General features: G+C 35.8%; 1 protein-coding gene across 7 annotated transcripts; it reads right to left on the bottom strand.

Annotated features, from left to right (window-relative positions):
- Positions 1-23757: 23757 nt before the first annotated feature.
- On the bottom strand, positions 23758-173151 carry Aldh1a1 (aldehyde dehydrogenase 1 family member A1). Of its 7 annotated transcripts, XM_071600567.1 has the most exons (17): positions 173045-173150; positions 115086-115166; positions 110057-110153; positions 106519-106651; positions 73218-73297; positions 60197-60301; positions 48928-49068; positions 46892-47021; positions 45115-45176; positions 43377-43505; positions 41883-41996; positions 40749-40851; positions 38980-39164; positions 34193-34357; positions 30978-31135; positions 28940-29014; positions 23758-24343 (listed from the first exon to the last, which is right to left on the bottom strand). In XM_071600567.1, exons 4-17 carry the CDS (start codon positions 106592-106594, stop codon positions 24271-24273), a joined length of 1596 nt encoding a protein of 531 aa, XP_071456668.1. In that variant the 5' UTR covers positions 106595-106651; positions 110057-110153; positions 115086-115166; positions 173045-173150; the 3' UTR covers positions 23758-24270. The 7 variants fall into 7 exon arrangements, with proteins under 7 accessions (XP_071456668.1, XP_071456667.1, XP_071456669.1 ...); XM_071600566.1 differs by lacking the exon at positions 115086-115166 and having other exon boundaries at positions 173045-173151; XM_071600568.1 differs by lacking the exons at positions 106519-106651; positions 115086-115166 and having other exon boundaries at positions 173045-173151.
- Positions 173152-250549: the final 77398 nt, after the last annotated feature.

The raw sequence follows: 250549 nt of genomic DNA, 5'->3' as shown, positions 1-250549 counted from the left end.
TATCATCATATTTGCTTTGACTCTTATGTCAGTGTGCCCCCATTCTCTGGCTAGGATTTAGGATGCTTTGGTTGCAAGGAGCAGACTCATTCCAGCTGGCTCAAGAAAAAAGAATTTTATTATAAATATACACCAGGAATATCACAGACATTTCTGAAGGAGAAACGAAATACAGCCAGGGATTACTGGGAGCAGTGGCTGCTCTCTGCTTCTCTGAAGGAGCAACTGGTTACTCTTATTTCTGTTTCTGTTTATTCATTATTCATTCATTAAATATACATGGAGTCTCAACTATAGTTCTGGGTCCTGGATTTACAGGGGAAGATCAGGCATTAAATGTGAAGAGAGGAATTAAATAAGCTCACACACATGTGATTATAAATTACGATAAATACTATGAATAAAAATGTACTGCTTTTAAGAGAGATTGTAATGTGGGAACTTAATTACTAGTACGAAGTGAGAAAATAAACATTTGTAAAGTTTCATTTAAGCATAGATCTAAAAAAGATGAGCAATGGTTTGCCAGATTGAGAATGGGTCAGATCAGTTCTAAAGGATTTGAAACAAAGAATGACTCCATTTCCTATGCATGAGTGAGCACTCAGTTTATTATTTAAATAGCCTATTGCTTTAATAAAGGGGAGACACATTTGTGATGAAGGGGGAAATCCTATCAGAATTACTGAAAAACCTGCACTGTAGATATCTGTGAAAAAAGTATATAGTTCAGTTACTTTCAGACTGATAATTTTGTATTTGCTTCATGTAGTAATTGAAAGTAGAAATTGTCAATTCGTTATGAGTTCAATGTTTCCCAATACTTATTATTAATGTAATTTTCAAGCAAATGAAAATAATTTGTCTTCTGTTTAAATTGCCCAATCTCCCTGTTTCTCGTGGGAGGTTTCTTATCTTAACTAACAGATCTGGCTCTCTCCACTTAACTGGAACAAAAGTAAGCTTGAGCCAAGCTTGTAAAGAGTGTCCAATTTACAAATGACTTTTCTTTTAAATCAAGTCATGGAGACTACAACACACCACTTGGTACGCGTATGGGATATAACTATGCACACTGAAACACAGCTGACTGTCAGAGGTTGACATACCCCTCTTATGCCCTCTGACCACTCATATAAACCAGACTACTTATGAATTTGTGTGCCAGCCATTCTGATTCACAGTGTGGCTGACTGTTTCCTCCCACCCCCATCCTCATGGCACAGACAACTATCCACAGTGAAATCCATTGATTTAAAGCGTGTCAGTGACAATTCTGGTCCCCATGTTGATATTCATGTACTTACTGGATTTGGGATAATGTACTCAATAGATAAAAGAGTCACAAGGAGCCTCGTGGAGTAAAAGAATGAATTAAAAATAATGACTATTTATCCTAGCTATCTAAGTCCAGCCAATGCACCATTTAAAAACCCTGTCCATAAAGGCAAAGTTCCACTTAAGTTTTCTGAATAAATGATAGAGCTAGTAATTTAAATGAAAACTTTCCACTAATCCCTAAATCCCTTGGAATTTATTAAAGGGGAAGAAGGCATCCAGAGTTTTTTTTTTAAAATCTCTTATTATGACACTCCAATAGAAATAAGTAAGTGAATTTTGTCTTAGCTAAGAGAATTTCATTATTTTTAAGATTTGTGTGTGTGTGTATGTGTGTGCACCCACACAGAGAGCAGTTAGACTGCCCCAAAATAAATCAAGATACAAAACTTTTCCAATGCTGAAAACTAATTGATATTTTCTTTTGCTATATGGGCAAGATTCTCACAAACCAAATCATCCAAAATTAACTAGATAAATTAGTTCCAGGATGGACAATAGTCACAAAAGGAGAACATTACATATAAAATTACAAATTTTTACTCACTTCTGCTAATGGTTTTAGATTTAATCTTTATACACATAAAGAAAATGAGGGAGCCCAGCAACATTTTGAAAATGCTTTTCATATCTTAGTGCACTGATCAAAGTAACAGGCTAAGATTCAAATGCCAGCTCTACCAGTAACTATTGTGCAACTCTTTGTCAATTCAGCTCTTTGTGCCTCAGTGCCCCAGCCTATGAAATGGGCATCATTCCAGTTTATATACGCCATGAGATTACTATGGGAATGGAACAAGATCAGGTTTCTAAAGTAATCGGTGTGTAAATAATCCCTTATTAAAATCTTATATCATTATTAACGGCCCATGGTTTTGTTTCATTGCTTATCTCAGCCAATGTATGCCTCTGGAGCAGAGATTCTCAGCTGGGGGTGACCTCGCTCCCCGCCCCTGGGGAACATTTGGCAATGTCTGAAGATATTTTAGGTTGTCACAGAGGGAGGAGGGGTGTTGCTGGCATCTAATGAGTAGAATTCAGAGATGCTGAAAACATCCCACGATGCCCCAGCAGCCTCCACAACAAAGACTTGATACAGCCCCAAATGTCAATAGTGCAAGGTTGAGAAGCCCTGATCTAGGAATTAGTGGGTGTCTTTGTTACTGAGTGTGTGTTGTGTAAGTACGTGACTTTGTGCTATGTTCTCCACTTTACTCTCTGCCTCCCCCCCCCCCCCCCCCCCGTTGTCCTGGTCTATGTCTTGGTGGGGGGGGGTGCAAATTCTGGGTCACCTGTCTTCTAGTCATGCCTACAGTGAGTGTATAGCCCAAGGCCTTCCCAGAGAAGCCCTGGTGTATTCTTGTTGAAGGGTGTTTAAAAACTGCCTTTGAAAACTCTATAGTAAAGGGCTAAATCTACATGGTGGATGTTGCATGGTGACTGTTTACTCTGGCCAATGCTCAGAACATGCATCCCGACAAGATGAAGTGTGTTGGTGGTCCAGAAGTCAGAACACATGTTTAGGAGTTAGACCTCAGTTTGAATTATGCCCTGAATTTACCACTTAGCTTGTGTCTTTCAAAAATTATGACAACACTGATAACAATGCATGTATTCTGGGATTCTGTAATGGATTCATAAAATAGTGGGAAGTTTGTAGTTTAAACAATAGTTTCAGCAACTAGGACATGCCACCAATGTACCCAGGTTCCTATCCCTCCTCGGCCCTCCCCAGCCACAGTCCTCTCTGTGAAGTGGATGCTGAAAGTTTACATGAAACTGTGATATGCTCAGCAGAATTTGATAAAGGTTGACAATTATTATTACAACCTCTTTATTTCAGTGGCAAAGAACCCAGGAAAAGAAATAGTTCTCTCCTTGTTCTTTTCACTATTCCATCTTATTCATTCATTGTTCCTGAGAGTAGTAGGAAGACACAAAACAAGAAGGCCGAAGCCAAAGAGAGGCATTTTAAAATATTTTCCTTATAGTCCAAAGCAATGAGATGAAGTGAAAGCTTTATTTATAAAGAAGACTTGGACACTTTTGTTTTTGTCACCCTGTTGGTAGAAAAAGGCATTAATAGTATTTTCTTGTTTCTGGGCCAGGTTTCAAAATATTGAATTATCCCAGAAATATTCTTTTCATGTGATAAGGAAAAATAAATTGTGATGATTACGGTTACTGCCTACCCCTGTCCCTTTAAAAAAAATTATACACGAAGCTGCTTAAACACTGAAAAGTGATATATGTCAAACATTCAGGGCGGGGAGATGGAGCTTTAGACTTCATAGGTACACATGTGGAATATAAGACTGTGTGTGTGTGTGTGTGTGTGTGTGAGAGAGAGAGAGAGAGAGTGTTAAGGTCAGAGATACAGATTAAAAGACAACCTTGTCGGCCCACTTACCTCTACCTTAGGATGGACTCTGGGCTGGGTTGAGTTCTGTGTCAAAATCTAAGGAGAACATTGAGTAAGAGGAATGGGAGATTGTTTTTATTTCTGCAGAAGACTGGAGTATGTCACTTTTTCCAGGGAATCCTTACACACTGTTAGTGGGAGTGTCAATCAGTATACCCACTACAGAAATCAGTATGGAGATTCCTCAAGAAACTGAAAATGAAATTACCACATGATCTATCTCTACCGCTTCTATTTACAGAACCAGTCTAGATGTCTATCAACAAATAAATACATAAAGAAAAGGTAGTACACACACATAACATACACACACACACACACAATGGAGTTTTATTTAGCTCTAAAGAAGAGCGGCTTATGTCATTTGTAGGAAAATGGATGAAATTGGAAAATATTATGTGAAGTGAAATAAGCCATCCTTAGACAAGTGTTGCATGTCTCCCTCATACATGGAAGCAAGAGTGGAAAAAAGTGGGCATTTCAAGAAAATAAAAGGGAGACCATGAGGATAAAGGAAGACGATCAGAGAGAGGGAGTAGGAGAGGACAAATGGAAGTACTGGAGGGTGAACATGTACATGTACAAATATGGCACAATGAAATACCCTAATCTATGTAATTAATATGCACCAATAAAAATTTTAAAAAGAAAACAATTTCTTTTCTCTTGAAGCTTACACAGAATAAATAATAAGCTTTAAAAGTAAATAATATTAACAAATCAAATAATTTATAAAGTACCAGTTAGTCAGCTTTACTTTACCATGACAAAATTCCTGAGATAATCAACTTAAAAGGAAGAAAGGTTTATATTGGCTCATGAATTCAAAGGTTTCAGTCTATGGTCACTTGGTCCTCTTGTTTTGGGCTGGTGGCAGCACAGTACCTCATGGCAAAAGCACATGGTGGAGGAAACTGCTTACCTCATGTTGGCCAGGAAGCAAAGAGGAGAAGAAGAAGAGGCAGAGATTCAAAAATTCTCTTTAAGGGCATGCCACCAAGGGGCTAACTTACTACTAGTAAGCTCCACCTATTAAAGCTTCCACCACCTTCCAATATGGAAGGATATTAAAGGATGTCCTTTAATACAAAAAGATCCAAACCATAGCAAGTATAGTAAATCCCATGAAGGAAATTCTGAGTAGGGGAAAGGGTAACAGAATGACCTGAGGTGATTTTCATAATTTTATTTAGGTTGTCAGAGTAGACATTATTGAAATTGTGACATTTATACAAAGTCTTGAAGGAAATGAAGAAGGTTAGACATTCTAACATTTAGGGAAGAGTGATTCAGGAAAAAAAAAAAAAAAACACAACGATTCATGCAAAGGCCCTGGGGTGGGTTTGTTGCAAAACAGGTCTCTATTTACCCAACAGACAGAATCTTGAAGCTCAGTTTTGGGATCATCTTTGCTATGATGTCTTCTCTGAGTGCTTCTTCCCACTGGGTTATGTCTGAGGTAAGTATCACTCCTCTGTGGCTTCCAAAGGTCTGTATTTACTATGTTATAAAAACAGAACTGTAATATTCAGTTTAACCCATCTGTTGGGGGTTGAACTGTGTCCCTCCCCCAAATTCATATGTTTAAGTCCTAATGCCTCATACTTGAGAATGAGAACTTACTTGGAAATAGAGTGTGTTTAGTCAGATGAGGTCATTAGGGTGGGTCCTGATTCAATATGACTGTGTCCTTGGATGAAAGCAGAGATCAGGGCGATGCATTTATAAGCCAAGGAAAACAAAAGATTGTGAATAAGCTACCAGAAGCTAGGAGAAGGCCTGGAACAGGTTCGTCCTCCTAGTCATCGGAAGGAACCAACTTGCCAATGCTTGGATCTTGGATTTCCAGGCTCTAGAACTGTGATATAAAACATTTCTGTTGTTTTAACCATCCAGTTTGTGGTACTTGGTTACTGCGACCCTAGAAGACAAGTACAGGGTCAGATGACGGATGATGAACACAGCGCCCTGAGCTAGAAAGTAATAGGGACATGGAGCTTCCAGGGGGTGATGATGACTGGGGTTATATATGGGGGTGGTAAGCAGATTAAACGTTTGGTGAGTAAATGTCTTGTTATGCACATCAAAAGTCTCTTGGTAATGAAAGTTTCCCCAAGGCAACCTTCAGAATAGGTGCTAGTATCTCTGGGTGTGGCACTAACCTCCAGTTTCCTCTGTATGGCCTGAGTTAATCTTCCCTGGTTGGTAAGATTCCAGGGAGAGGATTCATGACAAATGAATTTCTGTTGGAGGATCCACCCTTAGGCAAAAAGGGGAACTCAAAGAACACTTCTGCTTATGCTGCTGTTTGCGCAAGTATGCTCCAAAGTTCCATGTGTTCCTTCATCCCAGGATGGTGCTTTTGGGAGGTGAGGTCTAGTAGAAGGTTCTTAGGTCATTGGGGATGTGCCCTTGAAGGGAACTGTGGGAATACAGTCTCTTCCTGTCACTCTCTTCTGCTTTCTCACTTGTGATTTGAGTGGGTTTCTCCCCAACATTCTCCTACCATGATGTGCTGCCTCAGAGGCCCACAGTGAAGGAGCCACTTAATCTTGAATTGAAACCTCCAGAACCATGAGCCAAAGTAACTCTTTTCTCTTTAGAAGTTAATTGCCTCAAGTATTTTGTTATAGTGATGGAAAGTTGAATAATACAGCTCTCATTTGCTATTACTCAAGTCTTCTAGACAGTTCAAGGTACACAGCATACCTAAGCACCATTTTTTGTTGTGGCTTCTCCTGAACTCCTTCACATTTCTGAGTGCTTTTCCTTATATATAGTAGGTGCTTATTAAGAGGTTTTAGAATAAATAAATACATATAATAGTCTGCATTCAATGAATATAATAATGTTTTGTTTGGAAACAAAGGAAAGGCTCCCCTCCCTAATGAGCTCCATATTTGGATTGGTGCAGAACAGAAAGAAGAAAACAACAAAGATAGGGTGAGATGAAGTGAGATCCAGTTTAGTAGAAATAGTATTAATGGATGAAACAGACCTTGATTTCCTTATTTCAGAAAAAAAAAGTTGAGACTCCTAGCATTGACCTTCAATGATAATGATAGTAATTACGACAGTACCATCAATAATATGAAAACTTCTTTGGAGTCCAGTGGAAAAAAAAACCAGGGAATTGTTCTGGCAGTTGATCTCCTTAAGAACAACTTCATGATGAAGGTCAACTCTATGAAAAACTTAGTCATGAAAGTCAACTTGATTGTGATCATCACTGAACCCTAAAGGGGTGCCATAATTTGTATCAGAAAAAAATTAAATTTCTTTACTGTTGTTTTTAATATACTTTGAGAACGATGAGAAAGAGAAAGAGAGAGGGAGGAATAGAGAGAGAGACAGAGGGAAGAAATTTTAAAGGGCTTATAAAGTCTTCCCTGCGAGATACAAGGTGGAGAATTATTTACTGAAAGAACATACTCATGATACTCTTAGACAGAACATGTTAAGATGGATTCAGTGACAGGGATGGAGTGGGAGCTCAGTTGCTCTGTAAGTACTGTTCAGGGGATTCTATTTGGGTTGCTAATGAAAGGAAGAAGGGACAAATAAATAAATAAAGGAATTTGACAAGGTAAGAATCTTGGGGTAGGCCAGCGCTCAACAATCACCACCAACAAAAGATGGTATTTATGTAAAGAAGAAATAAGATATTCCTGATGATTGGGTTACCAGGGATCATTTCGTTGATTCCATTTAATTTTCCTCTGATAAGCAAAACATGTTAAAGTTAAGGTCTATATTATCTATAAGTAGAATGTGAATGTCTCCTATCATCGCTGTCCCACCCTCAACTTCTAAGAGATAAGCAACACATTGACATATATTTTGTATGTTGTTAAGTTCATTTTTTTTTGTAAAAGGACTTTAAATACAGTCATGGTGGTATTCAATTTTGAGTTGTTGATATTACTCCAAAATTTAATGAAATCTTTTATACATGCCTGAGTGACTGCTCTGCTTCAAAAAAAGAACCCCTCCCTTCCCCATCCTGTTGCATATATATTTAGACCATGACTTTCTTATTTCAGGAGAAAAATGATAATTTAAAAAAAATCAAAGGAGACAGTCCTTTAGCTGACATCGGTCCTTCACTTAGGATCATGAAAAGACAAGATTGAGATGAAAAGAAAATGTGCAATTTCCGGGAAAGATTGTAACAACATGACAAAATTTCAAGCAGGAATCTAATTAAATCTTTTATAAGATGAGCACATGGCTATCAAAACCATCTTTCCTGACTTCTTCTCTTTAAAGAAAGGTTTCTCAATCGTGGCACTACTGAAATTTGGGACCAGATGATTCTTTTTTTTTTTTTTTTTTTCTGGAGGCTATCCTGTGCATTTGAGGATGTTTTGAAAATTCCCTGGTCTTGATTCACTAAATGCCAATAGCATTCCCCCTCCAGTTGGCAACTAGTATGAGCAGTAGGCTGTATGGTCACAGGTTTCCTCATAAAGGCTGGGGAAGAATATGAGCCCACACATATAATGTGGGGAAATGTTAGTAACTCCTGAGGCCTCGGGACTCACTAATGGAACTTGAGGGCTGAACACCTCTGTCTTGTATGGTACCCCCACACAAGAAAGTGAGGAAAGAGATTATGGAGTGTTTTCTTAGTAAAGGACCCTTTGTGAGTAGCCACAAATCAGGGTTGGAAGGACACAAGAAATCCACGGGAACAGGTGCCAAATATTTTTCTTTTTACTGTGGACACTGATGTTGTCAGGTGCTTCTGGAGTCTTTCTAACTACAGTAGGTCCCTGTAGGGAAAAACCCAAATTCACTATCATTATTCAATGACCACAAACCCAAGGAAGCCACTTCCGCCCCTGGTATGAAAGGATGGGCCTAAGAATGTATTAGCACTGGTTTGTTATCAGATGTAGCCTTTGATGTCTAACAATGAGAATAAAGTACATGAATATGAAGCCTCACACCCTCCAGACCCTTCCATGAGGAAAGTGCTCTGTGTTCTGCAAACTGATCAATATGGATAAAAGAGTGAGTTTGATCAGAAATGGTTATAACAAAAATAACCAGTCAGATAAATTCAGGGATGTTAGGAAATCTTCTTTGTATAGGAAGAAAGGAGCCAGCAGGGATTGATACAAACTTTTACTTTATTTTATGATGAAGATTTTGAATCTCCCTCCTTTACAACAAGACCTGTCAATTTGGGGCAAACATGGTTAGAGCTGACTTTGCAAGTAAGTTAGGAATGGCATACACGGGTAGCAGGTGTATTAGCATCACCTTGCTTCATGTTTCTGATGAAGTCCAAAACAAATTACTCTAATATTTGACACACTGAGAGATTAAATACTTTAAGATAAAGAAATCAGAGTAACTGTAGATTTAGGACGGTATCTCTGAGCTTCCCTGCCCTTCTCTCTTGATGGAGGTGATAAGAGCCTCATATGAGAGAAGCCATTCCTATGCATGGAGGAAAAGAACATTCTTAGTTCCAAGACCAGGGACACTAAGAGGAGTCTGATTAGTGGGTTTTGCTTTTTCACAACTTTATTACCCTTAGCTTCTAATTCTTTCTTTCCCCCCCCTTTTTCCACAATTGTTCATTCTTTATCAAACCTATTATTAAGACACCAAGTTTTTTTAATGTAAATTTTTTTTATCTATATATGACAGCAGAATGCATTACAATTCTTATTACATATAAGAGAGAAATGAATTACAGTAGATGGGGTAGAGAGAGAAGATGGGAGGGGAGGGAAGGGGAGGGGGGATAGGAAGACACTGAGTTTTAATTGTTTCTTAGTCTCCATTTACTAATGAAAATTTCTAAGACACATAAAACTTAAATAAAATTAGGTGCTTTTTCTTGTCGATCTGTCTCTTGTAACTGGGGCCCCAGTTAATGAACCTAAGGTAGTAGATGGAAAAGACCAGTTTCCTTCCTTGTGTTTCCTCAAGAGTAAACCATTTGTTCTCTAGCTACTCTTAACTATTTATTCTGCTTTCTGTTTCTTCCTAGTCTTTATACCCAGCCAATATATTATATACCACTCTATTTTCTTATCTCCACCACACTTATTTGAACCTATGCTTTTCCATGTCTCTAATACCTAGAACAGTGACAGGCATATTCCTTGGAGTGTGTTCTGTGTGTTATATATTATCCTGTTGAACTTCCTCAGGTTATGTATTGGGTACCATCTTTACACATTACAAGTGACAATCTTGGATTTAAATGACTTGATCCAGATGACAGAATGAAAACTGGTAGACCCAGGATTTGCACTGAAGCCTACATTCCATTTATAAAGTTTCAATTGAAATGTTTCCAATCTCTTAATAAGGAAAATTTCAAGTGCTATTTTACCAGTTGGTTTCTTCCTATTGTCCTGTTGTAAAACTAGTAGTGGTCACAGTATCTGGTGATCTGGGTGCGGTAGTGTGTGTCCAGAACCCTCATTACTCAGAGGGCCAGGCAAGAATACTCTTGAATATAGTTCTTGTGGGTGTGGAGGTTTGACTAAGGAGGGAACAACCAGAAGAACATTCAGAAATCAGGCAAACAACAAGAGAAAAGAAAGCAGAGTTAATAAATGAATGAATAAACAAACCCGGGAATGAATAAAGGGATTAATTAGTTGGTGGAGTGAAGGTGCACAAAGGCAGAAATAATATATTGTGTCATCCTTAGTAACCTGGCTTCTTTTTCAGGCTTTGGTAAAAGGAGAAAAATGTCCACAGATCTGTCCCCCATTCTCTTTGCTTATTTTGACCACATATTAGCTGGTACAAATAGAACAACATCAGACTTACCTACTTACATATATATATATATATATATATATATATATATATATATATATATATATATTTGTATAATATGGTAAATATATGTATATTATACATGTGTTCATGCTACATGTATATAAATGTTTCAATAGGTGTTGGAGGAAGTCTTGTGCAAACTCTGAAATCTGGTGAAGGGAGCTCCCTTTGAAGTCATATCTGGTTGAATATTAGTTTCACAACTTATTTGGCTTGTGAACTTGAAGGAATGACTTGCCCTCCTTGAACTTAAGTTTCCTTCATTATATAATAGAGATTCTTCACTCCCTTGTAATGTTACCAAAATGATTATAAATTGTTTAGAATATGTATCTACACACACATATACACACATACACACACACACACACACAGCCTAGTTCCATGCCTATTTGTCAATGAATATTGTTGTTAATCAGTATGAAAAAGGAAAAATTGAAGGATATATATAAGATATAGGTATTGCATTAGAACCCTCAGGATTAATATGAGTAAATAATTTTCAATTTTTAGGGAAACATTTCATTTATATTCTGATAAGGCAGTTTTCCAACATCCTGTATTTTCTTCCAAAAAATAGGGTCATTTGTCATTTGATGGTCTCTCCCTCCTACCCCCCATCTTTGGGATTTTGATAGTATCTTTTTGTGATTATTGTCCTCAGAGGATGTTAGAGTTTAAAACATTTCCTAGATTTCTTTAGGGGATTCACAGACTCTTATTATTTTGATATGTCACTGCTGGACATGAGGCTGGTTATTCGGATTTATGTGTCATATTTGGTGTCAAGGTATTAGAAACACATAAATCTCTCTTTTTTCTTCTACAGCTTTTTTATTGGTGCATTATAGTTGTGTATAATGATGGGATTTGCTGTTACATATTTGTACATGCACACAATATGATAGTGTAATTTGGTCAATATAATTCCCTAGCACTTCCCCCATCATCCCACCCCCTGGTCCCTTTCTTCTAGTCATTTTCCCTTGATTTTTCAGGAGATCCCAGTTCCTCTACCTTTCTTTTCCTTTTTCCTCTCTAGCTTACTTATATGAGAGACATTCTGAGTTCGGCTTATTACACTCAATATAATGGTCTCTAGTTCCATCCATTTTCCTGAAAATGACATAATTTCTTTTTTCTTTATGAGTAAATAAAACTCCATTGTGCATATATACCACATTTTCTTTATCTATTCATCTGTTGATGGACATGTAGGTTGGTTCCATAGTTTGGCTATTGTGAATTGTGCTGCTATAAACATGGGTGTGCATATATCATTATAGTATGATAACTTTAATTCTTTAGGATAAATGACAAGGAGTTTCATAGCTTGATCATATAGGGAGACACATACATCTCTCTTTAGTTCACTGTAGATATTATACATCATGAGGAGTCAAGTTCTCAAAATAAGAAATGAACACCCAATGAACTCCAAATTAGAGTCATAAAAAGATTTTCTCTCCTAATTCTTTTGATAATTCTATCTGTATTTTGTGGGATGTTGTTATTAGAGTAATGGGAGGATTGAAAAATATTATTAAAAAAATGGATGAGCTTATATAATATTTAGCAAACTAGTCTCCTTTGATCTGGTTTTGAAATATGCATTTTCCTGCAATGGTAGCAAAAGTTACATAGCTGATAAGATTTCTTAAGGTTCTTTAAGGCAGATTGTATATGTAATGCATTTCTTCTGGACTGGTAAAAGCTATTGTGCCTCTTTCCCTTCTCTTTCTATCTATTGGCAGCTCCTACCTTGAAGGCCACATATTCCATTTGGCACAGCTGTAAGAGGCAGAAAAGCTGCAATACTCATTTGAGATTCTATGTGAAAGAGAAGTAAACCTTCACAGTGCAAACCACCAAAATTTAGAAGATTATCTGTGATGCCAGCACAATATATTCTTTCCTGATTAATTAAACTAATCAGGGAGATTAGATAAACGCTCATGTGACAAAAATTCACAGAATTTTTGTGAATTCTGGAGACATTGGATTTAAATGTCATCCTGGAGACATTGACCTGGGTATGCCACAGATTTTATATAATACCACTAACCCTGCTCTCTCATTTGTAATACAAGAATAAAAATAGTATGTACTTCAGAAGATGTAGTAGGAATCAATGAGATAATTCATGTAAAATCAAAGCATTTTGCATAATTCCTGACATATAATGAGCACTTAATAAAATTTTGATAACATCTTAGATTTAAAAATATAAAATAATAGAGAAAATCATCTTGCCTTGCTCAGGATGTCAGTGAAAGTCAGTAGGTCCAATCTACAAAGTTCTTAGCTTTTATGACTCATAAATATATTTCAGAAGTGAGTAACTCCCTTGAAATTGTATTCAAAATTGTACGTTCTGCTGCCTTAGGTTTGTACTTCCCAAGCTGGACAAGAGGAATGGTGTGTCAATGGTATGTCAATGTTTTCTTTGGACCGCATATTAGTTTCTAGGGCTGTCATAACAGAATCCTAAAGGATGTGTGGCATAAAGGAAGTTGCAGATGATGAAAGTCAGTAATCAAGGTGTCAGTAGGTTTATTTTTTTTTCCAGAAGCCTCTCTTCAAGGCTTGCAGATAGTCATTTTCCTGTTCAGTCCTCTGAAGGTCTCTCAAGTGTGCACACCTTTTTTTTTTTTTTTTTTGTCTAATTGATGCAAAGCCATGTACTGGAGAAAAAAAAAATAAGAAGACTTACTTTCACTCCTACAGTTTGTGCTTTTGCCTGACATAGCTCTGGTTCTAGGAAAACTCATTGTGTTTTCACACTGAGTCAGGAGAGAGCATCTCCTACTAGATACAGCCATTTCCCACAGGTAACAAATCTGCCGATGCCTAGGTCCCTTATATAATAAAATGATGTAGTATTGACATAGAACTTGCATACATACCCTTGTATATTGTAGATTACTTATAATCATTGTTGAACTATATTGTTTAGATAATAATAACAAAAAATGTCTTATGTGTTAAGTACAGATGTATTTTTATTATTGAATGTTTTCAATCCATAGTTGGCCAGATTTATGGATGTGGAAGCCATGGATATGAAGTGCTGACACAGGAGAGAAAAATAAACCCATATACCTATTTAGATAATTTACATCTAATTGATTTTCTATGTTAGATTCATTATAGTTCCAGAAAATCTCTTGGGTAGTGTTCTGGCTGGCTTAGCTGGGATATGTGCCTAACTAACCCTACATCAATCCCCATGCCAAGTGAAGAACTCTGGCCAGATCTGGATTACATGCCCATCCCTGAAGTTAGAGGGGGCGGGTTCTGACTTTCCCAAACCATATGGAGTGAGAACAGAGAAAAGCTGGTTCTTCAAACATATGTTAAGCTGACAAGACAAAACGACTACCAACAACATGTGTGCTAGGATTGCTCAGGTCACTCCAACCTGGAGCTGCAAACATTTTATGTTTAGAAAAATGATAGGTGTTGTGAAATTGGGAAAGGTCTCGGTCCACAAATCAGTAATCCTGGATCCCAGCCATAACATTGCTGCTAACCAGCTACATGAATGCAGCTATCCCAATTAACCTCTCAGAGCCTTAATATCTATTTAAAGATAGGGCCAAAATGCACACTAAATCCCTTCCCATTTATAAGTGTTATGGCTGGCATAGAAAGGCTTCGTCTGTTTCTAGAGGAAGGAGTTTGGCTTCATGGTCGTTTTGTTCTGACTTCCTTCTTAAATCTATGGCAAAACAACCTGTCATAACCAAAGCCCTGGAAAGTTAATTGAAATGAAGGTGATTTATAGAAATGTAATTTCAGAGCTTTCCTTTTACCTACTGGGTATAATCATGTCATAGCTGCCTACATGTTTTTGCTTCTTTAAAAATGCTTTTAAATGAGGAAAAGATCAAGTGGGACTTTCATAAACCCAGCAAAACCTAAAAATTGCATCTGCCTGTGGGAAAAATCATACCTAGTTCTCTTCCCCCACCAAGAATGTAACTCAAATGATTGGGGAAAATAAAATTGGTGATAATAGAACTAGTAAAAGCAACTATGAAGAGAATAATCTACAATCCCTTAATATCTTCCACACAGCCATTTTCTGCCTATTCTTGCAGAGTGAGATCACAGGGTTCATGACAACCTAATAGCACTTCATGCCAGTAAAGTCAGGACTGTCTTTTTGTTTGATGTTGTTTGGAACATGCAATTATTCCACAGGCAGCTTGTAACTAAACATTTTCGTCTGTCCACAACCCTTTGTGCCTGGGGGCAGGATGTGACAGACCTCTGGCTTTCAGTTGTATTCAAATGTCCCCAGATCTGCAAGTCTTCTGCTTTTACTTTCAGGATGCTCAAAGCTATAAATCTTGATTTGGGGAGGCTCTGTGGCTCTTTAATGGTGATTATTTTACTTCTAGTATTTGGATGATAGATCCAATAATGTCTGAAGTGGTCCACCTGATTCACTATTTATGTTCTTTTGATGTCTTTGTCCACCTGTTAGGTAGAAAGGGATTTGGGATCAGATTTTCAAGCCCCATGCAGGGAACTCTCTGAGTGATAGACAAGCTCTACTCCCCATTTTTTGGGCTATATCTACCCGCCCTGCTCCACGTTCTGCTTAGTACTGAAATTGTAACAGAATAAATCAGGATTAGGAAGTCAAACCATGGACTTTTTTTTTTCTTCTAATCATGAATTTTTGAATGGAAAGCAGAGTATATGCAAATAGAGCACTCTTTGAAAGTGATGTTATGTGGTCTTCATTTCCAGAAGCAGTGAGCATGTAGTCTTCCTTTGAAATGTCACCTTTGCTTTTTCCTTTACTGCCAACTCCTTTCCTCCTCTTCCTCTTTCTTCCTCTTTATATGTCCTTGAAATCTTCTTAGGACTTCCTTATTTCCCCAAACTCTGGATTAATTTTTCTCCCTTAATCATAATTTAACTATAAGAAAACTCTTAAATCTAAGGACCTGTTTTGGTATCCTTTTCCTCCAGACCTATCTGCTTTAAAACTGGCAATCCCTTGGCTTTTGAATAAGCCCCAAATAAAATCCCTCTCCCTTTGAAAATCAGCAGAGAATATCTTAAAGGCTTTGAAATGTTCAAAACACCATAAATGTTTTACTGGTGTGGACTTTCAAAACTAAAAGGGAGATGCACCAGGGATTGGAAGTGATTGCTCAACTGCAGAGGAATACTTGGGTCAGTTTTTGGCTGGTCAGGCTAATGCATAAGGGAGATGACAGCTCCCCCTTTCCCCCTTTGTGGAAATGGGCTCTAATGAGACAGGAAGTCTTCTCCAGTGGTTCTGTATTTTAAGGGTCTACCTTCCTTCAAGTTTGCTGGCTATGAATCTATCTGCTTGCAGAGGTCAGTAAGAATAGGGCAGACTTCTCTGAGAGAGCTGGACTTAAATATAAAGAAGGGCAGAAAAATAAAATACTTGAAATCTGAAAAATCAAAATGACTTTTTATGAAAAATTAATGTAAAATAACAAAATTAAGGTTTGCTGATAATATTCTATGGTTTGTGATTGCTCCATTGGGCCTGATGTCTAGTATGAAGTTTGTCAGATTTTTTTTTTTTTTAAATGAAGCGACTTTTATGCCAAACACTAACAAAATAGATAACAATAAATATGGGAGGTTTTAACGTAGGACCTTCATGTCCATGCTCATGATAAGAACTATTATGAAGACTCTCTGAAGGACATCTGCATACTTGTACCTTTTAACTTCTAAAAATTTTACTGACTTGTCCAAGTTCACAAGGACTTCTTTCAAGGACTTTCTGAATTGCAACTTGCTACATAAGTCACAAGGAGATTAGCCAGATACGCAAAAGCACTGCCTTCTTACAGGCATTAACTTCTATGATAAACCACTTTTAACTGTTGTTCTCTTTGTTAAAAAAAAAAAAAAAAAATTACCCATGTCTCTCCTTTTGGCCTTGTGTCAGCCCTTCCAGATATGCCCTGGATCCTCCCTAGCATTTTAGCCCAATTCATCAGCTGGGTGAGTGGAGACAGAGCCAGATTCTTGTAAGAAAACCTACCTTTGTCTGGTTGAAGATGTTGAAGGGGATCAATCTGTTTGGCAGGGTAAGGATCCTTATGTCAAAAGGTCCCTGGGAAGAAGCCACACGCTTCCTGCTTCAGGCAGTTTTTAGAAACACCCAGGGTTGACAATTTCCAGATCCATCTGTGCTTGTAAGAACACAAGGCACACTCTCTGACATGGGGTCTTGCACTATATCATACATTCAAGGCTTCATCATTTCATTTCTAACCTGGATGCTGAAAGAACTGTCTCTTTTGTTTTTTCACGTCTAACTCAGAACTCCAGAAGAAATAGAACATTCCATGTTTTGCCAACAGATTCTCCTTCTGCTGACTTGCCTCTGCATTGTTTCTCTGTATTATACTTGGCCAGGCATGGTAAGACATTTCAACTCTATCCAAAAGTTCTTAAAGAAAAAAAAAAAATGAACCTATTCTCTAAAGATATCTGTCTTTGTACCTGTAAGACAATTTACATTGCAAGTACTAAAAAAACAGTCATGTGTGGCTCCATATTATGGTTCAAAATACACAACAAATTGAATAAATCTCTACAGAATTATACTGAGCAGGCGGAAAAAAACCCAGAAAACAAAACCACTAATCTTGAAAGGTTACATACTGTATGATTCTTAAAATGAAAAAATTCTAGAAATGGAGGACAATCATCGAGGGTTAATGGGGGAGTATGAGAGAGGGATGAGTGTGGCAATAAAAGAACAATATCAAGGAATCCTCATGATGCTAGAAATGTTCTTATCTTGATTATAATAACATTACTGGTCTAGTTGTGACATTTTATTGGCGTTTTTCAAGATGTTATCTTTGGGAGAAACTGGGTAAAAGGTTCATAGGATTATTTTTTTAATTATTTCTAATAACTACATATGAATCTGCAATTGTCTAAAAGTAAAACTTTAGTGAAAAATCAACCTTAATAATTTTATCATTAATCTTAAGATTCCTCTGTGTCTGAGTAAGTTTTTATGGTTTGACATTGAATTCAAGATTTCCATGATCTTACCTCAAGCTGCCTGTTTAGTTCTTGTCTTCCAACCAAATGGGACCTCCATTATATAAACCCTTCCCAGTTTTACTCCTCATCTGCAGGTTGCAATATCCTTCCTGCTTCACCTGTACATGTTCAGGTCCTACTTGGCATCAAAGGTGAGGCCAATGCCAACCAGGGCATTAAAATCACTCTAGCCCATTTTCCTCCTCCAAACACTTGCTGATTTTTGTTGCTATCAATCTTATTACCCTCTGAGAATTTTGTCTTTTATTTCTATAGATTTTGTGTGTTCTTCTCACCTTCTCGAATAGATTCAGGAATTCTGAAAGTGGTACCTTTTATTCCTATGTAAAGCAATTTACCACTGAACATCTACAATTATGCTTGTGCAGAATGAGGACTTAAAACACATTGTTTCTTTTATGGTTCTCAGTATTCTGTCCACAGTATTTTGATTCTTCACTCACTGTGACATAAATAAGTGGATTTTTATTTTTGTAACTAAATTACCAAGACACTCCTTTGTAAATGATCAAAGCTAATTTGTATTATTTGAGTGTTTATATTAGCTATAATTTAAGTTTTTTCATTTTTTAGGCAAAATACATAAAAATGAAATACAAAAATGAGTATTACATTGCTTTTCCTTTTTTTGGACATAATGAATAAAATATACACCAATAAAATGCAATAATGGATGTTATATATTTAATCAACTCTAAAGGAAATATCTGGGACAAAGGCAGACAGCATAGAACTGATTTGGAAAACAAAGGGTGTTAACCACACTCTGTCACTGATAATTTAGTAACCATTCAAGTGTCTCTTGACTTCTCTTTGCCTCTGCAAAATGAAGTTATTGGGCTAGAAGAATACCAGGTTCTTTTTAAGCTCTGACATTTTGTGGTTACACGAATTCGGGTGACTGCACAGTGGGCACAAATGCTAAGGCAAGTGCCTTTCAGTCCACTAATCCTTCCCATTGAATTCTCCTAGGCTGGCTCTCTTAATCAATCAGCGGGTGACCAGCACCATTGTGGCCTCCTGAGCTGCATTTGAAACCGGCCTCTTCTGTTTGGTGTTCCCTTAGTCCTGCTGTCTCTGACTATTAGGTTAAAGATTAATTGTGATGACTGGTAACTCCGGTGAAAGGCAGTTGGGTTCATTTAATTAGAACAAACTCTACTTTGGTATTATAGGTATTTGAATCTCTAACCTCAAGTTTAAGCCAAGTTTTTGGCTCACATTCTTCTCCACCCTGTTCTTTCTTTGATATTGAATTTTAACCTTTATCTGAACAGAATGACTAAATAAAAAATGTGGAAAACATGGCAAAACACTACAATTACAATGGGGATCTGAGATTAGCCTAACATGTAAAAGGAAAAATGAGAAAAAGAGAATACAGAAAGAAGATACAATGTCAAGGCCAAGAGGAAAACTTTGATGTCTATAAGAAACTATTACTTTTGTTAAAATAATTATTAGTGCCAAGATAATTATATAGATCAGCAACACATATCAGGCACTTGTTATAGCCTAGAAACATTGCTAAGCATTCCACAAATATTATTTCATCTAATGGAATGACCCAATTAGATAACTATCATTATCCATTCTTTTTTATAGATGAATGAATTTTAACTAGAAAGGTGGAGTCATTTGTCCAAATTCCAAAGGCCAGTGGGTACAGGGATTGAAAACCAGATTGCTGAGTTCCAAGGGCCCATGTGATTGTGCTTCCCAAATACCAGCCACCATGATCTGCTGAATAATTTACACCATGAAAAAAGTTTAATAATCAAGCTAAGATCATATCACCAGTGAGTGGTGGAAATGGGATTTAGCAACTGTTTGACTTCAAAAGTCAGGATCTTTCCAACATAATTGCACTTTGAAAGGAAAGTATGATATCTATGTGACTAAGGGATTTGGAGCTAATTGATTCAAAGGTGCCACGCCAGATGTCATTAGAATATAGGCAACCTGTTATTAAAAGAAGTATTCAAATAAGTAAGCTAGAAAATGAAATATAAAAGACAATACTTTGATAATATTTACAAGAAACAGATACTATATTCTCAAGCAAACAAAACTATTTTTCCCCCACAATGTCTTAGGGAGAAGGCATGTTTTTTCACTGAATATAAAATTCTTGTTTGAATGAAATTATGTTATGTGAATATATAAATATATAACAAAACTATATATATAACAAAATTATATATAATTATAGTGCACCAATAAAAATGAATATTCTTTTCTGTTTTATCATGAAGGATAGTAGTTGATAATTCACATTAAAATGCAGCATTTTTCTTTGAAACCACCAACCCCTTTAGTTGCTTATTGTTAGCTCACTAAACTTGGAGGTTGATGGTCAAGACAGTGTAACCAACCTGTCTGAATATTAAGTGTGCTTACAAGTTGTATCCCTATTGTCAAGAAATAGCAAGACAAAAAAAAAAAATCCCAAAATATGGTTCAGCTTTAATTTTTGGATCATGAGGGAAAATGTCATAAAAGACAGTTAGTAAGACAATTAAATAAAATCATAAATAGATTGTGTATTAAATATGAGTGTCTTGTCGTTGTTAAATTTCCCAGATTATATACTCTGTGGTTTTATGAAAGTATGACTATTTCTAGGAAACCATATTAAAATGTGTTGGGCTAACAGGACAGGAGGTCCAAAAGTGTGTCTCAGTGGAAAACATGTATCTATATAGGAAACTTAAGTGACAGTCAAGGGAAGAAAATAATAAAAATTAGTAAATAAAAGATATGTGGGAGTTTTTTGTACCACTGTAATATCTCCTTTAAGAATTTGAAATATATATTATATGGAATCGAACCCAGGGGTACCTAACTACTGAACCACTTTCACAGCTCTTTTTTTTTTTACATTTTATTTATGGATGGGGGTCTCACTAAGTTGTTTAAGGCCTAGCTAAGTTGCTGAAGTTGACTTTGAACTCAAAATCCTCCTACTTCAGTCTCCTAAGCCACTGGGATTACAGGTATTCATCACCACACCCAGATAAAAGTTTGAAATACTTTTAAAATAAAAACCTAAAAAATTAACTTCCAGCTTAATTCAGATTTATGTTTTAATGTTTAGCATATTTTTTCTAGGACTAATAAAACTGAAAATAAATGACAATTAAAAGCAGACAAAAATCCTAAAACTTGATCAAAATCACTGTAGAGTGGCACCACGTCAGCATTCTATGAACATTTCTATAAATGAGAAATGTGTGTTTAAAAGAAAACTAAATTTATGTGAACATATTCAACACATGAAACTAAAGAAAATATTCAGAAATCATTGCTATTCCTTTAGTGTATATATTTCATGAAGTGATAAATCTGACTTTTTAATGATCTGAGAATTATTCTAGATATTTATGGATAGGCCTATTTTTCTCCAGGAGAAACTTACCACCCAGAATCTAGGGCCCAGTAAGGGTCATGGTCTAGAGCTATCTCAAGCCCCAAATCCTGTGGTCTTGTCTTCAGAGAGAGGCCTTCTCAACTCTTCCAGAATGTCAGAGTGATAATTGAGCTGTTTCTCCCTCATTTGTGTCTGAACTCAGGATACTATTTTCCAGAATGTCACAATCTTAGTGTTCTAACAGGAAGTTTTAACACCCTCCTGGCAGTGACTGAATTAGAGTTTCTAGGGAATTCAGCTATTATCTCTAATTCTCCTTCCTCTATATTCTTTCACCATCAAAATTGGAAGGCTCAAATGTGTCTCCAGAGAAGAAAATTCAAGGGTAAATTAGCCAATGAAACTCCAGTGGAAAATTTGTATTTCACATGAAATAATAACCTAGTAATTCAATATGCTCTGAGAAAACCTCTAGAATGTGTTGCATTGATGTTACACATATACATATAAAATTACACTTTCAAAGGTCCAGGTGAATCTAGACACTAAACAATTACACACATGGCCCAGACAAGAAGTCTTTGAGTTCATTATTCTCTCTTGAATTATAGGAAGAAATGCCTAAAATTCTCTACCTTGAGTTTGCTCCATTTTAAGTTGATGAGAATTTATTTTTTCCTTCCTATTTCTACTTAGCTATTTCAAAATAAATCCAGAAGCATGTACACTGAAAAAGAATAACAGAAAGAAAGAGAGAGAGAAAGAGAGGGAGAGGGAGAGAGAGAGAGAGAGAGAGAGAGAGAGAGAGAGAGAGAGAGAAAGGAAAGTCAGGAGAAAAGTTTAAAAAGAGAGAAAAGCCCATAGACATTTAAGAATCTGTGATTCCCTTTCTTAACAGTGAATTCGAACTTCTGTCACTTGGTTTAGTATTTCAGGAGATGAAAATATTTTCTACCATGTGGACATTGAGGACAATGAGATCATGTTCATTACCACAGAACTGAATTTTTCATAAATATTCCTTATACATGGACTAGTAAGATATTCTTTAACTTTTCAACATTTTAAGAATTATTGCCAGTTTGGCTTTCATACAAATAATGAAATACAAATAATGTCCAGAGACTTAGGACAAGCCAATATAAAACAGATATTTTCTGTTTAATCCTGTAATGTCTTATTTATACAACGAAGATTTAATTTTCAAATATTTAAACTCGCTTCTGGCTTTTGTTATGTTCTGTGTTCAACCCTTTTGTTATACATTTTGAAATGTTCTGGTAGGATGCCATTACAATATTAACTTGTCTACCTATTAATTTATTTGCACATGGATTCAAACACATCTTTTAAAAATGTAGGGTTGTCTAGTTTTAGGTTAATGCAATTCCGTTCTGTACTTGGATATTATTCCTTCTCAGTGTTCAAAAACTTTCAGTTCTCCCTAAGATTTAGGTTTCTACAATTTTCAAAATGGTAGTTACGTCTCAAATCATATAAGGTAGTCCAAATTGCAAATCTTACAGGCTCATACAAGTTTGAGAAACTCTTTGAAAGTTGAGTGAAAACGATTTCAATTCTGAGAAGCGATTTGTTTTCATTCATTCTTGCATTGTTATACTGACTACAGTAGTTATAACTATAATGTCAGTGTCATTAGGGTGTCTGTTAATGTAAAATGATAAACTAATTTGTGAAACAAAATCACCCTAAAGATCTTAGTTGTTGGACTAGAGTATTTTAGAATATGTAGAGTAATACGTAGGCTCTTGATTTTCCATGGGCCTAAGTCACTTCCCAAGGGAAGCATAGCAGGGCATAATGGAAGCTTGGTGCAGGTAGTTTTACATAGAGGACATTTTTCTAGCCGCTCCCTTCTGATCTTTGGAACACTAAAAGCTACCTCATTGCACAGAACAACATGGATTTCTTAATGTATTAGCGTTAGATGAGGCTGAGAGGAAGGCAAGCTCTCTGATAAAATAAATTTAGAAAACATGCATATTGAAACAAAAGTAAATAGGTTTCAGGACTTCTCAGAACCTAGAATATGAAGCTAATGTGCAATTTGAAACTCCATAACCCACTTGAATCAAATGTATGAAATATGATATGTCAAGAACTATGTAATGTTTTGAACAACTAATAATAAAAAAAAGAAACTCCAAGAGGAGAATATATTATATAGACTATCTCCAAATTTTATTCAATGAAATGTGTCTGAGAGATTACATGTAGAATCTTTTCCCCTCTTATTCACTGCCAAACTGCTCAAGACAAATTTCTTCATAAAACCATTTCCAGGTCCCTCAATTAGACTTCATCACTACCCCATTACTGTAGGGTTTTCAGACTCTTTATTTCTATTTTATAACCTCTTTGTTTGTTGGGTGGCAGGGATTGTCTTTGTTTTCCACTAAATTAAAGAGCCTGGAGATAATGGGCCATTCACTATTCACCTGTTTTGTACAACTCCTTTGCCTAGAGCTTGTAGGAACTCAATAAATGTTTATGAAAGTCTGATCCCATCTATCTTGAATGTGTGTTATTTATTTCAAGGATTCTACTGGGAAGTGAACTATGCTTCTTTACCCATTTGAGAATGAGTGGATTAGATTTTTATATTTAAATTCATCTTTAGGCTTAATTTAACACTGTTTTTGATAGTAGGGAGAGTAAATCACCATAATCCAAACATACACCTAAAAGAATCTCAAACTAAATAAGATTCATGCAAGGTCATTTTTTATTAAGCTTTATATTCAGATTACACCTATGTATTTTATTTGACAAGCTGACATAACATTCTAGAAAACACAAAAAAGGACTTCATCCCTACCAGGAAAAGAGCAACTTACTCTGCAGTTAGCATGTATATTAAGTACTTTAGGGAGTCATTAGGGGAAAGAGGCTACACAACTACTGCTTGTCTTCTGTAAAATGATTATTCTGGACCAGTAGCTACAAAGAAAACTACATGACTACCACAGAATCAGAGATCTTACATCCAAATCCATCCTTTTTCTTTAGAATAGGACTTGGGAGTCACATAACAAAAATCAAGTTATTATTTCAGAATAAGCTACATGTCAAGCTTTCTATGTGCAGTATTAATACTAAGGTGATTAGCTTATGTTTAAAAAAATCAAAAAAAGAACATTTTTCTATTTAGACCCCACGTAGTAGTGACTATAGGAGATGCTTAGTCATTGAAAAGTGTTCTGTCCATTCTGGTGTATCTTTACGAATTCTTCTGAGAGATTTTCATGGTGACTGTCTTGACTTCTGTGTATTCATGGAGACCATATTCTCCCCTAGAGAGAGGGGGGAAAAATACTTGTAAACGCCATTGAACATAACAGCATAAATGTATGATAGTCACTGAGGTGGTACAAGTCACTCTTGCTTATCTCAGAAGGAAATGTGGAAACTATTTCTATGCAGAGAACATTTCATGTAATAGCTAGTTGACCATAAGTTGTCTGGTTGTGCAAAAAACCCCTTGTGGAGAAAATTTCTTAAAAATGTCTTTAATTTTTTGAAAATATAAAAAATGACACAAAATATCTTTCATTTTAAACAATTAGGCACTTTCAGTTGATATACATAGAAATTATCCACTTTTGACATTTTTTTCTTTTACTTAACTATTAAAGTTCTAACTGCTCAAAAGATAATTCAATCCTATAAGACTTTTCTCATTTCTAGTTTGGTTTCAAATAAATTATATATATATGGAGAAATAGCCATAATCACTCCAGTGTACCCAGTAAAGCTATGCATTTACTAGGTACAGTTGGCACAGCAGTAGTGAGGGGTAGAAAATGCTCCTATTTCCATCTGCATTCTAAGTGCCAACACTGGAGCAGAGATTTAAAAACCAAGGGCACTGTGTTACTGTCTAACACATTGGGGTGTACATATCACTATTTTGGGCTCTTTGATTTCTCATCTTAGGCAGATGTAGTTTCAGTGATATATTTTGATTCATGGCAAAACAAAAACCTGATCTTCATTGTTGGAATTTTCTTTCCTTTTTGATTTTTTCTACATTTTCTTTTTAAGGAGGAAAGCTGTTAGAGATTGGCCTACATTTAGGCCTTTGAGCTTTTTGCAGATGTTGGTTTTCCTCTTGGTACAACCTCCTCTGTCCTCCCCACATGCTATGTTGCTCCTAAGTCCATCCCAAATGACCAGCAATGAATACTAGTTGATCTGTTTGTACCCTGGTTTCTTGTTATCAGTTCTCTATCTCCCACCAGTTTAGGAAACTATGATTTACTCTTTTTTGAAGAGAACTAGAAGGATTGGCTCAGTTATTCTCTGTATGGTTTTGATGAGATTAAATTGCATATATATTAAACTATTCTTAAAACCATTACACCTATGCACATGTAGCTTACAGAGGAATAAGATCTTGATCCTTTCCTAAGCCTCCCTCTTGTGATCTAGACAGGTATGCAGAAGACATCTTTTGCTCTTGAAAACCTAATCCCCTTATACTGATTATTTTCTTGGGCAATTAAGCTTTTAAAAATACCTTCTAAAAGCTTCAATGAGCATGTTTTTCAAAGTAATTAAAGGGTTTAGACTCAGTTGTCTGAAACCCATTAAAAGATAGTATTTTAATAAGCATTTTATCTCACAGAGGTAGATAAATTAACCCATGATTTTCACCAATAGACTTTTCACTGTATTTTGGGTTATAAGGGAAGTTGGAACTCTCAGGAGAATAATGAGTGTGATTATTTTCATACTCTGTTAGAAACAGGTCAGCTTTCTTAGGAATGCATATATTATATCTATGATGGATCATAAAAACATCTGCTTACATTTCTCTTTATCTTAAGTGTATAAGCTACCAGTTCTGTGCTTTGAAAAATCTTCAATATACAAACCACCAAGTCCTTATTCAAATGCTGTTTTTAATTCAGTAGGTGTGAGTTAGGTCTGAGACCCCACTTCTAATAACTTCCACATTGATGCTCATGCATTTCATCCATGGTCCATACCTTAGGGAAAACGGTACTACTAATAAGATATGTCCATTTTTTTCCTTTACGCCCAGAAATGAGCTTTACACTAATTAAGCAGGCCAGAGGAAATGTGTGCTGAATTGAATTAGCAAATATAACCAAGAAAAAAAAATGTTCATTTGAGTTCTTGCTATAAGTCCATTAATAACATTTCCTCACTCCCTTTTTTTGAAAGGGACAGGAAAAAAAGAAATACCTTTGTGATGTACTGAGAGCCAATTAAATTTGAAATGTCCTACTAACCTAGTCTCAAGTGGTCTATGTTAACCTACGTGAAAATGAGTGTGATTTCACAAAGAGGAATTTCTGCCATTAACCTATTCCAGTGCCAACACTGGAGCAGAGATTTAAAAACCAAGGGCACTGTGTTACTGTCTAACACATTGGGGTGTACATATCACTATTTTGGGCTCTTTGAGGACTTTGTTCCCGACTGATTGATTCTGCCTTTCTACTTTGGAGGGAAAACTATAATTTAACTCTTGAGAGTCATTTGAGGCTTTGGATTCAGTGATTATTTTGAAACATCTTGTTGTGAATGACTCGTTTATTAAGTTTACCAAGTTTTTTAGATAGACTTTAACTGTAGCATTCTCAGATGGATTTTTGAAGTTAAAAAAATAATAGCATAACTTTCTTCTTTGTATTTTAAAGAAGGAAATTATCTAGACCCACATTATAGATTTTAAGGAAATTATGGGTGATTTTTTATTCTTATTTTCAGTCCTTCTATTTAATCTCCTAATGCTTTAGCTTTAAAGTTTGACCAAATTGTATTCAACAAAGTTGACATGTTTTGTCTACTTTAGTTACTTCATTCCTTTTGGTTGTTTTGTCAACATTCCCAGGGTAATGTGTTAGATCGCTGGGCCAGCAGTGAACTGTCCTTCAGAGTAATCTAACTTTGTAATAATAGCTTTGTATACAAAGTAGTTAGTTCTGCCAAGAAATTCTCTAGTTGTGGACATTATAAGGAGAGGGAACCAGGGAAGAAAAAAACAAAACAAAACCTATGTATGGCTTTTTATTACTCCACTAATAAGATCCAGCTGATTTCCTCAGATTCAGGACTTCTTAATCTAGATCAAATTTATCTTTGTAATAATGTTTCTCACCCCCATAAATCCATACCAACCACCCACGTTCACTAGCCCCTCAACATCCCCAATGCCCATTCCATTCAGGAATATACTTTTCTCTACTTACTGATGTCCTACACAAGCTTCATGCCCTAGATGAAGTCCTGTCTTTACTGTGAGGTCCTTTACTCTATCAATATCATTAAATTTTTGGCCACTAAATTCTCACTGGGGTTATAACCACAGAATCTTAAGCATGGGAAGGATCTCAAAGATGTATTTTCTTCTCCCACTCCTATTTTTATCCACAATCCCTCACCTTTTCTAACAGATGAAAATAGTGAAAATTAGAAATACAGTATTAAATATTAAACTCTCTTGGTATTCAGATTTTCTTTCCCTTGATACCCTTTCCTCTGGACTTTCAACTACTTTCCTGACTTCCTCAGGCATGAACTCCCACTTTATTAATAGTCCAGTACTACTGTTCAAACTGTGTGTAGGTATTTTGCACTGTTTTTTTTTTTTTTTGTATCTTCTTTCTGCTATGACAGTTATTTGAAGAATGGAACATAGTGTTATGTCTCTGGGACTCATAGGACCTTATAACAGCAAGTACATAATGAACGCGTATTACGAAAGTGCATCCATCATTTTAACTTTTCTCCATTCTCTACCTCTCCAAAGATGTTTGTTTCAATGTAATTTTGCTGATCAATTAAGATAAATAACAAAGTGATATCTACTTAAGGCACTCATGACCTTTAGATATTAGATTCATTTTACCTGATATTAACAAAATGAGAAGCTTTTTTCTATATTTGATTCCATACAGTTTGTATGTGATGTATGTTTTTTCTTTTCTTTTATCTTTTATTGATTTTATTTTTTTAAATACACGACAGCAGTGGAATGCACTACAATTCTTATTACATATATAGCGCACAATTTTTTGTAACTCTGTATATAAAGTATGTTCACACCAATTTATGCCTTTATATGTATGTTTTTTCTTAATGGATTTTTATTTATTAGTAAATGTAAACAATTTTAGGAAATAAAATGGTTTAAACCATTTGAGCAAAATTAACCAAATATAGTGTCACTATTTTCTACACATACATATATATCTGCATATTTAAAAAGTCTATATATCTTGGTTTCTAAAGCAATGGAAGGCTCATAAACACATTTATGTATAAAAATTCTCAGTCTAGTCACAACTATAAAGCATGTTTTCTGTAGTCAAATTTCCCTCTGGGTTTATATTTTAGTACCCAAAATAACTCATTCAGTTAATTTAAAAATTTAGAGTCTGCATCAATAATATTTCAACAAATGAGAATCATTCATCTCAACACTGAACTTTTTTGGGATAACTGACCTAATTTATTTATCTAAGAAGTATTTTTAAATAACTACAGTGTTCTTCTATTTATATACTTCTTAAAATCAACAATTTAGATTTCCTATCTTCTTTTTGAGAATGTTTCCCAAATGGATTACATTCAGACATACATCTAGCCATTCTACAAGTAGGCAACAATGCAATCACTGGTGTAAAGTGCTTAATAGGGTCTCTTATGAATATTAGGGGTTTAATAAATTATATTTCCCTTCTGCTGTTGCCTTTATAAACTCATGAAGTACATTCAACATTTAAAAAGCTATTTGGTGGTATGGATCTCAAAGAGAGAATAGCGGCAGGTTTTATTTAAGGTGGTGAACATGAATTAGTTCCCTGGAGTGATAACCATCTAGATCAATATTTATCTCAATAGAAACTTATTCTTACAGTTCTCGTCCATTTCCAGACATCTTGAATCCCCCAAAGGGGCACTGAGCAGATACCACACTGTAGCAATTTACCCTGAAGGAAAAAAAAAGTACATTATAGATAATACTTAACCTATGAAATAACTCCTAAGCTGGGAATTTTAGAAATTCAAAGAACTGCATTTATTTTAATTTAATACATTCATTGAGTTTTTTTAAACAGCAGTATAAATTAGAATCCAGAAAGTATATGGATATATACACTTCTTAGAAATAAATAGAAAGGTGCAACTATGTATATATGAATAGTCATTTGGGTAGTATATCATGTCCCTAAGAAGTGGTAGTTTGAAGTATAAAATAGAATGGCTAATATGCTCTAGAAGGAAAGGATACAGCTTACTAGAGGCTGAGATTTGTTATAAACATGTTCTTTACTGCTTATACTCAATGAGCTTTGTGATTTTTCTTGAGTTTTATGTACTTTTCAGACTAGAATCAACGTTCTTTTTCGATTGCAATGTGTATCACAATACTCATTGTTTTCATCATTTGGTTCAATAAATTACTTAAACAAATGCCTTGTCAGGAAGTGGATTTAATTATAGATTTGTTTATCAGATTTCACAAAGTGTTTAAAGATGCTTATATGAAGCAACATAATTACTAAAAAAAAGTGAGTAGAATTAAAGAAAAAAATACAATAGAAGATGGAGTGGGTTAGGGACAATTAGAATGCAATTTTGTAGGCCATGAACAATGCTTAGCTTTGAATTTCCTAGAAGCTAAAGTTAACAGCAAAATCTAATTACTTATATGATTCTCATTACACAAAAATAAAAAAATTAAAGAATACCATTTTCCAAATTAGTTTTCATATTTTCCCCTACTTTCATGTTATTATAAAAGGTAGTCAAAAAGATGAGAAGACCTCCAAATAAATATGTTGTACTTAGAAAAGTTTGATTATTACTTTGATTTTGAAATAATATTCAGGTGTTTTCTTATTTTAAAACTTGATATCCCAATTCCTAGAGTTCTAAATTCTCATTGTGCCACAGAGACATTCTGTTTTCCTTATCAGAAGGATAGTTTCTTAAATAAGTTTACAGTTTTAAAAAGAATCTTGTTTTTGCTTAGTTTAATTGTCATTTAAATTGGAAAATCAAATCCTTACTTTGAAATTAAGTATAAAATCCCAGCAACTCTGGATTCAATGATTGTCTGAGAAACACCAAGAAGCTATTAGGTCTGAGACAATGCCAGAACATTATTATGCTCTGGGATATAAAGCAATAATAATAAGATCTACTCTGTTTTAATATGTATGGAAATTCCTAATGAGATTCTCAAGCTATTCAGTGGAATGATGTGATAACAAGTTTCTCCATCATATATTCAAGTAACATTCTGTTATTTCAAAATTTTAAAATTCTCAAACTTATCTCTGTTAAAATGTGCAGAAAACAAATTTGCTCTTTTGATTCTACACTGAAAATGAAAGTATTTAATATACATTAATAGAAAACTGAGGGTTATTTACTTAGAGAAAACTATGGTTTGAAATGCCTCCCTATTCATGTGTTTTCTTACTTGTAAAGTGGAGATGATACTATTTAATTAGGTCATTTCTAGGCCTATGTAAGATGATGCATAGACTGTGTTTGTAAGAATATTTAGTATACAGTAAGTTTTTAGGAAACGGAAATAATGTACATATATACAATAGTAATACTGACATTTATTAGCTCTTTTATCATAGAAATATTTTATGTTTATCACTAGCCATTCAGATTGACAAGGTGCTTGATCTCTTTTCAGAGTTTCTGAAAGAAAACCACCCATTATAAAAACAAAATAAAACAAAATCAAGTTAAAAAAAAAAAAAACACAGGCTTTTGAGCTGTGATTCTTAGTGCTAGTTGAGCATTAGCAGAATATGGGAGTTTTAAAAAACTACTTTTCTAGCAGACAACACAATTTGAAATGAAATGTTCAAGTTAACCTGTTGAAGTGGCTAATATTGGAAAGGCATATATAACTTCAGTCTGACTTACCACACGGTCCCTGCCTGTAGAGCGGAGGAGACAGTTATGGCTTTATTAAGATCTTTGGTAAAGATTCCTGCTGATAAGCCATAGAGAGTATTGTTTGCTCTCTTGATCACATCATCTAAAGATTTAAACTTCATGATTTGTTGCACAGGTCCAAATATCTAGAACACAAGAAATTAATAAAATAAATAAAGATAACATATTAAAGCTAAGTATTTAAAATGATATTGCAGATTTTTTCCCTCTACAGATAATGCTAAATTGGATAAGATTTTGTTTCTCATCTCAAACCTACATTTTGTTTGATTTTGTTTGTGTTTTTTTGGTACCAGGAATCAAAAACCATGGACACTTAACCACTGAGCAACATTCCCAGCCCTTTTTTTGTATTTTATTTAGAGACAAGTTCTCAATGAGTTGCTGAGGGTAACTTTGAACGCATGATACTCCTGCCTCACCCTCCCAAGCAGCAGGGATAATAGGTGTGAGCCACTGCACCCTGCTTTCAGACCTACATGTAAAAATCAAAATTGAGATCTATAGAAGTGAAAAGTAAAAACAGGTGATGACCATATTAAATTCTCTTTGGAACACCATAGGCACACATAAATAAAACAGTGTTAATTTTCTAGAAGTTGAAATTAAGCTCCCAATTACTTAAGGTTATGCATCAAATCATTAATTTCAAATTTCTTTGAATATATTTTAAATTCTTTCCCTAGCTTTCTTCATCTTTTGAATTACTGCATATAACAGCCCAAGAAAGCAATGCTTGCTCTATTGGATAAATGTATAGGTAATGATTCATAATAATATTAATGTTTTATATATTAGTGTGTCATTGACTAAAATATCAATTATTCTGTATTTGAATCTTTTTACAATTAGTCAAGATAGGTAAAACAACAAGGGATTTTATTCAGTTTCTGTTCTTTTTTTTTTAGTTTTTTTTTTTTTTTAGTTTTTTTTTTAGTTTCTGTTCTTATGTCACTTAAATATGCCAAATAGAATTCATTATTGCAATTCTGAACTACCCTATACTAACCAAAGTATGAGTTCACTGACAATTGATAAAAATCACAGGAAAGGAAACAACAATCACAATTTGGCTTATTACAGTCTAGACCTCTCTTGCTAGACTGTTGTTAGCACAGGCCACACTCAATTCATTCTGGATCCCAGCTCCAGGGAGGAGGAAAACAGTTGGATTTTCTCTGAAAATTAAGCTTACAATAAAAGAGAGGCTCCTCTGAGTATTATAAGATTTTTTTTCTGGGAAATGTGAATGAAGGTGGGCAAAAATCAGAAATGTCAAATGATTTTCTGGTATCCACCATTGATTTAAGTAGTATAAGGGGTATGAACCATTCAGCCATTCAGTAGAGGCTGAGGGCAAAGTCTAATGTTGTGAATTGAATCATGATGTTGTAACCTAGGAACTAGATAGATGTAGAAAAGCTACTACAATAAACACACTCATATTTTACATAATTTGAATTGAATACAGTACGTAGTTTCAGGCTTCCACTTTGAAGGAGCCAGATAGCTATTCTATCACATACATTATAGGAACACAACAAATACCTCATTGAAGATATTCCCGTAGTCCTCTCTGTTTGGTATTAATTGATATAAATAAGAACAATTCTTGTAGTGAGATAAAAACTTATCAATAAATGCAATAATTACAATTCAGTCGAGGACTGAAGTGATATGGAGAAACTAAGTAGGTTTGATTATCTATGTTTGCTTTTATTTTTGTTTTTCTTATTTATTTCCTCTGTTTGCAAATCTGATTTTGTCCTTTTCCCCTTGACTTAATAAAATTTGGGATGGGAGGGCGGTTTAAAGAGAATAACCTTCTCAGATTAGCCATCACATCATGGACATTAAGTACAAATTGACAGGATGAAAGGGTTATAATTGAGGACCTTTGAGTTGTCAGTGTCTTCTTATTGTAGTGTATTACATGACACTTTTGTCACCCAAAGTCAGTTCATCTTCTCTGCATTTAATAAAAACCCTCATTGTCTATGAGGTAGGTTATTTACCTTCCTAAATGCAAATTAGTTCTTCCTAGTTATACATGCCTTCTTAGATTACATTTTTCTTAATTTATGTGGTTTGTACTCACCAAATGTTTTAACTATAAGATGTAACATATTATGCCATATAATTTTACGTATTATTATATATTAAATATACAATAAGCATATATTATGTGTAAATATAAGTATTTACTCCCTACATTTCCTCATTCTTCATGTACTCTTTTTGGGGGTTGGGGGTGCTGCTGAGGATTGAACTCAGGGCCTCATACATGCTAGGCAAGTGCTTTACCACTGAACCATATCCCCAGCCCCTTTCATGTATTCTTGGCCCCAGATTTTTCAGGCATTATGATTCTTAATTTTGTGTTGTATGGTTAAATATTTAATGAGTGTATTATATTATACCCAATTAGTATATTTGTATGAATATGTATATACACACACAAAATTGGGAAATCTGACCACTAATAAACACAGGGCCAAGAGCATAGAGAGGATGGGGAAGAATGTGGAAATGAATGTAGAAAAAGACCATAGGGCAAATATGGCATCACTAGGTAGGGCTGAAGCACTTTTTGTTTCATGATAGAAACACTGAAGATCTGCTCTCAGCAATTTTCATGTATACAATATGTTGTTATTGATGGGAGTCGTCACATTGTCCGATGGCTCTCTTGATATTATTCCTTCTGTATGACTGAGATTGTGTGTCCTTTGACCAGCATCTCCCCAATCCTCTTCTCCACTTCGTATCCCCAAAGTCTCTGGTAACCACCATTCCACTCCCTGCTTCTGAGTTGGACTTTTAAAAATTCTATATATAATTGGGATCTTTCAGGATTTGTCTTTCTGTGTCTGGCATATTTTACTCAAAAGAATGTTCTCAAGTTTATTCACACTATCATGCAAAACCTGTGACTGGAAGCACCTAATGATTGTTACGATCTTGGTCTGTTTGGCTGCAAGTTCTTCACAGGCTCAGTGGACTCCTTACTGTTTTTATTATTGATCACCAGTAACTTCAACCTTTATCAACAGCAGAAACAAAGAGTAACATTTACTGAGAAAGATGTTCAAAGAGCTGGGAAATTTAAAGGCACAGATAGTACACACACCTGCAGACAAAGTGTGGCAATAAAGGGAACAGAACAGAGTGAAACCATTTACCTCCTCTTTGGCGATGCGCATCTCATCTGTAACATTAGAGAAAACTGTGGGCTGGACAAAGTAGCCTTTATTCCCCCAGGGGCCTCCTCCACATTCCAGTTTGGCTCCTTCTTTCTTCCCACTCTCAATGAGGTCAAGTATTTTATCATACTGTTCCTTGTCAATCTATTTGAAAAATATCACATGAAAAGAAAAAAAAAAAATCAGCAACTTATAAAGTTATGGGCCTGTTGATGAGGGCTTCAGTGAGCTAGTCTATTTCTATTAAATCTGATATCGAATTTTAAAAGCTGACATAGGTTCATATTAATTCTCTGGGCACACTTACTTCTCATGAAATTTTAGGAAGGAAACCTTGAATATACCTATGTTTAGAATCTACAGTTGTGTGAAAAAGAAAAAAGAAAGTGTATTGGCATAGCAAACACATCTGACCCTTTCACACAACTGTCATTCTTAAAGAAAAGTTTGTTAATGATCTCACACATTTACCTGGAAATTGTAGTCCTAACTGAAATAAAAGGAGTGAAACGAGAAAAAGAAAGCTGTGATTCTGGCTTAATTAGGGCATTTGGGAAGCAGATGCCTTTGAACTTTGAGAAGACTCCTATATTTCTGTGGGGACTTTCCCATCCTGGACCATCCCCTCTGGCCTAGTCCATGACCTTGGATACCACCCTCAGGCCATAGGTTGGGCATCCTCCCCAGGTCAGGAGGTTTGATTTCAGTTTCTGGCCAGTCCCAATTTTCATCTTTATATTTTATTAAATGAGCCACATCTAAATATATGAAAAGTGTTACAGAAGTGAAATTTTTTGAATAAGATATTTATAGGGGAAAAGGAGTTAGAAGTTCTGGTTATAAACACCATGTCATGTGGATTAAAGGAAAACCAGGAGATCCAGGAGCTAAGCAGGGGGGTTGAGGGTTCTTGTTAGTTTAACTTACTTGTCCCTTCTCTCTACTTAAAAAGTGTTATTCTTTATCTTCTTTGACTCTGCAAATATTTCCCACCACCCAAGACCAAGAAAAAGCTTCCAAGAAGTCATTTCTAACTGTATGGGACTCAACACTCCTATCTAAGTAGATTAAATGCTATCTTCAACCAGAAACTAGTTTTACAAAATTTGGCTCAATATTCGGTGCAGTGTTCCTGCAGGCTCTCCACTGAACAATATTCAATCATGTATCCCACAAAGAAAATCTCTTCATTCTCATCAGATCAAAGAAATTATAGAGTTGGTCTAGAAGAGAGATTTATGTTACTGTATACTAGTTAATACAACTAAATTAAGGGGGGTGTTAGATATTCTTTCTAGTTAAGATATTCTAGTGTCTCAGTAAATACTCAAGGATCTACGTGCCTCCATGCAAAGCTCCTCTGGCCTATTTCAATTTATTAATTGGACTATGACCTCAAAATCATAATTTTCAGTTTTTATTCACAGTATGCTTCCCAAGTCATAATGTTTCCCACTCTGTGACCAGAGTGGTTCCCAGGTGACCGTCTAATCCATGCATATGCAATGCAGAAAGACACTGAAAGGATTTATTTGTTGGGAAACATGTGATCTCTGACTTCTAAAAAATACAGGACTGTATATTGCAGTGCCTTGCTACTGCAATGTGCTTCTAGAGCCAGCAGCTCTGGCATCACTTGGAAGCAACCTGCACTTCCCAAGCCCCCCTCTAGATCTACTGAATCCTTGGGTGATTCAGAGGCACAAGAAAGACTGAGAAACACCATGCCAGAGCTTGGGACTTGTGACAGAAAATTTCAGCTATACTTTGAAACACATCCAGTTTGGCCTAGCTAATTTTGATTCACCATAAATACAAACCTTCTTCAGAAGGTTTTGGATTCATCAATGATGAACTTGGCTTTCTTTGTGAATCTTAGGCACTGTTCAATAATGCTTGCCTGTAAAGGAATTCTTTGCTATGAAATGAGTCATTGGCCATGGGTTAGTCTATGGCCATTACTGTGATGGTCTTAAAGTATATATTTTAGTGTCTTTGAAAGTTCACTCTTTGATTCTTTAGACTCGGTAGGTTGAAGAAGAAGAAGGTAAATTGATAAAAGACACATTCCTCAAAGTATTTGGAAACTAGACCAACAAGTTCAATGAAAGTAGATGTCTAAAAAATTGATCTTTACAATTATTGCCAGGTATAAATACAGGCATGTGATTTTCATTTAGTTAACAGCTATCCGAGAACACACAGTGAACCAAGCACTCAGATGGAGACATTCTATAGATTATCTCATTTCACTGCAAAATGATCCTTCAAGATTAATTTACTAACCCCATCTTACAAATGAGGAAAGTCTAAGGGAGGTTAGATGTAAAATTCAGTGTATAATTTAAAGGCCTATGTCTCCATACCATGATAAGATGCTACTCTGCTGTTTTTAATACATTTTATATAGATAGCATCACTTTTTTTCCAAATGAAAACACTTATTTCCAAGTTTTTAAGGAAATATACATTTTGTTCTATGAACCAAATAGGAAAACTACTTTTATAAAGAAACAATATACACACGTGAACACACATACATAAAACAAATATAAATAATATATACTATGTTGTAATTGCTTCAACATTCAGATACTTTAAGTTCTTAATCTTCAAAATAAGAAAGGAATCAAACTTCTTTTAGAAACTATTTTCCCTAAATAAATACTTTTGTTGCTTATATTCTCTATAACAATTTTATTGAGGCATTTAATGAAGAAGATTATATAACTACATTTTTAAAGCCTCAGTTCATTCAAGCACCTGGGATGAGGATCTAGGATAAAGCTTAATGAACACATGGCTTTTTTCTGTATACTCTTTCTTATAATAACAGATGACAAATTTTTAGAGTAGAGAATCCCTGGGGACTTTTCAGTGTTTTGTTTCTCAAAGTTCCAACATACCTACTTATCCTACTTACTTAGCACAACCTGTGATAAAAATCTATTTATTTATAGAGATTAAAGTCATATTAATCAGTTAGATTATTGTATTACTTCCTCTAGGATCCTATGAACAAGAATTTTTCAAACCCTGTTTTAACTTCTTCCTCTTAGAAATAATGAGATATCTTAGCTTAGTGTTTTAGACTATTGTTGAATTAAACAGATTTTCCTCCCTCGTTGTATTACCCAACCAATATTCTATATTAAATATCTTAGATATTCCCCTCGTCTTTTTTCTGTGTCTCCTTCTCTAATTGGAAAAGTGCTTTATGTTTATAAAGATAGGCAGACATAAATAATCACAAAGGAAAATTAAGAACCCTATTCCTTTTTGAAATAGGAGACTAATTTAGATTAGAATTGATCATATTTCTTGGAATATTTGATATGGATATTTGAGAAGTTACCAAATATGATAAAAATTGTCAACTCTATGATAAAACTGTCAACTTCTTCTATGTAGTCATTAAACTCAAAGACAAATGCAAAGTACAATGAGATTAAGATAAAACAAATTATTACTTTATTTGCCAGTTATTTTAAGGCTTTTAGACTTCAGTATTTGGCACTGCTGAAGTCCTAGGATTTTCCTACCTAAATACTTGGAATGAAAATCTAAGACAGTCTTCTAAGTTACCCAGTTCATAAACTCCACAAGGGCAGGGAGCATGCTGTTCTTGTTCCTCCTGGCATTGCCAGATGACAAACTCAGGGTTTTACTGATAGCAGTGTTCACTAAATTTTGGTTAATTGAATTTATATTTGGCTTTGTGAGCAAGTCAAGAATAGAGTTTAGTTTCAGATATACAGGATGGAACAGTATATAATGCTTAGTGTGGGCAATAAGGCCTGCAAGCTTAATGTCTAGTCTCTGGATCATAATCTCTTGGCACTGGCCCTGTGGACATTTTGGGCTAGCTGATTTCTGTTGTGGGACTGTCTTGCACATCAAAAGGTGTTTAGCAGCCTGCCTTGTCTGTACTCATTAGATGCAAGTAGAACTACATTTTCTTCCACCAAGTTGTAACAATTTACAATGTCACCATACATGGGCAACTATCCCCTGGGGGAGGAAAGCAAAGTTCTCCCTAGTTGAGGATGATTCCTCTACACCAGGTCCCCAAGGGATGGGAAAAAATCCAAAACTGAAGGTCCAGGAGTCTGAATAACAAACCATGACAAAGAACTGTGCAAGGAAGAGGGAAAGGTGACCTCTAATGAGAGACAGAAGCACTCTTATTGATAATGATTAGGAGTAAATGAAAAAAACTGGGAGCCTGGGGGATTGTTTGGGCTTTAACAACTGAGTTGAAAAATTTGTTAGAAACCAGCAGTCTAGGACCTTTGAGGACGTGTGTACAATCTTTAGAGTACACACATTAGGTCAAAGTAACTGAGGACTTTGCAGAGGATTTAGGGGTGTGCTAGATGTCTGCATCTGTGGAATGGCAGCTGTGATGAAGGATTGATTGTGTTTGAGAGAGAAAAATGTATATGAACTTCCAAGTGGACAAAGGACTGTAAAAGGAATCAAAAGGTGTGCAGGTTGAGGAAAGCAAGAAATTGATAGTGTTTGTTAATTTTCCTTTCATCTTTAGTTCCCAGGATGCCTCCTAAAGTGTTTTCAGGTATGAAAAATCAGCAACACGAAGAATAATTTCTGAACCTTTGAGAATTAGATTTTTTTGAAACCACAGGACTGGTACAGTCTTATTACCTAAGATGATGCACAAATGAGAAGTAATTATTCAAAATTGGGTCAAGAAGGACCCTTTATTCTTGTCCCTTAAAATTCTATTCTTTGTATTTTATGCTCACCTGAGGGCCTTGATTTACTCCTGGGGTCAGAGGATTTCCAAGTACATATTTCTTAGCCCGCTCAACGCTTCTTTTAACAAACTCATCATAAATTGATTCTTCCACAAAAAGCCGGGATGCAGCTACACAGCACTGGCCCTGATGGTAGAATAAGCCTTGATGTGCAAATTCAACAGCACTGGCCACTGCAAAGAGAAATTTCACATTAAAGAAGAAATATTTTCTAAAGATTACATATATTTATGCAGATTTTTCAGATTATGTACATTTATGTATCTCAGTGTGGTGATACAAAAAAATTATAAGTTGTATGATCAGACATGGGTTCAAGATATTTCACCTCTTAAAAGCTAGGTGAAAAATTAATTTTTGTGATTCTTTATTTACTATGAAAACAATAGCAAAAATTAGTAGCACCCAAAAAAATGATTGTTATTAAGACAACTTTCATATGGACATTACCAAGAATGTGAATTCGATTGCAAGGTCAAATATCATTATACTGAGATAATAGTGAAGTTTTTTTTTAAGAATCAGGTTTTAACTAAATAACAAAGAAAATATGAAATGTCAATTACCTTAAATAACTTCAAAACAATCTTATACACTATGATTAGTATAACAAATAATTTTTCTGAAAAAACAACTATAACAATAACCAAAGCAACCAAAAAACAGTAACAAAACCCACTAATATTTACAATTATTCACCTCATGGTATTATTTCTAAGAAAGACATTTTCAAAATCTGTCTAAAATATATCATTCATATATGTCTGAAAACATATATTTTGTTTAGATGGTAGAATATGCTTAGGTTCCTTCATTTGTAGATCCTAAGCCACAAGAATAAATTCTTTTCATTTTATTTTTCTAAAGGCCAAAGATTCAATTCAACATTAAAGCAATTAGGTATGAATTTGTGAGCTAATCATACCTGCTTAAGTTGTAGTGAAAATAGCTTGCAGTCTTGGCAAATTAGTAATCATGTCATGGTTGTAGAATGTTTAATAAGGCATTGTGTTCTAAAAAACTTTGATTAAGATCACAAGAGTAACAAAGGCCAATTCCATGAACCATTAGTTTTTACAGCCTCATAACAATAATGCAACTGTTTAAGAAAGAGTTGAAGGAATGTTTGACCATCTCTTTCTGCTAATTACCACCTATTTAGAAAGTAATTTTGGGGATTCTATATGGCAATGTAATCAGAATGAACCTAGAATATTATAGAGAGGGGTCATATAATAATTGTAGACTTGATACACATACAAAACTATCCTTAATAATCTGGAAAAAAAGAGAGAGCTATTTAAATTGATTTAATTTTCTTCTTGCCATCTCATTTCATGATTATATGACCCAGAGTGAAGGGAGATGGTGAACTATAATTGCTGTCTCCCCAGCTGCTCTTAAGTCCAAATAGCTGAGGAATTTCATTTTGCCGAAAACAGTAATTAAAGATATGGAATTATTAAAAATAATACATCATGGCCTCTAAATGAAAAACATTTATGTTATCTAGGGTTCAGCTGAGGAAATAGCAATTTATTTCAAACCAGGAAGAAACTGTGTCTTTGTTTAACTTATCTATGTGTTCTAACTTCAGGACAATTTACAAGATTTTCAAGAGTAATTCTGGACTCTCATTAATTCCTTACACTTTGAAGCAAACCCAGCTGTGAGATTCAAGTTCACTGTACTGTACGGCGTTATCAGACACCAGAAAGGAGGAAGAGTGAAGAGTGAACAATGAGCCTCCTACTCACAGTCGGCGTCGGCAAACACAATGCAAGGGCTCTTTCCCCCCAGCTCCAGGGTGACCCTCTTCAGATTGCTTTTCCCTGCAGCTTCTTTGATCATCTTGCCAACCTGCAATGGAGTGTTGCAAAGAGAAGGGTTAGTTTGCTCTCACAAAGATGGGAATATGTAATATTTAAAATTTGTATGATGTTTGGGCGATTGTTAAGTTTCATTAGGAAGAAACACCAAGTGGCATTTTTCAAGATTTGGCACCTTCAGATGTAAAAGGCTTTCCCATCCAAACATACAGACGTGAGATAAATCAGAAAAATGTTCATGGGTGAGAGAGCAGATATACAGAACATGAAGGCTGGATCTTGATGTGCATGACTAGTTAGTAGGTTATTTTTCCTCTATATCAGAGCACGTATTGATCACACGTATCATGATCCAACTTAGCTAATGGACCTTTTATCCATCTACTGACAGTCACAGGAATCTGTAGACAAAGTGTCATACTCTCAGTATTTTCTATCATAAACTTCATGTTTATAAGGAGGCTGGCACAATAAATAAGTCCATGGATAAGAATCACCACGAACTTTTAATCTGTCTTGTCTCTCAATCAAGAATAATCTTTAATTCAGAAAGTGTAATGTTGATTGGCTCGAGACAATATGTTTTCCCTGTAAGAACTATAAATATCACTTTAATATGGATAATTATATATACATTTTTGTACCTCTAAGGATATACCAAAATAATAAAACTAATTAAAATGTGTGAATAACTAATGAAACTTTTATTTGTCACAAAATAAATTTAATAATAGTAGATTTTGTAATAAATATTTTTTATCATTAATTTAACTAATCATACAATACAGTCTCAGGGGCTATATTTCTCATAATAGGAGGTAATGAACACACTAAAAACAGTTTCTTCTACCTTCTGAATTTGGAATTGGTATTTCATTTCATCCAAACTGTATCTACTTATGTTGTATAAATATATTTGAAGGCCAGAATAAGGAACAAATCATTAAAAAATACTTTTGTTTTAAGGAAGTGTCAGCTTAAAATAGTTACAATAAAACATGATTCCAATAGGTAGAGAGAGATGCCAGTCTCTTCACTGCAGGCCTGAGTAAATGGTATTACCTCTGTGGATCCTGTGAAGGCCACTTTGTCAATATCCATGTGAGAAGAGATGGCTGCCCCTGCTGTAGGCCCATAGCCAGGGACAATATTCACTACTCCAGGAGGAAACCCTGCCTGAAAGGCAAAAAGCAAAACAGTTAAAACACAACTCAGAATTTAATTCAAAAGAGAGGTGAGTACAGGATTGAGGCTGCTTCATTATGGTAATGTTCATCTTATGATTGCTCTCCCAAGAAAAATTCACCTAAGTGCCTTCATTCTTTATTATTATTATTATTATTATTATTATTATTATTATTATTATTATTATTTCATTTCTTAGCCCACATGAAAATAATCAGATGGGCTGCATTATAGAAAGATTCCTGGGGTGAGCCCAGAGTTTAATGGATCACTGCTCTCATGATGGCTCTCTCAAATTTCATAATAATAACTCAAAAAAGTAGTGTATACAAGAGTGTTTGGTGAATTACTTACTTGGAAGGAAAGCAACATATTTTATAAACTCCATCAGTAAAAATAAGAAGCTAAAGGGATCTCATATTTCTAGTATGTAGCTGTTGATTGCTCAGGGCATATCATCTGAGTTGCAAATCCCCACTGACATGATTTAGTAATATATTAGGAAAGCTAATCAGATCACTTAGAATGGAACTTTACAGACCCATATCAATCCCAGCTGAAGAATTCAAGGAAGAAGAAACAATGTGACCACTGAGTTGGGCACATTAAAATTTCATGTTATTTGCATCAAATTGCCTCATTTTAACATCTCTTTTGCTTATTATAAATTTTAAATAAAGAATATTTTAAAGATGTTAATTTGGATTTTCTGAAATTTAAGTTTCTGGTAACTAACAGTTGTATAAGTCTGGGTAAGACAGGAAGGTCAAAGTGCAATGACTTGTTCTCAAGAAAAAAAATATATTCATGCAATTCACATAGTTGATGAAAATAAGTTTGATGTGCGCTTTGCCATTTCTGAAGAAGAAAGAAAATGTACAGGAAACTATAAAAGAAAAGTGAATATAAACATGGACATGTGTTTGAAAATAATGTGGCCCAATAACATAAACAATCATATTGGCACAGTGGCCTGCAACCACCAAACAGATGAAAACTAAAAACTTGTTTAAGTTTAAATAAATTTGCAAGACTCATCAGGACATCAGTAGAAGTTGCAAACTAGTTTAATATTTCAACATGTGAAAGAATGCTCTATTAATTGTAACATGAATTTATGTCCATTGATTTGGACAAAAGAAAGAAAAAAATCTGGTCATAAGATGACTGACTCCAAGCCCTTGAGTCTGGCTTTCTGTCTGCATTTGGGTTGACTCCAGGAATCTCAGCCAGCAGTCCTGCTAGATGTGCCCTAACCACTGACGAGAGCCATTTGTAAGTCAGGCAGCTTATAGTAGCACCAAATGGGGCCTTCTTGTTATAAATTAGGATGGCTGAATTCTTGTGCATGTTTTGATTTAGGAAACTTACCTCTTTTATCAAAGATGCCACATGAAGAGCAGTAAGGGGAGTTTGTTCTGCTGGTTTGACAATCACCGTGTTTCCACAGCTAAGGGCAGGCCCTATCTTCCAAATGAGCATGACCAATGGGAAATTCCACTAGAAAGCAATATTTAACAATAGAGTCTTTGTATTGCTCAAAGGCACATTTTCTAGTGTAACTTCTACATGATAAACTCCCATTCCCCACAGATGTTAACTAATAACTATAGTAGTCTTATGTAATCATAGTGGATTCTATTGATGTGAACAGCAACTAGTAAATAATAAAAAGCTCTAAATAAACCAGATAGGAGAAGGGACCAGGAGAGAGCCCAAAAATTTAATTGGGTGCTGTTATTTCAAATAGCAGGAACAACAACAACAACAAAAAAAACCTCATTACATGGTTTTGCATATAATTAAGCATATTGTGAGTTATTTTTGCTCAAAAAGTATGGTTATTCTCCTCTTTCCATAGGTCATTTGTTATATTCACTGAAAATTATTTGGTAGCATTTATCTCCAAGAGAAATAATTCTCTCTCTCTGTCTCTCTCTCTCTCTCTCTCTCTCTCTCTTTCTCTGTGTGTGTGTGTGTGTGCGCGCGCGGACACGATTGTGTATTGCCAGGGATCTAACCCAGGGCCTGCTCTACTACTGAACTATACTCTCAGCCCAGAACAAATAATCTTTTTAAAGATGAAGATGTGTAAGGTCCAGAGGACAAGTGACTGTGTTTAGATCACAGCAAAATCAGTGACCAGCCATGTGAATTCAGACAAGTTAACTTGTTTTCTGTTTATGACATCATTTGCAAAATTGTCCTTAGGATTAATCAAGAAAGTAGGCCAAATCCTTAAACACATTAGCTACCATTAGTATTTAGAATTATGAGGTTTTTACAGATTTTATTGGAATTTTGAACTAATGAGAAATTTCATTAAAAATGTTGATATGATTATACTTCAACCTCAATGGGGCAAAAGATTAGTAATTGACACGTCCTCAACTAAGAACTTCAGGACAATTTGCCATCTTTTCATTCGGCCTTTTCAAGTATATCAGCCCTGTTTAGAGAGTCTCCTATTCATTGGGCTTAAAAGGAAATACTCAGGATTAAATTTAAAAATTGCTATTTTCTTTCAGAGGAATTTGGAGTATCAGATTCTTTTATCTAAGGGTACCATATATTTCCTACAGTGCTCCAAACGTCTCTGATATCATTTCTTTCATTTTAATTAAAAAATATCTTTCACCATTTGAATTCTTTTTGCTACTTTTGTCCATGATTAGGAGTCTAAACAGGAGACCAAGAGTGTTGGAGTGTAGTGGGTCACACTACATTGCACTGAAGTGGTGTCTCACAGCAGACACAGCCACACTGAGTACTTTGTCATTCACTTGTAAATCACTGCCATTGAGAAGAAAGTGTAATATAGCTTTCTGAAAACAACCCATAGAGGAACAGGCTTTATTTATTAATGTGGTAAAAATACTAAAACACCTTCAGGAGACATGCCAGGATATGGATAGGCTTCTGAATTACCCAGTTCATATTTTGTCACAGAAAAGGCCTGGTTCAACAAGTCCTATTTGAAATTTACATCACATCTAACACACAAGCATCCAATTATGTTGGAGAAAGTTTCATCACTAAACTGAACAGAGTTGGAGCCCCTTCCCCACCCCCCAACCTTCATTGGAAATCCTATAAGAAAACAACTTACAGGAATGATTTGGCCACATACACCAATAGGTTCATGTCTTGTATAAGTGAAAAAGTCTCCATCTGAAAAACAAAGCACACACCCAATCCTATGAAGACAAATGTGTTCGCCATTCATAGAGTAGTAGTTTGAAGGTAGTGTGAGAGAAAGAAGTAAACAGTAGCATAGTAATTCATGCCCGTAATCTTAGCTACTCAGGAGGCTGAGGCAGGGGGATTACAAGTTTGAGACCAGACAGGGCAACTTAATGAGACCCTATCTCTAGATTTAAGCCCCAGCACTAGAAAAACAACAACAACAAAGCCTTTTATCCAACAATTTACTAAATAAAAAAATCAAGTCTTTGGAATGATAAAAACCATACAATTAAGTTAGTTCAAAGCAGAGATGCAAAATTGGAAAAGATCCGAACCATAATTCTTTATCTCATCATCTAAGAAGGCTGTTTTCTATATTATTTTCATTCTCCAATTTTTATAGAAGAAATGAAAGGAGGTCAGATCATCTTTCGTTAAGAGAAAAACTGTGCTCAAATGTGTTTTTAGCAGCTTAAAATTCGAGCTGTAATATAATCTGTTTTTAAAAGGTGATGTGATTTTAAAAAATAGTAAAATTAAAAAATATATCTCCCTGTTAGTAATAAGCCTTCCTACTGACTCATTCTAACGTGTTGTTTTGCCTACCAAACACAAAAGTAAATTCTCTTAATCCATGAAGAAAATGCCCATAGTAAAAGACATTTCTTTTCCACATATATTTGACTAATTCGCATGCCTCAGAGTTTGACATGGTCACCCTGTGAGTTTCATGGTTCTCTGGGTTCTGTGCTGGTCTGGTTCCTGCAGGAGCCTCCTGAATATTAACAAGAACTCTCCTTAAGATGTATATGCACTTTAAGTGGCTTTTCCATTTTTCCTGAGGATGAAGTACAATAGTTTCCAGACCTAGCCCATTTCTTGTTAGTACTATGGTCTAATTCTCCTGTTTTAACTTCCTGGCTGTCACTTCTAACCTACTGGATTGCTCCAATTAGATTGAAAATACACATCAGGGCCAATTCTGGAGGCATTCTGAATTTCTAATGTCAATGTTTGTATAAGTTAAATTTCTACCTTTAATGTTTTCCAAAATCATGCTTTTTTCCAATAAAATTTGTTTTAATATTTCTATTCTGCTATGTGTATACCCCACTAAAATAATATATACATACACATGCATGTATAATACACAAATTCTTAACTCAGGCTATAAACATAGTCTCATCTTAATTTGAAGGTATTTGAAACAAATCAATAAATTAGTTTGTTTAATTAACCTGGTCTAACTGTACTGAGTTTGAACAGGCACAGATAACCATCCTTAATTCATACTGGAACATGCAAAGAGACTTAAATAATTACATTACAGAAAGGGTATAAAGTTACTATGGGAATGAAACCCAAATAAATAATTTGAGGTCAGCTTTGAAAAGTTTGGGCCCTTAAAGGCAGAGATGTCTCAAATCAGTAATTGGGGCCATAAGAATATTCTTACTTAATATTTTCTAAAATATCCACAGTGTTATTTTCTGTATGATTGTGCTGAAGCAACTTTAAAAGCGGTTTGTTGAATCTTCACAGAATTTCTAAGTTCAGAATTGTGTTGGCTCAAAGTCAAGGGGAAAATAATTTTGCCTTATTTGGTTGACATCTTTAAAAGTGAGAGTTTGAAATTACTCAGCTCTACAGTAATCACTTCCTCCCTATGCCCACCCCTGGTGGTCTCCCAAGTTACTTACCAATCGGTATGGTACGGCCCTGGACCTTGTCAGCCCAGCCTGCACAATAGCGTAATGTTTTTATGCAGCCTCCTAGATCCATCAGATACGCATTAGAAAATAGTTTTCCAGCATTCATTGACTCCATTGTCTGAAAAACAAATTAGTCTCCAAATATAAAATTCCACAAAACTTTTTGATTAACAATATATGACCAATATTTTGAATAGTCATGTGTTAGAGAATTTTGGAAATAGGAGACATTTTAACTCAACTTCTCTTACCTTCTCTTTTTAAATACAGACTTTTAAAAGTTAAAATAATCTGTTTATGTTCATGTGGAAAGATCTGTGTAGAATGGATAGTGAGATTCTGGTTGTTAAACCCTAGGGCTCTTTCTTTCACATTCTGGGTGTCTTCCAGCTAACCAACATTTTAAGAGTTGGTTACAATTTGATATGTACCCAGCTGTTGAAATGGTACAATATTTCATTTATAATCCATCTATAGTGACAATTTAGTGTTAGGAGCATAATAACCAATAACCATTAAAAAGCCAGAGTTTTATAGAGAGTTTAATAAACAATAACCATTTTAATTTCTGTGTTCCACCTGGATATAACTGATTTATTCACATAAACTTAACATCTAGATCTTTCATTCATGAATTTTCTTCAGCAGAATTTTCTATTACAAAACTCCTAGTTTAGGTACTCTTATCATAATATTATCATTTGAATGGTCTAACAACATACCTATTGTATACCTAGCAATATACCTATTGTGACCTGTCTCTTCCTTCACTGTTAGGCAGAACTTTCAAGTGCTCTTTGGGTTCTAGTGTTCTGCTGCGATGGTTTTCTGGCAGGAATGTACAGATGCCTAACTTCTAAAGCTGTTCTGCCTCTGTACTGTGTAGTCCCACCATCCCAAATTTAAGCAAACAGAAATTTTTCATATCTGTTCTTTTTCCCCCATTGGCCCTCATGGTGATAGAGATAGTCAACACTCTCAACCCAAAAAGCAGACAGATGAGAAGAGCCAAGTTTTAGCAAACGCTGCTTTGTTTCGATAGGACAAGTGGTTAATACAGTTTTATTTCACATGGCTTCTGGTTCTATACTTCTGCATGTTTTGAATTATAAGGACTCATAACAAATTGTCCTTTGATTAACTATAATTGACATTGATTATTTTTAAATAAAATGTAGGGCTCTTTGTTATTATCACTTTAAGACTCAAAAGGTAATAAAATTGATTCTGAAATCTCATCTGGGTATTAATTTATATGAAATTGTCTTTACTATAATTATTTTATATGAAATTGTCTTTACCTGGCCAAGAAGACAAGAAAATGCCCTCCCCTACATATTATGTGCTGATTTATCTGCAAGCTAAAATTTAAGAAAACAAATCTGGCACACACAAAAAAACGCAATTTTTATGAACATATTAAAATAGATTTTCTTTATTCTTTGCCTATTTCATCTGTGAAAAAGTTCACATTATTTAATTCTGCAACACATCATTTAATTATGAGCATGTTAACAGACACATTTCAGGAAGGTAAAATGTGGCTGTGTAATAAATATTTTGGTGGGCTAGACTAACAGGAAATAAGCTTTTTTTTTTTTCAGGAAATAATTTGAGCACTTTCAACAAAGTCAATGAGATTTTCCACTGTAAAAGTTCAGTGGTCAACTAAGTTTAAGAATCCAAGTGTATCATTCCAGGAGATTCTTACAGCATGTGATTTTGTTAGGGGAGCTGAGAAGGTCTGGAGTAAAGGAAAGAAATTTGTTTAATTTGGTTTAACTCAGTGGTTGCCAAAATTTAGACTGTAGAATCTATTCTGGGAGCAGATGTCATCATCTGGAACTGGCATGCAGATTACTACTTGAGATAATCTCAAATCCTACCCCAGATCTGGAGATGAAGTCTTTTCATTTTAATTTTAGATTTCATATAGTGCTCACTAGATCCAAATCAACTTGCCAATTCACACAGTGAATGCTTTTTAGAGCTCTCACTGGGCATCCGGTTTGGTTAATACTCACAGCCAGCAGCAGACGATCTCTTTCAATTAAGTCGGCCAACTTGTATAGTAGGCGTCCCCTCTCTGAAGCATCCATAGTGCGCCATGGAGAGCCAATCTGAAAAGCCTGTCTTGCAGCCTTCACAGCTTTGTCAACGTCTGCCTGTTAGTCAAAGAGAATTCAGTGTAGTAGACTCAACACATTGGACAAGCAAACCTAATGGCAAAAACCCTATAAAATAGACTGTAGCTCCTTATGAACAGATGCCATGTCTCTATTAGACCAATGTCTAGCACATTCTATGCACTCAACCACAGGATGATGTAATGACACCTGCAGGATAATCTTGGGAATGATAAGTTCCATATACCCCGCACATGTTTGATTTTTTGGAATACAAATGTTATAATATTCTAATAGTGGCCCTCATTTGAGTATTGCCCATATTTCAAGTAATATTCCAGTAACTATATTCATATTAACTCATATTATTCTCAATAATCTTATAAGACAAATATGTTTCCCATTTTACAGATGAAGAAACTGAAGCATATTGAAAGAAAAGAGACCCAGTCTTTGCCCTCTTGTTCTTTCCAGGCGGTATCTGCACAGGTGGCTCTTGTTGGCCAGGAGCTGCTGGAAAAGTTGGAGGCCATGGGTGGAGCAGATCTGTGGGACCAGGAGTCTTGGCTGTGCACCTGGTACAATGAGGAGGTGTAGGAGATGGCATGGAGTGATCCAGGAGTAATGGAGTCTAAAGAGAAACATGCTTTAAAAAAATATCAGCTTTAGGGCTGGGGTTGTGGCTCAGTGGCAGAGCATTTGCCTAGCATGCATGAGGCACTGGGTTTGATCCTCAGCACCACATTAAAAAAAATGAATAAACAAAATAAAGGTACTGTGCCCATCTACAACTAAAAGAGAAATTCTTTAAAAAAAAAAATATCAGTGTGCCAGGCACAAAGCGGCGCATGCCTGTAATCTCACCTTCTTAGAAAGCTGAGGCAGGAGGATTGTAAGTTCACAGGTGGCCTCAGCAATTTAGTGAGGCCCTAAGCAACTTAGGGAGACCTTGTTTCAAAAAAAAAAAAAAAAAAAAAGAAGGGCTGGGACATGGGTTCAATTCCCAGTTTTTTTTAAAAAAAAATTCTCAGAATGAAAAATTCTCAGTATTAAAAAGAAGGAGGGGAGCAGCCTCTGCACAGAATGAAGCAGAATCCTGCCATTTGGGAGGAGGAAGTCCAGATGCCTGGAGGAAATGTCAGGCAGGGGCAAGTTAGGGGGCTTGTCCCTGATTTTTGATGGGCTATTCCTAATAGGCATACTGATCACAATGAAGTAGGAGATAGGATAGAAAGTTTTGTGGGGCAGATGAGGGAAATCAAGTAGAAGACTAGGAAGCAGCAGATGAGATGTTATATGAGCTACCAAACCCCTGAACCTGACAACCATTATGACTTTTGCCTCATACCTCGAATCCCAAGGTTTTACAGGATGGCCACTGCATTGCAGTCTTGTATCTTTGTGATTTACCTTTTCTGTGTAACTTTTAGTATTTCCTCTTTCCAGTTTCTGACTGAATATTGTTTTGTCTGTCTAAAAGTTTCCATTGGCAGGACAATTTTACCAGTTTTAGGGAAAAAAAAAGTTCCTTTTACAATATGAAATTAATACGCAGTTTTAAAAGCAAAGGAGAGAGAGACAGAGAGACAGAGAAAGAGACTAGCCCAAGGTCAATAACTCGAAGTGAAGTTGAAGTGGCTGAACTGAGTTTTAAAGAGAGCCTATCTGACTGTAAGACCCTTTATGACACATTTTAATTCTTCAACTACAAAAGTTTCTGACATTGGGGACTGAATAGGAACTTTCCTTTGCTAATGAAGAGTAGACATTATAAATGTGTGCTCATTTCTTTTGTGCAAAAGGGAAAAGGCATAGAAGTAGTGGAACTGTTCTACAGAAGGGTCCGTCTACCTGTGATAAGCCCAGTTGGGTACAAAAAGATCCTTTAGGTAAAAGCAGTTTCTTTTTATTAATAACATACTGCTTGAAACTACATTGATTCAAGCAAAAGTTGAATAATAGATGACGTTCACACTCAGTGAGCAGGTCTGGCCTCTTGTCTTCGTTCACACTCTTTCTTCTCGTGTTTTTCTCTGCCACATACACTCTTGTTTCCTAACCCACTTCAGTTACAAACTTGGCCTACACATCCCTGTTCAGACCTTTTCTCATCTCCTACAGAATGTATCTACTATAAATATCACCACTTACTTTACTACTTCATGTGGGTATTGACCCTGTCGGGTCAGTTGCAAACACCTTAAAAGCACAGTGATGCCAACAGTTTTTTGTACATAGGACTGACCACTGCGGGGAACTCCATAAGTGATAATGACATCATAAGGCCAATAGATTACAACATTTTGCAGAAGACATAATTCCCTTCGAGAATTAGACAGGAGGAAAGGAACTATCCTTTTTGTTGTCATTGTTGCTCACAATCTGAATTGATATCGCCTCCTCCTTGGTGAGGCACGGATCTCATATTAATATTCCCCTCCTCAGATTGTATTCAAGTAGCCCCAATCTTACAATTCTTCAAATTAAAATGCAAATAAATAAACTATTTTCACAGCACCAGATGCTCCCAGATTTATCATAGAGTTACATCCTAATGAACCTGCAGTAAGTTGAAAGTATCATGAATTGAAAATGCATTTAATGCACCTGACATATGACACATCATAGCTTAGGCTTAATGTGCTCAGAACACTTAATGCCTGTCTTATACTAAAGTGTTGATTATTTCTCATTTGATTTTTTTGATTACAGTACACTGTTGCAACGTGCAGTACAGTATTGGTTATTTACCCTCTTGTTGTGAGGCTGCGTGAGAGCATTGCCCAGCATTGCATAGAGAATATTATACTGGATATTGCTAGCCTGGGGAAAGATCAAAACTGACAATTCATAGTAAAATTTCTACAGAATGTGTATTGCTTTTGCAGCCTTGTAAAGTTGAAAAATTATGTCAAAACATTGTAAATCAGGCAACATCTGTATTCATCACCAAATTAAGATGAACTGAGGCAACAGCAGTTTCTTAGAAGTATAATCTGTCCTGATTAAGTGATAATATTTACTGACTACAAGCAAAGATTCTTTAATTATAATACATCACACACTGGTGTATCTCACTGTCAAACTTCTAGGAGAATAATGAGTACATATAATAAAACATATGCAATTGTTGCCTGCTTGCCTAAGAAATATATATACATTGCATATTTTGGGGCATTCAGTTAATCATATCGATTGCTTATTTTGTTTTATGCCATAAATTCTGAACTTTTTAAAAAGTAAATACAGAGAGCACTATTTGGGGGTTTTAAAAAAAAAGCAAACCACAAGAATCTGAGATTGCTGGCATGATCTGTAGATCCCAAGACTTATAAAACATACACAGCCCTGTGTTTAAACATCTGTGTGACACGGCTTTCACTTGGATGCTTCTGCTCACTGTTCTGCCATTGGCCTTAGCCAAATATGGGATAGGCAGCCTGGCCTCCCAAGGGATGTGGAGACACTGGCTTCAAGACAAGTAGTTCTGCCATACAGAACCCATCCCTGGAGAATGCTGCTAAAAATAAACATGCTCTGTGGTTATGTCTTTTGCATCATGTCTGTCTCTCTCTTGTTCACATCTTATATTTAATCTTTCAGGAGTAAAAATAGAGTAATGGCAGTTTATTATTTTTGAAGAAAATAACTCAGATTTTAATTATGATTCCTCTAAAGCTGTGTAAGTTTTGAGGTGTCCAATGGTCGATCCATCCACCTAAAGACTTCCCACATACTCCACTCTGTAGAATTCCTATCATCAGTCTGCTAATGACAGAATAGTAAAATAAAGAATATTTTGAAATATTCAATCAAATGAGAGGGACATAAGACCAAACAATTTATCCTACCATATTATAAACCATGAAAACCACAGTAATCCCTCGGTATCCAAGAGAAATTATTCCCAGGATACCCCTGTAAATTACTAAAGCCCACAATGCTGGGAGTTTTATACAAAGTGAAATGGTATTTGCATATAACGTATGCACATTCTCCCATCTACTTTAAATTACCTTGGATGACTTATAATGCCTGTGACAATGTAAATGCTGTTCAAATAGCTGTTACACTGCATTGCTTAGGAAATGATGACAAGAGCAAGAAGCTGCTGTGCATTCAACATAGACACAACCATGTTAGGCCCGACTTCCTCACAGCATAACCATGGTGGGATGAATCCACACATGTGGAATTTGTGCACTTGGAATTTGTGCACTGATGTTATATAAGGGTGTGCCTTATATAATTTACTTATATTTACAATTACATAATACTCATATTTCAATTGATCTATTATGTAAATGAAATATGTTGTGTCACAATTTCTTTGAGGTTTTCTCATCTTTAAAGTCAAGGTAAGTTATTTCATAGGGTTGTGTTGAAGATCAAATAAGCTAACCCCTGATACACACCTTCCATGTGACAGGCATTCAATGTTCACTAGATGGAAGCAATTTCTTACTATAGTCCTAGAAGTCAAAGCAGCATGAAAATGACTCTCAGCAATTTCAGTATGTTTTAATAAATAGTTCCTTTCAGTTTTTACTTCTCTTTACCATTGTAGGTACTTAGCATTTCATTGTCAACAGCTCCCCCAAGTTCATTGTCTTCCCTCCCCAGCTGCCTTGCCTATGACTACCAGAATAATCTTTCCTCATAGAGCTTTATCTTATCACTTTCCTTCTCAATGTTTGCAACCGTTACCCTTTTATCTGCAATCCCAAGGCCAAACTCCTTTGGTTGGTTTTCAAAGTCCAAACTTCTGGGGCCCCACCTCACCTGCTCAAAATTGTTGTTCATAGTTTTTTTTTTTTAATCTATCTGACTCTGCTCTTTCTCATCTTTGCTCCCATAATTTTCTTTGTCAAGAATATTCTACTAGCACATCTCTTTACTTTCAAAATCCTATACATTTTTCAGGACCCAGGTTAAATATCCCAACCTGCTTCAGTCATTGGCAGTCTAATCTGGCTGGATGACAGCTACACGTTAAGAGCTCACCATGCTGTGGGTGCTAAGATAAGTACTTTGTAGGTCCCCAAGTTCCAGTGTAATCAGTATCACAGGATTTGCCTTACAAGTGAGTAGACTTTGTAGACTGAAATCCAGTAGATAGTAAAACCAAAGTTGGATCCTATATCTGGCCTCCAAATCTAGAGTTCTGCCTGTCTCTCTTAATAATGTCTCCTTAATAATGAGAATTTACAGTTATCTGTATTACAAACATACTATTTCTTATTATTCTGGGTCTGTAATATACATTTAATAAATATTTAATAATTTGTTTAACTACCTTATTAACTTATCATATTACACTGATGTTATATAAGGGTGTGCCTTATATAATTTACTTATATTTACAATTACATAATACTCATATTTCAATTGATCTATTATATAACAAATGCTTGATATTATTCAAAACTATTAGGAAGAAAGTAATTTTTTAAAAAAATTTCAAGGCCAGAATTTTTTTAAAAATTTTAATTCCAGAACTTTTTTTTCCAGAAATGTAATTTTTTAATTAACCAGAAAATAATTTGGTTCATTGACTGAAATTCATAACCATCAATAACACTGTTGCTTATGGCATTGACATGTTCTCCAGGCTGAGTACAGAAAGACAATTTGAATGATGGAGAGATATTAAATGCCTCTTCAGCCTACTTAAGGAAGAGTTAAACTTTTCAGTCACTCCCAGATGGTACATTTCCATGTTAAATTCATTCAGAGATGGAGAAAATAGTTATCAGACCAGTTTTCCTTTTACACCTGCCACAAGCACTTACTTTAATGGTCTTTTACTTTTATCCCCAGCAATTATTTGTTAGGTCATGCTTTAATATTAAAAGCAGATTTGAGGATTAGTCCATACAGCCTCAAAGAGCCACTGAAGTGAAAAGAAAACAGTTCCCACCCACATGAGTGCTTTGCTTTGTAGCCTCTATTTGTTCTTAGCCCTCCTTCTTTCTTTAGGATACTATTGAAAGGCGGGATACTGCTAACTGTTGGCTTCATTCTACTCATAAATTAAATCCCCAAAGCCTTTTGGCTAATTATCTAAAGAGTCAATTCCAGAATATTAGGTTTACTGTGACCATGCAGTTGACTAGATTTGTACCTTTAAATACACAATGTTTACTATGCATATGCTTGCTGGCAAAATTGTTTGAACAATAATAACTTTTTTAGAAAGAAAAGTTTTTGAAAAATTCCAAAAAGAACACTCCTCTAGAAATGTTGAATGTTAAGCAAACAGTTGCTTATCATAAACAGTTTGTATCACCAACAGTTTAGCTGGGGTGATCAAATGTCCAGCCAATCAGCTTAGCTTTTGGACTTGAAGCTTTGCTGAATGTATAAAGTATTTTTGGCCTATTCTGTGGGCAGAAGTATGGTCAGTAAGCACAGAGCAGATCAGTGGTAAACACTTCTACAACTTCTGGTGTCATCATCAGCTTTCCTTTACAACATTTTAAGAAGAAGGTAAATCCACAAATAGTGCCAAGAAAAATCCTCAGACTTCCTGACAAGGTTTCATGTAGAATCTAGGCATAGAGACTTGTTTTCCTGGTGAAACTAATCTCAGTGGCAAAGGAAGATGTTCTGCTAGTAATCCAATGGCAAAGCTAAATGTTCAAGGCTCCAGGGCTAAAACATCAAGTATATTGTTTTCTTTGGTTAATTGCAAACTACAAACAGATCCGCAGTCTTCCACTTGAGTGGCATTTATACTTTGTAAAGAAGAAGGAGACAAGTGTCAGGGGTTCAGTCTGTGCACACCTAGGCCTTTATTGCTTTATTTTACTTCCTCAGGCTTTCTAGAGTCACTCAAGAAACTAGAGGGACATTTGAAATAATGTGTGCATCTATAAAAGTCTCTGATAAAAGATATTTGTTTCTTTTTTTAACATGAAGAATACCACAGGCTTCTGGGCATCCTACAGCACTTTGCCAGGGTTGGTCAGTGTTTCTCTGTCCAACCTTAGAGATGTGGAGTGACTGTCATAACAGAGTTTCTAATAATCAACTTTTTTACCTATAAAAATCCATGCCCCCATCATATCTATACCCAGTTGACTTTCAACAAAGGCATCAAGCACACATTGAAGAAGAGAGGTTTAATAAATGGAGCTGGGAAAACTGGATATCCACATGCAGAAGAATAAAATTGGACTTCTATCTCTCGCTACATATGAAATAAACTCAAAATGGATCAAATACTGAAATGAAAGGCCTGAAGCTGTTAGAAATCAGAAAAAAACACATAGGGAACCCTTTACAACATTAGTCTAGGCAATGCTTTTTTGGATAGGACCCCAAAAGCACAAGCACCAAATGCAAAAATTGACAGAGGGTTTATATCAAACTAAAAATTTTCTGCCCAGAAAGTGAACAAACTACAAATGGGAGGGAAAGAATTGTAAGCTATTCATGTGACATGAATCAATATCTAGAATATATAATGAATTGAAACAATAGCCAAAATAAAAACCACCCCCAAATAATCTGATTTAAAATTGGCAAATGATCTGGATATTTCTCCAAAGAAAATGTAAAAATGTTTGACATCATTACTGATCAGAGAAATTCAAATCAAAACTACATTTGATTGGTACCATCATCCCCTAATCAGAACAGGTATTAATAAAACAAACAAATAACAAAAAATAGATGCTAGTGAGGACGTGGAGGAAAAAAAACCCTCATACTCTTTTGGTTGGATTATAAATTAGGACAATCATCATGGAGAACAGAATGAAGTTTCCTCAGAAAACTAAAAATTGAACAGTCATATGATCCACGTATCTCATTTCTTTTTTAAAATATTTATTATATTTTAGTTCTAGTTGGACACAATATCTTTATTTTACTTGTTTATTTTATGTGGTGCTGAGGATCGAACCCAGGGCCCTGCATGTGCTAGGTGAGTGCTCTACTGCTGAGCCACAATCCCAGCCCCCAGGTACCTCATTTCTGAGTACATATATAAAGAAAATGAAACTAGTTGATTAAAGAGGTACCTGCACTCTCATGTTTAGTGCATAACTATTTACATTAGACAAGATATGGATTCCACATGTCAGCAGATGAATGGATACTGAAAATGTGGTTTATATGCACAATATAACATGATTCAGCCATGTGAAGAACAAAATCCTGTCATGTGTGACAAAATGGATGGAGTCGGAGGACATTAAGTTAAGTAAATAAACCACGCACAGAAAGACAAATGCTGCCTGAGTTTACTCATAGATGGAAACAAACAAACAAAAAGTTGATGACAAAGAAAAGAGCATGATAGAGATTACTAGAGGCTAAGAAAAGAAGGTAGAAAAAGCAGCAGAGGGAGGTTGAATAATAGGTTCAAAATATATTTAGGAGCTGGCGCATGTCTGTAATCCCAGCAGCTGGGAAGGCTGAGGCTGGAGGATCAAGAGTTCAAAGCCAGCTTCAGCAATGGTGAGGTGCTAAGCAGCTCAGTGAGACCCTGTCTCTAAATAAAATAGGGAATATGACTCAGTGGTTGAGTGTCCCTGAGTTCAATCCCTGGCACCCTCCATCTCCCTCACCTCCTCTCAAAAAAAAAATATATATATATATATGTGTCTCTCTCTATATATATATAACTAACTATATATATATATATAATATATATATATATATATTATATATATAACTATATATATAACTAACTAACTAACTAACTATATATATATTTAGTTAGTTAGTTAGTTAGTTAGGAAGAAATTTTAGTGCTTTGCTTCACAACCGGGTAACTACAGCTTACAACAATATAATATATATATTTATGAGTAACTAGAAGAGAGAAGTTCATAGGTTCTAAAGATAAACAGTGTTGAATATATGAGATTGTAGAAAGGATAATTACACTGATTTGATCATTACAAATTGCGTATACATATTGAGTTATCACGTTACCCCATAAATATGTGCAAATATCATGGGTCAATTAAACAAATTTATGTCCCCAATTAAATACCCACCCTTGAGAAAGTTATCACTTGGGGTTTAATACTTTAATTCAGTGGTTCTCAAAATGTATTCCCCTACTTCCTTCCCAAAGAACAATATCAGCGATATCTGAGGATTTGTTAGAAATGCAAATTTGTGAGAAATGCAAATTACCAAGCTCTACTCTAGTATTATGGAAACAAATTCTAGAGAAAAGTGTGGACCTGTGTCTTAAGACATCTTCCAGGAAGTTCTGATGTATACCAAATTTTCAGCACTACTGCCTTGGCAGTGATCATCAGCACTAGCAGAGCTTCATGGAAGAGAACGTTTCTGCATTCACCTATTCAACTTCATTAAAGCATTGCCAGAAACTGAGACGCAGTGTTGATCTCCACAAGAGTACATTGTCTCAGACTAAGTAATCCATACCGATATAACACCAGGGTTATCAGCAAATAAAATGCTCTATGATGACACAGACGAGAGAAATTCTACCTGGGAAGGTTCAAGACAGCTTGAAAGAAATAAAAAACACTGTAATGACGGAGGTTTTATGTGCCTGGAACTTTTGAAAATCTTTGTATGTATCATTTATCCCTCTATGTATTTACTATTTACTTATTTTAAACAAAAGGAGCAGGAGTTCAACGAGGGTAAGTACAAACATGGAACCTCTGTGCTGTGATTATAGGTGGTGATTTGAACTATTCCTGAGGCCTGAGCTCTGGACATGCACAGAGGCAGTCGATCAGCAAGCAGTGTTTGGGGAGTGACATTAGGCATGGCGAAGTTGGAACTTGTAGCTCAAAGTGGTGGCCTGGGACAGAAGCCATAGAAAAGTGTTGAGTAATACTATAAAGGACCTTTGTGTGTGGGGACACTTCCCCTAAGGCAACAAGAAACAGAGTAAAGAATTTATGCATGGTTGACTCATTAGGATGTAAAGAAAGTGAAATCTGAAAGCAAGTGACACATGTTCATTCTATTCTGTTTCTTCTACTTAAATTGTTGACTCCTTTGCCTAAGCACTCTGGCTCCTGCTCTTCAAGGCCTGGGTCTCACTTTGATGTGATAATATTTCAGTCTGAATCCAAAGTCTCTTTAAAAATCCATAAAGGCCCTCAGCTTTCTCGCTATGTTGGAATAGGCCAGTGTGACTCAGCCGGTACTTAGAGATTTGTGATCTCATGGATTGAGGCTAAGGGAATGAAAAGTGGAAACTGGACAGGAACATGTGATTGTTACAGTGAACGCTATGATCTAATCTTTATAATAATTTCAAGGTAAAGCAGTAACCATGTTACTCACAGGTTCTGGGGGAAGGACAGCACCAGAAAGCTGGTTTCATTGCTTGTTAGCAGTATCACCTGGAGTAAATCACTCACTCCTTCAATTCTGCCATTTAGCATCATTTGGAAAACAAACTAAAAGTGCACGTTCTTCATAAAGCTGCTCTAATTAACTTAAAACAGTATTTAGAATTTAAAAAATTGTCACTCAATAAGTTTGTTTTTTTTTGTTTTTGTTATTAAATAACAATTATTCAATTTAAGTCATTTTAAAATTCAATTTAAAATGTTTTTATTAATATCAATTAGATGATTCTTTTTTTAAAAAATTTTTTATTGTTGGTTGTTCAAAACATTACATAGTTCTTGATATATCATATTTCACACTTTGATTCAAGTGGGTTATGAACTCCCATTTTTACCCCGTATACAAATTGCAGAATCACATCAGTTACACATCCATTGATTTACATATTGCCATATCAATTAGATGATTCTTGATGAAATAACTTGGGAATACATTAACCTTTGTTTTAGTTTCATCTAGCAACTTAATGATTTTATATGATTAAGGATTTCTCTCTTTATTAGACCTATGACCAATCCCTCCTTATTCAGTCTGAGTGTATAATAAAGCTAGACATTATTCCAGTTAAAAATAATCAAGGAAAAATAATATGCAAAAAATCATTATAACACCTGGAGCATAAGCTCATTATCATTACAGGACCAGAAAGTACTCTTCATGAACCAACCTGGAAAATTTCCCAAACTGCTCTAGCAGTCACATTTTGATGACATATTATTTTAAGCTTGCAGTGGGGTTCAGGAGCTCAGAATGGTGAGAAACAAAGAAACATCTCTGCATAAAATGAAACTAGTGTTTTGAAACTCACCTTATCTCCTTCTTCTATCTCACAGATTTTCTCCTCAGTCGCAGGATTTAAGACAGGAAATTTCTTGCCACTCACTGAATCATGCCATTCATTGTTTATGAAGATCTGCAAGGATTCAGAGAAAGTAGATTAATTTTTTTTAAATATGCAACAAATTTGGGGCATTTTTATAAACTTAAGTGGAAGCATGACATGATACCTAAATTTTGTTTATTCTTCTTTCCCTTGAAACATTTTTGGTTGTTTCTGATGTTTTATATATAAACACACATACATACACACAACTATATGTGCACAATAAAATAGAGCAATATTTTTAAGTTTCATAAAGGTATGTAGTCTTTTCAATGCCAGAAAATATAGACTGGAAAAAACAATTTAGAAAATGATGCTTTTTACCTGAAATTGCTGTGAATTTGAGGCAAGGGCAGAAGTTTTGGTGGGTTTAATCTTTGTCAACCATTGTTCCTGTTTTCCACTTCAGATTCTGAACATGCTCATTTGGGGCTACTGGTGATTTGATAACAAAAATGAAAATTTTGTGATACTTCATTTTACTGTTGTAAAGCTAGTTTGGGTTTGGGGTTTAAAAAAGAAGTTTGCTTAGGAAAATTTGGCTAGTGGTGTGTTTTCCGGTGACTTTTTAAAGGCATAGGGATTTTGTTCTTTTAGAAAGAGTATCTTATAATTTATTGGTCATCAGCTGAGATCAGGTGCTAGATTTTTAATGATATCTATGAGAAAGAGACATGCATCTAAAGAAACAGTGGTCCAGAAAATTTGGAATTTTATTCTACATGCACTATAAGGGAACAGAAATATTAAAGTACCAGAAAGCATAGAGTATAAAAATTCTTGAGTTTGAACTTTTGCAGCCTTGAATTTGTACTTCCTTTAAAAAACAGCTTTGATATTCATTTACTTTTACTGAAACACCTGGAGCATAGGCTCATTATCATTACAGGATAATTTGATAATTAAAAATTGTCAAACTTTTAATTATAAAAAAATTTGATAATTCCAAATTAAGGAATGACCGCTTTGTGACAACTAAAGTGAAGGTCTATTTCTGACATATGCTAGAGAAATCTTTTATCATCAGCTTTTTTCTCATTTATTCTCCTTTTTTTCTTATTACTGAAAAATGAGAACAATCATAATAAATATTGGATGTCACAAATTACAACTTTTTGTGAAGCCATGACAACATGAGCTAGTTTATTTAATTTTAATTCATAGGAAGTTGATGCATATAGCATTATAAGAGATCTTGTATATAGCATTATAAGAGATGCATATAGCATTATAAGAGATGTCTTGTGCACTGGTTTGTAACATACATCTTAATTGAGACATTTCTCCTTACCTGATAGCTACAAAAGAAAAGTATATAGTTCAATCCAGAATGTATTAAAAAACCACTACCCAAGGTTTAAATCAGTTGCTATGCTAAGTGCAAATCACTTAGCTATTAAACATTTTCCAACAATGGCTGTCAAGATTGTACATTCTGCACATGAGAACACTATGCTATTTGCTGTCAAAAGGGGGAAGGACAAGCCTCCTTGTTTGCCTGTCTGCACCAATATAATCGTATATGGAACAAAACAGCATTATCCTATATACTGAAGAGTTCAAAAGAATTTCAGTGATAGCTAAAATCAAAAGGAAAAAAGGTGTGGGCTTGAATAAATAAAGGACCATGGGGCCCAAAGCAGCTCAAATGCAGAGACTAGATGTGGAAAGATAGATATATGAAGAGGATCAAGTACCAAGAAAATCCTTGCTACTCTGGTAGGGAATCAAATACAGAGGGAGACCATAAAATTCATCAAACTATACCCAAAGAAGAAAAAAAAATAGCAGCTTAGTTCAATTCAGTGAAAAATAAATTCAGATTAAACTGCTGAGTTCCCCAATGTCTCTTAAAAGTGACTCAGCACATTAGCTACCAGGAACACACTTTACAGAAACCCATAATTACTCTTAGTATTTTCTTTTATGCATCACAGGCCTTTACTGCTTAGTATTTTTCTTCCCAAGGGAAGGCTGGGAAACACTTTAATCAGCCTCTCCTTGCTCGTGCTCTCTTTCTCTCTCTCTCACATACACACACACTCTCACACACATACGTGTAACACGCACAAACACACACATAACCCTCTTCATTTAATGATACATATAATCCTTAGTCACTTCTTCATGTCTCTTTGTTCCTTCTTACTATTCAACTCTCTCCCTGTCTGCCCTGCCCCCCCATCTCTGCCTAATTAAAATTCAGTTTTCACCCAGTTACTAGAATCTTCCTTAACCAACCAAATTCAGTTGTTTGTCTACACCCCTCCTCAGAATACTTTAGTGGCTTCCCTTGTCAAGCTTCTTAGCATGGAAGCAGTTTGTGATCTGGCCCTCGGGTGCTTTTCCAGCCTCTGCCCCTCAGGCACCCATGTCTGGGCCTCACTCTTCTGCCTCCAATACCATGGCCGTCTTTGCATCCCACCTGTATTCATGCTGCTTCTCAGATTGCAGTTTCACTATTTTCTTCTTGTACTTGAAACTCTAGCTAAAGGTATCATCTCCTCATGAAGATTTCACTAATTGCTCCAATTGGATTTAATCTTTCTCCAAAATAGCATGCAAGTATTCTATAAAATTAGTTATCAGGTTCTGCTTTGTGTTACAGTTAGATATTCACATATCAGCCCATGAAATTTCAAACAAGTCATAGTACCTGCCCTAGATTTTTTAATCAGCCTTTCAAAACTATCATCAGATTCATTCACACTTGATAATTCTGTCTCCCTCTGCCCTAAAGATTGAGTTACCTCCTCAGACTTTATATCTTTAAACTGAGAGAATGTAAGTCTCATTCTGAAGAGATACACTCAAAATTCCATCCTTTTATGGTATAATTTCACTAAAAAAAAAAAAAAAATCAAATGAAAACAACATACAGATGTCATGCTGTTAGGCTTCTGGTGAGATTTTCCAGTTCCCGTCTGGGTCCTCTTACTCTTAAGTCTGTGATAACTTGTAGTTTCAAGTTTTCAATAATACACCTTCAATACAATATATTTTACTCCTCTTTTTTTTTTAGTAAAAGAATCATTACAATATGTATAGACCATCTTGTTTTATTATCAGAGTTGTGCATCTAAACTGTATATAACCCCCCACCTCACACCCCACCCAGATAAAAATCAGTGAATGTTTTGTAAATGAACATTAACATTACATAATAATAAAAGATCATCTGGCAGCCTTCAGGCAACTGAAGAGATCAGTTCTCCATAATTTCAAGTTACCAGCCATTGCTCTGCATCATTCAATTTTAACCTTTAGCAGAGAACATCATTTGAACTTGTGCTCACATTTACAGAATTCGATATGGTCACTTTTGTTTTATCAGAGACATTTTTGCCAAAAAATGAGCAAATACTGGAGACATCATCTAGGAGGTAATGTGCGAAAATGCAGATGAGTTGGCCATGGGCCTTCTCTCTAGAGGTTTATACTCTAGAGGAGATTACTGGTTAATCTACTAAGGTCACCCCATGAGGACTAAAGGTATAGAATCAAATGGCCAGAGCAGTGATTCACAGAAGAGAGGGTTGTGGGCTGGAAGAACGTGTTGAAGGAAGGGAAGGGATTGATGGAAAGGTGAACATGAGCAAGGGATGGGCAAATCTTGGCATGGCTGCAACACAGTAAAGAGATCAGTCCCAAACTGAGAGTATCAGTGCAAAGAAAGCCATAGGTAAGATCTGACAATGAAAACCAGTCCATTTGTGGTGGATCTTGATCCCCAGGAGAAAAGCTTAAACTCCCTTCTGCATCAAATAGATATTTTAGGAATATTGATTTTATAGAATTTAAAGAATATTGATTTTTTTAAAGCACTCCAATTGAACTTGAAGTAGAGTAACCAGAGTCCAGGTGATTAATCCAGAGACTGTGCCAAGAATGAGATTATAAGGCATTAGAATAGATAGCAGTATTTACTGCAATAGGTCATCTAAAGTCTGCAAGTTAAAAATCGTGTATCTTCTTCTAAACATAGAGTTTTCAGTGTTTAGACAGAGTTCAGTGTAGGGTATGTGATCATCAAGAGCCCCGAGGGGCAGGTGTTGCCCCATGCTCTTCTCCTTAGCTATGAAGAACTTATTGTAGGAACTACCTTAATTATCTTTTTACTATTTTAATCTAATTAGCTTTACATTTGGCATTTGCCTGCTAGCTAACTGTGTGACCCATTAGAGCTCAATAATCACCCTTTCTGCAATTACATTAAACGGTCATATGGAGACGTCTAGGCCAATGAATGTTTATTATAATTGTTTTGAAACTTTATTTTAGTCCAGTTGAAATGATCTGTCATTGGAGACAACCTCATTTTCCATGTGTTCTTGGCCTTAAGAAATTTTAGGGAAAAAGGAATATTGTTATAAAGTAAAATATTCCTGGGTACTATTTAAGCATGATATTCACTGTATTCTATTTATGAATTTTGGACTCAGGATACTTTTGAATATCCATGTACAGTAGACATCAACCTAAAGTTCACAGTATTGGTTGGAAATTATAGATGTTTATGCATACTCATGGAAACCAAGTGCTTTTATATGAGGAAATAATCAGTAAGTATGTTGAGGCAACTTAAAAATTGATTTCTACTCTACATTTTAGATATGTCAAATTTAAATAGATATATCCTATTATCTTTGATAAACAAGTAGCTGTTTCCTGGATGCAGTTTAGTGTCTAAGTCATAATTTGGGGATAATGTTGCCTTTCTAGAGGACAAGTTACTATTATCATATTTGTTGTAGTTATTATTAATGTACTTGGTATAAAACTACAATTCTAAATAAATAAGTGATTTCCACAAAATATTTTTGAGTTAGATCCAATTGAATTTTAATGGGCAAAATAAAGACCCACTAGCCTTATCTACCCATACAAGATTTTGGAGCCTGTTAGTTAAAGTGGAGAAGCCTTGACTCCTTCTAACATGGCCCCCTAAATCACATTACATTTGCAGGACAGCAACTGGGCCACCAACATTAGGGTCTTATAAGGAAAGCCAAGACTTTCTTGGTGGCCTATCATATTTTTAATGCACAAAGGATTTCTTTTAAGATAGCCCAAGGGAATGGTAAGAGTTTCTTTTTTATGTCACCTGCATGGGTTTGCAACCCTGAAACCAGGGTCACTGCAGGGGAGTGGTGAGTGGGTATGCAGCCCCACAGGGAGTGATGTGAGCTGCAAATGTATAAAGGTTCTCCTGCCTTAGGAGCCTAACAAAGTACCAAACCCCACTGAGAATAAGATATGAAAGATAGGCATTAAGAACAACCAGACAGAGTTTAAAAAAGTAAGTTGGGGGTGGGTGTGAAACATTTAAAAGAATCAAAGCAAGATCTCTGGCAACTCCTTTCAACCCTGAGGCAGCAAAGCAAAATGTTGAAACTCAAAGTAGAAAAGTATAAAAGGAAATTAAGGAGGAAATAACAGATGGGAAGAAAATATTTAGCGGCAGTCAAAGGAATAAAAACAAAATGAGAAAATGAACAAAACTGAAATAGAAGAAATAAAAGTTTTCTTTCATTTTTATTTTATATTATAGCCTGATTTCTGTAATCTGAATACATACATTTTTTTTTCAGATTGTTTAAAAAAGCCATTCAGTCTTTTCAGTTTTGTCGGGGGAAAAAGAAAAGATACTGCAGCATTTAGTTTGAGCCATACTGTCAGCCTGCCCTAAAAGTAATAAAAGTACTTACCGGCAAGTTCTGTGTATCATATATATCCTGTAGAAGCACTAGAAAGTTCTGTGCATACTTCATATTTAACAGTTTCAACACTCAATAATACCAGTGCTTGCACAGAACCTTCTCACTTCTAAATAAAATACCAAATACAGAGCACAATTCAGTTGTTTCTTATTTGTATTCCTTTGACTTCTAAAAAAAAGTCGAGGAGATCAATGGAAAGAGCCTGATAATGACTTAGGACAGAGGAAGTCTCAGTCAAAGCAAAGTTTTGAGAGTGGTGGTATCTGAGCAAATTTGCAGGGAGAAAATTCCTTTAACAATTGTAATATTATAATAAAACAGGTAGAGATATTGAGATACCAGAAAAACAAATATCAGCAACACTTTACATCCCTTCCAAGCCAGGCTGCTAAGTTTGTGGGAACTTTTGATATACATTCATGCACACACAGACACTCAAAACATAGTAGCCATGAAATCCAGGCTTGTGCAAATACAGTAGTACCCATTGTCTGTAGGGAAATGGGTACTACTGTATTTGCACAAACCTGGCAAGATCTTCTGTGAATATTTGAAGTCACTGGTAGTATCAAATTCAATATATGCCATATTTATTCCTATACACACATATCTATGGTAAAGTTCAATTTATAAATTAAGCCAAGTAAGAGATTAAAAATAATAAAATGGAATAATTATAACAATATACAGCAATAAAAGTTATGTGAATATGGGATCTTGCTCTGAAAATACTTTTTTTGTTTTCCATACCAGGGATTGAACCTAGGGGCACTTAACCACTCAGCCACATCTTTGACCCTTTTTTATATTTTATTTGGAGATAGGGACTTGCTAAGTTGCTTAGGGCCCCTCTAAATTGCTGATGTTGGCTTCAAACTCACCATCCTCTTACCTCAGCCTCCTCAGCCACTGGGATTATAGGTGTGTGCTACCATGCCTAGCTGAAAATATCTTATTATACATTTCACTTATTCACTGAAAGTGAACACTTTATGACTTTTCTTTTGTATATACAAATTGCCAGCATCACTATATATGCACTTTAGGACCATTATTAAGTGAAAATAGTGTTACCTGAACACAAGCATTATGAGATGACATAGTGGATTTCATAATTTAGATGGCTCCTAAGGGACTAACGAGGGGTTAGTGTACACAGTGTGGATATCCAGGACAAATGAATAATTCACTTCCCAGGTGGGACACAGTAGGATGTTGCAAGATTTTTTTTTTTTACTTTGAAGAGTATACAATTGAAAATTTATGAATTGTTTATTTTTGGTATTTCCTACTTAATATTTTCTGACTGAGGTTGACTACAGGTAATCAAAACTACACAAAGTAAAAAGAGGGACCACTATCTTTTCTTTCCTGATTTGTTTGTTAGATTTTAGTTAGATATTTAATTATGAAACAATCATTGCTCAAGTTCTTTTGAACATGGTTGTGTGTTGCCACTTATATCGCATCAACCTGTAACATATCCCCTGACCACAATCATGAATAGTGATGGTCATGAAAACCGAAAACCCCTCCTCCACCATCTGACACCAGATCAGTGCTGTGTAGCAAACACATCTCCATGCTATCTGTCTGCATTCACATGAGGGGTTGTTCCTTCTGATGTTGTTGTTTTTGTTTTGACCTGTATTACAGATGACCTGTGACATTTCATTTCTGAGGTACTATCTCAAAATTAGCTTGCTCTTCAAATGAATTAGTTCTCATAACATTTGTGAGTGCTTCTCACCCAACTCTCTCATTCCAGCTGGTATGTAGTGAAAAATTCCGTAGGTGAAATCCATCTTTAAAAAGTTATGTGATTTATGAGGCTTCCTAATTCTCTTCAGACAGGCTGATTACTCTAATATTCAGGGGGGAATTATTTAAAACAGTATGGGAGAATAAATATTATGTCAACATAAAAGGAGTCATGAACACTTGTAGTACTGAGAGTCATTCTGAAATGAGGATAATGCCCTATCTTCGGATATGTGCTATCTACTTTAGGATTTCTATTGGTTAGGTTTTCTTGAGTGAGATTGGAGTACTACTGTCTTTACTAGTTAAGTAATATGTGGAAAAGCATCAAATCTGAAATGACAGCACTCAGAATGCAGTGCCTTCTTATATTTGCACCTTAGGATCTAGGTGACCTTGAGCAAATCCATCATGCTGTCTGAGCTGTAAAATGGAACCCTGATAACATCTTTGCTAACTCCTTCCATGGGTTAATTCTGAGCCTAAATTAAGATAAATAGATGGAAGCAGTTTTGAATTGTGACAGTAATATAATTATAAATTTCACCAACATTGGGGACTGAGCAATTAAGACTTTTAGGAATCCTCTTGGGAAGGAGAAGCCAAGAAAAGATCAAATGGTAAATATTTGCATTTTTCACAAACCACTTAGTTCTCACAGCCACTTTCCAAGGGACCCATTTTTATTCCCAGTTCACAGACTGGGAAACTGAAGCACAAGCAGATTAGAAGTTTGGCCAAGGTCACATTATTTACTAAGTATGAAAGCTCAAAATTGAAGCCAGGCTGACCTTGTTAAACCAGTACACCTTACAACCATTTGGCTATTCATTCAACTACTTCCAAGCCTTAAGCAAACAAAATATTACTTCAGTAAGAAGTTATATATATTCTCAAGTCAGCCAGGAGTGTTAGAAATACACACCTGTATTTCCAGGGTTTTCTAGTTCATATCCAGTAATTTAGCAAGGTCCTAAGCAACTTAGTGAAACTCTAAGCAACTTAGTGAGGTCCTGTCTCAAATCAATAATAAAAAGGACTGGGTAAGGAAAAAAAAAAGAAAGAAAGAAAATGCCGGGCATAGTGGAGCATGCCTGTAATTCCAGCAACTTGGGAGACTGAGGCAGGAAGTTCATGAGTTCAAACCCAGCCTTAGCAACTTAGAGAGGCCCTATGCAACTCTGCAAGACCATCTCTAATAAGAATAGATTTTTAAAGAAAGGGCTGGGGATGTGGCTCGGTGGTAAAGCTCCCTTGCATTCAATGCCTGGTACCAAAAAAAAAAAAGTTTCTTAAGTGAAAGTAGTGCTACTACTGCACAATCAGCATTGTGTTGAACATAAGCCTAGTCTAGTCCTATTTTAAGTACTCTTCAGAGATTTCTCTACAAAAACACCATCAGTCAATCTGACCCCAGTCTACATCTTAGTCTAATCTCACATATTCTTTTCCTTATTTAGACATATATGTGACCTGAATTTGTCTGTTGTGGACATTTAAAAAAGAGATAATGTGGGGAAAAACATTATCTGTTCTAGTTGTGCCTGCACACAGTCTTCACAGATTAATGATTCTCTCCTATCAAAAATATTTTTATACAGAAAGTTTAAACCAACCAGAGATCCAGAAAAACAATTGCCTTTTCTAACCAAAATGTAATCCATAGGTGCTGAAGAAATGGAGTTCACACAGAGATCATGCTCCTGTGTCAAAGTCCTCTGCCTCACAGCTTCTCTCAAACCAACCCCCACCTTTTCATTCAAAGCAGAAAATATTTTTCCTTTCAATTGTCCCTATAGTTCTCTTAATTTTCTAATTTGGTGGCAAATGTCCTCTTGCTGGCCTGGGAACAGCTGAGCAGCAGCTGGAGAGTCTCAATGTCATGCATCCTCCAGTAGTCAGGAATGGGCAATTGAAGGTCAGAATTAAAATGGACAAAACATTGCAATTCCACCTCCCCAAATAGTGATGTTGGCCTCAGACAAGTCACTAGTTGGTGTAAGGCCTCAGTCTGCCAGTCTTCTCAGCTTTGTCACTCACCAGCTGTGTAGCTTTAGGGAAGTTACTTAGCCACTCTGTTCTTTAGTTCCCTCAGGTTTAGAAAGGATATAGTAGTCTCTTCATAGGGTTGTTAGTGATGGAGTCAATAAAATTATTGCGTAGAACTAAAACAGTCAGTGGCAGAGTAAACCCAAGGTATTTTTGCCATGATTTTTTCTGTGTGTATATATGTGTATAAAATGTCATGAACTAATGAAAGAAAATTTCACACATGAACAAACTATTGTTCAATGAGCTAAATTTAATAATCAAGTTAAACATATTGGAGTTTGAATCCAATCTGAGAAAGCTTGTCTTCTTGAATTTCCCATTTGTGTTTTCTTTTTTTTTTTTTTTAAGGTAAAAACAGTATTGTGAAAGGAGAATGGAAAACCGAGTTACCAAATCCCATAAGAGAAAAGTCTTGATCCCTGAAATCCAGGATAAAGCCTAGGAACTTCGCTCCATTGCAATCTTTGTCAGGTGGGACATGACTGTGCAAGACAAAGTGACAGGAAAACGAGGGAAGAAAATGAGCCCAGAAGAGCACCTGTGGGAAGCCATCCAGGAAAGGTCAGGTGAGAGAGAAATTTCTGGAAAAACTGGGAGGAATTCGGAAAAATAAATGTAACTAGGACACTTAGTCTTAATCACTTCCCATGGGCCAGTGAATTCATTTGATATTGTCACCCACCCACCGTAGGAAAGAGGTACCTGGATAATCCCCATTTTATTTGTAAGGAAATGAGGCTGAGAGAGGTATGTTGTTTGCCCAATGATCATATAACTTTCAAAGAAGCTCTTTATGTAAAGCCTCCGTTCAAGGGATGGGTTGGCAGACGTAGGATTCACTTACAATTGGAAGGGGGAATAATAAGGGCAGGGATGAGATCCAAGTTCATGTGGATTTATGGTGTTATTGAGGTTTTTAAATTTCCAAAAGCTTTTGAATCATCTTTGAAAATATTTCTTCAACTCTAATCTCTGTTCCATCTACTCCAACAAAGAAATAATCTGACTGTACTAAAAAATAAGTCACTAAAAGATATGCATCAATGAGTTCTTTTGTTTGGATGAAAAGCAGCCTTAAGCTTAAGCATATGTAGCTCTTCTACTGAAGCTATAGATGTACAGGTACAGAGATCTATAAGCATATGGATATATAAATTTTGTTGTTGTTGTTATTCATCCCTTCTGGTCCCTTCTCTCTCCTTTGCCCCAATAACCTATATACTTCTAGCAATAATGAAGAAAGACATTAAAATTATAGAGAAAAACAATACAGAAGTTTAGGGGCTGGTTGGAGAAGCTCATTCCACAGACACCTTATAAAACCCTTGCTTTCTTGGTTTGTAACGGAGAAAATTATTCCCTAACCACCATTCACCCAACTCCTCTTGCAAGTGCAAATCCAATACAATTCTGCAGTGGGACACAATAAAAAGAAAACGCAAAAGCATTTGAAAAAGCTCACCCATTTAGATTTAATTACATACATAACTGGTGTCCTTCTAAGTGTGAAAATGTTGTAACCCATAAGTCAAATAATAAAATGCCCTCTGAGCAGACTAGATTCATATAGAAGATGCATGAGAAATTAAAATTCACCGAATTGCTTCATATATTTGCACCCAGAGAAGCACTAAACATGGAGCAAATGCCTGTTCTTTGAATCTTGTCTTCTTTTTTGAACACTTAGGTCAGCCATTTTCCCTCGAAGGGTGTTCTTATGCAATGACTTTGAAGGGAAGAGATTTAAATCTTAAAAATATCTTTCTGTGTTAAAGGATCACTAGTTCTGTGCTTGTGTATTAGATTTTTAAGGAATAACTTATTTGTCTAGTACTGTTACTTACAAGCCTAATTGATAACTGCAAAATGAAGCTTAATTCAGTAGAAAGCTTATTTCATGTTAGAGCTAAATACACACAGGAAGATTTACAAAGTCAAATTCAATAAAGGGTGAGGGAGCATCCACACTACTAACATATTTTCTGGTATACTTTCATAGAAAAATATATCTTTCTAACAATTGCAGTGATATAATCTAAACTGCTGATAATTTTGATCTTCACAACATGTATTTTTAAAAGCACCTAGTTTGAATTGAGATTTCTGTGAATGACAAACCTGGAAGAAGAAAGTCAAGAGTCTTGTGATCTTCTGGACCTACCTTGGCCAAAGGTAAATTGTCAGAGATTATGGACTCACCAAATTTTTTGTGTTCCCATTTGCAATAAAATTAAATGGAAAAGTATGTTCCCTCTAATAAACTCTTGTGAAATAATGCTTTCATGTACTTCATAGCTGCAAGTCAACCCTGTTAAAGGCATAGGCTCATTTCTGCTGACATTTTCCTAAGGAAAAGAGCCAATCATCTGAGCAGCTTCCTCATTTGCTGTGCTTATGAAAATGAAAATGCAACAGACCTCAGGACTGCAAAACCATCCACAGTCACGAGTAAAGAGTCAATATGTAATAGTAGGGCTCCATCAAGTTTAAGGCTTTTGGTTTTTTGCTGGTTAATTCACAAAGCAAAATGACTATCCTCTGAGTTGCAATAGCTCGTTTCGTACCTGACTTTCTGCATCAGACCATAAAGCTAACTCTAAGTGATTTTGGTTAGACTGCTTTGTTTGTTTGTTTCTTTGTTTGGAGGCCTAGGATCTGACAGGGAAGTTGGCTTGTAACTGTGAAATAGGCAAAGTTCAGAGTTACTCTCAGAACAACTTCAGCAGGATCCATTTCCTAGTTCTCTGTGGCTGTGGATTTTGAAGTCTGGGTCTGGCTCCTGCTCTTGTTTCTCTAAATATTTATCAGTTAACAATGACACATCTGCTCCAATAACAACAAACTTGGTTGGAGAAATAAATAAGCATGCTTTCTTTCCCCAAATATGTAAAATAATACAAGTCCATTTGAAGGTTTTTGAAACAGTTTTTAGCCAATTATCAGAATTAAGTTCTCTGATTTAACACTCATTTTATTAAACATATAGAAAAGTTATATTATTAGAGCATGCTGTGTTTCTCCTTTAAAAATATATTTCCCACTTGTTTGACTCCTTCTAGTAAATTCATTTAGTGAATATCTGCCTTCTTTATTACACATGCCAGCTGTTCTAAAGTTAATAGAACTGCTTACTAAAGTCCACTGAATTCTGGTGCAAGAACCTTTCATACAACAGAGAATTCCTTTCACTTGGAAAGATTTTAAGAAATGAAATTTTGAAAAGTTGTCCGATCTGATTTAGAATCCACCATTTGATCAGGGCACTAAACCCAGACCTGCATTTGGCAAGCCTTTTATTCTTGTATTTGCAAAAGGCTCTTGAACATAAGTTTACTTAAATTGACCTTTTATGCTTTAAATACATGTACTTTTTACAGACCCGAGGCAAAGCAGCACATACAAGTCGTACTAACCTTAGTATATTGAATCTTCAAATTGGTGAGTGGGACAGGTAACTCTGGCACTGCTGAGGACAACATTTCTGGTTCGGCTCCTGGAACACAGGTGACAGGCTCAGCAATTTGGTTCTGATAGAGCACTTGGCTTTATTTGTTCCTTTTTATCTGCACGGGGCTAAGGTTTATTTGCATATTGGGATACGATTGGATGAACAGACTGGGAGCAAAAAAGAAAGGACACTACTTATTTGTAACACCTAGGGCAGGAAGCCTTCGACTTTAGACTTAAATCCTTAAGAAACCAGCAGTCCAGCACCAAAGTTGCATCTGGAGACAGTGCACTATTTGCAGATGAATTAATTTACAAAGCCGAAACCTGTGATAAGGGTTTGCGGTGCAGCTGCTCTGGCCACTAAAGCCAGTTATTATTTTTTTTGGCTTTTGGTGCTTTTTATGCTACTATGTAACTTTCCGTTCCTTTGACAGACTGGGAATCAGAGAATTTGAGAATTCTCAAATTGAAAAAATGTCTCTAAAAGGGCACTTAGTCTCAGGAGAAGCTGGGAAAAAGAGGACCCTAACCAGGTACCTTCAGGACAAGGCTGTCAGCACCCCATCTCCCAGAAATCAGAGTGCTGTTGGGGAAAGAAAACCCTCTGTCTAGACCCTACCCTAACCTGACTTTTAAAAGAAAAATCAATCAGGTATATTTTCAGTGCCTCATAGGAGGGTAAGTAGATCTCAGAATTTCTGTGATTTCAGAAAAGTCAGCAGGACCTTTAGAGAATTCAGAGGACACTGTCATACGCAACCACCACAATTAGCAATATAGCAGTACCATCTGCAAAACTTCATGTAAAACTTAAGTGACCTAACTGAGTTGACAATACAGGTCTGTAGTCCCAGCCACTCGGGAGGCTGAGTCAGAAGGACCACAAGTCCAAGGGCAGCTTGAACAACTTACAAAGACCTGCCTCAAAATTTTTTTTTAAAATGGGGATGAGAGGTGGTGCTGTGGATGTAGCTTAGTGGTACAGCACCCCTCGTTCAATCCCCAGTACCACAAAAATAAATGAATGAATAAATAAATAAATAATGAAACTAAGCTAAACTCTGGTTTTAGGTGTTTATATCAAGCAATCATTGCTACATGCAATTGATAAAGAAAGAATTTAAGCAGTACTCCCAAATAGTTTAAGTTCTTAGTGTTTCAAGCTGGGAACTTTCAAAAAGTACAATTTTTAACTGCAGGACTCCCATTTTAAGTACAATGCTTTATTGTACTGAAGCTTCAGAAAAAAAGTTAAAATAAGAACAAGATAAAATTCTTTGGATGCTCTGATTATTAAGAATTTATAACAACCATTTCTTTCTAGTGAAATTGCCTACTCCCCTGAATATGAGATTTAGATAAGGAAATTAAGTTATTAAATAGTTTTTCCAAACCTGGAGCCTTAGTTTCTCTCCATCCTCATTTGTTATCCCCATTTTACAGACAGAGGAAGGATAATTACCTTGATTATGGTCACAGATATAATAAGTACAGGCCAAAATTTCGTTTCAGGCCAGTCTGACTCCAAAACTAGAGCTCTTATTTCTACCGTATTTCACCAAATAATCGTCACCACCATATTAACCTATGTTCACGAGTATTCCAGGCATCAGAATCTTGTACAAAAGACAGTTTAGTAATAAATAATTTTTAAAAGTAACACCAGCATAAGTTTTTAAAAAGCTTCACACAATGGTCATCATCTACTTTTTTGGCAAAGAAATTTTTAAAAATTAGCATAAAATGTGACAATTATGCAGTGAAATATGGTATTTCTTCTCCCTCCCCTCTTCTCTGTAAGAGGGCTCCCAGAGAGGTTCCAGAATGAGCTGGTTTGGTTCTCCAGGTGAATGTCACCCTCTCAGACACCTAGTCTTTATTCATCTAAGGCAGGACTTGGCAAACTTCTGTAAAGAAGTATTTTCAGCTCTTTGGGCCATTTTCTATTGTAACTTACTTGGCTCGAAAGACACTATAGATAATAAGTCATAAGTGTAGGTGTTTTTAAATAAATTTTATTTGTAAAAACAAGAGATGGAACAGTTTGGGGAATCAGCAGGTCCCTAGATTCTGAGGCAATACCATTCTGAAGTCATTGTCTACCTTGCTCATCTTGCTTAAAGACCACATAGAAATTTCTGTGTTCTTTTCAACATTTCTCTCTCAATTCCCCTCCCCACCCATTTTTTTAAAGTTAAATTGTTTTGTCTTTCATAAATGTGTTTTGAATTAAATGCACAATTACACAACAGCTGTTACATAATATGCAGAGTGGTACTCCGCCAAGCCCAAACAGCTGTGTTTTGCCACTTTCTTCTGCTCCCAGTTCACAGTTGTTTGTGGATTCAAACACTGGTTTATTTGATGTCCAGGCAGTGAAAGCACAGAGCTTCATGACACACTTGGCGTGTCATCTCATTCTTTGGATGAGCACATCCTTGGTTGTACTTGGTTGGGTAGTTACATAAGAAAGGTCTAAGTCAAAAGTTACTGAAGGGAGGTAGAAGCCCCAGCTTTGGAGACAGGTTACCATACCTGCCCACTTAATTTCAACACATATTTACTAAGCATCATTTATTCATCAGACATTCTTCAACCTTAAACTCACTTGAAGAGCAAATCTTTCCTGCTCACAAACTACAATGTCTGAGATCTGTATTTCTGTCTTATGGAATACCAGAGCTTATTTTGTACAAGAGTATATTCCTGGGAATGATTATATGGGTGAAAGATTTTTTCTTCTCTTTCCTTTCCTTATAGAGGGAAAAATGGCTTTGGTGAGAACAAAGTGGCCACAGAGGCACATTTTAAGGCTGGTCCCAGGGCTTTGTATTTTATTGTGTGCTAGGTAGAGAGGGGTTGGTACTTCAACTTGGCATTCTCAACAAAGGACATTAATCTTTTCTTTCATAGGGACAAGCTAATTCTCTCTCTCTCTCTCTCTCTCTCTCTCTCTCTCACACACACACACACACACACACACACACACACACACACACAGATAAATAAGTAATATAGGGTAATAGTTCATTCATTTTTTTGCATGTGACTTTTTCCAACTCTTTGTGAATGCTGTCATTATACCAAAAACAAAAACAAAAAGACCATGACTTCCCAATGAAACCACTGAAACCACTCTCTCATTTACAGGAAGCCTCTCCCGAACTCCTTTTAGACCTCTTTTAGACAAGATGGAAGGATCCTAATCTCCTACCCACTTGAGTAACCAAAATTTTTGAAAATGCAAATATGTTGACAAACCTTAAGTGGATGGTAAAACAAAATATACCTTCTGCAATGGACTGAATGTTTGCATTTCCTCAAGATGCATATGCTGAAATCTAGGATGATGGTATTAGGAAGTGGGGCCTTTGGGATGTAATTAAGTCATGAGGTAAAGCCCTCATGAATGGAATTAGCAACCTTTTAGAAGAGGCCCTACAAAAGTCTCCTGCCAATTTTTGCCATGTGAAGACCCAAGAAGTGCAACCCAAGGAGGCCTTCACAGAACCTGACCCTGCTAGCGCTCTGATGTTGGGCTTCTAGCCCCCAGAACTGTGAGAAATAAATTTCTGCTGTTTCTAAGCCATCTAGTCTCTGGATATTTTTGTTATAGCAGCCTGAAAGGACTAACACAGCTTCTTTGCATTTTTGAATTTCAAAATCCTTGATTGAAGCTGACTTTCTCTTGCTCAGCCATGTGCCCCATTCCTGGGCTCCTTACCTTAAGCATGGGTGATGGGTCAGCCTTTGGTTAATTTGACAATAGATCTATCCCTATATTATTTGATGACTGTAATTTTATCAAATATCACATTGTTCTTAGTCCTATTTGGGTACTGAGGGTAGATGCCTTTTACCTTATATAATCAGGAAACTCACAGATTAATAAAGTCTCTAAAAGAAACAGCAGATTAAATCTTCCATACAATGATTGTTTTAGTTTAAGTAGGTTTTGCTAAACCTTATAAACCAAGGCTATCTCTTGAAACAGGGTGTGCTCAGAATTTGAGGTAATCTTGCATAAATAGCAATTAGTGTTTTTTTTTTCTTCAGTTTTCTCTTTGTTTCCTTAAAGTAGAGGGAGAGATTAAAGACACTAAAAACACGAATGTGGCTATTTGAATGTAGACTATTTTAAGATTTTAGTAATTTTCTCATTTTTTTACAGTTGTCTTGTGCACAGATTATGCAACATATTTATCAAATTGACCATTGAATGTTTGCATTCAGTGGTTTTCATAAAAAGCTTCCCTTTACCCCAATAAATCAATAAATAACACTAATTTAATTATGTAATTCAATTCAATGTATTGTTCCCTACATGGAGCATTCACAGACATGAGTGGCAATTATAATGATTTTTGCTTTTTATTTATTTTTTGTTTATTTAAAATTTGCTTTTTGAATCAAATATGCTGTCTATAGAAAATTGCAAGATCATTAAGTACAAAACTCAATAGTTATATATATGTATATATGTATATTAAAAACACTTTAATATATTAACATATATTTTAGTGTGTGTATATGTGTGTGTGTGTGTATAGACACACACATTCACACACTAGGCAAGTGTTGTACCACACCCAACAAGCCTGGGAACATGGTCAATGACAGAATGATCATTTGGCATCTCTGAACTTAAATTTTCATTGAATAGCATTTTAGTTTCCCAGGGTTGCTATAACAATTACTATAAATACGGAAGTTTAAACAAACAACATTCTCTTATAATTTTGGAGACCAGAGATGGAAATTAGCTTCATTGGCTGTCATTGACCATGTTCCTATTATTCTACATAGTCAGGCTCATTGTTAACATCTAAATATTATGTTCAAATAAAGGTAAGTTTCCTATCTGTACCTTGGGTTGGAGAACTCCTCAGATGCTTTACATCTTGAAAATCTTTCAGTTTCAGTAGCAGTGTAAATGAATATTTATTTTATATGTATTTGTTGCAAAAATAAAATACAATAATGATATTTGTGGAATATCATTATTCAATTATTAAATAATTTGGACAATCTCAAAATTTTGGCTTCCATTCGCTTGCTTGAATTTTTTTCACACATTTTAAAGTTTTGCTTGCGTACCTATATCTATGATCAGGGTACACAATTCTTTCCCAGGCTTGTTGGGTCCCTAAACTAAATATTATATCTTCTCAGATAGATGGGTTTGCAAACTTGAGAGTGCAAATTTGTTTTGTTGAAGTATTAGAAGCATTTATAAAACCTGAACAGTGGTTTTTGCCTGTTTGTCCATTTGAATCATCCAGGGAATTAAAAATAAAACAAAACAGATTCTGATTTAGTAGGTACGGTGTGAGGCAGGTGTGGGCATGCATCTAAACCTTCTCAGGAAATCCCAGTATGTAGTCAACTGTTGCAACCACTAAAGTGGAGTTGGGTTCCATTTCCTTGTGGTGCAACCAGCTGAGGTTCTCAACCTTGGAGCAATATCCACCTCACCTGGAAACCTTTTAGAAATGCAGTCTCAGGCTCCAACTCAGACCTATTGAATCGGAAACTCCAGGGTGACGTCCAGCCACCTGCAAGCCCTCTGGGTGATTCATGTGATATTTGTTACAAATTTTTGCTCCACCTTGATTGACAAACCCAAATTTCTCATAATTGTGTCCTTATTTTATTCAGTGAATTTCTATTTTATGTCACCACTCTTGTAGAAATGACTTTGCCTATTATTTACTCTTTGTTTCCTGCCCTTCCTTCTGGGTTTAATTTCTTTTATTTGAGAATCTGTTAGAAGTTTACATTCTGATCATATTTGTCAGGACCCCTTTATTTTGTTAGATTTTTAGAGAACTTTTGGCTTTGTTGGTCCTCTCTACTGTGATTTGTTCATTTCTTTCTTTTCATTAATTTCTGTTGTAATTTTCTTTATTCCATTTTATATGTGTATATATATTTTATATATATATATATATATATATATATATATATATATATATATATATAAGTTGTAGATGGACACAATATCTTTATTTCTATTTATTTATTTTTATGTGATGCTGAGGATCAAACCCAGGGCCTCACGCTTGCAAGGCAAGCACTTTACCACTGAGCTACAACCCCAACCCCTTTATTCTACTTTTTTAGCTTAGTTTGCTTTTCCTTCTCCAATTTTTATAGTCTTAGATATTTAGGTTTTCAGCCTTCCACCATTTCGTTTGAAACTCTGGGCATGTCTTTACCAGCACCTATAGATTGGGATATAATATATGAATTTTCACTCAATTCAAAATGCTTTCTAAATTTGATTGATACTTCTTCCTTGATTCATTAGTTATTTTGGTGTGCATTTCTGAATTTCTATATTGGTTAGCAATTTAAGAAAAATATATGTAGCTTATAGCAGTATTCCTGTTTTGTATATATTTTGTATGAACATGACATATATAATTTGTTTCTTCTTTAATTTTTCTCAATAATTTTTTTACTTTTATATTTAGTCTAAGTGATATAATTGATTTTTGTCTTGTCCATTTTCAGCTTTATTGAGGAATAATTGACAAACAAAGTTGCATATATTTTGATATACATATGCCTTGTGAAATTACTACAATGAAAGTAATTAACATATCCACCATCTCACATTGTTATGCTTTTTAATTCCTTGTTCTTTTAGCTTAAGAATTATATATCGTCCTTACTATTATTTCAGTGAATTAGTTTAGAACTTACATGCATCTTTTCACTTATCAAAATCTAAATTTAACACTTTTACTCTTTTCCTCAGCTAATCCATTAAAATTTTCCTTAGCACCCATTAAAATTCATTTAAATCCTTCCCAATGTATGTCTCATTGTTGATGGGTATTTATTTAAATGTTTGAGCTTATATTGATATTAGTGGGTATTGTGTTTTCCATTTTGGCTCCATTTCACTTGTCTTTTGTGTTGATAATATTTAAAAATCAATTTTCTTAGCAAATTTTAAGTATAGATGCAATATTATTAACTGCAATCACCATGCTGTACATTAGCTCTCCAGAACTTATTCATGCTGCCTAAGTGAATCTCCGTACTCTCTACTCAAATATCACCACTTCTCCAAATACCAAGCCTTTAGCAACCAACATTCTCTCTCTGATTTAGGAGTTGAATGTGTTTTTAGATTCCACATAAGAATGAGATCCTATGCTATTTGTCCTTCTTTGTCTGGCTATTGCACTTTGCCTAATGTCTTTCAGATTTATCAGTGTAGTCACAAATAACAGGATTACCTTCTCCTAAAAGACTGATTAATATTCCAAGGTATATCTACCCCAAATGTTTTATGCAGTCATAGACAGACTTAGGCTGTTTCCATATCTTGGTTATTATGAATAGTCTGCAGTGGATGTGGGACTGCAGGTGTCTCCCTCTGGATATGCATGCTCCAAGGTAGGACTGCTGTACAGGTGAACATCTTTGTCTTATTTCTGATCATAGGAAAAAGGCTTCAACCTTTCACTATTTTGTAACATTGGTCATCGATTTTTCTTGGATCCCATTTAACAGGTAAAGCCTTTGAAATCCAGAGATAGATAATGAAGTTTACCAAATGATTCTGCTTTGAGTATTGAGGTAATCATACAGAGAATTATATTAATTTTGATTTTCAAAGGTTAAGACAACCTTCCATTTCTGGAATAAATTACACTTAGTCATAAAGTTGTATCCTTTTTAGAGACTTTTTGAAATTGATTGTTTGTTAATAATTTTTGCATCTTGTTTAAAAAGGATAATAGTCTTTAGTTTCTTTTCCTGTAATGTCTTTGTCCAGATTTTTAAAAATAAGAATAATCCTGGATTCACATAATGATTTTGAAGAATCCTTCTTTTCAGGATTCTGGAGGAATTTGTTTAGAATTGGTTGTTACAGTATTAATGGAGTTTGTATCTGAAATGTCTTTTAAAGGCTTGTGTATTGAAAGCTTAGGCCCTGGCTTGGCACAATTGGGAGGTGGTAGAAACTTTGAGAAGTGAAAACTAGTGGAAGGTTTTAGGTCCTTGGGGGCATGCCTTCAAAGAGGATGGAGGGATTCTGGTCTCTTTCTCTTCCTGTCTCTCTTTCACCTCCCACCACTATCAAGTGAGCAGCATCCTCTATCATGACTTCCACCATGATGTACTGTATCACCACAGCAATGGACCCAACTGTCCATGAACATGAGTGTTATAAACATGAGCTCCAATTTTTCAATTTATTTTCTCAAGTATTTTTCTATTATAACTGAAGATTAAACAGGCTGGAAGGCAAGTCTAGTCTTCTTTATTTCATCTTGGCTGGAAGCAGAAATCTGTTTTGTTTTTTTTTTTTACTTTGATATAATGTTTCTTTTTAATCACTTTTCCATACACATTTCCTAAAAATTCAAGCAGATTTTAAACAGATATTTCAAATACAACAAGACATTATAATGATTGTGCTTTGTACATCATTCAATAATACTTCTTTAGATATATTGGCATCTTTTTCCTTTGTATTGTTTGTTCTTCATTCCTGCATCTCCAAACTGATACTCAGAATAATTCTACCTATACCTGAAAATACCCTATAGTGATTTATTTCTTCATTTATTTTAGTGAAAATTTGTTGGTGATGAATTATGTCAGTTGTTTTGGTCTAAAGATGTATTTCTTTTGCCTTCACTCTTAATTCTTCATTAAGAATTTTTAATTAATATAATACACTATGACATGCTGTTAAGATGGTAATTCCTGGATGAGGATTCCAGCTTGGCAGTTATTTTAGCACTTTGATGGCTCCGTCTCAGTGCCATCTCCCTTAATTGGTTTCTGTTGTGCCATCAATTGTCAATCTAATGGTTATTCCTTTCCCTGATACTTTTCTTCGTTGTTGCTCTTGCTAAGTGTTTTCTTCTTCTCTTTGTCTTTTTTATTATTATTATTATTATTATTATTATTATTATTATTATTATTATTATTCAGCTTTACTGAGTTTACCTTATAGTTAGAATTCTTTTGATTCATCCTGCTTCAAGTTCACAGAGCTTCTTAAACCTGAGTCATTATGTCATTCATAAGTTTAGGAAGGTTCCCAGACAGAACTTCTTTCTGGGACTCCAGTTTTATCTTATTAGATTATTTTACTATATCATTTAGTCATTCATCCTTTCTTCTCTAATTTTTATTATCTTTATCTCTCTGTGCTTCTTTATGGAATTTTTCTTCTATCTCAGCCAATTTATCAATTTTTCCTTCAATTGTGTCCACTTCCTATCCAGTGAAATCTTGACACAGACCATTTTAGTTCAAGAAGCATCTTCTTGTTACTCATTTTTGGTCCCACTTTCACTTTTGTCAAACACTCACCCATTAAAGTTTGTCTGATAATTCCAACCATTTCTCTTTCTATTGTTTGTGGTTTCTTCAGGATTCTGTTCATGTTTTCTTTTCCTCTGGCTTTGCTAGATATCATGTGTTAGGGATTTAATATAAACAGAGACCTACAAAAAATATGATCACCTTCCAAAGACTATGTGCATTTTCTGCTGCAAAGCTCCTACCATCTTCAGCTCTTCCAAAACAATCACTCCAGGATCCTGGGATTAAAGCAAGAAGCTCTCCTCAGGACTACCCTGCACTTCTCTGAAAAATCTGGGCCAAGTATAGCACGGTTGTAATACTGCAACTCAGCATCTAAGATGCTCATTATGCCTTCCACAATCCTAAAATGCCCATGGTACAGGCAGACCATACACTGGGATCTCTTTTCAGGGCTCCTACTTGCTTTATAGAACTTCACTATCTTGTTAACAAGTTTTATGTCTTTAAGAGGTTTGTTTATATCAATATTTTTGTCCAGTTATTCCAGTTATCCTTCAGTGGAGGCTGCAGTCCAGATTATTTGTTCTGCCATTACCAGAACTTGAGACACTCTCCTTTTTTGTTCTGAAATTATCTCGATTAAAAATGTAGGTAAAATGATGATTCTATGCTATCAATTTTTTCCTCTCAGTCATTTATAAATATTCTCTGCTCTGCCTTTTTCATGGTATTCTAATTTTTACTGTGTATGTCTACATGTATGTTTTATTTTTATTCATTTTGGGAATAACTGTGATATTTAGATCTGGGTTTCATGATCTTCATTGTTTTTTTTCAGAATTTTTAGCTCTTATTTACATTAGACATATATTGGGCCTTGTCACTTGAGCCTCTGTGTTCTTGAATCTACTTCAAAATTCCCATATCTTCATCTCCCTTTGCTGCATCACAAATAAGTTTCGTAAATCTATGCTCTTGTTTACTTATATTTGATTCAGTCGTTTTTAATTCACTGCTTAGATCATCCATTGTAATTTTAATTTCAATGACTTTCCTACAGCTTATTTGATCTTTCAAAACAAATTATCATGTACTATTTGTCTTTGTCTTGTGTTTATTTAAATAAGACAAATAGTCTCAAATCACTGTATAACTAAGGGATTCAAGAAAATTATTAGTTATATTATATCTTTGTACATAATGGGTAAAGTTCTCCTCTGGACTAACTAATGAAATCTCAAATTAACTTATCAGTTTGAATAGCATTACTTGGCAAAACACATAAAATTTCATTTGGAGGATGATACATTTTACAAAACACAGCAACCAGCTCCAAAGTCAGAATGTCTTAAAAGGCTCATTTGTTTAAATAACACGTCCAAGAATGTGTTGGGGAATAGAACAGGATTACAGACTTTATACAAATCTCCATATGGGAGAGGGAATCATATTGAGATTGTTGTAAATGTTCTCAATTTACCACTTTATCATCACTAAATTTAAGATGTGTAAGTATATCTGTTACTCAGTTACTTTGGAGGAAGAAGGAAATTTTATTCTTGTCTTTCTGCTGTCCCTTTCATCAGTATTTGGGGGAATGGCAGTTGTGTAAGGGCTGGACCACTAACAATGAGTGTGAGCCTGTGTTTATGAAATCTCAAGGAAGGAAGAATTTTCTTCCACCCACAGACGAGGCTAAGGAGCTATGACTACATTCCATCTCCATCCGGTCATTCAGAAAACTTATTATCCTACTGCATTCCTTTTTGAGTGTAAGTCCTTAAAAGATATGGCATCTCAGTTCCTACGTCTCTTCACTCAACCCAGACACTCTTCTGAGCTGCCTCTTCAACCCTCTGTTTCTTAAGAATAAAAATTCTCAGGGGCAGAACCAATTTGTTTATCTTCCAATTTTCAGTTTCTTCTTTGTTCTTTTGACTTCTGGAATATTTCCTTTCTTAGTGGGCCAAGTATGCATTTGATAGCTACTTATATTTTTACCTTGCATTTTCAGTTGTATGTCAGAAGGAGAATTCTCATGGTATCTACCTGCTATACCGAGCAAAATGGAATTTATTTTATCAATCAGAAAAGAAAGAGTACATTCATTTTTAAGAAAAACTCCATTAATTCACAAAACTGCTAGAGTTTTATGGTTTCATGTTCATTTTTGATTTGTGCATATTTTTGTAAATTTTTTCCTTATGAGTAGCAATCAACATCTGAAGATGTTCTTACATATGGATTTTTTCACAGTTATTACTTATATGCATAGATGTATATGTATTAAAACATCCTTCCTGATTTGGGTCTGTTCCCTTTAGTTCTTCCTTTTTATAGACACTCTTGAGCGATTTAATATTGAAAGTTACAAAAGCATTTCAGCTTTGTTATTGCTCCAATATGCAGTTTTTTTTTTTCTTTTTTTTTTTCGGGGGAGAGCCTGGGGATACCGGGCGTTGAACTCAGGGGCACTCGACCACTGAGCCACATCTCTAGCCCTTTTTTGTAATTTATTAGGGACAAGGTCCCCGTGAGTTGCTTAGCGCCATGCTAAATTGCTGAGGCTGGCTTTGAACTTGCAATTTTCCTTCCTCCACCTCCCAAACCACTGGGATTACAGGTGTGCCCCACTGCACCTAGCTCCAATATGCAGTTTTATACTTGCATTTAGATAGAGTTCCAGTTTGAGCCTAAATTCAAGCTGAAATCCACTAGTATTCAGACATTTTTGGACTTGCTTGGAGATAGTTATACATTGCCTATCAAGTGCATTTTTAAGCAAAGCATGAAGATCCTCTATGAAATAACACCTTCTAAGCAAAGATAGCAGCAGTCAGGTAAACGGTGATGCCATGGTTGTCATGGATGAGAGCTGAATCTAATCACAACTGGCCAATTGCTATTGAAATTGGCTTCTGATCCTCCCACGCCCCCTCCCAATCGTGATCTCTGATTATAATGTAGGGATCGAGTAAGCAGAAATTAATTAATGAAAAACTTCTCAATTAATGAAAAGTCACCTTTTTACCTACACAGGGAAATTTGAAGAATACTTGATTTATCCCTGTTCCCCATATTCTAGAAACACATAGGAGAAGAGATAGACATAGTCTCCCCACAGTGGCTTAGGGGTATTAATGGACTCATAAAATACATTCTCACTTGCTCTCTGAAGATGCCTATAGATCACTCAAGGCAGCTCGGATGTAGGGACACAGCAATGCCCAGGAGATCAGATAACCAGGGACATAAGATAGCAGCCAGGCAGCAAAGGGATGTCAGCAGCTTAATGACCACCAAGAGAGAGCGTGCCCTTATATGCCGTGTCCATTTTATTAAGTTCTAAATGGCATTGGGGAGGTGCTGCCTGATGATTTTATAGACAGCAACAGCCTTGATAGGAACTCTCACTAAAAGGAACGGAGGGAGAAAAAAGAAGCAGACGAGAGACACACCGCGAATTGGTAGTTGCCAGGGATGGGGAGGAGGGAATGGAAAAGGACCATTTTATGAGTAAAGAGTTTTATTTTGAAGTGATGGAAATGATCTGGAGCTCGATAAATGTGCTAAATGCCACTGAACTATTCACTTTAAAATAGCTAATTTTGTAATTTTAATCATAATTTTATAATTTTATGCCATGCGAACTTCACCTATGTGAATACATTCTTTTAAAAATGTAATGGGGTAGCAGAGAGCAGCTCATTTGTGACCATGTGTGACAACCTAAGCCTACCCCTAATAATGAACAATTTTTTTGGTAGGGGTGCAGACCTTGCAACACCACAGATATTAAAGTCTGAGAAACATAGTTCTTATTATTTTCAAACTGATCCAGGAATGGATGCCCTGGGGAAGTATGAATTTCACAACATTTACAATATTTTGCTCCTGTGTCTTATTGTTTCAGTTGCAATTCTTAGATATTGTGACAACATAAATAATGATTAGCATGTTTGGATGGCACTTCAGAAATATTCTAAAAGGGCATCATTGCTGTGTGTTTTTTATGGTTATTTGTGATCATTTTAGGAAGGGCAAAAGATGATTTCCCTACTATTGTCCCTCCTTCAAAGACTAAAACAAAACTAGGCATTAATCCAGAATCGTTAGTAAGCGGTCCTGATTGGTTTTGGAAAGGACAACATCCTGGGAGTCAGGAACACAATTTGTCTCTGAAGTCAGACTACTATGGCATTAAAGCATGAAACTGCAATTTAGCATATAGAGTTTAAAACATTTCAAAAACAAATGGTGTGTGAACGAAGGAAATAGTTTCTTTCAGGAGATGGTATCATGGTTTATCCTGGACCCACATTTCAAAGGCTCTCTTTAAACCATTTGGAGATGCTTCTATTAGGATGTCACTTTCTTAGTGAAAAAAGCAATGGCACATTTCTTGCCCTTATATTCCCTGTAATGAAGTCCAGTTTCTTTTGCAAACACATGGATCATAAACTCCGTAAACACACGGAATCTTCCAAACTGTCTCTTCCAAACTGTTTCTCTCAGAAAATTGACTTCAACAGTTTAAAGTCCTGGAAGCACTCTGGATAATCCACATAACATTAACTAGTTGATTTTCCGTGATACATTTTTTTTCAAATATGAAATTACTTCAGCAATTCAATCCTTCCAGATAGCAAAATTCTAAGAAGCACTAAGCTAATGCCAAATATACTTTTAAATTATTATTTTAAGAAGCACTATGCACATAGATTCCACTCTGCTCCATATAATTGTGAATTATTCATTCCTCCATTTGACTGGAGCACACAGCTTCAAGAAATTGAAATCAACATTATGTATCTATTTTTATAGTTTCTACTAACATTCGAATCAGTCCCCAAACTAAGTCTAATGGAAGTGGGTGTTTTTGTTTGTTTGTTGTTAATGTTTGTCTCTACCTGGGCTGTCATCCATGATGTGCAGGGAAAACTTATTTTACCCCAGTAAGCATATAGGAAGATACTCTTGGTGTTTTCCTTATAAAGGCAAAATTCATAAAATTGGGGAAATAAACTCATTGTTTCTAAATACAAAACCATGGTGGAAAAAACCTTGAAGGATCAGGTTTTTGTATAGACCACATAGTATCTATTCAATGATAAGCTAATAGTTTATTACTTCCAGGTCTCCTGAACCATTGTTCAACCTGAGTTGGCACAGATAGAATGCTCACTTTACAGTAAGAATCGGGGTCTCCAACTAGCATACCCAGCTCAAAGAATTTTTAAAAAGTCATTAATTAGCATTATCATCATTTTCTATTCCTAGAATTGTGAATAACCTGTCTAACAAAACAAGGGGCTTTATGATTCTTTTTGGCTAACATACAAAGTTTCATCCCACAAAACTCTTTACTTACAATGACCATGTCACCTTGCTAATATTCTCAATTTGTGACAATTACACATTGATAAAGTACTTTTTTCCATGTTAGATAGAGATTAATCTGTCATTCAGCCAAATTTGTTTTCATATTCTTAATAACTAAATATATAGAAGTTTCAGTGACTGGAAGAATATTACATTTCCTCCTCTCATCCTCTAGTCAAAAGTCTGCACATCTTCATAAGTCTGTTTAAAAAAAGAAAGCCCTGAAGAATTTTTATGGACTTGTCTTCTAAGCACATCTTTAAAATGTTACTTTATCATCTCCATATTTGGAATCGTATTCTTTACATCTCTGTTTAGGATGGATTGGCTGGCGTTGTTCCCCTAGGTAGAAAACTATTATTCCATGTGAGGTATGGACTGCTACTTTTCCACCAAAATCTATTACTGCCATCTTCCATAGCAACAATGTCGCAGATGGTCCATGACTGCTCTGTGTCCACTCCCAGAAATTTACTCTTTCTCTTCGGGGTTCCATTCTACATCCTACCAGCACCTCTTCCACAATCTCTTTCCTTTATCTACAAGTGGGAAGCTAGATGAGGCCAGAAGTCAGCTCTGACTATACAAATAGAGTTGATACCTAGGGAATGGAAGGACGGTGATGTGGAAGAAATCTGCCAAGGTGACCTCAAAGAGTAAAGCTTCCCTGCCAACAGGGGAGTGGAACTGATTTTATCATCAGGACACTGGATTCCTGGGCAATATTTATAGAAGCTTAGTCTTACCCTGATAAATACAACTGGTCTGTTTATAGGTACCTAGATGTAGACATTGTCATAACTACAGGAATCATAAAAGGTAATAGAAAGGCTTGGGGATTTGGCTCAGTGGCAGAGTGCTTTCCTAGCGCACAAGGACCTGAGTTCAGTCCTTCAACTGTGGGGTGGGGGTGGGGGAGTAATAGAATGACCAGAGAACCTAATAGCAAAACTCAACCTCTCAACATCCTCTTAAATCTTTTAAATTCAATTAATGATACCTATGTCCACATGTTGTAGGACTTTGTCAATTCATAGGGAATATTTGACTTTCTACTCCAGTTTTTCCACTATGCTTATTAAATATCAAAAAGTCCACAAAATTTAGTTGCATCTTGGTAGATAATGGAAGAAAATGACTAACTATTCTTCAAAGGAATTGCATCAATTTGCACGTCATAAGCAGTGACTGAGATTTCCATTATTTCAAAATCACACTGAGACTTGTTATTACACACTTTTGAATTTCTGCCAGTTTAATGGTATGAAATAGGATCAATGCATTGCCCAGCTTCGAGGGATGCTATTTTTATTATATGCATATGAAGGGTGCCCCCTAGAATTGATCAGTATACAGCCCATGGAGCTTCATATGGCAACCCTGGTATGAAACATATCTCAGTGTGACTTTAATTTAAAATGACTTGTTTTTTGTGATAAATTTTTTATCACTTCTTTGATGGTTATTTATATTTCTTCATATGTAAAGTATATATTTGTGTCTTTTGCTAACTTTTCAATTGCTTGTATAGCTTGTATATAATACCTTGTCAGATTTATCTGTTACAAATAACTCTTCACCATTTATGACTTGAACTTTATGCTTCTTAGGGTGTCTTAATGAACAGAATTTCTTTATTTTTATAAGATCAATTATATCATTTTTCTTTTGTGGTAAATGCTTTTATTGTATTTTCAAGGAGTTATTCCTTGTCCTGAAGTCAGAAAAACTTAATGCTAGGTATTTTTTTTTTTTAAATGGACAATTTTATTTTTCACATTTAGCTTTGTTTTTATTTTCTAGAATTGAGCTTGTCTTTCTGTCACCCAAACACTATTCATGAATAGTGTTCCTTTTTTACTCTCATTCATAAACTGTTCAATACATGCATTACTTTGTTTTTTTATTTGATTCAACTTAGTCTTTGTTGAAATGTATACAGTTAGACCTCATAATATGGAGACTTTTTTTTCTATATTTCTTATTTATTTAAAAAGTTACCATAACTACTTTCCATATTTCCACACGGTTTTAGTTGCATATTTATGTACATTTTTGCAGTGTTTTGTTATTCGTTTGCCTGTTGCTGTTGAGCTGAACTTTCCTCAATGTATTTGATATTCCATAGAATGCTTATAGTGAACATTTTATGCACATAACTTTTACTTTTGCTAAATAATATCCTTAAGATATTATTTGGTTCAGGGTAAGGCTATTCTGTGTTTTTAAGTACCATAAAGTAAATGTCATAATTCCAAAACGATAATCTCACTCTAACCTCTCATTTGCCTGCTCTAAGTTATCAGCCATCAAACGATACTTCAACTTAGTTTTAGTTTAAATGCGTCTGATTGCCTGTGAGAGGGGCCACATAACCTTGAGCCGTACGTCGTGCACGTGTCTTCGTGTGCGGGCCTCATGCTCACTCCCTTCAGGCCGATTTGTCAGTGTTCACACGTAGGTTGAACCAGCTGAAGGAGCTATTCAGAGCTTGCAGACTTAAACTAGTAGTTTGAATTTTTCCCAGGACTACCATCTATCTTGAGCCTGCCTAGCCTCCCCCCCCCCCCTATTCCATCCTAAGAGACAAATCAACCTGGTTGATCTCCAGCATCTGAATAGGGGCAGTGAAGTCCCTCTTCAGCTGCTTGCTGGCACAGATGCACCACCGCCTCCCTGAAACTCCTGCCACCTATTCCTCCGGGGGCTGTGGTTGAACTACTGCCCTGCCTGGAGTTACCTGCAAGAATGGGATTCAAAGATGAGGGTGGGAGGCAGGGATGCAGAGCATACGCACTCACCCTCACGCCATCACCAAGCTCAGCAGGCCCTTCACCTCTGACCTGCCCAGCCACTCCATGCAGGAACCGGAGCACTCTGTAGGCTGTTTATACAGAGCCTGGAAACAACTCAGGGGGTCTAGGAGGAGATGCAGACAGGACTGGTCTCTGCTTCTTCACCTTGGTGAAGAATAATTTCCTAGTCCTCTCATTCTCTCCCCTACACCTTACATTGCTCCTAGCTAATGCCTGAACACAATTAAAACAAAATAAGATTCCAGATTCTTATATTAAATGGTTATTAAAATTATGATGCTTCCAACCAAATGAATCTAGTTTCTCAAAAATAACTTATGCTAAGGGAATTCTTCTAACAGTGTGGCTCAACAGGGTGGCAGAAACATGTTGGCATAGTCATTTATTTGCAAAGCTGAAGACCTTCTGTGGTTTGGAAGCATTTTCAAATAGTGGAACAAAACATTATATAACAATCCAAGAGATTAGAGACCTGAATAATGCAGTATATTGCAAGTATTTCCTTCTGGGACTTGGCCCCATTGGCTCCTATCCAGGACTCTGTATTTCCACTTACTTATATGTGAACAGTTGCTTTAAGACTCACACATTTTAAGATAAACTAGGCTATTATATGTTCTTGAAATAATATGTTTGAAATCATGTTCTAATCTCTTTAGTGATGTTCCCTTCTCATGCATATCTACAAAATGGCTATTAGTGAACAGAAGACAAGTATTTTCACAGCACTTGAACTATGACTATTAGGCAAATTCGGAAACATTTTACTTTGATTTTTTTCCTCAGGACAAGGTACTCCCTCAAGGGCTTGCCAAGATGGCGATTGCATTCACAAGACCAGCACACAGGAGTCACGCAATGCCGGGTGGCATTGTGCACACACAAGGGAAGGCAGTCACATATCACTGCATTTCCTGGGTTTTGACAAGTCAAGCAGGAATTAAAGATTTGATGCAAACAGCAACACCTATTGCAAAAATGCTCTTGTCTATACCACCACAGCAACCACAGACAAACAAGGCTTCAGGTATGTACACAAGGTATACGCCCTGTTACAAAAGCTCGTACATAAGGGCCCTTTGAGTTACAAAGAGCACAAGGTTAGGAGAATGTCATGGGAAATGATAAAACTGCAGATTATCTTTTTATGGGTTATATAATCGCAGGTGTGGAAATTCATTTATGTTCTTTATCCGAATCAAATAATGCTGACTCACTATGCAAGAAAATAAAGGTCGAACCATAATTGTGGGTTAAATCCAGAGAAAAGTACATTACCTCAGACTAAAAATATGATCTCTGTCAGTAGATGTGGTGTGGAATCACATGCCCACTTGTGGCTTTTATGGAACATGTCGAATTAGCCATCAGCACGGTGACACCATTCAGAGCTCCTCAAGACCCTCCTAGTGGTGCCATCTACCAGAAATGTCATAGCTCAGATCCATTCTCCACTGTCAGAGAAGTGGCTCTGTTTTCATAGGTGTATGTGTTCTGAACCAGTGGCTTTATCCTTTAAAGGCTTTATCCTAGAAGAGATGACAACTGGGAAGTACAGTGGGATCATCTGGTTTTAAATGTTTCATTTTACAAGTTAAAGCAAGAGTAACAAAATATTCATTAGTATTACAAACCACCTATAAAAAATACCAAATACCAATTATCTGGGGCAAGTAGAAACTTATTAATGGCTTCCTATTGAAACCTGTCTGCCTGCAGTGATAAAAGTACCAGGATTATTGGATAATTTTCCTAAATGCCTTGTTTCTTACTTAGTGACTTAAATTTTCTATACTGGTTTTATAATTTTCAGAAACTTGGGACAAATGATTAGCAACTGGGTGGTGGTGGTGGTTGCAGTTATCAGCCTACAGGTTTCCAAATAGACACCATATTTTAGTTCCCTGCCTTTCAAGGGTCCATGAACTACAGATTACTGATTTATTTTTCTTTCTTTCTTTCTTTCTTTTTAATCTTCACTTTACTAGAAAGATATATTTGCTCATTTTCCTCTGCTTCATATCCTGACTTAATCTGGAAGACAATTCTGATCTACATTTTTGGCTCTTTAATGACTAGATTTCTTGATATAGTCTCAAGTATTAGTTCTTTGATCTTCTACTGAAACCTGCTACTCACAGAGGGAGTTATTGTGTATGCTGGGGTTTGGGAGAAAGTGTGCTTTGAATAACCCTACTCCTGTTCTATGCTACTGCTCAGATCTTTATCTTATGTCTCTTAGTATTTTGTAAACGTGTTTCAGCTGTTGCCAGTGCGACTCTCTGGTAGCTTAAATACATGAAAGGGTGTGTGTTTATGAATAATGGAGTCTCTTTCATTCATCTTTGGCTTCTTCATGAGAAATGATTTTCTTAATAGCCCAACATGTTTTGAAAAGGCATATAAAATATTATAATATAGAATTAAGAGAATGCCCACTCTTTAAAAACAAAATCTAGAACCTGAAAAGGTTTATTACTGGAAGCATTTTCCACAGAGAAGTCCAGTTTGAACCAAGTAACTGATTTTTTTTTCTTTCATTTCCCCTTGTGCTGCTGGTAGTGAGAGGGTTCATTTTTCTTTTTCTTTTTCTTTTTTTTCCTAATCTTAGAAGTCCCTCTCAGTACAAATAAGCCAGGCTAGGCTTTCAGAGAATTTTACATAAGAAGAGGAAAAAATGAAATACAGAAAACACATGATGTGTTTTGGGGGAAAATAGGATCTATTTTCTTTCAGGGAAAAATGTGTGAATCTCCTTCAGGGTCAGACACTCACCATGGTCTTGAACATAGGAATGACTTAATGTGACTTGAATGAATGAATAAGCCAGTGACTATAATTCTAGAACCATGTGGATCACAAAGCCCTCATGGCTGGTACATGAGTAGTCTCTATTTTGATATTTTGAAGCCCCAGCCCCCCAAATAAGACTAATCTTCTTGCTCTACTTCCTTGTTTCCCAGGTCACATCTTTGACAAGGTGGAGATCACAGCATCTTCAAACTCTCATTATCCAGGTGCCTCCTGAACATGATAAGCAGAGGCTGGACACCACTGCTACCCAGTGAGGCACCAGGCTCCTGAACAGGTGGGGGACACCTCAAGCCGACCCGTCTCCTCCAAGCCACATTCCTTGGGGCAGGCAGAATAATCTTTTAAAAATCTCAAAAGAATCACTTCATTTCTTTGCTTTAAGCTTTCGGCCACTTTCAGTTATCTATAGGGAAAACTCCCAAATCCTTAAAAAGACATATTTTAAAAAATATTTGTAGAAATAGTTTAATATGACTTAAAACTGTATTTTTTTCAATTGAAAAATCCAAATTCAGTGTACAACCAAAAAGTAATGATATCAATTTAGATCAACATTTTAAAACATAGAAGGTAGCAGAAAAAAATAAGTGTGGATTGCATGTCCTAAGGGTAGGTATTATTTCATAAAATTTTCTTCAATTACATTTTATGGTAACATGATGCATGACATTACACATATACACTGGGTTAAATATGACATGATAAATATCATATCATTTCAACAAGTATTTGCTATAAATAATGTAAGGTAAATAATTCAATAAGTAATGCTAAAAATACTAATGAAAGTAATTATCTTTGCGAAATAACAGGAGGATAGAAATCCTAGATTTCTGAAAGAGAAACAGTATGATCCATTCAAAGAAACAACTTCTCAGGAGGAATGCCAGGGTTCTGTTGCAGCAGGGAGCTCTGCCCAGGAATTTTTTTAAAACCAGCTGTCACTGCCATGATTGGATGATGACCCACTGGGTCCACCAGTCTTACACAGAGAGCACTCAATGAGGAGAATCCTTTCCAATGCTGTGATTCCTTAGTAATAGTCTCAGATTCAGAATCACAATGCCTTTTCAATTCTTTATCCCTACCCACTTCAGGGTGATGTTATGGAATCTCAATGCTCTTCTAAGATGTTAGAAGATCTATATTTTGCTCTATAATTTAGAAAACTGTGAAACATAAACTATATTACCAATGCTATTGTGAACCAAGTCAGCCTATCCTAAAACAACAACAACAACAACAAAAAGAAAACAATTTGTGAGAAGGAACCAAAAGAGTCATTCCTAATTTCAGTATCTTTCATGGGTAAGAAAATGGCATAATGGCTTAATAGAAAACTTTGGTTACTATGTCTTAGGAAGACCAACTAATTAAACAATGATTATATCAAGATAGTCAATGATTACATTATGAATCATCCTCAAACCTTTTCCAAAGAAATCTCTTGGAGCTTATGTAGCTACCAAGGAACACAAATCAATATATGAAATTCACATGAATTTGAGAAATCTTACCTAAATATTGGCAGTGGAAATCAAAGAAGGAATGATAAACTTATTCTCCATAGAGGCCAGTGACTCCAATAGTTGATCAAAATGTAAATTAATGCTCAGTTAATTTAATTTTATTTTTTGTAACTATTGCAAATGATTGCTTTATTGATTACTTTTTCAGAAAGTCTGTTATTTGTATATAAAAATTATACTTATTTTCACATGCTAATTTTTTATTCTGTAACCTTACTAAATTTGTTTTTCAGTTGTAATTTTTTTTGCTTTGGTAAAATCTAGGTTTTTCTGTATATAAATCATGTCATCTTCAAATAGGAATAATTTCCCATTTGGATACCCTTCATTTTCTTCTCTTGTCTTATTACTTCGGCCAAGATTACCATTACTGTATGGAAGAACAGTGGTAGAAGTGGATATCCTTTTTTTATTCCTACCTTAGAGGAAAACACTTCAGCTTTTCATCATTCAGTATGACATTGGCTATGGGTTTGCCTTATGTAGGCATTATTTTGTTGAAGTAAAATTTTTCTAGTTTGTTGAGGGTTTTTTTCATAAATGGATGTTGAATTTTATAGATTGAATTTTTGGATCTGTTGAGATAATCATTTAATTTTTGTTCCTTATTCTGTTGATGTGGTATATTATGTTTATTGATTTACATATGTTGAAACATTATTGCAAGTGGTTCTTTTCATAATCTACTCATGCTTCCAATTTGGAAAATCCTAATATAAAATGAAGATGCTAGGTCAAGTGGATATAATGCTGATTCTAGTCAAGTGTCAGGCTTCCAGGCCCATCCTCCAAAAGTTAACCATGCATGTTAAGGGAAGGACTTGGATTCTTAGGACCTCTGTGTTCCTAATCATGCAACAAGTCTTTAAGTTCAATGGGCTTGCTTTTCAAGCCTTTTAATGTATGAGAATGTATTTGAGAATGCACTTTGCATTCTCAAACTGATTATTAGGTACTTATTTGCAATAGAATATAATCATTTGACTCAAATTATACACCTAGAAAGGGCAAATTAAACATTAACATGATTTTTCCCATCTTAAAAACATGAATTATTTTGCATTCAAATGTTTAAAGAATGGCTAACTAATATTTTCTCTATTAAAATAAAATATGAATAGATGAACTGATTCCCTTCCCTGCACCTGTTTGCAAATAAAATTGTTAATCATCTGCTTGCCTTGTTGAAAGCAGTTGGGGTTAAGAAGCTTTCAGTTTTTCCTGCAGCAATCTTTGTTTCAGAATCAAGATTCACACAGCCTTTCGATTTTACCTGTTGGGAATGTAGGCAGTAATATAGTGATGAATGTTTTGGCAATCAGGTACCACATCAATGACACTGCATTTTGAGAGAGGCGGGGAGGAGAACTGATTACATAAATGTCGTAACAGGTGATAACAAGGGCTAATTGCTTTGTGGTGAAAACCTTTCTCCTATATAATATTGAGAAAGGCCATGTCCAAAGTGCTTTGCCTTTATATAATGACTGGGGTTAAGTTAGTTTGATGCTAAAGTCCAGGGATAAAGTAAAAGTTATTCTTTAAAGGACTCCCTTCCCACTCCATTTGAATGCTTCATAATAGGATATTAGTGATGTGACCAAATTTCCAAAGGAAAGCTTTTTAGCTTTAAAAGAAGTCTAAAGAGATATTTAAACATTTGTTAGAAGGAGTGTAGTGTTTTCCTACACTCAACACTAGACAATATACTGTAAGAGGAAATTTTTTTAATAATACTTTACCAGTTATTTATTGAGTACCTACAATATTTCATGCACTATGCTTTAGAATTATTTATGAGGAATGAAAATGCTATAATAGATCACTAAATATCCTGCCAGTCTTGATCCTTTCAATCTTCTCTCCAAAAATTCAGATAAATTCTTCTGACACAACAGTGAGTTTTAGTAACCTCACTGCAAACGCTAAAGATTGTTAGCATTGTTAGTATTATTGTTCTCTGGATGCAAAAATCCAAGCTCTTCAGCATGCTGTATCAAAGCTGTTTTGTGTTCTAGGCCTTCTCTATCTCCCAGCCTCACCTCTCTACTTTGTCCATAGATGCTGAGCTTTACCGTGTTACTTTGGTTTCCCGAACAGAATGCCCTGGTCTGGGTTATGTGAATTTGAATGTGCTGTTTGCTCCATCTGTAGAGATCTTTCTTTATTTTCTTCCTTTTTTTCTCTTTGTTTATTTATTTTACCTATTTTTTTAATTTGTTGTTTGTTACTTTTTTCACTTGGTTAATTACTACTTCAGCTCTCAACCTTAATGTGACTTTATTCTAGGGAACGTCCCCCAAACAGTTTAAATCTGGGGCCAGCATGCTTCCTTCAATCTCTTTCAACATCTAATACATCTGATGACTTCTGGCCATGAAACTCACCATATTATGGTGTCTGTGAATCTGTAAAATCCACTTATCATTACAGAACTGTGTCTTGCTAGCATTATATCTCTAGAAGCTGAGAGTAGGTGTGTTAAACAAATTGCTAAATACATGAATACCTTGTATCATGGTCTTAGGGGGTGACATAAGAAATCTTTGTATATTAGGTTCCTAAGTGTTATATTAAAATTTGTTATGAAGGCAAGCATCTTCATAACAAATTTTAATATAACTCTTAGGAACCTAGTATAGTGTTAAATGGTTAATCACCATAATTTAGAAGCCTAAATTCCAAAAGAGTTCTGAGCAGCAAAATATGGAATGATTTAGAAACACTCTGGCAGTAGCATTGGCAGTGTGAAGAGATTGTTTAATATATTGTGTAGAGTAAATCCTTGTGAGGAGCTGAACTATAAAAAGTAACTGTGCTTCCATTTTTAGGCACCACCCTTTAGTCCAGCATGGTGCCAGGTACATGCTGTCTCTTGCTTTGCAGACTAGGATAGAGTTACACTCTCTGCCTTGCATTTCATTCCCTTGACTACTTACATAATCCTTCTGGCTATGCCTATCAATTTTCAGACCAAAAGGAATCCCATCATGAGTGCACTAAGTCATATACTTGGCTGCATCACACAAATGTGTTTTACCTGGATTATGTCTGACAGTGCCAGCCCCCAAGTGATGGTAATTTCATTGTACTTGACACAAAATCTCCCTAGAGACAAGGGGGATGGGATGCCTAATAGATAGGAAATAAAGCCTGTTAAGCATAATCATTCATGACAACTTGTCTTCTTTCAACAACTTGTGACTTTAAAAGTGCATTCTCATAAAGGTATTTAGAATTTATCTATTGCAATGAAATGGTGTCAGCGCCAACCCCCTTTGAACACTTTGTATTTTTTCGAAACTATCACACTGTGATCATCTGTGAAATACTTCCAGAGGAAAGATGGTTCAATTTAAAAAAAAAAAATATTTTAAGCAACAGACAGGCCACCATGATAACTTGAAAAAAAGTGTGTCAAATTAAAATACACAGAAATTACAAAAAGGCAATTGAGAAAGAAATTATTCATGAGTAGAGGGACAGAGAGTAAATCTTGGCTGCAAACAATAAAGCAATCATAATGGTGCCCATAGCTCACTCTTGGGTGCACAAATTTATGAGCTAATAGAGAACAGAGTGCTAATGCATTAGATTGGCAGACAGTGCCAAGAGAACTGAAGTACCATTTCACAGTGTTCTTTAGATGCATATTTTGATAACTAAGATGAAGAAAAGTGGGTTCAGTGCATCAAAGTTATCCTTCCAGAGAATTTTATTTCTCAAACAAAAACATTGAAGCTACTCAAAAAGATTTTATTGGGCACTTTTAGATATTCACATGTGCTCATTTGTAGAAGCTGGCTCCCAGAAGTGGAGACTTTTGAGTATAACGAGAGCCCTTGTCTCCAAGGTGATCTTCAAAGTCAAGAAACATTTAACGAAAATTATTCATCATTAATTATGATCTCATTTTTTGCATTGTTACAATCTGAACATCCATTGTTGTCATTGATTTATCCAAGTTAAGTAAAGTCCTAGGGAAATTCTGTTTAAAGTATTACCCAAACAAGCCTTAAGAAGTACAGATACAAGAGGAGGCTGATGTTTACACAGAGTCACAGGCAGTTGGATCTGAGCTGAGAACTGGCACGTGCATTCTAGGCTGGTTCTACTTCTTACTCTGTACCTTGGGGATCATTCTGCACTGCCTTTCACTATACAATGATTCTCAAACTCAATCATGTGGTATACTTTTTAAAATACAAATTTCTGCTTTTCACTCTCTAGGGATTCTCATTTGGCAGATTAAAGTAGAGCCCAGAATTTTGATTTTCTAAAAAGTTGAGAAACTGCTCATGCTTCTGTTATGGGACAAACTTTGAGAAATGGAGCAATATATGCATCTCCCAATCTGCTCCTTTTTACTGAAGAGGGAAGCAGAGGGTCCATATTGGATCTGAGCACAGCAGAAGGTGTTATGGTCTTGGACCACTCGGTAGGAGTAATGCACTTTCACAGGAATCTAATCAGGCAAGGAGGGAGGAAGGCGTACCCATTTGGACCCAGCTCACAACATTCTGAGTTTGTGTCAGCACAAAGGAGGTGGGAAATGAATGGCTACCTAGACAAAAAGCCCAGAGTAGTCTAGGGAAGAGTGAAGAATATGGAAGAAAATTTCAACACATTCTTTAGTTCTCCATCTCTATTCTTACAGTTCAAAATACAAAAAGACACATACATGTAAAGAAGCAAAGCTGACTTACATTTGTGCTACCTATCGGAACATGAAGGGCCTTCATCACATACAAAGTGACAACTCCCATCAGCTTTATGTTCAGAGAATAACAAGTTTGGATATTTTTTTTTAAATAAAGAGGACAAGGAATTATTGTGCTTTAAACAGAATATGTTTGAATTTAAGCATGTATTTATGTGTTGTGAACCATATAAATAAGTATTCACATATGTGTGGCTAAATATGGCATTATGCTTTTATGAAAAACATATTTTCCAGTAGGTATATTAAAATATGAAAAAGATTTAGTTAGCTCATAAACTTGTAAGGAGTATCAAGAGGAAACTCCCTTTTTACATTCTGTACAGCAAATCCCACTATAACCGTTGCCATTAAGTAAAAATATGTGAAACAGTGTTTTTTCTATGCCTTGACTGATGTATTACTGGTTACGAATGGGATTATACACAATAAAATACCAGTATAAAAACTGTCGGGTGTATTTTAACAGACTTCCTGTGATGGGATTTGTCTTGTAGAAGCTATTTTTTCTTAAAGCAATGAGGCTACATGCTTTTCTTATTTGCACATCATTCTCTGCATAGAACAATCCTTTATCACTGAAATTCACTGCATCATCATGGAGTCACCAGACAGTTCAGAATATTTATAGTGCCATGAATTACATTGCTGATGTAGATATTACAATGCCTCTCTATTCAGAGGACATTATAAATAGCAACATAACAAGGCATCTGCTTTTTCTGAAGGAAATTGCAGGAGCACTCTGTATAATTTTAAATGGAAGGGAGAATAATTTGTGAACCTAGAACTGGCTTATGCCATTTACTCATGAAGTCTTTTAAGTTCACCCCAAGTCCAGACACAAAATTATCTGTAAGGCAGAACAGATTTTGCAAACTGAAGCAATTTTAATTTTAATTATCAGTTGGTTCCCAGTCCTTTAGATACTTTCTCACTGACTGGTCTCTGGTAGGAAAATTCACATAAAACAGACAATGAAAGTTTGTATTCTGACTTTTTTCCAAAACATATTTTTAAAATCATATGATTTTTAAGGAAAATAATTTTATATGATTTTTGTTGCAAAGATTGTCTTTTTTCATTTCATTAAAGTGCCAAATACAGGAAGTCGCTTGAAAACATTTTTAGAGAAAAATAAGGTAGACAATTTCAATAAATTAAATCATGAATAATGAAAATATTTAATTTCTGAAATACTTACTAGGTGTCTAGATTTAACATATATTTTTACATGTGGAATTAGTGGAGACTTTAAGTCAATTAAACCAAAGCACATTACATCAAGAGTCTGAATGCTATTTATCCATTTACTTGGAGAAGGGAAGGTTATATTCAGTTTTGCTTGTTTCTTAATGGTGACAAGGTAGTATAAAATAATATAATAGAACAAATCTGCAAGCTTTTTTCCCATTAAAATGATAAAACTTTCTCTAAAGGGTGGACATTCTCCAGAACATATAGGAGAGATATAAAACTAGAGAAAATAGTGCAATATAACTTGCACTAAACATTGATTTTTTAATGGTTGCTATAACTCTGCAAATTTTCTATTGTTCCCAAGACTAGGAAAATGAATGGTAGAGTGAATATTGAGAATGTTCATAGTCTCATTTTCCAAGTTGTGACTTTAAAAACATCTGTATATACATACACATACATATAAAACACCCAACTTGTCTACTCCAAATCCTTTCTCTACATCAAAAAGCTACTCTTATGAACAAAGAAATTCATTGAATTTTCCCTTTGTTTCCTTGAAAGTAAAAACACAATAAAATTCAATCAAATTAAAAGGGGCATAAGAGATGTTTTAAATGTGGCAACATTTGAGTTATTTGTATTCTATAGAGAAAATTATGAATGCAAGTATTAGATATTAGAGTCATTTTATGACAAAAAAAATGACAGAGTAGGTTAATAAGCTAATACCAGAAACTGATATGAACCAAGTAGACATCCATTACTCTGCATAATCTATAAAACCCAGACATTTTGTCAAGATATTACGTTTTATATTTGATAACTAACTTACTTCTTTATCAGAATACAGTATTTTAAATGTTTGTTACATTTTCAGATGCAATGCCTTTTAAAAATACAAAAGCATATCCTATTATTAACAAATACATATTTTAAACAATTATGATGGTTACTTAATTTTATCCTGCTGTTCAGCACAATAGCCTAAGGTCACCTGTGTCTACTGAGTGTATAAGGAAGGGCGACTGTAGAACTTATCTTTAATTTTACTTTTAAAAATGTTAAATATGCTTGCTACAATTTCCTCAACTAGAAATTTTATGAATCTCAATACAGATGAAATATTTATGGTAAAAATTTAGCCTTTAGATTGAGATTTGCTGTAAGTATAAGATATGCATTGGCTTTTGAAGATTTAGTTACTAAAAAATGGAAAAAGAAAAGGAGAATGCTCATATTTCTTTTTTATATTATTTACATATTGGTTAATATTTTACATATGTGGTGTTAAGTAAAATGTGACTGAAAAATTTCAAATTCACCTGTTTTAATTTTTAAATGACTAATAGAATACATAAAATTACATAAATTACACCATATTTTAATTAAAAATCCTGAATTATTACTTCATTGTAAAAAGGTTTCATTATTCTTTCAACTTTCATATACACTTTAACAGTGTTTTCAAAGTAATACTAGGAGATGAGTAAAGCAGGTATTGTTTTAATTTTACAGTCAAGAAAGTTGGAGTTAATTTTCCCTTTTGGATTCATATATAATTCATTTGCTCTCGCAAACAAAATTAAAACTCATAACTTGTTAGTCTGTTCCGTAGACATAAGCATTGCAGCAGAAATAAATATAATAGGCTAAAGACAGACCCAACCATATAACTCATTGAATTTTCATTTTCAATAAAAAATATTTATCATATTTTATTATTTAATTTATGTTTTAAAAGAGCCACAAACTACCTGGATATATAGTATCCCCCAAAATACAACATATTTATTTAAATTATTCTGTATAACTTATCTAAGTGAACCTATGAAAAAAGTTCTACCTTGAAAATTTTCCTGAAAATTTTTGAGAAGCAATTTTGCACTACAGTCAATTAAAACCTATTTTTGATTAATGATATATGCAATGCTTTCATGCTATCTTTTACTTAAAGATAAGGAAAAACAACTTAGCTAGTGCTTTTATGAATCTAGTGGGCTCTGAGGAGAATATCTTTCAGATAAGTCCTTAATATCCCTTTTGGAAGAGTATTAGTAGTTTCTTATTCAATGTAGATTTCTTAAGTAGCTGACATTTATTTTGTTTCCTACCACCTGATCTTGGTACCTTAAAATCTGTTTTTCATTTGTTTTACATTTATTCATGTTCTAATGGCTCTCAGTGATTTTCAATTAGAATTTTCTTAAGGAGTGAGTTTTGAGATCTTTCTTCCTACACAATGAATATTGTTGGTACCTATGTATTGGAGAAAAAATAAAAAACCTATTTGCTAAACAATAATGACTCATTCATATTTATTATCTACTTAATAGTCACTAATTTTAATCATTAAATTGGCGGTTCACTTAAATACAGTAAGTGGCAAATATATTTAATTATATTGCATATCATGTTTCTTTTGAAATTTTTATGAATTTCATTGAAATTCAGGACAGGCTTAAACCACATCGATTTTTAAGAATGCAGTGTCTTATCTTTACAACAAAAGTCTTTGCAAATCTATCATCAAAAGCAAAGCTTCCTTTGGGGCATCAAACCATACCACACTGCCAGACTGTCAACGTTTGGGATGTAATGGAGCCACAAAGCTTTTATATTTATTTCATTCTCACATTTATCAAATCATTGTGGTTGTCCAAAGAGATTATTCAGGCACATACTTCATTCACATAGATTTGAAGGGAGATTTTAATAAAACATGACAAAAAAGGAATTCAGTTTAAGAATAAAAACATGAGCTCACCCACAACTATCACCCACACGACTCATTTTGTAAATCATGTAATGGACTTTGTCATTTTGACACATAGAACATTTCTTTTCTTCTATCACCTTAGGATTAATCAGATTGTATAGTGGATATAAGGGAAAAAGGGATGGAGTTTGGAACTCCCAATGGCTCCTTTTGCTGTTTGTATCAGTGGAACATTTTGAAGTCAGGTAGATGTTAACCTAATAAGGGAAGCCCCACTGGCTTTCTGTCTCCTCCAGACAATAAAATGGCATAATTGTGTCTGTGCCTCTTTCTTCAATTGTTCTTCTATAACACAGTCTGAGAAGTAACATAGATTCTAATTAACTCAAATTAGACTAATGAGAGAGATGGTAAGTACTACAACATGAAGATTAAGAAAGTAATCCCAATTTTAAGCCTCAAAGATGTTGAGGACAAAGGAAATAAATGTTAAAGGGAAAGATTGGGCCACTGCTTCATGGATGTTGAAAGTAGCAATAGCCAATCAATGGCTTCAGCCCATTTGAATGAGCGTTCCTGATTTTCTACAAGGAAAAAATTTAGCACCTAAAATAACCCAAGCTTCACAATGACATTAAACCCTTTATTGCATTAGATTCTGCATTTATTATTAGCTGGGAAATGGGATGGGTGATGGTATTAGGAAGATTATTTATTTAAAACCTGTGTTTGACAATCTTCTGTTAAAATACAGAAAACTTGGAAAGATATTACATTATTAAGCATTAATAAACATTATTAAAGATATCAAGTAAAAGATGTATTGTGAGAACTTTTTTCTAATTTTATTGTTTGAACAAACCATCTTTTGATAAAAAGTACATGAATTAAGTTCCTTATTAAAATGTTCACACTTCCCATTTTCTCATAATTTAGTACACATTGAAAGTTGTTAAAATAGCCCTCAGCTTTTATACTGCAGCTTCTAATGTTCACAAACTTCTTCACTCTTCAATTATTTACTATGAAATTAAACTTGTGGTGGAGAGGAAATTTTTAATGCTGCCAAATTCTCTTACCATTTAAAATCCATGTTATATGATAAATTTAGTTGTAAATATGTTTGTATTTGCAATCCATTTGGTGCATAAAGCATTTAAGGTAGCAAATAAAATAAAAATTCATTATAATAAAAATAGAGCAATTTGACTAAAATTCAAAAATTAAAACATAAAGGATGAAAACTAAAATGAAAGCTGTTTATATCAGCCCAGAGGATATAAATTTGAACATTAAACAATTCTGGGTTTTAAAAAAGACAGAGTGAAAGGGAGATAATAATGCCAGCTGCATGATCCTTGTTATTAAAAAAGATGAAATCCCATTAGCTCCTCACAGGAAGCAATGCTTTCAAGAAATAGATTCTTTGAAGTTTTTGGAATAGGAACTTGTGTTATGGTACACCAAGTAATAATCTCCCCAACATACACAGTTTATAGTAGATGCTTGGCACATTTCACAAGGGAAATATGAATTGCTTTTCCAAATAATGCTAAAAAGAGAAATGAATGGTGAAATGGCTTAAGGCAATTCATCCAATCACAATTATTAGGCTCTTTGAGTTGATTTCTATCTCAACCCTTCCCTACTTCTCTCCCCACTTAGAGGTAACCATGTGCTCCAAGTTCCTTCTTCCACACTCCATGAGGGACATTATGGGAAAGCAAGTTTCAGATGCAATCCAGCACAGATTTCTCACCAAGGGTACACAACATTTAAATTCCCATTCTTTAAACTAGGTGAAGTCCCAGCTCTCCATCCACCGGACACTGACCAGTATCATGCATAAAAACTGCTCTGGGGCCTGTGTGACAATAGCTTTGAGGGAGAATCAGCTAGTCTTTAGTTATAATTAGGCAAGTTCTCTATTATACCTTGGGCCATGGGCAAGAATGAGAGTCCTAGAGCCAGGGCTCAGTTTTGAAGGATGGTAAGCATGGGTTCATCATGTTCTCATATCACCTTTACAATGGGAAAAAGGTATTTCAAATGTCTTTTTCTTCTACTGCAGATGGGAAGTGGTGTTAGAAGCCATCGGGATTTATGGGCCTGCCTGATGGCACACCCCTGTAATCCTACCTACTCTGGAGGCTGAGGCAGTAGGATCACCAAATTCAAGACCACTCTCTTCAATTTAGTGAGACCCTGTCTAAAAATAAAAAATTAAAAGGGATTTAGGGACTTGGCTCAGCATGAAGCCACACTCGGTTCAGTTCCTTGTACCCCAAACAGAAAACCTCATAGTTATTTAGTCATTACACTAAGAATTACAACTTTTGAGTTATAGAACACTGATTAATGTTTTTCAAATGGTCCAACTACCCTTGGGTAGTGGATTCCTCATTAGCATATTTCAAAAAATAAACTCACTCCAGCGTGTAAAGCACAGGTATTTCATCCACCCACACATTATTCTGTCTATACTAAAGTATTTAAAATAAATTACAGACAGCATAACAGGAGTTGCTATAATCTGGCCACCTGGAGACGTGAGGTTTTTCCTGAGATGTCTGTGTGAACTCTTTCCCTCGAATAACTGCTCATGAAAATATTGTTTATTAATACATGCAAGATACTTAATTTGTTGTAAATTTAAACATTATCTTTTTATGTGTAGGATTTTATGATTCTAGTTATTTCTGGAATGTCATTTAACTTATCCACTGAAACACTGGTAACTGGAATACAATGACTATTTACATATAATAGAAGCCAAGTGCCTACCCTGCTCAAGTGGAGCGTCCAGAGCTGCACAGCAAGTACCAGTGGAGATGTCATTCTCAGTCTTGTGGTTTTCCATTGAGTAATTTTTCTAAGTGATTTTTTTTTTTTTGGTAAAGGTCTTCCTGTTGTTTTTCTAGGAAAATTTACAGGAGAAATGTGTTTATGTTCTTTTACTTGTTTCACTTCCTCTCATTATTCAATAAAATGATTTAATACATTCTCTTTGGCTGGGTAAGAGCAAATTTCTACATTCTCTAATGACCCCTCACACACACCCAAAAAAGTATAGAATTTTACTGTAATTGGGTACTATTTTTGTTTAGCAAAATTTAAGTAGTGGCCTGTGCTTCACGGACATTATTAAACAGTCACCGCATAATAAGCCCATTTTCAAATAGAAATGGAAAATCTCTTCCATTTACTTTGTACTAGGGATTTAGAAAATTGGTGTACTTCAGGCAAAATTCTTAGACTTTTTTTTTTGTTTTCTGATAGGTTGAAGATATCTAAATGTATCATTTGATTCTTCTGTACTCTCAATGCCTTCTTCAAATGACATTCGTTCCTCCTGAGGAAATAATTTCACTTTGTGGAAATAGCACTAAACAGGAATTCAATAGGTCAAGTACCTTGTCCCATCTCTGCCAGCTATTTGATAATTGACTGCCTATGTCCTATAACTGCATTAAACCTGGATTGAAACATCTGAAAAGAGGCAATGATATGAATAAGAATGTCATAGGGTTTATAGAAGTAGTAAATAGGTGCAGAATGTCAGGGTCTTTTGTGTCCTCTTTTCCTGGCAATGTCTTGCTTCTCTAGGTCTCAGCTCAGGCTCTGCCTCCTCTGAGTAGCCTTCACTTGTGCCCTCTTATACTGTCCAATTGGATCACTCTGCTGTCCTTTGCTTATCTGTCATTGCACTTACTATGTGTACAATTTGCCCAATTCTCTGCTTCTCTGATAAGAACATAATTCAATATGTTGTTCCTTAGTTCCACTCCAAAATCAGAGCTAAGTGGAGAAAGTTCTTGGTATAGTTTCAATATGGAATGTCACCCGCAAGCTCATGTGTTGCAAGCATGGTCCTCAGTGCAATGAGGTTCCAACATGGGGCTTTTGAGAAATGATTAGTCATTGCCTAAATGATTAATCCATTGATACCTGAATGGACTATTGGCAGGTGGAACCTAGTCAGAAGAAGTCTGTCACTGGAGAAATGTCCTAGAAGGGTTTATCTTCTCTCTGGCCCCTTTCTCTTTCCGTGTGCGCACTGGTTGCCATGAGCAGAGCAGCTTTCCTCTGTCATGCTCTTTGCCATGATGTGCTACCTCACCTCAGGCCCACAGAAATGGAACCAGCTGACAAGGGACTGAGTCCTCTGAACCCATGAGCCAAAAACCAATCTTTTCATTGAGTTGTTTTGGTTGGGAATTTTGGTCACAGTGACAAAAAGCTGACAAATAATTCTCCAAAAAAGTTTGTTAAATGAATGAGTGGATAATAATTGAATAGAATGCAGTGAAATGGAAGAAATATTTACCCTTCTATCTTTGAGAGATGTTGTGAAGTCCAAAGCTGGTAACGCATGATAAAATTGAATTAAACCTTTCAAACGGAAGTGCCATGGGCAAGTCCCCTCGGCTTTTGCATAGCTTTAGTATATTATGGAGGATTTGAATTAAACTAAAACTTTAAAAATTTATCATGAATTCAAGCCCAACCATATGCAGTTTGTAAATACTGACCTTGTGCAGACTAAGTGTAAAAACCCTGGCGTCAAGTCGCCTATCCTAGCATTCACTCGCCTTGGCATGGCTCTCACTGAGGTTAATAAGAACTGTGGATATCGCAGACTGCCAAAACATAAGGAGATATGACAGAAAACCAAAAGGGAAACTGCTGGCTGCCTTGGGCTCACTGAGATTTGAGTCTAACAAGGCAGACTTGTCGCTGGACTCTTTGGAGGTGAAATGAAGCGATGGGCTAATGCTGGGCACAGGAGGCGCCAGGTCCTGACAGGCCAAGGTGTGACCTGCGGAATCCTAACCACCCCAGACATGTTTCCAGGAGCAAGGGAGCTGGGCCATGGCCAAGGGCAGGCAAGGTTGTGAGGGTGGGGGGAGGAGGTGTATGCAGAGCCCTCAGAGAGTAGGAAAAGAAAGGGCAAGTGAGATTACTGGTCATCTGGTGTCTTAGATCACAGGCAAAGCAAACGCCAAGCACAACAGCAAACACAACCTTTGAGCACTGTGTCTCCAAAGAGTGTTTACCAAGTGCCGTCGGCCTTGATCTCCCAGACTCAGTTAAATATGCATTTGTTAATGTTGTGCTTCTCACTTTCTCTTCTTCCCATTTTTTGGTTATTGTTGTTATTTCTACTTTTAAAAAAATTCTTTTAATTCCTCACTTGTTTTGAGAGTATAACTCTGAGTAAAGTGAGAAATAAAAGGAGTGGGGACAGAGGAGAAAATTCCACAGAGCATTTTCAAAAGAGGCTTTCCAGTACAAAAATGTAGGCATTTATAGTTACACTATTAAATGTAGTGTATTATTATGTATAATATGGTAAATATGATGTATAGCTCATTCTTTAAATATATTATTAAATATGATACACACATATAATCATGCATATTATTCTCCATTTAAAAGTACCAATATTTAGAAATGAACTGATAATTTATGTGATATATGCCATTTTTATAAGCTACCTTTTAAAAATGAAACATTGTATCAACATTTAAATTCATATTATTTGGTGACTAAGACATACTAGCATTTCAAAAACATTTAAATACATTATTTTATTTGATTACATTAAGGGGAACTGAAAAAATGGGAATGTGAAAACGAGGTGAATGGTTTTATGTGCCTTTCTTGTGGCCATTCCTTCATACTTTATTTCAATTCTTCATTTATGTGACCTTTGCTCCAATTGAAATAGGGACTGTCATTTGTTCCTTCTGGAAATTTTAGGACCTAACAGATGTTTGGACATAATAGCTTCAGCATTTAAAATGTATAATGGATTTCGGAAATGGATAAAATTAAGACCTCATACATATCACACTGTTAGAACTACATGGTTTTAGAACAGTAGTAATATTATTTTAACATACAACATGTCTCATTTTTACACCCTGAAACTAGTCATAGAGACATAAAAATATATAAAAAGCAAGGTTTTTAAAAAAATAAATGAACTTTTTAGAGCAGTTTTATATTGGTGGCAAAATTGAATAAAAAAGTATGGAGACTTCTCATGTGCTCTCTTCCTCTCCACAATCAGGACTCTCCAACTGATTGTAATGCATTTGTTAATGCATTTGTAATGCATTTGTTACAATTGATGCACCTACATCAACACACACTAGCATCCGTGGCCCAAAGTTTTATATTAGGGTTTACTCTTGATGTTGAACACTACATGGATTTAGATAAATGTATAATGACATGTATTCATCTTTGAAGTATCACACAGAACATTTTCACTGTCTTAAAATTTCTCTGAGTAGCCAGGTGTAGTGGTACATACCTATAATCCCAGCAACTCGGGAGGCTGGGGCAGGGGGATCACAAATTTGAGGCCGGCTTCAGCAACTTAGTGAGTCTCTAAGTAACTTAAGGAGATCCTGTTTCAAAATAAAAAATTAAAAAAGGGTTGGGGATGTAGTTCAGTGGTAAACACCCCTGGGGTCAACACACACACACACACACACACACACACACACACACACACACATATTTTTTTTCTTTGTGTTTAGACTATTCTTCTTTCTACCCCCAACCCCCTGGAAACCTCTAAGCCTTTTACTGTCTCCAAAATTTTGCCTTTTCCAAAAATCAGATATTTGTAATGATACAATATGTAACTTTTCCAGATTAGCTTCTTTCAGTGAGTAGTATGCATTTAATTTTTTTCATGTCTTTTTATGATTGATAGCATATCTTTTTTATTACTAAATAATATTTCATTGTTTGGATGCACAAAATTTATTTTTTTAACCTACTGTGGGATATTTTGATGGCTTGCAAGTGTGTCAGTTATTAATAGAGCCGCTGAACACACTCATGTAGAGGCTTTTTTGTGAAGAAGTTTTAAATTCATTTGAATAAATACCAACAATGTGGTTGCTGGATCATTTGGTAAGAATGTATTTAGTTTTGAAAGAAAATGCCATGATATCTTCCAAAGTGTCTCTACCATTTTCTATTTCCACAAGCGAAGGATGAGAGCCTCTGCTGCTCTCTATCCTTGTCAGTCTTTGGTGCTGTCAGTGTTTTGGGTTATGTACATTATAACAGATGTGTAGTGTTATTTTATTGTTGTTATAGTTTGTAATTCCCTAATGACATAAAATGTTGAAAAGATTTTCTTAGACATAATGCCCTTAATGCCATCTGTATATTTTCTCTGGAGAAGTGTCTGTTCAGTTTTTGGTCCATTTTTGTTTTGTTTTGTTTTGTTTTGGACCAGAGATTGAACCAAGGATGCTTAACCACTGAGACACATCTGCAGTTCTTTTTATATTTTAGTTTGCAGTAAAATCTTGCTAAGTTGCCCAGCCTGTTCTTGAACTTGAAATTCTCCTGCCTCAGTGTCCTGAGTCACTGAAATTATAAACATGGGCCAATGCACCCAGCCTTTTGTCCATTTCTTTGGTAATTTGTTGGTTGTCTTATTGTTGAGTTATAAGTAAGTGTTCCTTGTATATTTTAGACAATAACCCTACGTGCTAGTTGTACATTTCACAGATATTTCGCCCAGTCTGTGTCTGGCCTTCTTATGCTCATGGCATCAATTTCACAGAGTAGAAGGTTTTAATTTTAATAAAATCTAGATTACCAATAATTTATTTTACAGGCTAAGCTTTTGACACTGTGTATAAAAAGCCACTGCCATACCCAAGGTCATCTAAGTTTTCTTCTATGTTATCTTTTAGGAGCCTTATAGCTTTGCAATTTTACATTTAGTTTTATGATTTGTTTTGAGCTGAAATGGCTATATATAATTGTGTATGTATGTGTCCAGCTTTCCTTGTATCATTTATTTAAAAGACTATATTTACTACATAATATTGTACCTTTTCTTTTGTCAAAGATTATTGACTTTTTAAATGTCAGTCTATTACTTGGCTTGCTATTCTGTTCCATTTACATGCTTTTTATTTTTTTCTAATACCACCTTGTCTTGATTATTGAGCTTTGTAGTAAGAATTAAATGGGTAGTGTTAGTCCTCCATTTTGTGTCTGTCCTTCAATATGGAGTTAGCTATTCTGGGTCATTTCCCTCCCCATATAAACTTTAGAATCAGTTTCTCAATGCCCATGATATAACTTGTTGGAATTTTGTTTCCATTTAATCTATAAGTCAATTTGAATAGAATTCTTATCTTGACAATATTTCCTATCAATGATTTTCTAATCTCTCTCCATTTGTTTAGTTCTTTGATATCATTCAAAAGTTTCACAGTTTTTACTCATACAGATCTTGTGCATATTTTTCTAGATTTATGCGTATGTATTTTGCTTTTTCAGGAGGTGATAATTTAAATATCAGCAAATTTTATTCTCAAATTGTGTTTGTGTGTAGTTGATGGATAAGAAGGCAATTGACTATCATTGTCTTTTAGTTCTAGGAGTGTTTTGTTTGTTTCTTTTTTTTGTTTCTTTAGTTGATTCTTAGAATCTCTTTGGTTTTAGTTTAAGGTAATGCTGAATTCATAGAACGAGTTAGAAAGTATTTCTTCTGCTTTTACCTTTTAGAAAAGATGTAGAAAATTGGCATAATTTCTTCCTCAAATGTTTGATAGAGATCCCTAGAAAGCTCATCTGGATCTCATGCTTTCTGTTTTGGAAGGTTTTTAATTATTGATTCAATTTCTTTTATAGTTGTAGATCTATTCATATTTTTTCTCATGTAAACTTTGGTAGATTGTGTTTTTTAAGAAGTAAGCCTATTTCATCTAGTTTTTCATATTTATGGCTATAAATTTGTTCATAATACTCTCTTATTTTCCTTTTAATGCTTTCTTTCTTTCTTTCCTTTTCTTTTTTTTTTTTGGCACTGAGGATTGAATCCAGGGATGCTCAACCACTGAGCAATATCCCCAGACCTTTTTTTAAATTTTATTTAGAGACAAGGTCTCATTGAATTGCTTAGTGCCTCCCTAAGTTGCTGAGGCTGGCTTTGAACTTGAGATCCTCCTCTTCTTCCACTTTTCATGTTAATAATTTGTGACTTTGCTCTTTTTATTTAGTCTGGTTAAAAGCCTACCAGATTTATTTGTCTTTTCCAAGAGCTGGTTTTTGGTTTTGTTGATTTTCTCTTCTGATTTTTGATCTGATTCATATTATTTCTTTTATTGTACTTACTTTGGACTTAATCTACTTTTTCTTTAGAGTTTGTTGATTTTTCTCTATTGATTTTTAATCTGATTCTTATTTTTTCTTTTATTGTACTTACTTTGGATATAATTTACTCTTCCTTTTGTAGTTTTCTAAGGTGGAAGCTTACATTATTTGTTTTAGGTCTTTTTAATATATTAATTTATTACTGTAAATCTTCCACTGAGCACTGCATTCAGTACATCCCACAAATTCTAAATAATTGCATTTTAACTTTCATTCATTTAGTTCCAGATACTTAACATTATTTTGAGATGGCTGCTTGGACCCATGTGTTCTTTAACAATGTATTACTTAATCTCTTAAGTATTTAAGAATTTTTTTGCAATCTTTCTATTATTGATTTCTAATTTAAGAACATTATGGTCTGAGTTTATATATTATATTATTTCTATTCTTTCAAATTAATTCAGGTGTGTTTTTTGGCCTAGAATTTACTCTATCTTGGTGAATAATAGTTTCCATGTCAGCTTGAGAAGAATTTGCAATTTTCCATTGCTGGATGAAGTAGTTTCTAGATGTCAATTATGCTCAGTTTATTAGTAGTGTTGTTCAGTTTCATTATGCCATACTTAATCTGTGACTGCTGAATCTGTCCATTTCTGAGATGGAGGGACATTTCAGGCTACAATTTTGTAAGTAGATCCATCTATTTCTCACTGAAATTCTGTCAGATTTTGCTTCATAGGTTCTGATGCTCTATTTTGGGGTACATATATATTAACATTTGTTATAAGTTCTTGCAGTATTGAACTCCTCTTTTTTTCATTATATAGTGTCTCTCTTTATCTCTGATAAATTTCCTTGCTCTGATGTCTGATCTGCCTGCAATTAATATTGCCATAATTTTTATTACTGTTAATATATCTTTCTCCTTTATTATTTACCTTAATCTATTATTTACTTTTAATTTACATGTATTTCTAAATTTAAAGTGGGTCTCCTGTAAATTATTTGTTTTTTATTGTACTCAAAGTTGTGTCACTAACACAACTACCTAGGAGTGTTAGAAGATTTTCATCACTCCCAAAAGAAACCCCACATGCATTAACCCTCTCCATTCCTTTCCCTTAAGACCCTAGAGAATACACATCTATTTTCTGTCTGTATAGATTGGCCTATGCTGGACATTTCATATAAATAGAACCATATACATGTGACTGTTTATTTCTGACTTCTTTCATAGAGTATTTCAAGATTCATTCTTTATGAAGTGTGTGTATACATATATGTGTGTGTATATACATATATATACATATATACACATATATACACATATACATATGTGTATACACACACACACACTTCTTTCATTGCTAAATAGTATTCCATTATGTGGATATATCACTTTTGTTTATCTATACTTCAGATGATGGCCTTTTGAATCAATACTATCTGATAAGTATTCAAATCCAGGTTTTTCTCTTTGCATTCTATTGTAAACATGAATAAGTTACAAGGAAAAAAACCTTTAATTCAGTTTTCTCAGCCCCAGTTCACTGGAATTCCTATATTATATATTACATATGCAAATTTTATATAAATTACATTGAATATCACATATCTAACATACTGGATAATGTATATACACTATAGATTTGACAGGGCTGTTATAAAAATTAAGTAAAACAATGTGTGTGAAATTCAGTGATGGCCTGTGTGGTAAGTATTCATTCAGTCAAAGCCGGGAAGGAAATCATGGACCACACTAATTATTATTACAGAGAGGATATAGTATGGGTGATGACTAAGGAAGTAAAAGAATGAACATTAAGGGAACAGAAATCAACTATAGGAAACAGCTTTGTCCCACAGGAAGCAACTATGCCCACAGGGCTATGAGAAAATAGCAAGGTGTTGGTGTGGATCATCAGAGCCAGAAGCTGGGAGAGGGACCACAGAGGTGAGCTCCAGACTAATGAAGGGCAATTCTGCTTGTCTTTGAAGGGACTGTTTCTTCTGCTTCCAGGCTGAAGGGTATTGCTAAGGAAATGCCGAGGAACAGTAAGTATCATATATTGCTGAAATAAAAAAGCAATTGATTTCTGTGTGTTAGTCTTGCATCCTGAAACCTTGATATAATTGCTTTTTAGTTCCAGGAGGTTTGTCAATTTTTGTAATATTTTGTCTGGTTTTAGTACTGGAGTAATCCTGACCTCTGAATGAGTTAGCAAAATATTTTCTCTGTTCTATCTTCTGATGTCCATTCTCCCTCTGGTGCCTCCTTCTGATAGAACCTAGAAAGACACATCCGGCAAAGAGGAATGTAGGCTTCATTCTCAGTGAGAACAGAACAAATAATTTAGAGTTAAAAAAAAGTAGTTTACCAAACTGGTATAGTTCACTCTTTTACTATTCTGCATCTATATACATGCCTCCACATATTTTCTGAACTTCCGTAAAGCAAAAGCTATGATTTTGCATAGAAAGGTGTCACAGCTATTCTTTGTTCTCTCTTCTCTCTGGATAGGCTGCACAAAGGTGAAAGTTGTATCTGTCTCGAGAGTCACGGTTTACATTTATGGATGATGTTGATGACTTTTCAAATTTTTCCCAGTCTCACCTGGAGATTTGTAATATGATGTATAAAAAAGAGCAAACCAACAAAGCCTTACATAATATAATAAGAGGAAAAAGATAAAAATAATTAGCTAATGAGCTCATGCATATTAATAAAAATAAAGTCATGTATTTTGGGTAGCTATGGGAAATTGCTTCCAGGCCCCCCTGCAGATACCAAAGTTCATGGCTGTTAAAGTCCCTTACATAAAGTGGCAAAATATTTGCATACAACCCATGAAAATCTTTTTGTGTGGTTTAAATCCTCTATAGATTACTTGCAATACCTAATAAAATTTAAATGTCATATAAACAGACATTATACTCTATTGTTTAAGGAATAGTGACGAAAATGTTTATGCATGTTCAATGTAGATGCAAATGTTTCTGAATATTGATGATCTGCAGCTGTTTGAATCTGCTGATATGGAATCTTCAGAGAGGGTCAACTCAACTGTATAAATGCATGTATCAAGCAATGAATAAAAAGCATGCATAGATACTACCGTCCTCATTTCTGAAACTAATCTTAAGGTCATGGTCACCATTTGTAATCTTCATCTTTTTGTACCCATTCCACATTCTATTTGTCCTTAGCAGAATATGTTTCTTTACTGGTGGGCCTATCTAAATTTTTGTGTCTGAGGATATAAATCTCCAGGAAACTACATGTGTAGTTGCTATAGTGTTCTATTAACTTTTGTTATTGAACAGAAAGTTATGAATATGTGCTCAGGGAATTCGGTCACTGTTAAGAAGCTACTCAGATAATCTTTGAAAGCCAACATTGATTGCCCCAGAACATACAAACCTTCTCTGAGTATGGGTTAGTATCATGAAGAATGCAAAGTGGCCAGGTGATAGTTTTAACGTCAACTTGAATTGAACTTTTGTTTCCTATGGATGCGTTCTTTAGGATCTAACTATCTCCAAGCTCAAGGTTTTCTTCTCGGTCATAAGGAATTCCCTTGAATTAAGTGAGAGACCATGAAGCAGGAGGAGATGTCAAAGAAGAACACTGAGGACTAATAAATATGTTGAGCATCTTATGCATCTCTTGAAAGCATATTTACTTGGTGATTAATTTCTTGTCCAAATTTAGGGCTTTGTTGTCATACAATACCTGATTCATGAACAGAAGTTCAGATTTCAAGGTCGTTATGGAGACCCCTTCAAGGGCATTCTATTTCCATAGGATCAAAAGCACTCTAGAACTTTTTCTTAAAAACAAGCAAACAATACCCAAAACACTGCCATCAAAAATAACAGAAGAAGAAGAAGGGGAAGAAGAGGTGAAGGCCGAGGAAGAAGAAATGTTGAAAAGAACATAGATCTGTTCCTAAACCCTATGAGTGTACACTGTGATCCTCTTTCCAGGACTTGCCAGAGACTCTATGTGGTCCTATGGTCATCTGTTTACCACAGACACTTAGGACCATTCTTGGCCTCCAACTCAAATTTCACAATTTTAGAGATGACTCAGTGAATGGAAATGGAAGCCAGGAGTCAGATCCATGAAAAAAAGAGCCATTGCCCACTTTCTGCTAGCACTACCAAGGGCTGTGGCCAGGCTTTCTCCAGGAGTACTGAAGGAAGCGGGTGATGGAACGGAATGCTGCTGTGGGGTGATGGGCCACTGCTGGGATGAAACCCACAGAATCAAGAAGTAAATAGGAAGTATCCCCCCGCCTCCCTCCAGCACGCCTACTGGTAGAATCTAACAGGAAACAAGCTAGAAAGGAGAGTTTCTTTGCAGAATGGTGAGCTCAGTCTTAAAAAAGTGAAGATGACACACAGAAGCCTAATAACTCACACAGGATGAAATAGGATAACCCACTTACTCTACGGCCCAACATTTATAAAAGAATTTTGAACTGGCTTATTTTCATACCACAAAAATAGTGCATAGATAATTGAGGAAATGTTAGAAAAAAAATGAAATAAAAATTATTCAAACCTTTTATATTTTGTTGCTTCTACTGTCCTTGTCTCACACACACACACACACACACACACACACAATGTGCACACACACCCCTTCATATTTGAAAAGAAATGGTGTCTTATTCTACACATAGCTTTTGTGACTGTTTTGTACTTAACAATCTAATATACTGTTCACGTTTTGACTTATCATTAAATAATCCACAACAATGAGGTTAATGTCCACATAGGATTACAACCCATAGAAATACTAATGTTATTGATTATTCCTTAATTTTGGAAATTTTTAAATGTTTTAAGTAACTTTCATTAATAAGTGATACTATGATAAATGTCTTATTGGAAATTCTTTATGAACACTTGTTGATATGATAAATTTTGGGGAAATATCTTATGACATTTTTCTTGAATCTTCAAGATATTTACTATCTGCATCCTTTAAAAAGGAGTATTTGCCACATAAAAAAGCAAGTTCTTGAATAATTGTTTAAATGCAAATAAATTCTCTCTCTTTCTCCTTCTCTGCCCGCCCCCACCCTGGTCTCATTGTGTTATGGTGTTCAGATGAGGACATTACTTGTATTCCTGTATATTCCTTCCTGGAGCAGAAATTATGACTAAAAATGTAGATGGGAAGAGATTTTTTTGAGTGTGGGTAGTGCTGAGAACAGCTGGGATGGAGACTGAAGGAAATGGCAAAGACATTTAACATAGATATAAATGGAATTGCTTAGCACAAAATCTTAGAGTTTCTTGTGTTAGGGGAATAAATTTAAATTGAATATATTTTTTCCTTACAGATAAAAAATGTTAAATCTTGAAACCATCTGGGTTCTTTCTGAAAGTTTGAAATTTGAATTTAGGTAAGTCAAAATGAAAAAGTCTAGGATGCTCTTGTGTTGCTAAGCAACATTGCTAATCTGAGATCCTATAATCCAATGCCATGAAAAATTTTTGTCCACAATAAATGTGCCCCCAAAGCAAGTGAGTCAGCATCAGCTATTTAAAGAGTTTGTAGGGAACTCATAAAAGTCTCCAGTGAAGGTGAAGTTATCATCAGGCTATTTTGACTGTTTTTTGCAATGCAAACTCTTATACCTTCACTCACTGATCCCCAAATCACATAGTCAAGGAGATAAAATGTATCCTGTTCCATGCTGTAAAAGTATTAAAAATAAAAGGAGAGCAACACCTCAATTTGCAAACTAGGGGTCCATACCTTCATGAACAGGACAGAAGTCCATGATTAGAGTCTATGAAATGGAAAGTTGATGTCTCATCTGGATCACCTTATCAGACTGAAGACTGAAGAGCAAGAACAGGATGAGAAAGCATGCCCATGCTCTTATTCCTGGAAATGTTCCATTTAAATTCATTTTTTTTTTTTTTGCTTTTGGTCCCAAAGAACTGGTTTGAAATGGAATTTATTGAAGATTTATTGAAGAACTTTCTACTCTCTATTTAATGAGTCTGGTCTAAGTGAAATTTCTGAGAATTATAAGAAAATGATTCAAAATAGTAACTGGACTTCTTCTCCAACTATGAAGATATATGTTTCTTTAAAAGCCAAAAATCTTTGACTTGATTTTCTATAGGGTTAAGAAGAAGGATTGATGGTGACAAATGACACAGCAGAAATTTCTCTTCTCAGATAAAGCACCTGGCAAGATTGAGAAGCTTAACATGGATAATGATATTTACATCTACACATTTTACTACCTTCCTGAGCTATTCTTAAATGAAGATATCAGAATCTGTCAATAATTGGCCTGACAGTTGTGATAAGATTTAAACGAAGTAGGGAAGGTCTGTTAAGTACTATAATTAAATTAAGCATGAAAAATACTTTTGGATTTTAGAGTTTAAGAAGGTAGGATCCTCTAATTTTTATTGTTCTTATTTTTTGAGGAAATCTACAGTTGCCTTCTGTGTTTGTATGTTATTTGGGTTAGTTATTAAAATAATGATGTGTACATTGCTTACTTGTGTTAGGGCAATTTTGTTAACCTACTGTTAGTTGTTATTGTTATAGCAAGTTTTAGAAACAGTCTAAAATTCCAGTGATTCTTTAGTGGGACATTGAAGCATAAGTGGTATAATATTTGAATCACATAGAAACCATTTCAGTAGAGATATTATGGATTTACTGTTTACATTATTAAAAGGCTGAACCTTATTTAGTGCTAAATGGATTTCTAAACTTAGAACTATAAGGGCTATGGCTTCTAGGTTATTTAGAAGACATGTTTACTATTTAAAATTTTTAATCCTTTCAAATAATTATTCCCTCTGTTTTTGTAGAAGAATTTTGTTTTACTTTGTAATGATCAAAAATATCAAATGAGTCTAGAAAATTTGAAAACATCAGAAATATTTATGAAAAATAAAGGTTCTTTATGGCAAAAATGTAAATGGATATTTTCCTTCTGGTTTTTAACTCTATCATTATAAAATATCCTTCTTTTGCTCTAGTAACAATTTTTATATTCCTTATATTTAGACTCTATAATTATATATTCTTATAAAATATATATAAAGGGCTATATGTAAAATAATACCTCTAAAATACATATTATTATATATTAATAAAGTCTTGTATATATTCAATACTACATGTTATTTTTGAATAAGTAACTAACCTATTTATTTAATTTAAAGGAAATAGATTTATTTTCCTTCAATACTTCCTAATAGACATGCTTGTGATGACTAATATTTTTTTCTCATTCTAAATGGGTTCATCTAAAAAATGGACCTAAAGATAACTCTGAGTGATGAACTTTGTTCAAAAGCAGTTTTTAATTATAGTTATTAATATTTTTATTAAAATAATATTTTTGTTTCCTAACATAGTCAATAATATGGGCTCAATTCCAAACTTTGTCTTGATGAAATTTATACTTAATCGCCTCTTATTTTACTTTATTTTGGGATGTGTAATTAATAATCTGGTAGAAGTTTAAGAATGTATAATGGTTTATAAAATTATATATTTGAAGAAAAGTTATAATCTTTTAAAATGCAACAGTCACTCTTGGTTTGGAAAGTTTGTTTTGGCAACTATGCTTTAAAAATACTAAACCTACTAAATTCTTGACTACTTCAGGTAGCATCCAATATACACTGCATCAGAGGGAGAATAATTGAAAAACAACATTGAATAAGTGCAAAATATTGCTGTGATTCTCAAAAATTGTTTAAAATTTAACCTCAGTTAATTGATTGATGTTATCTAAGGGGAAATTGCAGTCTTTCTGAATTGCATGTTTTCCCAAATGTACTTCCTAATTACTAATACTAGACTTTATTCTTATTTGACTTATCTAGGTGTATAAATCTAGGACTTGAATAGATAAGTAAATAGAGAAATGATGCCTAGAATCATGTTAACCTATAATGCAATGTGTGTGCCATTAGAGTCTTTATCAATCACAAAATCAGTCACAGGCACACATGATGGATAAAAGCATTGATCTCGGACCCGACTGACTGGGTACAGATTCTGCCTTTGCCAGTTACAAGGTTTTTGATCTTAGAAAAGTTGCTAAACCTCTTTATGCTTTAATTTCTCATGTATGAAATGAGCATGATAAGAATACCTACTGCTGTAGGAATTAAATGAGTTAATATATTTAAAACACAAAAAGCAGTGTCCAGCACATAGTAATGCTATGCTAATATAAACTATTCTTATTGCTATTAACTTAGAACCTTTCTGTGCATTTCAAGAACTTTAAAAGTGCCTTAAAATTCATTTTAAAAGCTCAAAATATAATGAGGGAAATTAATAATTACATTTAAGACACAATAGTGAGAAATATAAAGTATTAAATTAACATCAATCTTCTTTATGATGCCATTTTTGTACATATTTCCTATTTTCAATATGGTTATAACCATCAAAGCTTCTAGCTTAATATTAACAAATCTTCATTAATTCTGTGACTTTGGGAACATTAACTAAATGATCATTTGTCTCAGTTTTCTCATTTGTAAAAGGGGGGATTAGTAATGGTACCTATTACAGCATTTGTGTGAATGTTAGCATTAGGACTAAATGTTCTAATAAGTGTGTAGACCTCAAAACAGAGCCTGGTGACAGTAATGCTCCCTGACATTAGCCATCATCATCATTATTATCCTCCTCATCATCACCATACCACTGTCTATATTTCACATTTCATATAAGTTACAGTCATCACAGTTTCCATACAGTAGTACAAAAGATTTACTGAATGCCTAAAATAAGTGAGATATTACAGAAAGAATATGTTATAATAAAAAAGCAGCTTCAAATAACATTCATAATATTTATTAAGTACCTTGTATTACCCAATGTATATAATCACAGACCTTAATTATACCTGGAGAAAGAGAGAGAGAGCATACATTAAAAAGTCATATATACAAAGCTGAGTGTGTGTGTAGAGAAAGAAAGAGAGAGAGTGAGGGAGAAAGGAGAGATCCTTTCATAAAGGAACATATGTCCAGTGGGAAAAATTTAATCAATTATTAAACTAATAACCAAGATGATAATTTCTGATACTGATATTGAAAAACTTGAAAGGAATATAATAAATAACTTAGATCATGGCACAGAAGTATACAGATAGGTTAGACAAATTCTTTCTGAGAAGGTGATGTTTGAAATGAGACCTACAGACTAGAAGAAAATATAAGTCATCCAATATATCAGAACTGCCAAAACTGAGCAAAAGAAATATATCATATAGGCATATAGTCAATATAATATAAAATGGTAGAACTCAGACAAGATGTATCAATCAAAGCAGTATATAAATGGATGTTTAACCTACTAATGACAAATATTTAGATTGATTCACAAAACAAAGACTCAACTCCTTATTGCATATAAAAAATACATCTTTTAAAAAATGATCCAAGCCAGGCACGGTGGTACACACCTGTAATCCCAGTGACGCTGGAGACTGAGGCAGGAGGATCACAAGTTCAAAGCCAGTCTCAGTAACTTAATAAGGCTATGAGCAACTTATCCAGACCCTGTCTCTAAAAAATACAAAGAGCTGGGGATATGGCTCAGGGGTTAAATGACTCCGGTTCAATTTCTAGTGCAGCCCCCGCTTCCCCCCCCAAAAGAAAATGATTCAGGAAATTTTAAATGAAAGGCTAGATAATATCTTTATAGGAAATTGGAGCAAAAAGTCATATTTTTAATAACATGTAAGGTATAATTTGACCTGACAAGCATTAAGAAGATTAAGAAGGGAACAGTATAAACCTAAAGGCCAAAATTCATGATGGACAGGAGTAGATACCAAAATAGTAATGAATACAAGCATACATGAAAGCATACACCCAAGTGGTCTTCTAATAGGTCACATAAAGCACCTCCTTATATTCTAAAAAGTAAACATGAGGCAAACAATATTCCATGTACACAATTCAATTAATTAAAAAGCATCAACATCTTTTCAATTGGAAATAATAAAATTTGTTAGATAATTATTGAGTTAAAGGGGAAATATGAACAAAACTACAAACTGCAAAAGAAAATAAGAATTAAGACATTGTATATATCAGAATATGTGAAATGCAGTTAAGCAATACTTACAGGAAAATTTCACTAACCCTGAGGAAATGATAATACCAACTGTATTTAAATAGTTTTAGAGCATAGAAAAGAAATTAAAGTTCTAAGATTGTTTTATAAAACAAGAATAACAAGTTTAAACTTAATGAATAAAAAGAAATGAACACTATAGAATAATATCATGAATACTGATGTAAAAATCTTAAATTATTAGCAAATAGAATCCTACAGTACACATTTAAAAGTAAAAGTAATGTATCACAATCAGATGAGGTTTTTTTCTTGGGATTCAAGCATGCTTCAATTTTAAGTTAAATATTAATAAATCTAAGGGAATGACTCATATAATAATTTCTAAAGGCATTTGACAAAATTAAACATCCGTGCCTGACTAAATAGAGAGGCTTTCAGTTATATACATATGTGTGTATATGTATGTTATACATCATACCAAAAGTCAACATAACATTGTCTATATTATTTTATAGCACTCAAATGATTAACCTAAGATCCATCAAATGTAGCTATAGCTTCTTGTTTGCAAGTTGTTCTGGGCTGAATTGAGCCCCTTCAAAACTTATAGGCTAAGGTCTTAATTCCTAGTGTGACTGTATCCAGAGACAGAGCCTTTGAGAAGATACTGAGGTAAAATGAGATCACCTGGGCAGATGCCTAATTCCAACAGGAAGGCTATCCTTAGAAGAGGAGGAAGAGACACCAGGAGGGAATAGGCCCCAAGAGAAGAACACAGAAGGACATAGCGAGAAGACTGCCTATGAAGAGAGGCCTAACCAAAAATTAATCCTGCCGACACCTTGATCTTGGATTTCCACTCTTCCAAACTGTTTAAGTCATTTGATCTGAGATACCCTGTTATCGTAGTTATAGTAGACTAATATTACCCACAGACATATAAGGACAAGATTAACAAGTTTCCAGGAGTGGTGATGTACCCCTGTAATCCCAGCAACTCAGGAGGCTGGGGCAGGAAGATCACGAGTTCAAAGCAGGACTCGGCAATTTAGCAAGGTCTCCAGCAACTTAAAGAGAGCCTATCTCAAAATAAAATATAAAAGAAAGGGATAGGGATATGGCTCAGTAGTTAAGCACCCCTAGGTTCAATCTCTAGTATCAAAAAAAAATAAAAGACTAACAAATTAAATAGAATCACAAGAACCTAATAGACAAATCCAGAATATAGATATTTTACAGGAAGAGCCTCCAATTTCCTTTATCAGGCAATTGTAATAATAATAATACAGACAAAAAACAATGTGTAGCTCTCATTGTGGCCCTAATTAGGATCCTGGTTTAGGCAAGAGTGGTAGGGGTCATTCTGGAGACAACTGAGGAAGTTTGCCTATGAAATGAGTATTAGCTAACCTTAAGAATATTTTATTGATTTTGTCAGGTATGGAAAAAGTTGGTGTAGGAAAGTTTTATCTAAGTGAATACTGTGGTACTTGTATTTGGAATTTCATGTCATCTACTTCACTTTAAATATCTACATGCATAGAAATCAGGAAAGAATAAAAAGATTCCAGAACTTCTAAAGGGTTTTGAACTATTTGAGAATATACTTGTATTAGGAGAAAATGTTCACAAAATGTGGCCAGTTATTTCCCTCCCACTATAGCTCTCTCTCCTTCAAGCTTGGCCCCTTCTGAGCTGGTTCCATGAAAGGAAAGGTCAGAAGACTTTATCAATCTACAATCAGCAGTGAGTTTTGAATTTTGGAACTGAAAAGGGAAATTATGTACTATCTAACTTCAGACTCCAGGAATGTCAAAAGAATCCCTTCACCCAAGTTGCTGTGAGATTAACCAACAGGAATCTTCAAGCTCTCTCTTCCCCCAAGTTCCCCCTTCCCCTGTCACACCCAGAATGAGTTTCTGTACCCAACAAGGAGGAATAACCTTTAAAAACACTGATCCTCCTACACAAGATAGCTATTAGCTATAAACTTCAGAGAAAAATACAAAAAACAACAACAACAACAACAACAACAAAAAACCCACTATCAGAGGAACATAGAAAATGGAGGAAACAAGGCAGTTTTGGAGGAAAGTTAAATCACGGATACAATCAACCTGGGTGAGTTTCTCATGTACTATATGCAGCAATGGGTACACAGGCTAGCTAAAACTAGGCATTTCAGTTTCCTTCCTAGAGCAGGGAGGAGGAGATCAAGTGTCCCGGGTTGCTAGAGAATAAAAAGAGAATGCTAGAAAAACAGCTAGAGAGGGTGAGTTCCAAATTTTGTATGTGAACTCTGCCCAACTCTCCCACTGATCCCTGAATTTGGAACATAGAGGGCAGGCTGAGGGAAGGCTGAGGCGATGCCCACGATGCTGCCCAACACAGTCAAGATAGAGCTTTTAATGGGAATTTCATCAAGTTTATTTTCTGATAAAACAAACAGCAGTGTTCTTAAGAGGAACAGAACAGGAAAGACTTGATGGAGAGGAGAGTAGGAGAGGATCGGAGAGGACAGGAGAAGACAGTAGAGGAGAAGAAAGGAGAGGAGTTAGAAGGCAAAACAATACAATTTACGTTGGCAATGCTGTATTTTTCTTTTAAAATATTGAATTCAGGTGTCCATTTCGCAGATCTTTTGTATATTTTCAAAAGTGAAATTCAATGTTAGGATATTGGGTTAATTTACACTTCACTATCCAAAATGTTTTGTAAGAGATATTTAATGTTTAAGAGATTCTTGTCATCCTTTCTTTAACACAAGTTTAGTTGATGCTATTTCTTTGAGCATAGAAAACTGAGTTTTGCCAAGCAAAACCAAAACTAAAAACATTGACTTCATTCAAGTGTCTATAAAGTTGCAAAACTGTTTTTGTTTCTAGAATTATTCTTCTTTAAAGGAAATCTGCCTTTATGACCAAGTGATTGTGACATCCTTTTAAGTGTAGTAAAATCTCAACTAGCAAAGAAATTCTCCATAATTAACACTGCAAAAGCTTCTATCTGTAGAAGATTACCTAGAAAATATTCTCTAGCTTTTAAATACTAATTTCAATTTCAAGTCAGGTATTTTGTTAATCGACTTGTAAGATTTGAGAACAAAATTTATCTTTATTCTAATAAATGTGGGGTTTTTTGCTTTCTTTTTCGGGGGGAATTTTTATATCATTGAAGAAACTAGTGTTATTGAGCAGAATGACTTAATGACATTTGCACTAATTTGTGGTAGACAGAACCTAGGACTCCTGCTGTCTGGCCATGAACATTTCTCTCTAGTGTGCTACTTTCTATAATGATTTGTATGGCATTAATTTAAAGTTATCTTTCTTTCCTAACCTCAGAGTATATTCTAATTTCTGGAGTAAAATAAAATGAAAATAATAAGCTAAAACATTTAGTAATATCCCTTGCCTGATATAAAATTCTAAACGGGAATGTCTAAAATCTGACACTTGAGGCAGTGAGATAGGTCCCTCTGGGGCAAGTTTTGGCCACTTAAAAAGAAACACAAAATGACGGGGACACATTTGTTAGCTTTTCTAAAACTTGCACAGTCACTCCAAGCCCCAATGTTTATTCATCCATTTCACAAATATTTGTGATCCACCAAGGTTGAGATGTGGCCTTAGAGTCTAAGTTAATAAGTGTTAATGTTTCCTGTCTCCAGTCCAGCTGAATTTGAAGCCCAGAGAGCCGTAGGCCAGAGGGGAGGGAGAACAACCAATATTACTAGACAATGTGTTTTCTCCTATCATTGTTCCAAAAATCAATACATTTTGCTTATTTGCTTCACTTTGTTTAAATTGTTAAAGACTTTTGCCTTGATTTATGTCTCTCACTTTATCTTTACTCCATCTAGTCTCACTCCCTTGAAAATTTCTAAGAACTCTGATACATATGATTGGGCTTAAAATCAATATGATTTTTATATAGGAATTCTTTTCTGTTTCATTATGATGTATCTTAAACACCAAAGTGCCGATGAATTTTGTAATTTGCCCTTTAGATTTTCTATCTGAAAAGTCTCAATTTGATCTCATATAAAGCTTTCCTATGTCAGAACTTGTTGGTATGTGTATTTGTTTTTTAACATGCTAGATAGGGGGAGGCATAGGGGTTATGTCCAAACAAACTTTTTTTTTTTTTTGCTAACATCTGCCCTTCAGAGATTTAGAGAGGGGAAAAATGAGGATCGCCTATCTAAGAGGAGTTGTCTCTTCTCCACTCCTGGAAGGGTTTGGCAATTAAGTCTGATGATAGAGGTGGGCAAGCAGATGTAGTCAAACAAGCTACAAGTCCTCAAGGAAGCTGAATCTCTGTCTCTTTTTAAATTTAATTTAAAAATTTACAAATAATTATATATATTTATGGGGTATCATGTGATGTTTTGAGATATGTATGGGTATGTGTGTGTGTATATATGTATATATGTGTGTATATATATATATATATATATATATATATATATATATATATATATATACACACACACACATACCCATACATATATACACATTGTGGAATGATTATATCTCAATAAACAACATATCCATTATCTCATGTTTTTACCTTTCTTTTTGCTGAGAACATTAAAATCTATTACCCAGCAATGTAGAAGTACATAATGCTTCATTATTTAAACTGTGCTCACCTTGCTGAGCAATCAGTCTTGAAAACTTATTTCTCCCATCAGGTTGGAACTTTGTATCCTTTGGCTGACTTCTCCCCATGCCCTCTCGCCAGCTTTCGCAACTAGTATTCTACTCTCTACTTTTAGAGACATTTTTTAGTTTCCACATACTGGTGAAATCATGCAGCATTTGTTTTCCTGTACCTGGCTTGTTTCATTTAGCCTAACATCCTCCAGGTTCATTCAGTTGTCACTAATGACAGAATTTTCATCTTTTTTTAAGGCTGAATATTATTCCATTGTGGCTACCTACAGTGTTTTTTAAATTCATCTGTGGGTGTACATTTAGGTGTTCCATGTCTTGAATATTGTGAATATTGCTCTGATAAACATAGCAGTGCAGATATCTCTTTAACAAAACTGATATCAATACTTACAATATATACCCACTCCAAGGTGGTGTCACTGGATCATATGGTAATTCTATTTTTAGTTTTTTGAGGAAGCTCTATGCTTTTTTGCATATTTATATACAAGTTTACATTCTAACATAATATTTTTGTGGAATTTTACTTGCTCTTCAATTTTCCCCTTCCTTTCTTGGGTAATAAGCCATTTATTCATTTGGAATGCTGAATAATAGATTTTTCTTTAAAATTATCTTGATATTATTTTATTTTTCTATTTCAAAATAAAATTTATTATACGTATTAAAGTTTTTTTAACATGATGCTATGTGATACATATAGATAGTAAAATACTTAGTGAAGCAAGTTAACGTGTCATCTATTTTTTTTTCAAGAGCAACTAAAATCCTTATTTAACAAAAATCCCCAACCCAATACAGCTTTATTATGGTAGTATATATAGAATCCAAATAAGTTACCAAATTAAGCCCAAAATAGGTAACGAATTATGGAGATTTGAATTCAAGTTTTGGATAAGCTTCACATTAGACACTGATTCCTCTTTTAAGCAGTGTATTACAATTATACAAAATAGTGGGATTCCTGTGATATATTTGTACATGCATATAGTATAATTCTAACTCTTTGAGGAAAGAAGAATTAGACAACATATATTAAGTTCTAAAGAAAAATATTCAAAGTTCATATGATCAATAGGCAAAATTCTTGGACTATTTGAAGAAGTTCTAGGTACTTTCTTGCAAAAGAACATGGAAAAAGCCAGAGAATTATTAGATACCCAGAGGCTCTGGAGGCTGACATGAGGATCTCAAGTTCAAAGCCAGCGTCAACAAAAGCATGGCACTAAGCAAGTTGGTGAGACCCTATCTTGAAATAAAATACAAAATAGGGATGGGGACGTGGCTCAGTATTTGAATGCCCCTGAGTTCCCCTGGTACCAAAAATAAATAAATAAAATAAGAATTTCAACTGAAGTATAAATTAATCTAATTAGTGAGTGCAAATTGGGCAAAAAACATAGCTTGAGAGGGATATGATAAAATACATATTTATTTAGATTGTAGAGGCTCAACATAAGCAAGTTTACTAGATTTCAGATTTGGAGAAATATAAAATTTTTCTTCTAAAGCTGAGTAAAAGTCAAGGCCTGTCCCTGCATGGTAAGCATGTACACCTTGTTACTCCAAAACATGAATTAGAACAAATGCATGAAGGGGTCTGGAATATGATGGGCACAAACCGGTGATATCAAGTTAAGAATAATTCTAATCTTCCAAAAGGACCTTGTATGACTCTGATTATGGTCTGAACAATTGTCTTGTTCCAAAATGAGTATGTGAGAACCCACCCTCTACGGTGATGGTTTTAAGAGATGGGGCCTTAGGGAGGCTATTAGTGTCCTTATAAGAGGGCATGAGGGAGCTGATTTGCTCCTTCCATGATGTGAGGAAGAAAAATTCATCTCTTACCATATGAGGATACAGCAAGAAGGACAAAGAAGCCCCCACCAAACATTAAATCTGACAGTACCTTGATCTTGGACTTCTCAGCCCCCAGAATTGTGAGAAATACATTTCTGTTGTTTCTCAATCACTGAGTCTAAGCTATTTTATTGTAGCAGCAGACACAGACCTAAGACGACTTCAAAGAGAAAAAAAATGTAATGGGCTTTCCAAGCATTCTATATTACGAAGTTCTTCGCTGTTCTGTTTTATTAAACATAATATGTATAGGAAGCAGAGCGATATAGATGAGAGGGGGGCCTGTGACTTCCAATTAACAGGGTAGGACAGGAATGATGCTATGTGATTTCAAAGTAGGTCATTATAAGTTTCTCCCAGTTCTCTCAGGATGTGTGCCTCTCTCAGGGTGTGAAGAAGCCCAGGTCAAAGGAAGAATGTTCCATTTGAGATCCCCAGCTTAGATCTCGGCTCACGGTCAACATCAACTCCTGACATGTGGGTGAACACGACTTTCAGTGATCCCAAACCCCATCCTTCAAGTGTTCCTGCTGGCATTACAGACCCTGTGGAAGGGAGATGGGCCAACCCCATTGTACCCTGACCTACTTTATGAAAAACAAAAACCAAGTCAGATACAAACTCATCGTTGTTATTTTAAGCCACTGAATTTTGAAGTTGTTTGCTATGAAAATTGTAAACCAGACCTAGGATTGGGTTCACCTAGTTGGTGATCAGGAGCAAGACATTTTCCTGGGTATAACTGGAAGAGAAGAAAAATTTCAGCAGACTCATGAGTAAATGAGAGTTAGACAGGAGTGGCAGTAAGTTTATGAAACTCTTTCAATAAATTTGTTTGTTGAAGAGATAAGATATTTATCTATCTCATTTCCTGAATAGAGAATAATTAGTAAGGACTGTAAATCTTGAGAGGCCTTTTTTTCCAATAGGAGGATAATGATTATGTTGGAATAAAAGGTGATAGAGAGGTGGAAATATTGAAGGTGAGTTTGTGTAAGACAGGGAGAGAAAGAGAGAGAACTGAGTAAGAAGGGCCCTGAGAAGGGGGAGAAGTGGGGAGTTCATTGCCAACAAGAAAGACTAACCATAGATAAAGGGAACTCTTCACCAGACAGACCAAATGTTTCCAGTTGCAGATCTACTAGTTAGTCAATGAGTTGAGTATTCATCCCCAGTGGTTCTGTTTTCTCTGTGCAATTCAAAGTAGGCAAATTTGCTGTTAACAAAAATAAAGTTACAGAATACCATAAAAGTGGAAAATATCTGTGGGGGTGGGAAAAGGAACTTGTTAGGAACAGATCAAAAAATTAAAGGCAGTAATTAAGGTTAACAAGCCTCTATATTTCTGAAGACTCATTTTAGATAATTTTATATCTGAGTGCTTTCCCCTTAGGATCCAGTTCACCAGTGTCCTCTCTTCAAGGTAAACACGCATACACTAATATTTACATACCTGTGCCTTATTTTATTTAATTAAGCTATTAAAATTGTGCTATCATAAAAACTCATAAATGTGTGGTCCTTGAAATTTAAGGTTGTTTCAAATACAACACCATTGCCCCAGTCAATAAACTGTGGCTTAGTGATTAATTTTTGCTCATCCTTGAACTGATGATGTCTTTGCACAGCTTCAGATCAGATCAAAGTCTTCTGGAAATGTGTACTAAACAGGGTTCTGGAAACCTCCATCACTTGCATTTCACTGGTCCCAGAGAAATTTGTGTGAATCAGGGTGTTCTCTGGTCCTGTTTGCCAATGCAAGATTATGAAACTCCTGTTATCACTGTGCCATCTGATGTTAACAGGAAACCTCAAACTGTGCAGAGGAGATAGATCTATCTTTATCACAGTTCCTAGGCTGCAACTGATTCATGGCTTCTTCTCATAAATCTGTTTACATGTCACACCAAGCAGCAATGGCTGCAGGCAATAAATAATTCTGCTAGATTGACTCTTTTCCAAAATCCAGTTGTTTTCTTAGTTGTTAATGTGTGGACAATCTTGGGAAAATTATTTCAAAGACTATGTATTTGGGAGAGATTTTTGAGGGCTTTCAAAATCTTCTCTGTGATTATTATAGTGAACATGGACAATGAATGCCATATATTTTTCAGTAAGTAAGGACTTTTATTTATCTAACTCCATAACTTAATGTGACTTTGCAACTATGAACAAATGAAAAATTATAAACAAAAGTGTTCTTTCATGAAATTCTATTACATGCTGGCCAAAAATCTGCTTGCCCAGAAACAGACTGCCAGATACAGAATTAGGCACAGAGAGCCTTCATGTGGACACCCTTTATATGGCCCCCACCCTTTACTGGAAGGGCTCATTGTGAGGAGGAGGAAATCTGCTTCTGAAATCTAGGAGCTTCCTGGCACTACTACAGAGCTTCCCTACTGCTGGAAGCTGGCATGCCAGTGTCAGCTAGGCCATTGAATTCCCCTATTGAACATATTTGCAGAGAATGGCAAAATTAGACAAGGCCACCATGTGGCTTTGATGGAGCTAAGCAAAAACCAACCACCTTCTGTAGTAATGTCTTAACATAAAAAAAAAAATCAAAAACATCATCCAAACCACAAAAAAAAGACCAAATAATAAGAGGAACCACTACCTTTCACTAATTACAACTTTTACTCTGCTCCATTCTTTTCTACTGCCTAGATCATAATGATTAAGTTTCCCAATCATAGAATTATCCTTACTTCCTGGTAGCAGCAGCCAATCCAGAACAAAAGAACTTGAAATCTCCTCAAAATTACTAAACATAACTCCAAATCTTCAAAGTACTTTCTTACAGTCTTCTACTGAGTTTCCTCCAGCGTTTCCCATGGTGCATGGTCTCCTTCATTGAAATTAGTCAGTTAAATCAATTGTGTTCTACTACAAGATGCTCCCAGAGGGCTAATATGACTCAGTGGCAGAGTGCTGGTCTAGCATGTGCAAGGCCCTTTGTTTGATCCCCATTAAAACACACACACACACACACACACACACACACACACACACACACACACAGTGTTCCTAGAGATCTTTGGATGAAGAAATTTGACAAATCTATGGGGTAAGCTAAGCATTTGGGGGCAAAGGAAAAGATGAATACTCACTAGAAGAGAAAGATATTTTAAAGGACAGAGAGGTGAGTTAGCAGTAATACAAATTCCTCTAAGCACACAAAGGAAGAGTGATATGGAGACAGAGAGATAGAAGGGACAGAGGCAAAAAGCTTTATCAGAAACAATTTATGAAGAGAGAACTCGAGAAAAGCCACAGATCACAATGGGATATTGGAAGCTGGTGCTTGTGGGAACAGGGATAATCACCCATGCTGCCATATATTTATTCAGTCAGTCAATAAGAATTTACTGAGTACCAGCCATGTGCTGGACTCTTGATCCTAGGGATGCAAAGATCCTTCATATGTCTCATAGTTTAATGGTATCAAGTGGCCAGAATGAACCTTAATCAAATAATTACAGAGTTAAGAATTATCAACCTGACTGGTGCTCTGGACACAGGAGTATAATACAGAGAGAAGATAACAGATGACTTTACTGAGTAAGGGGGGCATAATTTAAAATCTGAAGAATGTGTTAAAGCTAACCAGTTACAGGGAAGAATTGAGAGCATCCCAGGCAGAAAGAAGGACATTTGTAAAGATCTTGATGGGAAAGAATATAATAAGTACAAAAGTATGAAGTAGGAAATGACGGTGAAGATGCTCTGTAGTTGAGAATAGAGAGGTAAGGAGGGCTATGACATATGCATAATATCGTAGGACAGGGGTTGGCAAAGTACAGGCCACGAGTCAAACCTAGCCCATCATATGTGTTTATAGATAAAATTTTATTAGAACAGAGTTATTGGTTATGTTTTATTGCTGTGACCAAAATTCCTAACCAGAATAACTTGGACTAGGAAAAGTTTATTTTGAGCTCACAGTTTCAAGGGTTCGGTTCATGGTCAACCAATTCCATTGCTTTGCACCCAAGGTGATGGCAGAACATCACAGGTGAATGATGTGAAGGAGGAAAGCTGCTCACCTCATGGTAACCAGGAAGCAGAAAAATAAAGAAAAAGAAAAGCCAGGAGAACAAGACAATTCCCCAGGGTACGTCCCTAGTGACCCACCTTCTTCAGCCGTGTCCCACCTGCCCATAGTTACTATCCAGTAAGCTGTTCAAATTATCAATATATCAAATGGATTAATCCACTGATTATGTTTAGGATTCTTATAATCTAATCATTACATCTCCTGCATTAATGCAGGAGCTTTGGGGGGAACATGATGTCCAAACCATAAGAAGAGCCACCTGCTTGCTTGCACCTTGCCTGTGGCTATTTTTGCTAAACAATTGCAAAAAAGACTGTCTGATCCTCAAAACCTAATATTTTTATGGGAAAAATTTGCTGACCTAATTATAGATTATGCTAGGAGTTTTGTCTTTAATGAGTAATAGAATGCCATTAATAGGAAAAAATGCCTCTGGCTATGGCATGGTGAACTCATTGAACAGGGTCCAGAGAACCTGTAGGTTATGAAGCACGGAGGCACTAGATCAGGTGAGAGATGAGGATGTTTTAGGTAGTAATTTTATTGTGGTTATGATCTGTATTTTCCTAATGGTTAGTGATGTTGAGCATATATTTATGTGATTATTAGTCACTGATATATATTCTTTGGAGAAATGTCTACTCGAGTATTCTGCCTATTTTTAAATTGCTTCTTTTTTTTTGGGGGGGGGAGTGGGTACCAGGGATTGAACTCAGGGGTATTTGACCACTGAGCCACATCCCCAGCCCTATTTTGTATTTTATTAAGAGACAAGGTCTCACTGAGTTGATTAGCACCTCTCTTTGACTGAGGCTGGCTTTGAACTCATGATCCTCCTGCCTCAGCCATCCGAGCTGCTGGGATTGCAAGCATGTGTCGCTGCTCTTGGCAATTGGGTGTATTTTAATGTTGAGTTGTAGGAATTCTTTTCACGTTCTGGATATTAACCCCTTATCAATTATGTGATTTGAAAATATTTTCTCATTCTTCAGGTTACAGTTTCACTCACTAATGTCTTTTGATTCCCAGAAGTTAAACTTGATATAATCCAATCTATTTTGTCTCTTGTACCCTGAACCTTTGACATCATAGGAAAAAAAAAAATCATTGCCAAATCCAATCTCATAAAGTTTTCCACCTGTGTTTTATTCTATGAATCCTGTAGTTTTGGTTGTTAGACATTGGTCCCTGGGCCATTTAGAATTATTTTTTATGTATGGTCTAAGGTAAAAAGCCAACTGCATTTTTTTTTTTTTTTTGCATGTGGATATCTCATTTTCATTGGAAAATAGTGATAGAGTTCTTCTTTTCCTATTCACATCCCTTTAATTTCTAATTGCTCTGTTTAGAGTTTCAAGAATTATGTTAAATAGTAGTGGTAAAAGAGGGCATCCCTGTCTTGTTTCATTTTTTAGAGGGAATGCTTTCAAATTTTCTCCATTTAGAATGATATTGGCCTCAGGCATGGCATAGATAGCTTTTACATTGTTGATATATGTTCCTGTTATCCCTAGTTTTTCTAGTGTTTTAAACATGAAGCAGTGCTATATTTTGTCGAACACTTTCTCTGCATCTATTGAGATGATCATATGATTTTTATCTTTAAGTCTATTGATGTGATGAATTACATTTATTTATTTCCATACGTTGAACCAACCTTGCAATCCTGGGATGAACCCCACTTCATCGTGGTGCACTATCTTTTTGATATGTTTTTGTGTTCAATTTGCCAGAATTTTATTGAGAATTTTAGCCTCTATATTCATTAGAGATATTGGTCTGAAATTTTTTTTTCTTTTATGTGTCTTGGCCTAATTTTGAAATCAGGGTGATATTGGCCTCATAGAATGAATTTTTAAGTGTACCCTCTTTTTCTGTTATATGAAATAATTTGATGAGTATTGGTATTAGTTTTATTAGAAGAACTCAGCTGTGTATATCCATCTAGTCCTGGGCTTTTCTTGGTTGGTAGGCTTCTGATGGCATCTTTTATTTTATTGCTTGAAATTGATCTGTTTAAATTGTGTATATCAGCCTAATTCAGTTTTGGCAAATCATATGACTCTAGAAATTTGTAGATGCCTTCAATATTTTCTATTTTATTGGAGTTTAAAGTTTCAAAATAATTTCTAATTATGTTCTGTATTTCTGTAATGTCTATTGTGATATTTCCTTTTTCATCATGGATGTTAGTAATTTGAGTTTTCTCTCTCCTTCTCTTCATTAGCATGGCTAAGGGTTTATAAATTTTATTTATTTTTTTCAAAGAACCAACTTTTTGTTTTGTCAATTTTTTTTTCAATTGTTTCTTTTGTTTCAATTTCATTGATTTCAGCTTTGATTTTAATTATTTCCCATCTTCTACTTCTTTTGGTATTGACTTGTTATTCTTTTTCTAGGACTTTGAGATGTAATGTTAGGTCATTTATTTGTTGATTTTTTTCTTCTTTTATGGAATGAACTCCATGCAATGACCTTTTCTCTGAGTAATGCCTTCATAGTGTCCCAGAGATTTCAAAATGTTGTATCAGTGTTCTCATTTGGCTCTAAGAATGTTTTAATCTCCCCTTTGATGTCTTTTGCAACCTATTGTTTATTCAATAGCATATTATTTAGTCTCCAGGTGTTGGAATAGCTTCTATTTTTTATTTTATTATTGATTTCTAATTTCATTCCATTATGATCAGATAGAATGCAGGGTAGTATCCCTATTTTTTTAATATATGCTAAGAGTTTCTTTGTGGCATAATATATGGTCTATTTAGAGAAGGATCCATGTACTGCTGAAAAGAAAGTACATTTACACATAGATGGATGAAATAGTCTATATATGTCTGTTAAGTATAAGTTATTGATTATATTATTGAGTTCTATTATAGTTTCTTCATTTAGCTTTTGTTTGGAAGATCTATCCAGTGGTGAAAGAGGTGTGTTAAAGTCACCCAGAATTATTGTCTTATGGTCTATTTGACTCTTGAACTTGAAAAGAGTTTGTTTGATAAATGTAGATGCTCCATTGTGTGGGGGATATATATTTATAATTGCTATGTCTTGTTGATGTATGGTTCCCTTAAGCAGTATGAAATGTCCTTCTTTATCCCTTTTGATTAACTTTGGCTTGAAGTCTACTTTAATTGATATGAGGATGGAAATTCCTGCTTGCTTCCTCAGTCCATGTGAGTGGTATGTTTTTTCCCAACCTTTCACCTTTAGTCTGTGGATGTCTTTTCCTATGAGATGAGTCTCTTGGAAGCAGCATATTGTTGGGTCTTTTTATTTTTAATCCAATCTGCCAGTCTATGTCTTTTGATTAGTGAGTTTAAGCCATTAACATTCAGGGTTATTATTGAGACATGATTTGTTTTCCCAGTCACTTTTGTTTATGTTTTGATATTAACTTGACTTGGTTTCTCCTTTTTTCTTTAGTGTAATACCTCCCTCTGCTGATTTTCATTTCCTCCTCATGGAATATTTTGCCGAGGATGTTCAGAAATGCAGGCTTTCTAGTTGTAAGTTCTTTTAACTTTTGTTCATCATGGAAGGTTTTTATTTTGTCATCAAATCTAAAGCTTAATTTTGCTGGATAAAACATTCTTGGTTGGCATCCAGTTTATTTCAGAATTTGGTGTATGTTTTTCCAGTCTTCTAGCTTTCAGGGTCGGGGTTGAAAAATCTTCAAATATCCTAATTGTTTTCTCCTCTATATATGTAATCTGATTACTTTCTCTTGTGGTTTTTAAAATACTCTCCTTATTCTGTATGCTAGGCATTTTCATTATAATGTGCCTTGGTGTAGAACTTTTGTGATTTTGTACATTTGGTGCCCAGTAAACCACTTGTATTTGATTTTCTAATTTATTCTCCAGGTTTGGAAAATTTTCTGATATTATTTCTTTGAATAGAATGTTCATTCCTTTGGTTTGGAACTCTATGCTTTCCTCTATCCCAATAATTCTTAAATTTGGTCTTTTTATGTTATCTCACAATTCTTGACTATTCTGCTCATGGTTTCTTGCCATCTTCACTGTGTGGTTAACACTCTTTTCAATTCAAGATTATATATTTTGTCTTCATTGAGGTTCCTTTTTTCCATTTGATCTAATCTGTTGGTGGTGCTTTCTATTGAGCTTTTAATTTGGTTTATTGTTTCTTTCATTTCAAGGATTTATGTTCATTTGTTTGTTTATTTGTTTTCCTAGAACCTCTATCTCCTATTGAAGTAATCTTTGGCTTCCTGTATTTGCTTATGTAGCTCTTTATCAAAATGATGTTTTGCTGCCTGTATTTGCTCTCTTTTATCATCCTTTTATTCACAGAAATTTAGTTATGTACATCCTGAACTCCTTCTCTGTCATTTCTTCTGCTGTGCTGGCCATGGATTCTAACAATGTAGCATCTTGGTTTCTTTGGGGCACTTTCTTCCCTTGTTTTTTCATGTTGTTTTGTGTCTTCCCTTTTAGCACTGTGGATCCAAGGCATTACCATTTTTACCCTATAGGCTTATAGTGTCCCTGCAAGATTCCAATGCCTCTCATTTGAGGGGGAGAACAATAGTAACAGGTCCCAATACAAACAGTATACAATCTTAAACCCAATAGCTACTATTAAGACATTAACAGTTTTGTCACAATACACAGAAATGGTGAGTTCAAGTATTATCTACCATATAAACAGTAGGTTTGCAAAAGGGTCTACAGTTTCTGATGGTGGATAAAGAACAGGTGGTGAGGTGTAGGATGAGATGTTAAAGGGGTAGGAAGTGAGGATATAGAGTTTTTAGATTTTAGAAAGCATGAAAGAGGGATCTAAAAAAGTTGGTTAGTAGCAGGAAGAGAGAGAGAAAGTGATTTTGTGGAGACAAGTAAGTGGGGAGACAGCAGAGAGCAATAAACAAACAAACATAAATATTAAGAAAAATAAAAAATGTAAAAATAAGAGATAAAAGAATAAACAACACAACTATAATATACTATTCAGACATCCCAGTCCTCAGAAGCCTAATTCATGAAAAGTACTTGGTTTCACAAATGTTGGGGATCTGAGGGTGAAAGAAAAGACAGAGAGAAAAGAAAAACATCAAAGGAAGATATAAGGGTTGTTTTTGTTGGAGATCAGTATCCTTCCTGCTTCCCTTCTCGTCCAGCTGGTGGGTTGGTCTGTTGTTTTCTGGTATCTTCACTCTTCAGATGGGGAAGGTTATTAGGGTGGGAGGGTTGGTCTTGGAGGCGGAGCTCCTTGAGGTGGGATATAGCACTTGGTCTTGATGGGAGACTGCACCCTAAGGATCTCCTTTGGGGCCCCGTGCGATGTGGGCACCTGGTCTTATCTCCTTATATTGCCTGTAACCCTCACAATTCCCGGTCTCTATTTAGTCTCTAAACTGTATCTCACTCACCCCCTTTCTTTCTACTTCCTAATCCCGAACATTTCTCTCAGGAGTTCTTGCGGGCTCTGCTCTGGGGGCTGCGCACCTGTCAGAGCGAGCTGTTTTGTATTGGGCAGCTCAGGATTAGGTTTTGGGAGCTATGAACTGGCCATGTAGCCACAGGCACTGTGCCCGGTTAGTGGCTGCTAGGGAGAGGCTGGAGTTGGGGACTATAGGTACCTTGATACTGCTTCTAAGCCCCAGCCCATGTTCCAAGCTATGGGTTGCCCCAACTAAAGATGGCAATGAAGGTGTCCCAAGAGGGAGGCAACTGCTTTCAGCCATGGGATGTTGGGTCAGGTGGGGCCGAGCATGGCACTGGATGGCATGTTCTGAGATACAGCTATGTGGTTTGCAGTATTGGGGCTGGCAGCTGTCTCCAGATTCTGTGTGGCGTCCCCAGGTGCAGGCTACCTGTATAGGGGACTATGGCAGTTGTTACAGTGTCCCAAGATTGAGGCAACTAGGGAAGCCTCATGTTGGTAGATGGGAGTCCACATGGGAATAGAGGCCCGAGTTCCTGATTGGGTACTGATGCCGATGGTCCTGTTCAGGCTCCTGGAAGTCTGTGCAGGTGAGAGGCCAGGACTCCTTGCTGACGCTGAGGCCTGGAGACCTGCGCAGCACAGCAGCCATGATTCCTGCTCAGGACCAGCTATCAGGGGTCCTCTAATCACTCACAGAGCAACAGTATTCCCACTACCTGAATTCCAGGTCACAGAGCAATACGGAATGCAGCCTCCCTCTAGCCCACCATCTTGGATCCCGAATTTTTGCCCTTTATTGTTAATACAGTGGATTGCATGGATTATTTTCTGCGTGTTGAATCATCCTTGCATTCCAGGGATAAATCCTAATTAATCATAGTACATAAACCTTTAAATACATTACAGAATTTAGTTTGCTAGTATTTTGCTGAGGATTTTTTTTTTTTGCATCAATATATAAAGGGGATATTGTTCTATAGTTTTATTTTAGTATCTTTGTCTCATTTTTGTATTGATTATGATAATTCTGCCCTTACAAATTGATTGGTTTGGGAAGTATGTTCTTATTCTTAGTTTTTGGAAGATTATGAGAAGAATTGATATTACTACCTCTTTAAGTGTTTTGTAGAATTAATCAATGAAGTCATCTTACTCTGGGATCTTCCCATCAGGTTACAGATTTTTTTTTTTTTTTTTGCCATACAAATCACATTTGTCACTTTGCTGTACTTTTATGACTTAGAGAAGTCATGACCTTTGTTCTTGAAATTCTTTAATTCTTTGTTGTCCAGTTTTTTGTGCAACATGTCCAGGCCATTGACTCCTTACCAGCTAGGCTCTCCTGGATCTACCTTAACTACTGGTTCACATCCACACTCCAAATTCCTGGGCTTCTTTTGAGCTGCTATGCCCATGCCCACAACCTTGAAGTTAAGAATAGGGAGTTTGTAGTAGAGATGGCAAAAAGTGGTTGGTTTGCTGTATCCTCAAGAGGCAAAATAATAGTGTTCCATGATAATTTGAATATGCAAAATAATAGAAAAGAAGTAAGGGAAAATTTCTGGTTTCTACTTTGGACTACCAGAGAGAATGTATGTCATTCACCAAAGCAAGGAATGCTAGATGGAGGGTCAGTGTTTTGTTTATTTACTTTTACCCAAGGGAAAATATGATGAGTGAAGTTTGGGTGTGCTAATTTCAAAGCTACTTTGAAAAGCCCAAGAGAATGGGCTATTATGCCTTTTATGCATATCAGACACTTGGATATACAGTTCTACATCTTAAACTAGAATTATAAGTACATATAAATCTGCTTCCATGGGTTATAAACAATAGAACCAACCCAAGGTGATACATGAAGATCCAAGTCCAGATCAGAATTATTCTGAAAGTATTGGATAAGAGTATCTTACAGTACCTTGTCCCACTGGGATATGATTTCCCCAACTAACTGTTAGGTAACTAAAGAATGACATGTATTTCCTACAGGCAGTTACCAAGCTGACACCAAAGAGCAGGACAAGAAAAATACGTTCCATTTGAGAACAGAAAGAAAGAAATGGTCAAGCTTCAGGACCATTCATGGATAAGAATTTCAACAACAATCATCTCACCCACTCCAGGCCTGGCACAGTGGGCTTCAGGTTCTCATCAAACTCACCAATCAGATAAAGTGCTTATTCATCTAAGGGAGAAAATTCCACATAGAAAGGGGACTGGAAGTGTTTTTCTAACATGGTTCTCTATTGGGGAATGGAGACTGAAGTACTATACATTTCCTTTATGGCATGGTGAGATGTTGAGGTGAGGTGGGGTGAGATGGGTAAAGGTTATTCTTTAATAAAAAGACAACAAAATCATAAGCAGATATTTGGGTAATTTTTTTTGTTATATTATAATTTTTGAAAGGAGAAAGTAAGGGGCTAAATTTAAATACAAGGAAAATAGCTATGCAATTAAATTTTAATAAGCAAATTTCGCAGGGAGGGATATATTCTAATAAGTGAACTTAGAAGTAACTTCCCAGTGCTTGGCCATTCTTGTTTTCTAAGTTGGTGCAAGTAAAACTTTCTGAGCCTGAGCTTTTTGACCAATAATAAATATTTGGATGCTTTAATCTTGTTCTGACATTCACTGAAGTAAATAGATTTTATGTAATTAATTTACTCAGAAATATGGCATAAGATTATTTTTTATCACTCCTGCAAAACAAGTCCATTCTTTGCTAGTCATTGTGCAGCATGAAGTTATTCTTAGGGATCAGTTTTGAACTCTTATTATTATGCTGTTTAATCACCTATTGACCTATATTTCCAGTGGAAAAAGTAATGGATTTCTTTGTTATAAAGTTCACTGGCCTTTTGTAAAAGTAACCTTTTCCTCACATAATAATGCTAATATGGGTTCTCATTTATTTATAGCTTTAGAGAGCTTCATACATGCATTTATGTAAATATGTGTATTTATATAAATATATATATCCATGAGGTTTTTTAACATGAATTAAACTTATACTATATAGTATCATTATTGTTATCATTTCTTTATTATTATTATTATTATTATTATTATTTAACTTTTTTCTTCACTCAGTGCAAAGCCTTCTTATGGCTGCAGAAAAATCAAGTTGATTAACAACTGTGAAGTAACAATACTGTTCTTGGATTTATGATGTTTTGCAGTAATTAGAACCCAGTGCAACATTTATATAATAATTCTTAGCACAGTGTTTGCCAACTTATATGAAAAATGATTTTAGCTCTATTAAGATCATAAGAGAAAATGGAGCTTCATATAAAGAGCACTGAAATAGAGTGCAACCACAGATTTGTACACTGGGAGATTATGGTTTCGATTATTTCTACTATCCTAACTTTAAAATCGTATACATGTATAGTACCGGAACTCCTGCTTTTTGTTTAAAACGCATCCTATTTGGCAAATAGTGAATACCCATCTACACTCAGCTCTATGGGAAAACTGAAGGACAAAAATAAATGTTACTTCCTGCATGTGTCAGAATTTTATTGTAGGTTCATTATGATTTTCAGCAAGATATATTTTCCAAAAAGTACTGACAGCATTTTAGAGATCCATTTCATTAAAAATAGGGAGTTAAGAATCTAGGTAGAAATTAATTGTGGGAAACACATATAGAAGAAAAAATAACAAACATGGAAAAATTCATGAGGACAAGTATGAGTGAGAATAAAATATCCAAGTGGCTATAATTGATAATTAAACTATGGAGTCATTCTGATTCCTGGCAAAGAACTGCTGCGCCCCCTCGTGGTTAGTGTGGAAAATGGAAATCCTGATAAAATATTTCAGCCTAGACAGAAAATGATATACAACCTATTTGGGTTACCATGACACACTGCTTTCAAGGGGGGATATAAAAGTCACCCACGCACGACTCAAGTGAATGTTCTCTCTATGGTACAGTCATCAAGAGAAAAGGGCAGATGGTATTAGCATGTGGTAGGCACAGCCCAGAAAGTTGCCTATCGTCAACTCTTTCCACTGGTTAGTCAACACATATTTAACGAAAACAAGTTTGTTTACAACCATTTTGTAAGATTGAATAGAATTCAAGTTGATTTAAGATATTCTTCTTTTAAAATTGTGTCATTCAATTGGGAAGGTAAAATATAACCACAGTTATAAGATTGTATATTCTGTGTCATACTGGATGATTTACAGAGGGGAGATTGTTATGTTAGCATGTTAGCTAAAGTGCAAGGCATTTTCCCTGAAAAAGGAAGGGTGGGTCGGTTAGGTGTGGAATCAATAAAGTAGAAAAGCATAAAGAACTGGAAGTTAAATAATACTGCTAGAGTTTTGTATTATAGTCCTAAGGCAAGAAAGAGCACTTGAAGCCAGATTTAGCAACCTTGAGCTAAGTGCTTTAGCATTTATCCCATTTATCTTATAGATGAATAATTGTTCAATGTGTTGAATAGAGAACTAGCATATGGTGAATAGTTCAGGAAGCTTGATCTGGAAACTGCATGCAAGGCATTTCCTTAAGTGCATGTAAATTTAAATGTTAAAAGAGATATAATTATGTAAAACAAATTTGTATCTCCCTAATCCATTATTCACTATTGTCTTACTCTGTTTTTTTCTTGTAATATATTATTGCTTGATATTACATTATTTGGATAGAGACTCTGATAATTTTGCTTACTGTTGTTTCCCTCTTAAGATATTTAATAAATGTTTGTTAATATTATAAAATAATCTACATTGAAGGACAAAAGACATGAGGCAAGAATGACTTTATGTTCATCTGTTAACATGATAAATCTTGACCTGGGGTAGAGGAAGGAGAGCAATGAAAGAGACACTTGATATTTTGAAAAATGAAAAAAAAACTAAACTTGATAAGTCACTGAATATTTCTAATGAGGGGAAAGGAGCAATGTAAAATTGCTGAGGCTTCAAGAGTATGTGCCTGGAGAATGGTGGTAGAATTTAAAAACAATGGGCAGTGGCTAGATGACAGATTCCTCTCTTGACATAAGGATTCCGAGTTGAGGGACATTTAGAGACATGTGAGTAGAATTCAGGAGGCAGGTCAGAGCTGAATATCTTGTATCACAGTAGAGATGATAGCTACTAAAGTCCTGAGCTTAGATAAGATCTCAGTGGGCTAGCCTCTTGAGGAAGAGGACAAGGAACTAAACCTTTAGTTGTTTAAGCCATTTTCAAAACCAATTTTTAAAAATATCTATTCCTTTTCCCCAGGTTATTTATTTGATATTGTACTGTTCAAGTTCTCCAGAAATTCTGGATATTAACCTCTTGTCCAATGTGTACTTTGCAAATATTTTCTCCCCGTCTGCATCTTTACTCTGTTGATTGTTTCCATTGCTGAGCAGTTTTAAAAAAAATTTTGATGTCATCTCATTTGTCTATTTTTTCTCTTTATTTTATTTATTCTAATTAGTTATACATGACACCAGAATGCATTTTGATTCATTGAACACAAATAGAGCGCAACTTTTCATTTCTCTAGTTCCACCTGATGTAGAGTCACACCATTCATGCAATTATACATGTACCTAGGATAATGATGACCTTCTCATTTCACCATCTTTCACCCCCCCCCCCCATGCTCCCACCCCTTCCCTCACTCCCCTTTGCCCAATCCAAAGTTCCTCCATTCACCCTCTGCTCCTCCATTTTGGATAAGCATCCACAATTCAGAGAAAACATTTGCCCTTTGTTTTTTTTGGGATTGGCTTACTTCACTTTGTATGATATTTTCCAACTCCATCCATTTACCTGCAAATGCCATAATTTTATTGTCTTTTAATGCTGAGTAATATTCCATTGTGTATATATACCACAGTTTCTTTATCCAGTTATCTATTGAAGGACATTTACATTGGTTCCACAGTTTAGCTATTGTGAATTGTGTTGCTATAAACATTGATGTGGCTCAATCACTGTAGTAAGCTTATTTTAAGTCCTTTGCGTATAGACTGAGGAGTGGGATAGCTGGGTCAAATGGTGGTTGCATTTCAAGTTTTCTGAGGAATGTCCATACTGTTTTCCATAAAGTTGCACCAAATTGCATTCCCACAAGCAATGTGGGAATGAGTGTACCTTTTCCCCCACATCCTCACCAACATTTACTGTTGTAAATATTCTTCATAATTGTCATTCTGACTGGGGTGAGATGAAATCTTAAAGTAGTTTTGATTTGCATTTCTCTAATTGCTAGAGATGTTGAAGACTTTTTCATATATTTGTTGATTGGGTGTATATCCTCTTCTGAGAAGTGTCTGTTCACTTCCTTAGCCCATTTATTGATTGGGTTAAAAAAGAAATTAAAGGTACATGAATAGGAAAAGAAGAACTCAAACTATCACTATTTGCCTATGGCATGATTCTATATTTAGAGGATCCCCAAAATTCCACCATAACACTTCTAGAATTAATAAATGAATTCACCAAAGTATCAGGATAGGAAATCAATACCCATAAATCAAATGCATTTCTATACATCAGTGATGAATCCTCTGAAAAAGAAATTAGGAAAACTACCCCATTCCCAATAGGCTCATAAAAATAATATACTTAGGAATCAATTTAACAAAACAGGTGAAAGACCTCTACAATGAAACTATAGAAATATAAAGAAAGAAACTGAAGAAGACCTTAGAAGATGGAAAGATCTTCCATGTTCTTGGAAAAAAATAATTAATATTGTCCAAATGGCCATATTACCAAAAGCGCTATATAGATTTAATGCGCTTCCAATTAAAATCCCAATGACATTCCTCATAGGAATACAAAAAGCAGTCTTGAATTTATTTGGAACAATAAGAGGTCCAGGTAGCCAAAGAAATTCTTAGCAAGGAGAGTAAAGCAGGAGGCATCATGATACTGGATTTTAAATTATACTACAGAGCTATAGTAACAAATATTGCATGGTATTGGCACCAAAATAGACATGTAGACCAATAGTACAAAATAGAAGACACAGAAATAAACTCACCTAAATAAAATTATCTCATACTAGACAAAGATGCCAAAAACATATACACTGTAGAAAAGATAGCCTCTTCAACAAATGGTGCTGGGAAAACTGGAAACCCATATTTTTCTCTTTTGTCTGTGATTTTGAGATTTTATATAAAATGTCATTAGCCAGATGAATGTCATATTGTATTTCCACATGTTTTCTTTTAATAGTTTTATAGTTTCAGGTCTTAAATTTAAGTCTTTAATCCATTTTGAGTTATTTTTACGTGTATGGTAAGAGATATGGATCTAGTTTCATTCTATGCATTTTGATATCTGGTTTTCCCCAGCACCATTTATTAAAGAGACTCTTCTTTTTTCATTGTGTTTTTGAAGATTTTGTCAAAACTCAGTTGGCTGGAAATGTCTGGGTTTAGTTTTGGGCTCTCTATTATACTCCATTGTTTTGTGTCTGCCCTTGTACCAATATCATGTGGGTTTATTCATGATAGATTTATGCTATATTTCAAAGTCAGGAAATTATTCCTCCAGTTGTATATATTTTGTTCAAGGTAAATTTGGCTATTTGAGGTCTTTTACGTTTTCATATATATTTTAGAACTTTTTTTTATTTCTGTGGAGAATGACACTGGAAATTTGATGGGGGGATTGCAGTGAATCTGCAGATCATTTTGGGTAGACATTGGTCAGCTTTCCATTACTGTGAAAAAATACCTGAGATAATCAACTTAAAAGGAGGAAAGATTTATTTTTGCTCATGGTTCCAAGGAATAAGTCTGTGATTAGCCTAACATTTTTTTTTCCCTATGAAGAGGAAGTGCATCATGGCAGTGGGAGCATGTGGCAGAGGGGCTGCTTACCTCATGTCAGCCAGAAAGCAAAGACATAGAGTAACCAGGGTCACAATAACCCTTCAAGGGCATGGCACCAGGACTTCAATTCTGCCCACTAGGCCTGACTTCCTACAATCTTCACCACACGTAATTGTGCCATAGGTTGGTGACCAAGCCTTTAACATGAATCTTTGAGGGACATTTAAGATCCAAACCACAGCAGAAGGATGGATATTTTAGTAATATTATTTCAATCTACAAATATAGGGTATCTTTTTATTTATTTGTATCCTCTTCAATTTCCTTAGTTATTTCCCCCCCAAATCAACAGATATCAAAAACATTGTACAGATGTTCAACATTACTAACCATTGGAGAGATCAAATCAAAATGATCATGCAAAATACACATTCCAGTTAGCAACACAATTATCAAAAAGACAAAGAATAACAGATGCCAGTGAAAATGCAAAGAGGAGCTCTTATACACTGTTGTGAAGACAAATTAGTAAGTTATAGAAAATAGTGTAAAGTTTCTTCAAAAAAATTAAAAAATAAACTGCAACATGATCTCACAATTCCACTCCTGGGTATATATTTAAAGGAAATTGAATCAGTATGTCAAAGAGATATCTGCACTACTGTATTTATTGCAGCTCTATTCACAATAACCAAGAGATAGAATGTACCCAAGTGTCCATCAAACGATGAATGAATAAAGAAAACATGGTACATATACTCAATAGATTACTATGAAGCCTTGAAAGAAGGAAATACTGTCATTTGTAGCAACATGAATGAGTTGGAGGACATTATGTTCAGTGAAATAAGCCAGATACAGAAAGAGAAATTCTGAATGACTTCACTCATATGGAGTCCAGAATAGCTGAGCACAGAAGACTGGTTAATAGAGAGAGGGGAGAGCAGAGAGGCATGCAGAGGTTCTTCAATGGGGACAGTGTTACTGTTGGTGAGGAGAAATAAGTACTGGTGTTCTATTGCACACTAGGGTGACTATAGCTAACAATAATGCATTGTGTATTTTAAATACCTAGATGAGAGAGTTTCGAATGTTTTTATGACAAAGAAACATTAAATGTTTAAGGTGATAGATATGGTAATTACCCTGACTTTATCATTTCATAATGCATTTATGTATGGAAGCATCACATTGTGCCACATAAACATGTATAACTACATGTCAAAAATATTAACATGAACTAAGGAAAAAACTGACCTTGGGTACTGTAATCCAGTCATAATTTTTTATTCATCCCACACATATTTTGTATTTTGAGTAATATACATGATATGAGAATTATGGAGAATGCACAATCTAGTAGAAAGAAAGAACAAAAGGAAAATATTTACCCATATGAGTCATCCAAATGAATAAGCCATTCAACCTTCAGTCACATGTAAACCTCAAGTTGCCAGATGTTACAATCTTTAAAGACAAGCTGAGTTTTTAATGTGAGAATTGCTAGTACCTAAATATAGGGCATTGATTAAAATGTTTGGGCCAAATTAACCATGTTTGCTTGCCAGATTTAATTTGAAGTCTGTCCTATTATAATCTCAATCAAGGATAAATTTTGTATGCTTCTTATAGCTTACATTGTACAATCTCAGGGAGAATGCTTTTAGTCATGAGGATCCGATAGAACAATTTGTTAGAAGGTGTGTCTCAGAAAAGTTATTGTATACTGGTAGAATACTCTTGTTAGTAAGACTTATCTATTTATTTATCAAATAATTGTGTAGGAATTCCATATATAATGAGGTGTAACTAGAAATCAACATTTTAAAGGGAACTTTTATTAAGTAGGAAAGGATGCAAGATTCTTACCAATTGAAAGAAAATCTTAAATAGTTAAATAAGTAACTGGTATACTGGCTGAATCTCCTTTAATATCAATGAGAAAATAAGTAGTAGAGGAGACAATTTTTAGTGAAGCATTTATCTGTGTGTATTATTTGGGGAAGGGGAGTAGACATGGTTCTAGAAATATCTACTACAGGCATAGAAAAAAAAGTAAATGAATGAAGAATACAAGATGGAACATTTTTATCTGTAGGAAATAATAGTGAAAAACTAAATTAAATCTAAGACTGGGAGCTTTCAAGATTTCTTGATTATGTCACAATAAACTATTTTCCTTTTCCATACTGTATACAAAAGGAAATTCACATTTATGTATGCACAAATACACACACTGATGAAAGACAAAATTACAATTCTAGTCTTGTAGGTCTTAATTGGCTATATTTGTGAATCTAGAATCGGAAGCAGTCTGAACCAGAAATTGTTCAGAATGCTGCACTCCACCAAATAGGCATCTTATATTTATAGTCAACACAAAGAAAGTGACACACAGAAAATAAAAGTGAGGTACAGAGAAAGCCCTATTGGTTACAGCTCTTACCTTATTTGAACACAACATGCACAGGTAGCCACTTACGACTGGCTGAGACCCAACTACTTGCTACAGAAGTAGGATGGAGTCTGCACATCAGATTACATTTGCTACATATAGAGAAACCTTCAGGTCCAACGTAAAACAGGTACAGAGGCATTGGTTGATCAACCTAATTAGATATACAATAAAACTAAAATTTCACATTAATATTACATTGACTATGATATCTTGAAATATTTTCCAACCCTGTTTTATTTCATTTTTAAAAAGCACTGATTATGACTTGCTAATGAGCTAAACCCACATCTTTGAAAACAGTGGGCCGAATAAAATAACCATGTGGTCACTTGCTCCTTACTTTCTCTCATGGGCTTAGGTTTTCCAGGACTTGGTTCTAAAGTGTATGATGATATCTGAGATATGTATATTTCTTATGTTACTTAGTTAAAAAAATTGAATCATTTCATCATATATTTGTTTTCAATTTGATACTACTTTGTATTTATGAAACTATGTTTATTTTCAGAACTTCTTAACTTTACCCATCAAAATCAAGGAATCATAATCTTGAAAAAGAATAAACAAACTGAAAATTTAAAGTAAAGTAGACTCCATATAAATTTATATTACTATTTATATAACTTATCTTTGCATTTAAGCAGGATACTCATGACCAAAACAGCAATAATAGAAGCATGCGGTAATAGTGATTTTGAGAAAAAATAATCCAATGTATATAGACTTTTGAAAATATATAGGCTACTTTTTAGAGGTTTTTATTATTAATGTTCACTCATGCTATCAATTTTTTCAAAATACTCTTTAAAATAATTAGGAGAACAGTTTATTATATAGAAGTTACCATCTATGTGCAAAGCTTTTGGGAATTGAATTTCTGGAATGTAGGGGAGTTTAATTATAAAGTTTATATTATATTCTTTAGACAATTGCTTCTGTGAATTGAAATATTATAGAATAAAGCTGGACACAGTGGCACGTGCCTATAATTCCAGCAGCTTGGAAGCCTGAGGCAGGAGGATTGTAAGTTTAGAGCCAGTCTCAGCAACTTAGCAAGGCCCTAAGCAGCTTGGCAAGACCCTGTCTCAAAATAAAATATAAAAAGGGGCAACCAGAGATATGAAAAATTTGTGCTGTATATGTGTAATATGAATTGTAATGCATTCTGCTGTCATATATAAATAAAAAATGAATAAAAAGTTACCATTTGGGAAAACTGTTCTAAGAACACATGGAAGTTCTTTTCAGTATTTTTACAAAAATAAATAAATAAATAAATAAACTACAATTAACTCTTCTCAAAAATAATGGGCATAATTACAATGATCTGGAAAAGATTGTACTAAGAATTAAATGAAATGATTTATGCAATGTTGATAATCCTCCTTGAAAACTGTTGTTCCTAGATGGTTCTGCAATAACACAATATTCTAGAAAAACCTACATTTTCAAAGAAGCACTAACAAAAAACACAGAGACACACACAAAAGTGTGCCAATAGGACTTATTAGAAAACCAAGCTAGAGGCACACCACACACAATATATTTTTCTTTCTAACTAGAGAACTAACAAAAATAACTAAAATCTCAATAAAAGTTTTAACACACCTAAAGCTCCAGTGGCAGTTCCAGTCTTGGCAGCCTCAATCCCTGACTGATAAGACTGTTGAATGTTTTGGCCATTTGTATTTCTTCTTTTGAGAAATATCCTCTTTTTGAGAGATATATTGGGATGCCTCCAGTGCAGCCAAGTATTGTTTTGATCTTTAATTCTAGATCTTTTATTTCTTCCATATGAATTTGAGGACAGGTTTTTTTTGTTTGTTTTTTAAAGAATTGTCATTGTTTTTTGTTTGTTTGTTTGTTTGTTTGTTTTTTGGTGGTGGGGTGGGGTTTACTGGGAATTTAACTCAGGGGCACTCAACCACTGAGCTACATGCCCAGATCTTTGTTTTTTTGTTTGTTTTGTATTTTATATTTAGAGACAGGGTCTCACTGAGTTGCTTAGCATTTAGCACCTGGTTATTGTAGAGGCTGACTTTGAATTTAGGATCCTCCTGCTTCAGCCTCCCAAGCCACTGGGATTACAGATGTGTGCACCATGACTGGCTGTCATTGGCATTTTGATGGGGAGTATATTGAATCTCTAGAACACTTTTGGTAGTGTGACCACTTTGACAATATAAATTCTGCCTATCCAAGAATATGGGAGGTCTTTCCATGTTCTAAGGTCTTCTTCCATTTCTTTCTTCAGTAGTCTATAATTTTCACTGTAGAGGTATTTCTTCTACTTGGTTAGATTTATTCCTAAGTACTTTATTTTATTTTTTGAGGCTACTGTGAATGGGTTAGTTTTTCTGATTTCTTTTTCAGCAGATTCATTACTGCAGTAAAAGAATTCTTTTGATTTTTGTATGTTGAACTTTTATCCTGCCACTTTGTTGAATTTGTTGATGAGCTCTAGAAGTCTTTTTAGGGAGTTTTGGATCTTCAAGAAAGAGGATCACAAACCAGCAGAGATAATTTGACTTCTTTTTGTATTTCCATCCCTTTAATTTCCTCCTCTTGCCTGATTGTTCTGGCTAGAGTTTCAAGAACTATATTGAAGAGAAGTGCTGAGAGTGGGCATAACTCTCTCATTCCTGATTTGAGGGGAAGTTCTTTTAGTTTTTGTTCATTCAGTATTTTGTTGGCTTTGGGTTTGTCATGTATAGCCTTTATAATGTTAAAGTAAGTTCCTTTTCTCCCTAGTTTCTCCAGTGCTTTTAGAAAGAATTGATGGTATATTTTGTCAATCTTTTTTTGCTTTATTGAGATGATCATGTAATTGTGTCAGTAATTCTACCTATGTGGTGAATTACATTTATTGATTTGTATAGATTAAGCTAATCTTGCATCTCTAGGATAAAACCTACATGCTTAGAGCATACTATCTCCTCAGTGTTTCTGAATGTGATTTGCTTATAGTTTTATTAATGACTTTCGTGTCTGTATTCATTAGTCATATTGGTGTGTAGTTTTCTTTCCTTCATGTGTCTTTGATTTGGGTTTCAGGGTGAAACTGGCTTCATAGAATGAATTTGGGAGTATTACTTCCATTTCTCTTTGATGGGATGATTTCAGGAAAACTAGTATGAGTTCCTTTTTTAAAAATCCAATAGAGATTAGCTCTGATTCTAGACTTTTCTGTTTGAAGGCTTTTAACTGTTGTAATCTCATTGTTTGATATTGGCCTATTTAGGATTTCTTATTCTTATGGTTCAGTTTATGTAGGTTACACATGTCTATGAATTTGTTAATTTCTTTCCAGTTTACTGGAGTACAATTTTTCATAATAATTTCTAATAGTTCTTTGGATTTCACAAGTGTCTGTGGTGATATTGTCCTTTCATCACTAATTTTATTGATTTGGTTCTTCTCTTTATTTTGTTTGGTTTGGCTAAGGACTTAGCAATCTTGTTATATTGTTCATATTTTCAAAGAACCACCTGTTTGTTGTATTGATCCTTTATATTGTGTTTTTTCTTCATTTCATTAATTTCAGCTCTGATGTTAATTATTTCTTGTATTCTACTGACTTTGGAATTGGTTGTTCTTGCTTTTCAGGGTATGACATTAGATTATTTATTTTGATTTTTTAGTAGGTATTCAAAATTGTATTATTTAATCTCCAGGTGTTAAAATGATTTCTGTTTTTTTATCTTGCCACTGATTTCTAATTTTATTCCATTATAATCTGATAAAATAAAAAAGAATTTATCTCTAATTTATTTTCTATGTGTAGACTTGCTATTTGTCCTAAAATGTGGTCTATTTTAGAGAAGGTTCCATGTGCAGCTGAAAAAATTAAATTCAGTTTTTGATGGATGAATATTTTAAAGATGTTCGTTAGGTCTAATTAATTAATTATACTTTTTAGTCCTGAAAAGTCTTTACTAATTATATCTAGGTGACTTATCTATTGGCGATGGAGGTATGTTGAAATCACCAAATATTATTGTATTGGGGTCTATTTGATTCTTTTTGAATAGGGATTGCTTTATGTATATAGTTGCACCAATATTAGCCACATAAATATTTACAATTTATATTTTGTTTTTAAATGATTCTCTTAAACAGTATAAAGTGACACTTTTTTTCCTCTCTCTTATCTTCTGATTAATTTTGTTTCAAAGTCTACCTTGTCAGATATGAGAGTATCTACTCCTGCTTGATTTCAGTCTCCATTCACATGATATATACACTCCTGCTTGATTTCAGTCACCATTCACTATATATATATATTTTTTTTCAATCCTTTCACCTTCAGCCTATGGATATCTTTGCCAATAAAGTGAGTCTTAAAAATAACATGTGGTTAGGTCCTGTTTTTAAATTTATTCTGCCATTCTATTTCTTTTAATTGGAGAGTTGAGACCATTTATGTTCAGTGTTATTATTGAGAGATGATTTTTATTTCCTGACATTTTTTATTTTTTCTAATGTTTAATTTAGACTTGATTCTCCTTTAATTGATTACTGCTCTAGTAAGATTCATCCATAAGCTGGCTTTAATTTTTTAAAAATTTCTTCTGCATGAAATATTTCATTGAGAATGTTCTGTATTGTTCTCTTGGTGGTGGTGAATTCTTTTATTTTATGTTTATAATGGGAGGCTTTTATTTTATCTTTGTTCTAATCAGCTTTTTCACTATTGTGACCAAAAGACCTGAAAAAAACAATTTTAAAGAGGAAAAGTTTACTGGGGGGGTGTCATAATTTCAAAGACCTTGGGGCATGAGATGAGGTAGAATATCATGGTGGAAGAGTGTGATGGAAGAAAGTAGCTCAAGACATTACACCAGAAAGGAGAAAAAGAGAGAGAGAGAGAGAGAGAGAGAGAGATGCTCTACTTATTAGGGATAAAGTATACATTCCAGAACACACCCCCAGTGACCAAACTTCTCCAGCCACACCTCACCTGCTTGTTACTATTCAGTTAATCCCTACCAGAGGATTAATGCCGATTAGATTAAAGCTCTTCTAACTCAACCATTTTACCTCTAAGTTTTCTTGCATTGACTCACAAATGAGCTTTTGGGGGACACCTAATATCTAAACTATAACAAAATAGTTTTGCTGGCTATAGCAATCTTGGAATACATTACTCCATGTTCTTCTGCCTTTGAGGTCAGGGCTGAGAAATCAGAAGAAAATCTAGTTGGCTTACCTCTAAATGTGACCTGCTGCTTTTCTCTTGTGTCTTTAAAATCTTTTTCAGTGTTCTATTTCATTTTTGTGGTGTTGGGAATTGTACTCATGGCCTTGTGCATGTTTCGAAAGCACTCTACCAACTGAGCTATATCCCCATCCCTTATCTTTTTTCTGTATATTAGGTATTTTAAATATAGTGTGTCTTGGAGATGATTTCTTTTGACCTTGACTCTTTGAGGTTTTAAGTACCTCTGGTACTTGGATTTTGATCTCATTCCTAAGGGTTTGACCATTTTCTGATATTGTTTTATTGAATAGTCTGTGCATTTCTTTAGTTTGTTTCTCAGTGCCTTTTTCTACACCAATGATTCTTATATTTGGTCTCTAAATGTTATCCCAGATTTCTTGAATATTCTGGTCAGGGTCTCTTACAATATTTTCTTTATTGTTAACTTTAGTTTTAAGATTATTTGCTCTGTCTTTGAGTCCTCAGGATCTGTCTTCTATGTGGTCTAATCTATTGGTGATGCTTTTTTTTTAAATTTTTTATTGTTGGTTGTTCAAAACATTACAAATTTCTTGATATATCATATTTCACACTTTGATTCAAGTGGGTTATGAACTCCCATTTTTACCCCATATACAGATTGCAGAATTACATCAGTTACACATCCATTGATTTACATATTGCCATACTAGTGTCTGTTGTGTTCTGCTGCTTTTCCTATCCTCTATTATCCCCCCTCCCCTCCCCTCCCCTCCCCTCTTCTCTCTCTACCCCCTCTACTGTCATTCATTTCTCCCCCTTGTATTATTTTTCCCTTTCCCCTCACTTCCACTTGTATGTACTTTTGTATAACCCCGAGGGTCTCCTTCCATTTCCAAGCAATTTCCCTTCTCTCTCCCTTTCCCTCCCACCTCTCATCCCTGTTTAATGTTAATCTTCTTCTCATGATCTTCGTCCCTACTCTGTTCTTAGTTACTCTCCTTATATCAAAGAAGACATTTGGCATTTGTTTTTTAGGGATTGGCTAGCTTCACTTAGCATAATCTGCTCTAATGCCATCCATTTCCCTGCAAATTCTATGATTTTGTCATTTTTTAATGCAGAGTAATACTCCATTGTGTATAAATGCCACATTATTTTTTATCCATTCGTCTACTGAAGGGCATCTAGGTTGGTTCCACAGTCTTGCTACTGTGAATTGTGCTGCTATGAACATCGATGTAGCAGTGTCCCTGTAGCATGCTCTTTTTAGGTCTTTAGGGAATAGACCTAGAAGGGGAATAGCTGCATCAAATGGTGGCTCCATTCCCAGCTTTCCAAGAAATCTCCATACTGCTTTCCAAATTGGCTGCACCAATTTGCAGTACCACCAGCAATGTATAAGTGTACCCTTTTCCCCACATCCTCGCCAGCACTTGTTGTTGTTTGACTTCATAATGGCTGCAAATCTTACTGGAGTGAGATGGTATCTTAGGGTGGTTTTGATTTGCATTTCTCTGACAGCTAGAGATGGTGAGCATTTTTTCATGTACTTGTTGATTGACTGTATGTCCTCCTCTGAGAAGTGTCTGTTCAGGTCCTTGGCCCATTTGTTGATTGGGTTGTTTGTTTTCTTATTGTCTAATTTTTTGAGTTCTTTGTATACTCTGGATATTAGGGCTCTATCTGAAGTGTGAGGAGTAAAGATTTGTTCCCAGGGTGTAGGCTCCCTATTTACCTCTCTTATTGTTTCTTTTGCTGAGAAAAAACTTTTTAGTTTAAGTAAGTCCCATTTGTTGATTCTAGTTATTAACTTTTGTGCTATGGGTGTCCTATTGAGGAATTTGGAGCCCGACCCCACCGTATGTAGATCGTAGCCAACTTTTTCTTCTCTCAGACGGCGTGTCTCTGATTTGATATCAAGCTCCTTGATCCATTTTGAATTAACTTTTGTGCATGGCGAGAGAAAGTGATTCAATTTCATTTTGTTGCATATGGATTTCCAGTTTTCCCAGCACCATTTGTTGAAGATGCTATCCTTCCTCCATTGCATGCTTTTAGCCCCTTTATCAAATATAAGATAGTTGTAGTTTTGTGGATTGGTTTCTGTGTCCTCTATTCTGTACCATTGGTCCACCCGCCTGTTTTGGTACCAGTACCATGCTGTTTTTGTTACTATTGCTCTGTAGTATAGTTTGAAGTCTGGTATCGCTATACCACCCGATTCACACTTCCTGCTTAGCATTGTTTTTGCTATTCTGGGTCGTTTATTTTTTCCATATGAATTTCATGATTGCTTTCTCTATTTCTACAAGAAATGCCGTTGGGATTTTGATTGGCATTGCATTAAACCTATAGAGAACTTTTGGTAATATCACCATTTTGATGATGTTAGTTCTGCCTATCCATGAACAGGGTATATTTTTCCATCTTCTAAGATCTTCTTCTATTTCTCTCTTTAGGGTTCTGTAGTTTTCATTGTATAAGTCTTTCACCTCTTTTGTTAGGTTGATTCCCAAGTATTTTATTTTTTTGAAGATATTGTGAATGGAGTGGTTGTCCTCATTTCCATTTCAGAGGATTTGTCACTGATATACAGGAATGCCTTTGATTTATGCGTGTTGATTTTATATCCTGCCACTTTGCTGAATTCATTTATTAGCTCTAATAGTTTCTTTGTAGAGCCTTTTGGGTCTGCTAGGTATAGAATCATGTCACCTGCAAATAGTGATAATTTAAGTTCTTCTTTTCCTATTTTTATGCCTTTAATTTCTTTTGTCTGTCTAATTGCTCTGGCCAGTGTTTCGAGAACTATGTTGAACAGATGTGGAGAGAGAGGGCATCCCTGTCTTGTTCCAGATTTTAGAGGGAATGCCTTCAATTTTTCTCCATTCAGAATGATGCTAGCCTGAGGCTTAGCATAAATTGCTTTTACAATATTGAGGTATGTTCCTGTTATCCCTAGTTTTTCTAGAGTTTTGAACATAAAGAGATGCTGTACTTTGTCGAATGCTTTTTCCGCATCTATCGAGATGATCATATGGTTCTTATTTTTAAGTCTATTGATGTGGTGAATAACATTTATTGATTTCCGTATATTGAACCAGTCTTGCATGCAAGGGATGAATCCTACTTGATCATGGTGCACAATTTTTTTGATATGTTTTTGTATCCGATTCGCCAGAATTTTATTGAGGATTTTTGCATCTAGGTTCATTAGAGATATTGGTCTGAAGTTTTCTTTCTTTGAAGTGTCTTTGTCTGGTTTAGGAATCAGGGTGATGTTGGCCTCGTAGAATGAATTTGGAAGTTCTCCCTCTTTTTCTATTTCCTGAAGTAGCTTGAAAAGTATTGGTATTAGTTCTTCTTTAAAGGTTTTGTAAAACTCTGCTGTATACCCATCCGGTCCTGGACTTTTCTTAGTTGGCAGTCTTTTGATGGTTTTTTCTATTTCCTCAATTGATATTGGTCTATTTAGGTTGTCTGTATCCTCCTGACTCAATCTGGGCAGATCATATGACTTAAGAAATTTATCGATGCCTTCACTATCTTCTAATTTATTGGAGTATAAGGATTCAAAATAATTTTTGATTATCTTCTGTATTTCTGAAGTGTCTGTTGTGATATTGCCTTTTTCATCCTGTATGCTAGTAATTTGAGTTCTCTCTCTTCTTCTCTTCGCTAGCATGGCTAAGGGTCTGTCGATTTTGTTTATTTTTTCAAAGAACCAACTTTTAGTTTTGTCAATTTTTTCAATTGTTTCTTTTGTTTCGATTTCATTAATTTCAGCTCTGATTTTAATTATTTCTTGCCTTCTATTTCTTTTGCTGTTGTTTTGCTCTTCTTTTTCTAGGATTTTGAGATGAAGTATGAGATCATTTATTTGTTGGTTTTTTCTTTTTTTAAGGAATGAACTCCAAGCAATGAATTTTCCTCTTAGAACTGCTTTCAATGTGTCCCATAGATTCCAATATGTTGTGTCTGTGTTTTCATTTATCTATAAGAATTTTTTAATTTCCTCCTTGATGTCTTCTATAACCCATTGATCATTCAGTAACCTATTATTCATATTCCAAGTGATGTATGCTTTTTCCTTCCTTCTTTTATCGTTGATTTTCAGTTTCATTCCATTATGATCAGATAAGATGCATGGTATTATCTCTACTCCTTTATATTGTCTAAGAGTTGCCCTGTGACATAATATATGATCTATTTTTGAGAAGGATCCATGTGCTGCTGAGAAAAAAGTGTAACTGCTTGATGTTGGGTGGTATATTCTATATATGTCAATTAAGTCTAGGTTATTAATTGTGTTATTGAGTTCTATAGTTTCCTTATTCAACTTTTGTTTGGAAGATCTGTCCAGTGGCGAGAGAGGCGTGTTGAAGTCTCCCATGATTATGGTATGGTGGTCTATTAGACTCTTGAACTTGAGAAGAGTTTGTTTGACGAACATAGCTGCACCATTGTTTGGGGCATAAATATTTATGATTGTTATGTCTTGTTGGTGTATGGTTCCCTTAAGCAGTATGTAGTGTCCCTCTTTATCCCTTTTGATTAACTTTGGCTTGAAATCTATTTTATTTGATATGAGTATGGACACTCCTGCTTGTTTCCAAAGTCCATATGAGTGATATGATTTTTCCCAACCTTTCTCCTTCAGCCTATGTATGTCTTTTCCTATCAAATGCGTCTCCTGTAGTCAGCATATTGTTGGGTCTTGTTTTGTGATCCATTCTACTAGCCTGTGTCTCTTAATTGGTGAGTTTAAGCCATTAACATTTAGGGTTATTATTGAGATATGGGTTGTTCTTCCAGCCATATTTGTTTATTTCTGTTACTAAACATGGTTTGTTTTCCTCTTTGATTATTTCTCCCCCCTTTACTGTCCTACCGCCCACTGTTGGTTTTCATTGTTATTTTCCATTTCCTCTTCCTGTAATGTTTTGCTGAGGATGTTTTGAAGATATGGTTTTCTAGCTGCAAATTCTTTTAACTTTTGTTTATCGTGGAAGGTTTTAATTTCATCTTCCATCCTGAAGCTTAATTTCGCTGGATACACAATTCTTGGTTGGAACCCATTTTCTTTCAGTGTTTGAAATATGTTATTCCAGGATCTTCTAGCTTTCAGAGTCTGTGTTGAAAGATCAGCTGTTATCCTGATTGGCTTACCCCTAAATGTAATCTGCTTCCTTTCTCTTGTAGCTTTTAAAATTCTCTCCTTATTCTGTATGTTGGGCATCTTCATTATAATGTGTCTAGGTGTGGATCTCTTATGATTTTGCACATTCGGCGTCCTGTAGGCTTCTAGGATTTGGGATTCTGTCTCATTCTTCAAGTCTGGGAAGTTTTCTCGTATTATTTCATTGAATAGATTGTTCATTCCTTTGGTTTGGAGTTCTGTACCTTCCTGTATCCCAATGACTCTTAAGTTTGGTCTCTTAATGTTATCCCATATTTCTTGGATGTTCTGCTCATGGTTTCTTAACAGTCTTTCTGAGCTGTCTATGTTCTTTTCAAGTTGAAATACTTTGTCTTCATTGTCTGATGTTCTATCTTCTAAGTGTTCTACTCTGCTGGTAGTATTCTCCATTGAGTTTTTAAGTTGGTTTATTGCTGCCTGCATTTCTAGGATTTCTGTTTGTTTGTTTTTTATAACCTCTATCTCCCTGTATAGTTGATCCTTTGCTTCCTGGATTTGTTTGTGTAATTGATTGTCGAAGTGATCTTTCATTGTCTGATTTTGCTGTCTAATGTCTTCCTTGAGACTCCAGATCATCTGAAGCATCTATATCCTGAATTCTTTATCTGACATTCCATCTGCTGCAGCTGTTACCTCTTCTAAAGTTGAGTTGACCTGCATTGCTTGTGGTCCTTTCTTTCCCTGTCTTTTCATACTGCTTGCGTTTCTTTCTGCTTGGTGAAACTGTTGTGTTTTTGAAATGTTTTTTTCCCCTATATATTTATATTGCTCTTGTATAGTTGAAAAGTCTCCCTTGCAGGGTTGGGCGGCAGTCTGCCTACCTTGCAGGCGCGGGCGGCGGCTCTGCTCTCTCCTTACTCCAATTGGGGTGTCGTGACTACCATGCCGGCAGGTCACTGGGCCTGTTCCGGGCGCGGGCGGCGGCTCTGTTCTGCCCCTACTCCAATTGGGGTGACGAGTGTACCACGCCGGCAGGCCATCGGGCCTGATCCGCTGGTCAGTTGCAGGTCTGCCTACCCTGCAGGCGCGGGCGGCGGCTCTGCTCTGCCCCCCCTCCAATTGGTGTGACTTGTCTACCACACCCGCGGACCGCTGGGCCTGTTCCAGGCGCGTGCGAAGGCTCTGTTCTGTTCCTACTCCAATTGGGGTGACGTGTGTACCATGCTGGCAGGCCGCTGGGCCTGACCCGCCAGTCTGTCGCAGGTCTGCTTACCTTGCAGGCGCGGGCGGAGGCTCTGCCCTGCCCCTCCTACCACGCCCATGTACCACTGGGTCGGGGGTCTGGCCACCTTGCGGGCGCGGGTGGCGGCCCCGCTCCGCCCCCTCTCCAATTGGGGTCACGCGACCACCACGCTGGCGAGCCGCTTGGCCTGCTCCGGGCGCGGGTGGCGGCCAGGTCCGGCTCTTCCCCTCTGGCTCGACGACAAATCGAGAGAGACTCGGGTGTCTGTGCCTCACCCTCCCTACCAGGAGACCAACTGTTTCTGTCGCCACTGGTATTGATGAAGTTCTCTCCTCCGCCGCTTTCTGATGACATCAGATCTCTGCCATGTTGGTATCCTATGCGAATGGCAGCATTTCGTTCCCTTTGCCGGGTAACCAAAGCAACAGGTGAGTCCTGACCGGCCCTCAGCAGGACCCGGACCGAGAAGCAGTTTCCGCGGGCTCCTTAGCCCTGGGCCAGAGCAGTTCCGGGAGCCAGAACTCGGCCGCTCCGTGCTCGGTGTATGCTCTGATAAGAGCAGGCTCCAAGAAGCACTCAGGCACTGAGCCTGAGTAATCTGTCTGCAAGCCGCAGGCGAATGGCAGCCTGAAATTACCTGTTCTATGGCTGAATGAGCTGTCGTCAGTCGAAAACAGGAATGGTGACGTCAGCTCTCCAAGATGGTGGCCGCTGGCCCCTTCTGTGGTCTGACCAGTGTGGAGAACTGAAATGGACCTCTTCCTTCCCCCGTCTCGAACCCAGAATTCAGCACTGAGTACGGTGCTTGCACGGCTGGCAGAAACTGCAGAGCTGTATCCCTGCGCCGCTATCTCCTCGTTTCCCAGCGCGTGCTGCAGACTCTAGCCGAGGGGTGATTTGCTGAATAAACAGTGTTACTCTCCGTGCGACAAATCTCTCGCGTTTGAGTCCCCGTAGCCGATCCTCGTGCGATGGAAATCCTTTCTCCAGGTTCCGGAGCACCCCACTATTGCTGGAAATTCCTAATAAGATAGCCTTTAGCCGTCCTGACTCGTCATACTCCCACACAGTGATGCAGCACACGGGGACAATGCACTCCCCTCGCCGCCATCTTCTCCCCCCGACCCCGTGATGCTTTTTAATTTAATTTATTGAGTCTTTCATTTCCAAGATTTCTGTTTGGTTATTTCTCAGAAGCTGTCTTTATTGACAGCTATTTTCTCTCTTAATTCATTCCTTATATCTTTTAGTTCATTGAGTAGTTTAACTCTGAACTTTCTGAATTCTTTATCCAACATTTTATCCACTGTGGTTTCAGTGGGATCAGTTGTTGAACTGGGTGCTGTTTGTGGTAGCTTGCTAGGGATAAAATATACACTCCAGAAGTACACCCTGGCTTTTTCATATTGTTCATATGTCTACCCAGTTGCTGGGATGACTGTCTCTGTTGCTTTTATGAAAAGTATGTTTAGTGGGCTTCTTTGTCTTAAGTACCCCCACATTGAGTGAATATCCAAACATTAATACCCCCACTCAATGTACATCTTTGCAATGTGCAATATCTGGCCCAATTTGAGAGAAGACACCAAATCCTATTAACTGTAATCACTTCAGAGCAAAGACATGCACTAGTAAAGCTTAGACAGGGAAATATATTGAAACTGTTCTCTATATTTCTCTAAACCAAGTTGTAATAATGTTCTTGAATATGTTGAGAAATCAGTTATTCAGGATAGTGAAATTATTATTGAATTATTATTGAAAAGGGAGAAGAGAAAAAATGGGCTGAAAAGAAAAAAGAGAAAAATAATACAAAAGAAGATAAAAGAATAAAATGGGTGAGGTTCAAGGCAGGAGCAAGTAATACAAGAGGGAAAAGAAAAACTAACAGGAACAAGTGGAAACCTGAGCCATGAAAGCAAATTTAGAAAGAATAATTCCAGGTAATGGTTTAAAATATTAGAAGAAAATATGATCAATTGATTTGAGGACTCTGATTTCAAATAGTCAGGGAACATCTACAAATTCAATATAAAAAGAGATAGCTGAAATATCAAAACTTACATTAGAATTATTTATAATATTCTACACCAAGTTGGGGAGATTTCTTATTAAGTCTTCCTGATTTGGATTTCATCAGGATTTGGAATTAGAAGACACTCACCACTCCTTGGCTTTACCTCTAATTTTCCATGAGGTGTGGAGGTAGTGATCACACCAGCTGACCTGCTACAATTCCAGGATAGCCCCTCCAATCTTTAGTGTGTCCAGGTACCTACTAGCTTTCTGGTGAGTCAGAGGAGATGACCCTTAATGTTTGTGACTTGGTATCCATGTTACTCCTTGTTAAGAGGGGATGCAGTCTTTGTAGGCCTTGCGAAAGAAAAGCTTCAGGTATTCAGTGCTGTCAGTGGGATATCAATGTATATTTAGGTGTTTGCAGAGTGTTGTGGTCTAAGATACAGGCATTGTAGCCTATTCAATTTGGCAGAGGGTGACCCAAGGTGGTGGTGGATTTCTGGAACTACAGTAGCTGTTATCTATGGGGTATTCTTTGGTAAGCCCCTATGTAGGGTGTACTGCCATTGTATATGTAAAACATTCTCCACTGGATGCTTTCATTTATTCTCAGGAAAGATCTTCTGTGGTTTCATGCAGCTGAATGAGAATCAAGTTAACTGACCAGTATGGTACTGAAAGTTGTGGATCCTCCTAGAGGTGCTAGGGCACAGGAGCTACTGCCCTGGTTACTATAGAATTGTCTCCAGTTGGTATTTGTTAGCCCAGAGGCTCAAGACTGTGTATTTGGAACATGTTGTATCTGCTGGATGCTTCTGTTCATTGTGGGGGCCAGAGATGCAGAGGTCTCAGAGCTATTGCTGACTTTTGTGGAAATTTCTTCCAGTGATCCTAGCTAAGGGATTGGTGGCTGTTTGAAGCAGTGGGGATGGTTCATTCAGGCTCTGTGGGTGGTCTGTGGCATACAAGCCTCTACCTTGGCTGTTGTAGATCACTGGGGTACTGTCCCCATGACTCGGGTAGAGTGTTATTGACCTACCTTTATCTGAACCCCTATGAAATGTGGCTGTGAACCCCTGAGTACCAGATCCCTTCCACTGGTGCTTCTTTATAGTGGCCTGCCCTATCTCAGCGTTTGGTAGCTGTCTACAACTGAAAGGCCTGTGAATTCAGATTCTCTGTGGACCATTTGTGGCACAGAAGCCTCCATCCTGGCTGGTGCAGCTCACTGGGGTTTTACCCATAACCAGGAGGTAGGTAGGGTGTCAGTTGGCTGTTAGTTGGCCTGAGCTCCTGCAGAGCTGTGGAGAGTGCCAGGTAGGGGTTAGCACTTCCCCCAAATGATTTGCTCTTGGGTCAGCTTCACCCCTCTTTATCTGAAATGAGGGGGAGGCGGTTTTGGTAACCATCAGTTAGCAGTGATCCCTCTATAAGTTCCTTCTAGATAGATTACTGAGACAGCCCACTTCAGAATCATTCCCTCTGGTTTTATTTGTTACTTGCTATAGGTGGAGAGAAGCTCTATTGATTTAATTTCTTCTAGAGAGATTAAATAGTTGGTACTCTACAAAATGGCTGACCTGCTGGCATAGCTTTCTGAGCTCAATTGAGGCTTAATGGTGTGACATCCTTCACTGTCTTTGCTGTTCCTGTCATATTTTAACTTGGTCTGCTTTTCTTTCCAGCTGTTGTTAAGGAGGTCAGTTTAAGTATCTTTCTCTCTATCTTCTTCTCTGTTACTCCTGCTCCCTAATCCCATCATGATCAAGGTTTGAGGTCAAAAGATCCTTTCCTTATTGTCTGATCCAGTAACCAAAATCCAAGTCTCTCCAAGTCTCAAGCTGTACAATATTGACTTTATTGACAGTACTGTCACCCACCTCTCTTTCACTATTTCCTTTCTGGGCTGTGGAGAGTTGGGGGTTGCTACCTAGATCTGCTCCAACCATCTTTGAGATCAAGTATTGACCTTTTATTCAACTACTTATAACATTTTCAAACCTTGAGACCAAATGTTCTGGGGATTCTTCGTTTATACTCTGAGTTTCAAAAATTAGTTAACTGTGTAGAAAACAGTCATTCATTAGCCACCAAATCTCCTTCAGGATTCAATCTATCCTTCCTCCCTTCCTTCCTTCTTTCTTTAAGTATTCCCATATTGATGATGATTCTGAGGGAAATTTTACCCTTGCTTACTTCAAAACATTAATATGTTGGGAAGCATGATAAGTTGAATGAACCTGACTTCTTAAAAAGAAGAAAAGCACAATTCCTCTAAAAGTTACAAACAAATTTCATTGACAATTACAGGAACATTGTAAGCATATCTGGGTAAGTATGAGCAACTTGAAGCAGAAACAGTATTTTAAAAAATAGAATAAACCCTGTCTCTTGAGAGTCTTAGAAAAGTAAATGGAATAATAAAGGGCCATCTTCTGGGAATGGATGAGTCCTTTGAGTCCTTCTTAGAATAGAGGAACTAGATACTTTCTTGCGTTGGTCTCCAGCCCAATAAACAGATTCATTTCATTCCCAAGTCAAATCCAGAGCTATTAGTACAGTCACAGTAATTACTCCTGGGGTCTAGTACTTTTTAAAATTGGTTTTATAAACGAAGAGTAGCTTTTATATTCATTTAAGAAAATTTCAGATATTCAAACACTGCCTTAAAAAAAAGGTCAAAAAAATTTCCAGATTACTCAGCTCTAAAATGTTCAGAACCAATACATAAATAAAAGATTAACTTAAATTTTTTTTTGGAAAATGACAAAAAGAGATGCTTGGGAAATAATTTTGACCTTAAATTCATTTTTTTCCTATTTATACTGACCTTCAAGTGAATGAGGAACACATAATAAATAAGTTGGAACTACTTTAGGATGATATGAACTGAAGAATCCCAATTATTTTTTCGGCTAAAGAATTTCAGTCATATGTTTTATTATGGTACATACATAACAAAAATTATATTTAAACTAATTTTTTTCCTGTACTAAGAATAGAACCCAGAAATACTTTACCACTGATATATTGACAGCCTTTTTACATAGGGTCTTACTTTTGAGGCTGATCTCAAACTTGCAATCCTTCTGCTTAGCCTCTTAAGTCTCTGGAAGTACAGGTGTGTGACAATATGCCCGGACACTTTAACCATTTTTAAGTGTACAGGTAAGTGGCATTAAGTACTTTCACACTGTGCAAACTGCCCATCTCCTGAACATTTTTCACCTTCACATGCAATTAATCCCAAAGATGCATGAGAAATTTAAGAGAAATTCATTTATGTTGCCTTCACTTTCAATTTTAACAATTCTCCTTAATATTTGTAATATAAGTTAATATTTAGTGAATTCACTGATTTTGGGGCTTTTTTTGTTTTCTGCCTTCACTTTTAATATGTTCATTAGTAATTGTTTACATTAATGTGAAATTTGTTGGCAATAAATATATAGTTTTTGAAAAAAATGCTTGTACTTTTTGGAAAGTGAGTCTGAGTAAAAAGTTTAACACATTGCAGAATATGTTACATACCAAACATTGGCCATCTGAAGGTAAAATTAATTGTAGGTTTCTACAACAGAAAATGAGATTCTCCATGAATGAAAATAAGTCAGGTGCTATTAAATTAAAATTTGTATTTCATCAGATCCAAGTGAAAGAAGAAAATGTTCTTCCTTTCAAGTTGAATTATTTTGAGTAAAGATGTGAAATTTTGATAATGCTTTTATAATTTTAAGGGAAAAAAAAGATTTTTCCCCCCTGTGAACTGATGTACTTTTTTTTCCTTTCATAAATCATCTATTTTTAAAGTCTTCATTAAATTCATCATGGGGCTTTCAGTATTACACTTCCTGCTATAACAATAGCACAATATTAATTATAATAACAATCACAACTATCATTAATTGAAAGCCTATCTTAAGTGAGAATCTGACATATTTTTGTAGTCACCAGAGAATACTGCAAGTGAGAAAAAAATGAGCTTCAGAAAGGACAGATGATTTACTCAAAGTCACTGACTAGGATTATGCTATATACTCTTTGGCATTAAGCATCTCATATTTCCTCTTGAAGCCAGCAAGACTATCATGTAAATGTGACTGGACAGGATTTCTGGTTCCATGTGTAATTTCCTTTGTAAATAGAAGGGCAGGTGCCATGTTGTCATCCTTTACACAGTGACTAGTCAGGTCAGTTTGTTCTATGAGCATCAGTCCCATATCTTGGGAAGGTTTCCATCTCACTAAGTTTATATCTTCAAATAATGTTAAGGTTTTATCAACTATGAGAACACAACTAATACTATAATAAAGACAAATAACTGAATAAGTTTAGAAAGTATGGAAATGGGCATATTGATAAAAACTTTGATTTATAAAATCATGATTAAAAATCCATGCAGATTAATTTTTTATTAATGGAGATATATGTATGCTCACTGTAAAAAATTTAATCAATGTGGTAAAGTATGAAGAAGAGAGTATATATCTTCCTAAACCTTCACAGATGAGAACTTGCTTCCAGATATCATCTCTTTATGAATGTATGAATGTATGTGTGTTTGGGTGCATGTATAATTTTTTGTAGATTAGTTCTTCCTATGCATGTGGTGTGGTGTCTACTTTTCTACTTAGCAATATGGCAGGGACATCTTCCATGGTTATAAATATTGAGTTGCCAATATCATTTTTAATGGATGCAAAGTATTCCTTGTACAAAATGCTATTTTGAAGAAAATTTAGGTGGTTTCAAAATTCTGTCATAAACAATGCTTCAATTATCATCTTTGTGCATATATTTTGATTCCCTTAGATGATTAGCTCTTCAAGATAAAATTTAAAAATTTTGTTGCCTGCGTACAAGGGTAGATACATGATGTTGCAGTATAAAATAGTAAGCTACTCTATCAGAAAAGTAGAAACGCATTATTGAAAACTTGTATTACTTCATCAATATTTATATAGAAAAGTTTGTAATAAGTAATCTACAAATCCATTTATATTTTCGTATTATATATTATTAAATAATTATTGAGTTGTAATGAACAGAAGAATATTTTACTACATCTTTGTGGTACTTTTGTGCTGTTCACATGCTGCTAACACAGTTTCCACCTATCACTGCCACAATTGCCAAGTGTTCTCAGAGGTCCCACATGGGAATTACAGTGATCTGCCATCAAACTATAAATCTCACACCTGCTCAATTCAGACAGCTCAGACCCTAACAAGATGGCGGGCCAAAGAGTGGTTCATAGAGTCAGTAGCTGCTTATCCCAGATTTAGACAGCCAGATAGGAATACCTTCCAGAGATCTGTGTGAGTAATATCTTACACATATCGCTCCAGCAAAAGATCAATCCAAAGAGTTTGATGTGAGGTTCAAAGTAGCTTAAAACTCAGTTTATAGCTTCCTTTGTCTATAATTTTTCACCCCCTAATGGTTATCATGAAGTCTCTCTCATTATTTCATGTGCTGGTTGGTTTATGACAGTGAAAAAATGGTATTATGTTATAAATAATATATGATGTATTCTTTCACAATTATTTCATTTAGCTCTTGCACAAAATTTTATTTCATTTATCAAAACAGATAGCAGAATGCTTGTACTCTATGTGCAAAAGAAACTTTGGTTATTTTTGAGAAGGGCCCAATATCTTCATCTGAGCTTCCATGTCTGCATACTGCTTATATTATAGTGGTGATATGTATGTGTGGTGATAATGGGGCAGGCCTGGGGTGGAGGATGACCATAATGGAGGTGCCATGTTAATAAACATTATAAATCTTCTGTGTTGATACAGACATTTGTGTTTTTATGTAGTAGAGCTGTGGTTTTATGTAGTCATTTTGATAACACAAAAGGAAAAACACAATTTCTACTGGGGAAGGCAGATGGCAAATCTTCCTAATATCAACCACCTCTAGAAAATCTTTTCTCTCACTTAAAACTTTAAATGCAAATTGAATAATATTGCTCTGGTATGGTAGGAATTTAGACTTGCAGGAAGCAGTTTATCAAGATGCTAAAATCCTTACAAGGCCAGCACTGCCCATAAGATCATATTCAGCTTGTTACAAATGCCAATGCCAGTTGAGCTGTTTTTCATTGGGTTTGCTTTTCATTGAATACAGAACTCTGAACTGAAGTTTCTACATAGATGTTTTATTGAGGGGAATTCTCAGAAGATACACTAGTAAGAAGTGGGAAAGCAAATTTGAGCAGAGAGTGAGCTTAATCCACAATATAAATGTAATTCTAATCAAAGTATCAAGCATCTGCAGATTTATGGAGCTAGAATGAGCCTTCCTGGCTATCCTGAATTGAGTCAAATCATCAGGACCTTTGCATCTGTGCACCAGTCAATCCCTGGCTGCAGGCCACTCCTGGAAAGGAGGGACATCTGAAGGAGAAAGTGTCCTGAAACCAAGGGAATGCAATAGAAAGCCATTCGCAGTAGAAATTCCCAGCAGCTGAGGAGATATGTGTGTTGACTCTGATGAGCAGACTGGAGTGAGACAACACAGTATCCAAAGCCAAGGAAAAAACTAGGGAGCAAACAATCAAGTTTCATGGAATCAAGCATGTCTTGAAAATTAAGTTGGCAGTTTGGGCTTTACAATGTGGATTGTAAGTTTCTTGAGTAATAGAATTGTGCACCTGGGGCTTTCCCCCTTCTTTTCATTCTAAACATGGATGTGATGGTTAGAGTTGCAGCATCCAAAACGGGAAAGTCTTACAAATGGCAGAAATATCAACTGTCACAGAGCTATGGAAACAGTCACGTACTTTTAGGCATTTGGTGGTGTAAGAAATATAGATTCTATTTATGTAAGTTATTTTAATTTTGGTGGTGTTGTTCTTAATGGCTATTGAGTACAATCTTGATTACTTTAGAAAGCTTTTGAACTAGTTTAGGCAAGATTTGATGGGGACCTGATCTAGGTAATGTAACTGGGAATAGAGGCCAAGCTGGTGAGAAATATGTTAATGGTTGAATCCATAGGACCATGTCACTAATTGTGGGATTCAAGAGAGATTGAAGATTCAGAAATGGTTCTGATGTTCTGGTATATGAAGTTTTTCTAGTTTTACCTTCTGCCACTCATATTTCAGTTTATTTCTTGACCATGCCCAGTTATTTTAAACCTGTCTACTTTTTCTTTTCTGATTTCTCATTCTTTTCTTTCTTGGTACTGGAGATTGAATCCAGGGATTCTTAACCCCTAAGCCATGTCCTTTTTTCTCTTTTTTATTTTGAGACATCATTTTGCTAAGTTGCTGAGGCTGGCTTTGAACTTGTGACCCTTCTGCCTCAGCCTCCCAAACCACTAGGAATACAAGTGTGCACCACCATGCCTAGCCCTCTCTACTTTTTCTCCTCTTCATCCTATTTCATTTAGTAACCTCCAATTTGTGCTTTAAAATTTTAAATAGTACTTTCTCTGTAAAGCACTTCCTTTTCTTTAGAGAGAAGCTACAGGTTTTTGAATTATCATTATGTGCCCAATATTAAGTACTTTCTAGATAATAAGTCATTCTTATAACTAACTCTTAGGTAGGTACTGCTAGAAGTCCTCACTTTACTGATAAATACTGAGGTATTTATTAAATTTAAATAATAGACTATGACATAACAGAACTTGCATTTGTATCCAGGAAAACTTCAGAGACCCTGATAAACTGCTTTTCATAGAAAAAAAAACGAAGAAGAAAAGTGGGTAACACTCACTTCAATTCCCCAGTCATTTGGATATGGTAACAGTTGTTACATCCCATCTCTAGGGGGTTCGATGGTAGCTCCAAAAAAAAATATGACTATACCCAAGATCCTGTGGATATGACCTTATTAAGAAAAGGATCTTTGCATATGTAATTAAATTAAAGATCTTGAGATGAGACAACCTGAATGATCTCTGTTGGCCCTGAATTTAGAGATGAGAGTCCTTATAATGAATAATAAGAGAGACTAGGAGAAGAAGAGACCATGGGAAGGACCGAGACAGAAACTGAAGTGAGGCAGCATGAGTCTATAGAACACCTGGAGCCACCCATAGATGTAAAAGGAAAGGTAAAATTCATCTTTACAGTCTGTGGAATAGCACAACCCTAATAGTACCTTGATTTCAGACTTCTGGCCTCTGGGCTGTGAGTTAATAAATTCCTTGCTGTAAGCCATCTCATTTGTTGTACTTGGTGACAACACCCCTGAGAAGCTAACATGTCACCCCTGGCCATATAGCGCATGCATAGAACCCATGATCTATAACCCAATTTGGAGGGTTAGCTCCATGATTCTCATATACCATACTTTATGGAGAAGGATTACTATTGCTAGCCCAGAAACTTCAGGTTCTGGTGGAAAAGTTCCCTTCTAGAAAGTGATATCATCAAAGGCTAAAAAGCACAAGTACTAAACGATTTGGGTTCAAATCTTCTTTCAACTATTTATATGCCATTAGCCTGAACAAATTTTGAAACTTCTCTGGCCTCATCATCAGTCATATATAAAACAGAGAAAAAATTTCTTATATTTAATTTCTTATATATAATTTTTAAAAATTTCTTATATATAATTAAAATAATATAAAAAGTACTTTAAAATGTCTATTTATTGCAAGCACACTATAAACATTAGCCCCACGTTTATTACCATGAAATAGAGTTTTCTTTTAACCAATGAGTGTCTCGAGCCAGCCATGGGCTGTGTAGTGTGAGCTATGCACATTTGAGCACATGAGGGGACTGGACTGATGTCGCTGCTCTGGTTGAGCTGTGTGACTTGTGTGTCTTTTTTGCTTGCTCTGCCTTTGATCCCACACAGCACCCCTGAGATAGATATGGTCTTCCAAGATGTCAGTCATCTGCTGACCATAAGACAGCACCAAGCAACCCACTGATGCTCAATCCTTTGCCTTATTTGGGTGGAACTTTCTCCAGTGTCTTCCTCCCAATAAATAGGGCTTCAGGCATGCTCTCTCTCTTTTGCCTGCCTCTTTTGCCTCCCTTGTGGGAGCTGGATCAGAAGAGCCATCATTGAACCCCAAGAAAAAGGTCCTTTCTGTGTCTGTGTGGTTATTTCATGCCAGCCCAATTTACCTGGCATGACCCTGACTGATGGAGTCGCAGGTCGAGGCAAATGAATACATTTCTCTCCCAACAAACCTTTCAAATCATACATTCTCAGGCAATTATCAATAGTCTGTGATTAGGTACTTGCACAAATTAATCAAATATGAGTTTCTATACATCAGAGAAGGAGACACTTCACTGTAAAACATTAGAAATAAAACATTTTTTGGTAGCTAACTGTGACATGATTGTATGCCACTTAGCAAAATTTCTGCAAGTGGGTGAGTGAATGTCTATGGTTTGTAGGCCTGTGATAGATTTTTTTTAGGATGCCAGATAACTTCTAGAGTTTAGATATTTAGAAATACGTGTGTTTTTTTTTTTTTTTTTTCAGTATAACCCTGTAGCTCAGCTTAGGTCCTGAAGATTACCATCCAGGGGATATATTACCATCCAGGGTTTATCATTTACTTTGGAGGCTTGCTTTCTTCCCTTTGTGAGAAAGTCTGGCTACCAAAGAACAATTTTGGATGCTCTCATTAAAAGCTGACTTTGCAACCCTGAATACTTACCAAGCTCAAAACTCTGAAGTAAACAACAAAGTCTGTTATATAATAAGTTGCATAATATAAAATAGTAAAAAAAAAAAAGAATATTGACTATTTTACTTTAAAATAGTAAACAACAAAGTCTGTTAAGTATTAAGTTGCAGATACCCTGACAGGAAGAGGGTCAAAAACCACAGGTCATTTACCTAGCAACATATAGCAAAAATGACTCTTAAGTTTCCTTTACTTTTTCATTCTATCCATCTTCCTGCACCTTAGCCTGCTGATATCCCAGAGGTGATAAATATTATCCTGGTGCAGCACTTTAGTCAGAGGGAATTTGAGACTCCAAGCAACACAACATCTCTGTACTGTTGGCTCCCCCTTGCCCCCATACCCTACCCAGCCTCTTATTCTTTCTTTCCCAGCTCCTTGCTATGTACCTTTTGACCCTACCGCTGTCTAACACCAGCAATTTAAAAAGGATTCCATCTCTCCATCTCCCTTCTCCTGCCCTGTTTTATTCAAGGTCGATTTCCATCTTCTTCCCTTCTCTGGAGCCCCTTGCCCCTGAAGTCATACCTCTCATGCAGCCACTCACGGGGAAATCTCACAGCTCCTGTACAGGCTGCAGAAGCCTCTCTCTCTCTCTCTTCCTGGCTTCCAAATGTCCCTTCCAGCTCCAGACTCCTCCCCGTGCAAGTGCAAGTGGGAGGTCCAGCCCTCCTGTCTTCAGGGCAGGATGTTCTCTTCAAGCCCTTCTCTGCAGGGAAATTCTGGGCCCTGTTGCTGTGGTGGCAGGGATGCTTCTTGTTTCTTAGGACACACTCAGCTTTGCCAAAATCCTTTTCAGTCTTTAGGTCCCTCCTCCATGTTCCTCATACTAATAGGCCAGCTTTCTGGGCACAGGTGCGCCTTCCATGTTTGGTTGTAATGGGATGAGTGGATTTTGTGAGACTGATGATTGGACTTGCATGCTGTTTTTCCCTAAAAAAAAAAGGCCCTCAACCTGGAATCCCTTAGTCACCATTGAGAAGCTTTCAAAAGTACATCTGTGCCTAGAGATTTTTATGTAATTGGCCCATGTGGCCATTGTTACTGTTTAACAGCTCCTGAAGGTGTGACTAGGTTTGAGAATCAGTGCCAACATTTTCAACCTATGTTCTTCTCACGTGTTTTTTCTTTTCTTTTTTTTTTCCTAAAAGCATTAGGATTCAGCATGAATCTCGACTTCGAAGCCACCTGTCCTTAAGCAGCCTTATAGCCCCTGTCCTCAGTCAGAGTTCACCTTCAAAACAACAGGAACAGAATGTGCCTCCAGGATTTTCCAAGAAAGTTCCTGAGAAAGTTGGCAATGTGACTGAGCATGGTAAACTGCCAAAGAGAATTTAATAAAAGAAACTAGAAGTGCTCTGACTGAACAGGAATCCAGAGTGATTACATGGTTACTTAGATTTGCTGATGAACTGTTAACTATCGTAGTGACTCTGGCAGAATCACCTGTTGGGGCATTTCACTTTGTGCATCACACGCTGGCTTCTGCCCTGTTTTTCCTGTTGGTTTTGATTCCTGAAGAAGGGAGCTAGCCTCTAAAATCTTCTTATCTGTTGTAATTATTACGCAGATGAGGAAATGGAAGTCAAGAGGGATTATAATTTAATGAAAGTTCTATGGCTAATAAAGGAAGAGGGAGGTGAGAAACTCACCTTTCTGAGAGCCCAGTGTTCTCCTAAGACATACACCTGTTACCTACTCTACCCTGCTTTGGAAATGCTGCTGATAAGCACCGTTAAACAAACTGGTAGTGTTTGGTGTATGCCCAAAACACATTGGATTTCAAAAAAAAATGCAAGAGCCAGAGGCAGATCGTTCATAACTAAGCTCAGAAAAACATAGGGAAATAAATAGGAGAAAAAAATGACTTCATCTCTCCAAGAGTCTTTGTAACAGGGTGAGTTATAATTCGAAGGGTGCCAGTTGTAAAAACAGTGCCTAATTTGCTTAGTGCTGTATCACATGTTTAGAGTGCAGTAATGGTTTTAACTACTACTGTTGGGAGAGGATTTGTAAAGTCAGCAGGCTGCAAATAACTAAATGTGATGAAGTCCTCACTGTGTTATCTTTTGGAACAGAGAGAAGAAAGGAAGGGTTGCAAATAGTGGCTGTTGCATTGATTTTGTGGTTTTTTTTTTTTTTTTTTTTTTTTCTTTTTAGCTTAAATGCTCATTTTGGCTGATCTCTCAATTTTAACTCACAAGATCGTTACTTGGAAAAACAGTGCCAACCAAGTAGATGTAGCTTATTAATTTCATCTGTGAATTTACAGGGGCAAAACAATCAGAGAAGATAGTGTTTTCTTTCAGATAATATAGAATTATTTATGCTGCATAAGATTTCCAAGGTAAATATTCCTTTGACTCTTGGCATTTTTTTGTAGAGCCTATCATGCTCATCTAAACTAGAAGATAACTCTTTGCTATTGGCAGGAATTATTGTAGTTTATTAAGATACTTTAAAAATATTTTGAAGAAATCAAGTATCAGTCTACTAAAAAATGAAAGACCAGTATGCTACCCAACAATGCTACTTGTCTCTTAAGTAATCCAAGTGTGACAGTTTAGTTGTGTTTTCTATTTTTATCTATTTTTTACCATAAAATATGATAGATAACAATATTCTATATATGCATAGAAACAAATTTAGCTAGTTTAAATGAGAAGGAATTCAACCTAAGGATAATAGTGTACCTGGGTCTTCAGAGAGCACTAGCAACAATGAATGTAAGGTCACAAGGCTTCTCTTTTATTTATTTATTTATTTTTTACCCCATTTATTGTTCAGACCTACTTTCATGGTTTCTTAGGTCCACTTGGTGGGCCAGTGGCTTCAAAATTATATCTTCAGATTTTAATAGTTTACAGATCTAACTCCTGAAAGAGAAGATGATTTTTCCTAATTCTTTCCTATTCCTAAGGAAGATCTGTCCTCGGCTAGTGGCCCATCTTTGGATCAGCCACTTATGTCTAGGTAGGACAGGTCATGCAGACATAGGAAAGTTTTAAAAATCACCTTAATAAACAGCCTGGGAAGTTTAAAGACAGAATGGGAGTCAGACAGCCAATTAGATACACACCAAATGGTTTGTGATTCACTAAGTTCTTTCTTTGGGTAATGATCTAATTTGATTCTCGAAAAATGGTAGATTACTTTGTACCAAATTGTTGAATAGCATTTCCCATTTTGTGATCTTTTGTTGTTGTTGTTGTTGTTGTTTTTTATCTAGTTTCCTCCCAGTCTATGTAATTTTGTTTTGAATTCTTAGAGTCTAACATTAAGGGGTTCTGTAAATATTTGTTGAAAGGACATCTGTCTAATTCTGCAAGATAGAATGCTCAGATGAGGATACTGGGATGCACTGAAGTAAAGTGACAGGGTTCAGGTCTCTCAGCTAAATGTTAGTTCCTGTGGCCTCAAGTAGTTTCCAAACCACAAGGCTGCTGTGTACATCTTTCTCCGTTTGTTAGTGACTTACACAGTAGGATTTGGATCTGGTGGTTAGAAATGTGAAAAGAATTAAATTTAGGATAAAGATGTCAATTTGTTGTACAACAATTTGATTTTCTCCTCTCAGTGTATCAGGTAAGAACAGTTTTCCATCAACTACAGTAGTCTTTCCTTACTCATTGGGGGATACATTCCAAGATCTTCAATGAATGCCTGAAACTAGAAACTGTACCCATCCCTGCACTCTATATGTAATTCTTCCTAGTGCAGCACATTGCCATCCATCAAAACACATTCTCTGCTCAAGTCTTCCACCTACAAATTTAATGCCTTTCCATTTTAACCAAGCACTTATCATGCACTGTGGCTATAATTTGCAGTTTAAAGTATACCAGCAAAACTGGCATGAATGAATTGTTCCTTTTTCACAATTTCATAGATAGAAGATTCATTTCCACCATAAATTTTAATCTCACCATGCAATTTCTTCCCTTTTAAATCAAAAGCTTTCATGTCTTGAATCCAGCATCACTATTCCTGCATTTTGGTGTCACTATTAAGGAATGATTTGTAAGTACCACAATACCACCACAGTGAATTAAGATGGCTACTAAGTTACTAAGTGGAAGGTAGTATATACAGTGTAGATTTGCTGGGTAGAGGAATGATTCATGGCACAGACAGATAGAGCTTCATGGAGTAAGATATCATGATACTCAGAATGTGTGAAATTTGAAACTTGTGAATTTTATTTTCCTAGAATTTGCCATTTAATTTTTTCTGACCATGATTGACTGTGGATGACTGAAACCTTAGAAAGCAAAACCATGGATAAAAGGAGACTATGTACACTGAGTCTCTGAATTTTTTTCTAAATGTTTAAAGGGTGGAAGACTATTTAGTCTATGGTTAAAACTGCAAAAATAAAGTTTTCATTTTTTAATTTTTGGTGACTTATTCCTGAAAATAATATTTGACATAACAGTCACTCTTGGAGAGGTGACCACATATTTTATAATTTTAGTGATGCTTTTGGTTTTGTAAGAGCATTTGGAAGCAAGGACAGAAATCAGATATCTTTTCCTGGCCCTTGGTCTCTCCCCCTTATATGAAATCTCCAGTTTATCCATCGTTCATATGTTATACTCATGGAAATGAGAAATAAACATGAAGATGCCTTTCTCCTCACACTTAACATGGTGCCCATAGTGGTAATGAATGGAATGGAAATAATGAGGCAAGTTATATTAAAAAATGAAGAGTGTTTTGCAGGCAGACATATCATGAACACATTTTATTTCCTGACAAAAATATTCTTTTATATTAAGTTAATTATGAAGGGAGCTAAAAGATTCATTTAAAAAAGCACACACTTTTGTTGCCTATTCTAAATGCAGAAGCAAAATCCTTCACTGTTGTTGTTTGCTTGAGGAAATCTGTCACCATGGATGCATCTGAGTTGATGAAAGTATTGGTAGTGTTGATATCCAAGAATGTCAACTTTGATCCCAGAAATGTAATCATCTGTGCAGTGGCCAATATCGTTTGGGCCCTTTATTTAGCAAGAGATATGTGCACAGTGACAAGAAGACTCTGGTAGTGAAAGCAAATGATGGCTTACTCACAGCTTCCAGTGAAGCTTTCCCAGTTGCTACAGTCCACTGCTGTCTACTAAGCTCCCTGGGAGTTTGTCAGCCCCTAAATTGGCTAATTGTACTGCATTACAATATTATCTTATTACAAGGATGTAAATTTATACTAGGATGAAAGTTTCAGTGAGAAACAGAGGACAATGATGAAATGCATTGAGTGCCCAGAAAGTTGTAATCTCCCTTGGTTCTTTTCATCAAGGTCTTGCCATAATGAATCCTACTCATGTCATTAGCAAATCTGAAGTCCAGAGAGTGAGATTACATGGTAGTTTTACAGCTCTTGTTTAAAAGTCCTATGAAGATTTCTGTAGTCTTATATTCTCAATTTCCCTAGAAACAAAAGTTTCTTGAGCTTGAGGATAGGGCACAGGCATGAGTGAAGAAACTGTGGTTCACTGATAAGTGATGACAAATATGTAGGTAAGGTTCTGGAAGAAAATTAGCAACTATTTTGTCTTCCTCATTTCACATCTGGCACTCTGAGATCTCAAACTAGTGTGTCAAAAGTATCTGCATATTTTATCAGATCACATAAAGAATAATTATAAAGAATACTCTACAAGAAGCTTCCAATTGTCCCTCATTTCTCACTAGGGTAGGTTTTATATATAAAAATGAATTTTGAGATCATACTCACATCATAAGTATCTCCAGGAAAGACATTAAACCGTAAAAAGATAGATAAACAAATGCATGAACAGGACAGAAGAGTTAAATTCTTGACTATAAAAAAAGAACAGACAGAAGACATTTCTTTCAAGCTACTGTGGGGACTCCACAGAAAACCTGTGGAATGGAACCACCATTTGACCCAGTTGGAATATAACCAAAGGACATAAAATCAGCATGCTAAAGTGACACAGCCACATCAATGTTTATAGAGCTAAATGCACCCAACCTAGGTGCCCTTCAACAGATGAATGGATAAAGAAAATGTGGTAAATATACCCAACAGACTATTACTCTGCCATAAAGAAGAATGGAAGTATGGCATTTGACAGGAGATGGATGGAACTGGAGACTAGAGACTATCATGCTAAGTGAAATTAAGCCAATCCCAAAAAAACCAAAGGGAGATGTTTTCTCTGATGTGTGGATGCTAACACAAAATGGCAGGGGGTGGGCAGGATAAATAGAGCTAAAAGTTTCCTTTAAAAACTTATTGGATAAGACAAAGGAGAAATTGAAAGGAAGGGAGGAGGTATGGGAACAAGAAAGATAGTAGAATGAATTGAACATAACTTTCCTATTTCATATATGAATATATGACCAGTGAAACTCCACATCACAAGAATGGGACCCTAATTAGAATAAGTTGTACTCCATGTATGACTAATATGTCAAAGTACACTCTACTGTATGTATATCTAAAAAGAACAACAACAAAAAAGAATTGATTCTAGTATGGGCATATTGGATATAACAATGTTTGGGAACATGACTTTTGTGTGATGCTTTCTATTTGTTGAACGACATCACCTCTGTACTGTTGAGTGCATTTGCTTGAATACAAGAATTGATTCATTAGACAGAAACTTGTTAAACCACCATAAAAACCGTGCTTATGTACATATTGATTGAAAGTAATTCTAAGGAGAAAAATGAGTTTGGTGATTTAGTTTTCCATTCTACACTCTTTTAAGATTAAGTATTACCATTGCCAACAAAAATGGATGCAAGTTTTAAAATGATCTACTTACATTCCTTATGTTTCTAAACACCGGATTCACTTCACGTTAATTAGCAATGTGGCTCTTCCTGCATGGAATTTATATGTGATGTGAAATGTAGATAGAAATAAGTGCTCATGCTGCCTCTGCCTCCTAAGAGACATTACCAATGCCTTATTAATACCTGCCATAACAAATATGATGCTACTAAGAGAGCCACATTAAATGATGATAAAAATATTAGCACCGTGAGTGATTTCTTTGAAGATGATATGTGAAAATTTTTGTCAATGTGTAAGGTAAATGCTTGGCTCAGGAGATTGAGTACAATATCTTGTTATCTACTTTTTACAGTTTAGACTATTTCTCCTCTTCTTCTACAGGACATTTCGTATTGTTTATCTTATACTGCATAACCAATATAGTATTGTGTCATACCCATATCATTCAGAAAATCTTATTCTTATTTCATTTATTTTTATCTTATTTTTGCAATACTAGGGTTTGAATACAGGAACATTCTACCTCTAAGCTATATCCTCAGACTTTATGTTTTAAAATATATTTTGAGACAGAATCTTACTAAGATGTCCAAGCTTGCCTTGAACTTGCAATCCTCCTGCCTTATCCTCCCAAGTCCCTGGGATTATAGGTGAGCACCACAATGCCTGCTTTATTTTGATTAGAGGAGCAGAAACGTGAGTTAACCACAGTCTCCTGTTCATGGTACAGTTTCATCATTGTCCATATAATGGCTGCTTTTGTTCATTTATTACTTTGGGTCCTTACTCCTTATTTATTCTCCCAATCCATAGATGTTTATTCTTAATCTGTTTAAAATGTTATTGTTTTTGTTTTATGCATTCTTATAAAATAGGATTAATATTTTCACATATAACCATGTATTTTTATATGACCATGTAATTTATATCTAAGTCTTTTTTTTTCTTATGAAACCAAATGCTTTAAATATCCAAATCCAGTTGCCAGGCATTTTTCTAATTTGCTGTTTCTCAAGGTTGCAAAATATTCCATGATGTACAACCTCACACACATTTAGCCCATCTCCTAGGCATCATGATTGTTTGTAATGAGTGACTTGCCAGAAAATGATGCTGAATCGGGGCTGATGCTAAGGTGACCATGTTTTTGTATGAGTTTCACCTCCTTTTTGAAATACAACTCGTGCTAAGAAGTAGAATTTTTCTTATAATAGAATTGTTGAGTTTTTATTGTCAAGTTCCTTTTCAGAATGACTATACCAACGTATCATGCTACCATGTTACTCTCTTTAAATTTCATAGTTGTTTCTTAAAAATCATTTTTACCTATAAAATTTCTTATACTTCCTGAAAGATGACAGATGGGCGAAACAAAACTTCTTAGTATAACTAAAAGCAAAATGCCAAAAATGTTGTAGCAGTTTTATTTTAGGTGAAGTATCTCGGAATTCATTTTTTCCTTTTTCTTTATATTCTCATTGGTAATTGATTTTATTTGTTTTTTGGGTTTATAATTGTATTTCTTAAATTTGTTTGCAATTATTATTGTATAAATTTAGCTACAGTTATTATTGCACTACTATAGTCAGAGTTTAAATTTCCACAAAAGCTTAGTCTCCAGCTTGACACTATTGGAAGTGGTGGGACCTTGAAAAGAGTGCTAAGGTGTTTAGGTAATGAGAAGTGTGCTCTTGAGGGTGGTTGTGGGACCCCATTCCCTTCCTCTTTTCTCTCTTTTGCTTCCTGGCTTCCCATGGGGTTAACAGTTTTGCTCTGCCCCATGATCTACCATCTTACTCCAGACCCAGAGGAACAGGTCTGGCTGATCATGGATTGAAACCTCTAACACTGTAAGTTCAAATAAACCTTTCCCTTTATTTCAGCTTATTTGTTGTAGTAGCAAAAAGCTGAGCAATACATATCAATGGCTTGTGTGGTGGCACATGCCTGTAATCTCAGCTGTTTGGGAGGCTGAGGCAGGAGGATCATGGTGTCAAAGTCAGCCTCAGTAAAAGCAAGGCACTAAGCAACTCAGTGAGAACCTGTCTCTTATAAAAAAAGATACAAAATAGGGCTGGAGATGGGGCTCAGTGGTTGAGTGCCCCTGAGTACTCCACACAAAAAAATACATATCAATAATATTTATATAGTTCAAAGTTTCCAATTTGGCTTTTCTTACAAATTGCATATATCTATATATTTAAATTTTCATTTTGTTTTTAATCATGGTTATAAATATATAACATTAAATTTTAAGTGTTAACTTCAGTACCTGCAATACATTTACATTGCTGTACAACAGGCAGCTAAAACTTTTTCATATTTCTAAACTGAAATTTGATACCCATTAAACACTGACATCCTTCTCCATTCAGCCTCTTTTCTGTTTCCATGAATTTGACTGCATTTGATAACTCAGATGAGTGGAATCATAAAATATTTGTCTTTTGTGATTGCCTTATTTTACTTAGCATAATGTCCTCCAGATTTAGCAATGTTGTAGCACAGGACAGAATATACATTTTAAAGACTGAATAATATTTCATTGTACGTATATACAACGATTTCTTTATCTGCTCATCCATTGATGAACATTTGGGTTTCTTTCACTTCTTAGTTATTGTGAATTATATTTCAGTGAACATTGGTACACCAATATGCCTTTAAGATGCTACATTAAATTTTGGGAGGTATAAACCCAAAAGAGTATTGCTGTATGTGATGATTCTATTTTTAATTTTTGAGGACTCTCCATACTGTTTTCTACAGTAGCTACACCATTTTACACTCTCATCAATAGTGTACAAGATGTTCTAATTTCTTCTCATCCTCACTAACACTGCTTATTTTCTATTTGTTTGAGTAGTGACTATCTTAGTGAGGGAGGTTACAACTATATTTTTTAAATCAGATTAATTTACAATAGTTAATTTATTGCTACTGCATTGATTTATGGGTATATTTAGATTCTTTTACCCCTAGTTTTTAGCATTCATATGTGAAGTAAGTTTTGAATGCTAATATAATTAATAATTTTTTTCATGATATTTGTTCTCTTGTTTTGTTTTCAGGGTTTAGATCAGTGTCAAACATTGTCTATATTGGAACTTTCTTCATTTGATAGGATATCTGGAAATTCAAGACAAAAATTCAAGAAGAAATGAGTAACATGCTTTCATATAAAAATTATAATTCTTATAATGATAATTTTTCTTATTAAATAAATAAAATACTTTTCTTTAAGAAACATTGGAAAGAAGCCACCCAGATTTGAAGGCAGAAAAAATTCACTTTACATAGGAGCTTTCCCAAATAAAATATTCAGAGTCACTTCCTCTCTTTATTTAAAGTGTGTGATTCTCCTTTGAAATAGCAATGAATGATGGGGTCTGAGAGGTGAGAAATATTAGATATTGGGGCACTTTAAGTGATTTAAAATTTGCATTGTGTTAATTATTTTTCTAATACTTAATTTTACTTTGAAGCTTTCTATTGAATTTTTTTGTAGAGAAAAGGCAAATTTCATAATCATTCTTCATAACTAAACTACAATAACATTAACTTTCTTAAATGAACTAAAAAGGGTAGCATAGGGAAAGATAGAAATTCCAAATAATAGATAATCCATCCATAACATCTATTTGGATCTGAAGCATCACATAACTAATATCCTACCTTCTAAACCCATACTCAAAACTGTACACCTTTCCCCTTGACACCTCTGTAATCATGCCTGGATTTGAATAAATCATTTTACATTTTCTTGTGGCTCTTTCTGACTTACTAGATTACCTTCACATTCACTTCACTCCAGAGGATAATTAGCAACATTTCAATCTGATGAGTTTTAGAGAAGACACTGGGCACATTTGTCTCAGCCACTTCTTGGTCTCTCTTCAGGTCAGCCAACTTACAGTGAAGATATATTGCATTGGCAATCACCACAGGAGTAGTTCTGTTGGGAGTCGACCAGGCTCCAAAGACTAACTTCCCCATCCCCCAAAAAGAGCTGTCCAATGGTGAGCCCTGCCTGCTGGCTCACACGATCCTTACCCACCAATCAGACTAGCCCTGATGGCTCATATGATCCCCCCACCAATCAGAAAGCACCCCATGCCAACTGTCAAACCATTCAACCATTAAACTGTCATAACTGTCAAACCACCCCTGGCTCTATAAATATGCAGAGCTGTTCCTCAATAAACGAGCATTTTCTCCAACAGGGAGTCTTGTTTGTTCTTTCATTGGTGCTGAAACCCAGGAGGGGGAATGCCTCTCAAGGCTTTCTGTCCTGGTCCACTCTTTCGAGCGCTGCTGCTACTCACACAACACCGGCTCTTCAGTAGGTGAGTTCCCCTATCGGGTATCCAACTTCAGAAGGGCTACACAGGGACTTTGTGATTGTCCAGCAAACTTCTGACCCCCAATCTGGAGGAGAGAACGCACCTCACCACAACCTTCCTGGTTACGGTAGACTCTCTGGAGCCTGGTTCATGTGCTGGAGGTCCTGAGGGGTGGAAGAACAGGCACTCCTCTCTTTCTCTCTCTCTCTATCTCTCTCTCTCTCAACCACCCTTTTCCCTCTCCTGACCTATGGGGCCTCTTCTTCCCTCCCTACAGACTCCCCCTTATTAAATTCTGCACACAAGATTGGCCTTACTATCAATTAGACAATCAAAGTCAATGGCCCCCAGGAGGATCCCTAGACCCTGTAATTCTCAGAGATCTGTTAAACTTCTGCGAATGCTCGAAAAAAGTGGAAGGAGATCCCCTATGTTGAGGCTTTTTCTCTTCTTCGTTCTCACCTGACCTATCCAGCAGATGAATCCCCTCCCTATCGACCTCCCCCGTCGGCTCCATCCAACCCCTCAGGTGATTCCCCTGACTCGGCCAACACCTTTAGTCCCCCCAAACTAGGTTCCACTCCCTGGTCCCACAAACCATGGCCCCCTTAAGAGAGGTTGCTGGACCTGAGGGCATTATCCGGGTACATGTCCCATTCTCTATAAATGACCTCATGCAACTCGAGCGAAGGTTGGGCTCATTCACCACAGAACAGAGTTTCAATGGGTCCTCCAGGCTTATAGCCTCATTTATATGTTATTGGCTAATACTCTCCTTCTTGAGGAACATACCAGAGTCTGGGAACTTGCCAGAGTACATGCAGATGAAACTCACCAAGTTAATCCCAATCACCCTCCAGGGCCACTTGCTGCCCCAGATCAAACTCCCGACTGGGATTATACACAAGCTGGCATACAGAGTAGGGACCGATTCTCTGCATGTATTATTGCTGGGCTCAAAAAAGCGGCACGTAAGGCTGTCAATTTCCAAAAATTACAAAAGATTATTCAAAAGCAAGAGGAGACCCCATCGAAATTTCTGGGTCGGCTTACAAAAGCCCTTCAGCAGTAACCTAGATCCCGAAACCCCGGATGGCCGTCATGTCCTTATGACATATTTCCTCTCGCAGAGCTACCCCAATATCTAGGCCAAACTAAAAAGCTTGAACAAGGCCCTGCCACCCCCCAGACTGAGATCTTGGCGGTAGCCTTTAAGGTTTTTATGCTCGCCCAGGCCCTGCAGGGTGCTTCCTTGGGTCGCTGCCCATCATGGAAACCCCCCTGCCCCTGGGCGCATGCTTCAAGTGTGGCAAGGAAGGACACTGGGCCAAGGCATGCACTGCACCATGCACACCGCGTACCCCATGCCCTAAATGTCAACAACAAGGTCATTGGGGCTCTGACTGTCCTAGAGCCCATAGGAGGCCTATGGCCAGGGAACCCTCCGACCTTCTGGGCATGGCAATCAATTGATGGTGCCTTGGGTCCTTGTCCCCGGCCTTAACGATCAATAGACAGGAACCCAGGGTGCAGATTCAGGTGGATGGATGCAAGGTTGATTTTCTCCTTGACACCGGGGCTACCTTCTCAGTCCTGACAGAATTCTGGGGGCAAACAGTGCCGTCCTCCTCTCCTATTGTCGGGGTAGGAGGAAAGACCATCTACCCAAGAAAGACTCCCCTATTACTCTGTTCCATAGACAACTTCCCATTTTCTCAGACATTCCTAGTTATGTCCCAGTGTCCAGTTCCTTTGCTCAACCGAGATATTCTCTCTAAATTCAATACAACAATCAACATCCAGGCTCCTGGCATCAGTCAGGCCCCAGAAACGGCCTGTTCATCTTTTCTGGCCCTTTTGGCAGAAAACTGGCCATTCTGCTCCACTTGTGAGGCTGACATGAAACACCATACTAAAAAAGACCTCTTACCTACGAACCTGGTTGATCCAATTGTATGGGATACCCACACCCCCTCCACCATTTCCTGCCTACCAGTTAACATTCATCTCAAAGATCCCAACACCTTCCCCAATCAGGCTCAATACCCCCTGTCCACAAAAGCTCTTCTGGGCCTGCAACCTATTATTCAGGACCTTCTTAGCAAGGGGTACCTCCATCCTGCTCATTCCCCTTACTCCCATACTAGCAGTAAAAAACCCCAAGAGGTCCTATCGCTTAGTTCAGGACCTACGACTCATTAACACCTCTGTTAGGCCCATACATCCTTTGGTTCCCAACCCATACACCCTGCTGTCTTAGATCCCCCACACTGCCACCCACTTCTTGGTCATAGATTTAAAGGATATCTTTTTGCCTTTAACCTGGACTGTACTTCCTCAGGGATCTCGAGATAGTCCACACCTCTTTGGACAAACCTTGACCTCCGACCTCCAATCTTTTCACCCCCAGTGCCCCAATCCACCCTCTTGCAATATGTTGATTATCATCCGGCAAATCTCTTTGCCCACCTGCGAGGAGGAAAGCACCCCACCACAGCCTTTAAGGCTACAGTGGCCCTAGGGACTCCTTCCTTGGGCAGATTTGAAAGTCCTAGTCCTCTCACCTTTAAGACTCGACCACTAGAGAGACACTTACCATCCCCTTCCTCTCCCCTCTTTCCTGCCCTGGGAGTATTTGGCCTCTCCAGGAGGGGTCCCGAAAAGCCTTGGCCAAGGTCTCCCATGGCTCCGGCTCTGGCCAGGACGAGAGCTTTGACTGTCAGGATTTGGTGACGACCAATCTCTGCAGCTCAAACCTGCCACTTAGGCACTCCTGATTTTTTTGCTCTAGCGGGGATTCCCCTTTTGGTAATAAATCAGTTTCCTCCTTCTCTGAGTCCTCTTCCCTCCTCCTTACATGGGTAATGTGTCCTCTCTGCTGGTCGACTTTCCCTTACAATGCCTCTTAGATCAAATATAGCACCCAGGCATGGCCCACTTATCCCTTAGACAACCAAAGCAGATGGCCCCTTTTTGGGTCCCTGGATCCCTCCATTCTAAGGGATCTCTTCCAGGCTTTCTTCTTGCTCTGATCCAATCCTGCTCTCTGCACCTCTTGCAAACCTCTACAAATTCTTCTAGCCCATCCAAAGGGCGCTCAACAGATGACACAGTTCTCCTACTTAATTTCTTGGCCTTAAAGGGATATCGGGCCTCTCCACAAAAGGCCCAAATAGCATGTAAAGAGGTCACATATCTAGGGTTCTCATCTCTCAAGGGAAAAAGGCCATAACAGTAGACAGTGTCTATACCTACATCAAAGACCAAAGATGACATACTCTCCTTCTTGGGTTTGGCTGGGTATAATCTGGACAAGGGCCCCCAAGATAAACCCCTATTCTCAGCGGTAGGGAAGCCCTTTAAAAAGGCCCTCCTCCAGGCACCCGCGCTGCATCTCCCCAACCTCTCCTGACCCTTCACCCTCTATGTACATAAAAAACAGGGACAAAATCTGGGTGTTCTGGGTCAGGAATATGGCCCCACATTTGCACCAGTGGCCTACCTATCCAAACAGCTTGACTCCACCATCAGGGGCTGGCCCCCATGCCTCAGAGCCCTAGCAGTGGCCCATGACCTCCAGAAACAAGACACAAGCTTACCTTTGGCTCCCCGATAACCATCTCATCTCCTCACCATCTAAAGGATTTCCTCACTTACAAGGGGCTACAGTCACTTCCTCCTTCAAGGGTTCTATCCCTCCTTGTCTCTCCTTGAAAATCCCCCCATCTCTTTTCAGTCCTGCTCTCCATTAAACCCTGCCTTCCTCCTCCCATCTTCTCCCTCACAAGATCCCATCCACAAATGCCTGGAGGTATTAGAGACGATTTTACCCTGCCCTACCACCATTTCTGAGGGACCCCTGCCCTCTTAGACATGAAGGGGTTAAAATGGCGGGGTATGCTGTCGTTTCCCTCTCATCCATCATAGAGGCAAAACTTTTCCCACCCAATACCACCAACCAACAAGCTGAACTCATAGCTGCCACAAGGGCATGCGAGCTAGCAGAGGGGAAAACCCTCTCCCTATATATAGATCTCCCATGCAGCCATTTGGAAGAAAGGGGGCTATTGACCACCAGAGGGACGGCAGTCATTAATTCCACACTTATTTCTGGCCTACTAAGAGCCTCCAGGCTGCCTTCCCAACTGGGAATAATCCATTGCAAGGCCCACCAAACTGACTCCTCCTTTACTACTATGGGGAATTCCATGGCGGATCAAGCGGCTCTATCAGCTGCCCTACAGAGCTTTACCTCCTCTCCGCTACTCTTTGTTACCACCGGGGATTGGCCCAAATATCCCCAGCAACTCTTCCAGTTTCTTCACTTTCTATTCCATTCTAGTCCACGGAGTCTTACTACTTTCCTTCACTCCTTTTTCACCCTTTCCCAAGCGATAAGACCCTCCTACAACAGATCACTTCCCCTTGTCAGATCTGCCAGAGAACCAATACCAATAAGCCTTTCCCTTCTCATCAGGCCCGAGGTCATACCCCGGCTGCAGACAGGCAGATTGATTTCATCAACATGCCCCGATTAAAAAACAAGCCTTTCCCACTTCTAACAAGCAGGCTTCTATGGTAGTTGACTCACATAATCCCCCGTTTTGGGATGCCCACTTCTATCCAATCAGACAATGGCCCAGAATTCACCTCACAAATAACTCAGGGACTGGCTCACACGCTATCACTCCCTTAGCATTTCCATTGCCCTTACCGCCCCCAGGCTTCCAGAAAGGTTGAAAGGACCAATTGGTCCCTTAAAGGGACCCTCACCAAGCTCACCAAGGAATTAAGCCTGGCCTGGGTAAAGGTGCTCCCCTAGGCTTTATTGCGCATTAGGGCCTTGCCAAAGAAGCCTTCTAATCTCTCACCTTTCGAAGTCACGTATGGCCGTCCCCTCATTCCTCCTGGATTGCCTACAGAACCCCTACCCATCTCCGAAACCTGTGCCCTGCCCCTCCTCTTCCATCTACACTCTGAACTCTGGTGCTATCAAGACTGGCTCCTTCCTGACCCCAGTCTCTCTCTCAAAACCCTACCTCCTTAACACCTGGTCAACTTGTTTACTATTGCCCACCGGGGAAAAGCCCCCTTTAAAACCAAATTGAAGGGCCCTGCTCAGGTGATTACATGCACACCCTCAGTAGCCAAACTCAAGCTACCTAATTATCAACTTACCCCATGGATTCATATTTCCAGGCTTAAGCTGGGCGCTCCTACACCTTCATCAGAAGAGCCAAGATCGTCACCTGTCATTAAGTACTCTTGAAAACGCTCCCCCTCATTTCTGGCCCCTCTTGGGTCCTCTCTTTGCCCTATGTCTGGAGATTCAAGGCAAGTGACCCTAAGGTCCCCTCCAGCCAGACTTCCCCCCACTTGCTTGGATCTGGCCAGTAGTGGACCGTTGTGTGTTGTCCTTCTGACAAACCACTTAGGTTTCCAGAGCATGGTGACCCCTGAATAAGTGTGATCATAAGAGAGCACTTTACCAGTTGCCTTCTGGGCCTAAGGAGGAACATATGTGTTTTGTTTACCCTCCCAGTTTTGTAATAATTTCAAGTATCAGTATTTAAAGTTGAGGTGTTTCACATAAAACCTGGAGAGATCTGACTGCTCTCAAAGGGAAATCTGGTAACAATGGGCCACCATCCTCCCTTGGCCACCTTCGTTCAGAGCGTGGAAGAAGCTGCTTTCTTTATTACAAAGCCCATGCTTTCTTGGTATGAAGAGAGAAAAGACTAGGGAAAGCTGGGAACAGTGATATTTTGGAATCCAAGGGCCAGAGAAAGGTAAAGAGAGAAGCAAGCTGGTTTCAGAGACACCCGGGTAGGAGAGAATTTGAAGAGCAGCCTTAATAGAGAGGGGAGGGAGCTGGATTGGACTAGGAATGAAGAGTGGAATTGAGGGTGTTAGGTGCAGGACAGGCTGGTCTGCAGGTCATGTCAAATAAAGTTAAACTGCAGGATGACCTGGCTTCTCAAACCCTCTGTCTGGTTCTTTATCACCTGTTTGCTTCAAGCCCAAACGCCCAAGCCCCTGCTCAAGGCGGAACACTTAACTCTCCTTGTGCCAACAAGGCAGCTTGCATACCCAGAGACCCCATTAGATTTGGGCTATAAAAACTCCCTGTGCCTGTTCCTTCCCTTTATCATAAAGTTCATTCAGACTCAGGTGGGTAAAAAATTTCCAATCAAGCTTTTAACCAGCTTCTTCTCAGGAATTACCAACTCCTGGCTACTGATGATACCTCTAGTCAAGACCTATGCTGAATGGACTGACACCATCCTGGATCTGTGGTGGCAAGAAACCTTCATTGATCTGGTTCCTGAAGTTATACCAGTCCTCTCTGCCCTCCTGTGGGGGCTCTTTACTTCCCTCCTCTCTGATTCTTCCACACTGCCCCATCTCAGCAAGAAGCAGCTAGAATGAGTCTACGCCCACTCTCATTTAATAACAAAGAGGGGGGAATGTTGGGAGTCACCCCAGCTCCAAAGACTAACTTCCCCATCCCCCAAGAAGAGCTGTCCAATGGTGAGCCCTGCTGGCTCACATGATCCTTACCCATCAATCAGAAAGCACCCCATGCCAACTGTCAAACTGTTCAACTATTAAACTGTCATAACTGTCAAACCTCCTCCAGCTCTATAAATATGCAGAGCTGTTCCTCAATAAACGACAGCGAGCCCTGTTCATTCTTTCAAATTCCATGTTCCCAGAGGAAACCTGAAAATGTTTGATTTAGCCAGAGACTAAGAAGAGAGCTATATTTAATTCAGGTGAGAGAATTAGCAAGCTTATTAAGCCACATGGTGCAACCAGCTTTGATCATTTGATCATGAATATTCTAATCTCTATCTGATTTACATCCATCTTGCTGTTGTACTAAACTCTGGTAAATACTATGGACATTATTCATTGGATGTCCTCAATACTGAACAAAGGGTAAATCAAAATAAGCAAAGAACCTAGTTTTTGGAAGGATTACCTCTTCTGATGCATACAGTCTCTTGCCTGTATCAACATGTTCCTTTCCATACCCCTTTTGTGGATCCAGCTGCCCACATTTTCTCTAGTTCTAGAAACCACTTAGAGATCATTTAACACAACCAACCCTTCTTTCATAACTCTTAAATGGAATTAAAGTAGATTAAAGATTTCCCAACATCTCACTGAGAACCATGTTTAGAATTCAGATTTCCTTGATCCTATTCCATTGTTGCTTCCACAAATTACTTAAGATGTGACATTTTGTTTTCCTAAATTATTAATAAAAGCCACAAACCATTGGTTACACCAAAAGGATTTAATGAGTTCCTTTATAGTTTACTGATATGATTTAGTCTACCTACCATGGCCAATCTTGTCATAGAAATACTAAGAATTTTCCATGCATATCTTAGTCATACACATGCTCTGAATATAGTAAGTGCAAATGTTTAACATATATTAATTTAATAATAGGTGGAAATTATTTTGACTTATGAAAGAATGAAGATTTATAAAGATGTAGTATTATTCCAGTAAAAACATAAATAAAAATAGTCTATGAGTCTTCATACATGTACTTTGGATAATGATGTCCATCACCTTCCACCATCCTTGCTAATCCCTTACCCCCTCCCTTTCCCTCTCTCCCCTCCTCCCTATCTAGAATTCATCTATTCATCCTATGTTCCCCCTCCCTTCCCCATTATGAGTCAACCTCCTTATATCAGAGAAAACATTTGGCATTTTTTTGGGGGGGCGGGGGAATTGGCTAACTTCACTTAGCATTATCTTCTCCAACATCATCCATTTACCTGCAAACACCATGATTTTGTTCTCTTTTGTTGCTGAGTAAAATTCCATTGTGTATATATGCCACATTTTTTTTTAACCCATTCATCCACTGAAGGACATCTAGGTTGGCTCCACAGTTTAGCTATTGTGAATTGTAAACATTGATGTGTCTGTGTCCCTGTAATATGCTGTTTTTAAGTCCTTTGGGTATAGTTTGAGGAGAGGGATAGCTGGGTCAAATGGTGGTTCCATTCCCAGATTTCCAAGGAATCTCCATACTGCTTTCCATATTGGCTGCACCAATTTGCAGTCCCACCAGCAATGTATGAGTGTGCCTTTTTCCCCACATCCTTGCCATCATTATCCAAAGTACATGTATGAAGACACAAATTGGGTGTCAACCTACTTTCTATACAAACAGAGATATGAAAAATTGTGGTATATATGTGTAATAAGAATTGTAATGCAACAAAAAAACAAGTACATGTATAAAGACATGAATTAGCATAAATATACTTTATACAAAGATATGAAAAATTATGCTCTATATGTGTAATATGAATTGTAATACATTCTGCTGTCATGTATTTTAAAAAATAAAATCAATAAAAAATAGCCTGTGAGTTGTAGGAGACAGTTTAAGAGCAAGTAATTCAAAATTTAAATTTTCAGGATGTGCTACAATGCTATATTTTACTTTCCTAGTATTACAGCAGACACTACTCTGCATGGCTATTTCATTCTCAAGCAAATCTGCATCTTTATTGACATATATAAACTAAGTTATGATGAGTAAGTTCCCCAAATTAATTTTGGGATAAAACTGGCTTTCTTGTTTATTAATCTGGTAAAGATTTATTTTGTTGTTAACCAAACTTTACTCTTATTTCTTTTTAAAGAAGTTCCATTTTCTCTCCTCCTTTGTAATAAGAAGAGTCATACCTTAATATAAATTAAAGGAAAGTCCAATTCAGAGCAACCCATCAGGCTTATTTTACTGTTTTGTGTTTCTATCACAACATCACTGAGACTGGATGCTTTAATAAAGAAACATGTTTTATTTAGTTCACACTTTTGAAGGTTTAAAGTCCAAATTTGGTTGAAAGTCCATTCCTATCTGTCTGCTCTTTGGAGAGAGACTTCTGCTATGTCACAACATGGTAGAGGCATCAGCAAGCTGGAGCATCACACATGAGAGCAGCATCACACATGAGAGCAGCATCACACATGAGCATCACACATGAGAGCAGCATGGGGCATGTGTGGAGGGGAGTAAACAAGTGAGATGGGCTTGCTTTCAAACCCTTCTTCAGGACAACCAGTCTAGCCACATGAGACCTAATGCACTCCCACAGAATGAACAGCAGTTCCTCCTGAATTTCGTGATCCTGCTCACATAATCACCTCCCATGAGCCTCCTCCTTAAAGCTTCCCCACCACTCAAGACCATTAGATTTGGGACCAAGTTTCCAGAACCAAACCTGGTGGGACTGATTATATCCAAACGACAGCACAGCTCATTGTTAGGGAGGTGTGGGCCAAGAACATCATGGGCTCATCTTTTGCACTGCTATGACCAGTTGATACCTCAAATGCAGTCTGAATTCCCCCACTGGGTGTAAGCCACCAGATGGATTTTTCCCCCTCTCCTTTTCTTTGCTTTGTCCTCTATCCCAGCACTGCCTGCTGCATACTTAACATTCAATAGATATTTGTTGACTAAAAGGAAGTATAAAAGGGAGGACTGAGATGAAAGCCCCCTTGCAGAGGAAGTAAGGATAATGACCATACTGATGACTGTGGCGGGAATAATGATTATCACAGCTAATATTTGTAAACCCCTACTGTGTGTCATGCACATAATCTTGAAACATCCCTCTTGAGCCTCAATAACACTGCAGTGGTGCCATCTCGATCCTCATCTTATCTGAAATAGAAACTCTCAGCCAAGTGAAACCAACTGCCTAAGGTCTCATGCTGAGGAGGTAGCAGAGGCAGGACTAAATCCAGATATGTAATTTTTTAAAAAATGGAAATCAGTTTCTTCTTATGGTCAGAACTTTATGAGCCCAATAATTTGGCAGGGATTACCAATTTATACATATTCAAAATATTGTAAAGTTTCTGCATCTTCACCCAAGGTCCTAACTAATGTCTCACACTCTAGGCTATTAGGGAGAGAGGGATTTTCCAATGTACCTATTTGCAACTTCACAAACTCTGTAACAACCAAAATGATGGAAAACAGTGCCTAGGATTTTCTTCTGCAACACGTGTTGGTTAGAGAGATTGATACCTCCATTCTCCACATTGAGTGATCCTGCTGAGTGATATTAAACATTTTAAAGCCCATTACAAGAAGAGATACAGTCTAGGTAAATTTCATGGCATTTTTTTTCTCACTTAGTAAACTCTACATGTTCTGTATGCTAATAATTTACTATTATATTAAATATTGAGTAATGTTTGAAGAAACTGGGTTAACACAAGTGCCACTAAGAAATCCTATTTGTATGGAGACACTTTTTCAAGAAAAATAAATACATGATTAAAGACTGGATACTATAAAAAAATTACTCATGTTTAATCTAAACCAGAGGTCACAAACTCAAACACCTAATGAGGAATGGAAAACACCAAAAATGAACCGGGCACAGTTTCACACACTTGTAATTCCCATGACTCAGGAGGCTGAGGCAGGATGATTGCAAGTTCAAGGCCAACCTTAGCAACTCTGTGAGACCCTAAATAATTTAGCTAGGACTTTGTCTCAGAATAAAAATATATAAAAAAAAAACCTGGAGATGTAGCTCAGTGGTAGAGCAACTCTGAATTCAATCCTCAAAACCAAAAAAAAAAAAAAAAAGATAAAGAAAATATCAAAAATGACTGAATTGTAATTGGTAAAGCATTAAGTGGTGGGGGGTCATCTCCATCAAACTCAGCCTAGTGAACTACTGAGAAGTACAACATTGTCCCAGACTTGTCAGGTCTTCCAGTTACGAAACAAGACAGAAATACAGATTTGCTGGACGCTCTAGTGGTGCCACTGGTTAGGATACAGTCCTCACAAGAAATTCAGGTTTGTATATGAAATCTGGTGTTTAAATATTAGCAACAATGAATTACTTTTAAAAAATGATGAAAGTGAAACAAAATTTATTGAAGGACCTCTAGGTCTGTGACCTCTGATGAAGGCAGAAACCAAGTTTTTCCTCCAGAAGGTGACACCCATGAAGAGGCCTGGTTCTTAGTCAAGGCAAGTGAGTCCATGATGTATGGTTTAGAATGTCTTAGAAAACATGCTTTCATTAATTGTCATAGATGAGCTAAAATCTGGTGACCATAATGAGAGAGAGACAGAAGAAAGAACCAGATGTATAGTGATCTGGGCTCAAGCAGAGATGCTTTCTGGAGACCGGGCTCCTCTCTGTGATGATGAAAAAAGCCCTCTTCCTAAACATGTTAGGATCAGAATGAAACAGGTGACTCATTTCATCATTCTCATTCATTTTAAAATCAAAGGAGCTTGAAAATTAATTACTTTCTATTTATTCCACAATTGTGTTATATTCTTATAAGAATTTTGTGGAACTCTTCATATAAGATAATTAAAACTGAAATAAAAATTTAAGACTATTATGTAGCATTTAATGAATCAGAAGCCATTGTAGTGAAAATTAGATATATACTAAATATATATGGGTCAATGTATGATTATATTTCATTATTATATACATACACATGTGTGTATACACACACACACATGTACACACACATACATATGAACAGTGATACACACCCATACAAAGGCTATTCCAAATTGAGCGAAAATTTGGTGGAAAACAAAATTAAAAAATCATTATGGAGCAATTGAGATGATGGCAAAAGTGTTTAAATGAATTCTTCTTAAAATGTAATTTTATCTATTTTATGAAGGACTATTTGGGATAATCCCAATATATTTACATCCAAGTACTTTTCATATGAAAACAGGAAACTGAATAAATATCTTATTAAGAAGGTGTTGATATTTGGAAAATAAATCCAAAAGTGTCTGAGAAAAAAACATGTAGCAAAAAGTGAGATACTCATTTTCATACCTGGTGTTCTGCAATGACCCTAACTGAACAAATGCCCAGATCTGAGATTGACCTGACAACTTATGGCTTAGAAATAAAGCCCAAACTCTATCAACTCCAACCACAATTCCACTACTAAGGCAGTCCGTCTGCTTAGATTTGCAGACCAAGTGCACGGTTTCTTATTTAATTAAGAAAAATTAGATGACCCAAGTTTATTTAACAAGCAATTTAAGGAGTACATCCCTGAAACTAGGCTGTTGATTCAATTCTGTGTCACATATTTCAAAGTGTATGGTCTGGCCTCAATCACGAGACACTAAGTATACTACAAGGTAATGACAAAGGGGATGTGAATCAGGTTTAAATTTGTCAAGTGTGAGATGTCCCAGGTGTCAGTGTGAGTGTGAGAGGAAGAGAAAGGTGAGTGGCTGATGGGGTGAGCAGGCAAGGGATGCTTTCCCCTTCCCTTTATGCACATTTTAAGTAGAAAATTATATTCATGTTAATTTTAAATATAGTGTTCAAAAGAGCCAGTTTCTGACATTACGTATATTTGTTTTCAGTGATGCAGGGCCTAGGTCTTCAGTAGGGCCACAGAAGGGAGCCAGGCAACTGGGCTAGATTTAGAGAGGTAGAGAAAAGGACATGAAGGTGGATTTCTTCAAAATCCATTTTGGTACCATCTTATATGTTCCACATGGAAATTTGATTCCCTGGAAAACTAGTGATTTTATAATATTGCTAACTTCTTTTTGGTAACTATACAAAATTACCCTTGTGGGGGAGAGGGGGGTTAGTTTGTCAGAACAGCTCCAATAACAAAATACCAGAGACTAGGTGGCTTAAACAACAGGAATTTATTTCTCAGAGTTCTAGAGGCTAAAATCGCAAGATCAAGGTGCTGCTTTCTCCTGGTACCTCCTTGGCTTGTAGATGGCTGTCTTCTTCCTCTGTCCCCATGGGGCCTTTTCTCTGAGCATATATCCCTGGTGGCTTCCTTTCTTCTGATAAGGAGACCAGTCCTATTGAAGTAGGATCCTCACCTTAATTTCATTACTCCTTTAAAGGTCTTATCTCCAAGTACAGCATAGTCACATTTTGAGGTACTAGGGGTCGAGGATTCACTACATAAAATTTAAGGGGAGAAAATTCTTTCCATAATTACATGTTATGACTGAAAAAAGAAGGAGATGCGAATTGCATTGTTTTTTAAACATAGTACACAGTACTAAGTGTGTGCTTATTTAATTGAATATGTTATTGAGTGAAGGCACATAAATGAACTTTAAATGGACAGTGACGAAACAAGTGTTTCAGAAAGCGATTTTAAAGTGGAGTTGCCTGATAAAGACTTAGAATCCAGTGGGGAGATAGAGCACTTCTCAGAGAGATAGAGCACTTCTCAATTAGTCCAAGCTGACCGAGCACCTAGGGAGGTGTGGCCCTCCAGATGAAGACATCCTGGCCAGGGTGTGGCAAGGGAAGCAGAGAAGTTGAGCACTTCAGAGACACTGAGAATCAGTCACGACTTAGTCTTATTTTCAGACATACATAAATTTAGAATTCTCTTGGGAATAAACCAATTAAACTATTTGTGCTTTTCTAGAAAAGCTTTTGAAGTTATTTGTATTATCTCCATGGTAGTGTATCAGTACAAAACCTTCCTGTATTTTTTTCCATATAATCAAGTTTTTCATATAATCAACAATAATGGCGATGACTAGAACAACACAAAAATCTTGAAATTTGCTTATCTGATATTTTCTTTGAAAAATTATATTTTTCTCACCACTTTGTTAAGTAAGCAAAGTCATTTTTTTTAAATGTTATATGATTTATTTTATAATAATATTGGTAAAATATACTCAGAGGTGAAAATAAACATTTAAATAATGATACATGTACATGTCCATTTTTATTAAGGTATAGTAAAATACATCTATTTTTGTAATATACTCTTGTTCATAAAAGCATCATAAATATTATTATCAAATATTATTGTAGCTGCACAAAATTAAAAATCCAAATTGTACATATCTCAGTAAATAAGCTTTCACATGGATTATTAAAATGCTAATTTATACTTTTACTCTAAAAGCCCAATAGTACATTATTTAATTGTGCCTTAGGCGCAATTTTTGTTTAACTCATATTTGCATTTTATATATTTTTAGAAACATGAATAAGAATAACATCAGGAAAAGAAAGTATAAGAGCAAAATAGGAGTAAGTCGGTCATTTAATATGTAAAAATGAGTTAATTTCAATTGCATGTATTTGCTCATCCTGAAATGAATAGTTATTTTATGAAATATAATTAGAAGCAACATTGTGTAGAAAAATATTATATCAAAAAGCGTATGAACATTAACAGTTGAAATACTCAACTGGAGACTATGCACAGAATTATTACTGTGAAGTGGCTGATAATGTATGTACATATGCATCAGTTGATGATCCAAGATGAGCGAAGTCCTTAAAGTCATCACATAATAAAATAAAAGGCAGAGTTGTAGGAATGAAATATTTCTTCTGCAGGCAAGAATATGTGGATACTTTGATCTCTCTGCCCTTCTTATAGCTACAGCCTCTCCAGCTTCTTTGTAACATAAAGACAAAGACCTGTTGAAACATTAGCCACTCTCTGATACAAGGGAGCCCAGGATGTATCTGGCCTGGCATGTTTTTCGAGGAGAACACTGGGGTACCAATTTGAAAAGACCCCAGGGCCTTTTCTCATATTGCAATTCTCTATTTTTTTCCCAGTTAAACACATAATCCAGATATAATATCAACCCACATACTACAAGAAGAAAGAAGAAGCATTTTTAAGAAATACAGAGGGAACCTTTGGGGATTTTACTATGTAAACAATTATTAATTAGGTTGGGAGACCTACAGATGTTTCCAGGACTCCAGATGTGTGCATATCCCATTGATGTTTCAGATTCACATGCACCTCCCCACAAAATCCAAGAGACATGCTTTAAACAAACAAACAAAAAAGCACTGTGCTATATATACCTTAAATCAGATGTAGCTAAAGGGAGTTGTTTTATGGCTTCACAGACTATAAAAACAAATTGCCTGTGAGGAATGCCTCCATTGGCTTTCTCTTTACACAAGCATAAAACACAGGATGCAGACAACTGATGATCATGCAGATTTTTCACCCTGGAGAAACAAAATGAATAAAAATCATAAAAGAATATAGGTCCTCTATCTTTTAAGTTGTTTACAGAGAATATTTACTGAATTCAATATGACTCTCAGGCCCTACCAAGAGTGAATTCTACACCCATATACACGATCCTGTCACCTTTATCAGTTACCCCTGGGTACTGAAGCATGGCACAGGGTACATTTTTCAGCTAAGTGAGATGGCCAAGTTCCAAACAGTTCATTTTAATGGCTCATAATAAAAGTCTTTCTGAGTTCCGATGTTTTAAAATTCATTTATTAAACATAATTTTCTCTTTCCCAGACTTTACAGTGACATTTATTTCTATGAGGCACTGAGCTGCTCTCTCAATCACATCCTCCATTCCTGCTCAAATATTGGCTTAATTCATTATTTTAATGACATTTTTCTCTACTACTCTGCAAGTCCCATCAATGCAGGGGCACATCTGCTTCTCTTCCCATGGTATGTCCATTGTCTAGTACTGTAGACATGTAATAGACATTCCACGATGCAAATTTCAATCATTCATCTGCAGCCTAATTAATAATTATGTAGATAGTAAAATCCCCAGGAATGTTGATTAAATATTCAATGAATAATGGAATTAATTTATGATTAAATGAATTGATGCATGGGAGGATGAGGAAAAGCTTCAGTGAAAAGGAAGTGTTTGAGATTGGTAGAGTCTTCTCACTCATTTGATGTGTATCATACAGGTCTAATCAAATAAGCCCTGAATTCCTTTTTTTTTTTTTTTTTAAACTCACTTTTGTGGCACCAGATACACATTGTTATGGCACATTTTAATGGAAATTAGACTCTTAGGTTTCTCTCCAGCATTACAATCACAGTGTCTCTTGTGTATCTAGGAAACTTTCCAAGGGTAACATCTCAAGCGAGTTCCAAAACATCACTGCCGCTGGCTCGCATTCTGACCTCCGGGTCTTGCCGACACCAAGCAATAGCAGCTGCTCAGGCTGTTGCTTCATTTCAAACATTTGTTGTTTGATGCATCTGTCACTTCTTCTGCTCACTCTGTGGAGAGAAAGGATCACTGCTCTCTTGTTATGCTCGAATTCGGGACCCCCAAAGATCACCAGAGACCCAAGATCCATGTAAGCAGCAAAGAGGTGTTTATTGAGAGCTAGCTCGGTCCTCCGCGCACACACACAGCAACTGGTGACGCTGAGAGGCCCCGAGCCCAGGGTTTGCAGCATTTTTATACATTTTTTGGAGAGGGCAGGGACTTCACATACATCATAGCCTCTTTTAGCAAATCATCACACACCGCGGGAAAATCAAATAACAACTCTAAAACAGGATTAGCACATTCACTGGCGGGAACAAGTTGGGTAGGTGTGATTGGTCAGTACAAAGGGGTATTCGTTTGAACTGATTGGTTTGAACCAAGAGGGGTGTACGTGCTGAACTACATGGTTTCCCAACTTGTTATTAACCACCATAAACCACTGGAAGGGTTATCTGGCATCCCAGGTATTTCCCTGTCTCATGCTGATTGGTGGCTGCTAGGGGGCTGCTATGGATCCCCACCTAGCCTGACTGAGTCAGGGACACCTGGAGCAGCATATCTCTCCTGTTATTTGTAGATAAACAACTTAGCAGGGTGGGAATGTGCTTAGGAGTGCTCTGTGGGTTTTTCCAAGGACTAAGGTCATGTCCCTTCCTTGGACAGGCTTTGCTCTGAGGTAGAGGCTGTTTTTTCACTCTCCCTGTACAATTCATACCCAATGATGAGTTTTGGGATTGAACTGAAATTCAATGACATAGAGATTTAGGTGTAATTCTGAGAACCAACTTGAAGATTTGGCACTATTAGAAGAAAGAAACTGGGAAAACAAAAAACAAACAAACAAACAAACAAAAACTACATTGTCCTACTACCTACTGCCTAAACCCAGACTATCCCCAGGGGCTTCATCCTGGGCCAATTCCTTGATCTCTGTGGTTCGGCAGTCTCCTCACCCACTTTTCACACCAATTCCCATTAGAATTGTCCCACTCCACTTTGTGAACACTCAGAAGCTGGCAAAACATAAAGGCAAAGTATCTTCTCTTAGCCTTGGAGAGATGTATCTTTTGACCCCTGTCCCAGGCATAACTCCTGAACCTTTGCTTCCTAACCAAGGATTACCTCAAAGACCCCATAATCTCAGCAGATACTCAGATTGTTAGCTTTCAAAACCAGGGATATTCTTACTTATCATCATCTTGTTATGCTGAAATAGACAAATAGATATTCACCTTGATTTATTCTAGTTCTCTCCAGCTATTGCTGTTTGCTTTTATTGATAATGATAATGTCCATACAGTATTTGTGCCAATCAACGTAGTGGACATTTCTAATGATCAATTTTGGCACAGACTGTGAACTAGGTATTGACAGTAACTTTTTGCACAAAAAGAGGCTCAGAAATGTTAAGTACTATGTCCAAATCATTCTGCTGATAAGAGTTTACTGCATGATTGAAATCCATATCAAATGCAAGTCAAAGCTTGTATGGTTTACCATGATGGCAGTGGTTTCAAGAGTATCTGACTTAATTTGAATAAAATCTTGACAGCATCATAATATTTAAAATTGTTTTTCATTGGTAAAAATGCCAAAATTTACTAAATCATTGTAAATAAATTAGTTTTATGTATCTTTGAAATATTTCAAGCAGAAATTTAAAGCTAATAAAGTGCAATACTTGCATTGAAATCATGAATATTTCTGGCTATTTAAGTGTTGTTATAAAAGTATATTATTGGAAAGAAAGTATGTTATATTCAAAAGTAAGTGTGAAATATTACAAGTATGCTTTTATTGATTTTGCTAAAAATTCGTGTATACTTAAGGGGAATAGTAAGATATGACAGTGTGTTTTAAAGATACTATTAAAAAAAAACTATGATTTTTTTTTCCATTTCAGTTTAAGCTTATACTCTATATATGGTACTGAACTTATTAGAGATTATAAATTTCCTCTATTTCTGTGAATTTCACATAAAGGGCAAAGTAAGGTTTAAAGATGGCAAAAATTCATAGATTTAATCTAGAGAGAGGGGAAATCCTCAGATTCTCAGAGTAGAGTTAGGAACTATGAGTCAAAACTCCAGGTTGAAGATGTGTTGTGTTAATTAAATTAAAAACGGAATCTGGTGACTGACAATGAAGAAAGACACAAAACTGTAACATAAAACCTTAGATGTCTGGGATTATTCAGTGATCAGTCAAGAAGCTCCTTATGTCTGCATAACACTTTATTTATTGTTTATGGATGTTTTTAGGTGCCCATGGTAAGCCAGGCATTTTGGGTGTCAGATATAAAAATACCTAAATTATGACTCCTAATTGCAGAAGAGCTCTTCTACCCTAAAGAGAAGAGGAAAATGATAACAATTATATATCTATATTTATGTACCATATGTATATATCCATCTGCATATGTATACATGTATCACATGTGTTTGTATCTATTTATAGTTGTATATACATATTTTCATTATTCTTTATGAGATGATCAAAAATTCAGGCTTCCTTTTACTCTCCTCATGCATATAAATAGAGATACATTTAAATATTTCACTTGCAATATTTTCTGATTGTCAAAAACCTGGGCAAAGTGAATGCCTTTTGTTGGTAAATCATATTTGTATATTTCTACCAACTTACTTTGGTGCACAGCAGGTCACTCTTTTAAAGAGTCTTCATTCTTTGATTCCTCTTGCCAACTTGGCCTCTCCAATTCTGTTTTCTAGCATTCCATACTTGGCAGTCCTCTCTGGGTTTCAGCTGCCTCCAGCTATTGTTCCTGACCTTTTGACCTTCATGTATCTGTTTGGCACAGCCCTGGGGTTTTTGCAACCTCGGAGTAGCTGAGGACAAGGTAGTTAAAAATCCATTATATTGAGAAGAGAGTTTAACACCTTTAGAAGGAAGAAACAAGTTACCTATTGTCTTAGCCAGTGCTTAGCTAAGTGTCTAAAGTGTAATATCCTCTGGCATGCACTCAGATAACTCATTCACATTCAAAGTGTTTATTGGAAGTTCACTTTGCTGGTCCTTTGTGAGTCATAAACTAGTACTGTGCAAAAAGCTTTCCAAAGTTGAAATTATGGTGGGCAGTCAAGTGATTTACAAGATGATCTCTCTCAAATTAACAATATTCTTACACTGGATGTTTCACAAAATTGGGAAATAGAGCCAAGTGTATGAAAACCAGTCTCCAGAGCAGGAGCAACAATGGCCTCTGGTCTTGAGATAAAAATCAAGTTGTTGTTTTTCCAGGATATTAGACTGCCCCAGTCTGTAATGGATGCCATAGGTGAGTTTGTGTCTTCTTGATTTATATATAAAGGGAATCAAACAGCATATATTCTTTCATGCCTGACTTATTTTCTTCCATACTATGTTTGCAAGAGTTAGCCATGGTTTTGCAGAATTTTCCATGTTGGATGTAAATGAATTTCATTCATTCTTATTGCTGTAGAATGTTCCTTTAGGTAAATATGCTACAATTTACTAATTTATTCTGCTGATAAAAGCTAGTTAGCAGTGTCCAGTTTGGGTCTGTTATGAAAAGTGCTGCTGTGAACATTTCTGAGCACATTCTTTGGTGAACATGCATACGCATTCCTGCTGACCATAAAAACCTAGAATTGGAATTGCTGAGTTGTAAGAATTCATTCACTCAACTTTAGAACTGCCATTTAGATTTTCGCTATGGTTGTAACAATTTACACTTCACCAAGATAAAAGAATTCTCTGATTGTTCCACATCTTTAACATTTGCTACTTTCTGTCATTTTTTTTTTCTGCCATTCTGATGACAAACATGTCCCTTGTTAAAGGGACAGACCATCAGAAATATCGCTCACTTGTTACCTTAAGTGAACTTGATGTTGGCAATGTTAACTAGTTTATTTTCTTTTAATGAAATGCATCTGGGACAGATTGAGTGCCTTTATCCACTGAAGGCTTTCAATAGTGAATGATCTCCCTCACCCCACTCTCCCAAGTACAGATGATCTGAGCTCACAGTTACCATGGTCTCCTGAGAAAGCAGTTTTGCTAAGATTTCTTTCTTCTGATTTCCTTTGATAGAGATGCTACAGGCTTTTTTCCCACTAATTAAAACACACTCTAGTTAAACAATATATGTGTTCCTAGAATGTTTCTATTCTGTTCATGATTTATGGGTAGTCCAGAAGTGGCCATTTACTTGTGGCATGGCTACTTTGTATTTTTCAGAATCCCATTTTTTCATTTCAATGGTGAGGACTGAAAAACAGGATGTTTCCTCTGATGACTTACATTTCTAGAATTTTTTCTTGGTCAAAAGCTCAAGCCTGTTGACCCAAACTGTCTTTTTGACAAAAAAACAAAATTCAGGAGGGAACATGTTGATATCTTATTAACTATTTTGTATACTGCCTTTGTACTTTTTCCTCTATTTCACTTCTTATATTTTTCCAAATTGTACCATTCTGTATTATTTATTTTAAAAATAAAGAATTGAAGTGATTTTCATATTTTTCTAGAGCTATCAGAAAAACATTTCTGAGTAATAAAAGCATAAATCTTACTTCGGAATTCTTCCAGTAGGTTGAAAAAGTCTGAAACTTCTTTCAGTCATATATACAGTGAGATGATCCTCTGAATTCCACAGATTAATTGTACATGTGATGTTTCTTCAATAACTAGTTTTAATCAAAACATTTAATCAAAACAAATAGACAAATGTATCTAGCCTTCTTTTTATGGTTTCTGAGACTCCTGTTATGCTTAGAAAGATTTTCTCTGAACATTTACATAAATATCTTAAATTTTCCTCCAAAATATTTTTTTTTTAAAAAGGAATAAGATTCCAACTCTATTTTCTCTAGGTGGAAAGAAAAAGGAAGGATCCAATTCTGTTTCTTTCTAGGTGGACAATCAGCTATAGCAATATTATTTACTTAAATTAACAAATCTTCCTCATTTATTTGATTAAAACTTAGTCTTCTACAACTTGAGATTTAGTTGTGGTTCTCCAGAGGAACAGAACTAATGGAATGCAGATATAAGAGAGAATTAGAAAATTAGATTGATTCTCATGGCCAGAGCCTGCATAGTCTCACAATAATTGTTTGCAGGCTGGAGAGCCAGAGAAATCAGTAGGTGCTGCATCCAAGAACCTGGGAGCCAAAGGATAAGAGAGACCAATGGTGCAGCCCCAGTCCAACACTGAAGGTCCCTGGAAACTCATTGGATACCCTTTGGTGCAAGTCATGTTTAAAGGTTGGAGAAAATAGTATATGCTGCCCGTGGTCAATGGGAACAGCATAAAGCTCAGAGGAGCCCAGCATGAGAGCTCAAGCAAATCTCCCCCTTTTTTTTCCCAATTTTTGTTTCATGTAGACTCCTACTCTATTGGATGGTGCTGCTCACATTCAGGGCAGATCCTTTTCCCTTCAGTTTGCTGACACACATGCCATGATCTCTGAAAACTAACTTACAGACACAGACCCAGAGCATGCTTTAACAGTTTTTTAGGTGTCTCTTCATCTCATCAAGTTTACAACCAGGATTTACCATCACACATTCACATTATAGAATTATTTTAGATACTTCCATAGAAAAATCCATGTGTTTTTAATTTGAGTTATGCAATGTTTTCATATTGATTTTAATTGTATGACATACCTATGATAGTTCATATCATTAAATTTATTTTATGGACTTTTAGATTCATTAAATTAACTTTTATTTATATATTATGTTACTCTTACCATATTTTGTTCAAAGAATTGTTGTATCTTTTCCCTTTTATGAATAGAATTTTTTTTTCACCTTACTTTCAACCAGGGTATGGCTAAGTCAGAGAAAAAGCTATTGATTTTCATAACCTGTCAATCAAAGCTAAGACAAGGGCAACTGGGAAGAGATTTCTCTTGGAACTGAAATTTTTTTCAAACTGCTTGTCATAAGGAGTCTGAAAACCTCAACATTAAGAAAAACAGAATCTATGGATACAGACATGGCATGTTCTGGAACTACTATTATTTGAACTTTTGGAACAAGTCATTTATGAAGTAATTATCAGTTGTTCTTTTTAATTACCTGAGCCAATAATTTCCCCCTATTTTTATTTGACTTGAGCAGGCTTAAGTCAGTGTAATTTCTTCTTCTCCTTCTCCTTCTCCTTCTCCTTCTCCTTCTCCTTCTCCTTCTCCTTCTCCTTCTCCTTCTCCTTCTTCTTCTTCTTCTTCTTCTTCTTCTTCTTCTTGTATGGACATTTTTTCAGGGAGGGAGGATGCCAGGAATTGAACTCAGGGGTGCTCAACCATTGAGCCATATCTACAGCCCTATTTTGTATTTTATTTAGAGACAGGATCTTACTGAATTGCTCAGTGCCTCGCTGTTGCTGAGGCTGGCTTTGGACTCAAGATCCTCCCAATTCAGTCTCTTGAGCTGTGAGTATGGACATTTCAGTTTGGCTTTCCCAGATGATTCTTCTGCTGATAATCTTTGGAAATATATCAAGTTATTATATACTACTATCATCAGGATATAATGAAAAATAATTTAATAGGATAGAGTTGAACATCAGAGAATTGTTGAAATATTATCAAATGTATGTAGTATAAATCAGATGTTGTTTCATTAAAGAGTTGAAATCTCAGAGATATTGTTACAATAAAATAATGGAGATTATCCAAATGCAGAACTGTAACTAAAATAAAGAAGCTGTATGAAGATGATAGTCACCCATTTTATGCTTAGAGAATATAAATTTGATGCATTAATAATTCCCTTCCAACGGATAACTTATGAAGTCACTAGATAGTCATTATTTTATTCAAGATAATTCTATTAATTTGAAAGCAGACCCTAATTATAACATCAGTGGCATAATTATGCTCTTTGACGCAAAGAAAATACAGCTTGAACCCACTATTACATTCTGGTTTATCTCCCTCTTTGTTTATCCAGCTGCCTTATTTCCTCATAATTGACTTCCTGAGAGATTATTGCACAACTCTGATTTTGTTTGTGTTTCAGCTTTAAAGTCACACTGAGACCAATCGACATCTTTCAAATAGTTGATTATATTTGAGATTATATTTAGGGAACTTCTTTGGTTTCTGTTAAAAAATGATTGGGACTCCAATGGGATTAGGACTCATCATCTATCACTCAGGGTGCCAAAGCATAGTTTCTGTATCATTTGAGAATTCATTTATTTTTTCTTTCTTTACTCCACCCATTTCATTGGATGTGACCTAAGGATGCAGGCATTTTTACAGACACAATCAGCACATTACTGAAAAAAAAAATGGATAAAGTTCTTGCTCTTATTAAATTTGCATCCCAAGAAGGAAAAATAGTGAATAAATATATAAACAAATATGAACATGCTGCAGGTATATACATAGTATTGAGTGTAGGTAAAAACTATAATGTGAAATATAATGAAGAGTGATTAGGATAAGGATGTCCTTTTATGTATAAGACAGGAAATTTACCCCGACCAAGTGACATTTATGAAAGGAGTTCTAGTTATAGTGAAGGACAGATCAAACGGATATCAAAGAAAGGGCACCAAGCGAAAAGACACAGGCACAAGAATATGCTAAGCATATTCAAGGAGTGGCCAGAAGACCTAAAGGGCTGGGGTAGAATGAGATCTGGGAGAGTTAGAAGAACAGAGGTAAGGGGCTGAATCATAAGGGATGTGATATTTGTTTAAAAAATTTGTTGTTTGCTTATGCAAATAGATGGTAGATGAGCCAGGGGAGAGTGATATGGCCCACTGCAAAAATGACTACTAAGAGTTGACTTTTGTTTTAGTTTGTTGTCATCAATCATGGGTTAGAAGAGTGGAGAATGAGCCTTGGAGGACAAATGGAAGATATCTAGGATGATGTTACCTAAACACGTACCTATATGAAGACAGGTGCATGCACATGTCTGGGGTGGGGGGTGGGAGGTGGGGGTGGCAGGGAGGGCAGATTAAAAGAAATCAAAACGAAATTTCAGACAACAGAAATTTAAGATGGGAACTTGATGACAGATGCAAATAAGAACAATACACCAGTCAGGAGTGTCAGGGAGAAGTTGAGCCTGAGAAATAATCTCAGCATACAGTTGGTCTCAATTCTTGGAACTGGATCAAATCACCCCCACACTGAGTGTGGATGGAGAAGAGCTTATGAATGTAAGGAGGAATCAGCAAGGAAGACACCAAGTAACTTTTTTTTTCCAGAAGAAGGAAGTCATTAGTTGTGTAAACAGCTGTTAGTAGTAGGAACAAGATGATTACTGGGGAATGACATTGAATTGTCAATGAATATACATCATTAATAACCTTAACAAGATTAAGACTTTAAAAAATGTTGTTTTGATGGAAAATCATACATTGCCTGACAACTCTTCTGAGTTATCACATTTTCCCCTTGTTTATTCTCTTTGAGCTATAAGCTATGTTATAACTCTATACATGGTAGATAAATGTTAGACCTATCTGGTAGTGATTTTAGTTAATTTTCTGTATCCAGTTTGCTAATGATTTAACTGAGGTTGAAAATCAATTTCATTTCTATTGATAAATCATTTCAATATTCCATTGCTCTATCTAACTATGTGCTATTTGACATTTTATTTGAACTGGTTATTATATCAGCCTGGTTCTCTTGAAATAAAATAAATAACATATGTTCATTTTCTATATCTGTATGAGAGTCATAATTTTACTTCTTTAAAAATTATATTTAAACATGAATTTTGGTGTAATGGTATAGGCAAAAGACTGATTTATATGTGCTTTATGGAGAATGGGGTCAAGAAAGCAGATATGATATTTAGAAAAAATCTGGTTTTGGTAAAGCACATTGAAAAATCTCAACACAACCTAACAACTTTGTGGAGTTTTTTAAGCACTGTGGGAAAACAAGAGAATCCACAGGGATGAATGAGCACTAGATCTACTGATCTGAAGGGTCAGGAGCCTTATGGATAGGAGAAAATCATGGGAGAAAGGACCCCCTATTATGGTTCTGGGATTCATCAAAGGCAGAATCTCCGGGGGTGGGGGGGTGGGGGGAAACTGCCTTTCCTTTAAAATAAAGCTGTGTGAAGTATTTTGTCCACTCTGGGTTGAGCTGTAGGTAAGGAAGAAAAAAAAGATGAAATATTACCTGCTGAGAATTCCCAACCACAGGCTGCACCCATCTTGTTTGTTTAAAGAACTGAAGTAAGACAGGTGTGGAGAGAACACAGTGAACCAAAGGAATCGCGGTGTGACTCAAGACAGGTCTTGTCTATCACCTCTTTTTTACCCTAATGTAGAAACCATAACTCCTTTATTTCATTGGGTAATAAAGCTCTAAGGAAGTTTCTTGATTCGTATTATAAAAGCCCAAACAAGATTCTTTTGTTGCAGTGCACAGGAATAGGTACAAGGATGTTAAAGTGGACAGATTCCACCCCTCTGTAATTTCCATTTCTCAAAAATTGGTTTGTTATATAACAATGATATTCACTTGAATTTTCATTTTATGAGAAATTAAACAAAGAGATGTAAATGTTAAATCAAAATATCAGAAACAATTGATATTGGTCTGTTTAGGTTTTCTATATCCTCCTGACTCAATCTGGGCAGATCATATGACTTAAGAAATTTATCTATGCCTTCACTATCTTCTAATTTGTTGGAGTATAAGGATTCAAAATAGTTTTTGATTATCTTCTGTATTTCTGAAGTGTCTGTTGTGATATTGCCTTTTTCATCCCGTATGCTAGTAATTTGAGTTCTCTCTCTTCTTCTCTTCGCTAGCATCGCTAAGGGTCTGTCGATTTTGTTTATTTTTTCAAAGAACCAACTTTTAGTTTTGTCAATTTTTTCAATTGTTTCTTTTGTTTCGATTTCATTAATTTCAGCTCTGATTTTAATTATTTCTTGCCTTCTACTTCTTTTGCTGTTGTTTTGCTCTTCTTTTTCAAGGATTTTGAGATGAAGTATGAGATCATTTATTTGTTGGTTTTTTCTTTTTTTAAGGAATGAACTCCAAGCAATGAATTTTCCTCTTAGAACTGCTTTCAATGTGTCCCATAGATTCCGATATGTTGTGTCTGTGTTTTCATTTATCTCTAAGAATTTTTTAATTTCCTTTTTGATGTCTTCTATAACCCATTGATCATTCAGTAACCTATTGTTCATTCTCCAAGTGATGTATGCTTTTTCCTTCCTTCTTTTGTCATTGATTTTCAGTTTCATTCCATTATGATCAGATAAGATGCATGGTATTATCTCTACTCCTTTATATTGTCTAAGAGTTGCCCTGTGACATAATATATGATCTATTTTTGAGAAGGATCCATGTGCTGCTGAGAAAAAAGTGTAACTGCTTGATGTTGGGTGGTATACTCTATATATGTCAATTAGGTCTAGGTTATTAATAGTGTTATTGAGTTCTATAGTTTCCTTATTCAACTTTTGTTTGGAAGATCTGTCCAGTGGCGAGAGAGGCATGTTGAAGTCTCCCATGATTATGGTATGGTGGTCTATTAGACTCTTGAACTTGAGAAGAGTTTGTTTGACGAACATAGCTGCACCATTGTTTGGGGCATAAATATTTATGATTGTTATGTCTTGTTGGTGTATGGTTCCCTTAAGCAGTATGTAGTGTCCCTCTTTATCTCTTTTGATTAACTTTGGCTTGAAATCTATTTTATTTGATATGAGTATGGACACTCCTGCTTGTTTCCGAAGTCCATATGAGTAATATGATTTTTCCCAACCTTTCACCTTCAGCCTATGTATGTCTTTTCCTATCAAATGCGTCTCCTGTAGGCAGCATATTGTTGGGTCTTGTTTTGTGATCCATTCTACTAGCCTGTGTCTCTTAATTGGTGAGTTTAAGCCATTAACATTTAGGGTTATTATTGAGATATGGGTTGTTCTTCCAGCCATATTTGTTTATTTCTGTTACTAAACATGGTTTGTTTTCCTCTTTGATTATTCCCCCCCCTTTACTGTCCTACCTCCCACAGACCAATATCAATTGAGGAAATAGAAGAAACCATAAAAAGACTACCAACTAAGAAAAGCCCAGGTCCGGATGGGTATACAGCAGAATTTTACAAAACCTTTAAAGAAGAACTAATACCAATACTTTTCAAGATACTTCAGGAAATAGAAAAGGAGGGAGAAGTTCCAAATTCATTCTATGAGGCCAACATCATCCTGATACCTAAACCAGACAAAGACACTTCAGAGAAAGAAAACTACAGACCAATATCTCTAATGAACCTAGATGCAAAAATCCTCAATAAAATTCTGGCGAATCGGATACAAAATCATATCAAAAAAATTGTACACCATGATCAAGTAGGATTCATCCCTGGGATGCAAGGCTGGTTCAATATACGGAAATCAATAAATGTTATTCACCACATCAATAGACTTAAAAATAAGAACCATATGATCATCTCGATAGATGCGGAAAAAGCATTCGACAAAGTACAGCATCCCTTTATGTTCAAAACTCTAGAAAAACTAGGGATAACAGGAACATACCTCAATATTGTAAAAGCAATCTATGCTAAGCCTCAGGCTAGCATCATTCTGAATGGAGAAAAATTGAAGGCATTCCCTCTAAAATCTGGAACAAGACAGGGATGCCCTCTCTCTCCACTTCTGTTCAACATAGTTCTCGAAACACTGGCCAGAGCAATTAGACAGACGAAAGAAATTAAAGGCATAAAAATAGGAAAAGAAGAACTTAAATTATCACTATTTGCAGATGATATGATTCTATACCTAGCAGACCCAAAAGGCTCTACAAAGAAACTATTAGAGCTAATAAATGAATTCAGCAAAGTGGCAGGATATAAAATCAACACGCATAAATCAAAGGCATTCCTGTATATCAGCGACAAATCCTCTGAAATGGAAATGAGGACAACCACTCCATTCAAAATATCTTCAAAAAAAAAATAAAATACTTGGGAATCAACCTAACAAAAGAGGTGAAAGACTTATACAATGAAAACTACAGAACCCTAAAGAGAGAAATAGAAGAAGATCTTAGAAGATGGAAAAATATACCCTGTTCATGGATAGGCAGAACTAACATCATCAAAATGGCGATATTACCAAAAGTTCTCTATAGGTTTAATGCAATGCCAATCAAAATCCCAACGGCATTTCTTGTAGAAATAGAGAAAGCAATCAAGAAATTCATATGGAAAAATAAACGACCCAGAATAGCAAAAACAATGCTAAGCAGGAAGTGTGAATCAGGCGGTATAGCGATACCAGACTTCAAACTATACTACAGAGCAATAGTAACAAAAACAGCATGGTACTGGTACCAAAACAGGCGGGTGGACCAATGGTACAGAATAGAGGACACAGAAACCAATCCACAAAACTACAACTATCTTATATTTGATAAAGGGGCTAAAAGCATGCAATGGAGGAAGGATAGCATCTTCAACAAATGGTGCTGGGAAAACTGGAAATCCATATGCAACAAAATGAAACTGAATCCCTTTCTCTCGCCATGCACGAAAGTGAATTCAAAATGGATCAAGGAGCTTGATATCAAATCAGAGACGCGCCGTCTGATAGAAGAAAAAGTTGGCTAAGATCTACATACTGTGGGGTCGGGCTCCAAATTCCTCAATAGGATACCCATAGCACAAAAGTTAATAACTAGAATCAACAAATGGGACTTACTCAAACTAAAAAGTTTTTTCTCAGCAAAAGAAACAATAAGAGAGGTAAATAGGGAGCCTACACCCTGGGAACAAATCTTTACTCCTCACACTTCAGATAGAGCCCTAATATCCAGAGTATACAAAGAACTCAAAAAATTAGATAATAAGAGAACAAACAACCCAATCAACAAATGGGCCAAGGACCTGAACAGACACTTCTCAGAGGAGGACATACAGTCAATCAACAAGTACATGAAAAAATGCTCACCATCTCTAGCTGTCAGAGAAATGCAAATCAAAACCACCCTAAGATACCATCTCACTCCAGTAAGATTGGCAGCCATTAGGAAGTCAAACAACAACAAGTGCTGGCGAGGATGTGGGGAAAAGGGTACACTTGTACATTGCTGGTGGGACTGCAAATTGGTGCAGCCAATTTGGAAAGCAGTATGGAGATTTCTTGGAAAGCTGGGAATGGAGCCACCATTTGACCCAGCTATTCCCCTTCTTGGTCTATTCCCTAAAGACCTAAAAAGAGCATGCTACAGGGACACTGCTACATCGATGTTCATAGCAGCACAGTTCACAATAGCAAGACTGTGGAACCAACCTAGATGCCCTTCAATAGACGAATGGATAAAAAAAATGTGGCATTTATACACAATGGAGTATTACTCTGCATTAAAAAATGACAAAATCATAGAATTTACAAGGAAATGGATGGCATTAGAGCAGATTATGCTAAGTGAAGCTAGCCAATCCCTAAAAAACAAATGCCAAATGTCTTCTTTGATGTAAGGAGAGTAACTAAGAACAGAGTAGGGTCGAAGAGCATGAGAAGAAGATTAACATTAAACAGGGATGAGAGGTGGGAGGGAAAGGGAGAGAGAAGGGAAATTGCATGGAAATGGAAGGAGACCCTCAGGGTTATACAGTGGAGGAGGTAGAGAGAGAGGAGGGGAGGGGAGGGGAGAGGTGGGGAGTGGGGAGGGTGGAGGATGGGAAAGACAGCGGAGCACAACAGACACTAGTATGGCAATTTGTAAATCAATGGATGTGTAACTGATGTGATTCTGCAATCTGTGTATGGGGTGAAGGTGGGAGTTCATAACCCACTTGAATCAAAGTGTGGAATATGATATGTCAAGAAATTTGTAATGTTTTGAACAACCCACAATAAAAAATTAAAAAAAAAATATCAGAAACAGAATTTTATTTTAAGATGAACTTAACTCTTTCTCTGAGCTCTAACCCCATGATAAGTCAATCTGGGGCTCACGTTCATCTCATGGAAAATAAGTTGATTATGAAGCCATTTGACCTTTTACCCATTGGATTGCCATGAACGTGCCTGGTCTAAACCTGCAAGGACCAGTGGAATCAGAGAATCTTGGGTTTTGTTTCTACCAAGACGACCAGTAGACTTTGCAAAGGTGATGGACCTAAGCCCATCAAAGTATGGAGGCTGGAGTGAACTATGGTGCCAAACAGGAATCCACAGATGTCCCTCTAGATGATGCTTCTCACCTACCTTTTCTATAACACCAGGCTCTTGTCTTTCTATCTCCTCTCTGGCATAATTCCTTCAATGGGTGTCAGGATTACAAATCATCTGCCTCCCAGTTGGCCTTTCTGTCCCACAGAACAAACCTCCCATTAAGTTAAAAGCAATAAAGGGAGCTGGGCGTGTGGCCTGTGGTGCCAGTGTCTCCAGAGGCTGAGGCAGAAGGATTTTGAGTTCAGACCAGCCTCAAAAACTTAATGAGGCCCTAAGTAACTTAGAAGACCCTATCTAAAAATAAAAACATAAGAAGGAGTGGGTTAAGTGCTGGTGAGTTCAATCCTCAGTACCAGGAAAAAAGAACAAGAAAAAGCATAAAGGGGTTGGCTGCCTCCTTGATGTGGGCATGAGGGGTCAGAAGTGCAAGAAGAACAGCACACAAAATGATGCCAATTCACAGTTTTCACTGTGATGCCCTCCCCTCATTCCCCAAATACCTGATAAAGGAGGCAAACTCCATCGCTCACATACTGTTCAATTTGTGGGTGACCAAGGGAGTCCTGGGATTGGGTTTGTAGTTCAGTGGTAGAGTGCTTGCCTCACATGACAAGGCCCTTGGTTCAATCCCCAGCACCACACACACACACACACACACACACACACACAAAGATTACATGGGCTGGGGACATAGCTCAGTTGGAAGAGTGCTTGCCTTGCATGTACAAGGCCCTGGACTCCCTTCCCCCCCAAAAAATAAAAAAAAAAACAAAAAAAGAAAAGAAAAGAAAAGGCAACCAAAGGAGTCCTGTAGATCTCCACCAGTGGCCTAGCATTTATAATCTTACAATCACAATGTTTTATTCCTGAAATCTTAAACCTGAAGGAGAAAGAATAGTTCAATTACAAACATCCTTGCTCACTGGCTTAAAATTTATCTTCTTGTACGTATTTGAATGCTTCCTTTGTTTTCCTACAGTTTCTTCCAAACTTTTTCACTTGATGTACCTCCAGGACATTGAAGAAATGAAATAATTTCTTGACTCCCTGGGGTAGATAAGACTGAGGAGGAAAGATACTGCCAGGAATAAGCAGATAAGCACTGTTTTTGATAAGAAACCAATGGAGATATGCCCATTTTATGTCTTGTCAGTGGTTAAATTATAACTGAACTGAAACGTTGTTGGACTTTAAATTATAAGCTTTCCAAAATCTATCTTGGTGTATCCAGAGACCACAGAGAAACTAGACTTTATTGAATATAGGTTTGAGGAACTAGATCAGATGGGTATAGAATGGCTCTATTACTTCTTGAAAGACTTTTGTTCCTTTTGTATGTAAAACTACGAATTATTTGATGGAGAAATTAAAAGTATCCCCCATCAGTGTATTATTAACTACAATCATATTATATTGAAATTTTATCATTCTCTCTCTTTCAATCTGAGAAAACGGACTGAAAATCTCTAAAACTCCTTTTATATTTTCTTACTAAGTAGCCATGGGAAAAATCTCTTGTGAATATTGAAAAAACAAAACAAAACAAAAACTTCAGAAAAAAAATGCTGAATGAAGGATTTCAGTAGACACTGCCTTCCGGCATTTTTTTCACATGACATTGCATTTTATTTTCCCTTCTTTTCTGTTCATAATGTGACTAAAAGTATAATTTATTTTAGGGCCAACATTATTAAAAATGAATCAATCATTTTTCAAATTCCAGAATTTGATTGATTGAATGATCATTGTGGTTGTTTATTTTTCTGGGTTTTTATTTTGTTTTTGCATGTGGACAGGAAAGAGACCAACTCAAGACTTTTGGAATGAAGGAATATATGTACTCTAGCACCACCTACTGGTACATAGTATGTAGTGCCTCAGATGGCAAGAAACTCAACCTCAGAATCTTGATTTTCTCTCCAAACATTTTGTAAATTTTTCTACCATTTTCCCTTTTCCACCATTTTCCCTTTTCCACCCTTTCCAGGCCTGATACTTCTCTCTATATTTTTTTTGCCTACTATGGATGCTTTCTCTGTGTAATTCTCATATACAACTGTCTAATGCTATACTGGTGATTGAAGCCTGGGGATGTTCTACCACTGAAATATATTGCCAGCCCTTTTTAATTTTATTTTAAAACAGGGTCTCACTGAATTGTCCAGGTTGGCCTCAAACTTGCTATTCTCTTGCCTCAGAGTCAAGAACAGCTAGAGTTACAGGCGGGCCTCACTAAAGGCTAAAACTCCTACTTTCATGGCATTTGGACAAGTTGGAGATGAGTAAAACACAAATCCATGGTGGGTCCCTGATGGCATGACTTTGGGATATTTATTTTGTATCTGGCCAGTGGAGTCTCCCTCTGCTTTCTGATCATCATGTAAACAGCTTCTCTCTGCCACACTCTTCTACCATGATGTTCTGTCTTACCTAGAGCCCTAGGGAGTGGACCCAGCTGTCTATGTACGAACTGAGACTCTGAAACTGTGAGCCTCCAAATAAATGTTTCCTTCTTAAAAGTCTTTCTTTTCAGGTCTTTTAGTCACAGCAGCAAAAAAGCTGACTAAAACATCACATAAAGAGGTGATTAATAGGAGTGAAGTTTTCACTGGTTTTACTGGAACTATTCCTTCATGTCAGATTTCTTTGGAAGCTCTTTCTCTTTAGCACACACAGCATTCGAAGTTTATCCCCAAACCAGAAGAAAAAAGAGACACAAAGATGAACAAGGAAAGCATCTGATTTTATTCAAAACTCTAAAATTAAATTGATGAGTTGGATAGATTAGAGGAGCATCCAAATCTCTACCAGTGTGTATAACTTGGTTTGGGATAAACGGTTCTCTTGGATCTGATGGGAACTGACTAGATACGCTTTAGGGTTTCATATCAGGTGAATATTAAGAATTTTGTCTATGGGCTAAAGCACCTCACACCCTTCCAATTAAGAAGAATGTGGGCTGGCTTACATTTGAGACAGGGAGGGAAGGAGAATAAGGGAGGGAGAGTAGTTCTTTATTGGTTCATCCTTCCAGTCTTCTTTTAGCTCCTCTGATATTTCTTCTGCAGCCTATGGATCATTCAGAATCAGTGGTGTCTCTTGATATTTGCCTGGTGCTAAAGGAGGACAGCATGATTAAAGTAATAGATGCCTGAGATTTAAACTCATTTCAATAATTTTCAAATAAATAACAAAAAACAAATCATTGTATTTTGATTTTTTAAAGCATTTTTCTTAGGTGGTTGCCTTGAAATGTGTCAATGTACAACTTGTAAAGTGAACAAGAACATATGCAGCAGGATCCTAGAGTAATGGAAGTCCCAGCCCCCTGTTTGACAAAATGATCATTATTGCTCAGTTTGAAAATATATGGCCATTCAATTTAAGAGAAGGAGTAGAGAGAGAAAATACACTTGAATAGATTGGCTCTATTGCCTTGTATGGTAGGTGGAATTATACTACGACTTCCCAGATACTGGCCCTTTATGACCTGCATGATTTCCTCTCCTTGAGTGTGGGCAGGGCTATGATTATGACAGGTATAACTCTTAAGATTATGTTACATCTGATTGCAAAGGAATTTTCACATATGATTAAAGATCCCTATTCAATTGATTTTGAGTTGATTAAAGAGAGATTACCCTGAGTACACCTGGCCAAATCAGGTGAGCCTTTTAAAAAATAGCCTGGAGCTCTTACTGAAATTAAAGATTTTCTCACAGTGGCCTTGAAGAACCAATCTGCTGTGTTGGGATAGAGCCTGGGGCAAGGGACCAGGAGCAACCTCTAGCAGTTGAGCTCAACCCCCAGCTGACAGCAAGCAAGAAAATGGGGAATTCAGTCCTACAACCACAAGGACCTCATTTCTGCCAGCAGCTGCCTGAACTTGAGAGAAAATAATCCCAAACTCTAGAAAGGAATGGCTCCTGGTTAACACCTTCATCAGGTCTTATCAAACATTGAGCAGAGAACCAAACTCAGTTGTAACTAGAATCATGACTCCCAGAAATTGCCATTTTGTGGTAATTCATTTTGAAGCAATAGAAAATTAGTATGCCTTAAATTCAAAATTTAAAAATCAAGGCTATGTTAGTCTAGCCTACCCCCAGTATTTTATTATTCAGATATTACATGTATGGATACATTTATGCATACAGATATACATATACATATATGAAACTGGATGATTTCATTATGTAAGTCAAACTAAGTTGGCAGGCAAGTTTAGGGAGAACAGAAATATTAGCTCTCATGTTTTGTTTTTTACTTCTGCAGTTTGGAGTTTTAAAATGTGTTTGGAATTTAAACCTAAGTTTACCACATGATCTCGCAATCCAATTTTAAATACTTATTAACAAAAGTAAAAACATGTTTGTACAAACATATATTCACCAATAGTCACAACACTTTGTTCATAATAGTATAAAACTGAGAGCCAGCAAAATATTCTAGCAATAGGTGAATAGGGAACCAAACTCAACAATAGAAAGAGATGAGCTGTTGAAATACAGGAACTATGGATAAAATCTCAGAAAATATTATGCTGGGTGAGCACAAAAAAGCAGAGCCAGATATAAAAAAGTACCTATTAACTCCATAATGGATACTATAATAATTTTGTTTATATAAAATTCCAGAATAGGCAAGACTAACTTGTAACAGATGGTAGATTAATGATTTTTCAGAGGAGGATGAAGGTAAAGAACATTTTGGAGGGAAAAAAATGCTATGTCTTCACTATGATTATAGCTACATAAATGTATGCATTTATTAAAATCCATTGAACTGAACACTTAAAATGGATTCATTTTTGTGAATGTAAATTACACTTTAATAAAGCTTATTAACATAAATAATAAGAGGTACATAATAAAACATTCTCTAAATATTTGTGAGTGAATAATTAAAGCCAATTTTATTCTTTAAATACTTTAAATTTTAACAAATGTGTTTTTTATTAGTTGTTCAAAACATTACATAGCTCTTGACATATCATATTTCATACATTTGATTCAAGTGGGTTATGAACTCCCATTTTTCCCCCCGTATACAGATTGCAGAATCACATCGGTTACACATCCACATTTTTACATACTGTTTTCCATAGTAGCCCATATAGGTCAGTATGTAAGAAAAAGTTCATAGAAAATATATTGACTTTAAAAATGCAAAATTAACATCACAAATTATTTACTCACCTAGCTGTGGTGATGGGCTGTCTGCAATTATTAATTTGGGAAGTTTTCCTTTTATAATGCAATCCAGTGTTATTTGCTTTAGGTCTTGATAAAGCAAATAAGTTTTGGGCATCAGAGTCATTCTGCAAAAAATCGCCACAAAATCATTAACATCATAGTGTAGAAAGTCAGGATGCTGTTAAGTATCACAATGATTACATTTTGACATTTGAGTTAGAGCCTTCTGAGTAGTGGGAAGTGTAACATGTTAAATAAAATAAGTTGGAAAATTTGGGGTCACATTACTCCTTAGGAAATAGCATTTCTGTATCTTCAGATATGTTAGGACAAGGTGATCCTTCCAATAGTCATGAATTTATATTGCCAGATTTTGAAAATTAAATTCACATTGAGAGAGTTAATATTGATGTAAAATCCAATTAATATACAGAGAGACTTCTTTACAGGAATTTTGGAAATGCATGTCAAAAAGGCAGAGGAATATAACTCAAGCTTCAAAATATTATTCCTATCCTTGTTTTACTTTCAAATATTTCATTAAATTGTTTCTTCTTTATGAAAATCTCCTGTAACATAGGATTTATTGAAAGCCATGACTTTATGTACAAAGCAATATTTTATTAACTAATGAATGATAAACATGTAATTTCAAGAATTCTGTCTATAAATTCATAACTCATTAAAATACCTTTGCAACTCCTCTGTTTCATCCTTACAAAATGCTTCATGGGATGATGTCTTTGTCCATCTGTCTGCAGGCTCCTGCTCAGACATCTCAGCATCATTTCCTGTGAGCAGGTGATGGATTCTTTGTTTTGCAACGGGAATGTCACAGTATATAATGTGGACCTGATGAAAATTAAGATTAAATCATTTCACAGACAGAAACTTGAGCCTTTCTCCTTACCATGTTCACTTATTCTGTTCCACACTGGAGGTGTTTGGACAAAGGTTAAATGGCCAACAGCCTGAGAAGTTATGAGGAGTCAAGAGTTAAGAGCCATTTGGATTGGATGTCATTTGAAATTCAGTGTGGCTTGAGATCCTATCTGCAACTTTTCAAATGCATTTTTTTCTTTCACAATCCAATGCACATGTAACACTGACAAACTGTAATTTGTATTTACATCATGCTTAAATGTGGTTTGTAAATTTTAAAATAAATCCAAACAACTGAACTAGGATCCTGTCTTTGTACAGAAACACCAGCCTTTGTGCAACTTGCCCTCTGTAACACCAGGGAACTGCTGTTTCCTTCCGATTTAGTTATGTACTGTTGTAACACAGGACTTGTTGTTATTTTTTTTTTTTAGCAAAATATTCACATTTTGTAAATAGGCTTTTCTAAAATTTTACTTTTCTCTTTGGTAGAATATAAAAAAAAAGTTTTAATTTTGTTCCAAAACTGCTCTGTGTTTTCTGTTAACATAATGGACAATTTTTTTTTGATGGAGATTTTTCTTTCTTTTTTTTTAATTTATTTTTTAGTTTTCGGCGGACACAACATCTTTTTTTTTTTATTGGTTGTTCAAAACATTACAAAGCTCATGGCATACCATCTTTCATACATTTGACTCAAGTGGGTTATGAACTCCCATTTTTACCCCAAATACAAATTGCAGAATCACATCGGTTACACATTCACATTTTTACATAATGCCATATTAGTGACTGTTGTATTCTGCTACCTTTCCTATCCCCTACTATCCCCCCTCCCTTCCCCTCCCATCTTCCCTCTCTACCTCATCTGATAATACATGTAGTCACATTATATTTGAACAAATAATTCAGTAACTTCATTTTAAGATAAGTTTATTGTTGATATTTTCCAAAGAAATGTCATTTTGACCTTGGATGTCCAGTAAGCTCCAATAATTTAAATTATCCATACCTCACTACCTCTGTACTTAGGTAATTAAAGTTATAAATACTAGTCTGAGAACAAACTCAACCATTAACTTGGCATTTTTCATGAACAATTTTAAAAGAAAGAAAAGAAAAAAAGGTATAAAAATTGAAGTGGAATTATGGCACTTATGTGTTTATTAAGATGTTTATGATAATTATAGGATACTTTATTAATATTAACATATAAAGCTAATATATACATCATAATCAGAGCATTTGTTTGTAACAAGCTTTCAAGATTAAAGACACAAATCCATCAACATTCCTTTGCCTTTAGTATCTGAAAGATAATTATTTGCTTTAATTAAAGGCCAATGAGAGGCTTTGACCATGGGGCCCACACAAAAGTGAAACCTGTGATTATCTCAATGTCCTAATCAATGCACTATGGACTTAAATCACAGTCTTGATGGTGGTGAAGAGCAGACAAAGTCTGTATTAAAATGCTATTTTTCCATTTACCATGTTGCTGATCATCTTTCCCAATGAGCACACTATGTACAGAGGGTCCCCAACTTATGATGGTTTGATTTGCAATATTTTTATTTTATGACAGGGCAAAAGTGATATGAAATCAGTATAAACCACACTACAAATTTTCATATTTTGGTCTTTTCCCCAGCTAACCACGTGTAGTATGATGTTCCCCCTTGATGCTGGGCAGCAGCAGTGAGCCATAGCCCCCAGTGAGCCACATGATCATGAAGAAAACTACTGACATCCCACAGTGAATTGTATTGCTAAACTATGAGGTTGGGTAGGGTAGGCATATGAAATGCATTTTTGAGCTATATGTTCAATTTACACTGCACTTTATTGGGATTTAAGTTAAGGATCATCTGTATTAACAATGTTTTCCTCTCAAAAGAAGGAAAAGCATGTATTTCTTGTTCCTTTTTCTTGCTATAAATTACATTTGGATTTGTGAAGGAAAATATAAGCTGTCTGCACCATCAGTTAGATGTCTGATTACCTGTCTATTCTGAACAGGCTGAACTATGATGTACTTGAAGGGTATCTGAGGGGAAACTCACCTTGGATACACAGGCTGTCTGACTGTGGGTGACATCACTATAACTCCTTGTTTTCCCTGCATCAAATAAAAGGATTGGACCACAATAATTTTTGCGAACATCCCTGGAAAGCTTGGTTTTGGGGGTGGGGGAGGGCAAGTATTGTCCCTCTAGAGTTCCAATGGCTCCAGTCCAGTATCCCCATAGCACCTCTATTTTTTATTATTATTTTTGTGTTCTAATTTTTTTTTAATTTTGGGTTTCAGGGATAAGCTAAGATTTTGTTTGAAGACAAAGAATCTAAATTCTAGAAAGGATAGAAAACCCCTGGTGTGAATTATCTTTGAGCTCATGACTCCTCTGTTCTGATGTATTCTGACCTGGTGAATCATTTGCCCCAGCACCTTGCACAGGGCAACGAAAACAACGAATGGATCAAAATCTTTGCCACTCACTCACGTCCTTCGTCACCAAAGATCCATTTGGAAAATTTCATTGATATTTACCATGCTTACTAAAATTTCCAGTAACCGACTGATTGTTTCTTGAGGTCCATTCAATCTTCTTGGTTCACTTTCACTTTGCAAAATTTCGTTAATAGCTGTCTCTCGTTTGAGTAAGTCCTGTTTCATTTCTTCTAGTGTGAATAGGGCCCCCTCTATATGTTGCTCAGACAGTACCTTCTTCCCTTCTGCCACTGCGTTAACAGTCTGGTAAAAAAAGCACACAAGTTTAGTTTCAGTTTCTAGCTAATTATGTTTCCCTTTTTAAGCTACAAAGTAGAGCGGACTTTATTGTGCCCTCATGTGATAAAAAGCAGCAATAAGATGTGCTTATAGGAAGTAAAGTACTGTGTATAAAATGCCAGATAATTAAATTCTGATATGTGTTCTGAAATATTTTTTATAAAATGTTCCAGAAATGTTGTGGGAAGTGATTTGCAGTTTTAAATTGAGAGACATTTTGGTATATAATAGTTTAATCTTTTCAAATAACAGGGTGATTATTTGAGGAGAGAAACCACCTTTAAGAATTCTTTTATAGAATACCACACACAGACTTCTAAAGGGTATTTGGAAATATATTTCCCAGAAAATTTCTATTTGTACTCTAAGTGGGTAAAATGAGGCAAATATAAGAGAATGTTTAATTAAGTGAAATGTTCCTAGAAAACAGTCAACATTAACATTAACTTAAAGTAAATGTGGAATATATGAATAAGGAAACCCATCTCATCTGTCTTAGTTTTTTTTTTTTTTTTTTTTTGATGTGTGTGTGTGTGTGTGTGTCCACGCCTGTGTGTAGCAATAACACAATATCTGAGACTGGTCAATTTAACAAATAGAAAATCATTTTCTCATAGTTCCAAAGGCTGAGAAGCACAAGATCTAGGTATTAGCATCTTATAAAGATTTCTTTCCTATGTCATCCCCTGGTAGAAGGAAGAAGAGCAAGAGAGAAAGAGTCTACTACCTAAAGAAAGCCCTTTTACTAAAGCATTAAACCCACTCCTGACTTCATCATGGCTTAACCTTCTCTTAAAGGTCTCACTTCTTCATATTGTTACAATGGCAGTTAAGTCCCAACATGAGTTTTAAAGGTAACTAACATAAATCCTATCAAAATCTAGTACTTTACATCTTGAAAATGGCTTTGAAGACTGTGAACTTTTAATCAAAATTCTAAGAGGCTTCTATACTTCCTCCCTAAATCTTGGCTATTCACAAGTATCATGAAAATAAAATAAATATCACATCTAGTGTTGATTATTAATTTGCCTTTTAAATATGAAATAATTCTCCATAAAAAACAATTATTTTCATGAATGTGTCCAAGTGTTAGAGGGCTATCACTACCTCACTGTACATTTTAGTTGTATAGACCAATAATAAATTCTACATTCCTAAGATTTTTAGCAATTAGTTGTGTTTTAAGCAATGGGGTCATGTTTTTATATTTTCCTTAGTCACATTTACATTTACATTTGATTATTTTGTTATGGTAAGTTCAAATTATTCTAGGTATCTGTTCTCATATTTAATTTGCTATGCTACTATAAAACATCAATTTTCAATGAACTGTGGAATGGTCATATAAAGTAATTAAAAATTCATATTTGTAATTACATATTTATTTTATTTATTTATTTATTTATTTATTTATTTTTACCAGGGTTTTAACCCAGGGGCATTTAACCACTTAGTCATATCCCTAACTCTTTTATTTTATTTTATTTTGAGACAGGGTCTCACTAAGTTGCTTAGGGCCTTTATAAGTTTCTGCCTCTGGCTTTGAACTTGGGATCCTCCTGCCTCAGCGTCCTAAGCAGCTAGGATTACAGGTGTGCACCACTCTGCTTGGCTTAATTTTTATAACAAAATTAATTTTCAAGATTTACAAAGTGAAAAATTTCTTGGAATATTTTTATAGATTTCTTGAGGTTTAAACCTAGTTTACTTACTTACTAATTTGCAAGTGATCTTGAAATATTTCTTAGGTAATGGTGATTTATCAGTTGCTTTAGAATTTAAGAGAATAAGGAAAGATTGAATTAACTTCAAATGCATTTGTGGAACAAATACTACCAGTTATAAAGTGATTACTTTGGAATATTTTTATTGTTTTTAAGGTTTTTTTTCTTATTTTCTCTTGCTATTACTATTATTTCTCTCTCTCTCTCTCTCTCTCTCTCTCTCTCTCTCTCTCTCTCTCTCTCTCTCTCTTTTGTACTTAGGATTGAACCCAGGAGTGCTTTATCACTGAGCTGCATTCCTATCCATTTTTATTTTTTTATTTTGAGACATATTATTGCTAAGTTGCTTAGAAACTGGCTAAGTTGCTGAGGCTGGCCTCAAACTTGCAATTCTCCAACCTCAGCCTCCTAGTCTCTGGGATTACAGGTGTGCACCACCATGCCTGAGTCATATTCTCTCTAATATCAAAGATGACTATCTGTTCTTGACTTAAACAAATATTCTTCACAAAACTATTACAGTTCATAACACTCATTTACTCACTACAATAGGTCATAGAAACAGAAAGGTTGAGGCTATAAGTAAGACACTGCTTACATACAACAACCTTTGTAAGCAGGAAAATAAATCTGAGAAGGTCATGGCATAAGAATACAAGTATTTGTTTTATCAAAGTGAATTGAAAATTTAAATACAGCAAGAGAACTAATGGAAATTTGTAGGAGACAACTAATGATTACCTTTCACCACTGAAAATCAAGATTACACTAGTAATTAAATATCAGTTTGTAACAATGATCATTGAGGGATCAAAGTTTCTGAAGAAAATGAAACTGAAGTATCTTCCTGGGTTTTTAGAAGGGTTAAATAATAGTCTTGATATAAGAGGTTACTGCTTTTTGCTTGGCCAGTTTTGTTATTTTGAATTTATCTGGTCCAACTAAAAATAAAAATATTTTAAAAAATTGTTTTGTTTCATTTTGTTTTGTGTCTTGGCCAATGCATTGTAGTATTTTTGACCAAAGCATTTTGTTAAGATAAAAAGGGTTATTTATATTCTTTTAGTTCTAAGAAGATATTTCCAGATACATGCTTCCTACTTACCTGTATTTTTTTTTCTAAACTGAAAGAAAAAACTGCTTTTATGATGGCAGGCATAGGAAACATTTTGTCTTGCCATTAAAGAAATTTAGATTCTGTGGTTGAGTCCAATGGGAGCCACCAAAAACTGTGCTCCATGCACATAATATATGTGTGACTCTGGGCTCTAAACCTCCTTAAAAAAAAATGCTCCTAGGAAGCTGAATCCTTATCTCCTGTCTGAAAATGTGTGTGTGTGTGTGTGTGTGTGTGTGTGTGTGTGTGTGTGTACTGATGTAGGTACATGTGGGTCTGATTGGAGCAAGGAAGGTAAACAGGTATAGTTAAATCCATGGCAAAGAGGCAAGTCAGGCAAGGACAGTTTTACTCTCAGGGAAAGAATCTAAGAGCTAGATGGGAAGCTGAAACCCAGTAAGAAAGAGGTGACTGTGGTTCACCAATGGAGTTGGATCAGTCAGGAGTGCCTTATCTTCAGGATGGGGCTCTCCTAGGTAAAAGCAAATGTGGCGCACCTGGACATGGAGCCTGGGTGAGATTCCCTGGAGGAACAAAGCAATGAGTCACGAGGTTGAATTTTGCTATCCATGACCAGTATGCCTGCTATAACTTGATATGGTAGGAGAGTCAGCCATTTGAACAACAAGTAACTTGTTTAAGAGTACACATATAGGGCTGGGGCTGGGGTCAGTGGAAGAGCGCTTGCCTAGCACACATAAAGAACTGGGTTCGATCCTCAGCACCACATAAAAACAAACAAATAAATAAATAAATGATAAATAAATAAATTAAATAAAGGCACTGTGTCTGTCTACAACTAAAAAAAACATTTAAAAAAAAGAGTACATGTGTAAGGGGCAATATCTGCCGAATTACATGATTGTTTATTAAAACACCTATAACACACACACATATACTTATATTTGTACTATATATAACTGCAGATATATATACAATATATATATAAATATAGAATATATAAATATATGTGATTATATATATACATTATATAATTGTGTGTGTGTGTATATATATATATAATTATTTTAATCCAGAATTTTGGCATTTAAAAATGACTCAAAGTTCTTATGAAGGTAATGATAGTTTTCTTCTTTCTTTTAATGTGTTATTTCTCCACTGTTTTACCCTATGATTAGGTCTGATCACTACAAACCAATATGATGTTTTGTCTCAGTTATAACTAGTGATTCACTAGAACTCTAAATGGAATATATTCATCTAGGCATTTTCTCTGAAAATCAAAGAGAATAGATCTCCACTATCAAAGGCACAGCATCTATAGTTTTGAAGATGTCCAAGCTGTGCTACAACATGTATCTAGTGAGTTACGTATCTAGAGAATATCTACAAGCCAGAACCTACATCTCAACATGACATTATGTAGTGACATTTTAAAGGTCTTTTTGAGGAGAAAAATAGATCTTTAAATGTATTTAGGTATTTATGAAATAAATGCCTTCAAATACATGCCTTATGAATGTCAAGTAGTGTAATGGTCTCAGTTATTTTATAGATCACCTCATATTGCAAACTGAAATTCCAGAAGGATATTTACTTGAAGGGTGACTAGATTATTATTATCAAGAATTATTTTAGTTATTTTAAAGTTATGAGAAAAGTTACATTTTCAAGTTTGTTTTCACTTTCCTGTCCTCTTTCTACATCCAAATTCCATGATATCATCTTCGCAGGGGACACTTTTATTATACTTGGATGGATATGTGCAAATTTCAAATTTTCCTGGACTTCCTCCAGATCCCTCATGATTTTTTGGAGTTCTTTAGCAGCTGTAATAAGAAGAACAGAGAAGAACTTTACATTTCTACTTGGTTCTCTTTCACTTTTTTCTGTTCTAAGTGGTTTTATTTCCCCCTTTTTACCAGAGTTAAGAAAAAGAAACTCTTAAGCATAGTCATAACATTTTTTTTTTGAAAACTCTTCTCTCCTGGCTCCCACCTTTGGCTCATCTCAGGAACAACTTCTATTGATCATTTTCATCCTTTGGAATGCAATGTTTTTTTGGTTCTTTAAATTATGTCCTATTCATTATGGATGTTGTATTTTTGAGCCTCTGGAAACAGTTATAATTCCTTGAAATGTGTGTGTGTGTGTGTGTGTGTGTGTGTGTGTGTGTTAACAGTAAATAAAATTGATTAAAATTAAAGTACTGGCAAAGGCAGCTCAAAGCTTCATTTGGCTCTCTGGACCTTAACCAAGATAGTTGGAGTCTCCCTCAAACTTTATTGTTCAGAAATCTCTTAGGGAAAGTTTAAACATACAATTTGGAGTTCCCTTACTCTTCATCTCTCCATTCTGGAATTCCTTCCTCACTTTTCACTTGCCATATGACCCTGGGCCCCATTCTATGGTTCCCAAGGCCAGATGGATGGTAGACTTTCTATCACAGATTTATTAGTCCAGAGCCATGCTATAGCTGGGGTCTCCTTCAGATCTAAGCTGCAAAAAGTAAAATACCATTATAGTTTCTTCCTTCAAGTTTTAACTTACTTTCAAAATGTTTGATTTCTTCTACTGTCCTGAGCCCTCAAGTAGATTTATTTTTAATTTTTAAAAACTTTTGTTCTGTATTTTGTTATGTGTGTAATAGTTGATCTGATTCTATATTTTGTTATGCGTATAATAGTTGATCTGATCTTACTCTGCTATACTAGAAGCCTCTAAAGATCTTTACATCATAATGTTTCTGATAAGCATACTAGTAAAACAAGGCTTGTGTGACTTGTGTGCATATATACTTGTGCAAGTATGTGATTGAAAGAAATTTATAAAAACAGAAGTAATTTACATCTTTCTAAAAGCTCAGGTAGGACACTGCTCTGTTATACAAGATTAGATCAGTTGATTATATATCCATAGAGAGAAATACAGACACACTACTAGAAATACAAGGAATAATTAAAATTTATAGTTGTATTGAAGCTGAAACACTGGGGAGAATTACTTACTTAGAAAATGATGCGAATGCAGAAAATTCATTTTCTGAGCAAAAGTTTCCAGAAGCTGAGTCTGCAATATACATATTTCAAAATAATGATAACATGGTGTGTCACTTTTCCAAACATAATCTTCATTCTTACCCAAGTTAAATCTGAGAATGTAAAACTCAGTTACATTGTTCTTAGTTTTGTTAATTTAATTTAAATGGTTTTCAAGGATTACTGAAATGGCTGCTTTTAAATCTTCTATTTTCATGCTTGAGTACTTGTTGGAATCTTCTGTGTGTGTTCATGTTGTTTTTTTTTTCCTCCTGAGTTTTTAATGAATAATGGTGCTACAGAGTTCCTTATCACTGTTCTCCTAATTGACCTGATCACTTTATCTTTGCAAAGGTTTAAGTTAACTCTGATTCTCAAATCTGTATCTATTGAGCATCAAACCCACAAAACCAAGTGCCTTTCCATCATGATATTCCTTCAAAAGCTCATGTACTCTATGTCCCCAAATTTTTACCTGTTCCTTTTTCCATACTTCCTTTACATCCTAAGTTTCTTCCACATTTCAAATCATAAAACTACCTTTTACTCGCATTAAGCAATAATTCTTCTTCTAACTTTCCCCATCACACTGTAATGCTGAGAGTGGGGACAGGTTAAAACAAGGAAAAAGTTTCACTTCTTCAAGGCCCTCAAGCATGCCTGTTAGGGATTGAATTGTGCCTATCCCTAAAATTTCTATGCTGATATTATACCCTCAAGTATGATTATGTTAGGAAATAACGGCCTTTAAAGAGGCAACCAAGATTAAATAAAGTTGGGGTCCTAATCCATAGAACCAATGTCCTTACCGCAAGAGGAGGAGTCACCAAAAGCACAACCACATAGAGAAAAGGCCTTATAAGAGGGGTGCAGTGTGAAGACAGCCATCTGCAAGCCAGGTAGGGAGGATTCAGGAGAAACCACACTGCTAACACCTTGACCTTGGATTTCTAGTCAAATTGTGTGCTGTTGATGTTACTCAGCTGGAGGTGTTTCGTTTTGACAGTATTTATACACTCAATGCCAGGCCTAGTGCCTATGTATACAGACCTTGGAGTATTGTGGCAATTGTTAAAAATAGTACCAGAAAGAAAAATAAATAAAAGGAAAAAACAAAGCATAACTATTACCTAGGAGCTCTCCACTCTTGGACAGTCAATGCAATGAAGAGTTATCGAACACACTGTGTTTTTTAAGTTGGAAATTAAGACAAATTAGATGGTAGAAATATACCAGTGAAGAGTACTTTATCTCCACCAAAGAGAAAATAGAAACATGTCTAGTAGGCTAAAGAAATGACAAGAAAATGAAGACAAGGAATCACGTATAAGCAATGGGGTTATACATACAAGAAATGACTGCTTCCATTAGGAGTTTTCTAAGGAAAGCGTCATATAGAAGGTGACATTTAGTTTGAATTTTAAAAATGACTAAGAATTCAACATGTACAGAGATGAGGGCTACTGCAAAAAAGAACGAATCCTCAGATCTAAGACATATCAAAATAATGTTGGAGAAATTTTCAATACTCTAGTAGTGATGGAACATGACTTGTCCTGTGTGTGTGTGTGTGTGTGTGTGTGTGTGTGTGTGTGTGAGGGTGAGCTGTGCTCATGTGTGAAACATAGGGAGAGGAATACTTTGATTCTTTCATGGTGGCATTTGAATAAAACCTCTGGGAGGCAAGTGAATCTGATTAGTAACACTCATAATTTTTTTTGTTGTTGTTACTGGGGATTGAACCCAGGGGCACTCAACTACTGAGCCACATCCCCAGCCCTTTTTCGTATTTTATTTAGAGACAGGGTCTCACTGAGTTGCTTAGCACCTCGCTGTTGCTGAGGCTGGCTTTGAACTTGTTATCCTCCTGCCTCAGCCTCCTGAGCCACTGGGATTACAGGCATATGCCACCATGCCTGGATCAAACTTTTTATTGAAACATACACCTTGAGGAAAATACTGGGATTGTTATTTCTCCTATCTGAAAGCAAATTACAGGAACAGTACTATTACATTCTTGTGAAATGTCTTGCTCTGAAGACAAAATGTTTTTTCAAAAGCATGGTTAAACAAGAAGAAAGCAAAATGTTTAAAATTTACATATTTTAAATAAAATTATTTGTACCATGAGTGCAGTTACCTAGGTTTGAACACTACTTCCAAGAATCTTCATGAAATTAAAAGTCAATGACATTCATAGTGATAATTAGGATCAGATTAATATACTACTAATATAAATATAGAGACTAAAAAATTTATAAAACTCTTGCAAATATGGAATAATAAAGTTCGAGAGTATGAGAATATACCAGCTTTGGGTACACCCAAAAATTAAATTTCTTTTCCTAACTCCCATGTTCCAATAAGCTTATATCACATAATTAGTTTTAGTTAAAATTAAAACTAACTTCATTATATTTGTGTTCTTCTTCTTAGTTCACATTTTCTAACATTTTGTTAATTTTAGGAAATTAATAATATTTTATTAAACAATGTCTTTATAGATAAGCAAAAACATTTATAGTAGGTGTCTTTGTTTGAATCAAAATTAGCAGATTCATGATTTCCTCCATACATATGCCTGAGGGACTTAATAATATATGTATATTATATCATACATACAAACAGAGAGAGAGAGAGAGAGAGAGAGAGGAAGAGAGAGAGAGAGAGAGAGAGAGAGAGAGAGGACTTGATTCATGATGGCTTGATTTTGTGGCTTGATTTTATGATGATGTGAAATTGACAGACATTCAGGAGAAACAAGACTTTGAATTTTGAAATTTTATCTTTTCCTGGGATAGCCAAATGCTGTATGCTGTATTATTGTCTGTCTTGAAGTTGGGCAGTCGCAGTGACACCCAGCTCTCCACCAACCACAAGACCACAAGGGGAAATAAAGTGTACTGTGTGACTAAGGTGTGATATTTGATAGGTTAGGTGTATTAAATGCATTTTGGACTTATATTTTCAATTTATGATATGTTTATTAAGACATGACCCCATTATAAGTCGGGGAACATCCTAAGTAAGTTGGGATAATTATGTGTGTGTGTGTGTGTGTGTGCTCTCTTCAGCCTCCAGCTAAAATGCTTCTAGTGCTCCCATGTGCAACCTGTAGGAGCAACAAGCCTGTTCATGTCAGTTGTGTGTGCACTTATGCTCCATCTTTCCAGATTATCACATGAACTGGGTATTCAAAAGCAGGCATCTCTCCTCTTCCCTTCCTTTTCCTCCTTCTCAATACTTGCTCCCAATTAGCACAAAAGAGAAGCTATCCAAGGTGGTGATGAACACAGGCTCACCATCCCTTTTAATACTCTCCAGTGGTACACAGTTTGGAGCCCTTTGACGATACGGGCTCCTTCACATGTCTGCTCTTTCTTCATGGTTTACCTGGAGCTTGGTATACCTACTCTACTCTATTCTCAAATTGGCTCATACTTTCTTCTGCTTTTATACTTCAGGTCAGGCACCTATCTGCTAGGATATTATGACTGAATCTGTTGTGGTCTTGTTACTTTCTCGAAGCTGTTTCAGAAGCCTTACCTTAGTGTTCTCTTAATAACACATAACTATCTCTCAATAGTCTACCCTTATTGCAATCAAATTATATGTTCTTTATCCTGTCTTATTCCTCTTTATAATGCTAGACTACAATGTGTTGCATAATAAATTATGGTTGGAAAAAATGAAGAACTATTGTTCACAAACACCAGAAATGGGTATTCAAAAATCAGCATTAGGGTTAGGTACAGCAAGAGTCCCCCAAATCTCTAAGGAGATCTACATCAGGCCCAAACAATGAAAGATAAAGCTTATATTTCGTAACCTACTTTTTCTCTCTTCCATTTTTTATTTTTCTCATTTGCTTGGTGAAGGAGGATTTTTTTTTCTTCCATAAGCTCATCATTTCTCTTCAGCAGAGCCTATAGACATTGGAAGAAGGTATAGGAAAAAGAGAAAAAAAATTAAATTATGGAAATATAACTTTTATCGCTATCTATATTTGCTACTAACACAAAAATTTTTATATTAAGATATAAAGAAATTCTTAATCAATTTTGGTCTCAAAACTTCGTAAGTAAATTTCTATGGAATTAAAAATCATGCCAGAATATGTGTTGAATAAATATTAACATAATGATGACCAATTCAGCAAATTAGTGGGTGGCCACAATGAGTCATTTAATCTCCCCAAAAACCTGAAGGCAAGTTTCAAGGCTTTAAGTTAAGTTTCGCTACATGGATCTATAAACTGACCCCATTTACTTAAGCACTTCTCTGTGTGTGTACCCCAAAGAAGTCCTCCCATTGTCTGACATAATCCCCAGAACCTGTAAATATATTAGGTCACATGGCAAAGGACAACTAAAATTTGGGTAGAATGTTGCTAATCCACTGACTTTGAATTAGGGAAACTAGCCTGCATTGTGTGGGTGAGGAGTCTAATGTAATCATGAGTCTTAAAAAGTGGAAGACAGAAGCCGAAGAAGAGAATCAGTGGGGATATGATGATGAAAGAAGAGGGAATCATGCTGTGTTGAAGATGGAGGAAGAGAGCCACAAACCAGAAAACAAGCGCAGTTTTATATGTTGGGAAGGATAAAGAAGCGGATCGCCCCTGAGAGCTTGAAGAGAGACACCACTCTGCTGACACCTTGATTTTTGCCAACTATAAGTTTTGGACTTGTGACCTTCAGAATTCTGAAATAACAAATTTTTGTTTTGTTGTTTTAAGTCACTTAAGTTTTTAATAATTTATTACAGCTTCAATAGCTTAAATTGAAATTTGGAAAGTGACTAGAAAAAAATAACATTGCTACTTAGTCAGGTGTACTGTTAACTTTCTAATTGTATAAGAAATATCACAAATTTAAAATTGTAATTAAGGAGCATCAATTCTCATATTGACTGAGGTGAGGTTATTGAGAGCTAGCAAGGCTGACCTCCTCCAGGCCTAATCTCCCATTTCTTCCCTCTTTTTGCTATTGAATGGATTCAATGTCTATAACATGAGCCGGGCTCAGAGTGTGGAGAGGTTTCAAAAGTGTGGGCTATGGAAGATCTTATGTCCTCTTCCAAGAGCCCAAATAGCAAAGATGACACTTGAAAAGATATAGAATTCTATAAATTATCAAGGACTCCCTGTTTCAGACTTTTTAAAAATATAAATACATCATCGGCGCGATCATGTTTTGCAAGCAAGAGACAAAGCTGGAATAATTTCATGGATTTATATTAAACATTATGCATTATTACAGAATGAGTTTCTTGAAATCCAAGAGACATCTAGCATCTTCCTTTTGCCTATATTAACCTCACTTTAAAGAAGCTTGCTGCAAATAGTTTTGAGTCATTTGTTTTCCATTGGTGAGAATGAAGAAAGCAGAAGGAATCAGAGGAGAAATACGTGAATAATACCTCAGTAATGAAGTTCAATATGAAGAGGGAGATCTTTGTTTTCTGTTTAAGTCAACTTTTTGTAACTGTGATGAAAAGACCTGATGAGAATATTTAGAGGAGGAATAGTTTATTTTGGTTCACAGTTTTAGAGGTCAAGTCCACAGAGAGCCAACTCCATAGCTCTGGGCTCAAGGTGAGGCAAAATACCATGTCAGAGAAACATGGCAGAGAAGAGCAGCTCAGGACATGGCAACAAGAAGCAGAAAGAGTTCTGCCCACCAGGGACAAAATATATACCTCAAAGGCACACCCAGTCACTTACCTCCTCCCACACCTCACCTAGCTAGAGTACCACTCAGTTAATCCATGCAAGTGGACCAAGCCATTGATTAGGTGACACCTCTCATAACCTAATCATTTTTGTCTCTGAATTTTCTTCAATTTTCTCACACATGAAGTTTTTTGGGGAATACATTCCAAACCAGAACATTTTCCTAACTAGCTGTAATCATCTCTGTGGGCCTATTTTGTATTTTATATAGTATTATCTTTCTAGAAGTCAGCATACATTTCAACATTACCTTTACTGTATCTTGGCAGTGTTTGTTTTTCTGTACTGTTTGGTCATGATATGCTTCAAATATTCTCTTGATTAGCTTCATTTTTCTATCATGGTCATTCTATATATGGAGAAGAAAGTTTTAGAGCATCCTTAAAACTGCTTTCACTAACCAGAAATCTTGCTGCTTGTTGCCTGGGCACATTCCATAAGATAAAACCTCAATCGACCCCTCTTTGGACAGGACAGCTGTAACCATCAAAGACACCTATTTTTTCATGGGAACAAGAGCAGCTAGTAACTCTGGATCTCATGCCTCCTCTAACCTTGAACATTGGTGTTAAGTTACTTTTCAGCCCAAAGGTAATAAACAACTGCTTCAAACTAAATGGTAACAAAACAGTGTACTGTGGACAGTTCTTGATTTAATAAATAAAGGCTCATAAGTCAGTCTTGAAAAGGTTAGCGTTTGGCTTCAAAAATCTGAGTAGCTTAAAAACTGAGCTTTAACAGAAGGTAACCTTAAACACAAGCCCCTGCCAGAGTCTGTACATAGGCATTTTTGTTTTGATGATCTTTCCTGCTCTTTCCAAGCCCATGGGGATTTTGCAACTCATACTTTATTTAGTAATACTCCATAATTCTTTGCAAATGAAGGGAATGATAAATTTAGTGATAGAGATGGCTCGTATTTTGGGTGATTGGAAAAGGATCAAGGTCTTCAAAAACCAGCAATAAGTTCTTTCACATAGGCATATCTCATACTGACTTCCATGTCGCAAGCACCACTGATTTTCACATTTTTCATATCACATTATCTGATTTTCACAATATTTCTACTTATTAACATGTTTGGACTCATTTGAGAACATTGGCAAGAAACCAGAAATAGAGCTACAAATGTACTAAGGAATATGCCAAATGCAGTGTCTAAGCAAGAGGAAAAGAATCAGAACTCAGTATTTTCAACTTTATTGAGGAAATGATTAAAATATACTGTTGATTATTTGGCACATTTTGTATATTGGAGACTTCAGAGACTCAGTATGAGCTAATGTGAATATTTTCCTGTCCCCACTAGAATGCTACCTATGTGAAGACGGGATCTTGTTGGTTGAGTATACAGCAGTGCTGTATCCCTACCATTTGGCATATGTCCTGGCCCTGAGTAGGCATGGAGTAAATATTAATTTAGCAAATCAAGAAATTAAGAAGAGTCTGAGAGAAATAAATAAGTCTAAAAATTCACTTGCACTTCCCCTTAATATAGACATTATTTATTATCATAAATTTTGTGCTTTTGTAAAATTAGAATGTAGTCATAAAGTTTTGGATGCTGATTCATGTGGGTAATGCTTGGTCTGCGGTTTTGATATACAAAATTTTGAGAGGGTGCCTTTCATGTTACCTCCCACATCCTCAACATTTGTCAAGCCTATATATGTGTGACAGGACTGAAGCTGTGGATAAGTAGGGTCATGTGTGTGTGTGTGTGTGTGTGTGTGTGTGTGTAGATGTCTTCCCAACTATAGATTGACAAGCTCTAGATACTTTCAAGGCTTTGATCAGCTAGACAGAGCTGCATCCACACAATTGACCAGTAGGGGGAGCGGTCACCAGCTGTACAGGGGGAGCGGTCCCCTGCTGTATAGCACAACCAGGCCCAAACTCTTTTTGTGAGGATCCATAACACAGTGGTAATGTTTATCTAAATAATAAAAACCATAGATTTTGTTAAGTATGTCAATAGGTATATCTGACAAATTAAAACCCAATAAAGTGTAACATATGACCAGTTGTGAAACATATTATACTTTGTAACATAAAATTGGTTGTAGTGCATGATAAGTTGGCTCTTATGTACTATAGATTATTAGCACTTATGTACTATAGATTTTTTTAATAAATGTTTTAATTGGTTTTGTTGTTGTTGTTGTTGTTGCAGATAGACACAACACTTTTATTTTATTTATTTACTTTCATGTGGTGCTGAGAATTGAACCCAATGTCCCACACATGCTAGGCAAGCGTTCTGCCCCTGAGCCACAACCCCAGCCTGTACTATAGCATTTCTGTAGTGGCATTGTTTATCATCATTCACCTTTTCCTTTTTTCTCATAACCTGCATTTGCTTGATTATTTGCTTGTGTTTATGATGCATTTGTTGCATGTCCTTTGTCATCTGCAAAAAGAAAAAAAAAAGGTAACAGAAGAGAAAAAATAAAAAGTAGAAAACAACCCAAACAACTATGTAAAATAGCATATTAAAATGTAACACAGTGTTTTCAGGATTCACCTCAATTTTTTTTCCCATCTACTATGTTTGTATTAAACATTTGTCAGATATTATCTTGTTTATTTTTCAAAAAAATCATCTTTACAATTGGTTTCATTAATCTAATTTTATAGGGGAGGAAATTACTATTTAGAGAAGACAGGAGATTTCTTCAGGATTGTATTATTAGTAAGTGTCTAATCTGACAATTAAACCTTTGTCTTTTGACTGTAGTTCCCAGGTAATTATCTTTTCTCTTGAGTTACTCCTTTGATCAGCTATTCACTCAAACTTCAACATATGCCAAATATATGGGGTCAGTTTTTTCTTCCTCATTCCAAGGTCAGCATTTGAGACCAGAATCTTACTCAATTTTATAGTGATCACTGTGTGCTAAAGGCACTGATCTCCTTCACAAAAATCTTTTGCTATTTTTTTTTAGGAGGTATAAGAAGTGCCTGCTGTTCTCTGGCCTAGTCTGATCTGCCCTAGAGCAAAATATTTTGGAAACCTGAGGTGACCAGTGGTCTTCTTACCTCTCTCGAGAAGTGGGAAACCCACAGAGACTAACAAGTTGGTTCATCAGGGGGCTGACTAAGGAACAATAAACAAAACTGGCCCAATATACCTCCACAGTGGCTTTGCTAATGATATTGATTCTGCATTTACTGCCATGAATAACATAATTAAATTGCCTCATGTTTGCATTTTGAATTTTAAGAAAAGACATTGTAAATCCAAACCTTCTATTAAACAAAATTACCATCTGTATGTGTTTCAAAAGCTATTTTGGGTTTTATTTGTCATTACTCTGTTATCAAAATAGAATTTGAGTTACTGGATAGTTCTATTTAATTCTTGGAAATTGTAAAAATGTACAGTTTAATATGAAAGAGAAGCATAACCCCTGTTTAAATGTGGCCATTCTTCATAAATTTTTTTTGTGTATTTATGTAATTACCAAAGACATTATTTTATAATACTTATTTTAAGAGATTCCACTACATGTATTGATAGTTCTTTTAATTAATTTATGGGTTCTCAGTCTAATATTTACATGTAATCTCCAAATTAATATCATGCTGATTTTGTTCAACAATTCTTACTTAACCTTAGTCATATTACATCAAATAAGCTAAAAGATTGGTTCCCTAAGGATGGTTAAATACTATATTATTTTTGTTATTAAAACTATAAAAACTTGGGCTGGGGATGTGGCTCAAGCGGTAGCATGCTCTCCTGGCATGCGTGGGGTGCTGGGTTCAATCCTCAGCACCACATAAAAATAAAAAAATAAAGATGTTGTATCCACCGAAAACTAAAATATAAATATTTAAAAATTCTCTCTCTCTCTCTCTCTCTCTCTCTCTCTCTCTCTCTCTCTCTCTCTTTTAAAAAACTATAAAAAATCATAATTTCTAACACCCCTCACCTCTCATGACTGGACTGTTGGACTTTCCTGCAGTGGTGTAATACAGAACAGGCAGCAATGTGAGCCCGAGAATAAAGACTGAGAATCTCATCTTACTGAGTCTACCCATAATGCTGTGAGTATCCAGGTGTGGTTTGTATGGGATAATTTTTAAAATTTCTAAGATCTCACAAAGGCAGCATAGCACATTAACAGCCCAGAGCCAAAGCCAGAACACATGGGTTCAAATTGCATTTCTGACACTGCCCTTGATCAATTGCTTAAAGTTACTCTTTGCTTGTCTATGAAATGAGAATAATGCACTGTATATGCATTAGTATGAATAATTCACCTAGAACTTGGCCTGACCAATAGAAGAGCTATCTTTCTATCCCTGTTCTTATTTAAATTGGCTACAGTATTTAGATCTTCGCATGATTTTGAGTAGCTCAGATGTTCATCCAGTATTTGTTCCATGAATTATCTCTATTAAGCTTCAGGGACCACATCCATGAACAAAATATACAAAGACTCCTGCCTGAGTGTTTCCTTATAGTTATATATTCTACTTGTAGCCTCCTCAAAACTCCAACTTATGAGAAAATATTTCTTATTTAAAGTTATTTGCTTTTTAAACTTAGTTCTTAATGTATCTAGTTGTAGAAACAGGTTTACTTGCATCTCTAAACCCAATTCTTTTCATCCCACTTCTTATTATTCTTACTGATAATATAGTACCTAGCACATACTAAGAACTTATTTAATACTTAATGCCATATTTCCTATGATAACGATGTTAAGATGTGAAAGAAAAAAAATATTTAGTACTAGAAAATATAGTATTACTATTTTCTTTATGGAAGATTATGTGACCAACATGGCCCAAATATAATCTCTCCCAATGGAGCCAAAAAATAATTTGTAATCTACAATCACAGTCCTTCAACAAAATAATTAAAAGATTTATTTTAGCCATCTCCTAGTATATAATGAATTAAAATATTTACATTAAATCAGAAAAGAAATGTTTAGTTGCAGTTGCATGTGAACTTCAATCCAATATGATTCATGAATAGTCTTCTCAAATTGTCATTTTTTTTTTTCAAGTGAATGCAAATGTCTGTAATATGTGATCATTGGCTAGTTACAGAGTTGGTATATGCGACAAAATTGGGGGTATCTAATAAGATTAAGTGACTTCTCTGTCATGTTCTTGTTAATATTTTTCTTATAAACCAAATGTCATGTATATTCATTCTAGACGATTCTACAAGATGATATACAGAGGTGTTCTTGAATTTGGAGGTTACAAATGCCTCCAGACATCACTGTTCCAATATTCCAAGATCTACTGCATGAGCTCATACAAAGACAGAATGACCCAACCTGACTCATGAAACTACTACTACTTTTCATGAGAAAGACTCCCCACATCAATATAGTTAGAACAATATTGTGACAAATGCCAAGTTACCTGGCAACACTGCTTAGAATAACAGTAGGGAAGCAGAGTTTTCTGACCTGGTCCACAGCTATGTTGGAGAAAAATGTGTTTTACAACAGGATCTAGGGCTTCATTCTGCAGACATGATTAACTGCTAATATCTCAGGACAAGTAGCTCGGTGATGATGTCCTTATCGAGATGAAAAAAGTGAAGACTATTCAAAGAATCTGAAGAAGAAGTCATAGTGGAAAATCTTCCTACTCCAGTCATATTATTTAATGATGTTTGGATACATTTTTACATATCAATTCTGAAATGAAAAACCCCAGACAGGGGCGGTAACTTAAAATATCCTCAAAATCTTTAGAGAAATGAAACCTACCTTTATTTTAGAGGAGAAGGTGTTATGTTTCATCCAAATTTCACCAACCTGCTGTCTCAGGATATTTAAGGTATCATGAGTCTGGATGACATCCCTCAAAGCAGTATTACAGTGTAATTTTACTATCAAGCTTGGTTTTTTCATATTTATTAAATGGCGGTAATAGCATATTTTTCTTACCATTATTTTTATGGGTTGCTAGGATTAATTTTATAATATTATTTAAATAGATTGTACTTAATTCAGTATGTAAGTATTAAATTCTTGCCTATATTCCAAAAAGATCTGCATACATTTCCATGCATTTTTTCTACATAAATCAACAGAAGCAAACTAAAAAAAAAAAAAAAAAAAACATTTTCCTGGCCTATTTCTTTAATGGACAATGTATTTACCTTGGTAATGTAGGATATGGCTAAAGCATAAGGAACATAGGGTTGCTTTGTTGGGAAGACTTTGAGCTCAATCGGCCTTTCGTTATTTTCATTAATTACTTCCAAGTTGTTTTCATTAATCACTGTTGACATAAGGCAGGTTAAAATAAACATAAAATAGTATTATGTATTATACTTTCAAAAATATATATATTTATGACAACAAATATATATATAATATCAATAATATATGAATACATAAACAAAAATATATAACACACACATACATATACACATTTACATAACTGAATTTTTAACATTCAAAAATCACATTAAGATTTTTCATTTTATCTTTTTTGCTTCTTCAGGATTTCTATCAGTTTTTCTATCAGTTCAAATAAATAATATTCACATTTGATAAATGAGATGCTCAGGGAAGTGATTTCTCTGTATTCCTTTCATGTACTCTTGTCAGGCTTCCTATCAAGGTTACACTGGCCTCATGAAATGAGCTCGAATGTGTTCCCTCTTTTTCTAGTCCATGGAAGAGTTTTGGCAAATTATGGCTCATTGTCTCTTTAAATACTGCTTATTACTTATATTATTTCTTATTGCTATGGATCAGATGTCTTTGGTACATTGAATGTTCTTCTATTTGCCATCCTATCATACACATTTTTACTTTATTGATATTCTTCTCAGATTTTAATGTTTTCAATATTTTCTGTTATAAATAATATACATAAATATACGTGTGCATTTATACATATTTTTTCTTTTCTTTAACATGTTCCTTATTACCTATATTTCCCAATTCCCTATTAGGACACATTTAAGGGTTGAGAAGCCAAAATTAAGAGTGCTTAAAAAATAAGCATTGAAATACTGAAAAACCTAAATTCTATTCCTATATTCCTAGTGCTATAATAGTTAAGTAGTTTGATCTTAGGTGAAGGATTGTTACCTCAGGACATGCTTTCCTCATTTGTAAGTTGGTAAATTAGGGATATTGTGCAAACTTAATGAGCTATTGTAAAATTTAAAAAAAAATGTTTAAGTACAAGACATTTAATAAATTCTATAGAAGGAGCAATTATTATTATCTTCACTATTGGTAACAGTTATAAACAAAAAATGTACTTTTTTAGAAAATTTTATTTTGTTAGGTTAGTATATGAGATAGATACATCTATCAGATTTATTCTTATTTCTAACAACTTTAGGTAATATCAAGTCTTACTATCTCTAAATTTTATCAATATAGCATAAAATAACATGTTTTTTAATATTCTCTGTTTGTAAGAAAATTGAAAATTTTGTGTGCTAAATCTATTAGGAAGAATAGGTTATTTGGATGTTCTTTATCTTGGTTTGGGTGTGTTTTAACAAACTTGTTCTACAAGTTAATAACAACATTTGCATGTTGTGTAATCAAATACCTTTTTCCACAGTTGTACTTTGTTCTTTCCACCCAATGAGCCACCTGAAAAACCTCAGCTTTCTTTTGATGCCAGATCTATCCATTGAGGGCACTCCCAGCTCTTCAACTTCAAAATAAACAGATAATCTCAGGTGAAAAACATTGAGAGTAATGTATATGGAAGGAATCAAGGTGCCTGAAACCAACCCTAAATGAAAGATGGACTAAATCTCACACAGTAAGGAAGATAAAAATAATTCTTTGTAATTAATATTTATTTGCTATGGCCCAGAATGTCAATGTCTCTGCTGAAACAATGTTCATGCCCGTAGGACAGGAGCAGATGGGAGCAAGTATACTAAAACAGTGCAGAGAGAACACATCATGCTGCACAAAATTAAGGATTCTGGGAACTATAATTAGTAGCATTGTTGAATCATGCTAGAAGATACATTTAGCTGTTAGGCAAGATAGTTTATGTTGTCTGTTTATGTCTCTGTCTGGATGGAAACCTCTAAATTTTTCTGATCTCCAACATCATCTAAGTACAAAAATAAGAGATCTGATTCATAACCAAAATGAAGCTCAACCTGTGTTTATAGAATTTTCAATTTTTGACATGGTTAGAGATGGTGAGACTATAAAACACATTGCTATTTTATATTGCCAATAAAGTCCTTGATATTACAACTTTCCTCTGTATCTATACAAAAGATATTCCATTTTAAGAATTAAAATGCCTGAGTTTTTAGTGAGACAAGTGTAAACCAAATTCTTATATATCAATACTATTTTGCAAAAGATTTTTATTTGTGGAAGAGAGTAGATACATGGAATAAGTTATGCCTCAGGGTCCGGAGACATCCTTATTCCATAACTCTGCTTTCAACCTCCTATTAACCAGCTTAATGGCAATATATAAATATTGAGGATTCTCACAGGGAAATTATAAAAAGCCCAAATATATCGCTCTGTAGAATATCCCTACGTATTGAATTTCAATATTGAATGACATAAAAGCTTTTTGTTATTTTCTCAGCTTCCTTGTCAGGTCAATCTGCCCCCATGTCATTCTCTTCTTTTGCCACTATAAAGCAGTGTATAATTTTCAAGCATCAAAGTCGGAGATCAACAGAGATGCTAGGCCAAACAGCATTGAGTTTATGAACAAATGCCAACAGATATCCCCTTTCAGACTTCCTCATTCATTAAAAAAAAAAAGCATCTCTCTCTCTCATTCAACTCCTGTTAGACATATACCATGTTACTTATAAATGACACCATTACCCGACTCCAGGGGCTTATTCTGAGAATTTTCATTAAAAATGATTGTTAAATTTGTCATTATCTGATGCTTTTTTCTGTTGACTTGGAAAAACATAGTGATGTCTGACTCAATATATTTTTCTTGAAAATTAAAATACCTTATGAAAAGTCAGACTATAAATTGGCCCATTTCAGTAGTTGGTTATTTTTAGAAAAACCATCTCTAACTAGGAAAGAGAGAAAAATCTTCAATCTTTATTGAATTATCTCCAAAAGATTTTCACTCACAACAAATAAACCCAACATTTTAAATTCTCTTTACCCACAATTTGGTCTCCTCATAAAACTAGTCATTACATCATGACAGCATTGTTCCAACTGTCCTTGGTTTGTAAAATCTTCCCAATCTTTTCTTCCCTCCAGCCCAGTGTCCTTCCTCTCGTGGCCTTCTCCTTTCTCCCTTTCTTTTCTACAAGTAACTCTTGGTCAAGAGCAGTGAAAAACAAACAGATGGGGTTCAATTTACAATTATTACTGTAAAACTTTGTATCACCTAAAGCAACATAGATCTTAAAGGTATCTCTTTATAGAAGAATAAGAAAAGCCAGAATCATTCTATAAAGTGATCAGCAGTGAGATTTTTCTCCCATTTATGTTACTTTAATACATGCTTTTTAATGTATCAGCCTTTTAAACATGTTTCCATTTGTTGTGGAATTATGAATTAAGTTGAAGTCTCCTTTCTTTGCTTCCTATCTTCCTCAGGGAACTTTCTCTTTCCTCCCTCTCTCCTTGGGCTGGAGGCAATATGCATTATTAGTCTTTCACCTGAAGTGTCCATCCTAGTTCACTGGCAATGTAAATTCTAGATTTAACACCTCTAATCAGAAAATCCGAAATTTAAATGATTCAAAATCTGAATTCTTTGAACTCTGTTGTGAGACCACCAATGGAAAATTCCACACCAGGCTTCATGTGATTGGCTAAAGTCCTTCACATGAGTTCTTACACACTCATTGTTCCAGGGACAAGGAAGAAATTCTTCTTGTATGTGAGAAATGAAAAAGATTCTGAATGACAAGATTCTACTTGTCATTTTTTTTTCTAAAGCATAACAAAAGCTAGTGTGTTTAAAAGACAAAGCCTTAAAGTAACATATTTAAAAGTAAGCCTTAAAGTAACATATTTAAAAGTAAGCCTTAAAGTAACATAAACAAGGAAGAAATATCTTGTTGCTAATCACTTTGCAACATGACTGTAGTTTTCTATATTCATCTATAAATGATGCCTTTAAAACTCATGTAGCTTTCGGTGTTGAAAAGTCCTTGTTTTTTAATAGGTCTATAAATTTAAATAAGCACTTGAACATTCTGCTTCCTGATATTGGTTTTAAAGGAGAGCATTTGCTAACTCGGTATTTCCTTTCTCACTAATAAATCTTAGCTCTAGCTGTCTGTTCCGTCTCACTCGTTATACAGAAAGACAAAAATGACTTCTTAGTCATAACTCTGACTTCATACATCTTGACTGAAACCAAAAGATTCAATACTCAAAGTAAAATTGTACAAGTACATGCGTGATTCCTCTCACCGCTGTTTCCAATCATGGAGTCAGTCCATCCCTCCCTGAGGCAAAGATATCCATCTCTCCTTGAGTAATTTAAAACTATGTGTGACATATTTGAACTAAAATTTGCAGAGCTATTCAAAACAGTTTTAGAGTCTTGCTCTTGATAGGAATATGTCAATAATTGTTTCCCATTTTGAAGAGGTCCAGACCCTTTTTACACATGCATATTTAAAAACACATCAGAAGCAGACATAGTACAAATATTAATAGTGACTTTATGCCCAGAGTGAGAGATCCTGAGTCAACAATTGGTGTGATCTACATCATGTCCAATTTAAAAAATACTTGAAACTCTTTTCCATATGACAGATCACACAATCAGAAGACCTACTTTAATAAACGAACTGAGTGGGTATAGTTTTCCCTGTGGAAGAAGTGGCCACTCAGATTTATTATGAAAATAACTGTTGTCCATGGCATAAAAAGAACCTCAGGAGAGTTTTCATAGATTCTGAAGGAAAAACAAGGACAATGAGTAAGAATAAGAGCAGGCCTGCCAGTAGAATTAGCTGTTAAGTTTGAAATGTATTGCTGCTTCTAAACTAGATAGGTACACTTCCTACCACACAGCCTACCCCTGTTCATACCAGGCCCTCACAGGAGTTGTGATGCCCATTTGTCAACAATAGCAGAATTCTAAGAAACTTAGATCTCCAGAACCTTTTTCACAGAATTTATTTGGGAAACTGTCATCTTCACTAAGGTGTCAATAGTCTGGTTTGTGTTGTGGAAATAACCCCCACATCTCAGGGCTTAGTGAATACTTTCCTCCTCACTTGTCTTCAGTCATTCTTGGTCCACTAGTTCTCTAGACAGCTCCCTTCCAAATAACCACTTTGGGTTCCAGGTCCTCTCTTCTTTCTCTTCTTTATTCTAGCCCTACCGTTTGGAACTTCAGTCACTATAGCGGTTGGAGAGGAAGATCAAGGAACTCACTTTGGCTCCTACAGGTCTCATCTCAGAGGGGCATGCCCGTGCTTCTCATTGACTTTTGGTAAGTATAGTCTTATTGGCACAAATTAATTATGTGTAGACTGTGAAATAAAGGAAATCATGTGGGACTATTTGGATTTGTAAGGTCGGTGTTTCAGTCCACCTGTCAGTTGTGAGCCCAGCATTGAGGAGTCCAGATGCAATTAGCAGCTCTCTCTTTTCTCAACACAACCACCCTTAAACCAAGAACTCCCAACTCTGGGGCCACAAGACAGAAACAGCCTGCATGCCTGTGTTGCAACTGGGAAGAGAGCTGCTCTCCAGAGTTACCAAGTCACAGCCAACTCTGAGTGTACCAAAAATAAAGCTTTATATATTAAGCTGATGAGATTTTAGGGCTTATTACCACAATGTAGCCTCTCCCATTTGAATAATACAATGGTATAGAAAGGTCTTCTCTCTCTCAGGTAGCCAATGGTGCAACACATTTTGCCATTTGTATTCTCAAATCATCCTTCAGATTTCTTATAAACTTTTGCCAAGTTTTGATACTGTACTCATTCTCAGCTTTGTGAGACTTCTGGGTTTAATGCTTTCTGACATTTTAATTTTACAGGGACATATTTTCTTAATTCTGAAAAGAAACAGGAAAATACAGATCTATAGGAGACTCTAGATCTATAGGAAAATACAGATCTATAGGAGCAGACGTGTAATTAGATCTCATCAAAATTGTTCATGTTAGATACAATGTAGGACAATGTAAAATTTATACCTGATTAATTTCTTTAGAATTACTGCTGTTATTAAATTGAGAGACATGAGTGAAAATTAGTAGTAAGGTAAAAGAACATATACTAGTTGAATCAGTGGTATTATAGGTGAAACTGTCAATAATTTTTTATAATGAACATTAAATACTAACATACATGCATATTTTGTATTGAAGTTTCATCTCACTAAGCAATTAATCATGGCTTACCCTGTCCATATTCTTCATCACATTTAATACCTTTAGTCACCCAGGGTGGATGAGTTTGTGTTTCATCCGGAACAATTCCAGGCAAGGGAGCATCAGGGACAGTGATACCCTGTGCCATGGCTCTGGTGATAAACCTTTTGTGTAACTTCAGCTCCTTGATGGTTTCACAGTATTTTCTGAAGACCCCATTCTGTAAGCATATTATGTTTTCATTAAGTGAAAAGATGCTTAAATTTGGAACTGCTTTTAGTAATGATCAATATGATTCTAACCTTTTAAAAATATTTTGCATTCAATCCAAAACAGGTACAGAAATCCTAATAAGTTCAAATCATTATGTTACACCCTTTGGAGACTTGGGAGTTTAGGGTAATAACTTAAGTCTTTCTCTTTATGTACTCACATTTTAAAATTATATTTAAATACATAGTTACATTTACAAGATGACATTCTTTAAAGTTAGTAAGACAGTGGGAATGACATCATGGGAAGATGAAATTTCAGCTTATTCAGTAGAATGCATAGGTTTTATGAACTATGTAGTCACCAGAATACAATAAAATGATGCAATACTTCCTTCCCACATTTTCACATAGATCAGTCATGTAACATAACCACTCTCCGAGTCCTTGGGTGTCTGGGTAGGGCAGGGAGCCCTTTCTCATTCTGCCGGAGGAGTGGCATCTTAGTTCATGATTAACTCATGAAGGCCTGAGGGATAGGGAGTTAGACAGCCTAGAACATATCCTAGTTAATTCCTGGTCTGAATTACTACAGTGCTTGGTTTTCTGGGAATAAATGATGAGGAAAATCTTCTTCTGGAAACTTCTCAAATAATAATGTGAACCTGGAGACCTTTGTAATATCAGAGTGGATTTTCTAGACCCCCAATATTACACCAAAATTACAACACCAGGTTTTCATTTTAATGTAAACTCAGAGAAAGTGTTAGTGAGTGAATCTCATTCTTTTCAATTCATTTCTATGTATTTATTATTCTAATAAAATTTCTGGATTTCTTTATCATATCAGTATGCATCAAACTAATATTTTTACAGGTATTACAAGAGCCAATATCTTTAATGATCCTCCATTCTCTTTGATTTTCTGTTCAAATACTTATTCATATCAAAAGGTCTTATTTATTTTAAATAATATTAAACTTTGAAAATATCTCATAAAATTGTAGGTGATGTAGATGTACAATGATTGAAGTCAAATAAATAATGGTCTTTGGAATAAGATAGATTTTTTTCATAGTTGAAACAACATGAATATATGATTTATATGTGTACCAAATAGAAATAATCTCAATGAGAAAATGATTAATGGGCTATAACTCAGGTTAATTAAAATATCAGTCATAATCATTACTATAAATGTAAATAACATGGTTGATTTTTAGATAAATTGGACTTCTTGGGTGTCATAAAACATTTCTTCTTTTACTTTCTCATAGCCAGGTACATACTAAGTTGCTTATACTTACTAACACATATAGATGCCTTCCTCTCCCCGAGGAAGGAGAAACATATTTTGGTATTTGGAAGGAAGACCCTAAGTAATGACATATCAGAGAAGAAATGAGATCATTTCTATCTCATAGGTTTTGTTGGAATCATTTTGAGATACTAAGAAGAAATTGATGGGATAGATTGAGGAACCACAGGAATACTTGGAGTTTTAAAAGCCCAGGTAGCAAAATGAAGAGTTGAGGTAGGTTGTTCTCACTGTCTTTGCTTGAAATTCAGGAGTCCCTTGGCAACTGCAAGATTGAAAACTTTAAAATCATCTAGAAACAAAAACATTGGCACAATCCTTGAACTTCGGATGATGAATGGCCATGATGGGCTTTCTCCAAATCTCATGAAGAGTGGAATTAAACTACAAAAGAGAATGTTTGGAAGAAAAGACCAAGGCAGACCTGTTGCTATGCTAGAAATATTTAACCACCAGCTCTCCAGACAAGGGAAAAATTCTAGCTTGTAATGTTAAATAAGTCATAATTACATACGATCACTGAATATGGCTCTGGGAAGAGATGTGCACAGTGGGCTCTGGTTAGCTTGTAAGAAGCAACTCCAACACAGTACTGACTAGATTTCTCACATCCTCATCGTTCGAGGAAAGATGACCTATGGTTCATGAGAGACACCTCTTAAGTGATTTGGCACTTTCTTCAGCATTACATTTTACAATCAAGTAGAGGGTTTGTTGCCACCACTACTTAAGAATAAAAATGAATCACCCAAAGTGTCAGGTCAGATTTCTAGGTAACATGAATAATATGTCATAATTATAAGAATTCCTGAAGGCATACTGATGGTCATTATGTGTGGGAAGGGCAATACACAAAGTCATGTGGATCTTGTTCATTCATTCACTCACCTTTTTGCAATTACCATTGTTTCTCCTGCTTTAACTTGGGTTGTTTCCCTTTTGAGTCTATTCCAGTAATTATCTCTTCCTGACTTCCTAATTATTTCCTTGACTTCTCTGGATTTTCCCAGGATACTGGGTAACTGCTCAGACCTGGTTTGACTCAGCAATGAGTGTGAATTTGCATAGGTGAGGCAATATGAGTTGCTTGAGTTCAATCTCCTATTTCCTGATCACTGATGCCTTCCTTTAGGCCCCCGAAAATTATCTTCAGATTCAGCTACACCCTCTGACTCTACTCCCTAGAAGGTTTTTAGAATGTGCTGGTATCCTGTCTCATGTTAGGTAAACTATAATACATTCCTTTGGAAATCAGATTCCCACCAAATACTGCACAGAACCATCTCTTTTGGAAGCTCAGCATAGACAAAAAATGTATCTTCTGCACAATTCTGAGTATGTTTTGCCATTTCTTGTTTCTTTAACACACAGCTTTGTTAGCAAGTGCGTAACTCTTAGACCTAAGGTGACAAAGCCATTATCAGACAATATAGGAATATCAACTTCCAGTATTTTCTGCTGGTAGAATACTGGAGATAAGGAGGAATTTGAAGAAGGGTTAAATCTCCTTTGTTCTCCAGAAATTATATCCTAATTTAAGTCAGCACCTCCCTGGTAAGAAAAAAAAAAACGGGGATATTTGATGCTTAAACTTCTCACTTTGTATTCTGACAGATTTGGTCAATTTATTAATTTAGTCAATAAATATTTATTCTGTCTAGAATGTTTGGGAATAAAAATATGTACCAGATATGGATTCTTAGCTCAAGGACCTATATTCTATGAAGAGAGATAAGGCAGGTACACAAATGGTAATATTAGAAAGTAGTAAGTGATAGGGATCATGAGAAAAGTAACCAAAAGACAAGAGAAGGGAGGAAGTGTTCTCAACCAGGAGGATTAGGAGAAGGAGACATCTGGAGGATGGGGAATGTGGACATGTCCTTGGGCTGGTGGAAAGCAGTGAGTGGGGCATTTCATGTAAGAAGGAAATGTTGAGATTCTTCAAAGAACAGCAAATAAGCTGATTAAGCTGGAATACAGAGTTCATTTTGACACACCATAGGAGGAACTAAATTAGAAAGGAGCAGAGTGGTGGGTATTGAATAATTAAAGTGTGAACTCATGAAAGTCATGAAATCCTAGTGATCCAGTTATTCCTCGGGTCACTTAATTTGATGACAATTAAACGGAAGAGGAGAAAAGGTCATATTGGGGAAGGAAAAACCTACTGGCAGCTATTGTAAAGGTATCATAAGGCAAAGGTAGTAAGATTCTAGGTCATGGAAAACCCAGTGAGAATAGAGAAAGGAATCAGATAATAGTAGTTAACTTTTATTGAGCATTTGCTATGTACTAGGCACTGTGTCTGCAAGGATGATCTCTCTTTAACTTAACCAGAGGTTTCTGAGATAATGAGGGAGAATCAAAACTTT

Source organism: Marmota flaviventris, chromosome 13, assembly GCF_047511675.1.
Source record: "Marmota flaviventris isolate mMarFla1 chromosome 13, mMarFla1.hap1, whole genome shotgun sequence".
Classification (NCBI taxonomy): Eukaryota; Metazoa; Chordata; class Mammalia; order Rodentia; family Sciuridae; genus Marmota; species Marmota flaviventris.
Note: the sequence above shows the minus strand (reverse complement) of the source record. Positions and strands in the feature narration are given on the sequence as shown.

Excerpts from the sequence above, each read along its gene's own strand:
- Aldh1a1 (XM_071600566.1), bottom strand. The coding sequence starts at position 106,594 with ATGGAAAACCACAAGACTGAGAATGACATCTCCACTGGTACTTGCTGT. Across the intron at positions 31,136-34,192 it reads TGCGCATCGCCAAAGAGGAG|ATATTTGGACCTGTGCAACA; the intron begins GTAAATGGTTTC and ends CTTGTGTTCTAG. Across the intron at positions 24,344-28,939 it reads TCTGGAAATGGACGAGAACT|GGGAGAATATGGTCTCCATG; the intron begins GTAAGAATAAGT and ends CCCTCTCTCTAG.